This window comes from Patagioenas fasciata, chromosome 1 (assembly GCF_037038585.1).
Source record: "Patagioenas fasciata isolate bPatFas1 chromosome 1, bPatFas1.hap1, whole genome shotgun sequence".
NCBI classification, from domain to species: Eukaryota; Metazoa; Chordata; class Aves; order Columbiformes; family Columbidae; genus Patagioenas; species Patagioenas fasciata.
In genome coordinates this window covers 123,661,198-123,949,555 of record NC_092520.1, presented here as the reverse complement: position 1 = coordinate 123,949,555, position 288,358 = coordinate 123,661,198, and the positions used below count along the sequence as shown (strand labels likewise).

At 38.5% G+C, this 288,358-nt stretch overlaps 4 protein-coding genes and 1 long non-coding RNA gene across 13 annotated transcripts; 3 read left to right on the top strand and 2 right to left on the bottom strand.

Moving 5' to 3' along the window:
* Positions 1-120,695: 120,695 nt before the first annotated feature.
* NSUN3 (NOP2/Sun RNA methyltransferase 3) lies at positions 120,696-142,834 on the bottom strand. Its single transcript, XM_065829279.2, has 6 exons — positions 142,717-142,834; positions 141,178-141,287; positions 139,364-139,707; positions 137,313-137,467; positions 136,764-136,885; positions 120,696-122,927 (listed from the first exon to the last, which is right to left on the bottom strand). Exons 1-6 carry the CDS (start codon positions 142,816-142,818, stop codon positions 122,666-122,668), a joined length of 1,095 nt encoding a protein of 364 aa, XP_065685351.2. The 5' UTR covers positions 142,819-142,834; the 3' UTR covers positions 120,696-122,665.
* Positions 142,835-147,758: 4,924 nt separating this feature from the next.
* On the bottom strand, positions 147,759-198,853 carry ARL13B (ARF like GTPase 13B). Of its 8 annotated transcripts, XM_071813870.1 has the most exons (13): positions 198,303-198,853; positions 196,150-196,198; positions 193,318-193,491; positions 191,512-191,582; positions 188,844-189,093; positions 163,583-163,688; positions 159,626-159,828; positions 157,378-157,474; positions 155,960-156,191; positions 155,366-155,482; positions 154,835-154,903; positions 153,161-153,203; positions 147,759-149,821 (listed from the first exon to the last, which is right to left on the bottom strand). In XM_071813870.1, the coding sequence occupies exons 3-13, from the start codon at positions 193,374-193,376 to the stop codon at positions 149,767-149,769; spliced, it is 1,302 nt and encodes a 433-aa protein (XP_071669971.1). In that variant the 5' UTR covers positions 193,377-193,491; positions 196,150-196,198; positions 198,303-198,853; the 3' UTR covers positions 147,759-149,766. The 8 variants fall into 8 exon arrangements, with proteins under 8 accessions (XP_071669971.1, XP_065709508.1, XP_065709513.1 ...); XM_065853436.2 differs by lacking the exon at positions 196,150-196,198; XM_065853441.2 differs by lacking the exons at positions 196,150-196,198; positions 198,303-198,853 and adding an exon at positions 197,912-198,295.
* On the top strand, positions 166,968-177,847 carry STX19 (syntaxin 19). Of its 2 annotated transcripts, XM_071813892.1 has the most exons (3): positions 166,968-167,367; positions 168,848-168,957; positions 176,817-177,847. In XM_071813892.1, exon 3 carries the CDS (start codon positions 176,905-176,907, stop codon positions 177,781-177,783), a length of 879 nt encoding a protein of 292 aa, XP_071669993.1. In that variant the 5' UTR covers positions 166,968-167,367; positions 168,848-168,957; positions 176,817-176,904; the 3' UTR covers positions 177,784-177,847. The 2 variants fall into 2 exon arrangements, with proteins under 2 accessions (XP_071669993.1, XP_065685601.1); XM_065829529.2 differs by lacking the exon at positions 168,848-168,957 and having other exon boundaries at positions 166,969-167,367.
* Positions 198,854-199,047: 194 nt separating the features above from the next.
* Positions 199,048-230,994, top strand: PROS1 (protein S). The gene is made up of 15 exons (XM_065853411.2): positions 199,048-199,279; positions 204,627-204,784; positions 205,804-205,828; positions 206,160-206,246; positions 209,975-210,097; positions 210,256-210,378; positions 212,234-212,359; positions 216,125-216,246; positions 218,612-218,730; positions 220,820-221,009; positions 221,981-222,148; positions 223,169-223,337; positions 224,941-225,089; positions 225,887-226,100; positions 228,519-230,994. Exons 1-15 carry the CDS (start codon positions 199,201-199,203, stop codon positions 228,662-228,664), a joined length of 1,998 nt encoding a protein of 665 aa, XP_065709483.2. The 5' UTR covers positions 199,048-199,200; the 3' UTR covers positions 228,665-230,994.
* Positions 230,995-239,857: 8,863 nt separating this feature from the next.
* On the top strand, positions 239,858-263,996 carry LOC139827030 (uncharacterized). Its single transcript, XR_011737210.1, has 3 exons — positions 239,858-239,931; positions 262,494-262,951; positions 263,275-263,996. It is a non-coding gene; the product is annotated as an uncharacterized lncRNA (long non-coding RNA).
* Positions 263,997-288,358: the final 24,362 nt, after the last annotated feature.

The following is a 288,358-nucleotide window of genomic DNA, read 5'->3' as shown; positions in this document are numbered from 1 at the left end:
TGTTCGTTAGCTGATTGTAACAACCAAAAACCCAGGAGGAAACCCTTTTATTATTTCACAGAGGCAGAGAATCATCCACAGCGAGCAATGCAGGGTACTAAGGACAACTGCTCTGTGCTCAGAGCCTGATCTGCAGGGCTGCTCTGTCAGACCTTGCTCAATGGTACCACCTCAGAGAGGCTGAAGAGGACAGGACTGCAGATATTGGTTTTTCATTATTTACAACCTGTAGGAGAACATTTGACATTGGCCTTTATATTTATCTGAAAACATTTTCACATCTATCTGAACGTGGTTAAGAGATTTTGGTGCTTTGTAACGTGTCAAGTAGAAACATTACTGATAAGATAAATCAGGAGTATTACAATTCCTGCTTGCTTTACCAATACAGCACCATTTTAAATGGAAAATTCTTCTCTTGTCTCCTTTCATCATTTTTATGGAGTTGGAGCACTGAAAAAGTTCCAAAGCACTGCTATTTATGACTGCAAAAGAAAACATGGTTTGCTGTAGGAGAACCCACTCTTTCAACTGTGACTAGACTTGAAAAGGAATGGTTTGAATTGAAGTATGTCTATTTTATATTCTGCTTCTTGAATGAGGCTCTCGTAATTTTCTTTGCTAGAGCTGTCAAAAGTAAATTCTTACTTAGACCAAATTGAGAATAAAGTACCATGCTCATCTGTATTTCGAATAAAAAATTTCACATATAGCACTTGAAACAAAAGAGGACTCACGTATAGCATTTTTGGTGGATAAAACCCCCTAGTTTTCTTAATCATAAAGAAAAAAAAAAGCAACCAGCATGGGTAGCCTGTTAGACAATCGTTAGTGGTAAAAATAGCAGGGACTAAAATATTAAAATACAGAAAGTTTATTTGAAACTCCTAGAAAACTCATGAGGAGCAGCAACAGTGCAGGTCTTGCAAGATCAACTATAAGACACAGCACAATCATTACACAAAACTAGGAGCTACTGCTGTCTCCCACAGTTTTAGCAGGACTGCTTGGACTTCAGAAATAGGATTTCTACTGAAACTGAGTTTTGTTTCCCTTACATCTCAGGTATATAAGGGGAAAAGAGATGCTTTTCACAAAACCTTTTTGCCTTTTGGAGGGTGTGCAGTGGACAGAGGTCAGTTTTCTTGCATCCATTATAGCTCTGACAAATTCTTTACCTCATCCAGAATAGTTTAAGCAGCACTTCAGCAAAATGTATTTGCCCACAGAATGTAAAACTTGTTGATATAAAATGCTGTAGAAAGCAGGGTTACAACAAAGTGTCAGAAGAAAGTCAAGAAATAACCAGTATTAAAAAACAAACAAACAACAAACCTTCTACTCTCTGTTTAGGTCAGCTAGAAGGCTGTTTCAGAAAGCAAAACAACTGATAACATACAAGATACTATTCAATTTATACTACTGACCATCTTCCACAGTTGAAATAATACTTTTTAACTTTTGCCCCACTTTACCATTTTGCCTCTCTTCCATTCTTCTTTCTTATTTTATTTATTTGCGTAAGGGTGGAAGAAACAGCGAAGGCTAAGGTGTATGCCTGATTCTCACTCAAAAGCAGGAATGTGCTTTGTGCAAGAAATTTTCTGCTTCTGAAATGATGTGCAATACCTCATTTTCTTCTGTTTTCCTTATTCTTTTGCCCAGTTGTGCTGTAATTTGAACACATGTACATGGAATGCTAATACATGTTTATATGTATGTATAGAGAGCAATATACACACAGTGCATATACATTGTGTTTGTGGTTTTTGTGGTGGCTGTTTATTTTGTTTTGAAGGAAGAAATTGAGCTAAAAAATGAGGAAAAGATACTTCATTTTACCCTGTCAGGTAAGTAAATACAATACGTCTTCCAGGTTTAATGTTTTACTACACTTGGTCTCAATAGATACTTGGCACTTGCAAAATCCATTGACTTCCGGGGACTTGGAGAGAATCAAAGACTCTCAGGAAAGACTGTTCACATTTATAAATATGAAGTGGTTAGTATATCAGGTTCTATCAATTTAAAATATCTTTCTACATACTTAACCCCAGAATCTTTAATACCACATAATGAAGTTGCAACCTACTGTCAGATCAAAGAAAACATCACAGAAAGAGGAAAGTTCTCAAAAGTACACTAAGGAGCCTGGAATTATTTATGCTACCATTGCAACGTGATGTTTTCAGATACCTCAAGTTTGTTGCAGTAGTGTTTATGATCTGGAAATAGTTCAGCATCTTAATAAGAAGCATTCTGAACTGTAGCCTAGAAATTAAAATCCAAAAGCATGGCCTATACAGACTACCTGTTACTGTTCCACCACTTCATCTGCAGCTGAAGTGATGTACAGACACCATACACCTCTCCTTACAAGCGTAACACTAAAGTAGGGGCTCCTGCACACACATCTGTAAGTGCCCCATTTACATAACAAACTCTGAAACATAGAAGCAGCAAGATAATTCCTTGCAAGGACAGTGCAATTGAAGGCAGCAGCCAAAGTTTAACATTTTAAATAGTGCATCAAGAGCACTAAGACCTTGAAATAGGCAGTGCTTTATAGCAGAATATAAATCTAAGTAACAGGGGGTGGGGGAAAGTGAAAAAGACTAGTGTTAAATTGTCTATACCACCCGGAATACAAAACTTCCTTGGACTTCAACATAGACAAAATGCAGGGTTTTTTTTACTATCAGTGATATGCAAATTTATAACAACAGTTTTAAGAAAAACGTACCCTTGCAATCCACAAAGTTTGCCTTGATCTGTTAATTTATTGTGAACTCAAAATTAGTTTGTGTCATCAATGGACACCAAAGGAACAGGCAGCTCAAAGCTTTTCCTGGTTTGTGTATGACACAGGGAAACAAAATTAGTTTATACCTGAACCACAATATTAGATCCAACTAGGGTGTGTGCTGCAGGGAGTGGGGAGAAAGAAGTGAGAAACCGAAACTGAACAAGAATTTGCAGACTTTGGTGGGTCAACATCCTACCTTCTCAGCAGTTAGAGGCTGAAGGAAGTCAGTGCAATGCATAGGTTTAAAAATTCTCTATGTCATCTAATGAGTGGACTAAAGTGACCAAACGGTTAAAACTAAAAACCAGTATAAAATAAGCTTACATGTGGTCGCTCTCCTTCACAATTTCTCATGAACTTCACACATAAAATTATTCCAGTTGCTTATTAGCAATTATCTCAGGGCAGAGGGAGAAAGCTCACAGATTTGAGACCAGCTTCTCCATTTGCAGAGCCTCTGTTTAGGTCACAGACACAGTGTAGGGAACTTAGTGTAGAACAAGCCTTGACATCTTTTTGGATACTTCATGTAGGTAAAAGGCAGGTTTTATTAAAAAAAAAAAAAGTCTATCTAGAATCTTGCAATTCAGAGTTCAGTAAGTTGAAAGAAAAAACCGAACACTAGGGTATATTTTGCACTTAAGATATAGAAGCACATTTTTTGCTACTTTGAAGGGGACTCTACCTGTGTGCAGGCATAGGATACAGTACTGAGAAATCCCACTCTAACAGAAAGGTTCTGAGCTCTCTCCCATACAGCTTTCATCTTGCACCACCAACGTATTTTAAGGGGAATTTATGCAGTTCTCATAAGGTTAGTGAGGAACACATTTATACCCTGCACTGAATCTGAATTAATACCTATACACACACACAATATACTTTAAACTATCATCTCATCTATTTCAGTAGTGCTTCAAAGTATTCTTTGCAAGCAGCATACCTTAGCAGTAACTAAAGCGTATTTGGAGTAAAATTACTCTTACTGGCTCTACAGAAAAAAAAAACAACAGTGCCCTTGCATACAAACTGCATTTGTAGCTACTCCAAGGAGAATTAAAAAGCACTTCATAATGCAAGAGTAACATTAATCTTAACAGTCTATTTAAGTATTAATTTGCTTTGAAATTGTATATGCCATATCTCTCGCATGACACACTTCACTGGAAGAAAAAATAATAACCCATGAAGAGCTACAGAAAGTTGCATATGACTGATGCTTTGGAGCGTAATTACCTGGAAGAAACAATCACTGTAACTCGTGCTTAGTGGATCAGTCTCAGAATGAGGAGTGATAGATGAGGATAGCTGCACTGTTTCCCTTTATTTTATTAGCACACTCACCAGCTAAGCTTCCCTTCGTACTTAATGGATACAGTAAATACAGCAGTGTCAGCAATCAAAGAGGGTAAACTAAGTACTTTTAATGGAAAAAAGACCAGTTTTTAGATTCCTGAAACAGCCAATACTCTTCTATGTGGAAGTGTTATTGCATGGTCATACTTTGCTGTCCCAGTAGCCCATTTCAAACTCACAAACTATCTTGAAGAATATAAATAGAAAATCCACTTATCCCTTATGCTTCCGTATCATGCCCTGGGGCACAATAGAGGCTCCACAGGTAGGAGTTGGCCGTATCACGCCACCTCACTCCTGACCTGGTTGACTACGTCAGCAAAACACAGCTGCTGAAGTAGTGGAGGATGCATTAGTTGAAAGGCGTGTGTAAAATAATCACATACAGAGTCCACTCCAGATCAAAGTGACTGTAGCTTGATATTGTTATTTAATCATATGGTTATGCCATGTACTGATTCAACAGAAAAGTCCTGAAGCCTCTAATACCTCAATGGCAACTATCACACTAGGTTTTTCAACCCGTTTTACATTTCCTAATTAGATTTTAATTTTTTACTTTTTGTTTGTTTGCTTTTTAAACAGGAAGATGTTTCTGTTTTGATACACAGCATTTCACTTCACGTTACTTGTTACAACTCTTCCTCATTTCTCCAAAGCATGGTTTCCCCAGTCTGTTACTGCAAATGAACATAGACAAAGCAGGGACAGGAGTGGAAGGAAATGTGGAGAGATAGGCCTTCCCAGCCATCATTCCCTTATTATGCACAAATATGATGTATGTCCAAAGTAAATATTCATAAAATACGACTGAACAGTGAAAAGTTTACAAATTATGTATCAGAGATAGCTGGTGAATTGTTCTTAGCAAGTTACACACACAAACTTGGATTAGACTATATACTGTTCACTATGGAGACAGAAAACTAGCTCACAAGCTAGTTCAAGAAAACTTGCCCATCTAACAAGAAATACCTGGAGATGCAGCAAAAGTAACATGCAAGCTCCATATAGAGAAGCATTTTTGACCGAGACTGGGCAGAAAGCAACTGTTCTGAGTTTAATTACGTCCTCTCTATAAAGGAGTTTCATTCTCCTATAGTGGCGAGGGGAAGAAAGCATAAAAACTCCACCCGACACTTGACTGGTTTTAAATAATTTTTCCTCACTCCTATGAGACGGGATTATGCTTTAGAGGTTGCAACACACTACTGAAGATCAGGTCAGATGGAGCCACTGGCATTTAAAATTTAATTAAAGGCTAAAGCTATCATATAAACAGTGATGAAACCCAAGCTAGTTTCAGGAAATAGAGATGAAACCCTTTCCATAGCAGAGACTAAAATAGAACCAGCAATTAACAGCTGAAAGGAACATTCTGCATAGGCTTTAGAAATCTAGGGTGTTAGTCTGACGCATGTTAAACAGAAGATCCTGAGCCATCTACTGGAGCCAAGGTTCAACTGTGAGACTTCAGAGCAACAGCTCAAATCCTTTCTACAATAATTACTGACAGCCCTAACACATCCCAAAGGGTTAATGAATTATCATACTTTAGAGACTATTGCTTACTCTATATGCACCCTTGATCTGCAGAATTTATTTCAAAACAGACACACCTGAGCTGTTCATCAGCAACACAAACATTTGGTTCTCTTCATTGTGATAGATGAACATTGCATACTAAGTCTGAACCATTCAAATGAAAATAATTTGGGTGTGTGAGGAACAGGATGCTCGGTTTGCAGTGTTTCCACTGCTAAAAGCTCCAATCAAAATATATTCTTCTGAAGCTTTGCACAGAAAAAACAATACTGAAAATTTACAACTAACTTCTATGATACCATGTAATATTTGATACCGTGCTCGACAGCTTACAAAGCACATTACTGGCTTTTATTATAGTGGCAGATACCAGGGAATATGATTAACAAACAAACAAAAACCCAACCAACCAACCACCGACAACCAATAAACCTACAGGAACATTTCAGAAGCACTAAGCTTTTAGCTTGCTATTGACCATTGACAGGGGTTTCAACAACAGTTACCTACTAAGAAGTCCCAGTGCTGTGCCACGCTCTGATAGAAACAGGTTGCTGTCAGAGTGCAGGCAGAGCAGAACTCCTGAGAAATATGTTGATTTTCCTTCTTTAGAGTAGAACACATCTCAAGAGCTCTGCTCTGCTTTGATATTGTACAACAAAATGCAGAAAAAAAGTAGTATTAGGTGCACGAAAGCAGGTATGCTGCAGCATTTGGGTCTACAAGAAACAAAGTGTTTTTCAGAGGTGCAAAGAAGATAATTCTTAGTGGATTTCTGGAAACTGATGGTTTATCTATGAATAGAATAATGATGGCTCCAATAAAGCAATCAGTTTCCACAGTGTAGGACATTTTTAAAATGGAGAATAAGCTTCGTTCCATCTCTCCATGAGTGCCTCCAGCAATGACTCAAGGGGAAACTGTCCTCAACGTAAGTCCTTGATGAGGCTTTCCTTTCTGCACAGTAATACATATGTGAGCTTTTTTTCCTTGTTCTTTAGGCTCTTACAAACACCACTCTAACAGAGACATAGTCTTTCTAGCAGGCAAGAAAGGAAAGGCTATTGCACTCACCACTGCATCGCTGAAGCTTACTCACTCCCTTGAGGCTCTTATTTAAATACTAAAAAAGTTTAAGGGAACTTGGTTTTGACATTTGAAGGTGCACCACCACCTTGTCACATGGCCTGACAGCATTATGTGTGAGCTATTACTTCAAAGTCATTTTCAATTTTCTCACACTCTAGTTCAACCCCGTTAATTCATATTCATGAATTTATTTTGATGCCAAATGTGTATTACTTTCCACTTGTAGACATACAATTTCATTTGCTCTCTTTGAGACCACTTATATAGCAGATCTAAATCCACTTTGAATTTTACCTGCTGTTCAGCAGTGACCTCAATTTTTGATTTTGCGGCATCGGCAAATTCTATTAGTTTATTTTCCACATCTAGGTCATTGATGTTGGCTAGAAACAGAAGAGGTCAGAGCACTGACCTCCATAGAACTCTCCCTGCCAGCCAAATATGCCTTCTCCATTTTCTGTTGTGTAATTGGGTTTTACTTATTTTTATCAACTATCTCTAATGTCTGAACTTCCTATGCACTGAACAGCAACCTGCCAGCTAAAGTTCCCTCTTTTTTTTGAGCTGTCAAGAACATAATTTTATGAAAGTCAAAATTATCACTGTTCTTATTTGCTAGACTAAAAGCAGACAAAAAGGAGAAACTGAACAAAGCAAACTAGATGGTGGGTTTGTTTATAATTAATATATCACAAAGTGTTAGTACCAGAAAGACATATTTAAGTAAGAGTTGATGGCTAGTACAAGTTATATTCAAGAACAACACTTTAAAGGACTTTTTCTACAATCTTTGCTATAGCTTACAAAGTCTTATCCTGATCCTCAGGTGTTAAGAAATCACGAATTAATTCAGGTCAGAAGGGCTCTGGAAGTCATCTAACCCCATGCCTGAGATCAAAGCATGTCTGTTTATAACAGGTGGTTCAGGGCTTTGTCGAGTCAACTTTTTAAAATCTCCAAAGATTGAGACTTCAAACTACTTTTGGTACCTGCTCCGGTATCTAACCTCCTCCATGCTGAAAAATATTTATTCTTATATTGAGCTGGAATTTCTCCCATTCCAATTTCTTTTTTCTCCCATTCCAATTTCTTTTTTCTCCCATGTATCCTTCCACTGCACACCTCCAAAAAAAGTCTGGTGCCATCTTTGCTAAAAGCATTTACACTTTTGCCAGTTCATTGACCACCTTAAGTCAGGTCTACACATTAAATTTACAGGCCAGTGGAGAAGTACACAATTGAAAGTGAGACAGAATGAAAACACAGAGTTGTCTGTAAGACAGCTTACCACAGCTATGCTTATAAGCTATGTCAATGACTCTACCTCCTACAAGACTTGCCCTCATCCCCCTCTAGACTAGAGCGAGGCATCTGCAAGACCGGTATTTCTTGTGTCACCAGGTTCCTGAGAGCTGGTGTTCTCTTACACCAACAGTGTAAAAATAAATGTTCCCACCATGACTGGCACATTGGAGATTTTCTTTTGTTACTTTTTGGCATCACACCATTTTTTCCATTTTTTTACTCCATCGACTGAGTTTCTGCAGATACAAACCTTAAGAGCAGTCTCATGATTTCCACTTCTACTGAGTATGTTACCTCTAATTAAAAAAATTAGCTTAAGGAATACTAAGTTGTTTATTTATTTGGGCTTGACTCATAATAGAACGTTTGCTAAAACATTGAATCCTAAATAATTTCTGAGTTGGTCAGTTCAGAGACAAACTCTTTTAATTGTGAAAACAGAAAGCAAAGTAAAACAGAAGCATTACACAAACTATAGGAAAAATGGTTAGAGGTCCAAACACACCATTATTGAAGGTCTAGCTGAAGATGGATCGGGAAAAAAATCTAAACCATTAAATTGTCCAACTGAGATTTTTCATTTATGAAAAAATTAGGAAGCATCATGTCCTATGAGTCTGTGGACCAAACCCAGAAAAACTTGGCAACAAGATGATGATTGATCAGCCACCAGTTGATGACTTATATACACCAACACTGCAAGTTCACTCTACGTCCATGGTAACAAAGTATTGCCAGTGGAGCTTTTTCCACCATCTGTTTATCAACATAAAAAGGAGGGGAAAAAAGAGAGGAAGAGATCCTTAGCAAAGCAATGACCATTCAGCCTTGGACAGCTTCCAGTAAGCTGACCTTGCAGACAGAGTACCTGTAGTAGGTAAATGTAGCTCTGAGAAACACTAATTTTTAAACAAGCCTAATAGTTGGAGATAAACCAGAAACAGAATTTCTGTTGTTATCAAATTATGATCAAAAAAAATGAGGTATAGATACCAATAAGCAGTACTTTATATTGGTGTAGTCATGGAAAATATGTTTTTGAAGCTATTGTGCAAAAGTCACTTCCTAGTCATCCTTGTTCCTATTGAAAAGCGCAACAAAACAAAACAGACTGACAAACAAACAACGACAAAAGAAAAAAAAATCAATACAGTCCATCAACCCATCTAACACAAGCAGAATGAATCAAATTGTCATCACTTCCTGGGTACCTCTACAAGACCATAGCAGTTGAAGAGGAGGAAAAAAAAAAAAAGATCTGGAACTCACTAGGTTTGATTACAAAGAAATTGATTTTGATTTAAACAGCCTACTACACTCTACAGAATGCATCAATGCATGACTCTCAAACTGAGTCAGGTATTTATTATTTCACCAAACCACAGATTCCTCAACTGAAAACAAAACAAAACAAAAACCCACACAAACAGGACTTTGCATTTACAGTAATCACCTGGGTTCTGTTTCAAGGTGGATCACAGAAGGACATTTTCTGAAGTACATTGCTAAGCAGATAGGGTTACAATTTTAAAGGAACTTAGAAATTCTTCTCATTTGTTGCATGTGTAATGTAAGAGACTTTAGGAATTATGAGCTGTAGGCAGGTATTTTGCCAAATTCAGCTAAGCAAAAGAGCAAAACAAGGCATCAGCATGCTAAGACCCTGGTCACTGCTCAAAGAATTTCATTTATTTCCAGTACTAGAGCCAAGGCTGATCACTCCCCAGTGAAAACAGCTACTTCACAAAATCTTTGTAGCAGTACATACTGTTGATACTGTTGTTAAAACTGTGGTCTTCAGATTATTCCCTCTGTTTTCACAAGACTTTCCATATGCTTTTCTTTGCAGCTAGCTCATTTGGCAGCATGCTACATGTTGGCAGTCTAATGATATGTGAGAAAAGTGAAGGATTGAGACAAGTAAGAATACTTCTGAGCAGAATGTACGGAGGAGTGAAGAGTAATTGTGCAAAGATATCACAAGGTAAGGATATGGGGAATTGTCAAACTGCCAGTGGAAAACTCTCATCCTGTTAACCATGACTATAGCACCCCCACACTAAAAGCTCCACAGCCAAAAGCAAGTAGCAGCTTAGCTCAGAAGTTAAAACAGGCCCTGTAGGCCTGTGCTCATCCTTGCACAATGCAGGAAGACTAAGTGTAGATGGCAGCATGATATGGTCAGGTACACCAGAGTGAATGTGCATCCCTAGAAAACAGCCGAGACAACAAAAATGCACGCTGTGCAATCAAAGGAGATGTCTTGTGGATTTTACCTTTATATTTTTCCTAGTCACCTTTATTTCTAAACCTTCTTTTGAAATGTTTTCAGCTCCTTTATTCATTTACAGATGAAAGAATTGCAGCATAGATTTATCTGACAGCAACCCACAAGCTGGTATAGGAAGCAAATCAAACCTAGTCTCTCTTTCCATCAATGAGATGTTTCTGAATAGTAAAACAAAGAACACATTATTTCTTTCAGTAATAGAAATCCTAAATAAGACAATGAATGAATTTTGGTCCAGTTTAAGATGCCTTAAAGCAGATGCCTTTTGCTGTTTCAGTCTCCAAACGCTTTTTGAATAGGACATCTTATAAATAGTTTTCTATGCAAATCTAAACCCTTTTCTATTTACAATTGCAAAGTTCACCAAATCCCAGAAGGCTTTTTATGTATCAAGAGATGTTTGGCTATACAAGCCACAGCAGCAGGCATTGGCATTTGAAAGTTATGAAGTAAGGACTTTTCCTATATTGTCATGCAGAATCATCAGCCAATGGTTTATTTAACACAAACGTTAACAAATTTTATTATATTCCTTCTCAAAAAAAAAAAAATAGATGAATGCTACAGAAGGGTTTTAAAGAAACACTCCAAGAAATATAATCATAGAATCAGAGGATGTCCTGGGTTGGAAGGCACCCACAAGGATCATCGAATCCAACTCCTGTCCCTGCATATGACAACCCCACAGTTCACACCATGTGTCTGAGGGTGTTGTCCAGTCTCTTGAACACTGTCAGGTTTAGTGCTGTGACACCTCCCTGGGGAGCCTGTTCCAGTGCTCCACCACCCTCTGGGGAAAGAATCTTTTCCTAATGTCCAACCTAAACTTCCCCGACACATCTTCCTGCCATTCCCTCAGGTCCTATCACTGGTTGCCAGAGAGAAGAGGTCGGTCCCTGCCCACTCCTCCTCCACTTGTGAGGAAGCTGTAGACCACGACAAAGTCTCCCCTCAGTCTCTTCTTCTCCAGGGAATGGATGAACATGGAGGAAATCAAAGGCATGAGATCTTGCAGAATGCAAGATTAAAATTACTATAGTAATTATTAGATAGGTAAAGGATGCCAACATTTATCACAAAAGCAGTTATAGAATTGGATCTCATCACCTCTCAAAAGCTGAGCTTCATTCCTTATGTGGTCCATAGGAGTTTCAGATGGAAACAAAGGAAAGTTCAGCTGAATCTAAGCATCAGCAGCAGAACCTGGCACATATGTGCCAGTTCTTAATCAAGACTGCAGTAAACTTCCAAGGCAATCTACATTTCTGGCTGTTAGGAAGTGCTGGTTTTTGAGCTGCAGAAGTGTTGCACCATCTCCCACACATGTATAAACATCCAGGTTGCATCTCTTCACATGATTAGACAACAGAGGTATTGAGCAAACTGACTCATAGAAGTAAAACATTTTCCTCTTACTATTACTTAGACTGAGTTATGACTGACAAACGCAGAACAGAAAATAATACCTGTAATGTATTATTCCTACCATCACTGATGGTGTGCTATAACTGACATATGGATTCGTGTACCGTCATGCCAGGATGGACTGTGTGCTATGGTTTCCCCAAGGACTTTTTATGAGAGCTGTTATGAAATATCCATACTCCAAAGTTGTGGTCTATGCTGAAATTAATCCTTTTTAACTTACTTGAATGTAAAAATTCCTGCTTACCATGCTTGCTGGAAATATGAAATAGATGCTTGCTGAAAAAAAAAAAAGCACACCACTCCACAACAACAACAAAAAAAACATCCCAGACTTCAAAAAGGCTCAATACACCCATCTGTTCCAGTTGAATTCTGCACAAGAATGAGAAAGAACTGCACGTAAGGGGTTTGATCTTGCACATTTTCAAGTCATTAGGAATTTTCTCATTGACTTGAACAGTACAAAGATCAAGCCCAGGGAGCATAGCAGGGCAACCACTTGGTCATGAGGTATTGATTGTGAGCCCTGTGTCCTTTTTGAAATAGTATGTTTGACCCTCAGGCTAAATAGGCTGGCATAGATGATCTCCACTGAATAGAAAACTACCAACTCAGGTATTAATTGAAACACTCACAAAATTTGACATTTCTCTTCTTCCTCATGTGCAGACTCATGTGGCTATGTAGGAATCTCAGTATGAAAATGTTTTTAGCCCCAAGTCATAGACAGCTTGAGAAGTCAAAGCCCTAAAGACTCAAAAATCAGAAGGCATGTCAATAACAAATCTGAGGCTCACCATTTTTTGTAGACCAGAGTTGTGATTTTTAAACTTTTCAGACAACCACTGTTAACAAAAAAAAACAAAACACACACCAGTAAGTTTTCTATTATTTTATGTCATCTACTAAAAATAAGAAGGCATAAAATTAGAACTATTTATTACTCTAAGTGGGTGAAAGTTATCCAAGTCCCTTAACTTAGATATGAAAAAGTTATTTTGATTAATAGGAAGTTACAGTACTTGTTACTTTGGAATCTGAGTTATTTTCAAATGCTATAACTACTGCAAATACCTAGATGCACCACTCCAAATATTGGGTTAATTCTAACACAATGAAGAACTGTTTTGAATACAAGTATAGACAAGCATATGCACATATAAAAAAAAAAAAACACCCACACAAAAAAACAACAACAAAAAAACAAACCACAGCTCGTGGAAGATAAACATGCTTCTGCAACACTGCAAAGAATTTGTTATGTCAAGTAAAGTCTAAAACAAAATCACAGCCATTAATTGAATGGGTCATAATTTTAGTTTTCATCAACAGTTTCAGACTGTAGAAAGTCTGGTTACTTTATAAGCAATAAACCCCATACCGTACTAATCAATAGAAACAATGTCACGCAAACAGTAGAGTGGAAGGATTAAAAAGAAAGTGTGCTGGCAGGGTCATTTTCATGAACAAGTTTGTTCATTATAAAATGCATTTTAAAATAACAGGTCAATTTTTTGTTTCCTTCTCACTCCAAGGGAAAAAAAAACACAAACATCCTGAGAAAAATACATTTCAGACAAAAATTCAAACACTGCTGAGATAGACAGTATATGATTTATACATTTTAATTTACTCTGTATCATACTCCTTCAGCAAAGTTGCAGCTGATCAGTACAGAAAAAGGTCTCCTCTTTACTTTCAAATTGAGTTAGGTAAAGGGATGGGTTAAACTCTCCCAGAGCAGAGATTTTACAGGCAGAAAAGAGAAGAAGTCAGAGAGTTCCGTTCAGTTGGACCCTACAGCAGCAATCTAGACTGGGAGAGCCCTGTGAAGAGCAGGAAGAAAATTCAATCCTGTTGCATCTTCATGCTGTAATATTCACAGCGCTTGAGAGCCACCACCCCGTAGTCGGATTGAGAGAAAACTGGCAGAAAGATCTCCTCCCATGAGGATAAAATGGACACCAAAGTGGATTTATTTGCAGACACTTACGGTTCATATTCTGTGCAAGTGTTTCTGTCATTAAAAGATCAATAGTCTAGTTTATCTTCCAAAAATTAACATCCTCTTACTGCTTTGGGGATGCTCACTGAAGAGAACCATGTGAACAGAACCATTAAAATACACTAAGCAATTTGAGTCCCATCACTCTGTAAAAATACAACAATGAAGATCAAAGTGACCATTGCTCATTTCTCATGACTTAAATCAGGTCAAAGGGGCTTATTGATTTATTAACAGCACATAATTAACTGGGCAACAGAGAACTATATATTCAGAATCATTATCAACATTACAACAGATAAATTGTGACACAAGACACAAAATGTTAATGAAAACCTATAAATTTATCAACATCCTTCTCCAACCTGTCCCAAAAAGCTGTAGTTACCTGCACACATACACGCTGGCCACTTATGCTACACAGGCACACCTCCCTTCCTGAGGCACACAGCACATCCCCCTGTGGGCAACATGGGTGCAGCAGGAGCACAGCACCCTGCTGCTGCCCGTCCCTTTGCTCAGTGCTGGTTGGGCACAGAATCCCGCGGGAGGCCACGCTCGCTGGCCTAGGCAGAGTCCCATTTACCAGGAGTCTACATTTGCCATGTGGACTTCCTCACAAGCCACCAAAATAAAAATCCTTGTGCTGTTTCTGTCTGGAGTAGAGTTAATAAATTTCTTCACAGTAGCTCATATGGGGTTATGTTTTGTATTTGTGCTGGTAACAGCATTGATAGCATAGGGATATTTTCCTTATTGCTGAGCAGTGCTGACACAGAGTCAGGCCCTTTCTGTTCCTCACACCACCCCACCAGCAAGAGGGCTTTGGGTACACAAAAAGTTGTGAGGGAACTCAGCCAGAACAACTGACATCAACTGACTAAAGGGATATTCTGCACAATATGATGTCATGCTTGGCAACGAGGGGAAGGTTGGCCAGGGAGGTCACCACTCAGGGACTGGCTGGGCATACTGTAGAGGTGAGAAATTGTTTTCAGATGCATCACTTGTTTTTACTGGGTTTTATTTATCTCTCTTTATTATTTTCTTTTTCACTACAGTTTACTGTGATTATTATTTATATTTCATTTTATATTTCTCACTTCTATCCTTCTAATTCTCTTTCTCCCATCCTTCTGCAGTGGGGAGTGAGTGAGCAGCTGTGTGGTGCTTAGTTGCCAGCTGGGGTTAAACCACGACACCTCTCAATCCTGCAGGCTATAAAACCAAGTACTGCATAATGCAGTACCTTCAGAAGGTCTGCGACTAAAAAACTGAATTATGCTGTGATCTTATAAGGGACCTCAGGAAGTCTCTAGTCTAACTGCTGGCACATTCAGCTGTAGGATCCGACAAGGCTGCTCAGGCCTTGGCCCAGTCAAGTCTAAACCCTCTGTACAATCACTCTGGGAAACTGTTCCACTTCACTGTCCTCGAGGGGAGAAAAGTTCTTCCTTACGTCCACCCTGACCTGCTCATTTCAAATTCTGCCCATCTCTCATCCTCCTGCTACACACTGCTATGGAAAGCCCTGCTCTGTCTGCTTGATAACCCTGCCATTGGTATGGGTGGGCTGCTCTTAGACCCTCCTGAGGCCATTCTTTCTCCAGATTAAAGAATCCCAGATGTCAATCCGGATTTGCCACCACACAGTCTCTGAGCACTTTAGGCACCAGGATATGTTTTCCTTGAGTTTCTTTCACATTTCTCCTGAAAAAATAATTCTTCTAAGACATGGAGAGTAATACACAAAGCCAGTGGGTGCAGGAAGCACTGTCAGGATATTCTGTTTTACTTAAGACTGCAGTTCACTGTGGGATAGGGAAGCAGCCACAACTACACATGTTATCTAGAGATAAACATATTATGCAAGACAAACTGAAAAAACCTCTCCCAGAAAAAAAATAAAATAAATAAATATAAATAAATATATATATATAGAGAGAGAGAGAGACTTTCCAATGACTTAGGTGGAGAATTAAAATGACAATAACAAGATTACAAAATAGGACTTCCACTGTCAGCAAAGAATGCCTACTAATAGTACAGTCAAGTCCCACCAAACAATCAAAAATAAAGTTGGTTGACTCTTAAGACAACATTAGGCCATAAGTTACCTCCAGCTCTGATCTTTATTTACCCTCTCAACAGATGACAGTTCCAATATAATGCTACCCTTAAACCAAAAACTATTCAGATACTCTTGAAGACTGACACTCTCTCAAAGCCCACTGAGAAGATATGGGAAATTTACCTGGCCTCCTGGAGTAAGTTACAGAGAGACCAAGTAGCAGGACTGGTCTACAGGGTGTTAGAGAAAGGAAGTCTCACGCTAGCCATTTTTTTGAATTCTGATCAGATGTTGGGGATAACATGATTGAGCAAATAGACTATGGCTGACAAGCACTAGCGTAGCAAAGAAACAGCAAAATGAAAGGAATAGTGATGTCTAAAAACACAAGATGATACTTTCTCTTTCAACAAGGGTCTGGTGCTGTTCGGAAGTAAAAGACTTCTAGGTCTCATCAAGCTTAAGTATTGTTGGCAATCAAAACACTCAGTCATGCACATGAGTTCCCTTTTATGCTACCCTCAGCACACCACGCTGTTACAGAGGTAGTTGTCTTCCCCACCTCCTACCTTGACAAGACTGTAAATTCTGCCTACTTAAAAAGCAGGGATTATGTCATTAATTCTCAGCAACAGAAGACTCAGAAATCCCTCTGGCTGTGACCTGCCATAACACAGGCCACATACCAAACACCTGTGGTTCAAAGGCAAGCTCTATAAAACATGCTTAGCATCCCAGCAAAACCCCAGGGTGGGTGGCAGTACATTCTGAACAGTCTCCTCTCCTCTGAATGACCTGGACAGAAAATGCAATGCCAAGTGAATTTTTAAGGCTTTTACAGGGATGCAGTTAACTCGTCTCGCCTGGGAAGGCTTTATAGACCAAAGATCTTAACCTCTGTCTGTAAACATAAGACAAAGCAAGGGTCCAAAAGCCAGAAATCAGTCCAAGCTATTTTAAAATTCATATATGCAAGGCAAAAGTACACCTTACAACTAATAGGTAATAAAATTTGATGCCTTGTAGATTTCAAATAATTTCAATGATTATATAAAACAAATCCCATCTTAAGCAAAAAAACTAGGGTTTGAAACAGGCCTGTTATCTGACTGACTATTCCCTTTGTTAATATATATACAGAAAGGACATTCTGCTTCTGGCACTCTTCCAGCCTTAGCAGCATGCATGTCCTTCCATCACACAGCACTACAGGGATCAAACCAGAATGCAGTTAGCATACCATCTCTTTCCTCAGCATGGTTTCCAGCACAGATATTCAGCACTACAAGACAAATGACTGCTACAAGATGACGAACATACAAGGCTAAGTGTTAAAATTGGCAGCTACTTGGGAGGGTGGGGGATATTAAGTTAAAAGAAAAAAAAAAAGACTGAACAGAATGTGTCTATCACACTCTAAACAGAATCCAAACGGAAGATTAAAAATCTCACCCAAAGCCTAACATTCCACTAAAAATGAGATACCAGTGCAGGTCAGCAGAACCTGTTAAACTCTGAAAGGTCCACAATCTGAGGTGGAAAGAATAAGACACACCAAATAAAAATCCTACTTTTTAACATCAGTGTTCATTCTTAGCACACTTGGAAATGTTAGTAATGTTTTCATACAACCAAGAAGACAGATACATGCACATTTCTCACCTGCAAATATCACACCCACCACTAATTTTATATGATTTGAATTTATTTTATTCAGAGAAACTTGTTATCTTTGTATTCTTGTGATATCCTTGGACCCTCATAAGAAGAAACCATCATTTACAGCAACACATATTCATCCCATTAAGGATACAGAACAGTTTCCATGTGCACATCTTAGAAAGCATCCACAAAAAAAAAAAGTTTCTCAGAGTCATCAGACAAGCTTCAAAAGCAGAGACAGCTGTTGATTTAGTACTGAGAAAATGAGCATCATATTAAAATCTCTCTGCCTGCTCTTGTCTCAGCAGCTGATTCCCATTCCTACAGATGGCCTGCCTGCTCTGAAAGCTTTTCCGCAGCACCCTCTGCCAAAACTGTGCCTGGAATGTCAGCGAGTGGAAAAAAAAAAAAAAAAAGTTGTGTTCAGATTTTTGCAGATAAAAATGTCACAGTGTGAAGTCTACCCAAAAGCACCACCCAAATAAATGAGATCTTGGCTGCATCTGCCTGGCTCTGACAATACAGTATAAGACAGAAATCAAGGAAGCAATAGATTAACATATCTACCTGTTGCAAAGCACACACATTTTGTAATGCATTTGGAGTAGGAGACCGCGGGGCAATAGCAGAGACAATCTTTGCTGGGGGAACACTTAACCCAGGCATCTGTCACCATGTAAAAGGCTGCAGCTTACAAAGGTGTAGGGTCAGGTTGGCAGCTGGGACCCTGTACATCAGCTGGGACCCTGTGCATCAGCTGGGCAAACATAGCAAGTGACTCATTTCCCAGGCCCCCAGCCTCCATCTAAACTGGATCAGAGGGCAGAAGCCTACATTGATATGAGTCTGTGATGTGTGTCATAAAATAGAAACTGCTATCAACCCTCTATACCTGCCTTTATTAGTAAATAAATTTTAGGTTGTATGTCACTGAGTGCTGAGACATTCTTGTGGTCATCTCAAGCTCCTCCATGACAAACGAGGTAATCACTTCCTATTTTATTTAATAGTATTAGGCACTCCAGTACTCCAGAAAAACAAAGGGTTTGGCTTTTCTTTGTCTTATCTGTAATGTCAGAGTTTACACAACTTCTAGGGGATGTACAAGGTTAGGCACACTACAGAAATGCACACTAAGATCCACCTGAGCAGCTGAAGTCACCTGCAAGGCACTTAAATTAGTTTTCTCCTCACACAAAACAGAAGCAGTCACAATACTGAAATGGATTTTGAGAGCAGAAATTAGCTTGCAAGTTATAACCAAAATGTTGCAACTCCAGCTACTTCAAGGTAACCACAGATATAAAGCATCATATAAACCTCTTGATTTTGTAACTTTTAACAGGATAATTACTTCTGAAAAATTAAAAATTAAAATTATCTCTCTCCCCCTTTCCTTACAAGAGTGATTCCATGAAATCATTTAATCATATTCAGCTATTATGTCAAGCATAATTGACTAACCTAAGGTTTAAAGAAATCAGTTATTACTGGTTAAGCATTTTAAAACACATTTTGCTGATGTGGCCACAGAGCTTTACATGCTCACAGAGCAGCACAAGCTCTTGTTAGATTTCTACAGAAGTGGTACGTATAATCTATTCCTTGTAAGGGGGCTGGGGAAGGTAGGGGGAAGGTGGGGCTAGAGGACAGAAAAAGTATTTCTAAAATATAATGTCAAAGGTAGCAGATGCTTAGAAGGTCTGGTTCTTGCAGAAATACAAGCAGCGGAAACAAACAGTATACTGCCTTTTTATCCAACTGAACAGGGATTTCTATGTAAGCCAAATGTGTTAAACTAGCTCTAGAAGGTACACATACATACAGAAAAGGGAAGAGTTTAGGGTTTTTGTTCTTGAACCTCTGTAGCATGAATATGTTTCTTCAATCCATGAGAAAACTCTGGTTCAATTTACATTATGAGTCTTGCCACTGACTTTTGCACGGAGGGAGACAGCCAGCAGGAAGAAGAAAAAGAAATTATCCATATTAAACTTCATGTCTTTCAAATGCAAGTCTTCTACTAGGTGCTTAGTTGTATAAACTTATCAGTGTGTGTCTGTGTGTGTGTATATACATATATATATATATATATTACACCTACCTACTATATATATAAATACAAATAGGTGTGTGTATATATGCCTATGTATGCATATATGTGTGTGTATATATATATATATATATACCTACTTCTGGTAGGAGACTTACAGCTTTTCTAGAAGCCTGCAGAAATAGCCAACACTAAATGACAGGGGACTAGAGATAGCATAGGTCCAATGCAGTGTCTTCCAAGTTCTGTCTGCAGGTTGCCTAGGTTGAATTTACCCCAGAAAGAGAACAAGTTGAATTTTATTCATACATATATACACACACATATTCTGATGCACATACACGGGACCCAATTTTTTAGATGGTTACTCAAGTCTTAAAAACATAACAATTCATCAGAACCTCTTGCTGTTTGCAGTGGTAGGAAGCAGAGACCAAATGAAAATTTTGGCTTTTTGTCATTATAGATACTAAAATCAGCATTCAAGAACAGCTAAGTAGATAAGACAGTGTGTGCCTCTCTCATGATAAAATGGCAATTTTAATATCCAGACTTCAAAACAGTAACAAAAAATTACTGACAGGCAATCAGCAAAACCTAAAGTAATGATGAAGCCATTTTCCACTTATGTGCTCTATCATTTAGTAATTAACATCTGTCTCGAAGTTTTGTAGATGCTGGGAAAGGTAAAGACATCACTGATATCCTTCCAGTGGTGACCCTTACATTCATCTGGTCTGGAAGATGAAGACAGCTATCTCCTGATACCAAAACCTCAAGGAACCTTCAAAATGCAAGTGCAAGCCTGGAGGGGGGAAAAAAAAAGCACTCCAATTTTAGTACAGTAAAGCACAGCGAACTTATGCAATTCATCAATTTGCAGAATTGGGACCACAGATACACTGCAGTTATGCTTAGGTGGGCTGATTCATAGGAAAACTAAAATCTAAACATATCTGCCAGAGTAATACCACATCCTATGAAGAGCAGAACCACTCTCCAAACCTCAGGTCTGAATGAGGTTCCCATTAAATAAAGACAATAAAACTAGGCTACTCCCTCCTGTTGAGCACAACTGTTGTCAAATTCCTTAAAAAACATTGCTATGGAGACATCTCTTCCAACAGTCTTTCTAGATACATTCAGGTTGAGAGGTAACAAAAATTCTATTAAAAGTGCTCATAAAAGATAAATGTCTGGATATACTGCATTAAACACATCTACCAGATGACCTGGTTTTGATATTTCCTCTCTCCCTTCTGTAAAAGTGATTTTTAAAAATTGAATCCATAACATCATGTAATTAAAGAGTAAAACAAAAAACATTCTATATCAGTAATCGAAATCTGAATTCGTGTATAAATACTAAAAAAAAAAAAGAAATAAAAATCTGTCATTTCCAGGATTAAGACAGTGATCAGCCTTTAAGCCACGTGCCTAGGTACATTTGAGCCAAGTGATTATTTCATGGAAAATAATACACAGTTTTCTATAAAACAGCAGTTTCTTCCTTATTTTATTTTCAACATTAAATATACTTTTGCACATAGTATTTTTTCCCTTTGAAGAGTGAAGAGTCATTAGCAATCTCTACTGGCACAACATACATTAGATTTTCTAAGTAGTAAACACTCTCTATTGATTTATCATTAAAATTAAACTAAGTGATACCACTTTAATATTGTGTTCTGTAGCACTGTTCTACTATACTTGGTTAGTTAAGCAAAGGAAGACTTGGTTTCAAGGAGAAGTACATGCTTAACTTTTTAAAGCATTTCTGATTTTGAAAAGGTTTTATCTACAAGCTCCATGTATAACCAAATCTTAATCTGAAGCATCTATTATTTAGTTAGCATTCCTCTGCTCATCTCCGCTATAGGAGGTGGAATGAGGATTACATGAGATTAACATATTTCTCCCCTGCATTTGATTAATACAATTTTAACTGAGTGTTGTTAACAGTTTAAAAGAAAAAAAAATATCTTTGAGGAGCAAAGGCCTCAAAGGTGAAAGTCTCTCAAACGGTTGTGCCACCTACTATTGTACTGTATCCTTGCTACCGTTATGTGACCCTTCATGTGATTGTTGTCAGACTGCTTTAAGTTTCAATAAGTGAGTACCATTCTTCAAGTGTCAAAGACTCAGAGCAAGGTACATGAGGTAAAAACAGAAGCACTGGTGGAAAGTCCATAAGATGCAACGAATATTTGCAGGGACTACGGACCCAAGAAAAACATTCCTTAATCTGTCAGACAGACACTCTCCACTGAAGTTTATTCTGCTTCACTGCCATCGTAATTGCTTGTTGCAATCATGAACTGTCCAAACTGTATCAGAAAAAGCAATGTGAATAATAGAGCTTTATCTGCTATTTAACATCCATCGACTAATTCTTTATTTCATTCTTCTAATCAAGGTTGACAGTAAAAATCTGCTCCTATTTTCTCCTAGAAGAAAGTGATTCATAGGATAATTCAGATTGGAGATACCTAGTCCTACCTCCTGCTGAGACCAGGATCAGCCACAGAATCAGACCAGGTGGCTAATTTTGGTTTTGAAACCCTCCAGTGCTGTAGATTGCACAACTGTTCCAGGTATCTACTCCAACATCTCACGGTCCTCATGAGGAAAAAGTTTCTCCTCATATCCAGTCTGAATCTCTTGTTTCATGCTGTGTCCACTGCCTCTCATCTTCCCACCATGCACTGCTGTGATGTCTGTCTCCACCTTCTCTATGGCCTCCACATAAGGAAAGCCTACCACTGTATACATCCCAAAGTCATTTCTCTCCCATGCTTAACAAGTCCAACTCCCTCAGCCTCTCCCTACAGAATGATTTCAATCATTTTGGTTGCTGTCTGCTGAACTAACTCCAGCAGCTAAATTACACAAAGTTACACTGCTGCACAAAGCTGTGGATACAGTATTTCAAGACAAGACATACATTTCAGTTTACATAGACTTAGAGCACTTCAGAGATTTGAAAAAAAAAAAAAAATCAAATTACATGGAAAATTTCAACCCCCTATACTTGTTCTCTGTAAGGGTTTAAGACATTTAATGATCAGATCCCAAACACAACATGCAGCAATGTTAGTCTTATAGGTACTTGATGTGATACCAGGGATAGTAACATACACTGTGGCTAAGGGACAAATCCAATGTTGATTGATGACTGGACTATGGCACAGTATTATTGTATTCAGTGACCTACCACAATGCACTTGGGAGCTCTGAATGTTATGAGCCATATTTCTCCTATTGTCTGAAAGAAGGCTCTCATGTGTTAATGTTTCTCAAAAAGACCTGTAACTTCTCAGCAAATTGAAGAAAACTTTGCACAGTTGTGCTGCCTCCTGTTGCACAAACAGCTGGATTTCTCAAGTTATTGGTCTCCAAATCACACACAACATGAAGCAGGTGATAAACCTTTTTCTCAAAAAGTTGTTAGGAAGGTCCTGAAGATGAGTGTCTTTGACAAAGGATTGATCTACCTGCCATAAACATTGGGAGGTAGAGATAGATGGAAGGGAGGTTTCTGTTTCAAGTCCCGGAAGTCAAAACAAACACGCTATTTCTGTTTTGGCTAGGGAAACATCAGCCTAATAGTAAAACCTTGAGTAACCCTGCATTTCTGCAAATAGATAAAAGCCATTTAATAAGTCTGTTTAGGTGCAACCACATACCACTGGCATTGAAATTCATTCTAAATCCTAAAAAAATAGGTAGTTGGTTCAATACGAGAGTTTTGCCCTAATTACAAGCTCAGATTTTGATCTGAAGAGTATTGGAAATGGCAAAACAAAGGGGAGATAAGTATGAGGATTCTTAGCCCCCAATCACTTATCAGATACCCTCTTTGAGCAGAAGTAAACTTTTGGTCGCATATCCGTTCCATAATCATTTCATCAATGCTGGATGAATCAGTCACAACAGCTATCCATAAAGTATGCTGTAAACTTTAGAATTAACACAGTAGCCTCATGTGAGCATACTGGGAATTAAATGTAAACTTTAACAAGCAATAAGCAGAAGTTAAACACTGATCCCTGTAGCAGTTGAAACACCACATCATGATTTCATTTTCTCTCTAACACAACAATGGCTACTGGGGAGAAGAAGGGGAGGAATAAGTAGAAAAAAAAAATGAAGGAATAACATTTTTAAACTGTGCTTTTTAAACAAAAATAGTAGGGGAAAGAAAAATCACTATAGGCAGTAATTACAGATCACAGTGGGATGTTCATTCTTAGTATTCTAATACAGCAAGTCTGAATGCAGAGAGTTTATATTCCTTAATACAGTTTCTGTTCAGGAAGAATTAATGCAAAAGGAAAGGTTATCATCACTTGTTCTAAAAGTCAAACTTATTAAATGTAAATATGTAAGGCAAAACATAGATATATACCTGCACACAAAACAGAAAGACAGATTTGTGGAAAAGCAACTGAAAATTTCAGAGGCCATCTATTTATTCAAGCTTGACTAGAGATAGCAAACAGGGCTGTTTTATAATAAAATTAGGATGTTCACTTCGTAATCCAACTTTAAAGTAGTTAGTTATTAAAAACAGGTTCTTCATGGAATGACTGTGTGTGTATATATATGCAGCAAGGCTATTATAATAACTATAATAAGTTGTACTGCACACGCTACAACTCCTGCCTCTACACTTGTCAAAAACAAACCCACACATCTGCAGCTACCAGAGCTCTGTCTGCAAAGCAAAGCAAGAGATGAGAAAACATTCAGATTTCAAGGATTCATATCATAAGTTAGGAAGAGGAAGAAAATTAAGGATACCTTTGAAGTCTAGATCCTACCCTCTGTCTCCTAAATCCCTTTCTAGCTCTCTGTTTAGTGTTTCCTTGAATTTCCCATTTATTTCCCCTTTCTTGCCTTCACCTTTCCACAACAGATTCTCACTCTTGCTTCCAAGCCAGGTGCCATTTGGAAGTGGTGTATACTCATGCAGAAGTTGCAAGGTAATATGCTTGCTATGGGACATCCCCATCTGCGCAGCTGGGAGGACCACCTCTAGAATTCAGGCAACTAGGCCATGAGACTATGCAAACAAAGCATTTTACCAGATTGTGCAGCTTTATGTTGCTGAAGAAGTTAAAGGAATTTCTTCTTCCACAGAATTCCAGTATCCTGCTTCAGCACACATCAGTCTTCACAGACACACCACTGAAACAGTTGTATGAATTCTCTAACAAGGTGGGAGGAGGGAAATCCTTTTCTCTCTCATTCAAAAATGTTTTAACCATTTTAACCCAAAATTTCCAAATAGAACTCACTGCAGCAGACAGCAAAAAAAACAATAAGAAAAAGCTGCTTTGAGGAAAGGGAGAATTTCACTGTCCACAACTGAAGTCCTTATTTCTGTGCTTCTATGTCACGCTCATAACATGCATCTTGTGACACTTGGAAAACCAAACTATTTTGGAAGTGTTTTCTGGTATAGATAAGCTATTTATTGCTATGCTCTGCATGGAACAAAGAATGAAGGAAGGGTATGTTACTTAGTACAGTTTTTGTGGTCTAGAAAAGATGCCAGCAGGCAGCTGCAGTAACCTTAAATGCTTTCAGTAAGCCAAGTTACCAATTTCAAGAAGTAAACTGCTTGCTAGAGAACAAGTTCCTCTTCCAAGCACCTTGACAAATTCCGCTTGTCCTCACAGGATGTATAAGATTTCCTGTGGTTCCAAACAGTGATCCACCATTTAGTGAGTACAGTTCCAATGAGCCATAACCTCTGCCTTTAGCAATGATTCATTATGTGATTTTCCCACTAAAGCTCAGTCGTTTTTTTCAGACCATGACTGTGCAGCCAAGATTCCCTAAATTGGAGTCTATTTCCTGCCACCTTTGTGATGTTTAACCTGTCAAAGAGGAAGTCAATTACCAAGTAGATGTAAGAATAACGTGGAGAAAGGAGTGGAGCTAATGTTCATGTAGCTCAGCTATACTGAAAATTGTCTTTGAAAATAAATCAGAGATGCTGAAATTCACCTTCAGACACTGCTTGTGAGTCATGGACAACTGGGCAGTTGCAGTGGGGCAGGTATGCAAGCTGTGTAGGAGCACTAACAAAAATGTTAATAAAAGCATCATCATTGCCCAGCCTGCAGAGATTTAAGAAACATCCACAGCTAATTTTCAGACTACAGGCTAGAAGAGCAGCTATTTGTGATCCTTCTGACAAACAGCAGGAATATACTAGAACTATTTGAATTGTGACTCTTCCCTCTTCACCCAAGTACTTGCTACCAGACAATGGCTCTAGACATGTTCTTATGACATAAAAGGACTTCAGAAAGGATTCAGAGGCTATGATTCCTTCATTCAGTCTCTACATCATAGGTAAAACAACAAGAGAAAAATTACTGCCATGTTACATTTTTCCTCTCCTTTCTTTAGCACATCAGTTAGCATATTTGCTGACATTACACAGCCTATCTTCCCAACTCACAAGTGAAACCATTTTTTTAATCAGATATTATAATCACTGGATCTATAACAAGGAAACATTCTAGCTGCCTAGTATCCATATACAAACTATCCTCCATATACAAACTATTAGGCCACTCAGAAAAGGAAACCACTATAAGAGAATTGTCTTAAATTTATTTCAAGTAAGCAACCTTTAAAATGCTCAGAACTACCTATAAAATTCGTTAATAACCTGATTCTAATAAAAACTGATAAATTAAATATAATTCTGTTAGTGAGAGAGATAGATAGGTTTCTTCAATATCTAAATTCTCCCACTGGAATTCCTGTAAGTATATACAGAAAGTAATAAAACAATCATCACCTTAACACTTAAGCACAGAGCAAAAGGTGGCAAGTAATTACATGTGCTATCTAGTATAACAACAGCAGGATTCTAGTTAACAATTTTGTTATGGAAGTGAATATATGAACATACAAAGTATTTGATCATATATTGAGCATTCAGAAAGTAAATACATGCATACAGAAAACTGTAATTATGGATTGAAGAATGCATCCAATACTTAGATGTTTATCAGTTTTAAAACGAGCTTCCTGGAGCTTCCACAGATTTTCTTAAGTTGCACAGGGCTCCATTCCAGATTGGTGATGTTAGACAGAACTTTTTCAGTAACCCTAATGTGCTGGTAATATCTGCAAAGGCCCCTGGTAACTAAGCTATGCAGATCGAGTTTTGCAGTTACACAGTTCCCAGCAGAGCCAAACCCTTAAAACTCTAAAAAACAGAATACAGAACATCCCGCTGAGCCTGCAGCTGGTTTTGATTTCTACCAGCTTCTGAGGCTGCACAACGTGTTAAAAACATCCTTCTAGCACTTTGTGTTTTCCCCTCCATGTCCCTTCCTGAAAGGAGAGGAGTGATTACTGAGTGGCCAAGTAGACATTTATTGCTGTCATCAGAGATCTTTAAACAAAGCAAGAGTTGAAGGAAAATGTAAGTGCATCCAACTACTCTAAAATCTAGTATGCAATTTACATAATTGGGATTGTTCAAGCTTCAGTTTAAATGAAGGTTTTGGTTTTTTTTTAAGGGATACCAGAAAGCAAAAAGAAAGCTTAGTCAAAAAAAAAAAAAAAAAAAAAAAAAAAGCAGACACTTGAGAGCAATGCAAGATAAGGAACTGCATAAACAACAAAGACATTCTCCAGAGACCACCACAGATGAGTAAATCGAAACCATCATTCAGGTCACCTGGATTCTGGATTTCTGTATTGGCATAAAAAAAGAAAAACTGAAAACACCAGAGATCCCTAGATAACATAGATGAAATCAAAACATTTTCTCTGTGAGTCCTATACATCTCAGATTAACAAAACAGTTAATTCAAGCCTGCATGAACCAGGGATAGCTTTATCTCTGTCCTTTAAAATACAATTCTACAATTAGTCTGAAGAAAAGGAAAAAAGGAGTCTGTCTTTCTTGGCTTTCAACTCATTTTCTGCTAGGAACAAAAGGCAGTCAGAGTTGGACTCCAAATCTCCAACTCTAAACGTTGCTAAAGGCTGAAAGGTTCAGGAAGATGCATAAGGGAACATAAACAAAACAAAAAGCAGAAGTTAAACACTGAAAGACAGAACATCTTAGAGCTGTATAATTGCAGAAGACTCTTTATTACATTGTAAATACCCTACCACTCTCTCTATGTCTTTTTGACAACAGAAAAGCAAAGTGGCAAACTGATGATGGGGTTATGTTAGTCTCAGGATTAATAAATCTCTTTGTAACAAAGAAAACACCTGTCCTTACATTTTCAGCTGTATAAGCCCTGAGAGGACACAGACTTCATAACATTTGGCTGAATTTTCTTGGCTAACTTTCCCTTTGGTAGAGGGAAATAAGAGGAAGAGGGGAGAGTTTCCTGCTTTGCTAGGTATAAACAAAACAAGGGGTGGGAATTCTTCATTCTGCCTTTTTCTCCTGCACCAATTTTTGTTCTTACCTAGGGATCTTCATGCCTGCCCTGTGAGAGGCTGCATGGAAAGCCAGGTCAGCTCAGGAATTTTATTCAAGTTGAAAACAATGCATCTTAGGAAAACTGACAGAAAAGGAGAGTCAACCACATCATTTAACATCCATTTTCTACTAATTTAAGATAGAGAAAGGGAGAAAAAAAAAAACTTTTGCCTTCATAGGCAGTATCTCTGAACAAAATGGACATAAAACAGCCAGTTGTATACCTGATTGCTGTCATCCTGGGGACTGATTTGTTACAGATGACACCCCATCTGGCTGATCATTGCAGAGAACTGAGGCTTCAGCCACAGCCAGACACCTACAAAACACATGCTGTTCTTGAAGGTGTTTTAGCGTTCTACTGTCCTACTTCCCATACTTGTTAACAAAGTAATGGGTGGCAGAGCAACAATCTTGAGAGTACTGTGCACCTGTGAGACAGCATATTGTGCTTAAATAGAGCCAGTCTCTCTCATGACATAAGAAACCATAAGATTGTGAACCTTTACAACTCTTAGCTTGAAGACTCCAAGCTTCAAGCCAGAAGCCAAGTATCTCAGACCCTCTAAGAGCCACAGATGCTGGTTTTTATGGCTACATAAAATCACCACAACAGCCACTAACAGTTGTAAGGCACCAGTGAATCTGGTCTTGAAGCATTATTTAATGTCCTTACTTCCTAAACCATAGTAAAATGTGAGGTAATGGAAATCTTGAAAGTCCCCCCTGCCCCTACCATACCGTCCCCAATTATTTGGTATATCTGGAAAGAAGTGAATGACAAAAAAAATCAAACCAAACCAAACCAAACCAAACCAACCAACCAAACAAACAAACAAACACACACAAGAAAAACCCCAAAACAACAAAAAAAAAACCCAACCAAAAATAAAACAAACAAACAAAACAACAAAGCAACACTTAAAAAAAACAAAACAAAACAATCACAGACCAAGTTTCCTCCTCCTTTACTGCCATTCACCCTTCTTCATAGTAACTATAACCCGGGTGGCCACGTGATTTTGCAGTGTTTGTATGACATTATAAATCAGGTTGCATTTATCACTGGAAATGAGAAAGGCAGAGAAGTGAGCATTCAGATACAAAAGAAGCCATCCGTTTTAATACTGAAGGCAATTACACCAAATTTTCTAAGAACAGCCATATACAGAACCTTCTGCTCAAGTATTCTATTGACTTACATCCTGCTTAAGAGGTACCACAAATACTTTGCTTGTGGACTATGCTCCAGCGCCATCTGATATTTCTGCATTCATCATATTCACATTTCATTAAGATGATTGTCTAATCTGCTTCTCATAATAATGGCACCACATCATACATGACATGGAAGAACAGTCTTTGAAATGAAAACAAGGCTGTAGGATATTTGTTTGCTTCAATTTACCCTTCCTGCATGTAAAGACAGTGTAAGGTTAGTTCGATGCAGGTCGGAACTTCTGAAACATCTGATAATTTGTTGAAACTTCCTAGCTTTCTAGCAATAAATAATAAATTATTTTTTAAATTTACACATCCCTACAACAAATAACACCTCTTAAATATTCTTAAGTAATATTTTGTTTCAAGGGTATCTTGTTATTAATGAAGACCAAAAAAAGTAGCACTGGACGAAAGCTTTATAATTATTCTCAGTAAAGCAGAGCTTTGAAGATGGTATAATCTTCCCCTCAAACTTCCACAGTGTCTTTGACAGAAAAACATCAATGATTTCATCAATATCAGCACTTTCCAATATCAGGACATAGCCAACCCCCTAGATACATCCCTCAGGATTACTCAGATTACGTGCATTTCTTGCACTTGCTTTAAAGTCCACCGAAAGAAATGATCTTTCACACGATTTCATTGGCTTTAGGATCAAACTTCAAACCTTTCATCTCAATTAAGACAACACATGTGGGAAGCAAATAGAACTGATGAACTTCAATGGCATGCACCATACTCCAACAGAGAGTGGGCTGAACTTGCCAACTCAGTCCACACATTGTGCCAACAGAGAGTAAACACTCTTGATCTTTGCCAGCTTGGGCCTGATTTAAATTGATGGCCTTAGAGCTGACAGGCTCTGGAACCATTAACATTTTCATGATATGGCAAAATGGTTACATATGCATGTAAGAGTAAATTACTTTAATTTGATGAAGACACCTTCTTACCCCCTGTTGAGGTTGATACCTTCAACCACGCAGAAGGAATTCTGTTGCCTGTTGATGAAAGATAGTATCTAAAGCAACTGAAGAAAGGAAAAGGAAATCCCATTGCCATAGCTGCTCAACTCACCTCATGGTGCTTTACGGTCATGAATTCTAATAACAGTGATCAAAGTAAGATGATGGGCTTTCTAACTCCTTTTGTCTGGAAGACAGAACCTGCACAAATCTGAAAACTGGAACTTCACTGAGCAGAGAGGAGGAAAGGGGATGAGTAAAGACCTCCCCTATCTACCAAAATATGTAATGAGGGAAAGACTGGAGCTTATTTCCTATACTGACTTCCCTAAAGCACTGTGCACTAATAAACAGTTGTCACCAAGGTGGGTAGAGCAATAAAATATCAACAGTCAGGCTGAACAGATACAGTCCATTACCTATTGAATCAGGCCCATACCAGTCTCTCAATTGAAGGATTACAGTAGTACCAATGGGCTGTGCACAGCAGTGTTGCATTACAGCTCTGGTTCATAAAATTTTACAGTGTATAAGTAAAAAATTAAATGCTACTGAAGACATAAGCATTTCTCTTTCGTACATGCACCAGACATAATCAATGATGGCTGAGTTTTAAAATGTATACAGGATGAATTTCTAGGACACTGTCTAATATCAAATACAATACGGCCACATGGATCTCCTAAAAAGACATCCCACAGAAGTCTTGCTTTTGAGTATTTACAGCTGATATTACAATCATGTTGCTATCGCTGAACTACTGTTTATCCTTATTCTTTATTTTGGAAACAGTTCAATGAGTTTATTGGCAGATGAGCCAGAACCAAAATACATGTTTGCTGGCATGAATTTGCAAGCAATAATCTCAAAAAAGAATATTCCAGCCAGAGCTGCATAACTGGAAATCTACACAGTATATCTAATTCTGAATGTGCATGAAATCCAAATGCCTGCCTTATTGTCACAGTATATCTCTTCTGAAAACTACACTTTTGTTCAAATAATATCATTGATTCTTAGAGGTAGTCAAATAGTATTCTCCAAATACTGGTTGTGATAAATTTGGGTATGCTTTCATTTGTGAAACATTCACAGACCATCTCCATTATTTGCACATCATCTTGGAAATACGTGAAGAAAATTACAAGCAAACAGTCTTATCTGTTGACTATGCACAAGTTATTGAGCAGTGGTATTTGCTACTTGACACACAAGCCTCAAAATTAGTTATGTGATTAATCTGCCTGCTAAAATAAGCACACCGTATCAACATACCTAAATTTGTTCAATTTGTGCTCTTTACTCTTGAGGTTTTTTTGAAAGATCAAACACGGTCAAATAACATTTAATCTCCACTCCTGTTGTGGTATTTATGCTTTTTTACCCTTGGACAGCAATGCTAGGCCGGTTTTGTAAAATGAACTCCAGCATATACCCATATTTGCTCATCACGGTAAATTCCTAACCAGATTTCCTGCCGATATAAGTGGGCTTAACCTAACAATTTTCACTCATTTACATCAGCAGATAATTTGGGCCATAGTGTGCACAAAAAATATGCATATACACTCAAAACTGATTTCTGGAAGTGTTCCCATTGAGAACTTTTGCCAAATGCTGAGATCCCACTGAAATTTCTGATACAAGCACCTGCTTTAATCAACTGATCCTTTGAACAACAAGGAATTAATTGATAACTTTTGCTGAACAGGATAGTAAAAATAAAAATAATAAAATTGTGGCCTTATATCAGTAAGAAATAGTGGTATCAAACAAAGAATTTTCTGTTGTTTTATCTACATAGATGTATAAAACAAGAGCTATGAGAAATCATAGTCCTGTAAATTAAACAAGCACGTACTTTTGTATCAATTCTGTTGTTAGGTTGAAATAACCAGATATGCATGTAACAGTTGAATTATGATGATCAAACGTTTTCTAACTGTCACAAAACTTACCGGGAATGGATAGATCAGTTCTTGCTTCACCTAGATATACTTGCCCCAGTTCACTAAAGCCACTGTACTTGAAAGCAGCAGTCTGCACAGACTTCAGAATATGCTGCAAGTGAGCAAGCTGTGTCTAAGAAACCCAGGTACAGCTTTTTGACAGGATGCTGACACTCTCACCCTCTTCATGTCTTCACATGCACTGCTGGAAATAGTATTCCTGTTTATCCCCAAGTTTTCAAACCATAGCAATCACTGACCAGTTTGGATAAAGTTGCTCTTCACACAAAAGCAAATATTCACTCTGAAATTAGTTGTGTTCATCACTGATAGACTGTACACATTTATTACTAGTATCTTCTGAGAACATTAACCATACGTCCTTATGTCATTTCACTGTCTTCATGGCTTATATCAATTCAGGGCAGAAGTGCTATTAACACCATTCTGTTTGAACTCTTATCAGCTGATGAAATTCACCATCAGCCTATTGTTAATTCCATATGAAAATCAGGTTAGAATTGTTTAGAAACTGTCTCAGAAACTACTTCACATTAAAAAAAAATAAAAGTTGTAGCCACTTATAACTGAGCTGTTTGTTTCTGCTTTTGTTATGCTCTATTTAAACCTAGTTAATGGTACACAGCAAACGAAGAAAATGTGAATGTTGACTAATAAATATATGACAAAAGATCATCAACTAAGGAAAATATCTCTTTTGATACAGAATTCAACACTTAAACACCTTAAATAAAAAGATCCAGACTTCGTATGTCTGGAGTCAAAGAATTCAGGAAATCTTAACAGCCCTTACTAGGCCTTAAGAGGTTTGGAGGCCCCTATTGAATAAACATCCATGTCACTGGACAGGTATGTTGCCCCTTGTTTTCAAAATTGTCTGCTGAAATTCCAGTCTTACAAAATACAAAAATCAACAGAAAGCACTGGGAGGAAATTAGGGACAGAGTGATTAGTGACTTGAGGGTGCTTTTGGTGTGATATTGAAGCAGTGCAAGTTCTGAGGCTGCAGAAACTGACTCACAGTGTGATTTCCCCAAAGAAAATCACACAATTTTTAAACAAAAGTGAGGTTTCTTTCAATATCAACCAGACTATTTAGGTTTTAAATATAGAAAACAGTGAGCCACAGAAAAAGGTAGTTTAAACCCAGCTCTCTCTTCCTATGTTTGCTTCTGTGCAGACAGGTCCTTGCTTTTAAAACTGCTTTCAGTCACTCAGTGATTTTCTGAGTTGTAGCAAAATCTAACCAGCTCCCTCTCATTCCGGGGCTAAAATTATGTTAAAAGGTTCCAGGACATTGTTCTGGTACAAGTAGTCCTGACTAATCTGGAAGTGTGGAAACAACTTCCAGAGAAGTCCCTTAAAAGGACTATTCTAATGCTAATTAACTTTATCAGTAGTGAATTTATTTTCTCCTGGATCACTGATAGCAAAACTAGTAAAGGAGAAAGTCTGGGAATAGATAGTGAGAAGGTGAGGACAGCATTCACAATAATTGAGATTGCTTTGTAAACTGGGACACACCAAAGGGTATGTACAGCAAAACTTCAGGTTAGATACCTAGGTACTAAGAGAAAGCCTTTCACAAGGCCACTTTTAGCTGAGGAGACTGGTGTGGACTTTACTTCTGCAGCCAGCTATGGTGGGTTGATGCTGGTTGGATGCCAGGTGCCCACCAAAGCTGCTCTATCACTCCCCTTCCTCAACTGGAGAGGGGAGAGAAAATACAATGAAAAGCTTGTGGGTCAAGATAAGGACAGGGAGTTCACTCAGCAATTTTTGTCATGGGCAGCAATTATTGTCATGGGCAAAACAGATTCAGCTTGGGGAAATTAATTTATTACCAATTGAATCAGAGTAGGATCATGACAAATAAAAACTAGATCTTAAAATGTTTTACCCCCATCTCTCCCTTTTTCTCGGGCTTACTTTAACTCCCAATTTTCTTCTTTGGAAAGAAAGTCCCTGTCTCAAAAAACTTACTATCTCCACAGATACTACAGGTTTCATGTTGTGGGGGGAAGATGCACAAAAACAAGAGATGACTTTGACCAAGGTGAGTCCCAGCTTTCCCAAAGACATGGTCTGCCCCAAAATATGAATCAATTCACTATTAACACTGGTGTCCTACTAGCTCTTATTTTATCAGAACTAATTAGACAACCTTTGGTTGTGGTTGACTGAATCAATGCTGTGCAAGGACAACAGAACCTTTGATGTTTCTTTTGTATCAAAGCGTTACCTATACTGCAAAGAAGAAACCAACACAAGCTACATATAGCACTCACTTAGAAGGAATTCCCTTCCACTCAGATTTTTGGTGTACATGTTAGCAGATGAATTTTTTTCCCAAATGCCCAAGTTGCAACAGACATCATGCATTTTCAGACATCACCTTCCAGAAACTACCCCAGAAATTATCTGAGAACAGTGAAATATGCTAAATGCATCCACTTTACTATCTGGACAATTAAAAATACAAAACAACAAAAAAACCCCACATAACTTTTAACAGAGGTCTACATTTTTTTGAGCCTTGGTTGGGAATACCCATATCAGATATTTTAAAAAGCAGAATTGATTGAACATAAAGTATTGGTTTAGAAGTGTTTTTTACCTATGAACCTAAATTGTCAAAAGTCTTATCTCCACCCTTCTGCAGGGACTAGAACAGTCTGCAAATATAATTTGAGATATCCTATTGAATTAGGATGTCAAAGGACAGTGGATCTACTGTCCTTTAAGCCAAGAGCCTACATATTTCCTATTCTTGAGTCAAGAGTAGAAATTAATGATTTATTTCTCTTCCAAAACATTTATTTTCACAGTCAGGGAAATAAGATTTGTGGTGCCAAAATTCCGATAGCATAGTATAAATATATTTATATGTTCTTGTAATTATATTTATACTATACCTGAGGGATTTCAACTCTGCAAATAAATCTCGTTATTTTCTACCCTATGCAAATAAACATTCTATAGTAGAAATAAATCATTTGTCCCATGACAGAACCCTTCACCTCTAAAGCAGTAAAGTATTCTATCAATACCAATGGTCTGTCAGCCAGCAATGGTGAAGTCCCACCAAACTGTGGCAAGCTGTAGCTTCCTGTTAGCTGGCTCCCATAGCTTGCTGCAGGGGGAAAGAACGGGAAAAAGAAAAAGCACCACTCAGTGAGCAGTGGGATGGGTGAGCTCTGTGTGTGCTCATAATAAAAGTCTGCTGGGACATGCGCAGGGAATTGCCGACATTGTGCACTGCAGTTCAAGAATCCTGCAGCTGGTTCTGCCCAGGCTCATTTTCTTTCATTGCTCAGTGCAAATTCATCCTTGCTCCTGAAAGAAGAAGACAAACAGCATCGTATCTGTAGTTAAATAGAGGAAGGGTAAACAAGGCAGTTTACATCTGCTTGAGTTTGGAGGCAAACAACTTTGGGAAGTGTTGATTTTATGCCATGCAGTATTAATCTTAATAAATTCAGCAAGGCAACTCTCAACTTAAATATATATAACTGTGAGAAGAATTAATCCTGAGTTTAATTTTGTTTACTTTCTTTAGTGGCATCAGTTTGATAGCATCCGGGTATCCTGCATTATTTAATTGCATTTATCCTCACAACAGCCTTGCAAAGAGGAAAACACTATTATTGCTGTTTGACAAGTGGGGATCTGAAGCACAGAGAAACTAAATGACCTATTCAAGGTCACAGAGAATTCTGTTTCAGTATAAGCACTAAATCCCAGATTTGCTGAGCCCTTTGACAGCACAATCCAATAGGACTACTTGCTTGTGTCATCTACTCACTGGTACTGGTGATTCTTCCTGAAAGGACAAAAAGTATTTGCCTTATAAGTGTTATAAACTATTTTTTGTAGTCAAAAGAAATTAGGAAAATGGGACAAATCAAAAATAAACTAGGAAAAAGAATTTGACCTGAGATATTCTACATAGCACTATAAACACAAACAAACAAACAAACAAAAGAAATCACTTTTCTACTTCATAAAGGCAGTATTTTCTTCTTTCAAAATATAAACTTCCTGATGACAGCAGTGCAGCATAAACAAAAGGGTAAAACACAGCATGCCTGCCATACTGAAGAAAAAGTATTTCCTTCCTTTTCTTTTTTTCTTTGTGTGTATTTCATCTTCCCTATCCTTGCTTCTCTTCTTGCTTTCATTAAGAAAGATCAGTCATAGCAATCAAGTTATAGACACCTGTTTCCCAGTTAATTGCTAGTAAAGGCATTTTTACCATTTCCCTAAGGGTGATGCAGCTCAGACTAAAAATATTTCATGCTCGAATAAGGAAGTCTAGCTCTAGAGCTGCTGGGACATGCTTTGCTCAAAGCTAACCTGTCTTCAGAAGGATTGCTGTTCACAAAGTAGCATGGACTCCAGGGAGAATTCTGGGAGACACTTGAATTACACATTTTAGGAAAAATAATGTGAATAGCAAAGAAGGTAATTGAAAAGGTAACTAGATACATGTCTCAGGGAAGGTAAACACGTACAGATGTAAGTTAGTTTAATGAAAGGTCAGAGAAGAATCAGACTTGCTCTCCTTGTGCAAGCACACAGAGAGCAAATGCTGAGAGAAACATACAATGCCAAGCAACCAATTTGCAAAGCAAATAATTTGCATGATAACTGCTGTGAAGAATTGGCAACTGGTACAAAAATGGCTGCAACTGGAGCACAAAGGGCAAAGGGAAGTTGTGAGTTAGTGAATGCAGCATCAGTTTGAACTGAGGAGCTAGACACTGTATATGCTACTTGGCCAATGTCTGTTAAGCTATTCTAAACACCTTGTTTCCCTCCCATCCTTCAGTTCCTCTACTTGTACAATTCAGCACAATCATTATCAATGCAATCACAAAATAATAACAATGACATAACTGGAGCTCCTCTAGACATCTTAAATTTCTCTCCAGTAGCAGAGAAAAAAAAGAAAAAATCTATTGAAAAATAAAAAAGTCAGTGATTCTTCCTTTAAGGCTGCATAATTAGTGTTCCTGCTCTCTAAGACCTTTGCACATCCCAACACCACAGTGTGCTTTCGCTGAAGCACCAAGATGCTGGAGTTATACAGGCCCTCCCTAGGAAGTGCTGATTGCTGTCCCTATGGCAGAGCAGGTGCAGCTTGAGATCCCTGCTTCAGCCCAGCTTTGTCATAAACTGGCAAGGCTACAGCCACAACCCACGTTAACTCGGCCAACTGCCTTTTGACAAACTACCTCTTCAGGACAACTGGCAGCTGCTACTGCTTAGCATTTTGGGCCTGCTCTAATCAATAAGACAACTGGTCAAAGAATTTGCCATAGGGTCGGAAAGATGCAGCCTATTTTCCAGCTTCCCCAGCAGTGGTCAGGATATGATGGAAAATTGTATCTTACTAGGTAGCATGTATTTTTCTGAAGCCATTTCAGAGTGCTGTAACACAGAGGTTGTTCATGAAATTGCCTGATTCATTCAAAAAAAAGAATGCTCAGTTTAGCAAGGTTAGGGAAAAGGTCTGACAACATGTATGTTTTTACTATACTTTAAATATCAAATGATAATCTGCAGTTTAAGAGTATCTTACACGGTGACAATCCATCTGCAACATCTGTAGTCAGTTCTCCTTAATAATTTTTCAATGGTTAATCACTTTTAGTGCAGTTGTACAAGCCTCTCCTACCAGCTCTTCTGATCCCAGTAGCACCCCTGACACAAATAGGGCCCACAGATGCTGCATCTTCACATGGATTAGAATGGGTCACTTTCTTGACATTATTGTGCACTATGGGCCATATAGAACAATCTGAAACAGAAGTATTGCCTACCCCACCTTATGATCTTGGTCAGTAATGACCAAGGCTTTTTGCTTTTTATACTTCCAAAAGTTTTCTGGTGGAAGTATGAAACCAGAACAGCAGATTTAAACTTTCTGTTTAAAAAACAAATCTGCCTGGTTTGCTATATTGCTTTTCTGAACAGCTTTGAAACAGCTCACAGATTGAGACATCCATAAATAACAGATTTAAAAATTAAGAAATCCTAAAACACACTCCCACGGTACCTAGATTAGCTTTATTAGAAGAGTGGAGCAAATAATCTTTCCCAAGGTCATTGGTACGAATTAAACTTGCAATTTGTTACAATGATTAACCTCCCCAAGGAAGAATATAAATCTCTCTAGTATAGGGGATATCCATGTTAGCTCATTTCACACTGCATATTTTCATTAGCTGGCACCGTGGAATGTGCTTCCTGTCTCCATATGCTCCAATTTTCAAACCGTCTGCAGATTTATGTAAGTTTGGCAGATGAGTGATTCAGAACCAAATTTGGCAAACGTTTCCCCTGATGTAACATCTTGGTGTCAATTCTTCATTGCTTTTTCCAGAAGACTTTTCTCTGGGGGCAGCAGGAGACCACCCTGCTGTTGCATAACACCATGGGATGCAATTTTTACCTTAAATTCTGCAGAAACCAGTGTATGCATAGGTGAGAATACTATGGTTATTATTGCATTCATCTTTGTGCTGACCTTTAAGATTCTCTTGTTGCGGTACGCACACTCTTTATGCTCGCTGAGCTTTCCTTTTGAATCAAGAGGTGAAACCTTACGATAAGAGGTTGCCTATGTATGTCAGCTTTTGTGGAATGAAAATCTAACATTTACTTTTTCTATTGGAGCAATGCACTTGGGAAACGGCCCTCATGCTCTTTAAATATTAAATTCCTTTTGCCCAAAATTGCTGTTGCTGCTTTCAAATATACACAAATTTTCTTACGGGGTTTCTTTCCAGATACTGCTGGAAGGATAACAGAATTGATCAGGGAAAGAAAACCACAAACAATAAACCCAACAAAACAAAATCAAACACAAACAAAAAAACCCCACAAAACACCACATGCAACAAGGAGTAGGAGTAGGAAATGTTCCTTAATAACACAGCTGATCAGCTAAAATGGTATAGCAGATCTTTTCTTTCTAAACCTGAAAAGAAAACCAAAGAATTAAAAGAGCAGGCAATAATAAATGTTTTGTGATCTAATTTTTATGAATCAAAGTTATGATGGCCAAAGTATATTCTAAAGGAAACAAGAGGGAGAACAAAACAGATGCCAGATAATAGCATCTTTCACTTTAAAGTTGGTAATCCATACCAAAACCAGGTAGTTAAATTTAATTTTAAGATAATTCTTAGCATAACACTCTATTGAATAAGTAAGAATGACCAAGGGCGATTAGCTTGTGGGTCAGTCGAGGAAGAGGAAGCTCAGTAGTCAGTCAACAGAAGACACAAGAGGGCCCATCAACAGGAATCACATGGAAAGGCCAACACTGATGCCTAAATCGGTCACCATTGGGAGTTAAAGACAGTTGCAGGGCTGAAAGCCACGCAACAGGGTCTTGTCAAGAACTGGCCACTGAAACTTGGAAATTTGTCTAGACCTCGTTTGTACTTTCCTTTGAAATCACATATTTTTGCAAAGGAAGAGTAAGAAATCTTACCAGGGCTACCTTTCATGCTTGCAACATGAAGTGGATTTGTAAAAATCCACGTATTTGTGAGTTATGAGCAAAATAGTTGGAACTCATTTATGGTTTGTTGTTGGTTTTTGTTGGCTGGGGACATATGGGGAGAGATGTCGTATTTTATCCCTTCAAAGACGTAAGCATCTTTGACCCATCCCTGTGTGATAGTTTTCCATTAAAGTAGGACTGTATGGCACAGGATGCAGGATCAGTTTCATAACGAAAATCCAGGAACATATTGGCAGTCTTAGAAAGCAACACTGCATTTGAAGAGTCTGGTACTAAAGAAACAAAAAATCTTTTCCAAATCCCCACAATATAACATGGGTTTAGAAATTTCTCTGAGGGCAGAGAGCGGCACATCTCTCCTTCAGTAGCACTGATGTTTCTTCACCTGAGTACCAGGGAAGCAGCCTCCAGGACACTGAATATACTACTTGCAAGATTGTCTCGTCATTTATGGTGTTTCCTCTGTGAAAGCTGGATTAATCTAACCACCAATTCCTTATGCAACTGATACCACAGCTTTTATTCACATATAGAGTGGATGCCCTCAGTCATCCTGAAATGAAGAAGAGGGAACTTGTCCTCTTTTCAGGGTCTTCCAGTATCCAGCCTCAGTCGTTTTCAGCACAGGACACTGGTTGACATCATGTGCTTTCAGTTACTTCACCTAATGTTTTCACACTGAATCAGCGATTCTTGTTCCTCCAAGCTCTTCACTGCTAATGTTAACTTGATGTCAATATTCATCATGTTCTCCACATACAACCTCCCCAATGCAATTCTCCAATTGTTATTTGGACAGGCAAAAGGAGGGGAAAAGAAACAGAAAAGAAGACAGAGAAGCAACTAAGAAAAAATGAGACTCTGTCTGGCACCTTATTAATGCCTCCTTCAAGTAGCCAAACATGTCTCAATAAATCTCATCTATTCTGGAGCAGAATATTTTTCAACCTTATTATTTCCAATATTTTGCCTGTCATTTCTGAATGGTTCCTCAGAAATAAAAGCTGTCCTTGAGAAGCAAGAAAAAGTTACTGTATTTTCAATCTGAATCACCTCATAATATAAGCACTGCAATGCTAGGAGTAATGTAAACTCTACAGTAAAATACAATGATATAGTATACCTTGAAATACCCCTGCTTAATAGGTGTTGTGCCATTAACAGTGAATTTTATGGAAGCTAGTAGATGTAAATCTGTCAGGTAGACAAAGATTTACAGTAATATCCTCTGCAATGGACGATTTTCATCACATTTAGGACTGTCAGGCAACTAGTGTGTTTTCTTCAGTCCCTTTAGGCAAGAAGGACCCTTCGTTTTATTTAAAGGCTGGTCCTTTCACTTTCAGGTCTTCTGCACTGCTGAATGAAGCTCTCCAATGCCCTGTCCCTTTTTACAGACAGAACCTAGAACTCAGGTGACTTTGCACATCCAAGCCACTGTGTCCCAGAGAAGAGACTTCTTGTGTGTGTTGGACATTAGACAGCCAACACCCAAATTCATGGCATATGCATTCACAAGGTTAAAGCAGCATTTGCAATACAGCGCCTGCACATTCCCAGCAAGCAGAGTAAATGAGCCCTGCTTTTCTCCAAGTGGGACAGAAGAGGGGTGGAATAAGGGGGCTGAAAACCTTTTCAGCAGCTAAGAAATTAGTCTGGAAAGTACATATCCACATGGGATACATCAGTGGCTATGAGGATGGTATGGGGAACAAGCACTTAAAAAACAGTACACACTTTTGCAATGCAAATAATAAAACATCTGTGCCCCATATCCATTATTATTTTCCTTTTTAAAAAATACATATATAAAATTCATATAATTTTAAAACATAAGTTTGAAAAAATATTTCAAACAAATTCAAGAGTTGCATGAAACTAACATTATGAATTTGAATTAGACAAACAGTGAAGGTAAACAAGTAGAACACTAAACTCAATCCCATATCACGCCTAGACACACACAGTGTTACACCAAAGGCAGACTGTGCAACACCGCAGGCAGTCAAATGGGTTGACTGGTTCTTTTTGTTCAGCTACATATTTTCTTTTATCGTTCCTACTACTTAGGGACAGAAAAGGGTTTACAGAGACATGGGGCTCCCTGTGAGGAGTGGCCAGGGCTGCCCCAGGCCAGACATGGCTGATTCCAGCCAGCTCCAACTCAGCCACTGCAGGGCATGGCTGAGCCCCACAGCCACTGTGAGGCTGCACTGGTGTGACTGAGCGAAGAGACCCTACACAGGATAGGTGCATAAATACCTGTCTCAGGCCAATACAAAGCATGAAAATTTAGATAACTAGCCAAAATACTTTTAAGAGAGCGAGAGGCTTGAGCTGGCCTCAACCGACACGTGTATCCCTAGTGCCTGGGGAGCCCCGGCTCCTGACAGTGAGCAGATTATAGGGATGGGTAATGGAAATCACAGTGGTTCTGTGACTGAACACTATATCGCAGTCGCTATATTTCAGTGAGGGTAACTTAACATTTGTGTGGTGCTATGCAATACATTTTGTATAACTCTGCTAAATCAGAAATCCTGTGTAATACCAACTGCCTTCAAATAAGTAAATTCAATATTAAACGTTACACTCTCCATGCATGGAATAGCTGAAGGCAGTTGGTTGGAGAGTATTACAGTCTGGCATGCTGGGATATCATACTTAAGAAAGTCAAAAAAGGCTAAATACTACCTGGCAGTGAGGGGGAAAAAAAAAAAATCTGTAAGGAAGAGCCCTGCAAGCACCAGAGAGAAGAAGAAAAGACAGAGGGATGGAGATGCTCCAGTGCTTGGGCACAGATCCCCCTGAAGTCCCTGGAGAGATCACGCTAGAGCAGGGATCCACACCACACTGCAGCCATGTGCCTTACATGGGAGCTGACTGTGCCTGGAGCCCAGACCAGAACAGAGGGCAGAGAGGATCTTTTCTGACTGTGGTCAGCTGGACTGACCACAACCCCTATTCTCCATCCCCTGCTCCTCTTGAGGGGAGTGGGTAGAGGTGTCAGGAATTACAGTGAAGTTGAGCCTGGAAAGAGGGGGCAGCAGAGGGTGTGGTTTATGTTTGTTTCTCACCATACAAGTTTATTTTTAATTGGCAACAAAATAAATTAATCTTCCTCAAGCTGAATCTATTTTGCCCGTGACATGTAACTTTTTAAGTGATCTCCCTATCTTTATCTCAACACACAAACTTCTTCATCTTATTATCTTCCCTTGTCCTGTTGAGGAGGGGGAAATGAGAAAGCAGCTGGGTGTGCAACTGGCAGCTAGCCACAGTCAACCCACCTCAAAGGGTTTGGGCGACATCTGCAAACAACTTACACTATGCAGGTCCCCAAAGTGAATATGGGGAAAAAAAAAAAAAAAGAATCAAAATGAAACAAAGAAAAAAGCCCCACCACTAAACAAAGAAAGCCACAAGAAAAGACAACAGCAAGAAGAACACAAAAAAAAAAACCAAAACTAAAACCTACTGAAAAAAGAAAAAGAAGACACTAAGTGGTTGCATTCCATTAGATGAGCTTTGAAGGTCCCTTCAACCCAAACTATTCTGATTCCTGAGAACAATGACTGGCTTCCTACCTTAACGTTCATTCTCTTCCTTTCTTCAGGAACTGATCCATGCCTGTCATGCATCTGGTCTTCATTCCAGCCAGCAACAGAGGTAACTGCGACCTTACCATTTTAAACTTGGGTTTATGGGAGGATAAATTAATTAAAAAGACAAAAAACACTATTGAAAGGTTTAATTTCTTCTTTTGCGGTGCACCTTTTACCCAAGTATCCACATAAACACAATAGAATTTAGGAAGATTTCTCAAGCACAATGAGAGATGCTTTTCCTGGGATGAAAGAGAAGTTTCACAAGAATCAAAGTACAATAACAAAGCATACCATAGTTTTAATTGTATGTTACTATTTCTGCTTTCTTAACTGTCATCAGTACTACAAGAGCACAATTATTTGATGCACTATAGGCAACCTAACTATTTGGTACTTGCAGTGCATATTTTACAAGATAAAGACCTCTGGCAATCACTGCTAAACACAGAGTCTAACTGTGCTAATAAGTGAGGTAAAATATCTTCGTACCACAACACTCCAAATGCAGGAAATCTTGAGCCAACAAGCTTCTCAAAAGCTGAGCAATTACAGGCTTAAATCTACTTCCGATCAAGAACTCAAAAAACACCTGATACCCAAAAGGAAGCCTGCCATGTTCTTCCTGCAGAGAACCCCTTATCATCTTCAATTCTAATTAATCTTTCAAGCTGCCTCTTTTCCAGCTGGAAAAAACAACAGCAGCAAAATACCTGCATCTTACAGGCTTATTCACAAAACAGCATTTTCCCAAACCAGACAGCATCACTGCCATTACTACAAAGTCAGAGTTTTGGCACAAAAGCCCCTAAATTATCCCCTAGCAACATATCCTAAATAATGCTTACCAATTACCAGTGAAACATATAGTATATTCAATTGCATCCTCTGGTACTGAAACTAATAACTATGCAATTTCCGTGTTAAAACTATCTGCAAGATAAGTTTGAATACATGGAGGTAGTAACACTTAAGGTAAATTAAAACATTTTGCAGTTTTACTTTTCACCACACACAGTCTAATGCACATTTAATTTAAAGGCTTTTTCTCTACTACAGTTTCACCACTTAAAATTCTGCTTTGAACACAATCCGCCAGGTGTCTCCTGTCACCTTCACAGTGTGTTTCAATGACTAGGACTTACAGATCGCAAGACTAGAGGAGTTCATTACAATTTTCAAGCTTACCGTCTGTACAAGATGGCTGAATTTAAAAACAACAAATGACCACAGCTCTGCCACATCCCTAGATGGGTAGCTCCAGTTGTTAATTACATTTACAATTAAAAGTCTGTTCTTCATTTTGATTTCTCTATCTGTCCTAATTACATTGCTAGAGTCCTATAATGCCTTTGTCATCCAGCAAGTTGTTAGAGAAAGGCAACTTCTTTTTATAGCATCACCAGTTTACTCCCTCTTCCTTCTCTGAAAATAGTTTTATGAAAATGGTTACAGTGGGAAATGGAGTCCTCTAACTCCTTCACTTTCAAAGGTACAGTGGCTCAAAAGATTTAGCTCCCTTTCCAATATTTTGCATGTTTATTTTGTTCCATGTGTAGTGAATAACAATTATTCCATTAATGCTTTGTCAAATACACAGACAAATTAGAGTGATTCCCTAACCCTGACTGCCTCCTGTCTGTATTTAAAAACCTGTTTGCAATTCCTGTTGCAACTTGGGAGGAATTAGCAAATGAAAATGTACCAAATTTTCATGCTTCAGGAACATAATTTCAAACACAGCATCAGATGTCCTAGAAAAAAAAAATGTGTAGCGTTTATTTGAGATTTCCTAGAGTAGTGGGATTAAATAAAAAAGGAAGGATTTTTTGACACATTCTTATGTGACAGAGACAATCTGAGTCATTTACCCAAATCAGTGAAAGGAAAGGAAGCCATTTCCAAGGGCTTTAGATAAAACTTTTGAAGATAGAATTACAGCAATATTCTCCGTATAGGGCCAGCTATCCACACTGAGCTTTGTTTTCCATAACAGCACTACCAAAATGAACAGATTCATCCATAATTAACGTGCAAATCCAAGATTAAGCTGCAGTGGGATGGACTGGAAGTCAGAATCTTCTGAACTGTATGTGTGTTTGGTTTTGGGTTTGTTTTGTTTTGGTTGGTTGGTTTGGTTTGTGTTGTGTTTGTTTTTTTTTTTCCCCCCAGTTTTGAAAATTAATATACAAATTAATTTGAAATATGTGCGTTACACTTCTGCTCACAGTTCATCTCCATACATCTGCAACATTTTACCTGACCCAGACTGGATTCCCTCACAATACATAGCTGTGGAATCCCCTCAACTTCGTATATTTCCTTGCAGAATCTCTTCCTGTGGGTATTGATGTCAGGTAACAATTTCCTGAACTGCAATGTACTTAAATTGATTTCTTTATTGATCTGGAAAGCTCCTAAGGATGCAGGGAGAAGAAAGCAGGGACAAGGAAACTATAAGAAGAAGAAAAACGAAACCACAAAAAACCCACAAACAAACAAACAAAAGACACCACCACACACACACACACACACACAAAAAAAAAAAAAAAAAAAAAAACACCAAAAATCCCCACAACAACTCTTTCTATAACTCCATATTAACTGCTCATAGAAATAAAGGTTGTTATTCTGTTAAGGCTGAACTTTGCAGGGAAACTTCTCTTAAAGAATTTTCTTCTGTGATTGTATCCCCCGGAGCATAAATTACAGAATAAATACAGGATAGCTGCTGGGATTTAGCATCATTTGTTGTGATGACTGGGGGACTCAGTCCATTGGAAAACTACAGTAACATGTCGCCCTGTACACTGCCCTCCAGGAACTGCAATTTCACAGTTTGATTCCCAGCACCGCCTTGCAGGGCTGCTACTGTAATGAGTTTCCGGATCTTCACACACCATGTGAAAGACTCTTCACTGTCATTTCCCAACAGGGAATGCAGAAAACACTGGCAGAAAAGGTAGTTACGGTGAAGTGTATCAACACTAGGAGGACAGGAGAAAGCACTCTGAACTCTTCAACAGAGACAAATGTGGACTTGTCGTATTCTCCTGCTGCACTGTCATTGTCTTTTTCTCTTCTGCATTGTTATTTCAAAGCATCAACACAGTTGCTCTTACACAGCTGAAGTGCAGGGATCACTTGGGGAAATAGGGAATGTTGTATTTTTGCACGGGTCATGAGTACTAATTGCAAACCATGACTTTATGCACTGAGAAGAGCAACTAAATTGAAAGAATCAGGAATAAGCGAACCAGGAAACTTCAGCTGAGGAAAAAACAAAACAAAACAAAACACACAATCATTTCATACACACAAGCTTTACAATAACATTGTTGTAAAACTGTTCGTATTTCTTTTCAGAGCACTCCAAACATTATTCCTGTAAGTGTATTTTGGTCAGAGGAAGAAACTTCATACTTGGTGCAACCTCTCACATTAACTGCTTGCTTTTTTTTACATAACTGAGTTTGTAGATGTCAGAGTGACATATTAAGAAAACAGGACTGTAAACCTAAGTCACCTTTTCCCACAGCCACTGAAACCTCATGAGCATTCGTCCAGGACAACTACATTTTTATGGAACCAGCAGTAAGAATACAGCTGTACGTTTGGCTTTAAATCTTTTACTTTCCAGGAAAAAAGGAAGAAAAATAAACCTATGGATGAACATAGAGAAGATGGTGGGCGGCCATTTCATTCTTATACTTTGAGTTTTGCTGTAAGACATTGTTTCAAAAGCACTTTGATTATTTTGGAAAAACAAACAAACAAACAACAACAACAAAAAGAAACACCAAACAACAAACCAAAAAAACCTCATTTTAGGTCTTGTCTACAAATGAAAGCTGAATAGCATGAAAAATTCAGTACAGTTAAAATATAAAGGTGGAGCCAGAAAAGGGTGAGTGCAGTAACAGCATGCAAAACTGCCTGCAAAAGATACCTCACACATAGGAAAGGCAGAATATTGGCACAAGGTATGTTATAATCATATCTCCAGTAGGGATTATTGTAGCAGAACACTAGAATTGTTTGTCTGAGTTGAACATGTAGGGGAGAAGAGGATCACATTCTTCAAAGAATAACGATACCAGTAAAAAATACATACATAGATCCAGATTAAGATCCTAAACGGAAACACTCTTCCCAGGGAACATTTTTGGAAATCAAATAAAAAAAAAACCAACACTTTAAAAATACTAGATTTAAGGAATATCCTGCACAATTACCACTGTCTTTTAGAGAGTAAAATGATAAAAAATAAATATCATTTATTTTAAAGGAGGAGCAGGGCAGAGTGGAAAAAGAGAAGTCTAAGTCAACCTTAATAACTGGGAAATTACAAATGTATAGATAAATCAGTGTATGTAGACTATGTAGAACAGGGGTGTCAAACTCATTTTCACCTTCAAAGGGCCCTTTGAAGGCAACTGTGAGGCTGATGTGGCCCCTGGTGAAAATGAGTTTGACATTCCTGATGTAGAAGAATCCAAATGAAGAGAGATGGATTTCTAACCCAGTTTCTGCCTCTGTCAAGCAGAAACAAAAGCAAAAGAAGAAATAACAGCCAGGATAGGGAATAAGCATATAACTCAGTTACAGCCAGGACTTTTCCTAGTATCACTTGAAGTTTCCCATGTTACAACTTGTGCCATTGCTTCTTGCGTGATCAGTTTACACCAGGCCTTTGTAGAAAGTCACACTTGCCCTTGATGAGCTCCAGGAGGCTCCAGCCAGCCCATTCCAGCTTGTTCAGGCCCCACCAAAAGGCCACCCCACCATCCTGCATAACAGTCCCCTAGTTTTGTAATGTATATGTATTTGCTGAGTGAACTGTATCTCATTGTCCAGGTTGCAAATAAAGATATTAACAGTATTGGAATCAGTATTGATCTTTTAGGGAGACCACTCATACCCAGCAACTATTTCAGCTTAGTGTCACTGATCACTAACTACCCTTTAAGCCTGATGATACAGACGTATTTCACCTGATTTACTATCCACTTGTCCAGCCCATATCTCACAAATTTGGCTACCGTCTAATTTCATTGCAAGAACTACTCCGGGCAAACATGATTTACCTTCAGTAGATCTGCACTTACTGTTCCTAGTTACTTTCTCATTCTTCTTGTGTCTGGAGATGACTTCTAATATGTGCTTACCGGCCTCTGAAGAGAGGGTGACCAGCCTGTAGCTCCCCAGATTCCCCTTCTTCTTGCCCTTCCTGACAACAGTCATGAGGTTTGTTTTCCTCCAGCAAACTCCCAGTCACCATGACCTTCCCATCACCCTTGCAGTGACATTGGCCAGCTCCCTCAGCAACCCTGAATATATCCCCTTTGTTTCCAGGCACTTGTATATGTTTAGTATTCTCCCACTAGGTATCACTGTGAGGACAGTAGGTAGAGCCTCCAGTGGAAGAGGGGTCTGTAGTGGGAGCTAATCTTCCACCACTAGCAATTCTGGAAAGCAACTGAGCTGTCCTGGAAGTGAAGTATGGCCATTTTTCTTTAAATTGCTCTTCAATTTGTTCAAATTGATAGAGCAGGGCAGGTAAATGGAGACAGTGCAGAATGAATTAAATTCTTCACTTAGCCAGAAAAGCAACCACATTTATTTCTCCCTGAATTTGCCACTTCAGGAACATTGGTGTGCCAAAATAAAGGCATAAAGAGCTCCCTAAGGAATATATTAGGTTATTGTTCAAAACCTGGACTTCCCTTACTTTGCTTCTTCAAATGATCATCTCCTTCCCCCTCCAAAAAGAACAACAGATTTGGGATTGAAAACAGTGGAAACAGCACTGGAGCAGGGGTGAAAGATGAGGAAGAAAGTGATAAAAATAAATCTGAGTTGTCCTCCCACTATGCACAGGTAACAGTTTCTCTAACTGTAATGTCATACAAACAGCATTCTGAATTAACTTCAGACCTTTTTAATTTCGGATATCAGATTAAGCCTCCTCCATATGCCCATGCACTTTAAGAAAGATAATTTAATTACTTCCCTGAAGTTATAGTTGAAGAGACATGACAGTCAACCCCTAAAGGATAGGAAGTAAGTGTGCTATTCAAAAGAAGAGACATGGGGAAAACAAACACTAGGGATGTTAAAGCCTGTTTTGTTGCTACTTTATGTCATCTCAGGTGAAAAAAGGCAGTAAGAATGAAACTATCCCATCAGCTTTAATGGCTGTTAAGGGATCACCGTATTTTCTTGTCTTTTAATACTACTCGTGGCTGTCTCAGTATCTCTGAAATTCCCTATTCTATCCACTGTACCACTTTTAGCAATTTTGCCATCTTCACAGGGTAGACTCTTGATTTTCCTTAGCCCAAACCCAGAGCTAGACAAAAGTTTTAGTAAAGATAGTATTACAAGAGGTCAAATGAGGAAACTCTGCAGGCATCTGTACACCTTCAGCACATCCTTTTCATTTGAAAGACATGACATTTGCCAAACCAGTCTGGACATCAATCTCAAGCATAAGAAATCCTACCTGCCTAATTCTGGGCACCATTTAACTCACACTCTGAAGTTCACTGTTATTTATTTTCTCATATCTGATCTGGATTTTGCTACTCCAGAACCATTAAAGCACCTTATTAAATATTCAAAGGATCGCTGAGCCATCAGTCTACAGTAGGAGCCAAAACTGCATTTGCTTTCTTTTCTTTAATCTCCCAGACCTTAATTGCCATATTGACAAAAAAACAAAAAAAAAAAAACAAAAAAACAAGTTGTTTACCTTCTAAAGTCTCAGGAGTGCCTGCCAAATTAATCCTTCTGAGCAGTGTTTCTTCAGCTCCAGAAACAACTAAGTAGCATACAAAGCAGCAAGATGCTCCCTTAAGAGGCAGTAAACATACACACTCCTTCAAAATTAACCTTGTATAACTTGTCAGAGATTTGTACTTTCCTATTTCATACAGTCCAAAGGTTCTAAAAGGTGGGTGGTTTCTTAAAGCAGTAGGGAGATTTTGAAACTCTTAGTCAGAAGAGTTTTATTACCTAGATATGTGCAGGGGCCAAAACACATGCAGGGGCGGTGGTGGAGCAGTGTTACATAAACAATGAGCTTGTAGAAACTTAAAGAACATAGAGAGAAAAATTATTTGAAATTAGACTCCTGGCAAACATGAAAATGACCTGCACACTGCCAAGTCAAGCAATGCTCTAAAAGCTATGAAATAGTGCATAATAAAGTCTGTGACATTATGTCCTAAAGTCAGTACCATACGTTTTAGAGCATAATTATTTTTCCTCCCCAAGACTGGCTTGTCACCCATTTTGTTGATAAATTTTGAAGAGTTGGAATTTCGTATATAAACTGACTCTTTTCTTAGAACAAAAACATTTTTTAAAAATAAATAAATAATTTTTTAAAAAAATGTTTCCTCTTGAATTATGCCTACACTTCAGTTGCAAAGGAAATGAAATCTGCTGCATAAACCAGGACAGGGGAATAATGTTTTAGTACCAAACTGGGAGCATGTTGATGGGCTTTAGTTACAATCAGCACTACGATGGAAGCAGTCTGAATGATTTGCAACTGCTCTCCTCATATGGCCCTCTACCTGCTCTGAGGTAAGCCCAGGTGCCCTTGAGACAGTCTTTCCCATTGTGTCTGCAGTAGGAAATACACCCAAAATTGTTCTACCAAAACTGAAGCAGATGGTTAATGGAAGCTAAATCAAGAAGCAGTTGCATGTTTAGATGCAATTCGGCATATGGGATGTAATACAGTCACTTTCTTTGTATCTCAAGGCCTCAATTTTTTAAGGATCTCAACAGAGCCTTTATACAGTCCCTGACTGCCACCTCTAAATTCCATTGACTCTCAGTTGTTGTCCCCAGCATTACTTCAGTTTCAGAAATTTAAGAGCTTGATTGCTATTAAAAGGCTATAACCAAAGAAAAAGGAAAGCAAATTAGAGAGGAAATAAGTGAGAAAGGAGGCTCTTGGTGCTACCTAAGTTCTGAGCAAGTTCAATGGGAATAAAAGGATGCCAGACTGTTATCTTATCCTAAGTGCCACAAGAACTTCCATGGTTGTAGCCAATACCACAAAATTTCTGCTCAGTTCCAGTAATCTTGCTGCACTTACTGTTGCCAGTAACAGAGTTACTATGTAGCCATAGCATTCTTTTTAGGGCTAGCAGGAGCACTTGTAGCAGAGAGGAAATCAAGAGGGCAAAAGGACACATTTTGTCAGTTTCCTACTTTGTTAATACTTGGGCACTGATTATGCTACTGACCATCTGGAAGGCAGCCTTCCCATAATTCTCAACCCAATATTGGAAAGCTTCTTAAAATATAAAAGGAGATGTAACACTGAACTTTCGGAAGGAGTCTCTCATACTCTTCTCATAATGAAAATCTAAGCAACATCTTACCTACGTATCTCTTCAGGCAAGTAATAGTACAGAAAGTTGCTACAAACTTACCGTTTAGGTTAGGGTGCCAAAGAATGGAGTTGTTTTCATTTTGCTGATTCATTCTGTCACTCTTCAAGATTATTAAAGGAAAAATGAGCTGGTTTGGAAAAACAGTTCAGGATAGCATTTCACTTCAGATCTGCTCTCCAGCCATTAATGGGCCATTCCATTATGAAAAAGTGTAATATTTTAACCCAACTATTCAAGACTGACCTTTACTAGATGGACAATCTGTCTGTTGGCAAACAGTAACACTGATCCCATTAGTTGTACTTTGAATGAACTGCTGTTTACAATGAGATTGTCTGACTCTATTAATATAAAAATAGCAGCAGTAGCCAAAAGCCCATGTGCATCAAATTTTGTTAACAGCAAATAGGTTGATCACAGGGTAGTAATGACGGGAAAAATAAATAAAACTCTTCAGTAGGACAGGCAACAGAGGGATGGCACAAGTTTCCCCCTGGAATGCGACTGTTTTCTGTCTTTATGGACTTCTGTATCTTCATAGTGCACATAGGTAGTAGGCTAAAAAGAGCGAAAGAGCATTGAAAATCCACCCTATGGATACTGAACAACGCTCTAGGAACTTTACATTAAAGCCTATTTTTTTCTAGGAATTACAGGCAGTTTGAACACAAAACAAACAAACAAACAACAAACAAAAGAAAACAACACACCACCAACCAAACTAAGTCTTATCCCAAAGTCTTTCTGTTTGCAAGAGACACCATGTGTCTCTCACACATATTAATGCACCAGCATGCCTGTGCATGTTCACTTCAGATTCTTGGTAACCTTCCTGCCTCTATGTCTACCCCCTCAGCAGTGTTGGAAACAAAAGAATACACCGAAAGTGGAACTGCATTTGCCTTCCAGACACTGTCAGTGAAGACTGTTCTTCAGCTTTCCTAAAGTCACAGGCACCACAACTTTCAAATTTGACTCCTTGTACAACCACCCCTGCTCTGCATAGTTCACTGTGCTAACTTTGCATTGAGAAATTTGGTTTAGATACACACTGAGAAATCTACAGACCTGGGTGGAAGGTATAGACCAACAGCAAGTCGGATTAGCAAAAGACTGCCAATACTGGGAAGTTATCAGAAAACAAGATGGGCATGGAAGGTAGTGACACCAGTCAGAACTAAGGACTTTTCAGCTGACTGGTGCTTATTAGAAACATTTGTATTTTAATGTACAGGGCAAATGGTGACTAGTGCACACTGTGGCATGGCAGTTATGGCTAAGCTTCCTGATAGAAAACAGAAACAAATATTTCCTTTCCTTTCCTTTCCTTTCCTTTCCTTTCCTTTCCTTTCCTTTCCTTTCCTTTCCTTTCCTTTCCTTTCCTTTCCTTTCCTTTCCTTTCCTTTCCTTTCCTTTCCTTTCCTTTCCTTTCCTTTCCTTTCCTTTCCTTTCCTTTCCTTTCCTTTCCTTTCCTTTCCTTCATTTTTTATATTTTCAATGCATCCCTCTGACTCCTGAAAAGAAGGCTGGTCTCATCACCAGTTTTTTAAATAGGAGCACTTTCTGAGGAGATGAAGACCCATGTCATAACAGGCTATTTGCATCTCCCAGTACTCAACACTGATGATACCATCAAAAAAGCTCAGTGGTTAAGGACACGCTGATGAAAGTGTGGATGTTGCAGAGAGTCAGTTACTTTCACCAAAAGTTTTTGTTTCTAATTATTGAGAGGGAGAAAAGCTTTTAAGGAAATGTTTCCACTCAGCTTTTCAAAAAGAAGCCTTCTGGTTGGAGGCTTTGAGCAATGCAGAGGTTCTCTGATAACTGACTCCCCAGGCTGTGGGAGGGTGGCCCACTACTCAGAGCTTTTGTGGGATTTGTCTGCCAAACTTGGGCTACCCAAGTGTTAGCTTGATAAAAATATATGACTCCCACCAAAAGCCATGTTTAGACTCTAGCTCCAACACACCCCCAGCTACTACTGTCTTTCTTATAGAAAATAAAACCAGAAGTAGGAAACCCGCAATGCAGGAGTCAGTGGAAGCAAAGTGCAGCTTTTGTTTGTTTTCCTGGATCCTGCTTCCAGGGGACCTGAGGAGAACAACTTCCCACCACAACCATGGCAGAGGCTGACAAGGCAAGGGGCTCTCACCTTCTGCAAGTCTCAGAGTAGATCATAGGAAGTACCTTATCTCACAGCAAGAAGAGAGGATTTTATACGCCTTACTGAACCCTTTCAAAGATTCAATTAGAAGCAGAATCAAAAAAACTAAACAAACACACAAACAAACAAAACAAACAAACAAACAAACAAACAAACAAACAGAAAATCCACCCACCATTATAGTACCAGCTAGACAATGGCTAGAGCTAGACTTCACATTGCATTGAACGGAAGGAGCAACAAGCCACATCACACCAGCTAGAAGATCCTACAATAGTAACTGTAAAAAGCAATAAAGATTGTAAACACCCTGAGGGCAGAACCAGTTTGAGTAGTACAACTGTTCAAAACTGTGGTTTGTGCTATTTTCTGTACAGGAGTATTTTTCTTTGAGTGCCTTGATGCTACACTAAGGCATTTAACTAGCTGCTCTGTAAATGCTTTAGAGTACACACCTCAGGCACCAAAAGCACTTGACCAACTCAATTATTATTCCATCCATAGTCGGTTATTCCACTCCACTACACTGCCATATCACTACATTCCTACCTTTGGTTGTCCTTCCAAAAAACAAATCCCTTGCAAGACCCTGTCTGCACCCAACTACATCAAAGAAGCCATCCACTTTACCCAGGATATTACATTTCCAGCTCAACAGTCAAGTTCACTTTCAACAACTTGGCATCCTTTCACTCTGCCTTTCTCATCATGAAGTGTTAGGAAAAACAACAAAAAAACTCAAACAACCGAAAAACAAACAAAAAACCCAACCCCAGACAATCCCCACGCCCACAAGTACTCAAAATGCCTCTTCCTACTTCCTGATGCATTGAGTGTGCTGCTCTTACCTTCTGCTTTTCAGAAAGGAAAGCAACCATTTATGAGCACATTGTTAGATCTATTGTCTCCTAAACAATCAAGTCTCTCATAACTGACAGTTCTCTCTTCGGAAAATTTGTTGCTAAATGTCATTCTAACAGCAGTGTAACATTTGGTTCAAAAATACTGCCCTTTTATGAGATTTGACACCTATTCTGATTTCAGTGACCCTCTAAACCAAGCCATCACAGCAGCACAGAAATGTTTTTCTTTTCTGTGTCTTGTGGTTATCAATATTTTTGTAGTTACTTTTATTTAAATACATTATTAAACCTTATTGCAAACTGACTGAAAGAATGAAAAAAAAAAAAAAGAAATCTTAAGAAAAAAATTATATTAGCTAATCAGCAAACTTTACACTGGGGGTCTTCTCTCCTGGGAAGCTTGGCTCAGGAATGTCAAACTGGAGAGTCACATACCACTGTTCTGCTTTCCAACCTGATCAAGCTACCATGGTAGCATCCCTTCTGAGTGGTACTAGCTTTCTGCTAAGCAGTTGATACTAGTAAAGTCTTCAGGACTAGTGAGACTGCTAGTTCCAATATCATCAGTCTTTCTTGCTGTGCTGCTTCCCTCTGTAGCAGCTGAATCCACATAGCTGAACATATGAAGTTATGGGCAGCAAATCCACCAAGTATGTAAAGATGCCAGTGCTAGCACAGTGTATTATCATAGTTCCAAAAGAGTCATTCTTAGAGTGAAAAAGAGAACTGTAGTAGAAAAAGGCTTGTTTGGGCTGCTTCTTCCATTGTGGTTATTTTTTAACCTGCGTGCTACTGACACTAAATAGCTCTTTCCGAGAAGAATGACGTCTGTACCAGTGTTCTCAGTTGTGCCATAAAGAACACAACAATAGGAGATGTGTACAACACATGAGACATGCCAGCAATACATGAAATACCATACCTTTGTTTACTGCATGCACTGAGTTTATACCTCTAGGATCTGTGTCACCAGCATGACAGGTAGTCACTTCCTCTCCTTTCATCTCCACTTGAATTTGTACTATACCATTTTCTCCAAAGTCCTGCACTACTTTTGGTAAGAGCAGGGCAAAAGCACACAAAGAGAATAAACAAGTTATCTCTCCTTGAATCTTGAAAAAGATTTATGCCTCAACTGGGATGAAGGTATGCAAGACACAAAGAATAAGGTAAGGATGGAGTTCAGCCCAACAGACACAATCTCATGAAGACTGACTTCAGGTTTTGCCTGTGTACTGTAAGCCATTTCCAGAATCAGGAAGGAGGGCACACAGCCATGAAGGACTAGAAATCTCCCTGCTAATGAAACATTAATGTGAGAGTGGAAGTGTTACGCAAATTAACAGCTGCATAACTGATTTTCTGGCATGAATCCCATCAAAATGTGTGAACTTGCAGTTTTGTAATTGTTTGTATCGAAATCAGCAGCCTAAGAGACCACATGCAAGATCACTTTTTAGAGTAGCTATCTTAGTTCACTGATATTGACTGAAATAATTAAAATCTTCATTAAGCTATAGGAATTCCAGCTAACCCTGCAAATTTGAGACAACTAATTAAGACTTGCAGATGCTTGGCAAATCATAATGTTTGATTGACTAATTTGTCATAACCTCATGATCTTTAGAAAGGCAGACGTGCACCATGTAATGATTTTGCTTTGAATTTGTCTCACTAGAAACTGTTGCCATACAAACTATTTAAAGTAAAATAAAATGTAGTTTATTGTGGCCTTTTATTCTTCTGTCCACACAGTTCACAAGTCATTTTTAAAATAGACTCTTACCAGAAGCAGACTCTGTCTATGTTTTGATCAGACAAGATTTAAAACAAAACAAAACAAAAAAGTGAGGTGGGAGGCTAAGAAATTCCATTTCTTTCTAAAAGCAGGATGGCAGTTATGTAAGCATTCCCAACAACAACAGTTTTTCTGCAAGATGGAATAAACAGACAAAATCTATAAACACTCCAACAGCACGTATAGCATTAATGTTTTCCTCTGTATTTTAGAAGATTTATTGTCTTTTAAGATACTGCCTCTCAACAGCTCACCGCAGTAATGCTGCATAATGCTGACAACCCAGTCAAGGCTCACAGGAGAAATAAATAACCAGAGTGAGTTCTTGAAACAGAGTTGACATGAAACAAATTTTCCTTGACTTTACAGTTCCTCCACGTGAGTCCTTATCTCTCCACCTGGAAGTAGTTAGATGTTGTAACACATTGCTGGACCTATTAACTTACTGACCTGCGGCCAATGCTATGGATATGTCTACTTGTTCCATTTTTTATGCAATTCATGAGCTTGCTGGCCTAAACACTCTCACATAATAAACAGTTCACTAGATAACTAAGAGCAAAGTACTGTTTTATTATATCTCTTTTTAAAAGGATAATCCTAATTTTGATAGATCTTGGTATTTCAAGATATTAAAATTGTTGCAATTTGAACAGCCTGTAATATCCATATGAAATCGCTTTCTGCTGAAAACACCAGCAACATTGGAACAGGTAAGAGGACCAACTGTCAATTGGGCATTACTCCTTCCACTTAAAATAGTATTAAGGAAGTGATAATTGTATCCTCTATTCCATAACATTCCAAAATCCAAACCAGTTCTTCCAAGGGATTGAAGTGTATTATTGGTGCGTCAATATCTAGATAATTTTGTCCTAAAATATTTAAGGCATCCAAATAAGAATTGGAAAATACAGCAAAGCAGCACACATGCCTGAAAGACAGAAATACTAACCCAACCTACATCCCCCATGGGACTTCCAGGCAGGGTTTTTCTCCCCTAGTTTTTTTCCTAAATGTACTCCTGAAAATTTAGGCAGAAAAATGTGAATACAAGAACACCCTCCTAACAGAATAAAAATATTAGTTACTTCCTGATACCTTCCCCCTGCTTCATTGTCGCACACAGAGTACCAGAATAGGATTGATTTTGTGGCTAAAGGTATCTCTTCAGTCTTTTCTCTGGTCTGCCGCTGACTCTCTCTTCGACTTAGAAGAAGATATACTTAGCAGGACAGATCACCTGCTGTGTGCTCCAGTTCCTTGAAAAAAGGAGGAAAAAAGGGAGGGGTATGGGGAGAGAAACTCATTATACACCTATGATATGAAGGAAATTTGAAGCTGATTCAAGTAATGATTCTTTATAAGGCACTTTGGAAAACTCTGGAATAAAAATTATTTAATGTAAGAAAAATTCCAGATGAACAATTGTTTAGGCAGGTGTTAAAGTCAACAGCATCTCCACAGTACTCATTTGAAAAAAGTATACTACAAAGATACAGGAAAAACTAGTAGTATAATGGCTTGTGAGGGAGCTATGGGGAGTGAGAAATAAATATTAAAGTAGCTAGCACAATTAGCTCAAGACCTTCCTTTCCTCTTTTGTCCGCAGAAGTCTCGGGGGGTTCACCAATGCTTTTCCCAGACATGTCTTCTTCCAGGAAGTAAACAGTAAAGTAATGGGCCCTCTTATACCCTCCTCAGTCTATATAACATAAGTGCAACGATACATTACGAACAACATAAATTAAGGTTTTGGTCAGCACATGCTAATTCATAAGCAAGAGCAGGTGGGATACCTGGGCTGTAGGGGACGAGCCTTCTTGAGCAGTGAGAAGGGCAGAACACCACCTTCAAAATGAGCTGAATGTCTTACTAACTCAAGAAAGGCAAACTTCAGCTGAACCTACCCTGGCTTTGTAACGCTTATCAAAGTCTTAATTGGCCTGCTGCAACGTCATTTGTGAAAAAATAACTGATGCATATTCTGCATACAAACCTAGTCAAGAACACCAGTAAAGTGGAATTTAAGGGGAATTAAGGGGAGTGGCAGTGAAGAGAAAAAAACCAATTCCTTGTATACCTTACAACTGCCTACATATCTGTGAATAAGATGTTTCACATTTATTGTGGGCAAAAAGCCCACATGCATAATGTTAACATACAACAGCTACAGCCTTCCTAGTTTACCTCAGTAGCAATCTGTTCATGTAGCCATGTCCTTGAATATATTTCACTATTATTATCACCATCCAAGGCAACAAAGCATTGCAAAATTTCTTTGACTGTAATTAAATAGATCATTTCCTTTTATTCAATACTGAAAAGCAATAAGATGTTATTAGCAGGTGGAAGTTTTAATGCCAGTTTATTAGTATCACTGACTTAGTGCCTGCTGATAGTTACTGTGAAGGCTAAAAGGTTAACAAGAGTTGGCTGAAATCAAGCAGCTTGCCAGATGTTTTCCTTGTGGTTGATGGAGTAAAGCCAATTGAAATTATCAGTTTAAAAACTAACCACTAGCAACTCTTCATTTCAACATTGAAACATCATTTTCATGAAAAAAAAATCCTCTCTGTTGCTGCAAAAACTGTCACATAATTTGTAATAATTAGAGCCAGTATCAGCCAGCTTTCTCGCTGACTTCAACAGCTTCCTCACAAAATAGAACTGCAAAGAAAGTGTAGTACTTTAAAATAATAATGAGCTGTTCAATAAAATACAGTTTCACAGTTTTCTGAATTTTGCAAGTAATATCTAAGGCACAGAACAGGTGTTAATTTTTTTCCAGAGGACTTTTAATTACCTAATTCTTATCTGTAAGGAGTTGTAATAAAATAACGAAAATATGATTAAATATGAGACAACCAGCATGGATAATAAAGGAAATGCACAGTGTTGTTTTGGACTGAATACACAGGTATTTGGTCCAAAATAAAGCAGATGGCAAACCAAACACATAAGCATTCCTTTTATCTTGCATATCCTGCAGCTTTCTGATTACTTTTATTTATTTTGGGTATTTCAGCACATCTGTAAAATTAGACACATGAGAGACAAAGGAGGCAGATTCATGTTCCACAAATTCATTGTCAGAGGCAAAAAAACCCACCGAAATTATCATATGCACAGCCATGCCCTTAAAAACACATCAATCAAAACCAAGTAAATTATATTCCCTGAGTATCCAAGTTATTCCCTTGTATTTCCTCCTATTTAGGACTATACCCTAATCAGAGAGTTCACCAAAGCATGACTCTATAGTCTTTTAGAGCTGTACTTTTGAACATGTATGTGTGTATAAATATACATGTGTATGTGGGCATGCATGTGTCTGTGTACACATAGCATAAATGCACAGATACACATTTTCATCAGTCTTTCTCAAAGGCCTTTTGCCATGAAATTATTAACTGGAAGAAAGACATAGTTATAACATGTTTTGATTGGCTATAACTTCAGCTCATTTTGTAAAGTATTTCAAAGGGTCCCAAAAGCCAGACTGAAGTTCTCACTATACTGCTACCAAAAGCAGCTTTGACGAAGTTAGGAGTTTACACCCAGGTAGCTAACTCTGAATAGAAAGAACAGCAATTGTGGGCAGGGAGAACAGGGGGACTTCTGTGCAACAGAAACATTTAAAAACTATTTTCCAGATGAATTCCGGTCCCCAAAGAGGGGTTTGTATCTTCAGGGGCTTGCCTTGCCAGAGTTACAAATAATTTCAGGCAATTTATTTGAAAATCCTCATATTAAACCGTTCAGTCTCATTCCTTGCCTGTCCATTGTGCTGCCTTTTCTGTTCAGAGCCCTATCATTCTCATAGCGCTGCTAACAATAACATAACACTCTGTTCCCTGTAGGGATTTCAGAAAGAGAAAGCTGAAGTATCCTGGAAAGACAAAGGGTACCTTAGAACAAACTTTGTAGTGTTTGATAATCACGACATGAAGAAAACAGGTTCTCTGAGTAACAGCATTTGTCCTTCTCCACAGTGGGGAAAAAAAAAAAAAAAAAAAACACTTAATACGAAGTTTGAATTTTCCAGATTCTAACTTCTGCCTTTTGTCTCTCATCCTGCCACTGTACCCCTCTGAAGAGAGCCTCTGCCTCCCACACAGCCTCCCAGCAGGCAGCTGCAGGCAGTAACAAGGGCTCCCATCCTCCAGCCTTCCCCTCTCCAGGCCGAACCAGCCCAGCTCTTGCAGCATCTCCTCACGCAACGTGTGCTACAGCCCTCACCAGCACGGTGGCCACCACTGGGCTCTGTCCAGGACCTCAGCTTTTCTCTTGTGCTGAGGAGCCCCAAACTGGGCACGGTGCTCCAGGTGCAGTCTCACCAGTGCCAAATAGAGGAGAAGATCACTGCCGTCAGGCTGTTGGCTGCACTCCTGATAACAGCCCAGGATGTGGTGGTTGGTTTTTGCTGCAAGAGCACACTGCTAACATGTCAATTCTATCTCATCATCCAGATTGCAAATAGAGAGGTTAAAGAGCATAAACATCCATGTCAACCTCTGAGATGCCACTAGCAATCAGCCATCTATTTGTGTCATTGAACAGAGTATTCTGAGACCAGCAGTCCTGACAGTTTTCATCTACCTTATGCAGTCCATATCTCACCAGTTTAGTCACACCAACAATATAACGAGAGATTGAGTCAACTGCCTTGCTAATGTCAAGGTAAACAACACAATTACCCGTTTCACTGTAGGAAACACTCAGGGCATGCATGACTTGCCCTTGGTAAATCTGCACTGGCTGTTTCCAGGCACCTTCTTCAGTCACCTGGAAATAGCTTCTAGGAGGATTTGTTTCATAATCTGCCCAGGGTCTGAAGTGAAGCTAAGCAGCCTGTACCTGTAGCTTCCCAAAACCTTCTTCTTCTTGTCCTTCCTGACAACAGATGTGAAGTTTGCTTTCCTGCAGCAAACCTTTGATCCATGACCTCTCCAGGATGATAGACAACACCCTCATGTTGACATTGGCCAGCTCCCCCAGCAACCTTGGAAGCAGCCTGTCTGGTCCTGTGGACTTCTGTATTATCAGTTGGCTTGTGTTACCTAGCTCTATCTTCTCCTGGACATATGCTCCATTCAAACACAATAGCAGACTCCATGACCTGAGAAAGCACAGGGCAAAATTTAACAGTAAAAATGGAGGGGGAAAAAAAAAAAAATAAAAAACAGGAATCAAGTACCTCCCATTTTTTCCCCTGTCCTTCATCACTATGTCTTCTGCTACACTGAGCAGTGGGTTTGTATTTTCTTTGTCTCACCTTCCTTTTGTTGCCACTGCATTTATACCACCTTGCTCTGTTACCCTCCACATCCCTCACTAGCTTCAGTGCAGCTAAGCCTGGGCTTTCCTCAGGCAGCATCTCTCTGTTCCTCCTGGGCAGCCCATCTCCACTTCTACCTTGTGCACTTTGCCTTTGGGCACTTGAATTTGGTGAGGAGGTCCCTATTCATTCATTATGACCTCCTGCCATGCTGGCTTGACTTCCTGCCCATTGCAAAGGACTGTTCTGCTTCAAGGACATTGTCCTTGATGATACTTTGTTGCAAACCAAGACACCATGTCTTCTAGTGTGCTTTTGAGGTTATATTTGCATTATCATGTGCAATTTAGGCACCATGAAGCCTAATTTCCATTGATTACAGAATTTCATTGAGGACACTGAAATTCCCCCAATACCAAAAATCTTTTTCAGATTTTCCTCTTGCTATTTAGGCCTGGTAATACATTTAAATAGCCTCCATACCTAAATGTCACTTTAAGTCAAGAAGCAATTGCCTCCTAAATGCTTAACTCACCCCTGAAATCAGTAAAGCTTTCATAATGTTTCCCTCTGTTCAGCAAATACAAGCAAGGCCCAGTCCATTGCCCTCATAATTACTATCATATATCCATCTTCTGGAGGAACCCCTCTTGTTCCTCAGTAAGCAACTTTTTGTTATTGAATTGTTAGAAATTCAGCAATAGCACAATACAATGCATTTTTATTAGCACACTAGCCAAGAATGATTCAAGAGCATAACAGCTTTTCTGAACTGGATTTAAATTACCATCAATCATCCAATAAACTATAACAAAATTTCCCCTTCCTGCACATTTTGTTGAACACTGCTGCATGTTTTCCTGACTAAGGCTTATGGTGGCCAAAAGGCATCTCTGATAAGACTACACTGTCAAACTTGGGCATGCAGGACACAGTATGTACTTTAAAATACAAGATTATGTCTGGACTTTATCCCCCTCTCCCATTATTTCATTTCTCTTCAACACTGCAGTCTTCACAAGAATGGCGTATCATCATTTTTCAAAATGTGTTTTGACATACTGCTCAAGTAATCACAGCAACCAGTTTCAGCAATTTACTGGCATATATATTTATTTTTCTCACTATTCCTTTGTGTTCATCTGCTCAGTTTTATCTATGGCTTTTTGCTTTCCCCTTTAATGTAATCCAGTCCCATAATAGCTTTCTTGCCATGCATATGTAATTTTTGTTTGAATTGCCCAGGAAAATCTAATTGGCTGAGCAGCAGTCCTACAGTTACTTGTCACACCGCTCTTCCCCGTCTAATCCAGAAAGCATTCTGACTTCATAAAATCCATATCAATATCCAAAGTACAGTTAAATGTGGTTGGCAGTGGCCTTGCTGCTGCAGGTAGATGCCAAAATGGCCAAGCCTTTACCTATTCTGCAGCTAAGTAGAGGGCAGTGTAGTCCAAGTCTGAGGCTTTTGACAAGCATTACCCTGATTTAAGGTAATTCTAGCTAATCTTAATACAATGTCAAGTCAGGACAAATGCAATAATCCTGCACTAACTCCAATTACTGTGTCATTTCAGGGCAAGGTACAGTCTTGTTTTATCTTTTTCACATGAAAAAATGGGAATAATTATTTATCAATTGCAATTATTCATGATTCTATTATCAAAACTTGACATTTTGAGTATTTATGCCTTTGTTTCCCTGGGCATTTAAATTTTGCACATCGACCTGTTTCTATTTGATAATAATCAAGTAACACTTCCAGCTTAGTACAGGCTCACAAAATAATAGTAATTATGTGAACTACTATGGTACCAGTCATCCAGGATAGAAGAATGCTTTCCAAAAAGTAACATTTGAGTATTTATAACCTTTGACTAGATAACATCTAACTACTTAATGGGTAAGCAGTTACAGGAAGGCAGAGTCCTGTTCATATCAGTGAATGAAGTATTCTCTGTTCCCAGGTCAATAGGAGGCTGTATTCTAGTTTAATGCATTCTGGGATTTGCCTGTGCCATACGGGCATGTTGTGCACAAATTTTAGTCTAGTCAGTTTTCCTTGAAAAGAGTTAATTACATAGAGGTATTGGGTTGACTGTGGACATTTTAATTTTGAGCTCTGATGTCGTTCTCCTCAGTGTCTGGACTCTGCACACTCTCATTGCGTCTTCCAAGACAGTCAGGAGCGGACATTAACTACTTGAAGGCAATGCGATAGGCAAGTCAAACACTGCCTGCGTAAGTAGTAGGACACATGCTGGTAGAGCTCATTGAACTTCAAGGGCTTGTAGAGACCCCAGATTCCCAAGTTAAAGGTACTGCAGCAAACAACACCATGTGACCAAGTATCTGAACATTGTGTCATTATATACATGGATTACAGAGAAACAAATAAAGTATCTCTTCATGTATGGATTTCCAGGAGTGTGGACTTGGTGCCCCAGTGTTCTTTTATCATATTTGTTAGTATCTCCATGCACATGGGCATATATGCACAAAATTTATTGATGTGATAAAAAATACTTATATTTTCAATATCTTATTAAGACGTGTGCTTTTTTCTTTTTAAACATATTTCTAACATTGTACAACCAGGGTGGGACTTTCATAAGCAGTCAACAGAATATTCTTCTCCTCTTGAAATGAGATGTCCAAGTTTGCTTTTTTAAAATTCATGGCATTGGTCTCCCAGAGAAAATAGTTAAACCAATTAGCTGAATGATTTAAAATCTTTCCCCTGCAGGACACCATGAGCAGTAGCAAGGATGAGTCAGTTGAAAAGAAAAGGAAAAAAAAATATGTATGTTTCCAGACAAATCCAATTACTATTTTGAAAACATTGCAAAGTAAGAAATGGGAGAGAACATAGCAGATTCTATACAGTTGGATCAAAGTAAAGACTCTGACAGACTGCTTCACAAATATCTTGCATAGAAGAACTCATTCAAGTAAACTTGAATATGGATGTTGAGGTACAGAAAGCCAACCAGAAGGTTATGGTCCAAAAATAATAATAAAGTGTCATGGGGAATTTCCTGGACAGCTTCATTTTTCCAATATTTGCTAAACTTTGCCAGTAAAAACTGAGGTTTGAGAGTTTGTTTGACAGCACAGGTAAAGAAGATGGAAATGGAAAGGGTTGAGCATGATCCAAAATCAACGTGGCAGATCAACCATGCAAAAAATTTAAGCAGCACACAGAGTCTGTGAAGCTCTACAAAGATGAAACTGTCATTTATATAATTCTGCTCGTTGTCTTTTTTGGTTTTTGTTTTTTGTCTTCTTCAACTGGTAGAGCTTGTCTTTCAGACAGTCTTGTCTTTGGAACAATACTTGTTATTTTGCTATGTGCTTTTTTCATTTCCTAACATAGGTCCCTGCATGGCTGAGATTCCTCATGGTATTACTTCTATATAAATGTTAAACAACAATATTATTGTTATGCTATATTGCTGATCCACATCAAGGGATTTGGAGTTGATTCATTCATCATTGTCAGACAGGCAGTTTAAATTTCATTCAAGCCCACACGCAACAACCCAAGAATAACGTGATCACTTTTTAAGGATATGAAGGGAAAAGAAGTCTTGGGAACAATTTGAAATGAAGGACATTCACTTAATAACTGAAGTCAAACTGGAGTTCAACAACCTGATCCATTCTACCATACCTTATTGGCTGCATCTGTGGTTAGTCTGCAGGTCCATGAGACTTGTCTGCAAGACCCTCCTCAAACTGGTGCAGAGCATGTATCTGGCATTCCCAGGAGTGAAACACGGGAGACAGAGCATTCTGCTCTCCTGGACCTACTGCCATGTGCCTATGTCTTGATACCATGGACTGGTTCTAGGCAGGCGAGATAAGAGTAATTCCCAAAGTGACATAGTACCTCTTGCCACAGCCATCAGTGAGATTTTGTAGGCAGCTGGTACTTGGAGACATTAGGTGTTGAATTTGGGATTTTTCACAGGATGGAGGATGGTCCTGAGACCTTCTTGCCTTGCAACTCAGCAACAGCCAGCAGGCCCAACACAGCAACACTTGCCAGAGAGGACATCAGGAGACAACATCTAATTCAAGTATATTATTCTGGGAAACAAAATGTTGAGCTCTGTAGTGGATTCCTCAATTCCTCATCCATCCAGCAGACTAAGACTGAAAGATTTCATAGAGCACTGCCTAGAGATTGAAGACTTTCTTTGGTGTACGGATGTCCTTTCTACACTCACAGTGAAGCTTCTGTGCTTTTCTGAACTCAGCACTCCATTTCCTCATTTCCTCCCCTACAGGAAGGTGTATGACTAAATTTCTTTTCTTTCCCCCCCCGCCCCCCTCATCATTTCCAAATCAAGAAATCTTTCAGGAAGTCTATCTGCTTTAACTTCTATCTGAAGTGGCATGGCTACCATCAAAATCATATGCATCTAACTGCATTAGTCTCCAACACAAACACCAAACCTAAAAGTCAATTACAGATTTCAGGTAGTCTGAAGTAAGAACACAGAGCTTGATCTGGCTCCAATTTCACTCAAGGTCTTTTACCTTTATATTCATCATAGCATGCAAGCAACACAATGCAAACCTAAGTATAAACCAAGGCCTTGACCATCTGTGTTCGTTGAAAAACCCAAGGGATTTTTGCAAGTTTGAGCATTCAGCCTGCGTTTTCTCTAAATGTCAAAATAGGTGGAATTCTGAGTATCTGATTTGCACTGTACTTCTCATTTGGAAAACCGTGTTGACTGTATTCCAGGCCAAAAAATAACTACGTAAAGGCTGGTGGAGCTTTTAATTAAAATCTTCACAAGGAAAGGCAAGACAAATACAGCTTGAGATACCACTAGGGATTACGATGTCATTTTTAAAACTCTTTTTTTTATGATCATTTGCTATAAAAGATAAAGTTAGAAAAGGTACATTTAAAAGCATGAGTTAAAGATGGGGTGTTTTCTCTGTGTGGTAAATTGAATTTGATATAGGAAAGCATTTTTGCCTCTTTTTTTTTTAAAAAAAAAAAAAGGATTCTCCTTTCTCCTCTCTACAGAGTTTCATAATTTTTTTTTTTTTTCCCATTTTAACTAGCAGCTGTGGGGTCAACAAACATTCCCCACAGAAAAATATTTTCTTTTATTTCTAATTGCTTCACTTGCTCACTAGTTGCCTTCACTTAGGAAAGTGCAGCATCTAAGCACTCAGTAGTGCGTGAACTCCTGCATCTTTCCCATTGCGTGCTGGGGTACCCAAGGGCAGGAAAGCAAACCTCTCAAATGCCTAACAAATGCACTCAACTTGAAAGAGATAGGGGTGTTGTCATTGGTCTCTGGAATCAGCTTGCCAGCTATGGGGGCAGGAGGAGGAGAAAATAAAAAAAGTACAAGGAAAGGGAGAGAGAGGGAGGCAGGACACACTGTACTGTGTTCACAAGAAAGGCAAACGCACTGTGTTTGTTTACTAACAAAGATGTCAAGTGCTTGTATGATGCTTGGGAATTTTCATATTCACTTACTTCAGGGATCTGACTGCATTTTGTCTTATGAGTGAGGAGCTTGCTGTGGGCTTAGACATGCAGTTTTGTTTTGGTTTGGTTTCTTTTTTTTTTTTTTTATTTGTGGGGTTTTGTTTGTTTTTGTTCTTTTCTTCTGTCCTGCATTTTGCTGGCTTATACTTAAAAGCAGAAGTACACCCACAAAAGCGTTGTTAATAAAGACATGGTATCTTTCAAAGTGGCCTGAGAGACTTCTCCAGACAGTTATGCACAACCCCTGCTTATCTCAGGTGGCGATGCAGAAACTGAACGCCCACAAGGCAGTCGGTGGGGCTGCGATATTGCTCTCCTTCCCCATTGCAAGAAGTGGGTTGCAAGTAAAGTGGTTCAATCTTTCTGCTGAGGCATACATTTAGGACAAGCTATTGGGTGATGACGGGAGGTGAAGAACAACCATATTAAGATAATCAATTCCCAGCAGTTAGCCTAATCTCTGAGAAACAAAACAAAACAAAACAAAACAAAACAAAACAAAACAAAACAAAACAAACCTGTTCAAATATTTCTTCAGATCATGTGTCCTTCCTTATCTTCTTTTCAGCCAGGTGGCACTTAACACGCAGAAACTCTAAATGGAAAAAGGAGTGCTAGCTTGAAGTCACTGTGGCAAATATCCTGACAACTGTTTTCTATACTCCTCGCACTGTCCTTAGTATTTGGATCATAGCAAAATGCAAGAGCCCACCGAGTTTTCTACAGCCCCTGCATTTATTTCCTACATCCCCATGGAACTTTGGTCTTTAATTCAAAAGCTGCATACGTTTATGCACCATTGCTACATGAGCTACTGGTCTTTAGCTGCTACCATTAAAATTAATATGAAATATATTAAGTCCCCCACCTCACCTTTTCTATATCCTGGAAAAATAAAAAGTTTTTTTTTATTCCTGGGTGTTTGCTGATCCTTTGAAGAGAAACCTAAAACAAGGCAAAACAACACAGCCAGAAAAACAACAGTTTTCTTGCTACCAACACCTTTTAAAGGTTAACTTTTCTTGCTAGACCTGCTTTTTGCTCCTGCTTCATACCCTGTTTGTTCTTCTATTTTAGCAGTATTTTTTCAGCTGGTGGCTGAAACACCACTACTGTCCCTCACTGTGACCATGGTAAATTGCGTATCAAAACAGGAGCTAGGGAGGATAAACCCTGAATCACCACAGCCCTGAGCAGGAGCCTTCATTCCTCTCCCTTCAGAGCAGGTCCTCGGATAATATTGCAACGTTCGTTTGGCTAATGTGTGCCATCATGTGGCCAAACGCGGTAAGACCCCAAAATCACAAACCTTAGTTCCGTTTTGCTACTTCAAATACGAGATGACAGTGAGGTAGACAGAGAGCTGACTTCAGAAATGCACTCATTCGGGCCTGCCACTGCAGCAGGAGCTCAGGATTCCTCAAATGACATTTACCTTCCTACACCTGCATGGCTGCTAGTGAGCCGAATAAAGGTTATAATCTTTGTACTCCTGCTGAGTATACTGCTGCCACAAAAATAAAACCCTAATGCATCTTCAGAAAGTTCTGCATTTCTAGTAGATGCCATTATATTCTTGTAAATCAGAGAAGAGCTCAATCCTGCTTTACCGCTGCAGAGGAGGTGCTGACTGACCACCCCACCAAATGAATCAAGCTGATGAGCTGTCTGCAGCAAAGTGCCCAGGGCCCAATGCAGAGCGGTCACCTTTACACATAACAGCACAAGAAAATTACAACTTCAGAAACATTTAGACACTTGTGTTGCTTAACACAATTTCATGGCCTCACGGTCTTGCTGAGTGGCATTTTATTCTCTTTTCTCTGGGCAAGGCTAAAGTGAATGATTAAAGCTGGCAGAGCTGACTACCCCAGACACAGGGGGTTGGGCTGCCTGATACTTAGAGGCACAACATTGGGCATTACCAAAAAGGGATGGACACAAGACAGACCATGAGCTCTCACAGATCAGGCTGGCCCCATCACAAACATAAAGCCCACTGCGGTTTGGGGACGAGTAACTGCAGTCACCTCTCTTCTAATTCATGTATATAAATATCAGAGGCTGGAAAGTAAGGCTTGTACAAGAGAACGAAATGAAATACAAACAGCCTATGATACTCTACAGAATGAAGGAACTTTAAAATTAACTCACAGAGCTTCAAAGCGGACAAGACTATTAGAATAATTTGAATGAACTCCTGTGTACCACATGCCACTACATTTTACCCAGTTACCAATTAAACAAGCCCATTAACTTTTGTACAACTAAGGGATGTCTTCCAGAGAGGCATTCAGTCTTGAGTTCAAAGAACAGCAACTCAGAGCTCAAACATTTTCTTTGGGAATTTGTAGAAGTGATGACACATTCCGTATCTACAGCTCCAGATCTCAGCAGACCTTTTTGACACAAGCTTGCATTGAAGACTTAAGATTCTTGTCTAATACATCTAAGCCCTTTCCTACTTGTGAGGATATAGTTCCCCATTTCAAAGCTACCACCTCCATTTATAGTTTCTAAATCTCTAGTACTTTAGGCTTAGCTGAATCAAAATCTGTATTGTTTGAGTGGGACTTCTGTGTGAGCGGAGCCCAGCTTGTCAGTGATCTAGATTTGCAAGACTGCCATTTGTCCTTAACATTTTTTAACATTTTGATGCCCTTTGTGTCAGCTACATGTTTTACCAGGCTTAACAGCGCATTTACTTCCAGATGATGGCTGGGGATATTGAATACCATGGAACTGGTATGGGCCATTAAGATGCACCAATAGTGACATTCTGGTTTATGGGTAATGGCTTCTGATTGACAACTACTTCCACATCTAGCAAGTTCCCAATAAATTAAAGGCATGTTGACAAACCCAAAGGGTGCTACATCTTTAAGCAACCGTGACACTACATCAAACTCTATATCAATGTCTCAGTCTATTATATCTTCACAGATATCAATGAAGTCCTTAATCAAAAAGTCATAAATCTGACTGACATTCTTCAAAAACTCATCTCTGCTAGCATTTACTTTTATCTAAATCTATCAGTTCTTTATTAAACCAAGTCTTCATCATTTGCCCAATACTGAGTTGGAGATAGACATCACACTAACATGAATTTTACAGTCCCTATCACCAAATCTTGAAACAGAAATTCTGCCATTTCCCCAGTAATGCAAAACATAGAGTAGAAAATATGATTTCATGTAACTTTTTGCATCCTTGATAAAAGGCACCCTAAATCAGCAAGCCTGGGTGTTCATCTCTCAGAGACACTGCAGAAAAACTGCCTCAAAATTACCACAGTGCCTGTGGGGCTCAGCAGTTCCCTGTGGTGGGGCTATTGGGGCTGGCTGGAACTGGTACATATCCCACACATATATGATATTGGAAAATTTTAAATTATAGTATTTCAAAAATGCTAACAAAATTTCACTACTGTGTAAATGACGCATTCTCTATATGTCTCTCAAATTTAAGTTGCCAATAAACTATCTGTATGACAGAAGGACATTCAGACAGTCACACATAGTATTCTGTAAAATGATTTAGTAACCTGAAGGATATAATATGCCCTTCCCCACTTCAAATTTTGCTAGTGAGAACACCAGTGCATACACACTTAAGATGACGACTCTTCCAGCTTATCAGAGACACTGCTCAAATTGTATCAATTCTATACTCTTTCTGAACAGGACACAGTCATTTTAACAAGCATTACCCCAGTTTTCATCTATATTGGATAGATCAGATTTCAGATCCCAGTCATTAGAAATCATTGTGGCTTCATAAATTGGGCACAACAAATACAAAGCACACCTAACTACAGCAGTCCAGGACTCCGGGTTTAGCTCAGCTGCCGTCTGTCCCAGGAAGGAGACAAGGTGTGGTTCATGCATTCTCTCCAACATTCAGACCTTTGAAGTCACTCGAAGTTACAGTTGTAGTTTGTGTCCCCTGAGTGCCCATGCTCCAATCATTCCTGAGACCCAGTGACACAAAACAGCTGAATGGACTCTGATGCTTGAAGTTTCCGTCTTGAGCCAGGCAGTGAGACAGCCTTTACAGCCTTGTTGCACCTGTGAAGCATAGATTATTACTGGAGAATAGAGACCATGGCAACATAACAGACAATTTATCTCCCCTAGCACATAAATCCTTTTTCTCACATTAAAAAAAAAATAATAATCACAGAAACCATTGACAAACAAGAGCTATGAACCATACAGCACTGGACAGCAGATATTGGCTTGGTCAGAAGAAAGTGAGATTTGGAGAAAATGAATTCTAGAGAGACTTTTATCTTCCCAATGATTATCCATGCAAACCTCAGCTGAGCTCAGCTGTCGAAGTGGTGCGTGGCAAAGCACACCACTTCTGCTCAGGAAACCCTGATTTTTTTCATAAAATATTGACTTGCTATCTTGAATTTTTTGTAAAAGCTGTTTGTAATTTGATGCTGCTGTCAGAGACAAGATACAATATGATCCCTGGGATTAGCATTAACAAGCTGCTGAAAACTGGCAAAAAGTGCATGTCTTATTTTCAAGAAAACAACTTTAAGAAGGGATAATAACAACTAATTCTGTAGGGCATATAAAAAAAGAAAATCCACAATAGCCACTGAGTTATCAGATACAGAAATAAAAACAAAGAAACAAATAAATATATAAATAATTGTTTATTGATCTAGACCATGTTTCAAGGAGCAGCTGGAAAATCCAACATCTTTCAATAACAAGCTTCTTGGACAGGAGGAGTAGAATTGCCTCAACATTATCTTTAAACTACCCTATCCTTCCATTCTGTTGTCATAAACTTCAAACAAATCATTCACCTGCCCCCAAATAAAAACAAAACAAACACACAGAAACAAAACAAAAACCACACAAAACAAACAAACAAACAAAACAACATTTAAGTGGAATTATAAGAAGGGGGCAGAACTGAACTGATGCCTTCATCATTGGAATTATGATCTATGACAGAAACAAGCTATACCACAGAGGGACCTTCCCATATCATGTGGGACATCAGCAATAAAACAAATACTGGATTTACATGTAGAGGAGAGAATTGCATCCCTTTAAGGAAAGAATCTGCCTAGCTCACATGGAGTTTGAAAGTAGCACATAAAAATAAGAACTCACTAACCAAGAAATATGCCCTGCCCATAAGTAACCATGAGTAATGATTCAGCTACAGAGAAATGGTTACAAAAATGAGGGACTACAATTAATGTGTACTACTTCAGTTTTATTCAAGTGCTCCTAAAAAAAAAGGTGGATTGCCACCAGATTAATGTATTGCAAAAGGATGAAAGGTGTCCTCACAAGGAAGGACTTGTTATCTATTCAGTGAAGGAAATAAATTATACCTTACATGAAGAAAAACGCAACTGGCAGCAAATTTAAGATGTACCCAGCTCAGATGTTGCCACAGGTTTATAGAACAATATCGCTAGAAGGGACCTTAAAAAGTCATTGACTTCATCCCCCACAGTCCAACACAGGACCACTATATTTAGGTCATTCATGACAGACATTTCAAATTATTCTTTAGAAATCTCCTATGATGGAAGAGCAAAAACCTCGCTATAGAATTTACTCCATAAACCTCATCCTTAAAAAAATAACAATGCTTGTCCCTACTCCCAAGTCCCCCCCAAACAACGCACACATAGATGCTTTTTATATATTTGAAGACAATGTGGCCCCACCCTTTCCTCTTCACTTTCATTAAGGTAAAGAAACTTAGCACTGAGCCTTTGTTTAGCACTGAGCATTGAGCATTTGTTGAAGTTCTGTCCTAAGCAAAGATGTTGTTGCAATTTAGGCTTAAGAGAGGCAAGCATACAACTTCTACACTGAGGATCAAAACTTGAAATCTCTTCAAAACCTCAGGAATGAAACATGAAAGCCAGGAAGAAATATATTACATTTATTGCAGTGTTGAGTCTGATCTGCAATCACATATTTAACCAGTCTGTTTTCACTGCTGTTACCTTCCATACAAAGTCACAGAATCCAACCTTTCAATCAGAAAAGTCTAACAGGATGAAGACTAATCCTGCACTTAATTGAATCAACTACCTGGAAACTTGTCCTAGACTGAAGAAAAAATTATTTTGCATTTCTGCTAAGCTTCAGCATAGCAGGTTACAATACCCTCACAATACATCCAATTTTAAGTGTGTTTTTTGTCCATGAACTATCCTGTATTTGTCATCTGTCACAGGTCATTTAGCTTAGACAGGATGATAATAATAGGAGGAAGGTGCAGAGAAAAAGAACACTTACAAGTCATCACATTGACAGTGAAGGACAGAATACATGTTGTTTTGTTTCATCTTTTACCATAATATACTTCCCCAGTATTCTTGTGAGTTTTAAGATATTTCAGTGCTCTTCCCTTACAGATAAAGGAGGTGCTATAGCCATTCCCACACTACATTCCCCTCAAGTTTTTAACATTAATATCTATGCCTGACCACTGAATATGTACCCAGCTTATTCATAAAAATAATGGACAGCCTTCTCTAGCATACATTTAATATTATAAAGGTATACATTTCAAATTGATATCTACAAATACTGAGTGTGATTTATTGTGAAGCATTAACACTTAAAAGCAAGAAGTGAACTGCGAATGAGGAGTCTCCAAGAAAGAGAACTCTGTAGCATTTGTATTTTCTGTTTTCCTTTTCTGTATCTATTTTTTATCTCTAGGTCCCCTTTCTATGCAGTCAATAACGTCACATATGTTTTAATGGCTTACTCCAAACTTTATAGTGTGTATTACCTTACTGTGTGCTGTTGTCTGCATTATTGTCATCACTTACTCTGCTTTAGTAGATGGCAAATTATCCCTCAATGCCTTGTGTGAAGAATTCAAAAAACTGATCAACTACCAAGAAGTAGCTCTCCTGTACCTGGGGAGGAATTTCCTGCTGCAAGTGGGGAGGAACAACTCCATAGCACCAGCATATGCTGGGCGGCAACCAACTGGAAAGCACCTTGGCAGAAAATAATCTGAGGCTCCTGGTGGACACCAAACTGAACTGGAGCCAGCAACATGTTCTTGCAGTAAAGAAGGCTAATGATATCCTGGGCTGCATTAGGAAGAGTGTTCTCAGCAGGTTGAGGGAGGTGATCTTTCCCCTGTATGCAGCACTGGTAAGGTGGCACCTGGAGTCCTGCATCCAGTTCTAGGATCTCCAGTACAAGAGAGAGATGCAACTACTGGAGAGAGAATAGTGAAGGGCCACTAAGATGATTACGGGACTGGAGCATCTGGCGCATGATGAGGAAAAGCAGAGAGATCTGGGACTGCCCAGCCTGAAGACAAGGCTCAGGGGAGATTTTCTCACTGTATATAAGTAACTGAATCTTAGAATCATTTAGGTTGGAAAAGACCTTTAAGATCATAGAGTCAAACCATAAACCTAACACTGTCAAGTCCATCACTAAACCATGTCTCTAAGTGCCACATCTACATGTCTTTTAAACACCTCCAGCAATGGTGACTCAATCGCTTACCTGGGCAGCCTGTTCTAAAAGTTTGACAACCCTTTCCATGAATAATTTCTTTTTTTTTTAGTGTCCAATCTAAACCTCCCCTGGTGCAACTTGAGTCTATTTCTTCTCATCCTATCACTTGTTGTTTACACCACCCTGAAGGGAGGGTGTAAAGAAGACTGAGCCAGGTTCTTTTCAGTGGTGCTCAGTGAAAGGACAATGGGCACAAACTGAAACACAAAAGGTGCTGTCTGAACATCAGGAAATGCTTTTTTTACTGTGAGGGTGACCAGGCACTGGTACAGGCTGCCCAAAGAATTTGTGGCGTGTCCCACTTTGGAGACATTCAAAAACCATCTGGACATGGTCCTGGACAGCCTGCTGTAGGGTGTTCTGCTTGTGCAGGGGCTTCAAAGTAGTTGACCTTCAGAGGTCCCTTCCAACCTCAACCATTCTGAGCTACTGTTCTGTTATTGCTGAATTATTTGGAATGCTTTGGCAATTCTGTATTAAAGGGTAAAAAGCTGCTAACTCTGGTAACTGTGCTGCAACCATCAGCAGGGCATGGATTTTGAAATTCTAGTTGAAATTATAATAACATAAGCCTAGAGATCCAAGGAGATAACAACAAGCCCATTTTCAGCTAAATCAGGAAGCGCAATATTCGATTCACCTCACTGGGTATATCACTGTAATATCCCATCTTGTTTAGGAGCTGTGTGCAGGACAATTGTCAGGACAGAAGTACTGTCCTGGTGGCAGAACTGCCACATCAGACCCATACCTCATCTCTGAAGACAGTCACTCCCAGAAGGCACAAGAAGTTACATAACAAACATAATTTCAAAATAATATAAACCTGAGCGAAAATTTCTTCCTAAACAGCAGCTACTGCAAATTGGCTTACAATCTAAAGCTTGAGGGTTTATATCCTTTATATTACTACCCCACTGTGAACTGTTTCCATCAACGATGTGGTTAGAATAGAGTAAGTCAATTAGCAGAGTCCCTCCACCTGGTTGCTGGATTCAGAATGTGTTAGTTTTGGAAAATATAAAATATAAGTACAAATGGAGATGCTTGTGCATCTTTGTCAGCTCTGCTTGTCTGGGGACGTGTTCCTTTTCTGAGACAAGATTAAGTAAAGAGAAGCAAAGCACTGGCTTGTAGTGTTTCAAAATTGCCAAGAATCTCTCTTATTTTAATCCTTAATTATACACTACACTTTCTATGACTGGGATCAACTCCCATGCATATTTATATATACATGTATTTTATTAGCTCCTTTTTCTCATTGAATGATCAATCATATTTTAAGAACTACTTCAGCAAAGAGTACAGCTACTTTGCCTATTGTAAAGCTGTTGAGATATTATTTTGGTTGTCAAAATTGGCCAGCTTTACAGGTTACCTTATGCAGAACATTTTGAGGTAAGGGTAAAAGCTACCCTATATGAATCCCTCAAGGTCTTTCAGTAAGTCGTATCTGACATCCCATTTGTCATCCTGAAATTCTGAGAACGGAAGACAAATGGCCCTCAAAGTTGAAGGGAATCCTTCAGACAGAAATCACTTAAAAAGTAATAAGTTAATAAAGTGTAGAGACGCTTATGCAGAGTAGTCATCAGGCTCATGGACTGGGATTTTGCTCAGACCTCTTTAAATAACTTCCTAGATAAAGAAGAGAATTTAATTTTCCTGATAAAATTAGACCAATTAATCAGACAGCACAGCAAAGGATATATTTCCCTTCTATAAGGGGAAAACCAGATAAGTTATGATAAAGAATTTATTAGCAAGAAGAGTTCTCCTTAGACTTCTTTGGGAAATGAAGGACAAGCCAATAGTAAAATATTTTAAAGATCATTGTGGGCTTTTGGAGCACTGGTGAAATGTGCACCATCTATCAAGATTATTAAGATGAAACTATTAACCTTCTGACAGTTTAATAACCATTCTTTATGTTATAATAACACAGGGCCCCTTTGGGATCAGAGTTCCAATTTGGGAGGCAGTGTCCATCATTTGTCAAGGAAATAGAACCTTTGTGTTGGGCAAAACAGCAACAGGACCATCCTTACCTACTTTTTCCCCCCCTAAACTATACAACATTCACGTCCAGGCTTCTTTCTTTTTACAGGTGTTTTCATGTAAATAGAGCCATTTGGTCTGCACACTTTTTGGGAAATCACAAGTCACTGGACTATAGGAACAAATCAGAAAAGAGGATTAGTGAAGTTTAGTCTCAATAATCTGAGCACCCCTGCAGATCTTAAGGCTTTAGACCTTTTATGGCGTTGACATGTTAGTGTACTGGACAAATGTCAAATCCCAGGTAACTTGTATCAGTTACCACTTTTAGTTACACCATAACCAGGTACAGCATGAAAAGCAACACCTTAGTGCAGCACCTGGAGAAGAACTTGCACCTCCCTTCACACACACTTTGTGTAAAAAGTAGAAACTAGGAGTATTAATATTCATGTCATGCATAGCTACTGGCACACACACCTGTGTTCAGAATCCAACAGGTTTAACATTCACACACTTGCTGGCACACAGTGATGTTCTGGAGATTATAGAAAACCACTTTTTAAACCTTCAGTAGGCAGCACTGCAGCCCAGTTGCTCAGCATGAAGGACGAGAAGCCCCAAGCACTCCAGATGCTAGCATAAGTGGTTACCTAGTGAGAAACCTGTCTGACCTATTTTTCTTTCCTCACGATTTTCCAGCTGTTCACTTCCAACAACCTTACCTCCCTGGACTTACTCCTACATCACATATAAGGAATCCTCACATTTTGAATGCTGACTATTGACTCCCTAAAGGAAAAGGAGTGAGAGCTCTGTAGATGAGGACAAAAATCACAATACAACTCTGTCAATTAATATTGGAACAAATAATTAGAACATATAGCAAATGTGGAAACACACCCTTTCTGTACATACATGTACATCCTGACCAAATAATTTACACAAATCAGAAACAGAAGAGAAATGGGAGACAGGACAGGCTTGGAGAACAGGGCAAGAGGACCAGTGGAACAGTATGATGGGTTGCCTAACAGGACAACAATGCTTGCAAATGTCCTCATATGCTACTGCCATTGAACTGTAGCCCAGGAAAGGGGCAGAGGTAAAGATCCAGGGAATCGGAGGCTGGTGGGTAACTGTCTCTATACATGAAACTGTCATCAAGTACTTTATTTGCTGCAGATTTGCTCAATTCTAAACAATAAGCGTTCAAGAGTGGTTCCTGGTTCATCCAGCACAGCCATCTTCAGAGAAATATACCAGTACTCCCCAAAACTTTGTTGTCATATAACCAAGAGGAAAACCATTTCTCCAGAAAGTAACTAGTCCTGACATAATGAGAACATTCCACAGAACTCCCTCTTACAATCTCATTTATGTCTTTCATAGCTATTCCATACCGACATTACAATCTATATTTTTGCATTATTCTTGTGAATAGCAACATTCATAATGTAGCCAAGAAATCCTGCTTGCCTGAGAAGTGGCAATGCACAATTGCTCAGTGAGGAGTCTTTTGTAGAAATATCATTGTAGCCATGTCAAAGGTTTTAACTAGATTGAATTCTACCATGTGTGTATTAAAGCAAAGTGCTTTCTAGTCAGTATGGCTTCCTTATACAATTCATCTTCTGCTGCCACAGCCCAGCATTTCACATATAACACTTTGAAGGGACAACAGCTCAGAGTCTGCTTGGATTTGAATCTGTGGTTTACCTGAGCTCACAATACAGGCAGTGTTCAGTTCTGAAGGCTATGCCCTATACCTCACTTCCCCCAAATGTGCAGATGCTCAGAGTTAGGTTATGGGTCACGTCCATCTGTAGCTGCATACACTTCTGCAGGGATGAATTGCAATGCTGGAAACAACCAGCCATATCACCAGGCTAAGGTTAATTACTCAGGAGGAGCAGTTCAATCATGCTGGTTTAGTTTTAAAGAGTATTTCAAACAGAGTGTGAGGACTGAGACAAGGAAGAAAAAAAAAAAGGAAAAAAAGATCAACACAGAACAAAAACACCTGTAGTTTTGCTCAAAGACTATACTGCAGTGTTTAGATCATATATTTGTCTTTCTCTTACCTCTTGGGATTTAATTTTCTGTGTCATGTTGTACCAGGGAGCAGATTGGTTTATTTGGTTGTCCATTCAACATTCCATAAAGGTCTGTTCCAAAACCACTTTCTGCCCCATTTTGCAAACCAGCTGTTCCTAGACAGTTAGGTCTTCAGCTGGTATAGAAAATACTACCATGCACTGTAGTCAGTGTAGCAATGGGCAAAGTAAGAATACCTCCTGTATTCTTGTAATACCCTAGCAACCTCTCGGTGCTTTCCCAATCTCAGTCATCAAAACTGATCAGCAAGCTATCAGTAAAGCCTGTAGTAGCATTCAGGAAAAGAGATGACAAAAGCAAAAGAAACCATACCCACAGACTGAGTGCTCCTGAACTCAGAAAATGGAGGTGGGGGGAGGACACATGCAGGGAAGGAGGGACAAAATCAGACAGTATCCTAGAAACAGAGGCTCAAATAAACACAGGTGATTATATTTACTGTCTGCTGGAGAACCCTAATCAACACAGCCCTCAGTGTGCACCATTTTTTTTTCTCTCCTGTAAATTTTGTTGACTTGGTGTTTGCTTAAAATCAGAAATTATACAAACTTTTATAAGCATTTGTGCATACCGGCATTTCTACCATGCACTTTTGGTCCTATGCCTAATTTGATGTAGTTCACATCTGCAACCTTGTTACTTTTTGAGAATTCAACTTTGACCTCCATCTATTCCTTCTCCAATGCTGCTCAATTTTGTGTCCTACCTTATGCTTGGCAAAATTGCCTTTGTGTTACTGACTGACAGTCCTAACAGATGTCTTTGGGTGACCTCAGTACCCTTCTGCAACTGTCAACTCTTTCCAAGTTTCTAATTTAAAACATCTCCCCCAAATTTCATCACTGTTTTGTGTCAGCAGTCTAGCAAAAAAAAAAAAAGGAACTCATTTGCATAACATTTCCCATCTACGAGTATCTGAGTGCCTAATAAGACATCGAATATATTCTTTATGTCATCTTGTGTCCCTACATTTAGGCAAGGTCAAGCTGGGCCTTCCTACTGAACTGGAACAATTTCAAAGAAATTCCTCTCTGCCCTTCTACCCCTGGGAATTAAATACAGCTACCCAAACCCTCACCATCTCCTCAGCTTACCTCATTAATTCTAATCCTAGTTCCTTTGGATCCTTGCAAATGTAGGGATTTTTCCTTTCACTGTAATTGTTGAAATCACTTGCAGAAAAACACTGTATTTCAAACGATGTTATGTGGGAAGTCATTTACACCACTGAACTGTTTTCCTGAATGTTTTCATATTTGACTTAAATATCAATTTTGTGAACTTTTGAAGACTATTTTCATCTGAATTGTTAGGTTTCAATCAAAGAACAACAACATAAAACATGTGCCATTGCATCCCACATTGGATGATGATGCTAAAAAAACTCTCTCTGTGTAATCCTATGCTTCCCTACATCAGCAGTGAAGCAATCTGATACAGTCACTGTCTCTTTCTCATACAAGCCTTTTCTTCTCTTCCAGTCCCTGAGAATGTTTGGTATTTTGACCCCAGGATTAGACTAAGGAAGAAAAGTGTTCTAGGATTTAATTTTTGACAGTGTTAGAGGGTTTTTTTTATTATTATTTTCTTCAGCATGGTCTCTGTGTTTTACACTATTAATAGTCATTAGCCAACTTGCTCTCAATTAAGCTGCATGAGAGCTTTGATTGTGAGGAACTCAGGCACTTATACCAAATTCCTTTCTATTGAAAGCTTTTAAGAACATGTTTAACTCCATGCATGCATTTAAGTCACACAAAACTCCATGGCTCTTAAGAATACACATATTTTTTGAATCCAAAAGGATGTGAAGCCATGTTCAATTATTCTGATGAAACTGAAGCTGGAAATAACACATTCTGTTACTCTAATCTGCAGCCTTCTAAGTGCATTTGTAATTAGCAGTGTGTACATGTTCCATGAGAGACACGGAAAAAGCTGCAGAACCCCTTAATATTTGCTATCATGGTGCCCTTTAAACTGTCATGGTGTATGAAGTATCCTTGGAATAGAAATCTAGAAATGGCTTTTAGAATGGAAGAAATATATTTTGTAGAGTATAGAACACTAGGGTAAGAAGTAGCATACACTCTAGTAAAGACACCATGAGTCAGAGTGCAAACAATTCATTTTCATTATTACTTAAATGCTGGCAATGGCTATAGTTAAGAGTCACAAAGTGATACCTTGTTTCAAGTGCTTCCTTGGTCACTTAAAACTTACTGCAAATTTATTTGTTCTTTCTAGAACCACACTACGCTGAAAACCTGGCGTTACCATAAAGCTTGGGAAAATAATTCCCAGGGTTTTTGAGAATAAGAACAGAGAAAGATGAGGGCTGGCCCCAGAAGAAAATTGCACATACCAACCAGGTCCAGGACCTAAGTTTTTTCTACTTAATGTCTACAGAATGGTAACCCCTGGAATGCCGTAGTTCCAAATTAACAGTTTATTCCTACAGTAGCACTCTGAGAAAAAGACAAACATCTTCCCTGTCTCTTCAGGTAATAAGTGACTAAAAGCACTGATGTTCAGACAGAAAATCTGCAGCTACAGTTGCAGCTAGATTGGCTGAGTCCCAAATCTATGCTCTGTGGACTAGGACAACCTTCGTTTCTTTACACAGACAGCTAGTATCAGACAGTACAATATTCTTATAGTGATAAATAACCTTTTCAGTGTCCCAACAAAAAAATACTGCTTATGAGCTGGGTATAGAGGAAAATATGGACAATTAACATCAAGGAAGCAGTATAATGGTCAAGAAAGCAGCAGGAGGGAGGCAGCCAGGAATGGTGTGCAAGCAGAAGGACATCATGGCCACAAATGAGAACAAATGCAATGGCCAAGAGCATTAAGCTTTGGTCAGAAGAACTAAAGGCTAACATATTATTTCTTCCAGGGAGGAGCAGGCTGAAAGAACATCCCTGGGGTCACAGAGACAGCTATCACCAAGCTGACTTTCCTCTTCTTGCATCAATACTAGATTAAACCAAATATACTGCCAACAGCACCAGGCCTGCAGCAAGGCATGTGTACCTTTCCCTGTATCACAATCAAGTATTCAGTTGTGGTAACACACAGGTCTTTGTACAAGTACACTGAAGCCCCAATCCGAGAGGGCTGTCTGTAGTATCCACAGTACTTTTATGGTGTATCATGGTGTATGTGCATCTGAGTGAATGAAACATGCATCTACGTTTGAGCTAAGTAAATTAATTATCAAGAATTTGTATAGGTTCATCTGGGCTGTGCAAATGATACTTTAACACATACACACACTTCACAAGAAAACTACGTGCTTTTTTCATAAATCCTCACAAGAAATTGGAATTTTACTAACTGGTAAACATTTGAAGCCCAAGGAGAAAAGAGTTCAAAACGAAAGTTCCCTTAAAACAAAGCACACACAAAGAAAGAAGCCTCACAAAAACACAGGAGATAAGAGGGAGGGAGAAGGTCTTGGCCACCAGTTTTCTGATGAAACTTTGGATTGTTGGGAGGTCTGCTCAAGGTGAGAGAAGACAAATCATGACCTGCCTGGACACAGACAAATTTCTGAAGGTAGGCTGTGGTAAAAAATGAGGGACATTGCTGTAGTTTATTTGTTTTAGACCCTTTTCCTTAGGACTATATTCTCTTGTGACTTGAACTAAGGTATAATGTTGTATTATGAATTCAGAGCATCCATATCATTTCTAAAACTTTAATCTACAGATCAAAAGACTGGAAACAGAAGTGTGTTACAGAGGTGAGAAAATCCTTGTACCAGTAAGAGAACTGTCAAGACTAACCTCTGAATTACTTACAGACAGATAAGATGCTGCTTTTAAAAAACAAGAGGGGTGCATTAAACCTGTTCGAAAGCCCTCAAAGATGCCAAAAAGCTATAAAAGTTACCATAATGTGCTTCTTCTCTGAGGAATGCAACCTGAGACATAAAGTACATGAGAAAATCTCTGTCCGACTTTATTATGACATTACTTAGAACAAGTGAAAGGGATACATGGAAGTAAAGAAAACATCTTTTGATTTAATGTTAGCATAAGGAAATTAAGCACATTTTCTTTTTCACTTCTTTACCCAGGTCTTTCATGACTATTGTTAACACATAATCTCTTTTGACTGTTTTAAATACAGACTTCTACCAATACACATTATAAATAATGTGAAGGTAACTGTATAAAGTGAATATAACTGTATAACATCCAAGAACCCTTGCCTAGGGTGTGGAGAATCTCACACTCCTCTAGTACCTCAGTTTTCAGAACAGCATAGCTTCCCAGCACATTCCCCAGTGAATTCTAGGCTATGAAAATCTGTCCACAAGAAATTGTGTTCACTAAACCGAAAGGTAATAACAAAGACTAAGGAGAAAAAGAACCATCCTTCAGTAACCAACAGTAATAAGCCGGAAAGCTTCTCAGAATGCAGTAAAGTAGTCAAAAAGTCCACATGATTCAGAGGATTAAGCAGATTGGGTAACACTTTTTTTGCCTTCATGATCTCTGTTCTACTGCAGAGAGGCAGCATAGCCTTTTCCTAGTATCCCTCTGGCTTCCTGCTAAAGACTAAAATATATAGTATATATGCATCCTGGGATATGGAAAAAAAAAAATTGACCCCTTAAAAATAAATTAGAAGTTTACCGTGTGTAGTTCATAAAAAATAATGAGGCAAATTGAAAAGGCAGAGATCTGACATTAGCAATCTAAAAAGAAGACTGTCAAAATTGGCCTGATTCTATAAAATAGTGTGTTGCAGCAAACTCCATCAAAGCATTTCATTTTCTACGGAAACTTTCAAATAGCCTAAAGGCATTATTTGACCAGCTGTACAATATATCAGCTAAACGTCCTCTGAGTGAATAGATTCCCACAGCAGAGGCACCTGCAGGATGCGTAACAACACACTTCGATTTCACATATTTGTTTAAGGCAACCATGCAGTTCCACCGGCTCATCATCTACATTCAAAACGGACAGCTGGCATCATCTTAATGAAACAGGAAACTTGCTTGTGCTGTCATTAAATAAATAAATAAATTTAAAAGCCACCAAAAAAAACCCACAGGAACAACAAAATGGAAAGGAATGTCTTCAAAAGTTCTTCCAGATTCTGAAATGTTTAATTGCACTTTCAACTGCCAACCAATCAAAATATGCTGCTTTTCCTGTATGATGAGCACACTAAGGAAATCAAAAAATAAACCTTTGCAAACCCCCCAGAATACTGATAGATCAGCTTGCCAAATCAGGGAGTTTGGAAAAGGAACTATAATTATCACAAGTGTCTGCTTCATTAACAGACCACGATGCAGCAGAAAAGTTAACCATATGTTGCACCTTACTAAGTGAATGGAGAGAACAAAAGAGAAAGCCTTGTAGTTAAGCCTTCTAACACCATATCCATCTGCTGAGTTTTGCAGGGTAAAATCCTACCCTCACTCATGCTAGCAGAAGCATTTCCAGTGATTTGACATGTGGTCCTGGACTTGTCATGACCTAAGCTATGGTCTCCTACCTAAGCTTACCCAATTACGACGGTTCAGACTCCACAGATCCCTGTTCTTTTGAAGTTCTGTTAGCCTGCAAGGTTTCCCATTTATATGGTAATTTTAATCACCCTCACTAGTAAATTTATTGAGTACAGAAATTCTGTTTCTTCACAAAATGGTTTTGTGATTCAACTGCCTCTAGCTCCTCAAAAGTTGAGTGCATTCTTTCCTGAACTCATGGTCACTGCATTTTGCCTCATCAGGCTGCAATAAGGCTGCTGCTCTACCAGGGAAGTGGGATCAGATGATAAGACCAAACCAGCAAAGGCCCAGGCCCAGAATCACCAAACCAGGATCAGTTGAGTCAAGTTACTAATAGGTAACTCTGTAGTGACAAGGTAAACCCAAGGTAAAGCTGCAAAGTCAAGGCAAGGTTGAGATAAGCAAAGTAGGTGGCCAGAAACAGACATATCTATGGTGTTGCAAGGGCAAGAGCCCAAGTTAAATGCAGATCCCAGGCAAGATCAGGAGGCCTCTTACAATGCCTGTCCCAATTCTTTGCATCTGAGAGTAGCTCAGTTACTCTTCCTACATAAAGCTCAAGAAACAGCCACAGTCAGGTGGGACTACCACAACACCTAAATGCTATTACCTGTCTTAAGTTTCCCACAGTTCTTGTAAATCTAGGATTTGGAGTGCTTTGTGGTACATCTCTTCCACATTGTACTTCCTCAGTTTCTCTCTCCAGTCCCCTCAGAGCTTATAACCAGCTGGCCCCACTTCCTGCCTGCTAAGAGTTTTTGACCCATAAGCTCCTGATCACACCCTTTCAGTGGTCAATGTCCTCCACAATGCTCAGCTACCAATCCTGCAGAGCAGACAAACTCTTCTGGACAGTTCTTTGGAGAGAGGGTCCCTTGGCTTAATAATTTTTTTTTTCTTAAGCCTGAACTTACAACCCTGAATGTTCAGTGTGAACTGGAGATAAAAAGACGGCTGGCAAGTCTGCCTTGGCCATCAAATGTTGTAAGTATGAGGCAGGTATGTTATGAAATTCTTTGGTAGGACATACCTTGATATATGACAAACTAATAATTTAGAGAATTACGTACAGATGGGATGTGAGAAGTCTCACTAGCTCCTGTGGCATCACTTCCAGGGCTCACTTTACAAAAAGAAAGTTTGCAGAAAAAGGGATCCATCAGCAGTTCTGATTTGTCTTGAGTCATGCCTTTTCTGTCAGATAACTGCTGCCTGACAAATTTAAACTCTAAACCTTCTGGAGTGACTTTGAGATTGTAGAATAATTCTCAACTGGGAAGCATCAAAATTCTTTAGGAGGTCTCCAAGGACAAGTCCTCATTTCTGTAGTAAATTAGGTCTCCGGTGCGCAAGATACGTGTTTGTGTCAATAAAAAGAATAAAAGTTTTCCCCAAGGTACTATGGTGGAAGAAAGCCATAAGAATGCAAGGCATAGTACAGGCTTAACTGACTATACAAGCAATGCAGATTTCATATAGTGGAGATACTATCATTCTTTTTGATGCAGAAGGACAGTGAAACAGCATGAGATCTAAAAGAGTTGCCTGAAGTTACACATTTATTTTGAAAAATGAGGAGAAAAATGACCTTCAAACCCATGAATCCCACAATGGCTTTTAGAAGTTTATCTTTCATATAACTGTGATGTTATTTCATGCGATTTGGATATTGACCCTCAAAGAAATGGACACAAGCTTCTTAATGGATGATGAGCAATGGGGAACTTATTCAGTGGATTTACTGCTTTGATGTTGCTGTTGTCTAGACTAACTCTTCAAGAACATTGTCTCTGCTCAGCATTGTAGATCACACCTATTTCTAAAACTCATCAGAATACACTACTTCCCTCAGAATTGTTTCTCAGTTATTCATTCAGACATTTAATATTCTTACCGTATAACTAGTAGTCCAAATGATGGAATGAGTTAACTGTGTGCAAGAGAAAGTATCCTAAAATAGGTGGCCTGACAAAAGGCACAATCACATCTATAGTGAACACAAGACACAGTCACACTAGTTCTTGTCCAGGTGTTTTCAGTGCTTTTATTTTTCTTGCCTTTTTGCTATAGCACTTTGAATGCAAAAGTGAATCAAACAGGAAAGTGAATCTACAATTTTATTCAAAGGAATATTTGTGAACATTTCTTGCTATATTCCCCTTGCTTCGTTCATTACTATTTGATAGCTCTCAACTAAGCCACTTCTAGTGATCTGAACTTGACTTGAATCTAGAACTTGGAGCTGAACACAGTTTTATTCTCCAGTGCTGATCCCTTGAAACTCTTATTCACTCATCTGATCTAAAACACATCAAAAACAATGGGTGAGGGGGATGAGGGAAACAGGACTGAGTCTTACATTTAAGAACAATTGCTGAAGGCAAGCTTAGTGATGTGATGCTCTCAGACAGAGGACAGAAATTTCACAATTTTTTTTTTTTCCAAACTACTGACAAGTGGTTTTTTAAGCACCTTTGGAATTAATGAGAAACAAACACTGGAAATATGTAACAGCCTAGTGACAGTTGTACTTCCTTCCTCTGAATTTTCAATTGCAAAGGGAGTTGAAATCCATTTCACATCTTGAATAAAAAATTCTTCAGTATTGTTGAACATTCTAAGATCAGTGGAAACCTTTGTGCCTTCTTTCTTTCACCTCTTATGAATACATTTGACAGTGGGTAAACAGACTTGTGGTTGCACGGAACCAGCTGTTCTCAGTCAGGTAACAGAAATATTACTTCTTGATATAATGAAGAACTGCTAATTATTATTATCTTTCCCTTTGGTGCTATTACCAAAGGTTTAAATAATTTTAAACTTCTGGATTAGTGAATCTCTTTTAAAAGTCACTTATTTAATCCTGGAAACATCAGGGAATCCTACCAGTGATACAGTCCTGCTGTCAAAATACATATTGTATTCCAGTTTGCATCTGTATTTATTTTTAATGCAAACTGTTAAGGACTTGTTCAACAGTGGGAGTCCATTTATCTGCACAATGCATACTCTTGTTTACACATTATCACTTATTAAGCGTTAGGTCTGCATATAAATAGACAAAAGCATAAACTCGACTGAAACTGCACAGATCTAACAGAGGAACATTCTTGACAGAACAGACTACAGGTTATGGTTTTTTAACACATCATTTTATGAATTGCCAAGTGATGACAATGGTCAGAATTTTAATAATGCTTATAACAGAGTCTGTTTCACTCTACTTTAAATAAATATGGTGCAATTGTTTGCATAAATAATACAGAATTCTAGACAGGTTAATTCTAAGAATAATTCAGTTAGGTCGGAAGAGAGAGAGAAGAACCAGAGCTTCCATTCAGTAAGATGGGAATCACTGCAAGTAAAAAACACATTTTAACAGGAATTGCTAAACCCATGTCAACCCTTTCATGGTCATCACATTTTTAGGATGGGGTTTCCTAGCATGTTTACTATTGACATGCTGCTTTTGAAATCCAAGTTTGACTTATTTGACTCAGCCAACATTTTATCCAAATTCAACAACATACTTTTGAATTTCTCTGGAGGCCATTTATACTTGGATGCAGGGATGTCTCCATCATTACCTTGCATCCCTCTGATACAGATTCCTTCTACTGGCACCTTTAACTGGATGATTGCAATGGCTTCCAGTAAGGTGTAATTCCTCATTTCATACAAATTGCACAGCTAAAATTCTTTCTTAAGATTAAAGATGTGATCTTAAGGGCAAATGAAGACATTTAATTGATGTCAGCTCTTCTGCAGCTTATATGCATATATGCAGCTTTAATGCATATATAGGCATCAGTTTTCATAATGCATTTTACTAAATTTATTGCTGCGTTACTTATGCCATCTGAAATGAGTAATATTCAAATATTCTTTTGAATTAGCTAACTTTATTTCAAATTTTGCATCAAATAAATTTTTTTCCTGTTACTTTTTCTATGTAACTTTTTTGTTTATATTGCAGTGAGCCCAAAAGTAGGTCTTCTATTTGCCAAGAGGATTTTTTTACTGTCCTAGGGAAAAATGTATATAATCTTCCAACCTTGCCCTGAGAAACAACTATGTAGCCCAGTTCCATACGATACAGTAAATATATTTTGAAAAAAGCATCTGGATGGATTTTTTTAAATGGCCAACCTCACCACGAACTGTAATGTGACAGGATTATGATCTTCAAATCCTATACTTCCCTTTCTTCAAGAACTGTTAGCCTGAGCTCCTTGTCATGTCCAAAGTGATAGGTAGAGTTGGAAAACAAGATCAGAGTAATTTCTGTATCAGCCATTCCATTTAACATAGATAGAGACTCTCTTAAACGACATGAAATGTGTATCAAATTTATGTCTCTTAGATACTACTTCAGTCAATGACTTCTAGTACACTCTTTCTGTCTATGTGGGGAGGACATTTACAGTTCTAAGTTATTCTTGGAGGAGATTTGAGTCTGATAAACAGCAGATCTTTTGCTTTGTGCCTTAAAAAAAAGAATACAACCATCACCCTTTGTTGAAACTCATCACTATTTCTTTTTTGGTCATTTCTCCCAGAGGATTTATTAATAAGTGGATTTATTTATGTGTAGAAATCCTGCATTAACAATTATGTTGTGTTAAGCATCTAAGTGCTTATTAAAACACAGCTACTACCATCCTGCAGTTATTGGCCCATCCATTACAGTTTTCAGCTGTGTTAATACAGAATCGTAGAACATTACCACAGAGCAGAACATTTCTGTGTAAGGGAGCAGATGGAAGCTCAGTGCTGTGTATTTTCTCTTCTCAAGTGGATTTTTAAGATCAATCTGCTGTCTCTGGGGGAAATCCACAAATGATCTGTATAAATGCAAAGCCTGTACCCAACAAGACTCCATGCCAAGAACATAGGCTGGAGGGACTGATCTTCGCTCCTCAACTTTCAAGCTACCTGCACATGAGATCTCTTCCATTCTCTGGTGTGGAGGCTGGAGCCTTGGTGGGTGCCCTCCAGACCTCCTGTGTGACCATTCCTCACCACCTAATGAGCTGAACCTTATATGCTGTTACTCTTTCCAGTATTGAGTGGACTAACTTTGGTTATCACGGGAGAGAAATGATGAAGATCTTCTAGGTACTACACTCCCAGACTGCCTTAGGTATTTTCACCATTTTCATTTTCTTCCCTCATAAGTAGATCTGATCCTAATCTCTTCTAATGATGATCTCTCCACAGAACAAAGAGCAGGGAAAGATCTAGCAAAGTCTTCATCTCATTTACTATAATAACTGCCTTCTCCCTAACTATATAAACATATGAACCAGTGATGTTGAGGTGAAAAACTTTTCATTCTTCTCAACTCATTCCACATTCCTAGATTCTTTGCCAGTTTTATTAATTGAACAGATTTTTGATTTAGATTGATTTGAAGAGATATTTCCTTTAATGTTTCTGCTGCCTTGATTAGCATTTTAGAGACATTTGATGATAAAGTGTTATTATACTCATCACAGAAAATTCAAAATCTGGCTTTTTCTAGATCATCAACCAGACGAAAATTACTTCTGGAGTATGGTGTAATAGACAATGTGCATCTAATATTTATATGATACAGGGATCTGCATACCTCTCTTGATGCCAGTGAAGTGACCTGAATTTAACCAGATCATATCTTGGTCTTAACCAGACACCAGGTTAAGGAGGCAAGAGCCAAGGCTCTTTCCATACTGTCATCTCAAGTATGAAAAGTGGTGCTCAGGTCAGTCCTTCACACCTTCCTCTTGTTGTGCTTCACATGTGCCACAGGGCACCACCATCTCTCTGCCTTCCGTGGTTCTCTGAGTGCAGAAACAGCAGTCTGCTCACCTGTGACTGAGTAAGCACTGTGCCCCAGGGACAAAAAGGACTGAAATAGGCAGCAGCACTGAACCCTGCAGCTAGAAGCCCCAGTTCCCATAGAAGAGCCCAGCTATACACAAGGGCTCTGCCAGGGGATGGGTTGAAGGACCTTGAATGGCCTGCAAATCCACACCAAAGTGTGGGTACCTCCTACTCTCTTGCAGAATGTGGCTGTGAACATTTCCAGCATTGATGCTGCCTGCAACACCCTTGAACACCATCCCAAGATGACAGTGAAATTAATTGACTTTGTGTTTCATCCTCTGCTTTAAGAATTGCCAATGGACTTCACACCTGCTTTTTCTCTATAAATATTTTGCTTCCAGGAAACCCAAGTTGTTTGTTTTTCTTAACTATAACATTGTTGTTCTAGGACCATGTTGAGCAAAAATATGTAGTTACAGAAACTTACTTTAGATGATCACAGCAATATAAATGTGATTGATTCAGAAAAGCTAAGCAAGGAATACTAGTGCAATGCTTTGCTGGATAATGTACGTTCTATCCGTTGTTTGTATCTTTTACACTCTAAAAAAACCCACTACAGATAAAAATAAGTCAGTGCAAACACATAAAGCACTAAAGCAGTTACCATAGCAGAGAACAATGGAAAAGCAAAAAAGCAATTATCAGGTTGCTTGTTTTGGCATGTGTTTGAGAAATGTGTAATGCCATCACATCTCAGAATTACAAGTAGCGAAACCCTACACCAAATGAAAACACTAGAAATATCTAGCATCAGCTCTAATAACTGCTGCTGCTGTGCATATACGTATATACAGAAACATATGAATTATTTAAGCAACATTACCTTTGAGTTTAAAATGTTTGCATCTCTCACTGCAGGCACATCACAAGGCCACCGCCATAAAATATCCTGCATCTCCCAATTCCTTCCTACCAGTTGGGTAGTTTCTTCAACCTGTGTTCTGTAGGCAGCCTTTATTTTGAGAGCACTACTCATTTCTGCCTTATGATTCTATGTTTCTGCTTATGACATAGGCAGCAAAAAATCTTCCACCATAAATGGCAGCTACTCCAGACTGGGTGAACATAGTACTTCCCTCTTCTACAGGTCAAAATTTTATTACTTAATGTGTATGCTGGTGGTAGTTTAAGATATAATTTTCTTGTCCTAAAGATGCTTCTACAGTTGAAAACTATTACATTGGTACTAAAGATTCATGAAAGATCAGCTACGGAATTGACTACAATAAATGCAGAAGCCAATGGCACATTAAAATTACCTTCATGAATTATTTGTATATGTCTTGTGAATACTTTTTTGTATATAAATGCAGATTCTCTAAATCTGTTATCGTACACATTTGGGACTGAAAAATTGATGCACATATTTGAACTCAGCCAAAGCACTTTGGCAAACCAGAAGAGAATTCATAGTAATTGGCTTCCAAGCATGTAAAGCCACTTGGCTCAGTTGGCAGGGAAGCTCTATTCCCCTGCTTCTGCCTCTTTTCCACACTCACTAGGTAGTCCCCAGAGGAGAACAAAGACAGTCAAGAAAGGGTAAGCACTAAAACATTACAATTACAAATCACTCCTCCAATCTTACTTCTTATGCTTTCTCTAGATTACAGAGGAATGGGACACAGGCTGGAGAGCAGAAAGAGTCAAAAATCAGGACTGCGGGGGAAAATACGGAAAAAGACAGGAAGTCCAAATATGTAATAATAGAATCAAGAAGTAATTGAAGAAGAAGCAAGACATTATTAAGAGCATGAAAGTTTTCCCTATGTGTATCTCATTTATTACAGATCAATCATTCTGAAGAAAAAGCAGTAGGAACAAAACCAACCCAACCATTAGTGATCACATTTAAAATTGACAACATTTGAAAGAACACAAAATCACCAAGTTCGCACATACTCTTGTTAAAAATACATCCATGGACAAGCCAAAGGGGACCACTGTTTGGTAACCACTGTATTTATAGATACAGGGAATTCTTCAAGTTTCTCATTTACCAGTGTGAAAAAAATGAAATCTACCAAATGAAATGCCAGCATAAATGAATGTCATGGTCCTTTCATTACTCCTTTTCCTGAGCTATATACAGAAAACAGACACACAATCTCTTCCGTGTATATACTAGGAGCAGGGGTGGGAAATGGAAAAAAGAGCCTCTGACAGAAAGTGGTATCAAAAGATAGAAAGTACTCATAGCAGATCTGTTTGGGAAGTGCCTGAGAATGGCACGGTACGCTTAGACGAATATTTAAATACATAGGTATTAAAAAATAATGCAACTGTTGAGGCTTTGGTGAGTAATATTTTGAAAGGACTTAAATTTGACCAGATTATACACCTACAACCCTCACTAGTTTGCCTAGAGTTGCCCAGGACCCACAATTTTTTCCACTAGTAGTTTCCAGAAGGTATGCATTCTTGTCACCTTAAAAGTTTTGGGTTTCTTCTACCTTGACTCCAAGCAAGCAACTTCAGTAGAACAATTTAAATTTCTAATGATTAATTCCTGAGCTTTCTTTTACAGGAATAAAGGTATGTGCCTGTTTCGGTAGGATAGAATTAATTTTTGCAGGAAGCTGGAAGGGGACACAGCCAGCACAGCTGACCCAAACTAGCCAAATGATGTTCAATATGATATGACATCATGTTCAGTATATATCTGGGTGAACTGGCTGGGAGAGAGAATCACTGCTCAGGGAATCATCTGTCTGAGACCAGGGAGCTTTTTTTGCTTTTCCTAGGACCAGTTGTTTGGCATGATTGTATTCAAGCACAAACTGCTGTCCAAGTCTCTGCTCTTCTGGGATCAGATGCGTGGGAGTGGTGTTTGTGATCGCTGCTTGGGGGATCACTTCCTGGGATTGGGCTGGGCATCAGATTATTAGGTTGGTGAGCACCTGCATTGTGTAGCCCTCGCTTTGTATATTCTGTTATTGTTATTATTGTTGTTGTTTATCTCTTCCTTTGCTGTTCTGTTGAACTATTTTAATCCCAACACACAAGTTTCACCTTTTGTTTCCTGTTTCTCCTTCCCATACTGGGAGGTGGGGATGAGTGAGTGAGCAGCTGTTGGTCCTAGTTGCCCGTTGAGGCTAAACCATGACAAGGCAACATTATGAAAAAGCAACCCTCACACACATACCCCACACCCTGAGAAACAGTCAATGGCATTAGTTGCACCATTAGCTAATGGAAGATACAAACCTCAAACACCCCTGAAGATTGACAGGGCTACAACTGTTGTCTCCTTAGAAGTATCTGCAGAACAATTCTCTTGTCCTCTTGTTGTTCAAGAACACATTGCTTGCAGTCCCCAGGAGACTCTGAGCCAATGAAGATCGTAAAAAGGAGAAAAAAAATTAGGCAGTATTGTAGAAAACAATGAATGCAAGTTTAGACTTTCGGGGTCTAACAACCCTACATGTCTTTCCATAGTCTTAAGAAATGCTTCTAGATAGCACTTGAATTTATATGTTTTATTGAAATAGCTTGCTTTGTTCCTAAATAGAAAGGATTCTCCGAATGTAAAATTAGCCTTTGCTTGATCTCAAATAGTCAAAGCACTCTATTGAAACTTGGCAATGAAGCCTTTGTTCATGAGCATAACATTTAGCATGAGATGAAAGCTGCTATGCCTGGAAGTTTAAGTTTGCAAGATTGGAAACCAGTTGTTTGAAAAAGTTGCTTCTTCTTTCCTAACCAAAAAAAAAAAAAAAAAACCAGGGATAATCTCTTTTAAGTTAAATGGAAACAAAAATCACCCTAAAAATTTGGAAAGAGTTACTGCTATATGTAATTACAGATAGAGATTAGACATGGCTCTAGGCCTTGCAGTTCACACATTAACCTTGGCCAAATCACTTCATTTTTTTCTTCCTCAATTTGTTTAAGCAGAAAATAAGAATAAAGACTCTCCCTTCACAATAGCTTAGTCAAAAGGTTTACAAAGTGTTTGGAGATCTTGGGGGATAAGTCTGCACATAAAAAGACCACATTTTTATTACAACGGACAAGTATATTTTATCACCTGCTGGATGAGTTGGAGTGCAGAGGATTAAAGAAAGTGCATCAAAAGAAAAGCCTTCAGGTCCATAAGCTGCAATCTATGTAAATATATCAAGCTACAGTCTCCTCACGCCTCAGCTACTTAATGAAAGGCACGCAACCAAGCCACCAGTCTGAGTTGAATGCCTTTAACTTATTAATTCCTCATGGACAAGATAAGGAGATAGGAAACCTCTGAAGCATGTAAATTCCATTGTTTTAAAGTGTAAGCTGTTTTAAAGTGTAAGGTCTTTTAACCCTGCATAGCCACACCAGATATTTGAAGCACTCTGTCAACACCTGAATGTCAGATAGTCATCTCCTAATTTTGTTGATCTACTCCAATTCAATTTGTCTTGAGCCAAGAAACAGCTCCCCTCCAAGTATCAGTTAAACAACTCAGTAGTGAAGAAAGGGGAGAAAAATCCCTGGTAAGATTCTACACTTCAGTAATGGGACAAACTGAAAAAAGCTATGGGCAGCCTTGAGAATCAGCTGTGAACAGCAAGACAGGTATTTAGAATAATGAAACTGTTTAAACTTTTACCGGATATAAGCATGCAAAGAAACCCAGCTTTCAGAATTAACTGGGAGTGAAGGGCATGTGTGACCCCATTACTAGCAACCTATTTCCCCAGGTACACTGGAGTCCTCTCCAAGGCAGGAGGAACTGTTCCTCTCCTCCCATGATATCTTCTGAGAAACTATAAAAGTTTGGGGCAATCTTTACTCTTTCTCAACAATATTTGTTAATTACAAAATCTATTGAAATACATTCTTACACAAATTGCTGCTTGATTCTGGGGACTTGTATGGCAGAACTCCGAAAACGATAGAAGATTTGTTTCTGTGACCAATTTTACCTGGATACTTCTCTGGGCATCTAACCCTCTCATAGATTATAAGTACAGGAGCAAGAATTAATCCAGAAATAGGAACTGGTTGCTGACAGCCAAAAATACCGTGTAATAAGCAGAATTCTTTCCTCATCTGCACTGGTATTACACAACTCAAGTAACAAGTTCAGTGAAACAGCTTTTGATTTACAGCAACTGGGAACAGAACTGGGAAAACATATTCACAGGATACCCCACAGACCACTAAGTGCAGCTAACAGAGCAGCTTGGCTGTACAGAAGCAAAGCACAAATAAATCATTCTCAGGCTCTGGATCTCAATAGAAAAACATCCTGCTTTGCTCCATGACTTTTCCCCATCTGGTTCATATGTAGGTGAATTCCATTGATAACCACCAGCTCCAATGTGCTGCTCCACATAAAGGTAATGTCAATTCTTTGAAAGTTGTTGCATTATATTTTTTTTCAGATTAGCTCCTCATATCTCCCTATTTTTCAGCAACAGCTACCTTAGCAGTTCAGGTGCTACTGCTAAGACAAGGTGGTTGTTGAGTAGAGAGAAGAAAGAAGAAATAGGTGTACTGCTTACCAAAATGTAATCAATTCCAGTGAATCAATGCTACCAAAATAAAATATTGAGTTATTATTAGATAGTCTTGCTTCAGAATGGTAGATCAAGTGTTGATTACAGTTTTACATTCATTCTTTGAATAATCAGACCATTTTAACTTGTGCCAGAAGTGAGTATATACAGGCACTTACCTGCCAGAACAAACTCAGAGCGGAGGGGAAGAGAAACTTGACTGAAATCCCCTCACTATGAACAGCCAAATTTGTAAGTGTATTACAGTCCCCAAAAGGAAAGGGAAAGGGCCAGAAAGGGAAAACAATGTGTGTTTCCAGGCATATCATAAGCTGTTGAAAGCATAATAATGCTTTTCTGATACCAGTGCATCCCGGGAGGATTTGGTATTTCTATCTTTCAGTCAAATAGGAGTCGAACACCTTGTTCTGATTGAAAGCACAATTCAGTGCTCCACTAGGCAAAATTTCAATATATAAAAATTGCAGTAAAAAAACAGAGGAATGCAGTGAAGGAAGCAGATGCTTGACAAGATATCTAAAGGGTGCCAAAATTTAGATAGAGTTTTGTGGATAGAGTAACTGGGGTACACACTGAGTAAGTTCTTCAGTGGATTTATGCCAGGAAAGCTTCACTAGTCTTACTTTCCAGCTGCACAGTCCCATCCACCAGCTGTACATCAGTTTTTTGTATTGTGAGAGGCAGAGGTTACTGATTCAGCTGTCACATTCTTAGAAGAGACATCTTTCTTTCCAATAAGTGGAGGATATGTGAATACTTAAAATAGGTGGCAGAATGACATACCATCCCATATGGCCTTTCTTCAAGGAACATTTCCCTCTGCAGTTGAAGCATAAGAGAAACAGCAGTATCTTTCATCTTACAGTATGCTAAGTTTCACTTTAAAAAAAACCCTGGGGTTCTTAAGTAGCAAAGCTACTTTTGGAAAGCTAGCCTTCTACATCTTGTAAATATCACTGAAAATAAAAAAGGCATTTAACATGTTATTATCGGAAAATTATACATATATAAGTTATAGACCAATGCGACAATGCAGGCAGGGTCAGCAGAGAACAATGTCAGAAACCTTTCTGAAATCAGATAGAGCAGATTTTGCAACAGAGGAGAAATTCACAAAACGGAACCAGAAATACCATCAGGAGTCTCTACACTACTCTCCCTAACAAATATTTGTTGCCATGGTTGATGAAAGCTGCACAGCCTGCTTCCTCCACTGAGTAAAAGGGTCCAAGAAGTCAAGGAGCACCCCAAAAGAAACTGAAGCAATACTCTACAGCTCCCAAAATATGATCAGTGACCTCACTAGTTGTTCCTGTTGATAAAGTCCAAGTACTGAGTGCAAACATGGCATTTTTAAATCTTTTTTTTTTTTTTTTCTGATACAGTATAAATGTCTCAACCCTCTCCTTTGCTTGTGTCCTGAAGATGAACCAGACCAGGATAATTGACTCTCTATCTTCCTGATATAGCTACTGAAAATAACTTCATCTAATGTAATCTGTTTATTGCTACCGTAAAACACTTCCCTCTTTCTTTGGGTCACAGGCAGAAGGGTAAGCTGTTTGAATGCCTAAGACAGTCCTAGAACACAAAAACTCCAGCAAACATTAATAGAGCTTCATATATAATCAGCACTGTTCTCAGCTGCAAGGAAATCTGATTTACAACAGGCTACCACTGCAGCAAAGCCATGAAAGGTCCTGAAGAGATGCATAACTCCAATAAATTCAGAAGCCATTTCAGAATTTAAGCTGAGGGTCACGTTCTGCTCTTGGTTATGCTGGAGTAATGGCCTTGCAATCAACAAAGCTATTCTTGATTTGTATCATACCTGGTAACGCAATCTGGCCACCAGCCTCCAGAACCAGGCTACATTCTCTAGAGAACTCTGAAATACTTCTAAGCTTGTTATTTTTAAATCTGCAGTAATAAACAACAGCATACAAGCTTTTGGAAGCAAAATATTTCCTCCTGCCTAATGAGGGTGTTAAAAGCAGATCTCCCTTGTGTTATTCTGAAGAACATCCAAAAAGATGCTAAAAATAAGGAAATAAAAGCAAAATCTGCAGACGTTTGGAAGGCCATAAACCATCACTTTTCAGATAATTAGTAAACTTGGATCACTGAAATTAAGAGAAAAAAAAAAAAAAACAACAAAACAAGACATCAGTCACCAACATAGATACTTTGGAGCATCAATGAAGTATCCAGGGTCAAAGGAGTGTAAGGAGACAGAATATTGGAGTCCCTGAAATGCTGATCTAATCTTGTATGTGGATTCCTACACACATTTTATAGTCTGAAGTAGCAAAAGAGAGTTGCTTACAGAAATACCAAGATTCACCTCCTTGCTAACAGCAACACTATGTTGGTTGCCTTCTGTCTATTTATTACAATAGCTAAGCACCTTAGAAATGCATCATTTAGATTCAGGTAAATCACTAGGCACAGCTATTTAAAAAAAAAAAAAAAACACAAACAAACAAACAAAAAACCAAAAACAAAGAAAAAACAGAAAACAAACCACAACAAAAACAAACAAAAAAAACAAACAAAAAAACCACCTGTCTAACCTATACTTCCTTGTGGGATATGGAAAACAAAAGAAGAAAACCAGATTGCTGTTTGGAAAGCAGTGGCATAGAGGAGTTTTTATGTCAGCATCCCAGCCTGACATCTTGTTTTCCAGGAAAAGTGAGACAGGGTATGTGTTCTCCCCCAGTGCTGGGGAACTGAAACAATCTCACAGGGTCTGCCTGCATCAAAACAAGATGGAAGTTGCATTAAAATGGATTCAAGCCATTTTGAGTATTTAAGTGACACAATTATTTCTCATTTCTTAGCCACAGCCAAAATAAGAGCTGTTACAAGTTGTTCTCCTTACCTCCAGCCCTTCACTGGAAAGACAAACCTCCTTGTCTGCAGACACTGTTATCTGCTAAATTCCAGCCTGAGGAGTTACCCATCTTTAGGCATTTAGGGCTTATGAAGGTAAATTCCATCTTCTAATTGCAGATAAAACAATTGCCAAGCCAAACAAACAAGCAAAGAAACCTTACCACCTCCTCTGCCATCAGAGATCAGCCAGTACACACAGGGAAAGGCCCACAGAAGGAGGGACTCATTTCATGTTGACTTTCATTCTACAAGTGATGTCGGACTGTATCTAACACAATGTAATCAAAGACGCTGCAGAGCAAGAGACGTCCATTTGCATGTAGGATTTAAAGCAATGCTGTGTTACAAATCATGGTGTAATTAAAATGATTCATCATAAGTGACCATCAGGATTTCACTGCAGAAGACCGCATAGAAAAAATATAAGTACTTACATGTAGGCACTAGAAAATTGCTGTGCCAGGACATACACACTTTAGACGGTAGTGTATTTTAATCAATACTTAATAGTAACATTCATATGGTAAATTTATTTTATGAAAATGCAGGGTTAGTGCTGAGAAGTGAAATTTGAAATCCATTAGATACTACAGCAGGAATTCAACTAGGAGGAGACAAAATTCAACCTAAACATCTTTATTCCTATGATAAGACATTAGTAGATACAATATGAAGAAAAAAAAGTATTAAAAATACAGACTGCAAACAGAGTGAAAAAGCAAAGATGTAGGTATACTCCAAAAGAAATTGAAATAATTTATCCTAAATATATCCACACAAAACAAAGCAATTATGAAAAAAAGCATGGGAGAATAAATCATACAGTAAGATCAGTTCTAACAGTTGTAGCCTGAAATAACTGACTACAAAAGATCATCCAGGAGATCGTGTCCTCCCAATGAAACTCTCATAGGCTATATATCCCAAAAGACTACTTGGCAAACCTGGGCTTTAGTGACTGGCTTTATGCACCAGTACAGATTGAGAGTGACAAGACTGACTCCTTTGCATTTGTTCTGCATTTACAATCATGTAAATGGAGGCAAAACCTAAGCCCTATAGAAAAGGATTTATTGTCAGGTGTCATGAAAAAGGAGAAAGTACTAATTCTTGGATGCCCTCCATCGTAACAGAATAGTGCCAAGGCAGGGATGGGAGCCTAATGGACCCCTTGTCGTAAGGGTGAAAAGAGTAGGAAAATTAATAAACTATAGATTAATTTTAATGCAGAAACAGACTATCAGAGATTTTTTTCACTTCCACAAAACAGAAATGTGAATGGGGAGAGATGGATACTTTAGCTAGCACTCAGTAAAAACTGTCTTCCCACTTTTATGGAGATTACTGCAAAAATATCAATAACTTTTAGCATGCCCAGATGTGCTGGCTGGTAAAAACAAAAATATTTTAGTACAAAGCTAGAGAAGCTTTATTTTTACTGTGCCAGTAATTGGTCATTAACAAGACATGAAGAGAGAAAGCAGCTACAGATTGAAAATGAAAACAATACAAAAGAAGAAAGATATATAAAAGTCAAGAGTAGAGAATACCCAAAGAAATCCTAATAGGAAAATTACTTGTTATGGTAGAAATTTTCCTTCATTTCAGCAACAAAGTTTCAAGAACCATCTGGCATCTACAAATGGGAACCTCTCCAACCACAGAGTTTCAAGGACAAAAAGTACCATCATGATGCCAAACCCATATTTTATTAACTTAATAATTTCCAATATCTTAATCCATCTAAGATAATCAGATATGAACACACAAGCTTATATTGATCCACACAAGGCAAAATTTATGTTTATTGGCTACCTGGCTGACAGGCTCTTTCTTCTGACCTTTTTCATCACAGAAAGTTACAACTGTCTCTCACATCTGATATTTCCCCATCCTGCGACTTCCACTTAGCCTACAGATACAATGATTTAAGATGCCTAAAACAGTTGCTTATAACTACTACTTGTAAGGTTATACCTTCTCTTCCTGCTGAAGGAGTTAGGATTAAATGGGGGGGAGTCATTGATGCGAAATAAGTTTCTTTATACCAGTTCGGAAATTATAAACCTCATGGAAGCCTTTCAAATCAATCTCTCAGAGTGCAATAGGCACAGGTTTTATTTCCCTTCAAGCGAGTAAGCACTTGCTGTACTTAACAGCCATCTGTCTTACATTCCTTGCAGAAGCAATTTCCCCATTCTGCCTTTGAAAACAGCATAGGGAGGTCATTTCAGCATCGGGGTGACATTGTCCTCTGGCCTTGAGACAAGCTGCTTTCCTGCAGATACTGCTTTGAGTGGCACTGTGCAGTCTCACACTACGGGTTTGTACAGGAAAAGTGAAGAAGCACGGAAAACCAGCAGATGCCAATGGGAAGAAAGGGTTAAATATGAAGTGTATTCAGGGAGCACGAGGTTTAGGAAAGGAGCAAGGAGCCATTTGGGAAAGAGCACTGTAAGTGTTTGTGAGAGATGTAGCCACATGAGCTAGAAGAAGGACAACATAAATTTTCCACAGCTGACCATAAGAGAAGACAAAGCTGCAGGGAGGTGGAATACAGACAAGATAAGGAAAAGCATTGGGAAGACTGCCAGGTTGTCTGGGGCAAAAAGCCTGTCTCCTGCCCTAGGGCATCTCTTCCAAAACAGACCTATATCCAGCAGGGGAAGAGAGGAGAACATCGTGTTGCTCCCTTCTCACAGGCTCTGGGAAGCAATTACAGGTACCTGGTATTCCAATTAGTATTAAAGTCAGTCTAGTTCAGTGCAAGTGAGGATACTATATTCCTATCTGGATTTCATCCAATGTTCCTAAGACAGAAAGCAGATGGTTTTTAGCTTGATTCTCTGATAAAAGCAGAACCTTTAAAATGATGCTTCATAATAATCCTTTAAGACATTTGTTTATAAGCACTTCCTAAATATCACTGCTTATCATTTGAAGAAGACAGGACTTGGGGACTGTTCTCACCTTTCAGAGACAGGGCATTTGCTAGTCAAGATACCTCTTATTATTGTTCCGTTATTTCTGCAAGCACAGGACAGAACATCGACTAGTAGACTATAAAGCATCATAAATAATTAAAGATAACACTGACAAAAAAGAGAAACAGAATATGTTTACTGAAACCGTAGTCATCCTTGTAATACAGTTTACTTGCCAGTGCACAAAATTCATTTATGGATAGGTTTTTTCACTCATCACTGCAAACTAGCAAGGTTAGGGCTAGGGTTAGGATTAGGGTTAGAGTACAAAAAGACAAAAGGCAAGCCTTCATTTTCAAAAGTGAAAAATCCCCATGTTTATACATCTAAGTAGATCCTTAAATTCAATGTAGTTGTTTCCTGGATTCAGTCATTTCTGGATCACACGTTATGTGTTTGATTTTCCAAAAGGCAATGCACATATGTTTAATCATAGATTGTATAGGAAGAATATATGAATGTATTAAAAAAATGAAGGCAGAAGCTATATCTCAAGTTGTAGTTTGTATATCTGATGCAATACATTAAAAGTGCAGTTAATTATACAGAATAACTAGTTGTAAAGATTAATGAGGTAAGATTCTATAACTTGTATCACAAATTCCTATACTAAAGGCTGGTTCCTTCAGTGATGGACTTTTCTGCCATTTAGAGGTTTTCCATTTACATATTTATGCACATGAGTTTTAAAAGCTGGACATGCATATATATCTTTTGTTAGACATACATGACTCCACGTTTATGTCAACTACCAGAAATCCCATTCATCCTTTATTGACAATGTGCCCAAGCATTCGTTTTCAAAAGCATGCAAAATAAGCTGCAGAACTGAAGTGTATTCATCATAGTGCTGTTAAACTTTTAATTTGTTACCTATGTAAAATCAATTGTCCAAATCTCTAGGAGGTGTGTGGGGAAGGAAAAAAGGTTGATTCTTTCTAGGCCCTTACTTAAAAAGCTTCCTTATATTTAAAGAACAACCCTTTAGCTAATTACTTCCATCATCTTAAACTTGAAGGATCACAGATCCACAAAAAATGCTAGTGGAATTTGTATTACAACACAAGCAATGTAAAGCTTGAAAACATGAACTTTGAAGATCTGAAAATCCACCAAGAAACCAGTATTCAAGTGCTTTTAAAACAAACAAACAAACAAACAAACAAACAAACAAACAAACAAACAAACAAACATGTGAGAAAGCTTAACTCAGTATTTTCTTTTTGAAGTCCAACTAACTCAAAATACTGACAGCTTGAGGATAAGGATGGGAGCAAAGGGCATGCAGAAGTGAACTAAGATTGCGCTGCTGGGAGTCTCCCTGCCACTTAGCAGAGCTCAGAACCGCTAAACTCATCCAGCATGGGATGGTTTTCCAATAAATGGCAGGAGGATCACACAATAGCTGTCTTCCTTGGTTCCTTGGTTCCCCGTGTATTCATGGGGTAGGTATGAAACGCATGTATATCAGTATTTTGCTTTGGATCAGGACTGTGCTTTTGGAGCAACTCTGCCTCACTAAGTACACTTTTAGTTCACATTATGGAGTAGTTTCGGAGTGGGAAGACTGGGTTCTTTCTGGATGAAACTCAATTAGACGGTGTGCTCCAAGAGTCTATCTAATGTTCTGCAGCCACTCTAGATCATCAAGTCCACAGCACCAAGCTACAATTGACCCAGAGTAAACTGTTGAAGTACACAGTGCTGGGTCCTCAGCCCCAGCTGTTCTGCTACACACACCTATTTCTGTTGTTTGGTACTACAGACATAGCCATGAACCCCGCTTCACTGAGACCTACCTGCTTTATGTGGCCTGTGTCTTTTGAGCAAATCTTTTCCAGCTACAATTGTGTGCAACTATTCCAACCCTCCAATGTGACAGCATGCTGCTAATGCAATCAGTTAACGCTGCTGCATTCTGCTGCAGCTCCACAGTGGATTGGAATCCATCCACTCATACATATTTGTGACACCAAAGGTTCGTCAGCAGTGAGCTCAATTTCTCAAGGCTCTTTCATGTTTTCTTTGCCCTGACACATGAAAGTGCTGCACTGCATCATATAATAGCTTAAGACCACCTGGCTTGCTAAGTCACAAGATCTATAGGACAAGGGAACAGAGAGTGCAGCCATTTTCATGAATCTCTCCTAAACCAGTGTCCCTTTCTCAAAAGATTTTACCTTGTGGTGTTGACTTATGATAGGACAGGCTGCTTAAAAAATAAAAAGGGTGAGGAAGATAAGGAAAGGTGGAGAGAAATATACTGTTCCTAGGAATAAGCTGGATATACCAGTTTGAAGCCTGTCTATTTCTGTTAAGCCTTGATCAACAGCAAACTCGGTGACAATGTATAAATCCATCTGGCTTGTGGCTAACAGCTGTAAAAAGGGCAAGGATATTTAATCAAAGCCATACATGCACAGAACCGGACATGGTAGAAACTTTAGCCTAAAGGGCAGAATGGACAGTCTTGCAGATAAATATTTCTTTAGCATAATGAATTACACACCTTAGTCTGCATTTCTCCATTTTTTGAGTCATGGACTGTATTAGATAATTCTGTCAAGATTAAAATTCTAGTTGTTCTCTGCTCTCTTAAATGGAAATTCTCATCTCTCTTTCCTTGTTTATCCTCTGGCTGCTCAGAACTCTTCCTGAACTCTCACAGTAACTTTGAACTGCAAGGTCATCTCTTCCTTGTCTTAATCCTAACAGCTGGACTCCAAATTCTCCTGGTTTTTGCTCCTTGCTGAAGTTCCTTTCTCACACCTTTTGCACTTGCTTGACATAGAATATTTAAAATGAAAACAACACATACAATATTCATGAAAAAGTGTGTCATTGGCAAATGGCCTTTGTAGTGTAGGAAGTCTCTCTCTGGTCTTTGAATGCAACAGAAAACTTCTAGTTCTTTGCTACTCACCCACGTAATTAAGAAGCAGAGCATTGATCAGTAGCTTATACATATACAGAGGCCGAGTTTCTGGCTGTGCTGAATTCAGAGATATGCTTAGGAGAAAACATGACTACAAGCCACATCAAAAATAACTTTATAAAAAAAATACACACTTTTTTTTACAAAATCACACTTTGCTTTGAGATTCAAAACATATTTCATATATTTGAAATTTAAAATCTTGGAAGGCTTTCCTTTAGCAAAAATAATAGCATCACCTTTGAAAGGAAAGGGAACTCTATTAGGCTGATAGCAGTCATGGTATGAAAAATTGCCTTGTCTAACTGAAATTTGATTCGAATGGCTTGGATATCAAGATTTTAAACATTGCATTCTTAACTACAGGCATACAGATTTTTTTCTACACAAATTCATCTGAGCAATGTGATTATTTAGGTACAGATACGAGAAAAAAATGAAACTGATTATCATGAACCTGTTATGTGTATTTCACTACATGTATATTTCACAATATATATTCAGGGGTGTGCCTGTGGAACAGTACCAATGGTGTTAGACACTGCAGAAAGACAAGAAAGAGAGGACAGGATAGTTACTGCCCTAGAAAGCTCTCTCTGTAAATATGGTAAACAGTTTGACCTTCAAAATCTGATCGTTTATGCTCAGAGTATGCGACTTTACTGCGCGTGAAGGTTTTCAGGTACCACAGCCTCCCATGGACATGTAAAGTCAGCCATCCTTTCGTGTGGAGAAAGCTGAATGGTTTTCCCCAACACTGCCACACATCCAGACTGCCCCAGGGGCTGCACTCGCTCCACTTTATGCTCTGTAGCTGTATCCCGTGCAGCCTTCCATGCCATAATCTAGGCTACAGAATCCTTTCCCCTGCCCTGCTAGGGTGGCTTTCTCGGTAAGCCTGGGATGGGATGGAAGACGGAAATCCGTAACCATTTTGTGGTCAGTCGGCACAGCAAGAGAATTCAAGCAAGGAAATACTGCTCAGGAAACAAGGCATATAAACCATATGTGAGTGCTTGGGTTTTCCCTCTCACTACCACCTTCAACTCTCCTCCACGTCTCTGTTACATGTTCATACGTCAAACAACTTGCATTAAACCTGAAATGAGCTTACCTGGGACTGAGGCTGAACATGTTTCTGCATTTGGATTGGTGTTTCCTTTTTGGCTTGGATTTACTAAGAGCCCCTTTGCTGGAAAATTCTTGGGTGAAGGTAAATAAAGCTATAACTCAAAATATTCTGCACAGCAATCTTCTGTGAAAATAGAATGTGGATTTCTGGTAGTAAAGAGTGACTGTACTAATATTTTTAAATTTTTTTTTATTCATCTCCAGAATGTACAAATTTTAATAACTTTAGTGAAGTCACACATGAAAGGATAGAAAAGAGACTACAGAAATTCAGCAGCAATAGCAATTTTGTTTTAAAACAATGACTATTACACCTTAACCACCAAGTTTTAAAAAATCCAGTTCACACATCTCAACCTAGTCAAAAGAAACAAAACACCAACAATAAGCAGCACATCTCTGACCCTCTAGAACTTTCAGATTTCTCTAATCAGTACCATTTTGCACCAATAAATATATTGGTATTATCTGACAAGTAGGCCTACTAATTACAGAAAACAGCTTGGCCACCAAAAATGTTACATCACTGAATATTCATATGTGAATGTAAATATCAATTCAAGCACTGCTTATAGTATGTCGGCCTAATCATTACTGGAGTAATGTATTAAAAGTACACTGTCAGTCCCAGAGATTTTGTTTGGCCAAGTGAATCAGAATCACACATCCTTTCACCTGGTTGAAATAAACACGGGATTAATAAAAATAAATCGACCTGGCCAACAAATAAAAGAGCTAGTAGCAAGTCATCTGATCTGCTGAGCCCATTACTCACTTTTCCTTTCACAGCAGATGTTGGAAGGAAAAAAAAAGGCAAGGAATGGTGCTGACATTTTATGGTCAAGCAAGACATCAGCTCTTCAGAAAAACTGCTCTCTTGCCAGTAACTGCTGAAGACAAGTATTCAGAGATGTAATGTGGTGAGTAATGTCACCATCACTGGAAAACCCCTCAAGACCTCATGGCCATGTGAATGATGAAGTGCACCAGAAGGGGCCCAGACTAGTGAGAACAGAAATGTAGTGAAACAAAGTGGAGATAACGCAATGCCCCAGGATCTCCCAACTCTCCCGCTGGCCCCTGCTCCTCTATAAATAGAGAGGAGAGCGAGAGAAGAGGAAAAAGATTCATAAATTATAATAGCTGCAGTACTCTCACTAAAAAGAACTCGCAGCACTCGTCAACTTTCCCTGTGACTCCGTTTCAGCGTGCTTTCTCTTTTGAAGTTCAAACCCACCATTAGGCTGCGCATCAGTTTTTAGTGACAGACTCGGAAAGGCATTCAACAGACACAAACCATAACCAATAAAAGAGTATTCTTGAATTACTACGCACAAGTGATCTTTCCAGGTGATTGACGATTCTCAATAAACACAGACCTGTTCTTGCCAAGAGTGTAGTCCTTTTTGCATTTTATACCACTGGTTGCTCTAGGACTTCAGCAAACAGCAAGTAGAAGATACTGTACTTATTGGAAAGGTTTTCTGCAACCTAAAAGAAAGAATAATGAAATAATAAAATGTGATAGAAATTACACGGATTTTTACACAAATTATTGTGAAAACCTGTGGAATTTATTAGATAGAATCTTAGTTTTAAATTGTGTTAAAGTACCCTATAGAAATTAATGTCACATATAATGTTTTTATTAAATGCTACAGCACAGTCCAACTTAAGATTGGAGTTTTTCCATTAATAAGACTCTTCCAGAAGACTTACCCTGCAGTTGTCTTAGATCATACGCAACGCTATACGTGTTTTTACTTACATATTTTACATATACAATAATTTTATATTATATATATATAATAAATAATGTATACAACCCTGTTGTGTATTATTATTTTATTATTTTTATTTATTTTTATTTACTACTATTATTTTATATTATATTTATGCACTAAATAATCTATACAACCCTGTAAATAATGTAAACAACCCTGTTCTGTGAAAAGCTACAGCAACTTGAGGTTCCAGTCTGTGATACAGATTGACATCCAGACACTAGCAGAAAGGTGGAAAGGAGGTAAGAGAGATGAACATTATCCTCAATGGTACCAAACAAACAGCAACAGTAAAGCATTAAATTTTAGCTGCAGAAATGAATCAAACCCTCTTAAATAGCAATGAAAAAAATACAAAAATACAACATGAGAACTAAAACAAAGTCATTTATAACAAAATAGTTGTAGCCTATTTCCAACATACTGCAGTAGGAAAATCCATGAATAATATTAGTGGCATTTATGTGATCCACTTTCTTCCCGTACAGTGTTTGTCTAATGAAATGAGATCTGGATTGGCTGAATAGAATATGAATTTTAGAGTGTTACATCTGAAACTGGTCATGCATGTTAGAAAAAAAAAAAAGTAAATGGAGCATTTTTAATGCATATAATACCATGTGTTAATATTGACACTCAGCTGCACTAATATAGGAGGTTATTACTACTGAATTAAGAATGTTCACAAATTAACAGCCCTAGAAGCCCCAGAGATTACACAGGCATCTTGATATAATTTTATTATTATTATTCTTGTTTCTATTCAGGTCAAGACCACAACATTCTAATTTCATTTGAACAATTCAAATCCCATTCTCTGAGGCAGGCAATGTGGGAGAAGTATGACCGATAGAAGATGGAATTTTTTTATTCTCTGAAACGGAAGTGAAAATTACTTTTGTGTCACTACATTTTAATATACTCTTTCCATGAATATACATACCAGTATACACATATACATAGAGATATGCAGATTATTACCATTCTAGACTCTAAAAGTTGAGTAAATCTCATTTACAGCTCCAGGAATTCAAATAGGACTAGATAGAAAACTTCTGTTTGCAAGCACAACGACAGGACCCGAGGGAATGGCAGGAAGATGTGCCAAGGGAGGTTCAGGTTGGACATGAGGAAAAGGTTCTTCCCCCAGAGGGGGACAGGCTCCCCAGGGAGGTGTCACGGCCCCAGACGTGACAGTGTTCAAGAAGCATTTGGACAACACCCTCAGACACCTGGTATGAACTGTGGGGTTGTCATATGCAGGGACAGGAGTTGGACTCAATGATCCTTGTGGGTCCCTTCCAACTCATGACATTCTATGATTCTACTGCATAAACTATGTAGTTTTCAACTTCTACTCTGAGAATAGAGTCAGAAAATTTTAGGTAGGATAGGACTGGGCTTGCCTACCCTGTAAGTTAGAGTGAACTCTATATTTAAACAGGGAAACAAGTCAGTAGCTTGTTATTTGTGGTCTATACCTCCCTTTCTTTGAGCCCTGTTTTTCAGGTTCTTCTTGTGTAGTATCACTTCAGCCACTTTTTGTCAGCCAAAAAAATCCCTAGTAGCTACAAAGTACCTTCAAGTCTTCAGAAAGTTCACGTTTGTGTGGGAAATGAAGGGACACCATTTCCTTTCCTAAGTGAGATTTGAATTGACTCTATATGCAAATATGATAACAGCTGAGACAGTTCCTCTACAGTAGAGGTTGCCGTAGCTCAGATCCAGTATAAATTAAGTCAATGAACTGATGCCAAACTTCACTTTTACTCCAGTTTGCATGGATTCTTGAAAGAAAATAACCACTTAACTTTTACTGTTTTCCCATCCTCCAGTAAATTTACTAGGTTGGCATTCAAAATAGACTTTGCACTTCAGTGTAAGCATAATCATACCTCTTGGGAGAGGTGAGAAAATCACTTATTCTATTCAACTGAATAATATTTACATATTATAGAACAGAAACGTGCTCCCAGCTGAAGCCTCTGAGAGACAAAATGTTAACATTGGTTATGCATGTCTTGATCTGAGTACGAGAGCAAAAGTTCAAAGAAGTCATCATAAAGTTGCCATTAAAGAGTGTGAGTTAAAGGCAGAAAGGGGAGAGAATCAGATCTCACTCTCACGTCACTAAGCTCACTGAACAAACAAACTGCATAAAACATCCAGAGGCATTAACATAGCAATAGTACAATATCACTTGTTGTGTTTGTTAACTTCTTCCTCCAGGATAGGTCACTGTCAAACTCACTGTGTTTAGGGACGGCTTTTTCAGGTTTATCAATGCTCTGAAACAATATCGAAAAGAGAGTACACCAAAGAAAGAAGAGCAAAGATTGGATATAAGTTCTGCTGAATTTTAAGTACCATTGCCATTTTGAAGGAAAATCTTCACATTTACTTTTTACCCACAGGAATTTGAAAACCAAGAGCAGCCTGGGATCATAATATTCCTATAAATGAAATAATAAGACTACTTTTTAATGATCATTTAGTTCCCTTTAAATGCTGCCCTTTTTGAGGGGAGGAGCTTGTCAAGTGAGCCATCTCACCGAGAGAACTCCTAAAAATAGCCATATGTCATTGACCAGACACATAGCTAGTTCAATAACTTGCCCCCCCCATACAGCAAAAAATGACTGCTTGGAGACAAAATGCAAGAGAGTGCCACTTAATACGCCTTCCAGCTTTCCTAAAATCATAGAAGTAAACCTTGTCAATTCTTCTGCTTGAATGTATTTACTTTGGATGCTACTGTAACTGCTTTTAGCCTTCATTTTCTTCCCTCTCCAGCCAAGCCAACCTGCTCATCTCCATCCAGAGTTGCTTCTGCCTCTCCTACAACTCTTAACTCTCCTAAAACTTTCAGTAGAAATAAACAAAACAGTTCGCTTCACAAAGGCGGAGGGTGCTGCACCAGTGCACTGTGCTACAGAGCAGGAAGAAGCAGCAACAAAGGGAGCAAGGTGACCCAGGAGGGCTGAGCTTCCCCCTGGGCTCGCTCCAGGGAGAGCAGAGGAGATGCCTCAAAAGCAGTGAGTGACCACTCTGCTGGCTGCATAGCACGAGCTATTATAGAATCACAGAATGTTAGGGACTCAAAGGGACCTCGAAAGACCATTTAGTCCAATCCCCCTGCTGGAGCAGGAACACCTAGATGAGGTCACACAGGAAGGCGTCCAGGCAGGTCTTCAATGCCCCCAGAGACAGAGATTCCACAACCCCACTATGCAGCCTGTTCCAATGTTCTGTCACGCTCACTGAGAAGAAGTTTCTTCTCAAATTTAAGTGAAACCTCCGATGTTCCAGTTTGCACCCACCACCCTTTGTCCTACCATTGGTTGTCACTGAGAAGAGCCTGGCTCCATCCTCGTGACACTCACCCGTTATATATTCATAAACATTAATTAGGTCACCACTCAGTCTCCTCCAAGCTAAAGAGACCAAATTCCAAAGGAATGGGGCTTTTCTTATGGATCTTACATTCTTTTGAAGGTGAAACTTCTAATATTTGTGTTCTTGTATGGGCTTAGCTGTACCCAGGCCTAAACTTTCATCTTTCTGGAAAGCGGGCTGTCAGGGTCCAAATACATTTTGGAGGCCAAAGGCAGACAACAGTTGGACTCTTTGAAAAATACTTAGCCTAAGCAACAATTTGCAGCCTGAAATTATAGTTTTTACACCAGAATCAAGCATTTTCATGCTGTCCTCTCTTCCTAAAGGTATCCTATTTGCAACACCCTGTCACCTAATTTGAGTTAGACATATGGGCTGTTAGAGATGAGCTGGGATTATGGCATTTCTAAGTTCTGCCTGCACCACTGTTGCTACTGCAAAATTTCACACACCCCTTCATGCCTGGTCCTGCTTTATTCATCATAACAATGACCAATTAAATAGTGTAAACCAGTTCCAGGTATTCCAACAAAAAAATTACCTTTTCTTTTCCAAAACAAGTCTAAACAACATTTTCATTAAAATCCACTATGGTAGATCAAATGTACTTTCTCATCCATCATCAGCAATAGCAGTTGTATACCTGAAGCAAGCAAGATGCTGGGAGGGAGAGCTGCCTTGTAGAACTGACAGAAACTCAGTCCATTTTGAGCTTTAAGTTAACATTTTCAAAGTGCTGAAAGGATTTTGAAAGCCTCAGTCTCCAAGAAAGCGAATACAACTTTGATACATAGGTCACTTAGCCACTGTTAGCCTTACTCCATTTCAGACAGACTAAAGGTATCATGTAAAGAGCAAAAGGGAGACTTCTTGTTTTCCTTTTAGTGCAGGGGTCAACGGAGGATGTGCTTTCTTAGAAACCTTTGTATACTCTCCTTCTGTTATAGTCCATTTCAGAAATAGCAATTTTGTCACCTTCTTTAACAATAACACCACCACCACAAAAAAAGCAACAACAAAACCAACAAAAACAAACACACAAACACAAAACCCAAACTTTGGAAGATCTAAGATTTTTAAGACATTTCTTCCTAGCACAGTTGGGATGTTGTTTTTTTTTTTTTCTTTCAAATGTTCTGCTTATTCAAAATACATAGAAGAAATCAATCCAACAGGTTCAACAAAACAAAACAAAACAAAAAAACCCAAACAAATCGTACCCCAGTGTGTTTAATCAGTTTTCACTTCCTTATCTCTGATCCCACGAACCTAAACACACTCTACCTATCTGTAAGTATCTTTCAGGCAGAAGAATCTAAAGTAAAAGGCTCTGTGTGTATATCTGTGTGTAGTGGGAAGCTTGTTTTGGTTTATTTTCTATTATTTCTTAAAAAAAATCCACACTGTTTAGACCATTTTTCATAGAAACACAGATATTTCCCTCTGGTATCCAAGAAAGCCTATATAGTCCAATCTTTAATCTCTGCAAAGAGTCCCTGTCAAACAATCCAGAGGAAAGTGTGGATCCATTCAATAGAGTTGGCAAAGAACAACTCTGCCCCATGACGTGTCTTCTTCCACACAGGTGTCCCAGAGACTGTCCAGTGTATGAAGTTAAAACAACTCATCCAAAATTGGTCACCTGTAATAATAATTCTGTCTTTTCTCAGTCCCAGTTTATTACGCCCTCATTCGCAGAAATACAGTGTGAAAATGAGCTTCCAGTTTAAGTAGACATAGCATTTCAACTTCATGAACTTGGAGTTTCCCAACTTTTAATGATAGAGATCTTGCTGCTTGCATAGCATGAGAAGCTGTGTATCTACAAATTTATGCAAATCAGACCATAGAAAGGGGACAAACACAGCTGTTCAGAGTTCTGTTTGGTCCTAAGACTCTTCATTTTAAGCCACTTATTCAAGTTTTCTGTCACCTGAAAACATCTGGAAATATCTGACAAACTGGTATTCCAGTCATTACAATAGTTATCTTCATTTTCTTTTCACTTGTCGTTCCAAATACTCGGTGTACCTTACAGTATTCTGGATTCACCACCATGCGAAATTTGGGGATCAAAATCCGTCTTACACATATTTTTCTATGTACCAGTATGTGTAATATTCATTCCAACTGTAGCCCCTGTGTGCTGCTTTAACTACAGTAATTACATCTAGCATAAAGTCTGATAACTTTATTTTTCTCTACCTGAACCTATCTCTTCTCCTGTTGTTTCTCAGACATCCCTTCTTGTCAGAACTAGCATCCATTTCTCCCTTCCAAAACAACCCACTGCTTCTGTCAACCAACTCCAAAAGCCACAAAATATTGCATTTCTTTAATTAGGTCACTAGCCTTCAAAGAGTGAACTTTGTTAATGTTCCCTATTGACATCCCCTGCCTCTGCAACCCCACAACTGTAAATGCTTTTCCAAAACACCTTCTCTTCTGCATTGGGAGCCAATTTGTATATTGCAATTTCAAGAGAAAGAAAACATGCCCTTAGTGATGCTTGGGTCAAACACCAATAATTTTTAAAAAAAGCATCCATGTATCTCAGACTAAATAAAAACTAAGTTTAGAAGTTAAAGCTTTTTGCATTTTGCAAAAAGAAAATGTAAGGGAGATGGGCTTTTCTCAGAAGCCCAGACATTTGCTTTTTGCCTGAGAAAGAACATTTTCTACCGTTTCTTGTTTAACAAATTTCACTTATTTTAATCTTTGACATCTCTGGAGTTCACAGTGTACTGCCAGCTGACACAGTGACATCTGCTAGGGTGGGCAGAAATAATTGGCAGAGTCCTGACAGCTGCTGTGGCTTGCAAGACTGCCTTTTAGGGGAGGACATGCAAAGAAAATTTGTAGCAAAAAGCTTTTCTCATCCTCACCCTCTGCTATTAAAGCATTGTACATTCACAGCAAAAATAATGAATCCTCTCATTAGAAAGTAGCCTCATAATTTAAAAAATAAATTCCAAGGTTGGTCAGCTTCTGGAAATTGGCAGAGTCAGTCAGACCTTTACAAAGTAAACAAATGTTACTGGGCCCAGCTTGACTTTTGTCACTTTAAGATCTGTGTGGCTCAAATGTATCCGTGAATTTATCCTCGCATCATTTCTATGAGTAAAACACATAATTCTTGGTAGACAGATGTAAAAATGAGACCTGGAGACTTTGAGAACAAAACAGAAAATGTGCTTCAATAAGTCTTAACTCTATTTTCAGATAAGTCAGTAGGAATTTTTTATTTTGGCAGCAGAGTTACGCCTACACTAAGGGCTTCTGAAAATCAGATCAGAAGCAAATTGCCCAAAGGAGATTAACAGGAAAACTAGGAACTGACCTCTGACCTCCTAAACTTCAGGCTAGTGCTACTGCCACAACATCATCCTCTCCACAAAGCCACAGTAGTGGCTTATAATGCTTTACAATGAATGATGTTACGGTGCACACTTCAGCACTTGCTACATTGCTCTACATGAAACTGTATTCAGCACTTCGTCTTTTCAGCACTTGAGTTCAAGGTCTGCATTCTCCTGAGAACCACATAGGCATATAAATCCCAGTCAACAGTTCAAGTCAACTTTGTATCTATAATTAAAAACGAAAAGGCTACTTAGCAAAAACAAACAAACCAACCTCTGAAAATACCAAGATGGTGAAAAACAGACAACCAAAACCAGTTAATTCGTAAGTTTCTCAGATAACTACTGTTTTCCAAGAGTGGATGTAAGGGACTGGATGCAAGTGGACTGCCTGTACATTTAGACGATGCTAATGTCCTTCAGAAGGTCGGTGTTTGTTCAATTACTGTGTCACCTCAACACAGCACAGCTACTAAAATCAACACATTCATGAAGAGATACTCTTCAATGTCATGGCACTAACTAATGGAAAGGGTACTTCAACAAGCTGGATAAACCCTTGCATACATCCAGTCAAGGAAGGAGTCCATAAGTCTTTGCATAATCGAATCCCAGCACCTGTGACTGCAGCAAGTACTAAGTGGAAGAGTGTATTGTACAGTAAGGAGAGGTGATCCATCAGCTGTTGTGCTGAATTATTTAGTCTCTACTGGCATGTAACTCACAACTGCATTCTAAGAGCTTTATTTAAACTGCAAACTTCCCATCTGAGTCCTCTACAAACCCTGTTCTCTCATTAAGCTGGGAACGTGACTGCTCTCCAGCACATATAATATTATTGTGAAGAAAAGAAGCTTCTTGAGTGAAGACATCAGACTGTCAAGCAATTCCATTTTCAGTATGCACATGCTGAACACTGCTATGAATCCAGATCTTTCAACGCATAATCAGCAGGGTTTACAGCTACAAAAATACGGCTCATACATTCTACTTTTTTCTCAAATAAGGTCAAGGATGGTGGGTTCTAGAGGGAACAGACACCGTATCACTGTTGAAAATGTTTCTCAATCACAACTCTAGCTAAAATATCCAAAGAATCAATAATTACTTTTTTCCTTGTTGTTTGCACCTTGCTAATTGAGTGGGTTGCTATTGAAACAGATGCTTTCCAAAAGAGACCTTTCTTAGCCTCTGGTGCTGCAGACTGCTGTGTAATGTACCAACCCACTGATCCATGCTGCCTTCAATTTTCTTTGATGTTTCCTATTTTTCAAATGCTGAAGCACAATATTAACCTTGCAAGTGTAACACCTATTTCTAACATAGTCACCTCCTGCAATTTATTTGGGCAAATTTTCCAAAGACAGAACTTTACACAAGGAGACCTTCTGTGTGCATGCTGTGTCTAAAATAAATAAATAAATAGATAAATAAATGTCATCTTTTAAGTCTCGTTTTGAAGACAGATCACGTTATCCCATCAGCTGGAGACTACATCAATGGTTGTGACTTAGTTGCTTTATAAAACATTCTCTGAACCTAGGATGAGAGGCACGTTATACACAAAGAATAGTGTGTTCAGGAAATATACATTGTATATCTACAAAATGGGCCATATCCCACTGCCATTAAAATTGATGGGAGTTTTGCCATTCACTTCAATAGGACCAGTAGCAGTATATAAAGATGAATTGGCTATAAGTGCACACACTGGCGCTTTATGGGTGTGACAATATAAAAGACCTGTGTGAAGTAATGAATTATAACAGTGCTGGGGATGTCAATCTTCCTTCTTCTACCTTCAGTGGCTGTATCAGGAACATTAAACAGTTCCCTGGTTAGCCATAGAATCATAAAAATTACAGATAAAAAAAAATGCTATTAAGTCTACTTCCTGCCAACACAAAATTATGCCTGCTTGTATCTTTTCTAATCCTCTGTGCAGTCTAGTTTTACACTACTCAAATGTTCTGGCATTTTCTACTCCCTGTAAAGAATTATTCTATCAGTTACTTAATCACACACTCAGCAAAACCAGATTTTTACTATAAAATAAATCAACAAAGCCAAAAAAAAAAACTATCAAAACCATAATATGTCTCTCTGAATTTCCTCTTATCATCTTATTTCACTTTGGGACAATTAGAAAAACACTTTTTGAGAACTCTGTCAGTTACAGATTTCCCTGCTTTTCATAGCCCACCACATCCAAATGCAGGAAGTAGCAGTTGTTCCTGGTGTGGTAGTGAACACCAGCAGGCAGGGACATGAACTTATCATTTACTTCTCTGAATTTCAAGCAACATAATTCCAGAACTGTATTCCAGTGGGCACAAGAAAACTGAAATCTTTGAGGTGAGGTTTTAGCAGTTTATGGCAGGCATATTGGAGACTTACCAAAGCAAGGAACGGGAACTAGTGATACAGGAGACTCTTTTCAATATGTTCACAATGCACACACAACACCAAACCCCTTGATACAGGCAGTCCTTGTTTGTCAGCCAGATTGAACAAGGAGTTTGGGGGCACAGTTATTTCTGGGCAAAATCTAATGAAAAGTTCTGTCTAGAAACCACCATTTAATTCTCAGTAATACACGCATGCTTGTCTTACTGTTCTCAAGAAGGCAGAAATCATTTAAAAAATGAAGCTACCATTCTGTTGTTACTTTAATGTTGCTCCATCTACTCCCTACTGCGCATTACACTTCTGGGTTTTACCTTGTTTTAGTTATGGCAGAGCACCAGCCTCCTTCCTCTTTTAGGGTAGGACATTAATAAGCACTGAGAACGCTAAGAAAAAAGGGAGGAAAGTGCATCTAAAATATATGCTACATTTTTATGTGCCTCCAGATCAAGGGACACTGAGCAGGTTAGGATGCTGCAAGGAGAGCTACTCAGAGACAGAAGCATTGCCTTGTTAGTCTGTGCTTTACTAAAGCACGTCAGAAGATGGTCTGAAAGGCATTCATTCATTCCAGAGCCCCACTGAAGCAAGACACTGGCCTCTAGAGATCTCCCCAGTAGCAAAGAAAGTTCCTGGAGACAAAGGGAGCATCAGGAGGAGTCATCTCAGGGCCCACACCTGACACATCTTACACCAGAATGGCACAAGTGACTGAGACACAGCAACAGGTAACACAAACCTCTCTTGGATCATTGTGGGAGCTGCTCTGACACTGCATGTAAATGAGCTTCTTGCCTATTTTGACTGCTCTGTTTGAGTAGCCTTGTCAGAAGTCAGGTCAGGCCAAACAGTCATGGTCAGCACAGATGAAAGCCATACATCAGTGAAGCTGCATTTTGGAAAGAACAAGCTAAGAATATCATTAATCAGTTGAAGTGCCAGACTCAGTCAAATTTGGGTAGCTGTGCTGCCTTCTAGTGCTTCTATCTGCTTCAACAGTTCGCAACTTTTGCAGCACTTCTTGCTATAGAATTATTACCTGTGGTTTCAGGGCAGCAGATCCATTTCTCCTGAGACTGTGAAGGGTTACATCACCATGGCACACCAGTAAGTGACCATGATACTGCCACATCCATATGATCATCGCGAAGTGAAAGAGTGAGAAAACATTAATGTAAATGACCACCTTAAACATAGCTGTACGGAGTGGAAATTCTTCAATGAAATACAAAGACTGGCAGAAAAGCCAGCTTTATGTTCCATCCCTTCCTCTCAAGAATAGATGCGACTTTTTGATCAGGACATTTTATTTTGGTACCACCTGAAACACATTTTTTAAATGGAGCCATGGGAGCTCTATGATGTTTGCTCGTGTTGAAAACCATGTACAACTGCTAAGAAAATAAAACCTCCCAAGGCCATTAGAACTTGACCTCAAATCTTGGGAGGCAACCAGGAAGATCAGTCGATGAAAGCTTTTGCTGACAAATGTTTCATGATTGCTACGATCTGTCTTAGAAAAAAACCCTATTTTTAGTCAAAAATCAGGCAATGGGCACAGAGCAGCACCATCTAAAAGCTAAGACTAGTAACTGCAGATGCCCTGTGCTCTCTGATCCAACTTTGACAAACTGATAACTGAGAACTTGAAGTTTGACTTTTACCTGGAAGTTAAGTGACTACCAGTATATGCTGTTCAAGTTTCCCCTGGAAGAAAGATTCTCATTTGTAGCCAATACTGCATAAAGTTAAATCACCCTATCAGTAACCCATATTCTACTACAAAACAGACTATTTAAGCCAAATCAGAATCTCAAAATTTCCTTCCACCAAATCAGCTTTTTCTGATAGGTACACTGCACCGATACAGACATTCATTTTGCAAGAAACAGGTAGCAATACTCTATTTAAATATCCATAGCTAATTTAAACACCCTGCGAATATAAAGCAAGCCTCCCGCAGTTTTCACGATAGATGTCCTCAGAAGACATTTTTTTCCTAAGATAGCCAAAGGAACTAAGGAGATCCTCCCATCCCAGCACAGGGAACTTGGCTCTCCCCCAAAGGATCCCTCCTCTCCCAACGCCCAGACACTCACAGACCTTTGCCTGTGCAGGGTGCAGCACCGCTGCTCTTCCATGCTGAAAGCCATGGAATCTCCAGTATTTCACATTTTCTTCCGCTGCTGTAGTCTTGATCTTTCCAATTTTACCCCTCTTTCAGTGTGCTTCCCCTTCTCTTTGCACATCTTGCTAAGAAAGCCAAGAGTTCATTAGTCCCCTAGTTGACTGTAACAGTCCACGGCCATTGGTGTGTAATCTGTTTTTCCACTCTGTTCCACAGTGGAGAATGCTTTTGACAAGCCGTAATTGAATTGTGCCAGATGTCACTGAATAAAGGGTAAAATGTGGCAAATGCTGCAGCTGCCTTTATATAAGGCTTTCACTTCTTATCGTGCCACCTACCCTCCCCTGAAACTAACAGGGAAATTACTTTTTGTATGTTTGAAAAGGGAAGGGCAGAAAAACACAATAGTATTTGAGCTCCAGTTATATCTGCTGCCTCTGAGGGATACTGGCACTGATGTGTGCTATACACATGATTGTGAGTAGTTGCACAAACACTCTTGATTGCCCTCATTAGAGATAATGAAGATTGCTCTGGTGACTCCACAATCCAGCAAAAATGGTCATTTTCTTGCTTTCATCTTGCTCATTGCCTAATCCCATGGGCTGCAATTCCCTCTAAGATAGCGAGGCTGGCTTGTTCACTGCCCCATTTCTATCAGAGGAGGCAGGACATAGTAAAGAATTCAATAAAAAATCCCTAGGAAAAAAAGGTATAAAAAGGGAAAATGTTGCAGCCTTGTCCTGAAGGTGAGCACAAGTCATCTTGGGACATCAGAAATACCCAAGAGGTACCTGAACGGACACAAAATCTTTTCAATAAGTACCCTTGGGTGGAAGCTGCTTCCCCACACCTGCAAACCTTGTCCCTTATCTCTACAGGCATGCCTCCCATCCCTTCTGCTTTTCCCTTCCCCACCCCTTCTCCCTCCACATGTGCTTATCAAATCCCTGTCGTCAGCCGGAACCCATCAGAACAGAAAAACTCCACAGTGATCTGGACTAGTGTTCATCTGCACCAAACCAAAATAAATACTATTTATTAATCTGCCTAATTTTTTCCCTTCCTTTTTGATGTATTTTCAGACTAGCTGAAAAGAAATTCCAGGAGATCAGCAAAGGGTTATGCAGAACTCGGTGCAGCTTCTACTTATCAGGAGGCCCTGCTGCATAATTTAGGTCTAAGGTAATGTAGTTCACAGGGACCTGCCCATACGCCGAGACTGAGCGAAGTTCAGTTTTCAAAGTTGCCTTTGTTCTTTCTCTGATCACCTAGCCTGCATTCTCCTCAACCATTCAGTTTAACCACGTATTTCAATTCCATTCCTGAGTAAGTTACATTGTTGGCTTTCCATTTCAATTTCCACAGGGCAAATAAAACTGATGGAAAGCTTTTTGACGAAGGTATTGTTATTTCATCCAGTAGCCTGAGATGACTTCAAATCTGGATATAACATTTAATGTTTCTGGGACAGATGCTGTTAGGTCTTTTCATTGTAACACAATATCATCTGCATACATTAGTAACTTCTGTGCCTCAAGTTGCATACGCTTTATATCCTCTTCAGTTTTCAGAGACACTGCTGACGATATAATACCACAGGGGCACCTCAAACATTTTTCATCACAAAGCAGGAGAAAGGATAACCATGGAAGACCATGCACCAAAGGGGCAGAGTACCTTATACATTTATTTCCTTCAGCAAAAGGTGCAGCAGCAAGAAGGCAAACTGCCCATCCTCCTCATAGTCACAGAAACCTGAAGAAACAAAGCTGCCACTCAAAACCAGCATCTGCTTTTAAGCAACTGAGATTTTCTTCAGTTCAAGTACTGTGCTTCTGCATGCTCCCCTCTCACTGCTCTAGATTCTAGGGACAGGACCTTCCCAGCAGCCACATGCTCAGTGGGGACAAATGTTGAGTGCTCCGTGATCACAGGCGTGCGGACAGAGAACTGCTGTGAACGCAGAGTTGAGGCTCATCAGTGTAACAAGGTGAGCGGAGAGTAAAGGCATTGGAAAGTCAACCGAATTTTTCAGAGACAAAAGGCAGCTCAGTCACAGTTGTAACAAGTATTTCTGAGCTCATAGCAACAGAATCACTGGAGAATTTAATGTAGAACTACTGCATTTCCAGCATTGTAACACAGAGCTCCTTACAGAAGACTTCAGGCGATGAACTTTATTCCTGCCTTTGTTAACAAGGTGCAAAATCACCCATTTGGTGGTTTTTTTTCCAGTATTCACAAATTTATATTCTTTTGTATTCAGAAAAAAAGTCCCAAACAAATCTGCACTAACAAATTGTGTTTGTTATTGTAAAAATCTTGTAGTTACATGTATACATAGAGATGTAGTACACACAAAATATAGGAAATATATAAACGCAGACAGTCTCTTACACACACACATTTCCACATAAGCAACTCATCTACCAGAAAAAAACCTGCTCTTTAAAACACTATTCCTTAAAAACATCTATTGTAAGTTTCAATCAGAGAAAGGACTCCTCTTTCCTTGGCAAGGAATGAAAAGGCTTAATTCTACTTCAAGATAAACATTCAACCTAATAAATACACCGTTAGGTGATCCATTCATAGGCATAATTCAAGCACTGACAGATCAGAAGTTTATATGTGCATATGCAGGAACATATGCACATATGTCTATATATTTATCTATAGCACTGTGTAGCAGAAATGAGGACACCTACAAACATTATCAGTAGATGTTCTCACTGGGACTCTTTCTGTATACACGAATTCACGTAACATTTTTTAACTCCGTGGATAAGCCACTTCTCCAGATAGTCTGTTTTGCTTGTCATGAGTGTAATTATGTAACAAAACTCTCTGAATACTGTGCTATTATTGTGGTTATTAATCATTCTGCTTTCAAATATGTGCTCTAGAGACTGATGGATGTACTGTATTATGCAACAAACTGAGTACCAAAGCTAAACACATCTAAATCTACTGTCTTAAGGATGTTTCATTGTAATTTACTCCTTCAATTTGTACTTTTGTAGGCTCAAATATACATTAAAAAAAAAAGCTGGTGTCAATATAGATGTTGACCTTTGCAATAGTAAACAAAAGACAGTTTTTAACCAGTAAACAACTTAGCAAATAGGAAACCTGCTTTGCCAGTGCCTGAAATAGCGCTTAAGATGACAGACTGCATACAAATCAGTTTTTACAGGAAAACAGATTTCTAGATGTGTCTGAGAAAGAATGCAGGATTTCCATGACTTCAGACCACTGAACCATTTATTTTAAAATATACTGCATTAAAACCAAATTAGTAATTAAAAAGTAAAATCAAAAAACCATGCAAAAAGCCCTGCTGCATTATGCCTCTATCTAGGATGCAAATCCATCTAAGAGCATCACCCTGAAAATGATACAAAGCTCCCCTGACTTCATAAGAACTTCACATAGGCTCACAAGTCTGCATCAAAAGGCACACCCGGTATTTTAAGCTACACTAAGTGTCAGCTTCCTTTTTATTAGGCAGCAGCTGACACAAAACTGCAATGCTCTAAATTCAGTTGCCTTGGACTTGTTCATATACACATACTACATTAGAAATAAATATTAATTTATCACATATCTCTTTTAAAAAACTAACAGGCATCAGATGGACTAAATTTTCTTTAATTTAGCTACATACATTGGACCCCATGCTCTCCCTTTCTCTGGGAGAACCAGAAGTTCATGCTGTTGTGTGCCAGTGAGAAAAGTGAATTCCTGAGAAAGGGCTTTGGCCATTTCACTTATGTCTACAGGTATAACATTACTGCAGGAGTGCAGAATGAGATTTATCACATCGCTGTTTTCTGCCTTCGAGAGCGTGCATGTAGAATAGACCAGAGATCCACCAGGACGCAATGCTTTAATAGCAGACCTGCAAATAACAACAACAATAAAAAAATCAACATAAGCCGTGACATACCGAGGGGAAGGGGGAACATGCAAGACTTATAAATCTAGAGTTATAAATAGGTATACATATAAATGTGAAAAATAACGAAACCATCTTAACAGCCTATAATCGACAGCTCAGGAAACTAGCTGGTATGCATTTTGCTTTCTCATTTCTTAATGTATACACAGTTAACTAAAGTTATTTTTTTGTACAACACTGACAAGTAGAAAGCAGCGTCCATTCAGAGTTGCAGAATATACTTCAAACATTTATATGCACCGCATAACTGGAAAATGCTGCAACTGCGCATACAAAATGGGTTACAGCACACCAAAAGTGCTAGTTAGATATCACACTTTGCTAGCTGCTTGCGTGAAAAAATATCAGAATGTACAGTTGCACTAACAGCCTGAACTAATAACTGGGCTGTACCTTTAAAACATTTCTGCAAATTCTGCAACTTCTTTAGCAGGTAAGTGGACTCAGGGGTTTCACTGAGCTACTGATTTCCTAAGGAAATATGACTTCTTGATGGATCATGCTGTCTGTTAACATGCCCTTCACCTATTAACCTGTTGACAATTTTTTACTAAACACAGGCAAAATAGCGGCTTAAGATTTCATGTTTCCTGAAAGCTTCATGACTGCTAGTGGATGAACAGAAGAGATTCTTTTTTACTTCCTCACAGAAATAGAGTTGAATAGACTATTTACTTTCCATTAAAGCAGATCTGCAAGGTCTTTTTTCAGACAGATAAAATATAACCTGTGAAAGTATAGAAATGAGATACACAATTCACATTCACTAACTGCAAATTAAAGCACTAAGGAGAAAACCCCCAAACCTTGCACCGCAGAACAGCATTCTTCAAATCGGGTGCCATCACGTAACTAAAAGATACAGCTATGCTAGAAGTTCATTTGCTATTAAAATGCTCTATTAAGGTAATCCCTTTTAATCATCAGCTTTGGAGCCTTCAAGGACACAATGGCTCAAAGACTGAGTTGTAACCTAGTATTCAAACAGTTCACCTCACTGCTTCTGGAGAACAGATAGTATTGGGCTGAAGGAAATACCACATCAAAATAGAACTGCTCCCTACACAACACTTATTTTGTTTAAAAACAAGAGAATCTGAGCAGGTTAATGCTGTTACTCAGCTTGTGACTATCTGAGAGACAACAAGGCAGGTACTCAGGGCACTGCAAGTGAGTCACTGGGAATGTGGCAGGTGCACAAGGGCAGAGCAGATCCTGGAAGCATGGACTCATGGAGCACAATGAAACACACACTGTCATGCTGCGTAGAAAGAGTAATCTTAGATTGGCAGGAATTACTGACCATACTCTATTGAGCCTCCCCCAAAAAATCTACAGGGAAAAATTAAAAGGAGGAAAGGAAAGGAAAGGAAAGGAAAGGAAAGGAAAGGAAAGGAAAGGAAAGGAAAGGAAAGGAAAGGAAAGGAAAGGAAAGGAAAGGAAAGGAAAGGAAAGGAAAGGAAAGGAAAGGAAAGGAAAGGAAAGGAAAGGAAAGGAAAGGAAAGGAAAGGAAAGGAAAGGAAAGGAAAGGAAAGGAAAGGAAAGGAAAGGAAAAAGGAAACCACAAAACCACATCCTCAAACTAAACAAGGTGAGCAGTCCCCCCCAACGCAGCAAGCTTTATTCCAAGCCCAGGGAAACAAATGTGATGCCATTGAAATGGCAATTCCACCAGAGACAAGCTGAGAACTTGCTAAGGGTGATTTCTGAACAAAAACAGTTGAGAAAGGAAAGAAGAAAATACAAGGGGGAAAAGACAAATCCTTTCAACAGGATTGGGCCTTTTCAGGAAAAAAAAAAAAAAAATCAATGAAGAAAAAAGCCTCATCACAAGCAGGATCAAAGCAGATCACAGATCAAAGCTACTCTGAAAGTTCTGTCTGAAATAATAAGGAAACACCAGGACAAATGACTGTTTCAGATAGAGATGATACAACTCTGTTCACCTTCCCAGGTGAAAACTCCTTTGTATCATACCCAGTCTTTTTCTCTGGGGAATGTATATAATATTTTGCTCATTTCTTCTATGAGTCTTGGTTACATTAATCAGCAAGCCAAATATGTATTTTACTGGAGTCTATACTACTCCAATTTTAGTTATCATAAGAGAAGGAGCTCTGTCAACAGATGATGCTCAAAGAAAAAAAATCAGTGTTTAATACCTTTGTTGTATCAGTCTTCAGTAAAAAGACAGAAAGTAAGCAGATCGCTAGCACATTTAGTGACCAGTTCAAGGTCAGCCTGTTATTGGTAAAAAGGATGTTAGAGAACTTACACTGTCCGAATACTTTCAGTTTAACTGGGTCTAGTGGGTTCATTCGGGGATATTTCCAAAATTAGCTAAAGCTATCACAAAACTGTAAGCTTATCTCAGACCTGAGTAGCTTTTTAGAGTCTGTAAAAACGTTTAAGAACATCTTAGGCACAAGTTGATATGGGACGACACTTACAATGCCACCTTGAGACAGTAAAACAGGAGCAGGTGCCATCCTCACGTCCCTTCCAAATCCTGTTTTCTCAAATTCTGCAGTTACCAGCATGCGTTTGAATTGCCCAGCTCCAGATATTCATCCTCCCTCCCCTCCGCATTCCAAGACACATCTACTCCTCAGCAGGCTACAGAGGCACCAGTTCTGGATCTGAGGCCCTAAGCTGTCTCCACTGTCTCTCCAGCCACCTTTCTCACTTGCAGTCATCCTGCTGTGGCTGCAGCTGTCCTTGTGAAAGGCCAGGGCTTATGCTGCTGCCCTCTGGCCTGTCTGAGCAACAACAGCGCACCCAGATGTATGGAAGGTAAGTATCATAAAGCAGAACAAAAATGTACAACCTTCTGTTCTCATGAACAAGCCAGCAAGAGAACAGCACACTGATCCTGTCTCCTTGGCCTCCTACCAGCTCCGGAAAACATAAAAACACTTTTTACCCTGTGTATTAGTTGCTTGCTTACTAGCTTTCACATTAGAACTCAGAACATGGCTGAAGTCTAAATGGGCTCTCAAAGTTGAGCTGGTCTTAGAAGTACTATAAGAAACCATCTACTTTACTAATTTTCATAGAATTTCTCTCTCCAGCTACATCTTTTCTGTGCATACAGCAGTGCTGAGCCATGAGAGGGAAGCTAGTTGTCTTGGAAATGTGAAAGTGTTTTTTGCATGACAATCAAGATGTACTCTTAGCACAGCTGAAGATTTTACTCATAGAAGCTGCCAACGGCAACTGCTTTCCTATCTATAAGATGGGTACTATGTGAACATTTAAACAAGTGAGAAAATATTTTTACCATGTAAAAGTGGAAAAGGTAAATACCAGAAACACAGACATAGCTACAGCTGACATGGTTAAAAGCCTGGACACTTGCTAAGTGTCCTTTTTTTACCATATATAAAGTAACAACTATTCAAGTCAACACTTTCAAAGGCACCTGCTCCTACAACTGAGTCATTGACACAATGATTCATCAGATGAAAAAGTAACACAGGTTTCTGAACAAAATCCTGAAAAATCTCACACCAAAAATCCCTTAACTCTAAGCCTCCTTAGCCTGGGAATCTTCACCGGCCCGTGACCCAGAAAGGTTAGGCTGCTCAGTGCAGTTATCTTTATTCTGAAGCTAAGTAATGAATTAAAATATCTGAGGAGGATTACTTTCCACCGCAAGGTTAATCAATGTATCTATCCATCTTGTCAAGTTCAGCAACAGTTGTTTCAGTGGCTGTATTCAAAGTCAACCGACAGCCATACCCCTTATTAAGCCGTGCCTGGCTTTTGATGAACTTGCACTGAGCTGCAAAATTCAAAGTGAAGAAGTGCTGGGCTCAAAGTCACAGGGTGATACTGTGCTGGGCTAAGCAGATTCAGGAAGTCTGGTCCCCTCGTCATCAGCACAACAAAGAATCCATCCATAAGAGAATTTGTGCAAATAAATTTAAGACTGGTCTTCCTCTACAATCACTGCAGGGAAACATGCTTATGCCAGGGATGGGTCAGAGCTGGAGCATAAGTGATAGACATCTAGCAGAACCCACCACTGCTACTATGACTCCACCATCTAAGAAAGTAAGATTCCTCTTACATTAGGTATGTTGATTATCCCCCAAATCCTTACTTAAAGGTTAACTCTTAGCTGAAGGAATTTGGTGCCTGTTATAAGGTACTTTGTAACTTGCAAAAAGGGGCTCCAAATCTAGAATGAACAAAAAGAATGCTATAGAATATATATATATACATAGAATGCAGAAGACCCTAAAGTATTTTTTCACCTTCCTCTTATTATAATACATTGTTTAAAAATAAAATACATTACTTCAAGGTAACCAATCTGCAGGTTTTTTTCTCTTAGTAGTACAGATGATCTTCATATTTATTAAAGAAATAAAATTTTCAGTTTAAATATAGTTCTGGCTATAACTTTAAATTCATGTAAATACATTTACCATAATTAATTTTACATGCAACAGGCACTAATACTGCAAAGTTTCAAGCTCCATACGGAGAAACATAAGAATACGTGTTAAAAGCACATCCTGGAGCATCATGACTTGTTCACGTTTCCCTATAACCGTTCTTGTTTTAGTAACATGACAACCCCTTAGTACTTGCAATCAAGACCCTAAAGAAGCAACACCACTGTTGGCAGCTGACATGTCTAACTCAACTTTTATGTTGCATGATATCATACTACACCACTGCAGAAGGGTGAGGTTATTCGTTTAGTGCCATGATAGTCAAGGCCTAGCAGAAATTACTAAAATTGGTGAAATGTACTACAATCCATTGACATGCCCTGTTTAGCATCTAAGACCTGTACACAAGGTTACACAAGACCTGTACATAAGATTTTTAAAAGAAATCTACGATTTTGAAACAGTTTTATTGAGTTTGTTTCTCAAGATTTACATTAAATCTTGCAATGGAGAAGATGCTAACAATACACTGGAGTATAATTATTTAATATTTTAATATTTAATATCTCAGGGAAAAAAAAGACCACTCAAGAGCCACATGACAACTCTCAAACCAAAAAAAAAAAACCTTACATGCAACTACAAAATAGTTAGCAAGAACCCAAAAAGGGGATTTTTCACACTTACAGAAAATTAAACACGATACGCTGACATTTTGTTTATTCTAAAAGTCTTAGTGTTTCAAACATCCTTTTAACAACAGGTAGACAATAATTTCATAGCACAGTTAGCACCTGCATGTCCAGCCTACTCCTCGTCTGCTTGGGTTTATGTTGCATGCCATCGGAAGGGTCAGTATTAATTATATTAATCGTTCAACCATTTTCAGTATTAAAGTAAAAAGATTACATATATTTTAGGGCCATTTTAAAATAATATAACATTTCAATAGTGCCATCTTTTGGCAAATGGGATGTATTTCTGCTCAATATGCAAGATAATATCTGATCAGAATAAATACTGCCAACCCTTTTATAAACTATTCAAGAAACAAAGCATCTCAAGATGCATTTGCTTTTATCCTCAATCTTATTCTTTTCACTGATGAAAGATATCACACATTTTCTTCTTCCTCTTACAAGAGTCCAAACATATTATGGTAATATGGCCTACATGTTAAGGGTTTTGTTCTGTTTTTTTTCTCCAAACCAAGTCAAAATGATAAGGAAATTCCTCCTCCGCCAAAATATCAATTTTTTTAATACTTTGTGATGGGCTGTGACAGAGGTGCACAGGAGACAGGGACACTGGTTCAAGTATCCTTTCTGTACCCCAGGCATGTACCGCTTCTGCTTTTCTCTGAGTAAGCTTTGCTACACTAGAGAGACATTGCAGTTCAGAATAATCATGGTAGCAAAAGGAGAAACATAAAGTGAGCTGCTTTTTTTCAGCATTAAACTGAAGTATTAATTAATGTAGACACAGCCACAAAAACAAACCAACCAACCAACAAAAATAACAACAAACCCCACCAAGAAACCCGCAAACCACCATAAACTCCAAAACCCCAACCTGTACTGCTGTAGCCACAATCTCTTCCCAAAATTCTGATAAATAGCATTTCTATAGCAAACAATTCTAAATTATGCTAAAGCAAAGACTTAATCTTCAGTTTAACGTTACTGAGCTTTCTCGTCGAACGCATGGTGACTTCTGAAATACTCGTCCTGTTAACACACGGCTGTGTGATATTCTTCACAACACCAGAACTGCAGTGCCCTTGTGATGATAACAGGTTGGTTTATTTCCCATTATCAGACTTAAGTGCCACAAGTGTCAACAGAAGGCTCAAGAATTTTTCTTCCCCTCTCAAAGTTGCAGCTGCCTTGCACACTCATCTGCCAGGTTTCAGCACACCCAGTACCATCAGCAGCAAGGCTGTTTCTAGCTGGCCAGCCTCCAAGAGTCAGAGGTAGCCCACTTCTCCTGCTGTGACAAACCTTCAACCCTTCTGTCATTCTAGTCATCCCAGAACTACATTCTTGCCTTACACACTCTCAGAGGTCCAACTCTTCCCAACTTAAACTCCTTATTTACAAGAAGAAAAACATATATAGCCCAAGCAGAACCTTCTCAGCTATGGAAGGGAGAACAAAAGACCTTTGAAGCCCTTTGTGCGACAGACTGTCACATCGCTTTGGAGTTAACATTTTTCATTACAGCTTATGAAGGACACACATACACAGAAGGGACTGAAGTTGAAATTAAAGAAAAATTTGAGTCTGAATTTAAATCTGTGATCCCAAACCAGCTACCTGGCTGCTGGATAGCTTCTTTGTTTATTTGTGCATTTATTTATTAATTCAATAAACTTTGTTTTGCAACATACCATGAAGGACTTGATCTGTAAGTTGATCACAGGGTGCAGACAAAGGCTTAAGCAACTAGGCAGTACTTAAAATCAGAGACTATTTATTTGAACATCTCCGATGGAAGACAAAATGGAGTCACAATGATGGCCACAGCACTCTTTGTGAAGAAATCCAAACCAACCATGAGTCTAAAAAACTCAGTAAAACGACTCATACCTTAAGCAATATAACCAACAGTGTTTCAGGGAATGGCACAGCACAAACATGCCACATTTAAGCATAAAAAATTAGAACAAAAAATAAGGTCTATCTGTTCAGTCAGCAGGTATCTAACCACTTTCATCCAGAGGGGAAAGGATGCAGAGAGAGGGAACCTGGTTTGCCCAGTAAAACACCCTGAACAGCACGGCCAGTTTGGAGCCTGGGGTCAGCAGTCTATATAAACTATTCAGTTTTTCCAAGATGCAAAGTGGTTAAAGAAGGTGTCACCCACAGAAGATTTGTTGGTCCAGCAGCTGCAATTCTACAGAATTCCTAGTGGAGCTAATTGACTAGACAGTTATGGATAATGAGGGGATTAAATGGTCTGCTACAGATGAGCAAAGGGAAAAATTCCAGGGTAAGAGCTGAAGAACAATGTGATGAAGCAATCCTTAGTGTGATTTTCTCCACTTTCCTATGTGCCTTCTTTCACTTCTACACAGAAAATGGCATCTACTTAACTTCCTTCCTCACCTCACCCCTCCTCCTCTGGTGCCAAGGTTCAGAGTTCCCTCAGGTTACTCCAGAACATCTCCAAACTTCACCCAGCGAGCTCCTACACAGGAACCCAGCCCACACCGGAACAGAAATCTGTAGCACAAGACAGCTGCCACATTTCTGGAGGGACACTCTCGTGCTTCTCCTTGCCCCGTGACATTCAGCCTTGCCATCCCTTCAATGCCTAACACTAAAACTCAAGCAACTTTTATGATGGTAATTTTTTTAAGGGTTCAAGACACTGTCTCTGCAATGAACACTAAAGGCTGAGATTTTTTTTCACCAGTAGCAAATCACAAACGAAACTGAATCTCTTTGCCTGGGTAGGACACAAAGAGCTAATTATGAGTATCTTCTTTTTTACTTCATCATTAGACACAATAAAGGCTTTTGTCTTAACCAAAGCAGAAATGGTACAATGGTACCCATATGCTAAACATATTATAGTGTATTTACAAAAAAATTCTTTGACTTTAAAACAACAAAAAACCCCACAATTAAGTGCACAAAATTCCTCTTGTAGCTACATGTAGAAAACTGTGCATTTCAGTAAAAACACAGAGGTGACACTGAATGCAGTAGGAGGAATACCAGGATTTTTCTAGTAAATCACAGTATCTAATACACACTATGTGAAAAAGATTTTTTCAATAAATAAATTTAAGACTGTATGTATTCTATGGAACCACATCACTTATTTTCACATGCCAGAGAAAACAGAGCTGATTATTACTTAAGGTTTGTTATATTAGTATCCTATATTTTCACCAGAAGTTTTATCATTTATTCTAAGATATATTTTCAAAGGTCTGGACTGGAGAAAATAAAGCTGGTCCTGTGGCATCTAAATTAGCCTTTAGAGACCTAAGTTGTCAATTCTATCTGATGACTTAGGGGAAAATGTCAATCCCATTTTAATTCCCACATGTGCAGCCTGGTAAACCAGCACACAAAGTGGCTGCACAATCAGCAGTCTCTGCCCCAGTGAAGCCTGGGACTGAAGCACCAAGACAAACACCAATTAAAAGCTTTATGAAGACGCTTACACAACAGCTGGTTACTTACATATGACATTAACTAATGGTTTAAGTACCCTTTAATTCAGAAAAATAAGTTCAGAATATTTGAGTGCTTTTTATTTCTCCTACCAAGTAAGAGCATGTGCAGAGCTCTCCTACCTCCCAAATTATTCAGTGAGAAAGAAAAAAAAAAACAAACCAAACTTTTGGTAACCTTCCACTGAAAAAGACTGACAATTTCAAATACCATGTTATGATTGATATCCAAAGGAAAAATGCTCTTTATACAAAGTAAACATTACCTTTCTCTCAGTATTGCACTCCACTTGCAGAGCATTTGAAAGAGAAGATACGTATGTTACACAGAACCAGACATAGTTCCTTAAAAATCATTATATTTATAAGCAAACAGGGATTTAAATATTTCATTAACTATGAAGAGTAGAGTTTCCTGTATTTCTCCCTCCAAATTTAATGCTTCATCCTGAGTTTTGAAAAATGAGAATACATACAACTCGAAAGAGATCAACTATGAAAATGAGCATTTTGTATGGATTATTTTGCCACTACTAATCCAATGCACAATTCAAACTTCCCACGTACCCCAAACTCCCCCAAATCTATTTGCATGTGCATGTGTTAGGTATTCAAAATTATCTCCCTTGTAGCTAACTACTAGGAAGAAAAAGAGGTAATAAAGGAAAGTCAGCCAATATGTATCTTTTAAAGTCAGCCTGAGCTCCTATGAACCAGAACTCTATTAAACACCAATTAAGAGTTTTTTAATTACTGAGAGAGGTTGTGTATAGAAGAGTTACAGTAGTCTGAATGCCTTTGCTGCATTTTCTAAACATATCCTGTTGGATTTATTTCCAGCTGAACCCTAACACGGTTTCTTTCAGCTGCAGTAACTGGTGTAGGAATAATTACAACAACTGTGTTTCACCACTAAGTTCTTACGTACTCGGGCTTAACCCAAAATTTAATTTCTATCTGAGAACTGATAACACTGGTAAATTCACTTACAGGAACTACCGCATTTTGTACTAGCATACAGTATCAGGAAATGAACATTCTTTCCTTACACTGCAATTTGTTTTCTGCATGAACACTCCAAATAATAACAAGATTTGCAGTGTGTTCTTGGATTATAGCACTCAGCAGGGATGCTTTGGTTTTGGTATTAACAATCATTACAATCTCAATTTCCTTCAAATCAGTGGTGCCCTCACTGCTTATAAAATTTTCTGTTCAGCATTTATGCCATTATTTACATTTCAGATTCTATTCAGGCTGTAGTGGGAAGATCATTGTATCAAGTTTCAACACTTCTTGCACATCTTAATTCTCTGAAGCCTCTAAATTACACTGTATTGCAAAAAAATACTTCCTTCATTTCCTCTCTGATGTTCCCAGCTTCCCCTCCAAGTTATCTGCTAAAACAAGAACAAACACCAAAACACTAAAAAACCCCAACAAACAACAACAAAGTGCAAGGTAACCAAACCCAGAAAAACAGATTACAAGGTTAAAAGGTTAAAGTTTCCTTAATTAAGAAAAGGGAATCCCTAATTTTGGGCTGAGTGTCACTTGATAGAAATGAAAACTGATCTCTCCTTTGCATTTCATTCTTTTTATTTATGTGTTATCCTTAAACTTAATACTACTCCTAAACTGAAATAATGCTTGGTCCTTATACTTTAAGCTTCATCTTCAAATCACATGATACTTAGAATTGCTCGGGTTGGAAAAGACCCTTAAGATCACCAAGTCCAAACATTAACCTAACTCTGCCAAGTCCACCACTAAACCATGTCCCTAAGTGCCACATCTTTTAAACACCTCCAGGGATGGTGATTCAACCACTTCCCTGGGCAGCCTGTTCCAATGCCTGACAACCCTTTCTTTGAGGAAATTTTTCATAATATCCATCTAAACCTCCCCTGGCACAACTTGACGCCATTTCCTCTTGTCCTCTCACTTGCTACTTGGGAGAAGAGACCAACCCCCTCCATGCTACAACCTCCTTTCAGGTAGTTGTAGAGAGCGATAAGGTCTCCCCTCAGCCTCTGTGACTCTAGACTGAGCAACCCCAGTTCCCTCACCTGCTCCTCATAAGACTTGAGTTCCAGGTCCCTCACCAACCTTGTCACCCTTCTCTGAACTCTCTCCAGCACCTCAATGTCTTTCTTGTAGCAGGGGGCCCAAAACTGAACACAGGATTCAAGGTGGGGCCTCACAAGCACTGAGTACAGTGGCACAATCACTTCCCTGGTCCTGCTGGCCACACTATTCCTGATACAAGCCAGGATGCTGTTGGCCTTTTTGGCCACTTGGGTACACTGCTGGCTCATGTTCAACTGACTGTTGAGCAACACCCCCAGATCCTTTTCTGCCAGGCAGCTTTCCAGCCACTCTTCCCCAAGTCTGTAGCACCGCCTGGGCTCAGCCTTCCAGCCAGTTCTTTATCCATCATAGAGTACACCCATCCAGTCCATGAGCCACCATCTTCTCCAGGAGAATGCTGTGGAATACTGTGTCAAAGGCTTTACTGAAGTCTAAGTACACAACATCTGCAGCCTTTCCCTCATCTACTAAGCAGGTCACCTTGTCATAGAAGGAGATCAGGTTGGTCAAGCAGGACCTGCCTTCCATAAACCCATGTTGACTCGGTCTGATTGCTCCACTGTCTTTTGCATGCTGTGTGATGTTACTCAAGATCATCTGCTCCATGACCTTCCCTGGCATGGAGGTCAGACTGACAGGCCCATAATTTCCCCGGATCCTCCTTCCAGCCCTTCTTCTAGATGAGTGTCGTAGTTGCTGACTTCCAGTCAACTGGGATCTCCCTGGTTAGCCAGGCCTGATGACAAAGGACAGAAAGTGGCTTGGTGATCACCTCTGCCAGCTCCCTCAGAATCCTTGGACATATACTGTCTGGCCCCATAGGCTTGTGTGTGTTTACATAGTGCAGCAGGTCGCTACACCACTTAGACACTATTCTCAACAAAACTGCTCAGATACAGCTTTATACTTGTTTTTGTTTTACAGATACAGGAACAGAGGTGAGAAACACCCTCAAGCACAAGGCATCAGGTAACCTGAACAGCTAAGCCAAAGGTACCTTTGCATGAGCTGAATCACAAAAAATGCAGTACAGCTGGATTAATGGAGGATCAGCCTCCCTGAATACTACTGGAAGTATCAGAGATGGGATTCCAGGTCAGTTTTTTCTTTATAATTATGCACCCTAGCCATAAAACGAAGGCTTGAATAGGGTAACATTCCACAATTTCAGTTTCACCAAAATCCTAATGTACTTGTGTGAATCATTTCCCCTTTCCTGGACTCAGTTTATCCTTTCCTTTTTCCCTTTCACACACAACCTGAGATGCCATTAGTATTGGAAGTTCATTTTAAAGTGATCAGATAAAAGGAAAAATAAAAATACAGTCGACATCTATATAATCTACTAAGTATATGTGAAATGTTTAACCTGATAAAGCTTGTAATCTCTAAATTTGCAACCTAACCATTTATTTCATATGCTCCAAAATCTTTTAAAAGACAAAAAAAAAAATTTACAGTGCACATAAAAATAGATTGATTAATCTACAGAACTACTCAGACCTATGTTGAGCAATGAAATTGAAATTACCATCCTTTTACTGCAACTTACGTATCAAAAGTATTTTGTCGTTACAAATCTAATTCCTATTGCTGCTACTATACTAAAGAATACTTCTGACAGAAACAATGTTGTCTTCTTGATTTAGGAATAATTCAATTAAATCTGATTTGGGCTGACAGGAACATCTTAAAAAAAAACAAAACAAAACAAAACAAACAACAAGGTTCCTGTTGTCATGAGTTCTCCACTTCAAGATTACAATCTGGAGTGATTTATGCGAATTCTCAAAATTTCTCCGCATGATATATACTTTCTTTTGGTAGAGGTTCACAAATTGGATTTTATATGTCAAATATTGAAAACGGAAAACTGAAACAGGTCAGCATTTTAAATGTGATTGATTTCTTCAAAGGAAATGGGTGACATGATGCATTACTGCAATAAGATACTCATATTTCTGTTATAAATCACAGGCTTCTGCTGGGCCTTTTTCAACTGGAAGTCAGGCAAAAAATATCTTGAACTGTTGCAATGGGAGCTTGCCATAAAACTTTCCTCTGTTTTTTTTTTTTTTATAATAGGTTATTTTTTCCCTCAATTTGCTTTGACAGATGGACTTCAAGCACAACTGTCACTTTGCAAAAAAAACTCAAGTCTAGAAGGTATTATTGGGAAGTCACTCCCCCGCTGTCGCCTTGTGAAAAACTTGTAGAGTTTGAGATGTTTCACAAATGATGGCCTGTGGCCGGTATCACTGAAAAGTGTAATACATTCCAACCTTGATTTGGAATATTGGGTGGACATTCTTCAAAAACAAACCATTCTCACTACCCGACCAAACCGCACACTCTTAATTTTTTTCTCCTGTCAATTATGATCAGTAGTCTTTCTGTGCTACAAATAGTCAAATGGGTATTAAATTCAAGCAACATGTAGGAGTGTGCAATAGTAGACTCAATCTCTTCATATAAACAGCCTAGAAAACAAACTCTGAAGCAGCATTAACTAATAACCTAAATGATGATTGGTAATCCATCTTCAATTATCAAAAATACTGTAATAAAGAACTTTAAGGGATAATTCTGTCAAAGAATGACAAAAGCAGCAGCAAAAGGAGTTTGGGAAAGAATGCCCAGCTTAGCAGGTTTATAGAACATTTTCACAGTTAAACAAACAAACAAAAAAAAAAGAACCAAAAAAACCCCAAAAACCTACTACAAATGATATGTGTGGTTTTGCTTCAGCTGAAGAATATATCTGAAACCACTTTAGCTGTGTCCACTGAAAATATTCTGATGTGGTACCAGACTGTTCTGAGTCATCTGAAAATGGACACACATGAATAAGTGAGTTAACAGGACTGTACAGCAGTACAGTAGTAGAAGACCCAGGCCTCACTGCTTAGATTACCCAACAAAAATTTCCATAATCACATTAATCTAGATTAACTCTTTAAACAGCAATTGCAACAACATATTCATCACATTTTTGCACAGTGAAACCTGATTTTGGTTACTAAACATGGAAAATCTTGCCCTTGTGCAATTTGTCTTAATTGTGAAAAGCTTCTTTAATAGCTTTGCACTTCTCACCTTAGCAGCTGGAACTGTAGACAAGATAACTCTTTCCTTTGTATTAGTCTAAGTGTAGCTTGTTGAATATCAGAAGAGAATAGCCAACTTCTGTCATTTGAACAAGGAGCATCAACCAGTACCTACATAACAAATAAAAAACAATAACAAACTTCACAATAAAGATATTCACTTTCTGAACACTGCATGCCAAAAATCTACTCAACTTACTTCTGCAAACACTTAGAACACCCTTCCTATTTTCCCTTTTAGGGGCAGAAATGATCTAATTGTTATTTTCCATGTTTTTATGGAGTTTTGAGGGGAAGAGAGAAGATAAGAAATTACTGCTCCAAAAGTACCCTCTACCTGAACAGCTCTCACTAACACAAGAACAAATGCACAACAGGCTTAAAAAGAGATTCCTGAGGCTCTGCAAATCCTGTACACAACCCTTGATAGGTCAGATATTTTGGTGGGGGCCAGAAAAAAAAAAAAAAAAGTTAAAGACAGCAACATCAGAAGAAGCACAATGCAGAAATATCATTTGCTAATAAGTAAAAATGTTACCTTGTCGTATGATTCAGACTTAAGATCTCCAATCTGTCTACCATCCAGTTTAGAGACTTTTATTAAATTTACCAAAGGATCCGGGATGAAGGATTCTATTGTCTGTTTCAACCATCTTGACCTCAATTCATCATATTCATTACAGTGAAACTGACCTTAGAAAATTAAAAAAATGAAGTAAACACTCTAAGTCTTTATGCTTTTTCTATTTTGTTGTTTTACACTGATTGCAGAAGTTCTACTGCTTTGTCAAGACTGCCATAGAGTTTACATCTTATGTACTTGTATTATTGTACATTTTATAAAACACTGCTGAATTTTTATAAACCTGAGTAAATTTCAACATGCTCCTACAGAACAATCTATAAATGTTGTTAATTAATCAGTTGCCTTTTAAATAAGTTGAGCAGCCCAATCACTTATTTCAGAGTTCAGAGAAGGGCAACAAAGCTGGTGAGGGGCCTCGCGTACAAGTCTGATGAGCAGCTGCTGAGGGAACTGGGGCTGTTTAGCCTGGAGAAAAGGAGGCTGAGGGGAGACATTATCACTCTCTACAACTACCTGAAAGGAGGTTGTAACATGGAGGGTGTTGGTCTCTTCTCCCAGGTAACAAGTGAGAGGACAAGAGGAAATGGCATCAAGTTGTGCCAGGGGAGGTTTAGATGGATATTATGAAAAATTTCCTCAAAGAAAGGGTTGTCAGGCATTGGAACAGGCTGCCCAGGGAAGTGGTTGAATCACCATCCCTGGAAGTGTTTAAAAGACATATAGATGAGGCACTTAGGGACATGGTTTAGTGGTGGACTTGGCAGCATCAGGTTAATGTTTGGACTTGGTGATCTTAAGGGTCTCTTCCAACCAAAATGATTTTATGATGCTATGATTTATTTGAAATTTGAGCCAGAATTGTTTTCAGAAAAGCCTTTTGGTTGCATTTATTTTTAACAATGTAGCCAGAATAGTTATCCTTTCAGAAGAAACATCATTCTTGCTTGTAACCCAGACCAGAAACACCAGCATGATATTTTCTTCATCTTAGTCCTGTTTTCTAATTTAATAAAATCACTATTTTCATGTCTTCACAGGTTGTCCTACACCCTGTTTGCCACACACAATATGGTACATCTTAGCATCCGCTGAGATATATTAAGAATCAACTATCTTACATCTTAGGTTCTCAGCAACAATCTGGTATCTTCAGAGTCAGCCATGTGACAAAAGTTGGGGTTTTTTTCAAACCTTTTGAAAGGGCAATCCACATTTAATTTAGCTCAGTGGCATCACCTCATTCCTCTACAAGAGGGAGGGAGAACCAGCTGTAATCACCAGGTGCAGGTGATTATAGCAATGGCCTCATCAGTAACAAGGTAAGGTGCTTGAAGAGTCTGAGACAATTATTACCCAAACTAACATATAAACTTGGAAACAGCAATCACAGCTTGCTTCCTGGCCTGGAAGAACTGAGCTACTACTTGCTGTTGCCTTCTAAACACTGTGATTATCTTAGTGCCCTTCTGCAATATCTGGGTGGATTAAGACACAGAGCTTATTAAGCCCTTATATAGACAAATTCCTCATCATAAACTTTCTCCCTTGATCTTGCACATTTAATTTGTTATGCTCTGCTTTACATCAGTACACATAAACTCACTTATATTCTCTGCACAGCACTGACCAGTGAGTTAGCAGAGGGGAAAAAAAAAAAAAAAGTGCAAGTATTCTAAGATTGCAGATTACTTACCTCCCTGTGCCAACAAATCTCCATGATTCTAAGTAACTTCTTCAGAAGTAACTGTAAGGGAACCAGTGGAGGAAGAAAAACATACTGCTACTCTGCTTTCGTCTGTCTGTCTGCAGTATTGAAATAACTACTGCATTTTGCAACCTCTTTTAGGTAAAGAGACTTCATAAAAATCCTACTAAACAGCATGGACCTACTTGGAATATGAATTGTTGCCCCCAATCCAAATCTTGTACAGAAAACAAGCACAACTGAAACAACCCAGGCACAAAGCCAGGGATCAGCTTCTACCCGCATCTTGATACATTACCTGGATAGGCGCACTGCAGCAGAGCCACCGATTTACCCCCTGGTGCAGCACAGAGATCCAAAACATCTTCCCCATCTTTTACTTCTAATGCCAGCACTGGCAACAGTGAAGCAGCATTCAGCAGGTAATACTCTTTCAGTTTACCGGGCTGGTGTTTTTGTGCGGTAAATCTCCCAGGAGTCCTTCTAATGTAACACTTCAGTGACGCTGGAAGGTAGGGCAACGGGCCCTGAAAGGCAGGATGACACCCCTTCTCACGCAAGGTACTCTCCAGTTCAGCGGACGGGCTGAACTTGTTCATGAGGATGGCATACTGCCAGCACAATGGGTATGTGAGTACATCTCTGGATTTAAAAAAAAAAAAAAAAAGAAGGAAAAGCTATTTAATAACTTGGCAAATAACACGAGCTTTCCATAGCATAGGAAGCCTTTTCTTACATGAGGGTAATAATCCCACCATTGGATCAATCTGGTACAATCAAAAAGGAATAATTTTGATTAGATATGATGAAGAAAAGCATGCAGGAAAAATAATTTCAGATGAAATCAATCTACCATTTTCTGTAATTATTGTATTTATAACACTAACTTCTTCTGAAACAAGATATTCTCTATTTTCCCTTATTCTTTAACAAATAACTGTAAAAGTTATAAATAATGAAGTATATCATTCTTTCTGACTATAAAGTAGTTTCTTAGGGACAAGGAAAAACTGCAATATTAGTTGTAAATGTCACAACAAAAAGAATCACATTGGCTTTGCAATGGTTATTCCAGTCAGCACTGTAAAATGCAGTTTTTACATACATTCTTTTCTAAATTTCCTTTTGTGTTCTGCAAACATTGGGCCAGAAAAATTTACACTGATAGATATTCCTTGAAGGCAGGCAAAAAGCAGTGCTTATATGGTAGGAACATGTTTGTTCATAGTTCACTTTTTCAGACCTTTGAATTTCTCTCAGTATTTTTTAATTTAGCTATAAAAAATACTCCTCGGGAATATTTTTAACCATGGAAATAATTATTTTAAACTACTTTTTACAGGCTAAACCAAAGAGGGCACTCAAAGGAATCACATAATTTCAAATACTCTGAACACCTAACATGCCTTTCACTTCAAAGTAATGTGGCACTGATCTTGAGAGCACTCCTCATGCACTTCACGTCAAAGTCAACTACTTTTTTTCAAATTCCTGTTGAAAAGTATATAGGCTGAACAGGGAACTTCTCCTGAAGGGCTCTTCTGCTGGCTTTCCTGTGAGTGACAACCACCAGTGAGCGGGGAAGGGAATATGTTCTCTCAATACCACACCCAGTTTTTTAGTGGCTGACCCAAAGTGATCAAGACCCAAATTAAGTCATATCCTTTTCTGTGCATGTCATTAACATTCAGTTTCTTCTAATGAAAGAAATCAGGGGATGTACTTCTCTCCTAATATCTTTGTTCCAGTCTTTCAAGATAAAATAAAGCTGTAGGAAAAAAAAAAGCCAAAGAGCAGCTGCTGTTAAGTATAAAGGGATGATTTTTGGACCACCTTTTTACAAAACAGTCAACAAACATGTAAGATGGCAGGCTCCTCACAGTTGCATGTGCATACAGAACAGAAACTTCATCATGTCAGAAGAATCATGTCAAAGAAAAACCAAAAGAAATTCCAAGTTTGAGTCCTCTATTATTCCACAATTTACAGCAGTTCTAAACTGAAAATAAACTAAAACAGCTGTTAAAGCCCATGACTCTTTTGAGAGTTATTCTACTAACTACTTAAAAAAAAAAAATAACACCCCTCCCCCATCTCCTCAAAACAACAGACCTGACACTTGTCCATGTATCTCCAAGTTCCACCATGTACTGCTTCTCAAAATGATCCAGAACAACCTGACAAATCTTCTTTTGAAGTTTCTCTTTTGTTTTGTTTTCCAGCTTCAGAGAAAGGAGGAAAAAAGAAAAGCAGCAAAAACAAACAAATGAAACCCTCCCCAGTTATCACTAGAATTATTAAAAGAACACTTCATCAATTTAAATCAAGCTAGTATCAGTGATATTACAGTGCTCAAATATCAAGGTCACATCATGCATGTGACCAAGATGTAACAGGAATTTCAGAGAACAAACGAGTTAAGCTAGTGTACTCTCTTCTTCCCTACCTGTGAAGAGGTCATTCAAAGCTTGTTGATAATATCCTCTTCTGTATCATCTACACTAATAGTACAGTGGTTCCAGAAACAAAATAAGCAAGGCACAATTATGATCATGCACTATGATCACCTCTGCCAAGATGTACCCATGTGCTTAACTGAAATAAATTAATTTAAATCATTACAGAAGTCAGCTGAAGCTGAGCTGCAAGGCTCTACAATAACTAATTTATTCCAAGAGTTAGGGGGAAATGCAAATTTGGTATTTTATTTAGGCAGGGAGGTGAAGAACTTTTGGTTTCTCAGCAAACTTGTGCTATTCAGAAGGAAAACCCCCAAGGGAAAGACTAATATTTACTAGATTTCCCTCCCCACACCACACTGCCCTTCCTCCTGCTTCTCCTCCCGCTGAACACCTGTACTTCCCGAACAGAAACTGGAGCAGGCTGCCCAGGGAAGCGGTGGAGTCACCATCCCTTGGAAGTGTTTAAAAGGCATATAGATGAGGTTCTTAGGGGCCTGGTTTAGTGCCAGAGTTGGGTCATGGTTGGACTTGATGATCTTATGGGTCGCTTCCAACCAAAATGCTTCCATGAAACACTTGACAGAAAGTAGAACCTGAAGGACCCGCTAAGCTCCGAGTTACTTCTGTTGTCTCTTAATATATTAACCACCACAGTGCATACAAAGGTCTGATTTTTCTGTCTCAAATCGGTTCCTGTACCCGCGGAACGCGCTGCCCGGCAGAGGAGCCGCGGCACGGATCGCAAAGCCAGGTACGAGGAGCTTTAGTACAAAACGAAACGCTCGTTTGCTTCTCGAAGGGACGAGGGGATGACACAGGCGGGACTACAGAGGGAGACAAACCCCTGCGGGGCAGAGCCCTGCAGCGGCCACAGGATCGCACCGGGGCTCTTCCCGCTGCTACAAACGCTCCCAGCAGCGACCAAACACCCCGAATCCCCGAAGTCGCCACTTCCAACTCAGAAACCGCGCTCTCAACAAATGGAGGAGCTTCTCCGCGCTGCCCTGCCCGCAGGCTGAGGCGCGGCCTGGCGGCAGCCACCCACAAGTCTCAGCGGCGAAGGCGGCTCTTCCCGTACGGCCCGCGGAACGCGCAGGAAGGGACCGACCGCCCGTCCCGCCCCGCTTCCGGCTGCCAAGGGCGAGCCGCGCCGCTCGCCCACTCCCTCCTCCCCCCACTAGCGCCTCACCGGCTGCGAGGCCCGGGCGGCCGCTCGGTGCGATAGGAGGGCGGCCCCGGGGCGGCGGGGAGCCGCCGGCAGCAGCAGCAGCAGCAGCGGCAGCCGCCGCATGGCGGGAACGGGGCAGGGCGGCGGGGCCGGGGCGCCCCCTGGCGGCCGAGGGGCTGCAGAGGCGGCACCGGGCGAGTGGCGCTGCCGCCTTCCTTGTGTCCCGTCGCTCCCAGGAGGTGCGGTGGTGGGCCTGGGGTTTTCTGGGGGTTAATTTCACAGATTCTGGACACAATATTCCAGGTGCGGTCTCACCAGGGCAGAGTAGAGGGGGAGGAGAACGAGAACCTCTCTCGACCTACTAACCATCCCTCTTCGAATACACCCCAAGATGCCATTGGCCTTCCTGGCCACAAGGTCACTCCTGGCTCATGGTCATCCTGCTGTCCACCAGGGTCTCTTTCTCCTACACTGCTCTCCAACAGGTCATTCCCCAATTTACACTGGAACCTGGGGTTGTTCCTATCCAGATTCAAGACTCTACAGTCTTTTGTTGTGTTTTGTTTTTTTTTTGGTAGGTTTTGTTTGAGTGTTTGTTTGTTTGCTTTTGTTTTGTGTTTTTGTTTTTTGTTTTGTTTAGTTTTGTTTTTTGTTTGTTTTGTTTGTTTGTTTATTTTTAAAACCATGGGAGGCTCTCCTGTCCTTCAGTCTCCTCTGCCTCTCCCAGGGATAAAGCAGGATTAGGCAGCAATTGGACTCTGGATTAATCAATTTATAAAACTGATCCTCATCCCAGAGCCTGCTGGAAGTGCTGCTGCCATCTGCACCACTGCTGTCAGACCTCTGCTAATGCCTTTGCACCTGTCCTTAACTCCTGCCTTGACCGGGCTTTCCCAGAGTTTGTAATTGCTATTCAGCTGCTTAACAGCCTCCTCTAAAACAGATTGGAGATCAGCTTTAGCTTAACCGGCTGCTACTACAAAGAAAAATTGAAACGCGAGAGTTATCACACACAAATGTCTTACACACGTTTTCAGATAGACCATTCTCTGGGACCAGTGTGACCAGGAGAACCGCCAGGCCTCAGTTCACTAACCGTAACTGGCTTAGTAGCACTAAAGCCCGAGGCTGCCAAAATGAGGGCAGTTCCTCTTCTGACCTCTTCACCTGAGCAGAACTGTGGGGACTGGCCAACTCCTGTTAGAAAGGGCATCTTGCTGTGTTAGCCACCTCTTGCTGCATCCGTCGTGGCACAGCAAAATAAAGCCGCCACACACCCTCTCTCTCACTCAAAAGCTCACTTGTCCATCAGCATTTGCTGAGTCCTTCGGTAAGAGCAATGCCCGTGGAAACCGCAAGCTGGTTAAACAGGAGTTTCTATAACATCAGTGGCTGCCCACACAGCTGAAACCAGCCTCTGAAATCTAGCCAGGAAAGGGGTGCAAAGGTAAAGCAGGGGTGCTATCATATAGATAAATATTTGAGTTTCAGGCACTGAGTAATGAAAACTAAGGACATTTATGCAAATCTCATGCAAATTATCGTCAAACTTGAAAACTTACTTAAAATGTTTCAATCAAGATCCTGACAAAGAGCAAGCAGGCAAAATGGAGACCTCCTACCTATCAAATGTAAATGGCAACCGCAAAGGCTTTTTGATAAATTGTACCACAAGACACAGAACAAAACTGGTGTAAAAACTGCAGTTCTCTGTGGATGTAATTCTGCCAAAACCAATAACATAAAAGCAAATACATACGATGACTGAATTTGACTGTACCAGTAAAACAAAAAAGTATGCTGGATGAGTTGCCTTCCCCTAAATACAGAGTAGTATCCCACTTGTAGAAGGTGCCATCAGTGTTTCTTAATGTGTCTGAAACCAGTTAGATTTGCAACACATCAGAAGGATGGACTTCAGTTAAATAGCTTGTGCACTAGCAACACCAGGACCACAAAGAAACTACAAAAAACCCAGTAAAAATGCAACTACAACCCGTATCTCTATTGTGCTATTGGAGAGATGGATTGACTCTGGGGGAATTAACTTCAGTACATTTTGAAAGTCAGGCTACTGTTCCTCTTAATAAAAAGCAATCCAAAATGATGCGATCTCTGTCACCTAAGCAACTACGCTTGCCATGGTAAGTGACCACCTGCATGCCTGAATGCCCAGTTAAACCACAAGCTCGTGGTTTCTGAAAAATCTCTTGTATTTTCACAACTCCACTACAGCCTCAGTCCACAATTCTCTCAGGCTAACGCATTTTCTTTAAACGTTAGTCATCTTATTTCAAACTTGTGTTTTCTAGGCATATCCCTGCATTCAGGAAAGCAAAGGCAGAGGACACAGTGTATGCCGTGTTGGCCCCTGATACTTTCAGAGAGTGGAAGATGGCTGAAACGTCTTAAAATTAGCAAGTCAATATTCAGAAATACCACCACTGGCACATCAATACTCTCCAAACCGAGCGAATTGAAAAGACAGGCCATTACTGTGACTTTCAATGTTCAGTTTCAGGTGTCTGCAGCTTCCTTGAGCAAGGACAAATTCTGAGTCTTCATCATTACTATATATTAATTTAGAAATACACAAGAAAACATATTCTCCTTGTTTGTTATGTTAGGACAGATCTCGCAAAAGCTTGCTAGGTTTTATGAAGATCAAATTAATGGATGACTTGAATTTTGGGACAAAAAAGTATGTAGATTAGAAGATCATGTAAATTAATGCTATTGGGATGTAGTACCTGCTGGACCTCTGCGGGTATTTTGCTGCTTCCATCTCAATCCTCATAAGCAGGCCTCTCAAGAGAGCCTCTAGAAAGCTGGCACCAGCTGTCTGTTGCAAGTAATTATTTTAAAGCTTTCTAAATCTTCATCAGGACTGCGGATTTGAAATAGAAGTCTCACAAGATCATCAAATAGCTTCCTCTAACACGTGCTCTTGTCTCACCTCAATATGAGTGTCCCTCACTTACTGTGCATTATTTACATGGAGAGAGCATGTCACAGATGTGAAACTAAACCTAATGGATACCGAATATACCTACTTTTAATAATGTGATTATAGTTACTATTTTCTATTTAAAACCTTTACATCTCTGAGTAAGGTTCTTCTGTGGATTCCAGGTTTTGGCTAAAAACGAAGACAACGAGAATGACTTATTTTGAAGCACTGACTATCTTTCACATCAGCTGGGCTCATGAAAATTAATATTTCTAGAAGATCCATTTAACCTACCTATAATATGTTTTGACTAAAATGTATTTAAAATGTTGCACATAGATAATGCAAAATCACACAGAATCACAGAATGTTAGGGATTGGAAGGGACCTCGAAAGATCATCTAGTCTAATCCCCCTGCCAGAGCAGGAACACCTACATGAGGTTACACAGGAATGTGTCCAGGCAGGTTTTGAATGTCTCCAGAGTAGGAGACTCCACAACCTCCCCGGGCAGCCTGTTCCAGTGCTCCGTTATCCTCACCGAGAAGTTTCTTCTCACATTCAAGTGGAACCTCCTGTGTTCCAGTTTCCACCCATTGCCCCTTGTCTTATCATTGATTGTCACCGAGAAGAGCCTGGCTCCATCCTCCTGACACTCACCCTTTACATATTTACAAACATAATGAGGTCACCCCTCAGTCTCCTCAGCTCCAAGCTAGAGAGACCCAGCTCCCTCAGCCTTTCCTCATAAGGGAGATGCTCCACTCTCCTAATCATCTTTCTTGCCCTACGCTGGACTCTCTCCAGCAGTTCCCTGTCCTTCTTGAACTGAGGGGCCCAGAACTGGACACAATATTCCAGATGTGGTCTCACCAAGGCAGAGTAGAGGGGCAGGAGAACCTCCCTGGACCTACTAACCACCCCCTTCTAATACACCCCAGGATGCCATTGGCCTTCCTGTCCACAAGGGCACAGTGCTGGCTCATGGTCATCCTGCTGTCCACCAGGACCCCCTACACTGCTCTCTAATAGGTCATTCCCCAACTTATACTGGAACCTGGGGTTGTTCCTACTCAGATGCAAGACTCTACACTTGCCCTTTTTATATTTCATTAAATTTTTCCCTTCCCAACTCTCCAGCCTGTCCAGGTCTCGCTGGATGGCAGCACAGCCTTCTGGCATGTCAGCCACTCCTCCCAGCTTCGTTTCATCAGCAAACTTGCTTATAGTACACTCTATTCCCTCATCCAAATCATGGATGAATATATTGAATAGTACTGGCCCCAGTACTGACCCTTGAGGCACTCCACTAGATACAGGCCTCCAACCGGACTCTGCCCCATTGACCACGACTCTCTGGCTTCTTCCCTTCAGCCAGTTTACAGTCCACCTCACTCACTACCTGATCGTCCAGACCGCACTCCCTCAGTTTAGCTGTGAGGATGCTGTGGGAGACTGTGTCAAATGACTTACTCAAGTCAAGGCAGACTACATCCACTGCTTTGCCATCATCTATCCACCTCATTATATCCTCATAAAAAAAAATGTAGCGTATTTCCTATGTAGCATATTTCCATGTTCTTATCACTCATGTACTTAACCACAAAACCTCCTAGCTAAATGCACTGCTATGTTTTGAAAGTGGTGGTTTTAACAACAAAAAGCATGAGAACCTGATTAAATCTTCTGATTCATGCAATAATAATAATTGTGATATAAATATTACCTCTCAACTTACAAATGTACAATTTATTACCTCTCAAACATAAAGCGCAATATCAAAGCACTTTATATGTATACATATCCTCATAACCTAGTGCCAATCTATCAATATATTCTAAATTTGACCACATTGTAGTTGTAGAAGTATGATGTCTATTTTGTACATTTTTAGCTATGTAAATTATACTTGCAGCCATTAAACATTTATGTCTATAATTGTTTCTAAATTTTTGAAAATTTATGATAATATTGGAAACATGTTGATGCTGTGCATTAGTTTTATTCTATACATAAATGTCATTTTGAGCAAATAAAAAGTCAAGGTAGTATATATGACTGAAAAAACTATTGTAGTAAATAATTATAGAGCATATTAATAAACAAAACTGTATTTTTTGGTCATAAATTGGTAGAATTTATTTTAAAAGCAGAAACAAAACTGATACATATGTTCACACAAACAATAAACATTTCATATAGAAATATAAACATCTTCCATTTTGGTTTCTTAAATTTTGTTTCCACAGCAGTATTTAGTTTTAATAAAGACTTCCATTAATTTATTTTAGATAAGTGTTAGAATAAAAAGGAAATACATTTCTAGAAACTGAGGCTGTAAAAAAGACAAGCCTGCAAAAGTAGAGCCTTTAAGCCAAAAAAGTTAAGTGGTAACAAAGCTAAAGATAGTAAGATTTGAGATTGCACACATAAACTTCCCCCTTCCACTTAACATCGTGTTTGTTTGAAGTGAAAATTACTAAATCCTGAGAATAATCAAACTGACCATGTTACACTGGTTGAATACAACAAAAGTATTCTCATGCTGACAGTCACATACAATTTGTTTCATCCTGACACTAAACTAGCAAACTTGGAATATTCCTCTCCACTCATTCCAAACGTAATATTCTTAAGACTGACTCCCTGCCCCCTTCCAACATAGTCTTTAAAAATCTTGGGTAATAATTTAATTTTGTGTATATAACTTGTGTAACTCATTGCTGTAAGGGGTATATGGCAAAGATTTCTAATGTCAAAGTGCTGAATATATACCTTACATTATGTTAACATTATCTAAAATCTGTTGGTAATACCATGTTATGGACGACTGAATGCGTAATAGAAAATCATCAAGTGATGCTTGTACAAAAAATCTTTGAATGGGGTTTTCATCCTTGGTGTAACTAGGTACCGTAACTATATATGTTTACACATATACCAATGGCCGTCTCCAATTTAAGAGGATAAATATTTAAATAGGAATATATCCAACTGCAACCCTTGTTGTTTATGTATCACTTGTATGTGATTTTTAAATGTAAAAGTAACACATTGTGTGGAAGTATTATATAAGTCCTTAAAAACCTGGGGTTCCTTTGTTTTTGAGATGGTATTTTAGTGTTATCGAGATTAAAAAGTGCTGGAGCTTATCTGCATACTGGTTGATTCAATTTTCCATCAGAATTGGTGACTGAATTAGTGCAAAACTTTCACTATGGGCAATTTTCTTGTATGTTGCAGTAGACAATACAATATTCAGCTCCATTTTTTCAACTGAACTTATTACCTATGTCCAACTCAGTTAACAAAACAAAGAAAACAACAGATAAGAAAACTTTTCAGACAATTCAAATAGCATATTTTTGTATAAAATGTATTGATCTTTAACTTCCCTATCTAACTTCCTCACCTCTTCAGATTGGTAGAAATACAAAATATGCATCTGCTCATGTAATCTCTAATAAGAGGTACTGCTACTGTAAAAGAAACGTAAGAATCAAACATCCTCTACTTGTATGCGTTTGACTGTCAGCATTGTAATGCTTTCTAGGTATCATTTTTTTGGTAGTAAGTATGTATGTTGACACAAACTTGCAAATAATTTTATAAAAAGTTAGAAAAATATACTCAAATATTTGTTACATAACATTCTTATATTCACCCTATCATATATGAATCTTACAAAATGCATTAGAACCATTTATTAGCTTCAAAAATACTGACCACTGCACAGCACCTGGAGAAAGGTCTTGATGTGAACATACAATCCAGTATAATGTGATCTTGAAAGTATTTTTCTTCAGGTTTACAGCTATTTGTTTTCACAAGTAAACCAAATAAATATTTGATACTGTGTTCCTATGAGCATACATAGACCTTTCTTGATTTCATGCTAAATCCCAAAGAGCTGGTGATGTGAAAAGTAAATGACAAAGTCTGATCAACTAAATATGACAGAATGACCTCCATGTTTGTCACCAAGTTATTTTGCAAAAAACTAATAGATTCTCATTTTTAAATTTTTCCTTCAAGGGCAAAAAATATATCTGATATAATTTTTTTGTATAATGTTTCTTAAATGCTATTTGTGATCCAGTTAAGCAATGACATCATGGGTATCACTGTTGGGTCTTTGGCGTACAGTCAGTGGGGGCAGAGGCTTTCCATAGAAATCTGTATAAGAAATGTCAGAGAAGAAAAACACATTAATATGTCATTTACCATCTCCTTTGCTTACACACTCTTTAAATCAGGTAAATTCTCGCTTCCTTAATAAAAGCTAGGTAGCCTACAAGTTTGCAGCTTATTCCTACAAGCAAATTTCAGACATGGTTCTATTTAATACCTGGAGATGTATTGGCTAAAACAGGGTTTAATTAAATTTTGTTACACATGTATTAGCATTTGCAAGATCAAGCCCCAAGGTAATCTGTAAACATCACTAAAAATAGGAAATGAGACATCCACAGTGTACAACGAACAACTGAAAAAATGAAGTATCAAAATTTGAATGTTGTTGTAGTCAAATTTACATTGCAATAAAGTTTTAAGTGACAACGCTATTCAGCATCCAAATTTTGGGGAACATTTATGCATATATCTTGAAAGCCACACTAACTTTCTAAAATAATTACATTAAGAATTTTTAGATAAAAGTGCAACATTTTTTCAATACAGGAATCTAAAGTAGTAAAAGTGTTCAAGACAAAGTTATTAAGTACATCAAAAGAGAGTAACAAGTACTCTCAAACATTTGTAATTGATGAAAAAACCCCATGCAGAATGGTACATGCAAAGCACTTCACAAACAAAATATTAGTAATATGAAAGATGGTAAGAAACAGGTAGAAATTGAAAATAAAAGCAGCTTTTTGAAGCATTCAAATCTCAATTTTGTTTATACAGACAGCCTTCTCCCCAGAAAAGCCTTGATGGCCTTCCAACATAAAATTCAGCTTTAATAAATCAAAATTTTCTGACAAAAATATATTCTACTTGTTGTAAATATGCATTCCTCAGCTAAAATTAACAAAAACAAATTGTATTTCATTACTCTAAGACTTAATCTGTGCATGTCTGTAGGATAAAGGTTTTAGCTATCCTTACATTTAAATCAGTAAAGTAACAACACTGTTACATTATTGTTCTAAATAATTTGATTTTAGTGGAGCTAGTTCAGTGTTACAGGAGCATGTGAAAAGCAACAAAACTGCAACAAATGATTAGAAGGTAAATGAAAATCTGTACAATGGATGTTTTTATTAGCCAGTTTCTTGAGGCCTGGCAGATAACTTTAGGACTGGCAGACAATTTTACCTCCTATAATGAGAGAGGTTTATCATTCTTGCAAATGTATCCTCCAGAGACAATAAACAGACACTCATTATCTCATGTAGTGCTAGAATCATTAGCATGACTGGAAAAATGAAGTCTTTAGTGGAAATAAGTGTATCATTAAAGATTTATATAATTGACTCTACTACCTGTTAACTCTGCCTAAATATCCAACATAATGTTCTCTACTTACAATGACACAAAAAAGACTCAGTATATATATACTAAACAGTTTTCTCACTAACACTAAATTTTTCAGTTTGCACATTAAATCACTAAGATAGATTTATATCTCTGAGAACACCTAGAATTAAAAACCAGACCTTTGGAAGTTGTTTCAACCTCACACTACACTAATTTTATATATTTCAGCAGCAAGGTCTACCACATGTCTGTGACACTTCCAAAAAAATACTTTTTAAGACAAAACCAAAAGAATAACTGCTATCCTAACTGACAAAGACCTGTAGTAGAATGCATGGGAATACAGAGAATCACCTGTTCCTGTGTTTTTCCATGAGCTACCAGAAATCAACACTGCAAACAATTGTATCTGTTTTGAAGCTTAAGGGGGTTTCTTGATTTACGTTGAAAAGCTATTAAATGATTCATTGATACACCCTTGGACATAGACTTTCAGAGTACTCCTGAAAATAACCTCTACACACAACCAAGGCTTCTTAAACTTTTAAAAGCAGACCATTAAATACTTTTTTCTTTCCTTGCCCTTATGGACACTAACAATTTTACCTGGAGTCCTGACAAAAGCATCTATTGGGCATCCTACTGAAATGGAGGTTTCTCACCTTGGTCTACATGAACATAGGTCCTCATTTGCACCATACACAAAGACTTTTCGGCCACTTGGCCAATAACAGTTTGTCAAAGCAAACTGTTCAACAGAATAGAGTACTGCTATAGAAAACAGTGTACTTCAGTGAATCCAAAAGTCCCACAAAAAACAAAGCCTCATTGAAGTTCCAGGTAAAGGATACTAAAAAAAAATACTTTAAGTTTTCACTGCAAATTGTGCCTTTGAGACATTCATATAATGAAAGCAATATGGAAACCAGGTCTTTTTATTTTCACAAAGGCTGAATGCCTGAAAAACTTTTAAAACCACCTTTACAGTGAATTTTGGGTAAAGCTGTAAAAAAAAAGCACCACAATAATCAAAATGATTTATTTTTCTGCTGAAGGGACAGCAAAAAATAATTTGGTTTTCAGAAAGATGCAATTCAGGGTATATTCTAAAAAAATGGATCAAAAGTAGGCTCCACCGGTCTTAGGAAAACTCATTTGAGTTTCTAAGCAAGAGCAGGTTATCCACCCACAAAATACGTAAAAACTCATTGAAAAATACAGTTGTGTGACAGAAAATGGGTGAGGACAAGACAGCAAGCTAAATTCAGTGCAAGATGCACTTGGCAGTGTTAGGTTCATGGTTGAGTTAACTCAATGATCTTAAGGGTCCTTTCCAACCTAAATGATTCTATGGCTCCCAAATGGTCTGAATTAAAAACAAAACAAAACAAACAAACAAAAACCAAACAAAAGCACAAACAAAAAACCAAAACCAGCAACAACAAACTACACACACAAAAAAAAACCCCAAACCAAACAAAAAACCACAACTGCTTTACACAAAACAAATAATTGATGCTCTTTGATATCAGGACCTAACTAAAGATTTGACAACGCTGGATCATGAGTTTAAACAGCTTTTTTCATTTAGAAATAGTGCTTTCCTCATAGATGCTTTCTTGCTGTCTCAGGATTTTTTGTATTTGTGTGAATCTTTTGAGTGTTTCAAAACTATTGGAAATAAAAAACAAATCTCAGTGAAGACCAGGCGATGTCTTGAATTCAGCTGCAAAGTTCTGAGCACTCCAGGTTTTCTCTGATCTCAATGGTTCCATCTCTGCTCAAGAGATCGTTCTCCTACCAATATCTTTTACACCATTAGATTCCAAAATACTTTAGTATTATCCTGATGTCAAAATGGAGTAAATTAACACAGTTTAGTAACTTACGCATCTGTGAGTAAAGAACCTATCTTTAGCAGGCTTTTTCCCTCTTTGTCCCACCCATGCTCCTGCTCCTGCTACAAAATGCAACATCTCCCTTATGCATAGATAAAAATTGACTATCACCCCTGCCCTTTCTTCCCCTCCCTACCTCTTCATCTGGCTTTTCATTCTTGCTGCCTTCTCTCTACGTGCTTTAAAAAAAAGAGCAAGATGGATTTATGATTAAGACTACAAATTACATTTTATGCACATGAATTACTAATTTTTACTAATTACTCATTTTTAAATATCTTAATTCATCTTTAGGTATATTTTGATTCTTCGGCAAAGACACTCCATGTTCTGTTGTTTCAGAACTTCAGCAGGTATGTCCAGAGGATGCTGTTCTGCATGATAGCAGCACAATAAGTTCAAGTGAGGGTTAAGCTCAAGGATCACTAGAGCCACACTGAGCTCCTTTCTCTATAGGTTCCTCAATTAATGTTCTCTTTGTTCAATTTGTATAAGTGTTTCCATTGCTCTGGTTATCCTCATCTCACATTACTCTGTATGCATCTTTATTCACTTGCCTTTTCAAAATTTGAAACATAAAAATATAAGAAAAATGAAGAAATTATCATCTAAAACTGAAAAAGATGCAGTATGAGCATATCAAAAACAATCCTCTGTAGAAAATAGTCATTACTGAAGAGAGAAATCAAGAATCTATCTACTACACCTTGACATTTCCAGTTATTAAACTTATTTTTCCTGTCAGTTTGTGAACTATCAGGGACACTGGCTCATCAGGTAAAGCAGCAGATCCCAAGCTTTATCATGGACACCTCTCCTTGTAGGCCAATAACCTCATTTTCAGTTGGAAATCTCACTACTACTGCAATCAAATTTATATTGGGCTTTTCATCACAGCTGGGATTGCAGTCCCTCAGCTGGAGTTGCCAACATAATGCACTTAATCCAGAGGTCCCCAGGTGTCTTTAGCTTTCCTTCTCATAAGACCCCCAAATCAATGCCAAAATCTTACAGGCTATGTTTTTAAAACCATATGGAAACAGTAGCAGTGGAAAGAAGAATTTTTTGGCTATCTCAAGAGGCAGCACAAGGAGTCAGCTTAGACACAGCAAATTCAGCTGGATGGGGCTATTGTTTCCAGAACTCCAGAAATACATGGGGTCCATTTGGATTCAGTATTGTAAAGTGATTAGCACTTCCACATCCCACTGTAAGATCAGTGTGGAAACAAACTGACAGCTTAGTACAGAACCAGCCTAGATGTGGAAGAGCCACGATGGATCCCAAATTAATAAACCCTGCTGGATCTCTGCAGTCCTGCTTAGGTCTTTAAGCGGTATCATCTCTGGTGAATACCTCTGACTTCTTCCAGTACCCAGGTAACCCAACTCCATTGCATCAGATAATGATGAACTGTCTACATAAGGACAATAGAATTACACACTGAAACTTTCATTTTGAATGCAATATCTGTTTGGACTCTTAAAGTAAGTAATCCTGTTACTCTTTGTTATATGGCACATTATAGTATGCAGATGCATGCTGCCATGCAGATAATTTCAGATCATTAATAGCTTCTGATATCCCATGCCACTTTATAAGGGAATCTGAGAGAACTTAAGTCTTTTTGGTTTAAAAAAAAAAACACACTTGAAAAATCAAAAAGATGCTTTCTATTAAGCAAATGGGTTAGCTTTTAGTCAATGAATATTGGCATTAAGAAACTAAAAAAGATGAAGAATGAAATGAAATGAATGTAGAAGTGAATAAGCAATGAAGAGTGCTTTAAAAAATACAAAACTTCAGTTACCAGCATGATGTGTTTCACCAAGAGGCTCAAGTTTTCGAAGTCTATTAAGTCTGGGAGTTCCCCAGCCAACTAAAGGAAAACAGACAGTCAAAACACGCCGTGACTGCATTTGATGATGATGAAAAATACAGAAGCCAGTTCTTTTTAGGAAAAATCAAAGCATTTAGAAATGCCAAAAGTATGTAACATATTATATATATGGTGAATAGTGATGAAGTAGTTTAAAAATAAGCTGATTTACTGTTAAAAAATTGGTATTTTTAATTACTTTTTCATCAGTGTGTAGCCAAGGCTCTGATCCTTTGTGTGAAAATAATATTTCCCCCACCACCCTGCAGAATGGATCAAATCAACACTGCTGAAAGTTCATACCATAAAGTAACAAACTGCATCAAAGATTTCCTGGAGAATAAGATTTAGTAGCATATCTTTCTATGAAGATCACACCACCTTCATCATTCACAAATTAATATTTTAAAGGTTTAATAACCACAAATTGAGGCATTGATTATTGTTTGTTAGTACACTTACCTGGTGGAAGAGCTGGTGGTGGTGTAGGATTTTTGGGAACAGCATCCTCTGTATTAAGAGGTTCTACTCTGTGGACCCTTTTAAATCTTGGTTTTTTATTTTTTTTCTTACTGTTATCTATATCAAACAGAAATAAAGCAGTACATATCATACAATTATATTCAGAGACTATGTTAGATCATCTTTTAATACAATTGTTGGGGTGAGATGCATCAGCATTTTCAGTCCAAACTTATACAGAAGAGCATGTGAAATGTAAAATTTACATAACATTTTGCTACAGAAAATAAACTGTAAGCACAAAATATACGCAAACGATGTTTTATTACAGAAATTCAACTTATCTTGCTACTGACAGGAAGTGGACCACATATTTGATTATGATAAAAAGGAACCTAATTTCACCTACAGTGTCAGTCACGCCAAAAAACAGGTACTTTTACGAAGCATGTTTACCAATACGAAAACCTAATGGTGCATTTTTAGGTTTTCTACAGATTAAACTGACATGTGGTATAACGAAAAATAATACAGAGAGGGAAGAACTATGTGAAAAATAACATTCAGTGATACATTAAAAGGAAGCAGTTTTACCTGAGTCAAGGCATTGCGAGGCTTGCTGCCCATTCTCTTCTTCAGGCTGCAAAAGCTGTGCGGTTGTAGAATTGCATGCTTCTAGTCTACTATCATTTGTATTTTGGCTACTGCTACTTGATAAGTGCTGGGCATCCATTTGTTCCTGCTCTGTTTGCGATTGCAAGACAACAGTAGGCTTTTCAGTCTCCAACCTTTGCCGATTCTTTTCCTTTTCAATTTGCCTTTCGTTCTAACAAAAAGTATAAGAATTTTTTATAACAATCAAATTATTTCTACAATATTTTTCTGTCCCATTTCTAGCATAGAAAAATATTTTCAAATAAGTGAAGAAATTAATCTTTCAATATGCTGTCCAGAAGGTGTGTTTGTGTGGAGGATTAAATGCAAAATAAATTATCTTTAGGTTTATAGCCTGATTTCTTGCTTTCTTTTTGGTCATATGGTAACAAAAAATGCCAGTGATATAAACATCGACAGTCCTCAGCAAAAGGTTAGAAAATCCTAAGTTCTTCCTCTTCACTTACCTTTTGTTTGTTTAATGTTTTAATTAAAATGAAAGACATATGCACAGAGTTTAAGTATCCAGAAAGTGCTACCATAGTTTGGTCAAATACAGATTGTGTCATACAGACTCAATGATAGGCTGTTTCACAGGTTCTATATCACTAAATCACTGTCTCTGCAATACTCACAGCTATACCCTTCTCTTCTTACTATGTTATTATAAAGTGTAGTATTGTGCATGTAGCTGACTTTACAAGATATGTGGATATGGGTGCATTTGTCCTGGAGAGAAACAAATCTTTGAATTACTTAGTGGAAAAGTCTCTGAGAGTTTTTGTGTGTCTCAAGATTGTGTTATCTCAAGTCAACTGAATAAAAAAATATGGTACAATAAATAAGAGCTACCTGAACTCAGAAACCCAAGTTAAGGAAACTTTATATAATAATATGCTTTTCATATTTCAGAACTAGGAAAGCTTCTCAATTGTCTCAGTTTTCAACAGAAGACAAGTTATGCTCAAAAATCTAAATAGCTGAAGTAGTCAGGGAGATTTTATATGACTTACTACATCACTTTACAAGAAACTAACAGAAATTCAGTATTTTCCACTCCTGAATATCCAATAATTTAATTAGGAAATGTGTTCAGTAATCTGTTTACTATACCTTGATTTTACTGTCTACAAAACTTTTTGTCCATGAATTAATAATAGGGGATTTTCTTAACATGAAAGCATTTATTCAATGCACACAAAACACGACTGCCAAGCTTAAAACAGATAATTTTAAAAATGCTGTACAGACAGACAGACTTTAAACAATTCTTTTAAATGAACCATTTTTCTCATTACCTCTCAGACATTTGTTAGTGGTAGGTCTAAAACGATGCAGAATTCCACATATTCTCATACCTCAGAGATTACAGCAGATATGGGCTGGAAGGGGTTTTCACAGTTCCCAGGCTCAGGGTCTTCCTCATCAGGTGTACTTCTTCCTTCTTCTCTTTTCCTTTGTTGATGGGTTTATGTTGTTGGTTTAGTGGTTGGTTAATTTGTTTGTTTATTCGTTTTGGGAGGGGTGGGAAGAGGTGGGCAGAGAAGAGGAAGGATAAAGAAAGAGTTATGAAGAAGCCAAGCCATAAATTTCACATAGTAGAGAACACTTATTAGGTCATCTAACTCGTCTTCCAATTTATGCCAGCTGATCTTTACAATGTGCTTCTGTCTTTTGAAAAACATTCTATAGAAATCACAATGACAGGCTAATAACAATAAAGCACAAGCATGTATTATGGCAGAGATACTCAATTGTTTAAAAAAGAAATCTATGTGGCAGGGAAACAGACTATCTAAAACATCTTTTATTTTTAATATACCTACATTTCTCATAATTCTAGATTCTTCTCAACACATGTAAGAGAGACTTGGTGCCAGACTGTTCCTTTTATGTAGTAACAGGGAATCATATTTGCTTCAACCAGACCCAGAAAAGTTCAGAAAGCCACAGAGCACAGACACATAATCCCCAGTATACTTTTGTTGCACTAGGACTAGTTATTTTTTATGTATTGGATTTCTGTGTAAGAAATATTCAATTACTATGTATTAAATAACATATCATTAATAAAGTATATGCACTCATCCAGCACTATTGATCTGATGGTACTGGTGCATAGGAAGTCACTGTTACACCTACTTTACCGATGCAAGTACTGAGAGAGGAAGTAACCCCATTGTTCAGAGGCACAGATTGGAATGAAAAGAAGTCACTGATCTACTCATGAAATCACACTGGAAGGAATGGACAGTACCCTGTTAACACTTACTGGCACTACTTCTCACTGGATTTCTGTTTGGAACTAGATCATTACTACTAATGTATCGTGGAGGAAATAAACTTAGAGAAAACATTCAGGGAAGCAAATCTGAGCAAGAAGCAGTCTGGGAAATTATTACAATACGTAATGAAACAGAATTACACTTGAATCAATAATAACTTGCTTCTTACAGTAAACTGATCTGATGCAAAACAGCAAAACAAGAGTGAACCCCATCTCTTATATACGGGGACAAGACCTCAGGTACAAGTAAAACAGCAGAAGTTACTAATTAGCTCCTTTTAAGGCACAAGGAGTTCATCAAAACTTTTAAAACTTTAATCCAATTCAGACCAAATAAATTTTTCCAGGAACAAATACAATCAAGATCAATGTGCAAGAACAGAATATATGGAAAAATGCGCGTATCATCAGAAAATCTCTTTGAGATACGTTTCAAAGCTATACCTCCCAACACGGCATCATCCATGCAGAGGAATCTGTCAGACTACAGCATATGAATTTTTTTGCAAGTTTGTGAAATACGTATGAAGACCACATCAAATTCCAGGTGTTTAAAATGTGCTTAAGCAATTTACTTGCTGAAGTAAACCAAATCAGCAAGAGTACAAACCAAGACACTTTGCAGTAGTTTCACAGTTACTTCTCACAGTAACTAAGACTTTCAAATCACTGCATATATAAGGTAGATGGGGGATGGGGGTGCTGAGTGAAATTTGTAAGAATGGCCCTGTAAAACAATTCATATCAGTCTCTAACAGGAACCATGGTGGGCTGCTGATGACCACAAAGGGCTTTGAAGAAAAGTAATAAATCACTTGTCCTGCTTCCCTTCTGTGCATCATCTTAACTCCCTCCATGCCTCACCTGCTGGATACCCTGAAGTTTATTAAGCAATAGTGTTGAATAAAGTTTCTCATCTAGTCTTTGATATTCACATATGGGTTACAAAGTCTAACTTAAGTTAATAAAAGTTTATTTTAGAACTTAACTTTAGATTAAATGACAGGATTGTTTTTGTGTGTTAGCCTCCTGTGCAATTATATTAACTACTATTAACTACTTGCAATTCTAATTCATGGTACATTTCAAGCACAGAATGAATTAAAAATGAGGGTGAACCAGACAAAAAAAAACTTGTATGTCTTATAGAAAGCCTTCAGCATTCAATTCCCTGTTTTTAATACGGAGGCTCTTGTCTTGTGGCTTGTAAGCTTTAAATACTGGATAGTTTGGTTCCCATAAGCTCTATGTAGAGGAATGGATCAAGTGTCTTAGAGTAATGGAGGAAGAGCAGGTAGGAGAAATTACAGAGAGAATACCTTTCTTCTCGTATCCTTCTCACTCGCTCGGCTCGTTCTAGTTTATTTTGTTCTTCATATGCTTTTTGTTCTGTAGTGTCTCTTTGGATGCGTTCATGTAAGTCCTCAAAATCTTTTGCTATGATATGTAGAAGCCAATATAAACCCTTTTTTATCGATTTATCAATTTTTTTCCCACAGCCCATGATAGCTGAACAAGGTTCCTGTAAATACAGGGAGAATGAGAAGAAAACTCACAGTTCAGATCATATTCCTTGACTGAAAACAAGAAATCAACCACTGTTTACTGTGAAGCTTGCAAAATACTGAGAAGTATGGGAAATAAATTTGCAAAGAGGTATTCTATATATTTAGGTGCTTTTTTTTTTTTTTCCCAAGATAAAAATCGCATTAGTTTTATTAAATGCCACTATTTCAAGTCCTTTTCCAAAAATACTAGAATACTGCGCAGAAAAACTTATTTGCATGTCTGTCTCTAAATACAGATATATACACTGGCTTCAGATACATACACCTGTTACATGCACACCTACTACGTGTATATACATTTATTTCCACACCTGTTTCTATACACATCTGTATCTATGTATCTACAGAGAAATATAATTTATCAACCTGCAATATGTATGTTTTGTTTTGCTGCTGCTTTTTAATAGCCTATATTACATTTATCTAGTAACATGGAAAAAATGAGATGCAAGAGAATCATCTTAGCTTCAGTTCATAGAAGAAATTCTAGATTTATTCATAAGCATCTAGGAGATAAAAAAAATCCAGTGTGAATTTCTTAGAAAAACTGTCAAACCAATTCATTTTTTTAGCTCAGAAAATGTACTGTGGATAGGGGTGCCTGATTGAAGTAAAACTTCTGTTGTGATATTCTCACCACTAAGCAAGAGAAACATGATCTACACAAATCTGTTGGAAGATGGGTGTAAAAACCCATTGTTAAATTAGTTTGGAATACTTTATCTAGCTTGGATGTAACACATCAAGGAAGTGGACTGACTGGAAGGAATCATGAGGAGCACAGTGAGAAAAAGCAGACCAAATTGTTTATGAACACACATCTGGTAAGAAAATGTCAAAGGAACAGGGATGTTTATTCTATTGACAAGAAAAAGCTTTAAGAAGATATGATAATAGCCTTCAAAAATCATAAGGCTCAACTGCAAATAGGAAAATAATACTTTGCTTTTCATGTTCATAGTCAGGAAGACAAGCATAATCAGCTTTAATTGAAACAAAAAAAATATATGGCTTGATTCTAGCTTACAACATGGAAAAGGACTCAATGACTTCTCATGATCTCTTCAGAACTTTTTTCCAGAATGTCTTGGAGCACAGTATGGGACTCTTAAACTGTTCTCTGAATGACAACTGAATAGATCCAGCTATTTAAAAGACACATAGAGGAGGTTCTTATAGAGGTAAACTTGACAATGTTAGGTTAACAGGTGGACTCAATGAGCTTAAAGGCCTTTTCAACCTAACTGATTCTATGATTCTACAATTCTATGTATTTGACATGAAGAAATTATATTTAACACTGATTGTCTTCAGGATTTGTGTTCATGAGCAATGAAAGATTAAAAAAATACCCTAACTCTCCAATACCAAAACCTAAAAGTTATCTGTGTTATCTCTTCATTTAAGAAGCATTTAAATGGCACCATAGTCAGATATGGTATGCACTGTTTACAACAGAAAAAAAAAATAAATTCCAACCTGTTATGTCCTCCCAGAGTGCCAAACCTAGTTTGCATTTTAATACATTCCTACTTTGTCTAAAGTAAGTTTCAAATATGAGTATTGTTCACTACAGAACACTAAATATCCTCTAGCAGAACTTGATCAAGGAGAAGATGTATAGGCAATAACACCTTGTTTCTCTGAGAAAGCTAGGTTAAAACGACAGACAGCACTGGGGCAATTTTCCTCTAGGTTTGCACAAAGATTATTGTTAATGTAGTTCAGGTACAAAATGGTGCTGGTTTTGGCTGGGATAGAGTTAATTTTCTTCCCAGTAGCTCGTATAGGCTATGCTTCAGATTTGTGCTGGAAACAGCATTGATAGCTCATGGACGTTTTCATTATTGCTGAGTAATGCTAACAGAGTCAAGGCCTTTTCTGCTCCTCACACCACCCAGCAGCAAGAGGGCTGGGAGTGCACAAATGTTGGGAAGGGACACAGCCTGGACAACTGACATCAGCTGACCAAAGGGATATTCCACACAATATGACATCATGATCGGCATACAAAGCTGAAGAAGAAAGAAGGGGGAGACATTCGGAGTTACAGTGTTTGTCTTCCCAAGTAACTGTTACACATGTTGGAGCCCGGCTTCCCTGGAGATGGCTGAACACCTGCCTGCCCATGGGAAGTGCTGAATGAATCCCTTGTTTTGCTTTGTTTGTGTACATGGCTTTTACTTTACTTATTAAACTGCTTTTATCCCAACCCAGAAGTTTTCTCACTTCAGCTCTCCTGATTCTCTCCCCATCCCACCAATATGAAGCAAGCAAGCAGCTGCATGGTGTTTACTTGTCAGCTGGGGTTAAACCATCTTGTTTCATAATGCCCCTGTTTAAATTCACCCCATGAGTCATGGTACTGAAATACGCTGGGACCATGTTTACCTTTAACAAGCCTAGTAAGGTAGCTGCCTATTTGAGTATAAAAGACTCTCAGCTGCTTTCAGCTAAAATGATTATGAGTGTGTGACCTAGTTACTTTGTTGATTACACCCAAGATATAAATGGAGAATGAGAACAGCATTTTACTGGAATGTATCATAAATTAAGTAATTCTAAAGTCTTGGAAAAATACATTAGAATATTTCAGGTCTTTTATATTGACAATGATTTGCAAGAAAAATATTTTTGCCACAGAAGTGCCTCAGAAAAAAAGAGTGAACTTGCAATTTTTATTTTTATGATTCCTATATGCATAGCACAAAATGCACTGACTAAAAAGTCCTCAAAGACACATGATATAATCAACATAGCTATTCTCACCTATAATCTAACTTTCTGGAGAAAACAATAGCAAAATCTACCACCCTATGTATTTTGCAACTCCCCTATGGACTTAGAAGCAGCTTTAAAAATTTAAAACCTAAATGTCAGATGGAATGGTTTTGCAAAATTGCCTTCTAATTTTGGTTAATAACAGCAAAACTCTCAATATATTTTAAAATGTTTCTTATTGCAATTAGGAAAATATTATAAAAGTAAACCTCACAAATAGTTAACTAACAAACTAGTTGATTAAAACAAAGGCTTAAAGCAAACTTCAAGTACTAGTGATCTAGATAAATTATATGAAATATTGACCGATATTAAGTAGCCTTCATACAGATTTTGTGTTTTGGCATGTTTTTTTAGCATGATTGAATACTACATCTGAAATGCAGTAAAATAACTGTTCTAGGACAGATATTAACTAGCTCTAACAGCATTCTTCAATGACTACTGTGCTGGGAATGAGATGCAGTAGGAATTGGATTAAGTTCTTACTGTTTGCCAGATGGTAACTCGCACTAAATGATGGTTTTAACTTTAAACAGAAAGGAGACAAACATCACATGTGGACAGTGGTCCTTCTTGAATGTCAACATCTGCAAATTCCATTTCCTGCTTCTTTTTTAAAAAAAGTTGAATACTAAACTTGCTGTCTAACTAAACAAGTTTTAAATCACATCAGTAATTAATTTTTCTTGCATGGTTTCAGAGTGGACCAGCAGGTACACTTTGAGAACCTTTTTATAAAGCTTTTTTCAACAGATCCATAAGCAGGAGGTCAAGGTGAATTGCTTGCAAAAGAGATATATGTATTGTATATTTATGGTGCTTGCAGGGTTCTAGTTTCAGTTTTACACTATGTGGCACAATCCCCCACCTTATTACAAGCACCACATATATATTAGAAAATGAAGCATCTTAGAAGATACTTACAATTTGACATAGACACTTGTGTTCATTGACGAGTTTTTCCAGAGATAAGGATTCGATTACATCTGCTTCTGACAGAGCTCCTTCTCTGTCCTGCTTATTTGCCAGCCTAAAGAAAAGATCAACAGCAACACTGAACACCCTGATGTGACAGATTCTCACATCTCCAAAAGCTGTTTCTGAACAGAAGTAGGAAGAAGGGGAAGAAGGAGAAATTAAAGAGAAATGTTTGGTTCTAGCTTTAATTCTTATTTGTTCTTTCACCTTAATGTGTTAGTCCATGCACAGCATTCAGCAGATACTAATATTAACTAATTACTAAGCAGCCATAGACAAAGCAATTATATTTCACAGCTAAGAAGATGGATGTAAAAGACTGTGCTGTTCTACATCTAAAGCTACTCAGCACTATCTGTTGGAGTTTATGAATCAAAATTCAGAACTTCGCAACTTCCCAGACCACGTGCATTTCCCCACATAATACTGATACTGTTATGTGATCATCTCAGGTCTGTCAACTATCCAGAACTTCTCTCCAATATCAAACAACTTGATCTGTCACGCTTTCAACCTGCTCTTTGTAAGCAAAACTCAAAGCTCAGAGGGAAGAACTTGCATGAACAGCTCCAAAAATGATACTTCAGTATTTAATAGAGGGAAGGAAAAAAAAAGGTATATGAAACACGTAGCTTACCAAGTAAGTATTTTGTAAAATCAAGTGTCATCATTGTCTTATTTCTTAGAGACATGGTAGCAAAGGAGATTCCAGAAAATAAATATCTTAATTTTTTGGGGGACTGTTCTTGATCAGATTTGTCTTCCACATACTCCATAACTGCATCCAATCCATAATGTGACTAGCCTAAAGACCTCAATTCTTTGATTAAAATGGATTTAAATTGGGCAATATCCAAAAAGGTAGGATGGATTATAGGCATCATGATCATGTATGCCTCACTTCTTTAGGAAAACAGGCTAAAATCTGTCATTCTCTGATAAATGCAACATGCATTTATCCTAGTAAATATTCTATACAGAAAGGGATAAATTGTCAGAAGCAAAGGAAAAGTGTACATGAAGCAATGTGTAGAAAATGTCAGAAAAAGACTAACAAGATGAGTTTACCTAAGTATTTAGGAATGTGTTAACCCAGCAGTTTTATTCCCTAAGAAGACACTTAAAAAAGTAAACTTGCTGTCATGTTGGTCAACGATTTTCTAAGTTCACTTACAAGCAAATTTTAGTAACAAATGGAGACATTTAGATAGAAATACAATATATGTATTTTAAACAGACAAATAAAAATGACAAAAAGAGACAAACACATAGGAAATAATTCATGTTTCTTGAGGGTCTAAGAGTTGTATAAGGAATAAATAAAACTTCACAAAGGGGTCAAGTCAAAAAAGAGATGTTCCCACCTTCCATAAAAACTCTTGATGACAATATGATATATTTGTCCTTACCTATTTTTAATTAAAAGCTAGCCATGGTAAATCTGTAGGAACTGTGAAAAGATATTAAATAATATTTCACTACCAACTAACTATTCCTGTTCAAAGTTACTATTTTTCAGCATGACAAGTGGTGCTGTTTGCTTTGAACGAGCGTAGACCATTTTGGAATATAAGCATACAATGCAAGCTGATTTTAATGTTCTGAAATTTAGCAAGCCTTTCATTGCAAGAGAACTCCGAATCAATTTTCTGGATAAAATCACAAATATTTGGCTTCCATTAACACAATGGCAGATGGTTTTGGAACCAGACATCATAGCCTTTTTTTCTGAAATCTGAAGTTATCACGAAATGGCTTTTAGGGAGTATTAGGCCATTTGTACTTCAAATTTATCATGCTCCTTAACAATGGTAGGAATTCACTCCATAGTTATCGGAAATTGTCAGCACCTCTAGTTTGATCTAAGATCCTATTCCTTCACATTTTCCAAAATCGCAGTGTTACAGCCTCAGCTCTAAATTATTTTACTCGCAAGAGAGTTTTTAACTTCAAAGAGACATTAGAGGAAAAAAAAAAACCTGTGTTGCATCTACAGCTCAAAAACCCATTCCTTGTCACCATTAACCTCACACACTATGATTCATTATCTAACCTTTCCTTTTAAGTATAGTTTACAAAGGAGACCATGGAAAGACAGGTGCTTCTCAAACATTCATTCTCTCTCATTCTCCATCAGTCTTAAGAATTATTTGCTGTCCAAAAGGTTCACAAACTTATCAGCTTTGGGAAAAAGCCCCCAACATCCTACTGAGAAGCAACTCTGTTGACTTGCCTGTAGAGACAGAAAAAGCACAAGACTTTTCCCAGCTCCACTCTGCTTTGATAATCCGTTCCCTTTTCTCAACAAAAAAGAGTGACTCTACAGTACTCTACTACGATTTAATGCAGAGAATCCCTAACTGTTGTTCAATGCATACATAGAACCTATGACATTTTCTGTATGCTTGTTTGTGACACTCTAGCAGCATTCCTTCTCACCAGCCAGCTAGGACAAGTAATGTCTTCTCAAGTGTTTGGCTATGAAATAGAGCCCAAAGCTAAAGCAGTGAAAAACTGTAATGAAATTCAAGAAAGCTATGAAAAGTTATTAAAAGACTGGACACCATTATATCCACTTTTTTTTTTTTTTTAAATTTAACCTAACTTTGTCACAATCCGAAAATCTTATTGCACAGCACCCTGGTCTCAAAAAGCATTCCTCAGCAGTGCTGTCAAATCCTGTCTAGATCTAACTGAAGAAAATATTTCCAAACACAGGGTTTGTTGCCACAGCCTTTACCTTTCTCACCTCAAGATTAAATAACTGCAATATTTACTATGTTATTGGACTGAAAATTCTACAAAGCACAACTGAAGCAGAATAAAATGTTGGTAAGCTGCATAGCTCAGCGTGAGTGTGACACTAATGTTCTATAACTTGCAGTAGCTGCTGATTTTTAACCTCTAATATCTTGAAAAGAGTAAGATTTGTCTGTTTGGTCAATTAACTTCCATTTTCTCCACAGTACTTGTGTTGTAATACTGACTGTATTCAAAAAAATACAGCTGACGTGCTGTTATCTGGAAAAGTAGCTTATCCAAATAGCTGTCTACACCTTACGCTCCCCAAGAGCTGAAGTCGTATAGCACAGGTCATATATTTCCTGCACACCCCTGCTCCACTCCAGCCTTTAGGTCAAACTTATAAGTGGAGTAAAAATATTTTTAAGGTACTGACTGTGATATGGGGTAGTATTATGTTGGATTTTCTTTCCCCCACCTTCAAGTAAACACACCAATGACCTAGCCCTGCTTCCTTTTACCTCCGCACTTCAGTGTAGAAGGCAGAGATCCCTACACTTGGGTTTGTGTTTCGTGGGGCAGCGGCGCCCCACTTGCAGCTCACGAGGCCTCTCTCTACCTGGGGAGCTGCTCCCAGACACTTCCTGCTCCCAGGCAGCTCCAGCAGTGATCCGATCCGCCTCTCAGCGAGGCCGGGCTTCAAACAGGCAGAACCAGATTCCCCAAGCAGAAAGTAATCACTTCGCCTGCCTACTGCGGTAGCAGAAGTTGGCTTTTCTCTCGCACCACTGCTCCCAAAGATGAGCCCTTGGACGACTATTTAAGAACTAGAAGCAGAAGGCATGCAGAAAAAACTGAATGGAATGCTACTCAAGGCACGTTACTTAGTCAAATATTCGAAACAATGTTTTTCAGATTGCACTGAAGCTTCCCCTCAGGAGTTTCTCAGTAAAGGATAAAACAGAAAGCCACCAGCATAAGACTAAAAGGTAAAGACTTTTCTTTCCTTAATGTTTGTAAAGTTGCAAATACCAGAAAAAGTCTGTGTAGTGTGGTGTGGTTTAGAATGGAAATGCTTTTAAGTATCAAGATGTACAAATAATGGATGTCTACCCCGCAAAGAATCAGATATATCTCTGGGTGAATATAGTCTCAGAGCTCTGTTGCTCACGTACAGGAACGCTAGGTTTTGAAGCATGTTTTATGCACAAAACTTCCTTCTTTAGGGAATATGTCAGATTTATCTCAAAGGATAGACCTTGATTTTAATTTCCCAATCAGCAGAACTTCATACATAGCAGTTTCTCATGTTTAAAAAACTGTAGTAGGTATATATCAAAACATACCTGAAAGCACAGGAAAGTGTTGCTTTAATACATTAAGTTGGCTGAGTAAGAAACTTCCATAAAATCATGCCTGGCTTATTTCAATTTCACATAAGGTATATTTGGAACCTTCTTAGTGTAACAAAGCATCAGCTGTGTTTACATCAAGTAGGACTTTTTTAAGCAGCTACAGAGCTTTTCAACTTTCTTTTAAGAGGCATGGGAAACAATGTGGAAAGGGCGTGTATGTGTGCATTGGCGCAATTGACATCTACAGTTCAGTAACAATATTTCTCTTGGAAGCCAGAAGACATGCCAGAGAAAAACAAAGTCTGAATGTGAACTACGTGTGTTCCTCAGCCTGTTTCTAAAATATTAATTACTGAGCAACTAGGAAAAAGAAAAAAAAATAATCAGTATTAAAGTTTACTTTACAATCTGAAAGATTTGGTGAAAAAAAAAATCCAGTGTAAAACTGGCACATTTGCATCTCAGCTTTCATTAAAAATCCACTAAGTGTTACAGAAAGGGTTTATTTGGGAAGAGTGTATTTTGTGTGAGGGTATGTGCATGGCATGTATGTGTGTTTTCTTGTTTTGTGGACTTGGAGTTTTTTTAAACACTGTTACTTTCCGACTTGCACATTTCTTTCCACTTGTGGGGAATGTCATACAGTAACAAAACACTGAAAACTAAATACTGTAGAGGGTACATGCTCTGTGTGTGTGTGGGAGGGTAATCTGTAAAAGTATCTCAGGGAAGCTATTTTTGGGGTTAAGTTTAATCAGAGTATGTTAACATAAACCCAAAATCTTGTGTCAAACCTGCATGGTGGCTATAAAAATTAATGAAGAGCAAAGCATCCCTGAGGTTAAAATATTACAGTTTCAGAACTATCAACATAATTATAAGCAACTTAGGGAAAATGTATCTTTATGAGAGTAATTTATTGGTTATCAAGAATATTAGCCTTTAAGGCTACTTCAAGAAGCCATAGCTTTGAGTGACTGAATTAGCATTCCTGGGAAAACAGAGAATCTTTGAATTTCAAAGCAGTCTACACAAAGGAAAGAACAATGCCATATTCTTCACCCTATCGTTGATCTTCTGTTTTAAAATGCTATTCTACCTTTTCTTCCTTCAGAAATTTCCTCTCTCATCTACTAACTTTTTTCTTGGTCAATCCTGTGGACAGTACTCAGTAGGTTGTTTGATCCTAGAGAAGAGAGGCCTCAGCAGAAATAGCAAGAAAAGGTTTGTTAGTGTCTTTATTATTTGTTTATGTTAACATTCATGAAAGTTAAACTCCTGATCCACAAACAGGCAGATTGTTCTCCCTGTTCCTCTTCAATTACGGGCCGTTCATTAGCTTTTGGAAGAAGTCACAGAAGACAAAATTCTTACTATTTTTAAGAAAGAAGCAGATAGGAGAACTAGCCAACAGTTTCAGTCCTCCCATGGAGACCATAAGGCACTACTTTCCCAGACACTCCTTTCCCCAGACTTTTTGGAGATTGCCTTAAAAAGCTTTAACTTCACTGAAATAATCCAAATGGTGGGTGTTAGCAGATCTTAATCTACATTCTCCCTTAGCACTCTAAACCCCTGCACTTTCTGCATTGTTAACAAACCCATCAGTAACTTTTCACTGATTGACACTAAGCTCTTTCTCAAATAAACCGGCTTATTTAATTTCTCTAGTTTGCTTTTCATGCCTTCAATTCTTATGTAAAACAATACTTTGAATATTAGGGTAAACTATAACAAAAAACTGCTGAATAAAGTGCTACAAGATTATCCACCTGCAAATATCAATTAAGAGTTTGCTTTCATGCAGTTGCAGGGAGATATGAGACATTTCTCTTAACCTCTTCCCTCAACAGTTCCTCCAGGTCACACTAAATTAAGAGAACAGTTACAAATAAGATTCTAAACTCAACTTGTTTGTAATATCTCCAGGCAACTCTAGAGCAACTTCATTCTTGTATTACCTTTTGAAGTGGTCACAAGAATTTCAACAATTATAATTTTTTTCATTTTGGTTAAGTGGCCTCATTCTCACCTCAGGTCTGAATCATTTTCCTATTTACTTAAAACATATTTCTCTGACACACTCTGCTATCAGGTTAATCATGCTTATTGATCAAAGATGCTGCATCCAAAGAGATGTCTGAGCTCACACCAAGGACTTTATGTTCAGCTTCCAGATGTGTAATTCAAAAAGCAATGACAATAAATACTATTGCCATATATTTTTGTACAAGAGTCATTAAAAATTGTACATATGAATTATTTTCTTATACTCTATTTTGCCTTGGTATATCAATACCTAGGCAGACATTAAAGTTACTTAGTCAAAGTTGCCTATAAGATATGCTTTTTGAAAAACTGCCTGCAGTTGTTACATTTATTACAGGTGAAGTCCAAGGCTGTGATACACATCCACATATTCTGACAGATATGAAATGGGAAAGTAGAGTAGGCAGAATGCTGCACAGTACAAATTTTGAGCCTGCAATTCTACTGTCAGGAAGACGAACATCTTGAAACTGATTTATAGCAATACAAAATCATTAACTAGGAGCTCAAACTATATATCCTATTAAATAGAAATAATTTAATCTGTCCTCTCTCCTGTTGCAGTCCTTTCTCTTGCTCCTAATTTGTTTTCAAATACTGAATTAAAATATATATCAATATATGGACCTTAATTATGTATTCTTTTGGCAGAGGAGATTATGATTTTCTCGCTGGATTTCTGTGACCTATAAGTGACCATCGTATTTGCACCAACTAATTAAGTAAAGGTGCTGATTTCTAGTACTGTTCTTGCTGGAAATAAACAAATAAGCCCAGGTATCTACAATGTATACATTTACTTCTTTGTACTGCTAATTTCTGAGGTCTCTTGAAGAGCACTACTGACAGTAAATCTCTGGTTTAATAGGTGAAAAAAACCACCATCAAAATAGTAAATGAGTTCTTCAGTATTGCTTTTAATCAAGGGATACTCCATTCCCTTACCAATTACAGCGTATAATATATAGACTAACTGATTTGCAGAATGAGATCATTGTTTTGTCAGTCAGGATTTGCAGGTGCAGCATGTGTTGCCATAACCGTGACTTATATCAGTGCAAAAGCATGAACTCACCACCTTTCATTATCCAAAATATCAGTAGGGAACATGAGGATTGCTCTCTGTAAACATGTAAATGGTAGTAAAAGCTTTTCCTCAGGTATTCCACATCTGCAGCCACACATTCATAACAAAGGTTCCAAAAATCCAAGGAACAATCTCAGATTTGCCACTGATTCACTGTGCATCTTTGAACCAAATATTTCGTAAAATAGCAAAAAAACTCCACATTTTTTGTAATTGGAACGTAAGAGGAGTACTGACAGTTGTAGAGATTTCAAAAGTATAAAAGCCTGTAATACAGATGACTATTAAACTGTTGTATTCTCCCACTCCACTAATGCTAAATTCTATACCTTGCATTATTCCCATCTCTCCTGGGCTTCTTTCCCATATCATGTAATATCACACAATCAACACAAGAAAGCTGTTAATATGCCTCCTACAACATGATTGTGTTACAGATTTCTGGCCAAATGCCCAAGAACATCCGAATTACTTTTAAGTAACCAAGGTCTACTTTCCCCCTCTACATATCCCTTGGGAGGTTTACTCTAGCATTTCTAGCAGCTTTGGACTCAGTCTTATCTATCTTATGAACTCCTTGAATACTCAGACCTGGTTTATTCAATTTTTATCTCATGTTTTTGCTCAGTATCAACATTTCTCCACTTTCCATAATCTATTTCACACTATTTAGAGAACTCCCAAGCAACCTTGCTTCAAATTCACCGTTTCTATTTTCCCAACTACTAGTCATTTCAGTTTCACTGGGTAGCCTTATGGCAGTTATGGTGGGTAACCGTCCCAAGGGGACAAACAACCAGACTGTATTCCCTCAGCATTATGTAGTAGACAAATGCCAGAAGCCATGTGCCATGGGTTATCTTCCAGAGACAAAGGCTGACAAATACAAATGACCTTTGCACATTAGTATTTTTAAATATTACAAATGAGATACCCACTAGCACTTAAGTCCCCTGTGTGGAAAAGGTTACTGATTTTGCACTATCAGATCCTATATACTGATACACTTTAGCTACCTTCCACATATAATGACATCCTTTTTTAGGTTCATAATTAGGGCAAGCTCTTTGCCTCTGGCATTTTCCTGTTGAACCACTCCCACACTTCTCACAAACAGAAACTTGAACTTAGAACTATTTTAAAATATGTTTTTCCAAGGACTTATCTTAAGACAGACGTGCTTTAGGAGGATATTTTCATCCAGCCACTGTGCTGTGTGATAATCCTTGATTTCAGCATGTTTGTTTACAAAGTATTGAAGTTAAAGGAAACTTTCTAAACAAAGGAGAAAATAAATGTAACCTGTAGCAAGATCACTTACTTTAGTTACTTGAGATGTATCTTTAGGTAATAGGGCAAGATTCCAAAACACCATCAAAAAAAGTTTCTTCTTGTGAGAGTATTTGAGAGATCACAGCCTTTAGAGTAAACTGAAATTTCAACACAAGGCCCTAGTTTTCCCCACAAACGACTATAAGTATCTTAAACTGTAGGCATTTAAATGTTATATGTCTCACTAATTTTTTTTTGCTAAACTTTAGACACTTAAAACAATAATCAAGTTCCAGAGCGGAGTATGACTCCGAACATTACTCACAGCCACTGTGCTCAAAAAGAACAGTTATATGGGTTTGTTGGCACCATATAACAGAGCTATAACATAATTTAACATAGCATAACATAACTGCAGCCTCGAAAGGGATGAAAAAAAAAAAAAAGGAAGAAGAAAAAAATCAGATTACTTACTTGTAACCTGAAATTCCTTGGGAACATGTTGTCTGAAATTGTCCTCTACCTAATGTCCTTAATTGAGTAATAACTAAAGAACAGGAAAACAAACTGACCCTTATTTTTGTTGCAGTTATTAAAAAGAAAAGGTAGCTATTTCAGCAGAAACAAAGAAAGGAGTATGACGCAGAACCAGACCACACATCTCAAACAGCTCTTAAAGAAAGAATTATGTCCCTTGGTTGTCTGCAAGTCGTCTTCTCCCAGTGGACTGCAGTATGTTAAAGTGAACATAAGAAGGCATGCAAATTGCAAAGATCAAAAACAAATAGACACTTTTGTGTCAGGCATTTTAAAAAATGGTACTGAATAACCAAGAAAAAGTGCACGAAACTATGGAAATTAAAATAAACAGGAGTTTTTGGTAAGTTGGGGTTGGGGTAGAAATAAAACAATTCATTAAAGGAAAAAAAAAAAAAAGACTTTAAAGCTAATTGCAATCAGTAACAAGAGTTTTGTATGATCAACTTACCTACATATACATTTATGGCTTTTAACTTAATGCAGCCCAAATCTCATTTTTTGATAGGGGCTTCCTGTTTACTGGGTCTACTGATAAATTAGATAGGTGGAAGAATACTCTATATAGCTGGTTTGCAATTAAGCAAAAAGACCTTCCAACTTGTTTTGCCCCTCCCCCCTCCCAAAAAAAACCAAACAAACAAACAAAACAAAACAAACAAAAACTCACATTTCCATCAAATTAATTCTCTTAGAATTTAGGACACACTTTATCATCATGGCAGATTAATAATGGTGACCCAGTCATCAGGATCTATCATTCCCCTAGTCAGTGTGCTGAGGCGATTGTCATTATAGAGACTCTCCCAGCCACATATATCATCAGTTTGACTGGGGAGATTCATAACCCTGATAAGCAACACAGTAAATTTACCAGAAGGCAAAGATTCTTGCAAAACCCTCAACGTGTATTTGACACAGATGTGAAAATTATGTTTCTTAATCTGTCAACTATATATAACGATATATAAGGATGCCTACCAGAAGAGCAAATACAACCTTAATCATGAGTGGTTCTGCATGGTAAAAAAACTGTGAGGGGTGGGAAAGAAAGCTGTCTTAGGAGATAAGGTATCTTAGAGTGACCAAACCTAAATGCCACATGCATATTCGTACTTTTTCTCCCCAAACACATGTATGAAAGAACATCAATAACACTTGAACTTCAAGTACAACTTAGGTAGTGGGCAAAACAGGGCCTGTTTCTTCCTCCTTTCACTTCCTTACACCTGCTACCTCCTCTGCAAGGCCATCCTGTAGCCCTGGCTGTTCTTCGGCTACATTTTCAATCTTACATTGTTTCTAAGTGTGAACATAGAAAACACCGTGCCACATCAGTTTGACTAAGTTATTGCAGACATATTATTAGAGCAACTCAATTTCTACATATTTTCTTTAACAAAAGACCAGCTAGCAGCTTGTGACTCTGGCTCCAAACACACGGTTTCAGCTTCAGTAATAGTTCAGATAAAAGTTGATACAGCAGCCTTTATGACTAAGGAATGGCCAGAAACACGGGCAAATGTCACCGATGCTCTTCAGATTTATGTATTTAAGAGCATTTAGGGCCATTTCTAAACATAGTCAACAATTTGAAGCTACAGTCTAATAAGCTAATGCTTTCCCATCTGCTGATTTGCTTTGCCTTTACTGCAGTCAGTCTCTTCTCTGTTTTAACCCAATTTTTCCAATCTTCGATGAAGAAAAGGTCTGATGAGGATGTGCTAGGCTGTACTACTTTATTACTTCAGAAGGACCAGCTTTTAAAATACTTTTTTGAATATAAGGGACACACTAAGTCACTCGAGTGCTTTCAGTCCACATACTCAACTCTAAAGGAACAGGCACATTCTCCCTCTATTGACAAAAACTTTAAGGAAATCGATCTTTCATCTCAATCAAAAGAACAACAGGACATGCCCCTATACATATACATAAACATGTAGGACGACAACAAGGACTGAGATATGAACAAAGCTTGTTGTGGAACACTCAAGAAGTCACGAGAACAATTTCCAAGGTTATCTTTGTCATGAAGACATCCTTATTTATATGAAACCAGCATTTGTTTCAGTTGCCAGTATAATCAACCACATTTATTGGCAAGCACATTCAGTGGCAGGTTTAGAAGGCAAGCCTGATAAGATACAAGATATGAAGCCAGGGTTCAATTGCTTACATTCCACTCTTTAGCAAGACTGATGTTTAAACAAGAAAAAAAAATTCCATTAGCAGCAATCTTAAGTATTTTCAGCTTACTTCTTTGCAATTTGATATTTGAGAATATTTGCAGATTTGCAATTCTGTTGCCTTCCTTCCCTCCCTCCCCCTGCTAAAGAAGGAATACAGCTATTTCAAGACTAATGCACCCAAAACATTGAAAAGTAGATGTCAATCGTTAATGGATACAAAAATCAAAGATGAAGCCCTGTATAGTTCTTATGCTCCTAAGTTTAACTTACTTTCAAACCACAGAACATTGGCAATGGCCATTTTGAGAAATTGCACTGTGTTCAGAACGAGTAACTGGATGACTGCATGCATGTTTTAGAGCTTTTCAGTAATTACTTGCATTCTCTTAAATACGAGAAAGCCTTGCCACCTCACATCATAAGCACTAATGGTGCCCTTAGAACTTGCTTTTAATCACAGGCTTGTCAAGCCATGCTAAATTAACATGGGTCAACAGGCGTGTTAGGCTACACTAAAACAGATTTTCAGGTCACATCTCTGAAGCCTTGCTTAGCACTCCTGGTTCCTTTCACATGCCCCAGACTGAACTTCCCCTGTGGCAGTCTCACTGGTGCCAAGCAGCTCTGAAACATTCCTGAAGAATGTTATCTTGAAGAAATTGCCTGACTTCTGCTGTGGGAGATACACAGCAAGTTAGGCAATGAAGAGGAATTACTGCAACAAAATTATTACGTGTCACATTTTCCCCACCCCAAAGTCATATTTTCCAATATATTACTTGCAGGCTTGCCTGATCACAAGTTTCAGTACATTACCGTAACTTTTAATGACTGCCAGGCTTTTTGGATTTTCCTGATATGAATCAACAAACACTAAATTCAGATACTAAGGCATTAAGGGGAAAAAAAAAAAAGAAGCCATAAGGGAAACTCACACCAGAGTAGAATATCAACATTCTTTCTTACAATTTATCTCTGTAGAATTTCAAGTTTTGTTTTTTGGCTAATCCTCCTGCAGACAGACAGATTTAAGTCAGCGGAAGACATTTTCACACAGTTCAACTCCATGACTTACATTATGCAAAAATCTATTTAGGGACTTTAATTATGCATAAGGGAGCAGAGATATCACAGAAGTATCATTTGAAGCTGTTGAAACGTAACAAAATCATTTGCATATTGATAGGTTACTGCATTGATTCTTCTCAGTTATTGCAAATGCATCCTTTTGGATACTATGGATAAATACTGCATTTGCCTACTGAAAATAATCTTTAGAACTGGAGTTTAAGAAAACATGCATCTAGAAAACACTACTATTTCCAAAGACTGCCCTGAAACCTCTGAAACCCACCAAGGAGATACTACTGTTTCACATCTACACTTGAACAATCCTTTGAAAAACACACATTAGATTTAACCAGACGACACCAAGTTAAAATCCTGTGATCTTCTTGTCCTGAACATTTTACTTTTTACTGGAGTCTTGCATTCTTGATCACAGTCCAAGGAAAACATTCATGTAGAGTTTCAGGAAAATACTTCCCTATAATTAAAAATAGTTTAACTTAGATATTTTCTAAAACATGCACAATAGAACCTTTCTCTTAGTTGTATCTCCACTAAAGCTTGCAAAACAGCTAGTGTAGAAAGCCAAACTAAATCCACTTGCTATTAAATAAGGAAGAGCGCTGAACTGTATCCCACGATGGTGCACAAAGTACATTCGGATGAATTTTATGAAGACTGCAAATGGCAATGTAAGAATAGAAGCCAGTAGTCCAGCTTAAAAATCTTCAAGCTGCAAACTACAAGGCATTTCAAAGAGATGGACCCAATTTCAAAGCAAATTCTACTCAAATTCAGTCCACCTTTTTGAAACATCCTAAACTTTTCATGTATACATATAACTGCTAACATTGATTGTTGTTACCCTTTGATTACAGCGAAAGAAGAAACAGGATATTGGAGTTAAGTCTGTGCTGCAAGAGGGGAAAACTCACCCCTCTCTCCCCCACCTCCAACACAAAAACCATGAGGGACCGCCTCCAAGAGCTTAAACTGAGAGTTAAGGAACTACAGATAGCTGGGGAAAACAACAGCACAACTGTACAAGAAGAAGAGCAGGAGGAGTTTGAACAGCAGGCCATCATTTATGAAAAAGAGCCCATAACTGAAAGGCACTTGCATGAAATCCAGAAGCTTCAGAATGAAGTTAATAATTTGGTGGATGAAGTTAATAAATTCAGTCAACAACAAAAAAGCCTGGTATCTTCAATGAGAAGATTCAGTGTTCTTAAAAAGGAATCTAACATAGCAAGAGAAATAAAAATTCAAGCAGAGCACATACGAAAATATTTGGATGAACTGTCAAAAACAGTGAAAAAAGCTGAAAATGAACATGGGCCATCAAGTGCCACAGTAAGAATTCTAGCTTATCAGCACGCTTTCTTATCCCGACGTTACCTAAATGCTATGCTTTCATACAACGATGCTATAACTGCTAAGCAAGAGAAATGCAGAAGATTTATTGTCCGTCAGCTTGAAGTAGCTGGTAAAGAGGTATCTGAGGAAGAAGTCAACAACATGCTCCAACAAGGAAAATGGGAGATCTTCAATGAAAATCTACTCACTGAAGTCAAAATTACCAAAGCTCAGCTTTCGGAGATTGAACAGAGACAGAAAGAACTAGTCAATCTGGAGAACCAGATCAAAGACTTAAAGGAACTCTTTAGACAGATATCAGTTCTGGTGGAGGAGCAAGGAGAGATGATCAACAACATTGAAATCAGTATGAACAACACTCAGGAATACACTCAAGTATCTAAAGAAAAATTTGGGCTTGCAGTCAAGTATCGAAAAAGAAACCCTTGCAAAGCACTATGCTGCTGGTGTTGTCCGTGTTGCAAATGACAAAAGACAGAAACTGTTTGAAATACCACTGGTTCCTATTTAGTAAATGGATCTTGTAAAACAGTCTCAGGATCCTTCGAGTCTCTCATTTTTCTTCCTTCTTCCCTTTCCACAGGCCTCTCAGGAAAAAGTGCATCTGTTTTCCAAATAAAATTAGAAGAATTTAATGGTTTTGACAGAAACACATGAACTAGGGGAAAAGATCAAAGGACAAGTGATACTGTTTTCTTCTTCCACTCAAACAATGTGGCAACAAACTACCCATGCTTTTGGGAAGCATTGAAAATACTGTTAATCTCAAAGACAGGATTCATAAGAATGGTTTCTTAATAGTTACGTTTTACAAAATAGTAACTAGTATGTTTAATTGCCTTGTGGTTTTCTAGCACTCATATTTACTTGGTTCAAATTCTAAAGTGGTTTTTTTTTTTTCCAGGAATCTGAAATTCTATGAAAATACATCTACAGATAAAGCAGACATCATTAGTAATAATCCTGAACATGACACCTAAACCAATCAATAAGTCAAAAACCAGTTATTAGGAGTGTTTCAGCACTACCTCTATAGGAAAAGTTAGTTACAGCCTTACTTGCCTACTTTGCACCATGAAATAATGCTCATATTATAGCAAGACTGTGTAAACTGTCTGGTGGAACGCAAACCAGCAATGGGGGTCTTTATTTTAATAACACCATTCTGCATTTCTTACAGATAGTTGTTGAGTTGGTATTTTCTGAACACATTAAAGAGCACCAGCAGCAGAAGACCACATAACCAAATCTATAGGGATATTTGTTAGCAGTCTGCCAAGAAGACAAGCGTTAATAAATTGACATAAAGATATTTACAGTATTCAAATATATAGGCAGACCTCTACCAAGTAAAGATGGGGGAATATGACACTTCATTATACTCTGATAAGACATGTTCTTACTGCTCTCCTGCCTATCAAAATACACAGTTGCCTCTACAGTCTCACTTTTGCTAGTCCAAAAATGATGGAAAAATATAATAAAAAACCAGAACTCCATCCTTACAAAAATAAACGTAATCTAGAACCAGAGAAGGTTTTAGGTTGGAAGGAGCTTCTGGGGGACATCCATACCAACCTCTTCCTCAAATCAAGACAGGAATTTCCCTGGTTGCAGGTTTTGTCCACCAGGCCTCTGAGAAGAGCCTTGTTCTGTTATCTTCACACCTTACTACTAGGCAGCAGTAGACAGAATCATAGAATCATTTTGATTGGAAGAGACCGTTAAGATCATCAAGTCCAACCATAACCTAAATCTAGCACTAAGCAATGTCCCTAAGAGCCTCATCTATGTGTCTTTTAAACCCCTTCAGGGACAGTGACTACACCACTTCCCTGGGCAGCCTGTTTCGGATCTCCACCTTAGGTTCTCCATGTTAAGTCCGAACAAATGCAGTTCTCTGACTCTCCTCATATGTCATGTGCTCCAATACCCAAGCAGCATGGACTCACTATCTTATAAGCAACATCTGTCTTCATGGTCTTCTTGTAGTGGGAAGTCCAAAACTGCACATGGTATAGGATGTGCATCTCCTTGTACTGCCACAGGAATGGCCAGAACTACTTGAAGGTTTCCAGAACTCTAAATGGTTCAATGAAATTCTGCTAATTGTAGCAGCCTAGGATCTTCATGTAGGTATGCAAAACAGACGCCTAAAGTAGTAAACATGAATACCTCCCCTGAGTACCTGAAACAGATCAGCTAGCCATTGATTCAACCTGTCCCTGAACATACGTTAGATGCTCTTTATGAAACAGCTGAATTACCAACACAGGAAGTACACCACTCCTTTATTTTGCAGCAGTAGTTATTTCTGCAGTGAAGAGAAACAAGCAGCTGCATAGGGCTTTTGCTTTATATAATCCAAATGGCTGGTTTCTGCCCTGTACCCAACCCCTTTTGGAATCAAATGAGAAATAGCACTCTAATGCAATTAAACAGAAAATAACAATGCTACCAAGAGAAAAAAAAAAATAAAGTTATTTCCAAAATGAAGAAAAAAGCAACAGCAAACCGAACAAAAACACAAACAATAACACAAACAAACACTATACCCAAACAAGTAACCAGGAATGTATTTCTGAACTCCTTTATGCTGTGGAAAGATAGAATCAATATTTGGATACAGTAAGAGAAGTCAGAGAAAATTGTGCTGCGATTCTGCAAGACACTAAGCAAGCTAGATATCTTTAATTGCATCTAATGGAAAAACAAAAAATCAATCTACCATCAAAAGGCACCACAGCATTATTTTCACATTGTGATATTTATAAATAGTTAGATTCCTTCCTTCCCAGATTAAAATTGCAACTGAAATTAACTGTTATCAAAGTACAGCCAGAGGTCTGAACCTTAAAGCGAAAAAGTATATTTACACAGTAGCGACAAACAATAAAATTAGATAATGACGCCACTGATACTGTTACATAAAATAATCTCCCTTGACTGTTAAATGTACGGAAGCTATCTTTACATTCCAAGGGCAGAGTAAAAACTAGCCAATAAGGAATACAGAGAAAAAGTTGCTATGGCCAACATGCTCTTTGATACATATATGGATGGATGTACATGAACATATACACACAGAAATATGGACTACAAAGAAACATCACCCCATCATCTTTTCCTGTTTTTACTTTTATAAAAAAACAAAGATATATAGGAGATAGACCTTTCCTTCTCTCCTGGGTCCTTAAAAAGAAAGGCATTACCGTACTTCTGTAGAGTTATTGCAGCCAGCCTTGACAGAAGAGGAAGCCAAAATACAACAACCACCACCTGTTTACACAGCACCTCCCATGCATGAGGTGTTCACACAAACATTCTTTATCTGAGAAATGTGTTTCTGGGCTAGCCCTTCCTCTTCACACAACATGTGTTTCTTTGAAGTAAATATGCTCTTGTTAAACAAGAGCTGTGCTTCAAATCCTGGAAGAGAACTCTAGTTTCATGAATACTCAGGAAGACAGCTGCCTATCATAGAATAGTTCTGGTTGGAAAAGGCCCTCAAGATCATCGAGTCCAACCATAACCTAACTCTGGCACTAAACCATGTCCCTAAGAACCGCATCTGTATGTCTCTTAAACACCTCCAGGGATGGTGACTTCAGTGACTTCACCACTTCCCTGGGCAGCCTGTTCCAGAGCTTCACAACCCTTTCCATAAAGAAATGTTTCCTAATATCCGATCTAAACCTCCCCAGCACAACCTGAGGCCATTTCCTCTCATCCTATCACTTGTTGCCTGGGAGAAGAGACCAACACCCTCCATGCTACAACTTCCTGTCATGTAGTTGTAGAGAGAGACAAGGTCCCAGTACCCTCAGCTGCTCCTAATCACACTTGTGCTCCAGACCCCTCACCAGCTTCATTGCCCTTCTCTGAACTCTCTCCAGCACCTCAATGTCTGTCTTGTGGTGAGGGACCCAAAACTGAACACAGGATTCAAGGTGAGGCCTCACCAGTGCCAAGTACAGTGGCACAATCACTTCTCTAGTTCTGCTGGCCACACTGTTTCTGATACAAGCCAGGATGCTGTTGGCCTTTTTGGCCACCTGGGCACACTGCTGGCTCATATTCAGCCAGCTGTCAATCAACACCCTCAGATCTTTTTCTGCCAGGCAGCTTTCCAGCCACTCTTCCCCAAGCCTGTAGTGTTCGCTGGGGTTGTCGTGACCCAAGTGCAGGACCTGGCACTTGGACTTGTTAAACCTCATACAATTGGCCTCAGCCCAATGATCCAGATCCCTCTGTATGGCCTTCCTACGCTCCAGCAGATTAACACTCCCAACTTGGTATCATCTGCAAACTTACTGGGGGTGCACTCAATGCCCTCATCCAGATCACTGATAAAGAGATTAAATAGAACTGGACCATAATTCCAGTAGTTTTGAGCTGTATATTGGTTAGAAAATGGCAAAACAGAAACACATATAACACGCTGCAGAAAAACTGAGAGAAAACCAGGGAGACTTGTGAGAAGCTTTTTCTTAATGTGAGGTGCTATTAACTGAAAGTAAATGCTATTAACTAAACTTACATTGACATAATGAGAATTTGATATTGAGCATTCAAAATGATTAACAGCAGAAATGTTGCAGTAATCATTAGGATAATTTTCCAGTGTTTTTTTAGTTGCATAGTTATGCAGAAGATAAACAAATTAAAGCAGGGTTACTAGTGCTCTAACGAGAAATGTGAGATATTAATGACTCTAAGCCCTAAAAACCAGTATAAGGTAGAAAGTAGTTTTCTACTAAAAAAAACACAACTGTCCAGTGATCTCTCTGATGTAAAAATATCAGCCATAGCACATTGACTTGTGTTTCATGTCAAAGCAAAAATCAAACAAACAAAACCAAACAAGACCACACAAAAAAACTCAGCACACACACACACAAATGACCCCAAACAAAACCAGTATTTGTCTACATTATATGAAGTGTTCCTGTCTGATAAAAGAACAAAAAAATTCTGAGAAAAGAAAATTTATACTTGCATACCTATAGAAGTCTTTAGGATTATGGCAGAAGAATTGACCCATGATTGTAAGAACTTCAAGATCTCTAGCTTTCTACAACTCAATTTCCCCATACATAACAGACTGATTAACCACTTAAGCAGTTAAGCGTTAAATGAGGCCTACATGAGCAAAGCAAATATAAAAAGTAGTAACACTGAACAGTAAAAAAAGAGCCTAATATAAAGTTTAACATCTTCAGGTAGTTTGTACTGAGTCAATAACAGCCAATACCATCAGCACTTTAGGAAAACTGTCTTACAATCATACTGAGATACCTTCATAGGCAATGGTAGATAATAAGATGCCACAGTATCAAATCAATTTGAAGCAAGTATCTCATTGAACAACATCAAATTCTTATATTCCCATATTACTGTAATATAGAGTATCTTGTACCAACCTTATGCCTACATTGCACAAATCAGCCTATTCTCTTCCCATGCAATTGGCCCTTTACTTATCCCTGAACAGACCTCTCTAACCATTCCTTTACCTGGGAGGATGAGGAGCAGTATTTGTCTTGCCCTTTACTTGTGTCAGCAGTGGGTCTTCTTACTCCTGGCAAATCCCATAGGCATACTATGGGATTTGGGCATACCATAACACAATTGATGGGATGGAAGAAAACATGGCAAAAGGAAGAGTAGGCCAGTGACTTCAACTCTACTTTACTCCATAATGAAGATTGCATCTCAAACTCTTCAGTAATGGACCCCGTTCTTCCTTGTGAAATGAGACCCCTCTACCCATGATCACTCACAACAGTATCTTGCTGGCATTAATCACAGTATAAAGTTGATCACAAACAAAAGATATCTAAAAAGTTATGCTTCTTGGTGACAATCGATGATAGGACAAGGGGAAATGGGTACAAACTGGAACACAGGAGGTTCCACTTAAATATGAAAAGACACAGAACACTGGATCAGGCTGCCCATGGGGGTGTGGAGTCTCCTTCTCTGGAGACATTCAAAACCTGCCTGGACACATTCCTATGTAACCTCATCTAGGTGTTCCTGTAGAAGGATTGGTCCCTTCCAATCCCTAACATTCCATGATTCTGTGTGACATTAATTCCCAGTGCTTCTCAGAAAGGACTGCTGCTTTTTTTTTGGCAGACGTAAAACAACAGGAAAAATATTCTGGGGAAATGTTCTCTTATTAAAAGAAATAACAGAAATGGTGTATTTACTAGGTAGAGCTAGAATTAAAAAAAATAAGCAAAAAAACCCCCAGATTTTAACTTTAAGAAAAAAAGTTGTGTTTTCCAGAATAAAACAAATACATTTTTCAAGGACCTATTCTTCTACTGGAAAGATTTTAAAGTACTTGTTGTGGATATAATTTTCCACATACTTCATGAAATAACTGAGGGCCTCATTTGCACACCTCCCTATACTTTACGATCGAAACACTTTTACTGTACACATCACAGTCTTAGTTGGACAACGTATCCAAAATTGTTCTCCCACCTCTCCTCCCTGCTTTCTTCCAAATACACACAGTTGCTCACCTGGGTGACAAATTGTAACTACACTATCTTTGTTGACAGTACCAGAGAGTAAGCTCTGGCCCCTGGATAAAGTGGTGTGGACTGGCCCCCATGTAAGACATTTGGAGCAAACAGCTTTTGGAGCCCTTCTTCTGGAGAGGACTGGTCACATCCACGCTACAGCACATGATCCCAATCTCCTGTGTGCTGCACGTGACATCCCTCTGGCCTCAGGACTTAAATACATAATATTATTTTATTTTTAATTCAATATGTCTAAAATAACTATCAGTGCCATGCATCTCATGAGAGAATTGTTCATGTTGATATCACGTGCTTAAAGTTTTGCACACACAGCATGAGGGCATGTAGTGTGCAAGACCTGCTGATGCAGCATTGGAGACCTGTCCTGATCAGTAGTAACTGAAGTTGGTATGGCTTACACCTTCACTATCTGACCAACCTACAGTGTTATACAGACATGTCCTCTCAGAAAGAGGGAGGACACGCAACTGTTTCTCTCCAAAAAGGAAAAAGTGAATCAGCTACCACGTACACAGTACAGCTCATTGTGGTGACAGTACCCAAGGAATGACAAAAAAAGGGGAAAGAGAGGAGGGAGTGAATGACTAAATATCTTAGTGTAGACAAACCAGATAATCACTGTGCTGTTCAAAATGGAAAAAAAAAAAAAAAAGTTTACTTTGTCTGCTTTAATTAAGGACCGTGTGTCAAAGATTCCCGAGCCTTTCCTGGTGACCCCCTAAGTGTATTGCTGTTAAAGTCTAGTGTTGTTCTTGGGGGTTGCTTTCATTGATCGTTTTTGGTGGTTTTTTTGTTTGTTTTTGTTTTATTCAATACAACCTCAGCTGCGCCTTAGTAAATGAGAAAATCTTGAAACTGAATGAATCTTCAGACCATTGAATGCATATATAGAAGAGTGGACAAACCTGTTAGCACATTAACAGCAAACAACAGGAGAAAATACTTGTATATAAATGTTACTATCAGAGATGTTTTTACTGCAATGTACCCCATACTTACAAGCAACATTATCATTTTACAGGAAGAAACATACAGTTACTTAAATCATGTTTTTTACTCTTAAAAATTTTTAAATATAAAAATTAGATATATTTAGGTAAAGGAACTTCATAATTCAGCATATATTTTACACATCAAAATTTGCTTACCCAAGTAGAAAAAGTTTTTCCTTCACTACTTTTATAGACCACTTTTGCAAGGACAGTTAGTTCCTATAATAACCATAGCACTGACTTATATCAAATTCATATGGGTAGAAGAGAGAGAACAAAACTAATTTTAATTAATTCACTTCACCTATTCTTAAAGGCAACAGCCAGCCAAGTACTTCGCTTGTTGCACTGTAACCAGACCCAGCATGTGCTTCCTCAGCCAGAGAGGAAATACTGAATGGAGAAAGGGAAGAGAAGGAAAAAGAGGTTAAATCTTCAGAAACTAGTGAGAGAGGTTAGAAAATGTAAGAAAAGGTGAGTATATCAGAGAATGTGTTTATTCATTAGTACATTGTATTATGTCCTCTTGGAATTATTACTGAAAAATGATTTTCTAGAAGCATTCAACAATGGCACTCTTGATCTAAATCACAATGTTCTGAATGCCAGGAATTCTACAAGTAAAACAGGATGAAAGTTCTAGTAAGCATTAATTTACCTAACAGAGAATGCAATTTCTATTTCAAGTTTTTCTTTTTATATGCTGAGATAGTCCATGGCAGATTAGGAAGAGAACTCTGACAGATCAGAATTCTTGTCTAGAGGGAAATTCCAGACTCCTTACCATTGCTAACACTCCAGTATCACTCCTTTCCAAGTTCTGTTAACTAATAAGGAAAATATTACAAAGCATAGCCACAAATATGTTACTGATAACCTGATAATTGGAATGTTCCTTTGCTAATACACAAATTTAATTGTCTGATGAGCAGTGGTTTATTTCAAAGGTCCATCTTGGTTACCGGTCATGAAGATTTTACTTTTTCCTGATCCCACTTGCAAAGTTAGTTTTATCCAGATAGATGAAAGCCCATAAATGCAAAAGGTACACACAATGATATACCTTATACTGCATACATAGTAATTTCTGCTGCTGCCTTCAATATCTAGAATGGACTTGCATCCAATCTTACAGCATGCTTATATATACTCCATTGCACAAGATAGATACTGCACATAGTACAAGTTGGGGTAAATAACTTCAGACTAAAATTCAGTACTGACTGTTGAAATTTTGGTATATTAGTTCAATCTACACTTAAAAAGAAACATTAATATCCAGTAGAAATATTTTTATTGTTTCATCCTGATCAAGTCACAAATACTCTTTCATCATTCTTCAGCACACACACACTCTGAAGCTACAGGTCTCCTTCTCATTCCTTTGAAGTTTAGGTTCTTTCATTAGTTTTTAAGATGATAACTGGTAATTAATGAAACATTAATGAATAAATGCTTTGTATTTAAGCATACAAATAACATTGTAGAGAAATAGGTGAACCTACAGACAGCAGAGAATAAACCAGTTACACCTTTTTTCCTGCTTCTCCTTGTTTATTTCAAGTGCTGGAGGAAAGCAGTAGTCCAGACCAGAGACACACTTGTGGAGTGTGAAAATCACAGAGAAGGAGTCTTTCTCCTCTGTCATGAAATTATAACAGTATTCTATGAAAAGAGAAATAGATTGTGCTCTGCAGTGTAAGAGCATGGGAGAGAAGGGAATTACTTAAACTTCAGCTTTCCTGGATTTAATACTCAGGCATCACTGTATTGTTTTCAGTAAATACTAGCCTTCACACACACATGCACAGACTAAAATGTACTAATTAAAAACTTAGCAAGATATTAGGGAAGTTATTGCTACATGGACACCAAGGAAGTTGTCATTAAAAAACAAAATGAGAGCTGAACATCCTTAGAAGGAAATATTTAAAAAGGCTAACTTTCACCACAAATTTCAAAATCTGCTGTTTGCTTTATTCTGCTCTTCATACATTCTCATTTTTCAGTTTCAGGGACTAAAGGGAAAAACATTTATGCCACAGAACTCTTATTTGGCAAATATGAGTGATAGAGATTTGCATCTCCAATAAAAGGCATCTTCAGGAAGGGAAGGTACACAGGACCAGTTTAAACTCATTTGCTGAGCACTTGATACGCATAAGACAAACATTAGTGCACACTGACTGCTTCACAGCTTGCAGGCTTCATAAGATAAGAAGTGCTTCAAATATTGGAAAAAATTTTAGAGAACACACCCAGAAGCATTACCGTGCCATTACACAGCCATTAACACAGACACCAAACCAAAACCAAAGGCAATACAGGAAAGAATTCTTAACTCAAGATGCAGGCTCATATAGGGAGCATAAAACAAAAAACTACTGGGTCCCTCCACAGAACTGGGGCACTGCCAAAGCAAATGCTGTTCAAAGGCTGATTAGCTACTGACATGGATCAAAAATGTAAGATAGAGTCCCACAAGTCCCAGGAATGTGAGTGGGCTGTGCAGCTACAGTCAGCCACCCAAATAAACTCTATTATAGGATTAGGGCACAGAGATTTCTATGGGGAAAAAAAAAAAAAACCAAAAACAAAAAACCAACAACAACAACAAAACCCAAACCAACAACAACCACAAAACAAACCAACAAACAAAACAAAACAACCAACCAACCAAAAACCAAACAAACAAAAACGCAAACAAAACAAAACCAAAAAAACCAACCAACCAAAAACGCAAACCAAAACCAAAAAGGTAAAGTTGTATTTATTTAGAAACACTGCACAGTTGTCAACTGTCACAGTCGCATTTTCAGAACAGATTTGAGTTGAACTAGCTGCATTAAGTTGGTTTTACTGCCCTCCCTGTACAAATAACATTCAGATAGCAAAGGAAGTTAAAATCTAACCTATTTTTCCAACATATATACCATTAGGCTTGCTGAACTACACTCCACTTCATCGAAACAATTAGCCAGCTTCACCCTCAAACCACCAGAGCATCGCTACTTCATAAAAGTAGACGCCCTTCCTCTTATCTTCACAGATTCTTTAGAATATCACAGAAATGTTGTGTAATTACTGCATTATGGAGCTCTTATGCCCACCAGACATAAAGATATTGTCCTGATAAATAATTTTAAACTTTCATAGTTTACTTTAACTTCTAGATGGCATTTGTCCTCAAAGACCTTTTGTGTGGCTGAAATTAATAGCATGCTATTTCCAGTATTTTACAAAACCTAGTTTTTAAGCAGAAAAGCTCATGAGTCTACCAGTTATGTGAAAGAAGGTCTCTAGACCTTATGAAACATTAAGTATTTTTTTAATTAAAACACATGCACTGAAACAAAAGCACATGCCGCACATTATTAAAGTAAGCCTTCTTTAATGAGATTTTGCTGATCATGTATCAGCAGCACCACCATGTGTTAAGTGAACAAAACATTTCTTGCTGAGAGATTACTGGTATTGCAGAATATAGTTAGCCATTTACAATTTAAGTAATTGAAGTAGGCCTAAATAGTAACAATATTTTTGCACCATTTTTCCCATGCCAAACTTGCAAAGCCTTTAGCCTATCATACCATTTCAAGTAATATTACAATTTTCAAGAGTTAAAAAAACCCACCTTATTATTTTTCCACTGATAATAAAAGACAAGAGAAACTAATATCCCTGATAAGTATTAAATAAGATCTAATGCCAGATGCAGTGAATGGACTCACTATATCACTATGTACAAATCAGGAAGGATGGGCTTTGTTCACTAGTATGATACTAAGATTGGCATAAAATAAATACTTCAGAAATACTGTAAACTAATTGTAATATTGTTTAATGCTAAAGTTACAGTAGTATTACTGTACTTTATACTTATGTTTATACTTTACATAAATACTTCTTTAGAAGGTGCAGGTAACAATTTAATAAATATTCTCCTAATGATCTGAAATTTTGTAACATTACTTACACTAACACGGGTTTTCCTGATATCTTAGGGCTGTTTAAAACGTCTATCATGGCTTGCTTTGTTTCTTCCATTCTTGCAATGTCACTGGAATCCACAACAAATATTACACCATAGGACTCAGCATAGTAATTTTTCCAGATATTTCGAATTCGTTTTCCACCTCCTAAATCAAAGATGGTGACTTCAAAGCGTCCCTGTTTAAGGTCAATCTTGGAAAAACCAACTGTTGGAGCCACATCTTCAGGAGACTCTGTCAGAGTTCAAAGAAGAAAGACTTCAGTAAAATGTGTCCTCAGTTCTTTAAAGAGGATTTTACATTGTGATTTGTGTAGCAAAATGTTTATTTTAAAAACATGGAGCAAACTCTCCCTGTTAAGTGACACCATATTCCTAACCACATTTTTTTACGTTAAGATTTTCCCTCTCCTGACATAATTTCAAACTAATACACTTGTCTCTCAAACAGTTGCTTCACATAAATTTAGACAGGAGCACTGAGGCCAGGGGTGGGGGAGGGAAAAAAAAGAGCCAAAAATGCAATTTTTAATATTTAATACTACAGTTAAATTGCAGTGGTGTTCAGTGTATGGCAGTTTTAACTTTTCTCCTCAGCACCAATGCTCCCATCTAAACAGTTACACAGTATTTGCACGGTATTAGTCCAAGTTTGAGAAGAACAACAAACAAAACAGTTAATAAATTATGACCTGGGAAGCCTTGCACTCTGCCAAATTTATTCCTTATCCCTCAACGGTTGCCAAAATAGCTTCAAAACCTCAAACCAAAAGTTGAGATAAAGTGACTAAAACCATGTTCTGAGATCTAAACTACTTGATTCACTTTATTCAAAATCAGATTTTGGCCTTTGTTTTAGTTTTGTTTTCAGTTTGCTATACAATATGCTAAAAAAAAAATATATATACACATATATATATACACACATACAAAAAACCCCAAACCAAAACAAGCAACAAAAAAACCCCACAAGCAATCAAACAGGAAAAACGAAAACCAAAAAACCACAAACACACCTGTAGCTTTACATTTAATACTTTTGCTTCCTGTGTCCCTCTCTAGAGGGCAAAGAAAGCCTGTACTTGCCTCACATCACTAAGCTGCAGGGGATGTTACCTAGATCTCTGCAACCATTTTATGTAGGCTTGGTAGCACAAGGCAGGAGAAATAGATGTAAAATTCAGCTTGTTTAGAGGAAGAAATAAAGGCACAGTCAAAAGCACTGAGCTCTGAAGAGGAGTGCAGAAGCTAAATCATTATCAGACTTCTGCTACCACATTCCTTTTTTGAGAGAATCCTTCACACACACACAGCTGACATGGGGATTCATAGCAGACTGCCTGGCCAGAACAGCATAAGACAAGGCTCCACCAAGAGAGGGGTCCCAGGACACCACTTACGAAAAACTACAGCTTCAAAACTCGGCAGACTTTATTTTGAAGAATGTTTTGCACATGAGCTGGAAGTATGTGCTTTTACAAGAGAGAACAATGTGAACATAAAGTTTGGGTAAGGGTGAAAGCTACCAATGATGAGGGGATATTGCTGAAACATATGCTACTATTGTACAGTGAGGTCTCCAATAATGCACAGTCTTCAGTGCCATATAGTCTGCAGAGCCATTTTGGCAAATATCACTTCAGTGACAGGTTTAAGAGTCCTAAGAACTGAAATATACTTGGTTTCTGCTAAAACCCAGCAGTCATAACTGCAGTCTTCTCCTATAAGTTTTATGACTGGTACACAGCGAAAAATACCGGTTCTATCAACTCTAAAGACTAACTGAAGGTTATAAACTCTGCAAGCCCTGTTAAAGAAAAAAAAATGCTTTCTACAGCAGGTGCTATTTAAGCCCTGGGAAACAGTCATAGAAGTTAGAACTATCTTTTGCTGGAGTTTCCCTTTAGAAATACCCTCTTTAACCTTTTTTTTTTTTTTCCCCCTCAAAAAACAAAAGGACTTTGAGAAATAACTGTCATGTTTAGCTGATAAAGGTATTAAAGTTTGAGACAGAATGGAAGGCTAAATAATGAAGCTCTCATGTTTTCAGGACAAAGATTCAGGAATAAAAGTGAGAGAATATTAATAACTTTATTCCCACTTAGCAAGTTCGTGAACTTACATAACACATGTAAACAAAAAGCCAAGGTGGAGTCTCCAAGTCTGCCAAAACACTACTAAGTACACTCTTGTTATTACACAAGATGAAAGCTACTTAGAAAGACAATCCCACAAGTGGAAAAATAAAACCAAAACCATAAAGAAGTTTTGTTTCGATAAGTACAAGTTTTATCTCAAATTATATCTTGCTTGCATGTGTCACTGAATGGTGCAGAGCACCCTCCAAAAATCAAGTGGTCTCTTACTGAAGTAACTACCTAGAAAATTGTTACCTTCAAAAGGTAAGACCCCTAAGTATTTCTCCATCTGCATGTCTTCACACTATGGGGCCTGTGACATACCCACTTTGTCAACCGCATTTGTACCACTTTTGGTGGTACAATCACCAAAATTTTCTTTCAACAATATGGGAGGATGAGAAATTAAGAAACAAAGCAATATTTTTTAGATTAAATTTTTTTTAGATTAAAATTATTAATTATACTCTCTCTTTCAATGTTCTATTTAGACGAAAAACAAATTAATTGCTTACCTCCTTGAATTCCTCTGACTGTAGCAGTTTTACCAGCATTATCGAGACCCACCATTATTAGGGTCACCTTCCTACATAAGGAGGAAAAAAAAAAAAAAAAAAAGATATTTCAAGTATTTTTTCTTCTAGCTATACAACATTTATTCAATTCAGCTTTTTAATACATGCATAGCAAATTTACCACAAACTAGTAGAAATCATAGGTATCAAAATACCAAGTAACAGGCATTGTTACAATTGTATATCTGATGTTCAATATGTCAAATTATCTGATTAGACAGAATAGACAGCACAGCAGAACAAGGTATGAAATGAGAAGCCTAATATTGCACTACAAGTTTCACGAGACAATGATTTTGCTTTCAATTTATATTTGCTTGATGAAAATTAATTTCACGGTACTGTAAATTTTATCCTTTTTTGGGGGGGTGGTCATGGTCTCTAACTATTTCTGTAATTTAATTTCCATTCCCCTGTATTTTTACTGTCTCTCTGCCTCAAAGCTGTGTCTATACTAGAAATACATTTGTCTCAACCAATGCATCCGAACAATACTACAGTACACAACACTTGTGCAGACAACACCAGATGCTGTAAAAAAAGTGGCACTGGTACTCATTGTGCCTTTGCTTCAAGGAGGAGCAATCTAGACTGCCAATGTGCAAACCAGTGGTATTGAGTATGTACAATATACGAGCAAAGTGGCAGACAGGTTAGAATTTACACCAGGATAGGATTTTAAGCAAAGCAATAGGGAAAGTATGTACATATGTATCTCAATTGTTCCTCCTAGTCACAAAAACTCAGAGGAGTCAAAGAAATTTGCTCAATTTTATGCCCCTTTAAGTGAGGGAATACTAAAAACATCATTATTTCCAATCTTAAAACTATGATATCATCACACGCGGAGTATAATTCATGTGAGTTTCTTCAGAAGAGCCAAAAACCTCTGAGAAAAGTAGGATGTTCATAGTAAATTATACTTTAACAGTAAGCTAAAAATCAGAACAGCCACGAACATTTATAAACTCATAACTGTCCATAATACCTTGGTGGTATCAGAAAGCAATTCAATCCAATATAGTTCTTTGAACAACAGCACTTTCTATAAAACCTAAACTATGTAGCATTGAAGAGCAAATACTGTTACATGAGTGTCAAGTATAACTGTGTGGTGTACTATTTTTCCCTTTCCCTGTAGCTTGTAAATAGTTTGAAAAAAACAATGCACTACCCGGCCTCTCTGCTAACTTGAGGGAAAAGGATGCAGGATGTCAAAGTAACGGAAACAGATGAGAACAGTAGAATTCCATAAGTGAGAATGGATCACCAGGCTACTCTCAAAATGCAGTATTAAGAGACTTAGATAATAGTAAGAAAACTAGTATTACACTGGGGTTATAGTCTACTCTTGACAAAGTGTTTTGACACATTACATTTCAGAATCTCAAAATGCAGAAACTAAATCAATACGACAAAAAGCAAATAAACTTTACATCAACATTCTAGCATCACCCCATAATGCTAAACTTGAGGAAAGAGTATGCAAAGGACAATATTTTGAACATTATTCTTTCCTGAAGTCAGAAACAAAGGGCCTAAATTAGAGATCATTAACTTTTAACTTTTAAGTTCAGAAGATGTATTGATTCTCTCTTGGAGAAAAAATAAATGATGCATTTTATCTCAGAATTAAAAAACATGAGACAATGTTATATAGCAAATAAAGTAAAACATAGGTGAGAGGACATGAAATACAGTCTGAGAAGGTGAGTACAGAAATGTCAAATATTTTTACATGTTTACCTGACAGGTTCCTGCCATCGTTTTAACCAGCTGCAGCAATTGGCCATTAGACTGAACATCTCTCTTCACTAGCCATCTAGAGCCACAAAAATGACAGAAACTATGTGGACAGGCCAGCACAACCCAAGACGACTAGGAGAGAGATTGCAGATGCCAGATGGTGTCTTGTCACTGCTACCAAAGGAAAAAAAAAAAAAAAAAGCATAGTTAGCTCCTATGTATAACCAAGGCAAGGATTTGCCCTAGCAGCAGCCTGACCATTCAGAGTGTGCCATATTCAGTAAGCGCTGCAACAGTCTCTTTATATGTTTCAATTTTCCAACCTCTCACACACCATATGTCCCCACTTTACATACCTGGGCAGCAACAACACAGTACTCACACAAAATAATAATGCAAGACTACTGCATATAGAGAAACTTGCAAGTTACAGCAGTAAGACAAATCAAGCTATGAGATTTCAGTGCTTGCCTTGCTAACATAGCCCACAGTTCTGCTGACAGACAGAAAATAAGACCAAATTCAACCATAAGTAAGGCTTGCAAGAACAGAATAGGATAAGGTATTAAAAGCAAATAATGTCCTACCTGTTAAGTATATTCATTTAACTGTCAATTTATTTTACACAGAAAGATCCCACGACAAGGAAATAGGGTTCTCCAGGGAGTACTCTGAGGAACTGGCAACTTAATATCTAGTAATTTTCACTAAACAGAAGTATCATGTACTTCCATTATTTTATAATCCCACTTTCTACTCCTCGAGCAGGAGGAAGCAACAGAGAACAGTTCACTTTTTTATGTTCCTCTGTATAACAAAATGGAGAGTGTGATCATGTGCACATTTATTTCTTTGTATGCACACTTAGCAAAGAAACAGTAAAGCTTACACAAACCATGCAGTCAAGTGCACAAAGATGCAAAAGCTTAAAAATTCCCTTGGTTACAACAATCCTACTGCAAACAACAGTAGCTGCCCATATAAAGGCCTTTTGTAAGCAAGCTTTGGGCAATTTTAATTCATGAGTTCAAATCTACAACCTCCCTGGCAGGATGATGATGAGTCTGGCTGCTACTTTCTTCACAACAGCCTGTGGTGCTATGCTTTGTATTTTCAGCTAAAACACTGCTAACACATTAATATTTTGGCTACTACTGGACATGCTTGCACAGCATCAAGGCTTGCTTGCTTTCCCACTCTGCCCTGCCTCCCTCTCCCCTCAGCCAGTAGGCAAGAGGTTGGGAGGGGACACCATCAGCCCCAACTGATCAAAGGGGTATTCCACAGCATATGATAAGCTCAGCAAAAAACAGCTCAAGGAGGAAGAGAAAAATGTTCACGATTGTCTTCCTAAGCAGCCATTAAGCACGCTGAGTCCCTGCTTTCCAGAAAGGGGCTGAACATCTGCCCACTGATGGGAAGAAGTGATTTATTTCTCTTTTTGTTCTGATTAAGCATGTAGCTTTTGCTTTCCCCATTAAACTGTCATTACCTCTACCCACAATTCTTCTCATCTTCCTTCTATCTTCTCCCCATCCTGTGGGAGACAGGAGTGAGAAAGTCACTGGGGGCATGTTTAGTTGTTGGGCAAGGCCAACCCACCATTGACCTTCTCAATGGCAACATGTGGCTAAGGATAGTAACAACTTTGATCTGGGCATGTTATAGTTGATAATTGGCAGGCCCTCGTGCTGGTCACTGAGCTCGCTTACTTTACTGCACATTAGAGTCCAGTGCTTGTTAGTGGCTGGAAAAGGCTGTTCAGCTTACCTCTCCCTTGGGAAAGGGCAAAGCCATTTGTGGTATCATGCCTGCTCAAATGCACGTAGTGGGTAGTGTGGAAGCATAGGGAAATCCAGTGTGTATCTCAAGATTTAAACTTGGAGGAAAATAACACGTATTTGAGTTGTGCATTACAGGCAGAATACAGCAGGAACCACTTGAACTAAAGGATGATGAGCCTTGTTAGGAATCAACTGAGTGTGGTGGCGACCCAACCCAAGTGAGGCTTGGCACCCAATAGTCCAACATGCCACTTCCCCTACCCTGAGTGACCGCCTCCAGAGATGGAGCCCAAGTCATCAACTCTTCTTATTCAGGGAAGGGGCATGGCAGGGGCTCTGGAATACGGGAATAATATCAATGCAAGTGTCATGGGACATGGGATGTTGGTTAAGGACATAACCCATCTCTCCTCCAGAGATTATCACCACCTTTGCAGAAGGAATGTGCATTACCACCTCAGCTCGTAGGTTTGTATCATCTTAGCTCTCATTTTGATCAGCAGCTTAAGCTAAAGAAATAACTGGATTCATATCAGAGCAGCTGAGATGTAGACAGATATTCCCTACACTAACTTGCCTCCATGATCAGATTAACTGAGAGTTGTGACACTTTGAATTACCACAGCAAGTTTCCTAAAGCTTGTTTCTCAAAACTCCTTTTTTTTTTTTAAACAAATAAATTCCTTTTATATTTTAAATTATAACTAACCTCAAACCAAGGTAATTTCAAATGATGGAGAAAACTGAATAATTAAAGATTATAACAACTTTCCAAAGCTGTCATCTTCCCAATCTAGGCAAATAAAAGTAGAAAAAACATGAGGAACTATCCCTAACAAACATTTTGTCCCTTAAAAACAATGATGGTTTCGATGATTTATACAGGTAGGAACTGAGAACTCCTCCTGATCTTATGAAGTAACATATTCAAGGATGCCTTTGTGTGGATCTGTCATCAATCAATATCAGAAACTGGTCAGATATCTTCTACAGCAGAGACAACAGGTACTCTTTAAATATTTATAATCCATTATATAAGAGCACCTACTATTAGCTTCTCCACAGGAGAACTTAGAGTATGAAGATCAGAGAAGTTCCTAAAAAAGAGAGCAAGATGATTACAACCATGACAAGTATTACACTTGGGCTCTGCAGAATCCAAAAAAAAAGAAAAAAAAAAAAAAGCAACAACAGAAAATCAAACAAACAAAACAAAACAACAAATGAAAAACCCCAAGCAAACAACCAAACAAACAAAACCTCAAAAAACGTCACATGCAGTGGAATATGGTATCTCAACCCACAAGCAAGAATGAACAAAGCTAACTTCGAGAACATAGCTACACAGACTTTCAGCATTTGCCTGGAAAGCAGAATGTAACAGCTCAATGAACAATGCACTAACAAAAACTTAACATTTTCAGTGCCTGAGCATCATCACAGAACAATTCCCATCCCATATTATACAAATTGTCTAGCTTTACAAATTGTCACAAAATTGCTCTAAAGAGCAGATATGACTCATAGCATACAAAAGAGATTCCTGAAATGAAGAAAGTTTGTTAAAGCATGAAGAGCACAGGATGACCATATCATAGCAGAGGAATCTTGTTTAAACACAAAACTCTAAAGGGGGTGAGTGGGAGGTGACAAATAAGATAACTTTCCAAAACTTGCCACTATAGGAGGAAAGAGCACTTCAACATTGCTGAGAAAATTATGGTAGAGAGGCAATGTACAACATTGTGTGATGTTATTTTTAGAGACCTGATCTCTGAAATATGTATGGAACATGTTTTATGTATTTTATACATTGAGTTAAGAACATTCAGAACTTGCTTCAGATATTCTGTCAGCTTGCATTCTTTAAGCTCGTTAAGGTGAAGCAAAACCAACGTGCTCAGAAGTACATGAAACTGTTTAGTTAAGCCAGTATATCATTTATATAGCAGGTCAGCACAAGTGTCAAGGACTAATAATGTCAAAGAACGCAATTTTAGGTAAGAGAACAGAAAAAGGGTACTACAGGGACTAAGAAAAACATGAGAGATAACTGCGCTTAACACTCTAAATTAAGATCAATAGCTACTTAGCAGCCTGTATGTTATGTCATCCAAAGTACTGGATACCAGCAAGTCCAACACATAAAGTCATCTAATGAATAAGTTCACTTACTTTCATATCAAAATACAAACCACGCACCTTTACACATTTCACTGCCAGAGTTTATATGTTCTGCCTTTGGTAGATGCTTTTATGGTAGAGAATGTTTTCAGTCATATCAAGCTCTCACTTTCTTTAAAATAATTAAACAAACAATTTAAAGTTGATCCTCCTCAAAGTTTAATTATTTAACTTCCTTACCTGACTTGTTTTAATTATAAGAATACAGTATTTGAGTCGTATTACCGCTATATTCTGAACAGCAAACCAAGTGACTGAGCAGTGAAGGCATATTCAGCAGAAATCTGCTGCCAAAATTGCAGTGTAGTCAAGAGGTGCATGAAATGCAAGCAAAAACTATGATGCCTTGAAAAACTGAAGCACACAGTTGTTTGTAAGAAATAGCCCCAGGACCACAAGTTCTGTAAAGAAATGTTACTCCAAGAATAGCAGTTCAAGCGAGCTTCCACACTTTCCAGCCACGTTCCTACCACTCTTGTGTTTCCAAAAGAGAAGCAGCCCTAGCACCAGACCTTGGTTGAGGCACGTTTCGTTTGCTTGTCTCTTCCACTGTAGGAGTACTGGCTTTCGTTTTACAAAAATGAACATTTCAGAGAAAATCGACTCTCTGTTGCTTAAACACTTACACGCAGGCTGCCAAACAGCCACAGCCCAAGGCTGCCGCTGCGGACACACAACGATGTGTTTGATACGGCGAGACTGGAGCGGAGCTGGAAGACACTCGACACGAGCTCCGCCAGCCGGGAGCCGGGCAGGACGCTCGGCCCGAGCCTACCGGACGACCCCTCCACCGCGACGACCTCACCTAAAGCAGGCTCACCCCGGGCTCTCCCCGGAGGCGCAAGCACCTGAAGAGCTCCCGCCTCGTCCACTTTCCGCTGCGCCGCCGGCAGTCCGCCGCACACGCCGCTGCTGGAAGCACAGGCCCCGGGCGAGCCGCACAACCAGCTGCCTCACACCAGCAAACGCGGTGGCCGCCGCTGCCTGCGCGCCCTGTCTCCGACCGGCGACACTTACCGGTCGCTCAACGGAGGCGCGAGGCGATAACGCCCGAGCGCAAACGGCTCCGCGCCGGCAGGAGTGGCGTTGCTCCGGGCAACGGGAAGCTGCGGCCGAATGCGGGGAGGGGCAGGCAGCGGCAGTGGAACGCCGCTCAGCTCCTCCGCGCCGGGCCGACGCGCAGCGGCTCCGGGGACACGTGACCGGCGCCCCGCTCAAGCGAAGCCTGCCATTGGTGGAAGCCGAGATCTCCGAGGCAGTGGGGACGCTTAACCAGGCCGGTAACCCATGGTTACCGCTAACGGAAGACGGGAAGGGACAAACTTATTGGTATCAAAGGAGCGCGGAGACGGACAACACCAATGCTCGGACGGAGATGAGCGAGAAGTGCGAACTGCGGTTAACCAATAGGAACTGGGGGCTCCCTCGGTGCCTGAGGTGGATCAGCCAATCAGCAAGGACAGAGCACTTCCTCGGGTCTCCCCGGCCGAAAGTGAACAACTGCGCGACCCTACAGTAACGCCCGCCGCTGCGCTCGCTTTGCTCCTCTCCAGCTGGTGCGAGGCCCTCCTTGGTTTGCGCCCTCTCGCTCTCTGTCCGCGGCGCCCCGACAGCCGCTCCCCAGGAGGATGCCCGCGGAACCCCGTATGCCCGGCTGCCGCGGCCGCCGCCCCTCGGGGCGTCCCGGCTGCGGGTCAGGAGCGAACCCCTCGCGTCCCCGCAGCGCTGCCCCCGGCGCTATGCTGACGCTCTCGCAGGGCAAAGCTGACCGGACACAGCCCAGCCTACCCCCCGCCCCGCTGCCCCTCCCTCCCGCCCCCAGAGGCTCGCCCGGCCTTGCTGCCCCGGCCGCGGCGCAGACGAGCCGCCGCGCAGTCACGGCGCCGTGTTCGGTCCCAGCCGCCCCCCGGCAGCGATGAGGCCGCGGGGCAGGCGGTGCCTCCCGCTGCTGGTGGGCCTGGCGGTGGCCATCGCCCTCGCGGAGGCCGCGACCTGTGAGTAAGGGAAGGTGGGAGGGCTGGGGGGTGAGCAGGGCCGGGGCGTGTGGGCCATGTCTGTTAACGCCCCTCACGCTACCAACCGCCCACCCTTGAGGGCCGGGGGCGCCGGGATCCCCCGCGGCTAGCTGCTGAGCGGGGGGCCGGCGCCGTTCCCCGTGAAAATGGGGACGGGGGTGCGGCAGGCGGCCGCCTCAGCACCGGGGCGAGGGGCGGCCCTCCCCACCCGTCCGGCGCATCGCGTCGTCCCTTCCCGGGTAGGTGTCACTGAGCCACCGCCTTGGTGGAGCGCCTTGATCCCCGTCGGTTTTGGCCGGCTCTCTCCAAGCCAGTGGTTACTGTTAGGGCAGCTGAGCGGTAACTTGGAGGCTGGTCGCGGCTGGGAAGATGTTTGCGGCCGAAACGCAGCTCTGCAACTCAGGGGAAAGTGTTGCCTTCAAACGGCGCTTGACTCGCTTGGAAGCAAAACGCTCGAGAGATCATGAGCTCAAGAGAGTGGCATTATTGTGGAGTCCGGGCAAGCAGCCCTGACTTTCTTGATGAGTTCAGATGTAGGTAAGAACTACACGTTCTCTCATTTAAATTTAAAAAAAAATCAAAGCTTATGTCTTTGATGTGCGAGTCTTTTAGTTTAGTACTAAAGGAGACAATATGTACCTGGAAAAGCAGAATTGCGGCTCAAAGTAAGCCTGTTTCTGACGTGTTTTACTAATGATTAAACAGGCAGAAGAGCAACCTAATGTTTACTATTCAGACTTCTGTTTGAATGCTAGGGATTCAGACTATGAAGGGACCAGTACGGAAAGATGAAAGTTCATTTTTTAACTTACTTTTTAACAAATCATAAAAATAAAACTTCTGATGCATCTTTTGTATTGTTCTTTTCTCCTGTTTTAATCACATTTTATGTTCCATTTTTTTCCCCTCACTGCATACTTTGTCAGGTCTCTCTTTTATGAACAGTAGGAAGTCAGAAATTGTCCTACTCATGCAAAATTTCTGTGGTCCCTGTAGTCTGGTTACCTATCCCACGCTCTGAACAATGCTAGAGATTTCTGGGATGGGAAAAAAAAAAAAAAAAAAAAAAAAACAACCAAAAAGCAGGAAAGCAGAAAGATCTTAATAATGCAGATTATACCATTCAATAATCATAATGAAAAGGCGCCTCTTTGCAAGTCTTAGTGCAACTGTGTTTGGTCCAACATCCAGTAACGGACAAGTTTTGGAAAATATGGAGGAGGAACAGGCAAACATTAACAGGTGGTTGGCCTTATTTTGTTGGCAGCATAAAGCTTGTGTCAGTGATGGGCATTTCAGAAGTCACTGAAACTATGGAACTGATTGCAATATAGTAGCTGTACAGATAAGATGACTCCATGTTGTACGGTGTTATCACATTTCCTTTTTATTCAGTTCATTGAGTCTTACGAGTTTCTGGGAGAGAGCACTTGTAGGCTACAACTGGGTATTAGGTTAGCAGCTCTAAGCTATGTTTAACTAGCCCACTTAAGGCAGGTTTATAGTTGTATCTGCACTATAAAACAGCTGTAAAGCAACACTGAATCTCATCCTCTCCCCTCATTTTTTTTTTCTTTTTTAGTAGCATTACTTTTAAACAGGTACTTGACAAGTAATCACTACACTGTGTCTGTACAACATCTGTTGAAATCAGAAGGCTGTTTAATTCCATAAGGCTACAGTGATAATCAAATAAACACGGAGTTCATTAAGGGTTAACTATTGCTTTGGCAGGCTTAGAGGTGGGCTGGAGTTTCCTGTAATCAAACCAGCAGCAGTAGCAGTGAGGATTTTTTTTTTTTTTTTTTTAATATATAAAGGTCCTACCATAATCTTTGCAAGGAGAAACGGCTTGAATAGATACACTACTAATTCTGTGCATGAAAAAGGAAATATTTGAAATAAAAATATGGAATTTGTATTGAGTTACATGTTTTATTTAAAATCAAAATTCATAGGAAGTCAGCTTAGGAGAAGGCTGAATGTAGGGGATGTGATGTAGGGGAATAGACCTATTTCTATTATCCCAATGTACTGAAAACATGAGGTGGACAGAGTTATATATGGTGTAACGTCCTCAAGAACATTGCACACACTTGTTATTTTCTTGTGATTTGTTTACTGAAAAACTGTGTCAAAATGAGAGTGATGTTAAAACAAGATAGTCAGCTGTGAATTAGGCCCCATCTACACCACAAAGCCTCTGCCTCAAAGCTATGTCAGCATGTTTATGCTAGTAACCTTCAACATAAACAAAATTAGCAGGTGAAATGCAGTTTTACTATTTTGTTGTCACTCCAGTTGCCTCAGAACAGATAGAATTTCTCTGTCCTTCTTTATTAGTCTGCTTTTATGTAATGACAAATACAGTCATTTACCTAAATGAATTAAGATGACACTGCTAGCAACAGTTGGTGATAAATAATCAAAATGTTTTTTTGCTTTCCAGTGCAGCTGGGGCTCAGAAGAGCTCTCATGAGGCCCTTCTTGTTCTGTCATCTCATTGTGCTTTTTGCGCATCTCCCAGCAGATAATATCTTAATGGCCAGCTCATGGATTGAGACAAAAGGTCTATGAGATCTGCAGTTGGAGCAGTTCATTGCTCCTCCTAGCAGCAGTTTCCAATTTGTTTCAAAGTGCTGTATGAGAGATAAGCAACAAGAGGATCAAAATCCAGATCTTGAAATACATTGTTAGCAGCCCTGGAGTTGTACTTATGACATACCTAAGATTTGTAAAAGTGACAAAAAGTAGTAGAGGGAAGCAGACTTCGGTAATTTAATTTGTGCCAAGAATTTCTGGAAGTGGGCACCCAGAAAGTAGGATAAGACTTTTCTTTCTCTGAGCAGTTTTCTTGAGGATCAGTCTTCACCTTACAGAGTTTCCATTCTCCAGTAAGAGCACCACATAGATCAACATACAAAGAAGAAGAAACGAATCTTCAAATACCAGACTGTTGCCTGCTCAAATATTTAGTATATATACTTAGTGGTGAAGGGCTCAAGCTGACTGCTCCTTCCATTTCTAAGCAACTTGCTGGTTGCTCTCTGAGAGAAAGGTATGCTTCAAAACTTTGGAGATGTGTAGCATGTTCATCTTATGCTCAAGGAATAATGCCTATTGGCTTAGTCTTACCAGAATGAAAGCAAGTACATCAATTTGAAGTGACAGGCTTGTCCCACATCAAATTCATTTAGGATGCTGTAACAGAAAGATTTCTTTAGGTCATTACCCAATGTTGCAGCACTTCAGAGTGCTTTGGTTGTGTTTCCTGTCACAGTATCACAGTGTGTTTGGGATTTGAAGGGACCTCAAAAGATCATGTTGTCCAATCCCCCTGCTGGAGCAGGAACGCCTAGGTGAGGTTGCACAGGAATGTGTCCAGGCGGGCTTTGAATGTCTCCAGGGAAGGAGACTCCACAACCCCCCTGGGTAGCCTGTTCCAGTGCTCTGTCACCCTCACTGAGAAGAAGTTCTTTCTCAAATTTAAGTGGAACCTCTTGTGTTCCAGCTTGATCCCATTACCCCTTGTCCTGTCATTGTTTGCCACTGAGAAGAGCCTGGCTCCATCCTCGTGGCACTCACCCTTTATATATTTATAAACATTAATAAGGTCACCCCTCAGTCTCCTCCAAACTAAAGAGACCCAGCTCCCTCAGCCTTTCTTCATAAGGGAGGTGCTCCACTCCTGTCACTTGATAGAGACATTTAGTAATGTGTTTAGGATAGTATGGTTTTAGTTACATCTGTTACCTGAAAGCTATTCTCACTTCAAGTTCTGGGCCTCATTAGCTGCTCTTTCTGATACGCATTTTAAAGTTTTTTCTTTCCCATTAGTGCACAGGTGTTGGGTGGCTGTTCTCTGACACTTGGCTGCTGGCATGTCTCAGAAAGCTGCTCTGGGTTTGAGGTATTGCATGCTCATAAACAGTACTGCATTGACTAGGTCTGCTTAAATTAATCTTCGTAGTCTAGTGATGAATACATACGTACACCATCTCTGGTTGGCACTGTAGGAGTCATGACCCTCACGCAGTTGTGCTAGTCCTGAGAGGTTGTGCAAAGGCTGATAAAAGAAGGGCAGGTGTAGAACTGTGGTTCTCCCTAATTAACATATGTCAGCCATTCTCTTTAACCCTATGAGATGGACTTCTTCCAATCTCTTGTTTTCTCAGTCACAAGGTATGTCCAAAAATTGAACTAACGAGGCAGTCTAATTTAGTTGCTGTTCTGTGTTGTGTGCTTTTGTCCTGGTTTTGTTAAAAAAAAGACTAGTTCCCTTCTAGTGATTTTTCTTTCAGCTAAGTTCTTCTAGGTGGCTGTACTTTTTCTGAGATTTAGCCTGCATATTTTTCCTTGGATGCTGTACTCAGTGCTGATAAGAAGACCAACGAAATGCTGAAGAAGTTCATGTTTAGATTTATTACTATGGTAGCCAAGCTTTACACAGAAGCAAAGAGACATCTCTCATTTTTAATATAATTTCTCAACGCATTTGTTCACCATTTGTGTAAAGGTCAATAAAGTGACAATAACAAGACACATGAAAACTAAGTAATGACACAAAATGTGATGGATCTGAAATACAAAAGCTAGGATTGTATTTTATCTTGGTAAAAAGTGAATGCATTTGTAGGTTGTATGCCTTGATATTTCTCAGGACCTAGTTCTCACCTTTTGATTTGTCCTTTTATTTACAGTTCTGAAAAATAAAATAACATTAATGCTAATTACATTTATGTTAATTACACCTCCATCCCTTGAGGTGTTTAAAAGGTATATAGATTAGGTTCTTAGGGACATGGTTTAGTGCTAGAATTAGGTTATGGTTGGACTCGATGATCTTGAGGGTCTTTTCCAGCTGAAATGAGCCTATGATTTTATTATATAACAGCCTGATTATATAAGCACATTTTTGGTCTCATAAGTTAAATAGGATCAGAATATTTAGTTTTAGCTCACTGAAACATATAAAAGGATTCACAGCTTTTTTGCACTTACTGGTCACATATCTCGCTTTGTAATATCCATAGCTTAAAAAAAATCTTTCCTGAATATGACATTTGAATTACGTTTCAGGCATAGCTTTGCACAGACTTTTTTTGGGTGACTCAGGATTTTTTTGTCAGAAACAACTACTTCACAAACAGAAAACAGAATCCTAGGATTGTTTGCCCATTTGCCAAAATTATAGCAAACAGCAGCTCCTGAGTAAGCATTTAATTCAGATTTTTGTTTTAGATTCTCATATTTGTTCAGTGTTTACAGTGTTTTTCAGCTGTTAAAACTAAATAAATAACAACAGAGCTCCTTTGTTTCTACAAAGTTTTATCCCAGCAGTATGCCTCTCAATTCCTGGTGAGGAAACGTCGAGCAAATTCTTTTATGGAAGAAAGTAAGAAGGGAAATTTAGAAAGAGAGTGCATTGAAGAATTATGCAATAAGGAAGAAGCCAGGGAAATCTTTGAAAATAATCCTGAAACTGTAAGTATCTGATGAATATCTATGAGGTAGGTAGTAGTTCTTTGCAGAGGAAATGCTAAAAGTATGTGAAATTCACATTGCAAAGCTGAAAAAATCCCACCATGCAGACCAAGAACTGCTTTGAAATTCTTTTGTGTATAGAACCCACACAATTAATAATGAAGACTGTATAAGCAAAGAGAATAGTTGAGTAGATATTATTTTAATTTCAAGTACAGATCACCAGTTTTAGACCACAGTTGTCTGCAAGCATTCCATGTGGAGAAACCCTGTTGGCTTCAATTAAAATTTTACTCAGAGGATGCATGGTAGTGCAGCCCTTTTAATAAGGGGAGTGAGTTTTTTTCCCAGTTGGGAGAACTCTGTTCTTGCATTCAGTCCCAGTGCATATTGTTTAGTATTAGATAAATTTAATTCAGTTTTGTACTACAAAAGGGTCATTACAAAAAATATATGGTTAAATCAAGTTCTTGTTTTGCAAACTAAGAATCAGTTCCATATTCTGTCTTTGATAAAACTCCATGTATTTTGATATTCTGATTGTCAAGATTAAATTGTTACAGTAATCAATAATAATTTGTTTTTAACAATGTCTGGTTTAGTAATGCTTTTCACTTTATTTTGAATAAATTGCATGCAAGATGTTCAACGTTTGCAGGGGTTTTTGTTTATTTTAGGGTGACAAGGGTAAATAAGGGAGGTTGCTCTGCATCTAGTAACAACATTGGGCAATATATTCCCATTCAAAGAGACAGTTTTCAAAGTCATTTTGACACCAAATTAATTTTAATTTTCTTCATTTTGGAAGTGTCCAATTCAATGCAGTATCTTAATCTCTCCAGTGAGCCTTGTGTTTATTAAGTAATCTGCTGCCTTAGCCTAAACAGTTATAATACAGAAAACTTGTTCTACATTCTATGAGTCAAAATGACTTTTTCTTTTTTGCTTCTTTTACAGTTATATTTTACTGCAGTTCTATCTACCTTACATTTTTCTTACTCTTTATTTCTCTTTTGCAGGAGTATTTTTATCCTAAATATTTAAGTAAGTACAAAAAGCCTGAACAACCCTAGTATATAATTCACTGGTCTTCTTATTTAGGTAATACTAGTTTAGTTATTCTGCCCATAGCGCCTGAATGATTTCCTTGCTGATTATAATGCATAGTAGCTCCTAGGCAGTTCTGCCTGCTTAGATCCTAGCAGAGGCACTCAGAAGATTGGTCTGTGATCAGCTGTCCTTAATATGCCCAGGCAAGTTTTCTAATTCAGACTGTGAGAACAGACTCTTTGAAGATGCTATGCATAAGCTGTTGTAATTTCAGTCTAAATGAGTGTTTGTATCATAAGCAGATTTTGTGGGTTTGCATTTGCAGGCTGTCTTGCCTCTCATCGAGCAGGGGTTTTCAGGGTTACTGCAGTTACTCCAGATTCTCCAGATGACCTGAGGGTTTGTGTCAATGGTAAGTGCTGGTGTTAGATACTTTACCTGATGCACTCAGTACCTAATGCACACACGTACATGGCAAAAAAGTAGTTCACATAGGTAAAAAAAGGGATCGATCTCCATTTAACTCAGGCAAACTCAGTTATCTGGAGCAGCAATTGACAAAAAATATTAGGTGAGATGGAGATTTTTAGAGCAAGTGGTGTGACTCTTTTTAACTTTATAAAGCATGCTGTAAAATAAATGTAATTAACTGCAAAATGGAAGGCAGAATTCTGGAAACACAGAAGACTGTCCTACACCAACCCTACGATGTCCTCACGTCTTTAATAGTTATGCCTGACTCTTTGCATCTAGCAAGTGCTGTTCTGTCAGTTAAGGGAAGGGACCATCTGGTTAATTCTCCTTTCTACCACTCTTTGGCCCACTGTAGCCCTTCATGAAGTGTGCAACATTACCAGCTGAAAAATTCAAACATTAGCTGGAAAACATAGTCATTGACTACAGATGCAAGAAGGTCACAAAACATGAAGCTTGTGACTCTGCTCAAATATTTTATTTTTTATGCCTACACATTTATAAGTCCAGTGTGAATTCTTTTTTTTTTTCCTAGTAAAATCACAGGAAGCAATCTGTACCATATTTCTTATTTGTCACAGTTGAAACATCTCTCTAAACCTCTTAAACCATTATAGCCTGTTTACATCAAAGAAGCTTGTAGTTAGTTTGGATAGCAATACTTATCCTTAGCCATCTGACACTGTTTTTATCATTAAGAGCAACAGAAGACAAAAATATCTTTAATAATTACACTGCACATGGTCATGGATGAACATATTTTCCAGATCACTTGACCTACGCAACTGCTGTCCCAAACTAAAGTGTACTCCTATTCATATCAGTCTATCTCAGTCTCATTGGAGGTCCTAGAAGGAAAGGATTTTTCAGAATTGTGTAAATGTGCAGTTTTTGTGCATTACCCAGTGAAAAGAACTAGTTTACTTGATAGTCACTGTATTTCCTCATCTGGGTTGACATTACAAAATCAAATTAAATAGAAAAATAATTGCTGTTGCTCAGTCACTGGGATAAAGGAGAGGTAAAGAGAGTATACATAAAATTTGCAGGTGTTTCTAAGTCTTAGAAGTTCAAAGAAATTTATGCACATTTCTCGAAAGGAGATACTGCTGAGAAAATGGAATTTAAAATTCTCATTGAAACTATATAGCAATTTTTAAAAATGTTTTCGTTGAGACAAAGATTTTATGATATTGATATTAACAGATTTTTTAAATTATTATTTTTAAAATTATGTCTTTCTGAACATATTGATCCAAATTGTTTGGATATTGTCAAAATGGAAAATCCAAATTTCCTAATGATAAATAATTAAATTATAATAGGTACTATTTTATAATAATACAGTAACTAGTTTGAATCTCAAGCTAAAAACAATAATCAAGGAATAAAACTAACAATGCAAATAGAATTGAAAAATAATTTCATTGTTTTCAGACTTGCCCAAAAGACTTATTTCAGAACAGAAATGAACCTATTTCAGAACACACATTTTTGGATAAACAGTTACAAAAAATAATGAATATGTTGACTTTTTTTTCCCCATCAATAAAGGAAAAGGAAAATTTCCACAGGAAGAGAAGATTCTCTTTCATGCTTTTCTAATCCAAGCACATATCTAAGCTGCATGTTTAAGTCTCTAAGCATCTCTGTCCTTCAAATCTTTATACTTAATTGCTTTTTAAAATAAGCAGTTAAAAATCCCTGCATTTACAGCTATCCAGCTCACCATGACACATCTCATGAATACCAGACCCTCTGAGTGTCAGAGGTTACAAGTACCACAGCGCACTTCTTGCCACCTACCCTGTACATTGCAGGCTCAGTTCTGACATTTAGTTTTTGTCACAAATGTTTATCAAAAAGCATTGCTGGGTAGTAGATCAGAAGGCACCCTGAACAGGGAAAAGAAAAGAAACAGCTGCTACATTACTGCTCCTGCAGTGACATCTTAATCATTCGTCTGTGGACATAGCCTCTTTGTCTGTCCAGTCCTATCCATCCCATCTTGTCTTCTTCCTCTGGTGTATTTCACCAGTTCTTTTTTTAATTCATTGGTTTCCTCATTTTGCCTGTAGTATCTTTAATTTTCCTCATTCCATCTACTCAAGTTTCACACTGCCAACCAGACTCTGACAGCCATCGCTACCTTTTGCTCAGAAGCATTTGTAGTCAAGTTTGTTCCCCATTTGCACACTCTAAGGGTAATCAACTTCCACCTCTATCACTTACTAAATACTTTGCCCATACCAAGCTTGGTTCACATACTTGTTCCTGGACCTGCTAAAGTAGTAAATAATCAAAAAGGAGAAAAAAAATGTAGGGAGTTCCAGAACATACTTTTGGCCATTGCTGTGAAGGATCCATACAGAAACTGCATTTTTGTTATTTCTTCTGTGCAATTTCTTCTGTCAGTCTTCACCTGCAACATGTTCTATGACATGCAGCACCTAAGCTAGAGGTGCTCAAGTTTTGGAGTTCAGCTGACCCCTTGGCTTTTGTTTTACTTGCAGCAGAATTTAATTAGAAGTAGCTTTAATTGACAAATATACTAACGCAGATTTTTTAAAGCTTTCTTAAGTGACAGAAGGCTAAACTTAAAATTCTATGCTGCTCAGTTCTTTAGCTCTTTTGAGTGAAGAAACATTTAAGAAATCTAGTGAGGTCTTAGGTACAGAATTGTAGCAAGTTTCAGTCTGCAGGAACACATGCTTTTCATTCTGTTACCTGTTCTTTTAGGACACTAACTTTTTTTTTTTTAAAAAAAAACATGCCTCAGAATTACATTCCAGAGCTTTATAAAATACATAACTTTAAAGTAGAAACAATGTATTTGTAGTGTTTGGAGGCTTGCAGAAGAATAGTCCGTAAAGGTACGAGCATATTTGGAAAGCACAAATAGAATTATGCCTTATGTGGTATGCTGATGTAAAATTATGAAAATGGTGGGAAAAGTTAAAAAACTTCACGTATTTTGATTAGAGCAAAAAAGGCAGTGAATTCTGTGTTCTGTGCCCCAGTCTATGTATTTTGAACCTTGCTTTCTGAGGTCTTGCCAACATTTATAAAGAGTCTTCAATCATTCTTTACAATGCAAATTTGTCATTGAAGTTAATCTTTGTAAAAGGTAACAATATTAGACACTGAGGTATCCAGTCTATGCCCAGCACCTGGACAGCCAAGGCAACCCAAGGTGTTAGTGTCTCTGTAAATATGTCCCTTCTTGAACAGAGGAACTGATCTCTGTAATCTTGAGTGCTTGATATCCTTGAAACTTTGTTATTTCTAGTGAAATTTGTGGTAATATGATGTGGCAGAGCACTGTTATTAGTCAAGTGCATCCTTAAAATGTAATGAAAGTAGTATCAAGTCTGTGTTTGGTCACATCTTTCAGGGATTAACATGGCTTAGTGAGTCATTTGTTTTCTGTTTGTTTTCTATCTGACAGAGTACTGGTGGCTTTGTTTTTTCTCAGTCACTTGCAAATTCTTGCTAACTGAATTAGTAGCACAATGGTTGTAAGGTACTTGATGTTATGCATCAAGCCCTTTCCGATTTCATGAAAGGTGAAAGGTACCTGTGGGAAGAGAAGAAGAAAGACTAAACTGATCCTTGAGGAAAAATAACCCAAAATAACAAGTGTTTCCAATGTTTTCCATCCCACAGAAATTTCAAATCAGTGTAGCCCTCTACCGTGCCATAAAGATGGATATAAGGACTGCATAGATGGACAAGCCAAATATACATGTATCTGTAAACCAGGGTGGCAAGGAGAGAAATGTGAAGAAGGTATAGTCTCTAATCTCATTACCGTGTTAGTTCTCAGGAAGACTGTTCTAGTTCTGCTATTATTGAATAATATCAGATCTTTAAGCGTATGTACCCCACACAGTTGGTCAATTAATGCCTTCCCCTGAGCAGAGATTTTTATTTTATTTTCTTTGCAGATATAAATGAATGTGAAGACTCAAATGGGGGTTGTAGCCAACGCTGTTCCAATTTACCTGGAAGCTACCGTTGTTTATGTGAAGATGGCTACTTCATGCACTCAAATAAACGGGATTGTGGAGGTAGGAAGTGAGACTTAAGGAGAACATTACATGACAGTACATTGCCTGTTGACTAGAGAGGCAAGTATTTAGTCCAGTAGTTCCATAAATGCTCTAAGTCAGCAAAAGTTTGCATTGCCTCTGAAAGACGCAGTCCTGCTTCAACCTGGCTGCTCACTACCTGCAGCCTTACACCACTGCAAGCATTTGGGCAACCATATAGTGAACCAGGTCAAAGAGAAAGACTACATATTAGATTCTGCTTCTTTACTAGAACTCTGTAAACCTTGTTTTGGTCACTAACCAGTTTCCCATACCCCTTAAGCATGCTGAAACAAGAATCTAGAGTGGTGCGACCAGCTAACATTCTTGCCATGGAAATCCTGTCTGGTAAACACTGGTTTAGGCTGAATCACTCCTAATTAGTAATGATGCTCTTTTGGGAGTCCGAAGTTCACTGGAGAAGAAACTATTAATGAACCTGAAAATGCTCTTAATGGAGAGAAGGATTTGTCTTTAACTCACTCAGCATAATTTTTTTTCTGTACATGCTTGTATCTGTTATTACTTGCCATGACCTACGTGATTCATTCCATTCCAGATAAAGACTATGTCGTGACATAATTAGCAATTCTTACTGCATAGCTAGAAAACAACACAACCTCATTCCAGTTTAATGTCATATGTTTTATTGTTGAACTATGCCAACAGTTTTGAATAATGTTGAATACTATAAGAGGCCAGACTAGAAGGCCATCTCCTGTTGTTACTTCCTTTAGTCTTTTTCTTTCTTTCCTTTAGTCTTTTTTTTTTTTTTTTTTTTTTGCAAATGAATTATTTCCAAAGAAATTCCAGAAGGACAGAAGATTGCTGTTTTGTCAAAAAGGGCAAGAAGATAAGTTGGTTAGAATCTCTGTAATTCTTGGAAAGATACTGGAAAAGTTGGTTAAAAATAATCAAAGATAAAAATAAACTAATATACCTTAGTACCTAGAGCACTAGTTTTGTCATTTGATAAATGGGATTAAGTGTTTCATTACATCCAACTACAAAATTTTACACCTAGGAATTTGGAGTACACACAATAACTGTAGAAGAGTAGGTCAAATTCAGGACAACTTAGATTTAAAAAATGTTTTGGGAGTCCTTTCAAGTCAGTGGCAGAATCTGTTCTCCCTTTGCAGCACCATTTCCACAGCTACTCCAAAACCGCAGAGAAAACTAGAATGATCCCTGCTCATACAAGTAGGAATTGAAGTACTACCAGAGATCTGATATTTTTCTGTCTACAAGACATTTAATAAGATTGATACTGTATGCTGCATCCAGTTGTCACATCTGCATTTTGAAAATGACATTGGAAAATTGGAAACAACACAGAAGATAGTGGAATGGTTTGAGGGATAGAGAGACAGTGAGGGACCTGAACACCTGTCAACATAGCCAATTAAAAGACAGTTGTGACATGAATTGATTGTAGCATGTAAGAAACTCTGATGGGATTATCCGTTGTCTTTCTGGATGTCTTTTTCTACGATAGGATTTTATTATGCCGTCTGGTTTAGCTTATAGGAAATTTGCAGACTTTCTCTCTGCCTTCCTGAACATGCATCCTTTTTCCTGTTGTCCACAGAATACATGAGAGAATGAGAAATGTAGGCAGGCAGAAAATTTGTTTTTCACTGAGGGCATGCAGAAGTGCCTTTTAGAGACTGGAAATCTTTACGGCTATAGCTATAGTGTGCTAGAAACCATGGTAAACCTAGCAAGAACCAGTTTGGCAGCCTCATTCCATTTGCACAGTTTTGGATAGGGTCAGGAAAAAAATTATATGCAAGGGAGTAACTTGGTTTTAATAACTTATTTGTATTTCTAGATATAAATGAATGTGTGTTACATCCAAATATCTGTGGGACAGCCACCTGTAAAAACACCCTGGGGAAATATGAATGTGAATGTGCAGAAGGCTACATGTACAATCCAACTTCCAAGAAATGTGAAGGTAAGTCTTTCCCCCCCACCCCACCTTTTCTTTTTCTTTTATCTTCCACTTTTTTTGATTCCACTGCTATACCGAATTCCAACATGTCCTCTAGTGGTGTATTTATTAATCTTGATATTGTTTATTACAGTATGACCCCACTGTTTGTTCTTTCAGAGGTTCAATTAGGCTATATTGCATGTTGTGTATACAGTTGCCGTTACCCCCAGACATTTGAGGGTTTTACAGTACATTCCTGTGTCCTGCTGTATGCCAGATAACTTTCACAATCCATGGGAGCTCTCCTGTCCCACTGCAGAGAGCACTTTCATCTAAGCTCTCAAATCAGCTAGAATGTTTCTTTCAGATAACTTGGAGCAATATGTGGAGGATTTGGACATTACTAGTGTGTCATGTACCATTTTTAAGCATCCTTACAGTTGTAAGGATGAAATATTTCATGTCAATTTCAACTTGAGACAAGTTATAGCAAAAGCCATTGAAAGTACCTATTTGGCAATTCTAAACTGGGCAAAACAGTTAGTAAGATTTATAGAGAATTGCCAGAAATGAAAACCATGCTTAATCTAGTTGCCTCAAAACCCTAAAAAGCTTCTCGTTATCCAACTGATAGGCTGTTTAGATGCTTGTTTAACCCTCACGGCCAGGGGCTCTGTCCTTTATATGTCCTTAGATCTCAGATATTGGAAAGAGCTTTTCACTGGCATCATTGAATTCTGTATAAAATAACATTTGTCTAGTCCTTCCTTGGGGTATCTAGTTATGCTAGAAAATGACAGCATTAGAGTGAACTGATCACCATTCTAGGCTGGATATGCCAGCATTGCAGTTGTATAAAAGAGTTTTTTATAAAGACCACACATTTAAAATAAAAATGTTATTAAAAATCCAGAAAGGGAGCAATGAAAAAAGGTGCTGCACCAAAAGAATCTTTCCTCAGGAGTATTCTGAAATTAAAATCTGGAAGAAAGAATTTCAAACCAATGTTCTATAACAGAGTAAAGTTGAAAAGTACTGATAGCTAGCATTCATAAACAGACCATCAAAAAATAACCTTTTCAAGTATTGAAAATATTTGCATAATTGTCCTAGAACATTTTTTTTCTCTACTCGTTAAAGTTGCTGTTTAGTCCACATGTCAGAAATTAAATTTCATTTGTAGAAGAGATATATATGCTCTTCGACTTGTACTCTGAAGAGGAATTTTCTATATTGCTCGTTTAAGAAAAATGCATCAGTGACTAATTTTTATTTTAAATGCTGCCTTTATGTTATTGCTCAAAAGGACACAAAAGTAACTTGTTGCTGGCTATGAATCTTTTATTCCATGGCTTTTCATGCAGCTTTCTTGTGACAAAGCTTTGCACAGCAGTCGTGATTACATATTCAGATGTCTGCTCTTTGTACTGTTACTATGGGATTAAAACATTACTGACAATTTTGTGTCCTGGCGTGCACTGAAATGAGAAAAAATTCACAGTAATTAATCTAATTCTCCCTCCTCTTCATACTTTCTGCAGATACACAGGTTGCATCAAATTGAACTTAGGTATTGTTTTTCTCCTGAAACATGGATTCCAGAAGGTTGCAAGATGAGGATGTTAAAATGTGCAAAGTCTTACGCCCCTAGAAGGAGGATTATGCTGCTAAGCTTTCAGGCCTTGTTGTAACCACATTAAATGAGTCACCAAATCCTGTCTAAGGACAGGATTGTGCAGAGTGACAGGAACGTAGCCTTACAGAAATACTAAATGACATTAGCTTTTCATTATCATATGGCATGCAGGTGGCCAAATTCTGCTGTGCTTATTTAAAAAAACAAGTTTAATACATTTATGCACAACTACCTCTATGATGATAAATACAATTAGAGTGGAATAGAAGATGGTTTGGACTTCTTTCCTCTCTCATTCCTAGGAGAATGTTGCTACAGTTCTTCATCCCCAGCATTTGGGAGGCACTATCAATGCAAAATATCTGTACAGTCCAGTCTTGTTTCATAGAAGCCATAAAATTTTAGATACATGATTTGATTGTCTGCTTTGCACCTTCACAATTTCAAACATCTTGCCAAAAAAAGGGGTAGTAGGAATGAGTAAGTACGCTTACTGTGCTAGAGGGGTCTGTCTTGCAGTCAGTATTGAGGAGACAAGCCAAGCTGAACCTGTATTTTAAAGAATGCTGTTTTAGCCTTCCACTGAAAGCAGCTTTATGAATGCAGGATGCCACTCAGATTCATTGGTTTGTGCAAATAGCTTTTACTGACTGTTTTATTATGTGGGACTGACATTTGGACAGATCTGTGGGAATAGGTCACCCCTCAGTCTCCTCTTCTCCAAGTTAAAGAGACCCAGCTCCCTCAGCCTTTCCTCATAAGGGAGATGCTCCAGTCCTTTAATCATCTTTTTGGCTCTGCGCTGGACTCTCTCCAGCAGTTCCCTGTCCTTCTCGAACTGAGGGGCCCAGAACTGGACACAGTATTCCAAATGTGGTCTCACCAGAGCAGAGTAGAGGAGGAGGAGAATGAGAACCTCTCTCGACCTGCTAACCACCCCTCTTCTAATACACCCCAGGATGCCATTGGCCTTCCTGTCCACAAGGGCACAGTGCTGGCTCATGGTCATCCTGCTGTCCACCAGGACCCCGAGGACCCCTTACACTGCTTTCTAATAGGTCATTCCCCAACTTATACTGGAACCTGAGGTTGTTCCTACCCAGATGCAAGACTCTACACTTGCCCTTGTTATATTTCATTAAATTTTTCCCCGCCCAACTTTCCAGTCTGTCCAGGTCTCACTGGATGGCAGCACAGCCTTCTGGTGTGTCAGCCACTCCTCCCAGCTTGGTGCCATCAGCAAACTTGCTGACAGTGCACTCTGTTTCCTCATCCAAGTCATTGATGAATATATTGAATAGTACTGGTCCCAGTACTGACCCCTGAGGCATTCCACTAGATACAGACCTCCAACTAGACTCTGCCCCATTGACCATGACTCTCTGGCTTCTTTCCTTCAGCCAGTTCACAGTCCACCTCACTCACTACCCGATCGTCCAGACCACACTTCCTCAGTTTAGCAGCAAGGATTCTGTGGGAGACTGTGTCAAATGCTTTACAGTTACATTTGTCTTCTACACAGCCTTTCATTTCTAAATTGTTTGTGTGCAGTCTACTGAATAGAAAATGAAGTTCCTTCAGTTGGTTTAGCTTATTTGCATATGAAATCAGATTGTTTTTCACGAACAGATGTTGTCTGAAATTTAGTTACTTATTATTGAGGGTATTTTGCCCTGAGATTATTGTGGTTTTATGTGAATGAAGCATGTCCTTTCTCCACATACTTGCAATATATACTCTTAATACTCTTAAGTTCTCATGAATTCTATAGGGAAAGGAAGATAACTGACCCAGAATGGCGTTTCTGCCATAAATGGTAGAGATTTACTGAAGTTTCTTTCACTAATTGAGCCACCTTACAGCTCAGCTCCTTACTGCTTCACAAATCAGACCAAGTTTTTCCCAGCTCTGCACACAAGGCTTCTATCAGATTATGAGGTCTTATACACCCAGCAGGTAATTCTGGATTGTAAATTTTGCATAGAAGACATCCATTAGCATTAGTTTAGCTTAGAAGCAGTCACCTACTGTATTCATGTTATGCCAGAGAACCCATCTTGTCCATTATTCCATTAATTTATCGCATTAGTTTTCAGCCTGTGCTATGAATAATCTGAATAAATCTTTCTGTATTCTTCCATTTCTCCTAGATATTGATGAATGTGCTGAAAATGTTTGTGCTCAACTTTGTGTAAACTCTCCAGGAAGTTATAGCTGCTATTGTGATGGCAGGAAAGGGTTCAAGCTTTCCAAGGACATGAAGAATTGTGAGGTAAAACTTTACTATGTAAAATCCCATGCAGAAAATCACAAAGTTGGGTGTTTCTTGATGACAGCATAAGTTAGATCGAGAAAATAGGAATCTATTTGAGAGCTGATTCTAAAATTGCCAGGAAAGTTCTGGGGACTCTGAGCTGTGGTTTGGCTCACAAAGCAGACCTGGTAGGGATCTGGATGCTATTCAGTTTGTGCATGCTTATTTACAGGAATCCTGTCAAGAGAAACTTGCCTTAACCAGTCATCTTTATTACCTGCTGCTTCCCAAATAAGTCCCAGTTTTCTCCTATCAAACAAATGATTCCTGCTCAGCTTATTCAGAGACAGAATATTCATTTGTCCATGTGTTCCCAGGTTTTCCTTAGACTGCACAAAAGTTTTCACTTGCTCTCTCAGAATTACTCTGTACTTTACTTGTTTGTGTAGAAAAATCTCGATTCTGTTCCACAGTTCTCATCTGCCATATTTTAAGAAAAAGCACTCAGTAATACTTGCCAATTGAAGTACACCTCGCAGCCAAATCATCTGTTCTTGCTCACTTTGCAAATTTACACTTCTTACTAACAGAAAGTTTGGAATTCTGGAGAATCCCAGTTCAAGGATTTTCCTGTGAGTGGTTCCCTGTCTACTTTGAAAAGCAGGCTGAGACTTGTTACATGAAGTGAGCTCAGATAACTGCCAACAAAAACCCCCCATCTCTAACACAATATAATAAAATTTGGCTTAAACTGTAGGAACAAGGTCTGATGCAAGTTCTAGCATGTATGTATTATATCTTGTTTATACTTGCTGAAATTTTTTATCTGAACAACACTTGCAGTTAGTTTCAGGCCTTTTAATTGAAAAAAAAATACTTTAATCAGCTGAAAATATTTGCAGTCCTAAGACTAGTGGCACTATCAAACATAAAATGAAGTAGCCGTAAAATTCAGGATGAATACCTATACATTTAGTGAAACTGCTACATTTTGAATACAGAAATCGAAGTTCGAGAACTGCATTGTTAACTTTTACCAAAGTACCGCATGTCTCGAGAACAGAAAAGCCCTTCACACCTATTTTTGATCATTCTCTTCTGTACAACTACTATACTTCCATCATATAGAAGTTATTCAAGGTGCATTTTGAGGGATAACTTCAAATCAAAGAGACTTTAAGGCTCCTACTAGTCAATGAGGCGGGTACATACTCTGGAAGAGTCTTCCCACCTCTCCTTATATGCAGAGTCTAGTTCCTTGTACCTAAAGGAAATCTGAGTGCTTTCCTTTTAAAACAAAACTGTAGATATTACTTAAATGATAACATTAGTTTCAGAAAACAAAGCATTCAACAGTGCTTTAGAATGGATACCTGACATTTGTTTACTGAATGTTTTACTAGTTTAAACTTGCACTACACATAAAATAGATACTATTCCTGTTTAAAACTTAGGTAGATTAATACCCGAAAGAATAAGTACCATTTTCCCCCTTCTCATTGCAGCTGCAGATGGCTGACTGTGATTACTCACACTGGGTTTGACTAGAACATTAGGATTAATCCCAGTTTTACATACTGCTGTAGGCCTTTCAGTTGCCACAAGCACTTAGAACTTCTTTTACAGTTTTCCTGAGAGAGTGTAGTCCTAAGAGCTTCATGTCCTCACTAACGGTTCTCAGAAATATTAATTCAGTGGTATTCCGGCAGGAGTTGTGGTGTTAATTTAATCAACAATCCTTTCCAGAGGTCAAACAGAACAACTACATTCAAGGAACAGACAGAAATTTTTTCTATTAATCTGTTACTTAATCCACTTGTAAATTGTTATTTTTTTATCTCACATAATTTATTCTAGTAGTGCTAGAGATTATTCAGCTATGCGTGGTTGTATATCAGTATTATTAAATAAAATAAAAAGTGATTTTTAAATTATTATTTTTTATTAAATCTTCTCAGGACAGAGCTCTGGCCCCATTCCCTTCAAATACCCAATCAGATTTAGATTCCATATAACTTTAATAATGGAACCTGGCAGGACCCCAGCAGGTGGGTGTCACAGATCCCCGGTGAAAGGAAGGTACCTGATGGAAGATTTTAATTCTTGATTCAAATACTAAATATTTAAATATTAGTTGCAATCCACCAGAACTGCGTTTAAACCTGAATTATCCTCCAACAGCTTAAATAAAAGGACATTTCAAGCAAAAAACCACAGGCCCTCATTTTTACATAGGTATTCAAGTTTAAAAAACAAAACAAAATACACAGAGGTAGGGCATTGCTTTAAAAAAAGAAAAGACAGGCTAGCAGCCAACAGCAGGAGTTACTTCATGAACTATCATGATGCATTAACAGCTTTTTTTATTCTCTACCATTTTCAGTCTGTCACTGCATGTACCCCACTGAACCTTGAAAAGAATTATGAACTGCTTTACCTGGCAGAGCAATTTATAGGAATTCCCGTTCTGTACTTAAAGTTCAAATTGCCAAATATCACGAGGTAAGAATTTGCTATTGATAAAAGTATGCATTGAAATTATGGACATTTGTTTTTGTTAGTTTCCTGAGGGTTTAGAAAGAGTACATTGCATGCATAAATTATATCACCATCTCCCCACTGGTTAAGATACCTTTATATGGAGAATGAATTTACTTGGGTTCCTGCATATACCAGCACTTAGAGGAAGCTGAAGTTATTTGAAAGTGTACAGGCAAGAGCAATGTGTCTAGAGTCAGTTTGCAGCATCTCTTATTGGTTGTACCGTGTCCTTGAGCCACCTCATCAGTATAGACAGCAGCTCTCTCACATAGCAAAACTCAAAGGTCAGCAAGTTTCTTCCAGATACCTCAGAAGCAGGTAGGAGACAGTAGCAGCCATGTCCCAGCCAGGAAACAGTGCACAGCTAGGGCAAGACTTGCTCTGTTGTTATTCAGATGCAATCATATCTATGAATAACAGAGTTGGAGTCTTCCAGCCATTACAGTCCTAGTTACCAGTGCTGTTGTCGGGAGAGGAGTACGGACTGGGAGAAAGAGTTCAAAGAGATCTGGACTTAAGTGGGCAAAAAAGGAGAAGGGCTGAGGGCTGTAAGTTTAATAGGCAGTAGGTCCCCGTGGTTTGTGAACGAAAGAGCAAAAAGCTTGGTGTTTCCTCATGATAGAAACTTACTCTTCCCCTGAAGGAGAGAGCAGGGGCTGGGGATGGTGGACAGCAGTGATACAGATGCAGGAGGGCATTTAGAATTCTCAACATAAAATTCAGATGTTATAGGATAATAATTACTGTACAGCTTTCAGTTATATATGGGAGTGGCTTTCGTTTGGATATTGCTGCTGTTTCGCTTCTGGGTAGAAGCTGTGACATACTACACACATACTACTGAGAAATGAAACCAGGCCAATGCTTCCCCCCACCTCTGTGCTTCATTTCACAGGGTGTTTCAAGGACACTGCCTGTCTAGAGTGCCATCTGTATGATTTTCTTCACAGCTGTAGGAACAATTGCTAATGGTAGTGACCTCTTTATTAATCTTTGATCTTTTCACTGCAGCAGCTGAAATTGCAGTGTTCTTTGACTTACTGACCAAGCAGTTTGAGGGTAAAAGCAGCAGCAGCTCTTGAGCTGGTGATCCCCAGAGCCTCTGAACCTTACAGAAAGACATAAATATTGAGAACTTTTTCTTCTACTGCTATTCTAAGTTGACCAGGCATTACATTAATGCTCTCCTGGAAGACCTTTCTAAGATGATAAATGTTTGAAGCTATCTTAATAGTCTCTGTGTAAATACAGAATGAGTTTTCTGTGGGTCTGCATGAGAAACAATGACATCTAGTGGACAAAGAACAAGACAGAGAGTGAAAGTGACTCAAGTTCTTAATTACAGCTCCCTTTTTCTTTTGTTGTCTTCAGCAAATCCTAACTTCCAAATGCTTTGTTTTGCCCTTTCATCCTTAATCTATTTTATCTAGTCCAAATGTTCTAGGAGACAAGGACTGTTTTTGGCTATACTTATACTCTCTCTTCCACCATACAGGTACTATAATACAAACCATAATTTTGCTACATATACACATTCAGCCAACTGCCAAGATCCAAACAACAAATTCTCAGATTAGAGAATGACATATAACAGGCAGCAGTAACCAAAGGAAATTGCTAGGTTATAGTTGTTGTAGGACAACACTTGGCAAACCTTTTGTATTTAAGCACATCATAGATCGTGTATTTTTTCTGCATTGCATCTCCATGAAATGCAACAGGAATATTACATCTGTCTTCTTACTCAAGGGAGTATGATATCCCTCACATGTAAAGGTCATCATGTATTTGGGAACTGAACCAAGGCTCTTTCAAATCCCAGCTCAAGGCATTGATCTCAGAACTTTTCACTGGATTCAGATGAACAAGGCTTATATTAGATTCTCCTTCTGACTAACTGTATGCAAATATCACAACGGCTCAGATACAGAGTTACCAAAAAGTTAATATCTATGAATTTTTTTTTTTTTTTACCCTATTAATGACTTATTGTAGGCTATACAGTATTTCACGTTTCCTATCTTATAAAGATTCCTTCTTCCCAAATCAGATTTATGGCAGAATTTGATTTCCGGACATACGATGCAGAGGGAGTTATACTATATGCAGAATCTCTTGACAATACAGCATGGATCTTACTTGCTCTTCGTGATGGGAAGATTGAAATTCAATACAAGAATGAATTTGGAACAAAAGTCACCAGTGGAGGCAAAGCCATTAATGATGGACTGTGGCATATAGTAAGATGGGTTTTCCTCTTCCCTTTTGTTCCTTTAACCCACTATGGGAAAAATTTTCTTGATAAGTAAAACTGGGAGAAACTAAGCAACTATTAAAAAGGCTTAAAATGATGCCTTCAAATCCTAGATTTAAAAATCAACCCAGAAATACACAAGAATGCCCTACATCTGGGAAATTGTGGCACCGGTTTACAATGAAGACAGAGGTAATTACCACCAGCTGACAATATAGGAATTATTCTTTGTAATCATAAAAAAAGGAAGCAGCAGAATATTAAAACGTGATTGCATGCTCAAGTGCATAGTTATTAGACAGTTTGTCTAGAAAGCAAGTTTTAAATTTGCTAGACCAGAAATCCATCTTGTTCTTCAAATCTGCATACCTGAAGTGAAGGGCCTTGCTCACTTACACCATCTATAAATCACACCAAATTATTAACACCAGGTAGGTTTTGGTTGCTTTTAAAGGGGGATGAGAGAAGCTAGGATTCTGCCTAGATCTCCTGTTTCAGTTCAGTACAACTTCCTTGAGGTTAAAAATCTTTTATGCCTAATAATTGTTGGAGGAACCATCGAGCCTATTTTGTCTACATCCCATCTAAAGATTCAGTGCCCTATAGCAGGTTGCAGTGACATAGAGAACTGTATGAATTGGATACAGAGCAGTTGTAGAAATCGACTTCTTGCAAACTCCATCACACATAAAGCAAACTAATCAGCTGCATGGGTTTTCCCAGGGGTAGGATAGGGGTGGAATAGAAGATCATCCTCCTGTGGATATCCGTGGATGTTGACAGTTGTCATGATTCAAGTTTAAATATGCTTTGAATATTGACTGTATTAAAACTGTTTTACAATTTGGTTGTTTAGAGAAACATTAGTAATGCTTCATAGAGGTATGTGTCATTAGTATTTAAAATATTCTACATGTTTTTGTGTGTATGTATGTAATTATTTGTATTTAATTTTAGATATCAGTTGAAGAACTGGAACACAGCATCAGTGTAAAAATAGCTAAAGAAGCCGTGATGAGTATTAACAGCCCAGGAACTCTTTTTAAACAATCACAGGGATTCTTGGAAACTAAGGTTTACATTGCTGGATTACCTCGCAAAGTGGGCAACACTCTTGTTAAACAGGTAACTAAAATAATAAGAGTAATGTTGATTCATACTGTTCTATTACTTTTTTTTGTTTTGTATTGTTTACTTAGTAGTCACAGAGGAAGAGTGGCCTGGAATCCATTTAGAAAACGAAAATCAGGTTTTTAAACGTCTATTTTGAAAGTAAACATATATGAAGCTGTGTAGTCTGTCTTCAGTTAGGTTTCTGTTGTAAAATCTCTGCACTTAACAGTCTAATCTTTCAGGATTCCATAGCCTGTTTTAATATAGCTTTAAGATTCTCTAAATCACCACCACTGCTGCTGCGAGAGCTGTTTCAAGGGATTCATGTTTCTGGTGCTGGCTTTTGCTAGGCTCTGAATAGGTACGGAATTCACTATGCAGGCAGCGCAATGAGTTTTCATTTGCAGTAGGTTTTGTATTAGCCCAGACTAGACAAGGCCCATGATTCTTTCAGTCTTATATCCTCAACAGCTCTATCTTATACTGGGGATAGGTATGCTCAAGTTGTTGCAATCATCAGAGAGGCAAAAATGTAACTGTACAGTAGAGGCTGCATTTTTTTTTTTAAGTGCATTTTTGCTCGAAAGTGAAGCAGAAAGAAAAAGTAGGAAGCAACACAACATCACCTTACCCAACAGAAAGTAATTCCAGAAATTTCTTTATACTTTAGTACAAGGAGAAGATGAAACCTTGAACAGGGAACGGTGGCAGTGATCATTGTCTTTCAGCTACAGAAAAGCTGTCATGACCTGAACAAAAAGCCAGCATGAGCTTTAAAAATTGATGTAATCTATTTTGTAGAGATCACTGGCATAAAAATGGGAAATGTTATTAAATCAGAAATACCTTTGAAGGCTGAGGTACTAAATTCATGCCATTTGTTTCCACCCAGAATCAGTGCTGTAACCTGTAGCATTGATAAGGCTATTATGGGCTATCCAGAAATAAGTTAGTATGTAAAGTAATGCCTTACTATTACAATTTTTAAAATACCTTTGAATGCAGACTTCTAGTGCTGTAATTCTTCAACAGATTAACCCTCGACTAGATGGGTGCATTCGTGCCTGGAACCTGATGAATCAGGGACACTCAGGTGTAAAAGAAGTTATTCAAGAAAAACAGAGCAAACATTGTTTAGTAGCAGTGGAGAGAGGATCGTTCTACCCTGGCACTGGAATGGCAAAGTTTCAGATAAACTATAGTAAGTATTTTGATGTCTATTCCTATATTACTTGCAGGACTCATGATAGAACTGATGAATTGTTAAAACAAATAAAACAAAAATAAAAGAGACACACAAATTAAGCTATACACCACTGCATCCAGCAATGATTCCTGTAACTTCTGTTAGAAGTTTGCTTGAATGAGAATTCTAGTCTCATTGGTGTCATCCATTTAATTCTGAAGTGCTTTACGTTAGGAAGCATATTCTTTATTTGCAAAAGATGGGCACTGTTGAACACACTCACTTACCAAAGATCTAATTCTGTCCCCTGTTCATCAATGGGGAAAGCTGTCATATTATTGGCAGAAAAATAAGGTTAGGGGTGGAGAAAAGGATCATGGATTGTTTTGTGTATACAATTCTGCTTCTAAATGGATATTATATCTAGAGGTTTTAGGTGCATCTCTTGCTCCTTCCTCAACCCAGAACTTTCTTGCCTGACCTCATGCCCCAATATAAAAATTTGCAAAGCAGGATCTCGTCGTGCACACCTGAGAGCCCAAATGAGATACCTCTTGAGCATCATCCCAAATCCTGTTGACATTATACTCTTCCCTATCCTAAATATTATGCTACCTTTCAACCCTGCTCTGATCCCCAGTCCTTTTCATCCCAGGGCTTCCTGTGCTTTTCCAGGCCTTTTCTTGAAATTCCCTAGTCCACTTCAAAAGATTTCTCCAGCTTTTTTTATTCTGTGCTTCCAACATACTTATATCAGTTTCCTACGCCCATCAAGTCTCCTCAACTTTCCTCCCATTCTTTCATTAACACCATGCTGCCATGACTCCTCCTGAATCTTGCATTTGGGGCTGCTGCCCTGACTTTAGCCACTTTCCTTTCTGTTCTCACTCTGCCACCCCTCAAATCCAAGAGGCTGCCCACACTTACTGCAGCCTTTCTACGAGCTATTATAGCCCACTGATTCCCTGCCCATTTGGCTTTGTGTAGGAACCTCATGTTCTAGGATTTCTGCTTCCTCAAGAACCTACTAGAAATCAGTAAACTACTAGATTTGACTGGGGGGTGGGCAAGAGACACTGGAAGAAAACATACAAAAGGTGACAAATATCTCTTTAAGTAGTAATTTTTATATTAGCTGCACTGTGAATGCATCATGTGAAATTATATTTGGACCATCTGCGTATTTACACACCTGCATATTCCCATTTAATAGTGGAACAGCTTTGGAATGTAAATGTGTATGAAAACTGCCAGTCTTCTACTCAGTGGCAGCAATTTATGAGTAGATTAGGTTTTTGGGTTTAATTTTGAGCTGACCTGTAATGAATATGGCACCTGCTCCAGTTTAAAATGGATAATGTAGCAAAACAAAACAAAATGTCCAATAAGCACAGATTAGGAAAGATGCAGGATTAAAGTTTTTATCTTCTTTTTTTTTTTTTTTAAAGTCGTAGTTCTTTCTAAAAGTTCCAAAAAGTTCACTTTTTTTTTTTTTTTTTCCCTGGAGATTAATACTAATTTTTCCACAGTGGGAGCAAATTAAATACTGATTTTTGACACCGTATAAATGTTTAATTAGCAGATGGATTTATTAATCTAATTATTCTTTTTAAAACAGATAATCTTGACAGTGCTGAAGACTGGTTAATAAATGTGACTATGACTATTCGCCCATCCACAGACACTGGTGTTATGTTTGCCTTGGTTTCTAATGAAACAGTGCCTCTTGCTTTGTCCATAGTGGACTCTAACTCCTCTGACTCACAGGTGATTTTACAATTATCGTACCAGCTGATGTGCATATAAGTGCAACCTTTTGTTTTTGTCTCACTTAACTTTCCATTTTTGAAAAATCAAAATTAAAAAAGGTACTTACACTTACTTACAGTGGAGCTGGTAGGCCGACTTAATATTTTGAAAAGCACTTAGATCGTACAGTGATATTCCAAAAATATATTACTATTCATGATTGCTACAGCAGTGACTAAGTGCTCTTATGTCAGGTACTATCCATTACATCATGTCATCTTTAACCTTTCCTTCCAAATGCACAAAGCAGAAAGGGGAATATGACAGAAGTAGAATGATGATATTATAGTAATGGCATCATGTTAGTTCCAATTTATAAACAGATCTTTTTGTCCTTAAGTTTCCATTTACATCTGTTGACATCAGGCATCCCTGAGTGTGATTATACACAATGGCTAATCCATGCTTTTGCCTAAAATAAGAACCTATAGCGAACACTTTGGTTACCTTTAAAGTTGTAGCAGTACTCCTTTTACCTTTAAGAGAAACACGACTTCACCTCAGAACCATAGCCAAAGATTGTTTACAGTGAACATTCTCACTTTCAAGAATACAAATGAATGGCATTCATCACCAAAGATGATGATTATACATCAAGTTTTGTAACTTTTGCAACTTAAGGTACCAGTTTTTAAAATGTGTATTTAACATTTCTTTCTCTTCTACTTTCAAATATAAAATGCATCAGAACTAAGTATAATTGTATGTTAAAGTCATATGTGACATCTTTTGTGACCTACCATTCTTCCACTTAGAAAATCATTGTGACCATTGGAAACACCACTGTTGCACATCTGGAATCAAAGAAGTTATGTACACCCAGAAAAGTGATGGTTGGACTTCTAGTAACCAAAGAGCAACTTGAACTGTCTGTTGATTCACACACAGACAGAACCAATTCAGAGAAACTGTCTGTCCTGCATCAAGCAATGATGGCAAATGTTGTTACCTATTTGGGCGGCTTGCCAGGTAAATCATATTTCTTTTCATTAATTGGATTATTTGGATAAGATTGATTATATTCAGCCTTACCCAATCTAGAAAAAACCCACAACTGCACAGAAAAAAACAGATTGTTTTCTCTTCAAGTGCTTCAATTGTCAGAAGTGCAGAAGGAGAAGTCAGGACTATAGTTTCAGTGATTAAACTCTAGGCAATAGATAACTGGCAATCTTTATGAGACAGAAAATGTGTTGAAACAGCAAATATTTTGTGCAAATCATGCTGCAAGTTTATCCCCAGTCTTAAGACATGTACAAGCATTATTTTGTACAGGAAGTGTACTCATGCTTATCTATAAAAAAGCTTCACTTCAGGGTGAATCATGAAGAAAAATAGCATTGCCACAGATGAGGAATTTTCCAAGTCTAAAATCCTCAAACTTGAAAACTGCTAGAGGAAAGACACCATAGTTACATTACTTCTGGTGGAGATTTTCTGTATCCTCAAAGTTATTTTAGGCAGAATAAGTCACAGTTTCTAAGGAAATTCTAAGAGTTAGACCAACACAGTCTTGACTTGCCATCCATTTTACAAGTAGGCTGCAGTGTCATAGCACTGCCCCAGATAGAGCTGGTCTTTATCCGCGGTGAGTTTCTTTTGCAGGAGACATGGGTGCGCAGGAGTAGAAAGAGGGGAGGAACTGTGTAACCATTGGACATGATCTCTTCAGGCATTTCTTCCAAGGTAGTCTACACAGGGGAATGCACTAGTGGTGCAACAGATAAGCATCAGTGTTTTTGTAATACTTGCTCACTTTTAAAAGAGAGATGAAGCCAGTCCTTACATAGAAGAAAAGAGTCAGTAGGTTAACTGAGCTACAGTAGCTTAACTAAGATTCCAGTCATTTTTAAACTTCTTCATCTTTCTAATATTTAAATGATTCTTTCTAGTACATTGCGAGCCACAGAGTAGTTGGCACCTTACGAGCTAAGACCTTGGCTTCTGTCAAGCATCCAAAATAGATAAGAAGCACATATTAGTTACTTGCTGTTCCTTAAAAGTAAGTGTAATCTCTCTGTTTTAAAAGGCATCTTCAACATGTAAATTAACTAAAAAAACTCTGTATGCATAAACAGTTCTACTTAGAGGTCTCAAAAAAAGCGACAAAAAATCCCATATTATCCAAAGGAGCCTCTTTCACAACAGCCACTGTTACCAAAGAGGGAAGTAGGAAAACTACTCTAGGTCCCCATGTACAACCAGTTTGGCTTACACTGATTCATTTACTCACTCTCACTCCTGAAAAGCCACTGGGATTACTGAGCAGTATAAACTGGTAGGTAAGGATCCCCATGCTGAACCAGAGTGTGCAGAACTGTATGTTTAAAAGATACGTAGCAAAAATATGCATTTCATTAAGACCAGAAGACCCCATTTTTGATACATATTTCTTCAAACTAGTAGCAATGTTGGGAGTATGCTTCTTTGATAATTAATTCAGCACAACCAGTGCAGACTAAATGAGACTTGCACAGTTCTATGACAGCAGTGTTATCATCACTAGGGTAGAAAGAGCAGAAGGGCATGATTCTACAGGACTGTGCAGTACCTCAGCTTACAGCAAAACAAAATCACAAGGAAGCAACATTGCTTGTTCCCCAGACAATCAAGTCTATCTTCTAGGAGAGATAGGGTGATTACCTTCTGAACAACAACAACAAAAAAAAAGATTACGCTCTTGAGATCAGCTCCTGGGCATCCTCATGCTACTTACTGAAGGTACTTGGATTGCCTACGTCTACCTTGTAAGAATCCAGTTGTACCCTAAGACCTCAGAGCAATGCCTGCTTGATTTTGTATTTAACATATTGTTTCCTGCAAGCCAGCTGATGTTGCTGTAATCCAAACAATACTTACATAAGCAACAGATAAAGTGAGTCTTTTACAGAGAATTCACTTTGAAGAAGCAGTAAGGAAGCAGTAAAATGTGTGGAGTTCCCAGGGGTCCCCTATCTGAGAACTTGCAGATTTTAATCCCAAGTAGCTTTCTGGCAAAAGCAAGCTGGTTCTTTCTGTGACCTCTAAACCCATAAACATCTGTTTGGAGATCAGGACAAGAACAGTGGACTCCAGGAAACAAACTATTGGGTTACTGTTGTTAATACAGGAAATGCTACTATGAAAAACATTCATGTGGTTAGGTTTCTGGATGGGAATAGACTTCTAACGCATATTTCAAATTTTACTGACCTTTCTCAGCTTTGCTGACTTTATCTCAATCTTAAAGAAAACTGAGAAGAAGTGTTTCCTGCCAAATTGCTCTTTTTTTTTCTCATAGCTGCCTAATGGATTGGGAATGGAGTATTCCCTATGTTTCTGGTAATCTGAAAAATACATAAGAATTTGCATGCTTTGGCCTAATAAATTGAACGTGTTTCTGTGCAGATGTTCCTTTGGGTGCTACGTTAGTAACCGCTTTTTATAATGGCTGCATGGAGGTGAAGGTCAACAACAGACAGCTGGATCTGGATGAAGCCATTTCTAAACACAATGACATTAGATCTCACTCGTGCCCACTGATTATGCAGTAACCATTCAATTCTTAATTTAACTTTTTCAGATATAATTTGTGTAATTAGTCTCATGCCATAATGAAGCCTGTGTTATTTTATTCAAGATGTGCCAGGAAAATAATCAACAGTATGTTTTTCCTCCCTTTTATATAGAATGGGGGAGAAAATCCCCTCTCTTTTGAGCTGGAAAGAGACAATCAAGATCGAAGTTCTGTAAAATATTCTTTTATTCATATCAGTGATAAATCTTTAAGCTAGATTTATCTTCCATGTTCATACTATTCCCTTGATATACTTTGTTTGGAGAGAAAGTTCAGAAAGTTCTGTTTAGAATAATGTTTTTTCTTATTATTTTTCATATATCAACACAAAGTTACAAGTTTCAAATTTTGTTAGTGTATTTGGATCTAAACAAAAGTGGTCTCGTCAAACTTTTCCAAGCATAGCATAGAAAGAGAAATGTCTACAGGTTTTGTAATATGTGCTTTTGGTAAAGAACAAAATACCCTAGAATCTGGAGCCCACGCTCTCTGTGAATATGTTTACAAGAAGTTATATCAATATTGTTAAAGCAACTTCAAAACTGAAATGTTTTCGTAAGTATCAATAGCTCATTTTTTGAAAATAGCTCTTGTTATACTGTACCAGCTTTAATTCTTCTACTGTAGGAACCCAGCTTTAGACTTTGCACAGAGTTCTGGATCAGGTCAGGTAATTTACTTTTAAAGTGGGTTAAAGTAGACCCCAGGCAATTTGGGAAAACAGAGGAGCTTGAAAGAGGGAGCTCTGGTCTTCATCATAGGACATCAAAATGGAGTTTGCTAGGTAAAGATGAGAAATTGTGGCAAACATTTTTTCCATTCATGACAAATCTAGCACTCCTCAATATGAGCACCCTCTAATGGTCCACCAAATACCCTTTATTTAGGTCACCCTTGCATTCACAGAGCACCAGAAGAGATTTATTTGTGAACCCTGTGTTTCCGATGTACTTGAAGGCCTAAATTTTGCTCATAACATCAGAATGTAGAACCATATGCTGCTCAGCCAACTTTAATGGAACAGGTAATTAGAAAAGTATTGTTTTCCCCAGGTGTGCTCATTTCAAGCATTTCTAATATTTCTTTAACATCCTTTGAGTGTTTTTTCTGCTGCCAACCTCGTTTTCACACAACCAGAAACCTCCCTGCACAGCTCACCTAGTGGTTTTGTGAAGCCCAAACCAAATAAGTAGCAAGATAATTGCTGTAAGAGATGAATATATACTGTCATCCATAAGCAGAGAGACATCTATCTGCCAGGATTATTGACCTGAGGTTTGCTTTCTTCACTTGAGACACTGAAGTGGAAATGTATGTACAGAAGAATGGATTGTGACAATATTCATTTTGAGGATTGGCTTTCTCCAGAGATATTCCCAAGATTCCCCGTGACATTAGTGAGGTTTCTTTCACCGTTGAGTACTAGCATTAGTACATCAGTATTGCAGAATCTGAGCCCATTTGTCAACATTATTACTTTATCTGAGGTTATTGTTAACTTCACTTCTCACTTCCGTAATGCAAACGAGGATTTGCTCTGACTTTCTCACCAGTCAGCCTCAGTATGGTGTCCAATTCTGTCCAGAACTTACACATCCTGGTTATCAGCAGGAGTACCATACAGCTGACACCCAGGGCCTTAGTTGCCAGTGAACTACTGCTTCTACTTTTCTAGGATGGCATGTAAAAAAAGCTTTGATTTCTCCAGCCTCCTTGGAGGGGAAGTAACTGCAGAAAAGCACCCCTACCTTGCTTTTCCATCCCAACACACACATTCTTCATTTGTGCCTAAGTTGAAGAATAACTTGACTGAAATAAGCATGTTTTTCATGCAAGGCAGAGCAAAATCAAAAATATAATTTCGATATCATATTCATGTGATTATGCCATTTATAGTATGTTAGCAGCACCCACTGAATTCTGGAAAGCCCTTGGGTCAGCCTCTTTGCCTTCTACAACAAACATAGAAAAGGTGAAATGAGGGACACAAAGTCAAGTGTTAGCAATAGTCTCAATGCTTATGTTGACCTGTGCAAACAGGCGAAAGTTTGTTTTGGTTTTTTTTTTGTTTGTTTGGTTTTTAGCTTTTGTTTATTTAAGTATAATAAAGAGTATAGAGGTGAAATTAAAGAAGACGAAAATCACTGATTTTTCCCATGCAGGAATAATTTCTTTTTATTTTCATGGAAGAATATTTTAGAGTATTGTACTTATAATGAAACCTCTGCACTTCTTTTTTTTTTTTAATGTAAAAGTGCCTCTCTCTTGTAAGAACTAAATAAAGCAGCATTTGCAAGTTTCTTTTCATTTTAAGTTGTATTTGCTTATTTTTTTTAATTGTTACTCTGAAGACTTGTTCTAGTGGTCAATGGCTTACTCAGGAGATTATCACAATCTTCAGCATCAAAGAATTGGCTCAAATAATATGCTATGCAAATAGGCATCCATATTCTCTAGATAAATTTTCAAGTTCATTAATTGCTTAATATTGCCTGAGGAAATTAAGCTTTGGTTAAAGCTATGTGTGGAAGAAAAAGATCAGGGAAAGTTATCGATTCCTATCTTTTCTTATTCATCAGATGTATTCCATTGTATTTTTAGGCATAATCATTTCAGTGAGTGCCATTCAGTGTTTATACAGAACAGCTGGACCCCCTCTGTGCTTTTGTTTCAGCTCCTGTGCACCAAGTGTTACAAATCAGTATGTCCTAATTTCCTTAAAAATTTAATCTAGTTTTGGAATTGGTTATACTAAAGCAGCTTCCTGCATATATATCTGATCTAAGCTTACTTTTTACATGCTTTAATGCTGGTATGTCTCCTAGTAGAGATAACTTGCTATATTGTGTGCAAATACCTTCACTATTGAAATTCAGGATTAGAGCTGTCAAAGAGAGGTCAAACCCATTTTCAGTCATTCTAGTCCCACTTATCACTGAACAATGCACTGATATTGGTCCTTGGATGTCATTAGTCATATGTACATGCTTAATATTTTGCTGCCTCAGCAATCTTGTTATATCAAAATAATCACCCTGATTTGGGAGCAATTTCATGTTTCATCTGCCAAAAAGAACAGTTATGCACCAAAAAAATCAGATAGAAAGGAAGCCATATTAGCTAATACTAAAGGGGTTAAGCAGACATTACTTGGTGAATAAAAAAGAACTTTGATACTCAGACTCTGGTTGTGTCCCACATTCTTTTCCTTGACCACAGTCCTGCAGCAGCAGTTCAGAGCTAAATGACCTTGGTTCCTGTCATTTTACATAGCTGATTACCTGACATGTTGGTGCAAATGTGCCAAGGTGATGGAAATACTGTTGCACTATTGTTGGAAATCTAATGAAGCATCAACAGAAAATCTAATGAAGTGTCAACAGAATCCCCTATCCATAGGTAGGTAGTTACCTACGGAAGATTCATAGTAACAGGGCTTACCGTTCCTGTTCTTTTAAAAAATGCTTCCTATCCACAAAATAACTGTGTCCCTGTTGTTACACCGGGCATACACTTTTGCTCTAAGGGTAGTTATATTTCAATAGGAATATGTGAATTAGCAGCTAAACAAATCATAAGCTGGTTCCGAGTAAGGGAGCTACTATGTTGCTTACAGACACCCATATTGAATCGATCGAGTGGTTGCAAATGAAACAACTGTATGTAATTCAGTATTTAATTATATTGCTTTTTTAAAAAAAAATTCCACCCCCTTGTCATTCAGGCTGAGGACCATGGGAGATGCAACGACACATAAAGCAAAAAACACACACCTCACCACACCCCATAAGCAGTTAGGTGCATTTTGGGAAAGTCAGATACATGCAAAAATACGTTAAAAAGTACAATTGGCCTAATTAACGTTTTCATATACAAAAATTAACATAAAATTGTCCTATGCAGCAACCTATGCCAGAAAATTTCTGAAGTAGCGTGGTGCTTTGTGTCTGCCTCTTGATTTTGGAAGCACCAAAAAGGCAGAAATGCAGTCCACCTTGGTGACAACATTGAAGCGAGCCAACCAACCAAACCGAACCAAACAAAAAAACCAGTAGATGTTTTCACCTCCTTTCCTCTTTTCCACTATACACCCCTCCAAGCACATAAACGCTTCTTTCAACAGTTTGCTCCCCCAAGCCCAGCTTTATAAATGCACATGTTTGAGCAGGCACACTTGCATGTAAACTGGAGCTCAAAGTCTTCAGGTTGCCGTTGAGTATCTGTCATTAGAGGAATAACTGAAGACACCAAAAGTATGACACTCTGGTTTGTGATGCCAGACCTGCTATAGATTGAGTCTCTTGCTCACCTTTCCTCATAAACAAAATAGGTCATCGAAGCACCTCTGAAAAATATTGTTTCAGTTTTCTAAGCCTCAACAGTCCCATGCAAAGCAGTACTTTTTTTCTTAATGCTCATTAAGAAAAGCTGTGTTTCCCTTCCCTCCCATCTCCCAGTTAAGAGGTAGACAAAAAACAAACACAAGACGCTACTCTGCAGTTACAAGAAGCCAGACAATTCGCTTTTCTAGATAGAGGGCCAGAATCGGCCTCATTCTTCTCTGAGCTAGCCAAGCTCCCTTTGCTGAAGGCCTACCACAGCACTGGGGGTGAAGGACAAGCACATGCTGACAGCAGTGCTGACACCCAGCATCAGTAAACAGAAGACAGCAATACTTCTAGAACATACTAGTGGTTTTATATATGATATCATAAATAGGATAGTAGTTTATAAAGGAAAGGTCTTAATACGATGTGAGAAGACCACTGTAAAACACATGTAGGTTATATGTGAATTGTTGCAAGCTTGGGCTGGCACAGAAAGTACAGAATAAAAATGTATTTTCTTAAACTCCAAGAAATAACAGTTTATGTATAAACCAGCCAATATTTCTGATTACCATTCAGCAGTAGCTTACCTTTCCAAGAAAGGTTTTTCCCTTTTTCAAGTCCTGGTGACATTCCCATCAACCAAAACTTTGTTGCTTGGGGGATTTTGTTTGTTTGTTTTGTGGTTGTTTTGTGGGTTTTTGTTTGTTTGTTTGTTTGTTTTGTTTTTGTTTTGTTTTGTTTTTAAAGAAGAAGAAAAAAAGCTGTCATTAGAGCAAGCCTTACTCTTTCATGTGTATGTTCATTCCCACCAGTTGGTCACAGGCTCCTGCTAACGCAGCCCATTGAAAAGCAATCATCTTCTCTTTTAAATCTGGGTGGAAGCCAGCCTGTTGTTTAAAGGGTTTGTTCTGGAACAGAAGGTCATGTAGATTTAACAAACCTGTTTGCTTGGAACAGAAAAACCCTATCACCTTGTAATTCATGACTTTATATTACCACACTGGGCAACAGAGGCAATAAGCAAGCAGCACAGATGAACTGAAGTTTGCGTCTCATTGAAGGTTTATACACGCTCTCACAGTATTTCAGAGGATTCGTAAGCAGTTCATTGGCAGCTTCACAAAATCCTCATAGTGAAGTCATTATGTTGTGTTTGCCATTTTCCAGATGTGAACCAGGATGACATCAGGATCTGCCCCAAACTGTCCTTCCGTCTGCTGGGGTGGGCCAAAAACCCCAGTCCCTGGGGTGCTCCACCCCATACGGGAAATGAGATTGGCCTGGGTCAAACAGTCAAGAGAAGGACTGGCGTCCTGTCTTCACAAGTGAAGGCTGCTTTTGTAGTCACTTAGCTTAGACAAAGACAAATGAACATTATTTCCAAGCATCCTCCATATATCAAAAGACTGTCCCTTGAATACATGATGGATAAGAATGAATCTTACTTTCAAATAAGATTAGCACAGTTACTCTAGGTCTTTTGAAAGCAAGATGAGCCTTGCATTATTATTTTCTGAACTTCAGTTGCACAGGGAAGACTTCAAAGAAAAAAAATGACAAAACATTAGAAATACAGGCTGAATGTTTTCCAAACAAGACAGAATGTAATCACAATAATTTTGGACAAGATGTGTTGGTATGTTCTTTACATGTTACTGAAAAGCCAGACCACTGATTTAAATGATGTGAATATTCTTTACATATTTATCTTCTGCAAAAAATAAACTGTTTTTTACTGTTATTGTAAAGTAGGTAACTGAAATGGTTACTCTCTCACCTGTTTTCACTTGGTAGCAACCTTTCTTCTGAAGCTGTTGTGGACTTTTATCAAAAGGTGAAGATACCAGGAGTCCCAGGTTCTCCACCACTAATGGTATTAGTAGTTGATAAATTCAGCAGTTCCTTGCTTTGTTTTGGCTGTCAGTGATGTCATCAGCTGAAACTGGTTAAGCAGAACTATAGCCTATGATCTGAAGGGCTGAAAATGTACTTTAGTTCATCTACAAGAAAGCAAGAACAAGCTTTGCTAATATTTTTAAAGTTTGGCTACTGCCAGAAGCGGGAAGAACCTGTGGCTAACCAAGGGTGAAATTGATTTAATCAGTCTTACTTCACAGCCTGTTGTAGGTCTTGATATAAAAAAACACTCTCCACCCCCACCTCCCAAAAAAAAAAATCCCCAACCCATGAAACTTTAGAAGTGAACATTAGTTCCTCAGGAATCTGCACAATGAATTTTAAACAGATCCTCAAAGCACTCCATGCCTTTGCCCAGAACCAATTGTTTTTTCTTCTTCATGTGCACTGATTTTTCTACTGCTAATGGTGGGTTTAACTCTAAACTTGCAGAGAAGGTGTGTGTAGGCAGATGACTAAAGAATACATGAACGAATGATCTCCAAGGGTGCAAAGGGACATTAAACATCCACCTGCTGTTGAAAAGTCAACAACGCAACTCCATGCCTCTGAAAAACTGTCTTGTTGCGTAGGTGGAAGAACCTGATCTACAGACAATATTACAAAGCACAAACTTAAGTTGTGTGCAATTCTTTATCAGAACAAAAATCTACATGAGTAAAAATACAGAAGTTTATGTTTGCAGTCAGAGCAGAAATGCAATAGGTCCAAAGATTCTCTGACTTCGAACAAAAATAAAACATGCTTGTGACAGTACTGTACTGGGAAACCAATTTTAACCTGTCCCTGCTAAGTATGATGTATACAGAGAGTGAGAATGTAATTTTCTGCACAATCCAGAAATCTGCTGACTTCCCATGTCTGCTGTACATTGTACAGTAAATGCATAGTATAATATATTTTTAAGTGTTGAACATCACCCATGTTGGCTTAGGGCAGCAGTGCCAAGTTTCAACTCCTGCTAGAAACTTTCTGTGCAGGCTTTCCCTTCCTAGATACAAAGATGGTTGCAGTGACACTAATGCCTTTTGCAAATTACAACTAGGTTTTTAAGCCACTGCCACAATCAGAGTGTTAGGGACTCCAGTGTGCTAACAAAATTCATCTCCACGTCTGCTCCACCAGAGTTCAAAGATCCAGTTGCTTGGCATGGCTATGTCTGAGCCTTGGAGGAGGGCTGGCTGGCTGTGTGAAACAAACAGAAGCAAAAGAACAGCTGTTATGTGTCTGGTTGTTTGGGGCTTCTTGTCAACTGCTGTTGTGAAGGCCTGCTGTCGTGAAGGCCTGCTGTCCCAAGGTACCACTGGATGCTCAACTGCTGCGCAGTGCGGAGAGCAGAGGACATGTAGCTTGTAGATGGTACTCTTACATTCCAAGAAGCAATGCCATGCTACAATAACCCAACTTGCCTTAAACAAGCTGTATTTGACACCAGTATGGCATATGGAGCAAGCCCATTTGTGCGTCTTCGTAAGGGAGAGAGAAGACCTAGGTGGCACCACAGATGTTCTGGCTACCTGTCGTCTCCACACACTGCAGTGTTTAAGGGCTGATTTGCATATACACTTAACAGCAATTCTGTGTCTCCACATTACCTACAAGGAGCAGTCTGCTCAAAGGCTTTGGTTTTGTGCTGCTGATCACAAGGTTGACATCTTACTAGAGTACAATGCCAGTTTTATTCCCTTGTCTTAGAGTGCAAAAGCCAATCCCCTGACCCTTTTATTTTGCCTTTATAGCAAGAAAAGGTGTGTCTAACCACTGTCCTGAAGGCAAATTGTCTATTGTTTGTTAGTCTCCTCCTTCTGTGTGTTAGGTTTCCCACCCATCATCCACATCAGTGAAAGCAGATCCATGGATGTGCTGCTACTCACTGAATGTTCACACAGAAGTGCATCTGTGTACAAACAAAGCATTTTGAGGTATCAGTGAACATACATGTCTGACCTGCTTAGCTTAGCAATAAAATAATGGCTTTGGTAGCTGCCAGTGCAACAGCTTCACTTGCAGTGTAATAGACATGCTGCGTTCTTCTAGGCTCAGGCACCACCCGGACTGTGGAGCCCACCACTGGTATGTAATTATCAATTCCCTTGCTGTTTCATAAAACAGAAAGGAATCTGGCAGACTCTCTTATGACTGGGTTGGTCATATAGGACTCTGCCTCTTTCTCTGCATTTGTAAAGCCTCCTCATTTCTAGCCCTTTCATTCAATTTTTCTCAGCTCCAAGATCTTCAAGTGTCCTCATGCTTCTAGATGAGGAAAAGCCTACCCGAGCCTTCTTTTCTGATTTGCATCACACTTATTTCCCTGCCTCTGTTGTTGATCACAAAGTGGGATTCAAAGCATCTGGTAGCATCCAACAATGTTTTAGTCTTGATACTTAAGGTTACAAAGCTCTGCAACCTGTATTTGCACTTGTGGGAGAACATGATCCCTTGCTGTTCCTCTAAACCAGCCTGTAGTCTATTGGAAGTGGATACCCTGCTTCTAGGGTTGCTCTGAGATATTGTATCCCTCTGTGATACGGTTTTGAAGGGAGAAGTGTTAGCTATCATGGAGAACCTGAATTTTGAGCACTCTCAGGGTAATGACAGTGCAGCCAGGATCCTGTCTACCCTCTGAGGTGACATAATCAACTGTTGTTGAATTCAGGTCTGACTTCAACAGCTGCACTTCCATCTAGCCCCTGTGCAAGGAGTTGATGGTGCTATGATTTCATGGGCACCAGGCTCTCTGACACTGTTTTGGAAAACTTCTGTGTCTTCACTGAGAACCTGAGCCCTTGTTTCAGAAAACACAGGTCTTGACCATACCAATACTCTACTACCCTGGCAAAAGGGTAGTAACATCAATGTTGATGTTAGGTTCCTGCATAGCACTGCAGGGGAAAACAGTTTATCCGCTGCTGACCCTTTGGAGCCCAATTCTTCAGGTACTGTTGTCTTAAATGCTGGTCTTTGACAAATACATGGAGAAATCCAGTGGTTTGGATCCATTACTGGAAACTGTGTAGATGGTTAGCTGGCTATGCAAATTGTATTGTTACTGCACACATTAAATATCTAATTATTTGTTTTGGAACATTATCACTAGACCTGCCCTCTGTTTCTCCTACCTGCTGAGGGCAAAGGAAGAGAATTAAACAAAATACTCTGATTCTTCCAGGAAATACACATCTGAAGTTGATGGTCTTACAGGGATGCTGACCAGCTGTTTATTTATTATTTCTCTGGAAATCTTTGTCTTGTTTCCAATAAAACACTTTCTGACATAGGTTCACTACGTTTCCCTAAGACTGGGGAACTGTTTCTCATTTGTGTTCTCTGTTTCCTGGCCAAACATTGCATTACAACCAGAGAAAGCTTGCAAGAATGTGGCAGCATATTGGGGTGGAAAATAAACATTCTAGGGGATATTGCAAGTATTTCCAAAGCAAGCAATACACCCTCAGCAAGGTCACAATTAAAGTTCATCTGAAAAAGAACACAAATACGTGACGTTTTGATATAGCGCTAATAAGATTTCTCATACAAAGCACTCTGCGTTGTGGGGCAGGGAAGCTTCTACTTACAACACGACAAGAGGGGATGGCCCATATCGACATATATCTGCCATGTAGCTCTTCTGTCTGCATGTATCAGTTGCAGGGACATGTCTACTCAGCCACTCTGCCCTTGTCTCATTGTTCAAATATGTTTAATTAAGATACTAAAACTAATGAGAAATAGATATTTCTCACCAGGTTTAACTACTGTTGTACTGTTAGTGGAACACGGATGTGTGGAGAATCAGATATTTTAAGAACAATATATCTCCCTCTCCTCCCCTGGAGAACTTTTACCTTAGCTGACAAAAATCCTTTCATGTCAAACTGCATTCTTTCGGATGACCTATTGCCAGTTTCTCACTCAATGCTTTGATATAATTTGATACACCAGATCTTAAAGAAATGCTCATATCCATTATATTTATGTAAGCTGTTAAAACCAACAAAGTTACCAGGGAACACACAAGCTAAGCTTATATAAAATGTTTGCTAATACAGTTATCAGTCTGACAACATCAACTTGGAATTTGGTGGTCTTTTCACATGCTTGTCAGTGATGACTTACATTTTTTCCCTGGGGATCAGCTATCCATCCATCTGCTGTTCCATAAATCAGGTTTCCAGAAATCAAGTCACTTTCTGACAGTTACACAAGATCCACTGTAGAGAAAATGCATGCACATGTACTGCTATCTATGAAAAACCTCTTTGATTTTCCTCCAATTTTTTTTTTTTTTTTTGTATTGCAAATGAAATCCACAAATGTGAGGGAATTAAAGTGGAAACTTTGTGAAATTTAGCTTTAGAAGAAATACTATGCTGTATTTAAAGATGACTCTCATAGGTGGAGAGCAGGGCACTGGGTTTCCTGGGTGGGCAAGGCAGGAGTTGCTCCTCAACTCCTCTCCCCTGGGCATGATGGCTCCCCGCGGTGTCCGCCTGGCTGCGGAGCTCTGAGGGCTCAGAGGCCTTAGCAACAGCTTGTTTCCTATTAAATCACAAGACACGGTGTTCAGTTCCTCAGCCAGGAAATTCCCAGTCAAGTCCAGGTACCAGAGACAAGCGTGCCAGTGGGGCAAACAGAAGCAAGACACGGCAGATCTTATGAATAATATGCTAATGGCTTGTTAAACCCAGCTCAAACACCCTGAAAGGACTCATTACGCATTTTAAAGATTTTTATTTCCCTGCTTCCTTTAGTTTGGGAACATTAAGGTAATACATGCAGCGGTTCTATTTTGGATACACCCGGGGTGCGAACACGGGTACTGTCGAGGGGCGCTGGCCGCCGGTGCCGCCGGAATCCGCGGGGTGGCGCTGCGGTACCGGGAGAGCCGGCAGGCTCCAGGGCCGGGCGGGAGGGGCGGCCTCCTCCTCCTCCTCCCTCTCTTGGGCAACTACGACCCTCGCAGTGTTTTAAGAAAGACGATAACTAAGACAAAATGGTAATTGTTTTGTGTTTTGTTGTTGTTTTTGTTGTGGGTTTGTTGTTGTTGTTGTTGTGTTGTTTTGTTTGTTGTTTGTTTTGGTTTGTTCTGTTTTCTAAGTCCTGACTTTTTGAGACTTGTGAAGTCCCACAAACTTTTTGACGGGCAAAGAGGATTTCTCTCCTCCACTGTAAAAGTTAAACGTTTAGTCTGGATGAACTTTTGAAATGGTACCTGAAGATTTCAGTGAGTAAGTGTAGTATATCTGAAGTGATCTGGGTAAATTTATCCCCCTTCCACTAACAGTATTGAATTAAGGGAATTAAGAAAGTTCTGTCTCAGAGTTTTAAAAGTTACAAATTATATATAAAATTAGAAAAAACTATAAATGGCAAATAAGGTTAAAAGCAAATAATTCATTAGTGTGGATAGCTATGATCTTCATAAATGAAAAAGAAAGAGGTGAAATGTATTGGGCAGAAACTATTTACTTGTCCTTTTTAACTCTTCCTAAATGTTTCATACAAAGTATGGGCAGTGTGCTCTGATGGTAATCTTAGACAAGCAGGTGATCCTCTCCAGTAAAAAAACAAAGGTTTTGTATGTGCCTGTAAAACAGGATGAAAGCGTTTGCTCAAGTTATAATAAAGGCAACAACCACTTATCTGAACCCGCCTGGAGAAGATCTGAAGTTGCATTTGCAGTTATGTGGCTCCACACTCTATTCATGACAAAAGAAAAAAAGGAAAAGGAAAAGGAAAAGGAAAAGGAAAAGGAAAGGAAAGGAAAGGAAAGGAAAGGAAAGGAAAGGAAAGGAAAGGAAAGGGAAAAGAGAAAAGCAAAGTGTGTTAAAGGATCAGAAGTCAATGTTTAAGATGTCATGTGCAGCTGGATTCCCAAACACCATTTCTCATAGAGATCTCCTATATGTTCAGATAGGTCTGTCAAAGCTTTCTAGCTATAATAGAAACAGCTACCCTGTATCTGAAAGTTAAACCAAGACCCTGCCATGGAAAGTAAAACTTAACCCTAAATCAAAACAAAAGGAGCAAGCCCACATATTATCACCAACAACCTTCTCTGTAGCCAAAATGTGCTGGGATGAAATTAACACGTCTGCTTTATGTCAATGGGCATTTTGGGCAGCACCTTCACAAGCAAAATGTCTCTGAAGCCATAGCCCTGTACCACACAGACAGTGAGAGTTTTATTGCACAGTAGTTGAAGCTTTGACCATGCTATTATTGACCAACATAAGTCTCACCTATCTACAGGTCACAGGATTGTTTATATATAGTCTGTTTATGCCACTGACTGTAAAAAAACAAGGGCAAAAAAATGGCCACATGAAATCATTTTCTATGCAGAAGGTTCTTAGGAGGCACTAGATGGGCAAAAAGGGTTTTTTCCTTCAGTCCTTCACGCAGGTGGCAGATTTTGCACCAAGGAACAGAAGAGGGAGTGCTGAAGAGGAGATGAAGTGCACAGCTCTAGGCTTTTTCATAGCTTTCCAGAGCTCCTAAGGGATCAGGGGAAACGGGATATAAACTGGCTGTTCTGACTTACGCTGGCAATCAGGCAGGGACCAGGTGGCCCTGGTATGTCTTAACCAAAAATATCACTTACAATAACCTTAATCCTTATTTTTCCCCTGAGTAGTATGGATAGGGAACAGAGCGGAGGCCAGTCTTTCACATCAGCCACACTAATGCTACGAGGAAGTGGGAACACCAGCTTTTCTCCCATACGTATGAACCACCAAACGTCTCACAGTCGATTCAATTTTTAGGTAGTATTACTTCTTCCTTTCCACTTTTTATACCAACTGTGCAGTGCTTGAATCTGATTTAGACTGAGTGAGCTGGTAAGGCTTCAAGGTAGAATAGAAGGTAGCCTCCTCTCCAAAGCCAAACAGTGATTAAAAAGACAGAATTACCTTTCAGGTGAATTTAGAACAATTACACAGGATTAGCCGTATTGCCATAAAAGTCTAGCCACAACACTAGCTTATTCTGGAGAAGACCAAGTTAGTGTTTGGACATTTTTGTTTCACCTTTAACTGAGAACTGTGTTCCATTAGTTTATCTTCTGTGAGAGTTTCATTTCCCTCATGACCTTGCATTTCAAGTTGAGAGTTTACTGCAGGTTATAAGCAGATAGCCTTGAAGTGTACAGGAAACATAACTGTGCCATAGCACACAACTGTGTATTACAAAGGACAAACATTTAAGTCAGTGACACCTAAGTAACCACTCAGATTAGAATATTCTAATAAAACTTTGGATTAAGTTCTTATAAATTAAATGAATATATAATACAACTAGCATCATAGCAAAAGGCAATAAAAGATCTCACAGGTCTCACTCAGTAATATTTGCCTTATTTATGTTATGAAGACAGGCTGGAAATTTTATCTGCATTGGTCTGTAATAAGTACGGGGTTTGTTTCCTTTTAGTTGTTTTGGTTTTGTTTTGGCTATAGTAAGGGAAGATTATACCAGTTTGGAAGTATGGAAGTCATACACAAGTTTGCAGTTTCCTGGTTGTCCTGAAGCCTTCTCAAAAAGCCGTATCACCTACAGAATGTCATGTATCTCTAAAAAAAAGGTTGACCTAAGTGCTAGGATGCAGGAAGAGAACTCCTCTTCGAGTTTCTGTAGAGCTTTTGGACGAGTTGCACATGTACAGCATGGCCCCTTGGCCCTGCTGTTGTGCTGATTTATTCTTATCCCCTTTACTATCAAACCATTCCAGTATCAGCAGTTCCTCAGGATGGTTCCCAACAAATAGCTCCAACAGGAAAACTTCCTCAAGCCCCTCCATAACGAGCATTTACAAATGTAATACTTTCAAGCTTTTCTGCTATAGACCTGTTCTTCTATAGTGGTCTTTTTATGTTTCAGTAATATATTGGTGCCATCAACTTGCTGGCAAACTTCCTGCTTCTGATGTATTTGAAAAAAAAAAAAAAAAAGGCTTTTATTGTTAGATTTTGCACCCTTGCTCCTCAGAACCCTTTTTTGGCCAGCTTTATTATAGTTTCACATTTAGCTTGCCAGAAAGTTTATTATCTTTTCTGTGTGCTTCATTTGGATTTCCACTTATTGAAGGATGTCTTTTTTACTTTGACTCCTAGTTTGCTTTTAGACATACTGGCTTCCCTTCTTGTCCCCAGTTCTCTTAGACTTTGGGAGTATTGGACCAGAGTCCAAACACTGCCTCTGAAAATACCAAGACAAAAATTACCCAATTTGTCAAAAGCTGTTAGAGGTTTTGTTGTTTGGTTTTTGTTTGTTTGTTTGTTTGTTTGTTTTTCTGTTTTTTTTTTTTTAATAAATTAAATTTGAAACCAAAAAGCCTGCCCACCTTCTAGCAGAAAACTAAGGTTCAAAGTAACTTGCTCCTTCTTAGATCCCCCCTAAAATCATCATAGTTTTCCAGGATGAAAATAGAAGCATCTGAAAAAGCTGATGGAGAATACCTTTCATGTGAGGAACCCCAGGAGGCAGAAAGATTTAGGTATGAGAACAAGTTCTTCAATATGCAAAACATCTACTTGCAGGTCTAAAAGGTTTAATCAGATCTCACAAAGTGACGCAAGTTCAAAGAATTTAACATAAGCGTGTACTGCAGCGCTTGGGAAAAAATACTGTGATGTTGATAAAGCAAAAAACTTTGAAGTGAATAATTCTCAAATCACGTGCATGGAACTGCCAAAGATTGTGCCCTTAAAACAGTGGTCGAGAGGGAATGTGTGATTTAGTAAAATCAGTCAAGCAGTGAGCTTTCATCTTTGGAGTCCTGGTTTATAACTTACTTAAGGCGTTAATTATAAGTGTCTTGGGTATCCATTCCTCACTTAATTAATCTCCACACTTATGTGAAGTATGAATCCAGATCATAACCAAAAGCTCTTCTAGCACAGACGGCCTCATCTGACTGGAAGAGAAGAAAAGCCACTTTGGGATCCAGACACAGTGGAAAGACAACTCACACCTAAAGGTTTACAAATACTTACACACTAGAGATAGTAAAAGATTTCACTTTTTCACCAGCAGTGATCTCCCAAATCTAAACAGGGATTATCAAAATTATCACACAGTGTAACTTCCCATCAAAGAAGGTCTTGTGGGATTTAGTGCATACTTATTCTGCAGACTTTTCTTAGTAGGTTAAACGAGCTCATGCTGATTCATATTGAGCATTGTTAACCAAGTGAGACAGTTTAAAGCTAGCATAGATGTCTACATTATTGTCCTATGACTGTAGAGTAGATGTGCCCATAATCTTATGATGTCTGATTCTTCAATGAGAATGACATTAAGTTTCTGATGTAAAGACTGTTGTCCATTGAAACTTCATTGATGAAAAGGAAGGTGAAAACAACAAGGAAGGTAATATGAAGATGAGAAAAAACAGAGATAGAGGAAGAACCAGTCTCCAAAAAGAGACACAGATCCTGGAGAAAAAAATACAAAAAGTAGCAGAAATGTCAAAGACAATTAGATTGATTTAAATACTTCAGAACCTGGACTTTTCTCATAAAGTACATTAAGTGGGGAAACACTGGCAAACATGGTTTGTTTCACTGAACTGCACAAAGCACTCACTAATTAAAAAAAAAAATCAAAACTTAGATTTCTGTGCACACCCAGGTCTTGTTACCAGTGTAACTTGATTTTTAAAGATTTTTGATGTCTTCTAGTGATGAGTATATACAAAATAAAGCAGAAGCGGATTACAAAAATAAGATAAAAAGCTTTTAAAATTACCATTGTTTTCAACCAGCTGCAGCATACACATTCTTCCTATAATTAGTTTTGCATATGAGTTAAAGATATAATTCCATAATGGATTCATCAGGTTATGGGAGCTTCTAAGTATATTGTTTATACAATCTGTTTATTATCAAAAAGGTAGAGATGCACTCATATTATTGCAAAGCATTATTAATCACTATAACAACATTTAAACATTAGATGGTAGTAGTTATTTCATGTTTTTAAGAATTTTCTGGTTGAGTTTTTCTGCACACAGTCAAGCTTCAATTGAGATTGCAGTTAACTGAGATACTACAGACTATGTCTGGGTCGCTGTTGCAGTTCGGAAGCTCACGTGTGTCTGACTTCTAGAGTAGTACAGAACAACGGTTTTAAGAACTTAGTATTTTGTAAATCGGGGATTATTATGTTGAATATCTGACTTTTCCCACTGCCCCCCACCCCCCTAAAGACAGACAGGCAGGCAATATTTCTCAGATAGTACAATCTTTGTTGGCAGAAACACTGAATTTGGCCATGCTATTCCAGATGAAAGTCATGTTTGATGAATAATAACAGACTTAACATCCTCAGCCCAGCTTCACTTCTGCTCAACTTTTGCACTGGATAAAGCATAGTTTAATAAGTGAGTTAGGTAGAAAAATACTGGTTTTGAATCAAACTATGAATAGTTTTATCATGAAGATTTTTTTTTTTTTTCTGGCAGTGACTGCATAGGTTTTACTATCTACAGTAAAACTATGGTTTTACTATTATTGTTCTGATAGGGGATAAAACCTCTTTTCCACTTTTTTGAGCAGAACCAAGTGTGTTACAGAGGCATCTGTTTATAATTGTCAAAGGTCTGGCTTCACAGCAAGTGAGAAATCACCAATAACTAACATACCTGCAAATTCCAGTCACCCTTTTTATATAGAAACAAGCTGGTCAATGAGGCAGAGGTCCAATGTAGAAAAAAGGCAAGTGGTTTGCCACCAGGGACCTGGCTAGAGTTCATCAGATAACCTGAAAGAAATATCTTTTGCAGAAATCCTATTTTTATTAAAACACAGTAAAATACATATTTACCGTATCACTCTCAAGGTTGTTGAAAAAAACTTGGAAATATACATCTTAACAGCTTAACACTTGAATCCAAATAGATAGCATCTTTTTTTATTTAGTTTAAAACTTCTGATTTGGGGTAGATTTCCTAACTTTTACGGACTAACTTTTGTGTAGGGAGCACTTGAGAATGCTGTTATTTTTATCTCTTTTGTTTTTTTTCCAGTCAAGGGTAACCAAAGCCTAGATTTCTATATCTAATTTCTTCTCAACACTGTAAGCTCCATGTGTGCACACACATACAGAGCATGATAGCTTCACCTGGCTCTTATGGACCCAAAGTGCTTCAGAGGAACAATTTGAAATGTCATTACCTTTAGGACTCTTTTTGACACAAAAATATAAAGCTCCAGCTGCATTGTAAAATTACAAAGCTAAAGTGAATCTCAATTTTATTTTGCTTGGAAATCAATGCACAGTCTTTGGTAGAGAAATCAGCTGGATGAAGGATCATGACCTCATGGTTCTTGAACCTCTTGTGGTTCACAAGTCAAGTGTGGCTCCAGGATGCAGGCAAAGTAATGTGATGACAGCTGTGGTGACAGCCCTATGGTAAGCCACATACCCAGAGACATGATGGACTGGCCTAATGGAAAGTGTTTACTCAGTTCATCAGTTCATCCCCACCCTTGGAAAGGGATGTGGCTCCTTCAGAGCTGGTACCTCCCACGTGGTAAAGCTTTCCTGGAGCTCTCCGCCCAGCTTTGGCTTTCTGGCTCTCAGTTCCTTCAAAATTTCCTTGTGGTATTCCTAACATCAAGAAAGTTGTTTGCTCCACCACTTGGTATATCTTCTGTTTTGTTTTTGACCCCTGAGTCAAGTAAAAATCACATGTCTGCAGGGATTTCACTTGATATGAAAAAGTGTTATGCCTGCAAAAAGCATTAGTTCCTTAAGAAAAAAAAAAGACACAGACTATACTAAGACTGTTTTATTTGTGCTCTGACTTAAAGTGTGAAGACTCTACCAGTCAGATTGCTACAGGGGCTTAGAAGACACTGTAGAAGGAGTGGGACACTCATATCAATGAGACAATACACTTTTCTCACTTAATCTGGAGAACTAATGCAACTTCCCATTCTACACAGGGAAAGCAATAAGGAACCACTCTTAAAAAAAAGAACAGCTTCGTGCAAATGAGTTGATGCTCAAAAAAAAAAAAAAAAAAAAAAAAATTTTTTTCTGCTTAAATGAATGACACTGAAGTGTCACACCAAAATGCTTTTCACATAGTTCATACAATCATACATCCAAAATGGACAAAAATCCCACAGTCTTCAAAACTTTTTAAAATTTTTTTGCTTTGAGTCTACACTTCTGCCTGTTTTGTAGGAGCACCATGAGGCAAGAAGAGGGGGGTAATACTTCAAGGAATTTGGTAGGGATGGCAGGCTAAATAAGAGCCATCACTGTGCAAATAGTTTGTCAGTCACTTCAATTGCATTGTTTTCCAGATGGGGACAGACGTCTGAAGGCCTTATTTCCATAGGAGAACAGCAGATATTTTGATAACCATGTAATTTCTCACCAGCAGGCTACAAATATTCGATTTTAAAATATTTCCTTAAGTATTTCTTATCCTGGACTTTTTTCCTTCCAAATTAAATTTAAAAGAAAATTACGGAAAATCATAACTGCTTGTTCTGCATTCCCATTTTCTAACTTCATTGCTGTTGTCTTGCGTAATACTACAGCTATTCAATAATCACAAGAAATCCTGGGTTGTAACTACCAGATTTCACAACTTTTGTTCTGCTCTAAATGCTTACTCTTAAGGACTTAAAAAGGCCCAGGAAGTAGTAACCACTGCTACTGTGTCTGTCACATTAACCTCTTCTTTGGGGCTTTTTGACAAAGTATACAAGATGGTGTAAATTAGTACTAGCCCGACACCATAAGAAGAAGCTTCAATAGAAAAAAAAAATAATCAGAAAAAATTAGTTTGGTCCCTTTATCAGACTTATAATCAGAGGAAGCAGTTATTGCAGGAGCACAGGAACTGAGTTCTGTGTTGATGCACAGGTTCTGTCCCTTAAGATTTATATTTGAGCAATGATGGCAGTCTTGTTTTACCTCTACTATGCCACCTGAATATATAAATAGATTAGGGCCATCATTATAGCATTTACCAGGAACTACAAATATTTAGGGTCTGAAGTTATTCCTACAGAAGTCAATGGGAGTGTTACTGACTATTTTAATGAACATTGGACCAGGTTCAAGGACAGGGAAAGATAAGATTTTGTTTCTGCAAGTACCTTAGGTCTGTTCTGGCTACCACTATAATGTTTTATTTTTTTCCAAGCATTTAACAGGAACAAGTATTTGTATAGGTGTTACACAATTGTGCTATGGGGAAATGCTGAATTACAAAATCAACTGCATTCCTGACAAATTGTAATTACTGCCCAGGAGAGTGAACACCAAGAAACTGCTTCCTCTCGGTTGTGGGAATCAGGCGTGTGCTGTGCACCTGACCAGAAAAAAAGAAATAAATCCCTCAAATTAAAAAAAAAAAAAAAAGAAATCCCAGAACCAGAGTGCTTGCACAGATTCACACCAACATGTTTGGGATTTCAGAGTTCTGCACAGATGTCAAATAGGAGACTGGGATAAGAGGGAACAGGGCCTGATAATTATGGTTACATGAGCTGACATAAGGAAATTGGAGAGTAGAAACTCTCCCCCAAATCCAGAGGCCAGAAGTAGACTTCCTGTTTGCCAGAAGTAATCCCTTTCACTTCTGTGATATGGCTCCAGATAGACATAACATGTGCAAAGGGCAGGATATGGCCTCTTCATGTCTTGCTTTTTCCATAGTGCTGTATCCAGAGATTCAGAAATGTGTTACCATCACCTCAAAGTGTTAAAAAAAAATCCCAATTAATTATCCAGCCTCAAAATTCTCGAGACATGCTAAAAAGTAGACTTAGAAATAATAAATGCTTAGCTCTTTTAGCTTGCCCACACTCTTTCACAATACGTAAAGTTCACGTATTTCAGATTTTTCTCTAAAGCCACAAGCACCAAAAATGTATTTCTTTTCCAATAAAAACTGAGATTATCAGGTGAAAACCAGATGGCAGTGAAATTCATGAGGGTGGGGGACTCAGTAGTGGCAAGGTGACAGAACTCCAGATGGATGAGAACACGCAGTGGGTGGCCACCTGGAGTTATCAGGGGCTGGTCCTTCTTAAAAGCCAGACAAAACTAAAGTGGAGCCAAGAGGTTCATTGGATGGAAGCATGACCCAAGATCACATTCATACTAGGTGTCCCTGTATCCAGCCATGCAGGTAAGATCACTGCTGCCATTGACCCCTCAGTGTGTGCCCCCACCTACTCCAACACACCTATTCACTCTCATCTGGGTGCTCATCAGGCTATGGGGACTGATGCACTCTTCCTGTGATGTCCATGGTCCTCCCAGCACCTGCCCACCTCTCTGGAGGATGTAGAGTCTCTTTTTGTGGAAATGTGAGCACAGAGTCACCATGTGGGGCCCCTAAGGCCTTGTGATGACTTATTCCCCTAGCCCACCAAGCACAGAGCCTAAACATCTCCTTTGCCAGAGTTCAAGCCTCTGTGTACCCCAGGGCTTACAAACAAACCTCTAGGGCAAAATGTGAATGGGTCTTTAACAGAAGACTCTTAGATACATACGAGATATAAGGCTGTGGATCAATAAAATCAGCACATCTTTTTATGTTTCCTCATTCAAGTGGAGCATCTTTGGTCTTAGGGGAAAGTCCTCAGAGATATCCTCAATCTTTATCTTGCAGTTTATAATTTTTCCCTGAATCATGGAATCATTCCTGTCTGTTTCTCCTGTGACTCAGCCAATTTCATTTAATCTTGCCTGGACACACAGTTAAACAAAATCAGGTTCCTCAGCCCCTCCTTCCTGACATACCTTTTCCCTTCAAAAATGGAAGGCTTTGCTTCTCCAGACACTCTTGATTTTTCGTTTCTATTATCTGTAGGGAAAGAGGGATACACTCTCCACCTGTCCACCTCTTGGAGAAGTTGCAGGAATCAGTTCTCATAACTTCAGCCAATGTCTTGTCCTTCATCCATATTTTCAGCTAACATGGGATTAGTAAGGCTCACTGATATACCATTACCTACATCTTCTCATGTGGGAGAAGATCAGAATGAAGACAAGTATGCTTTAGCAATAGGAAGCATGCTGAAAAACTGTATTGTAGGAATGTCAAAAGATTCCCAACAGGGAAAAGGTTGAGGCAATGACTTTTCTTCTGTGCTACTACAGCTGCCTACCAACTGAGCAGCTTTCACCTCTCTCTGTAATATCCCCATTCAGAAAGGCTGAGAAACTACAGAGATTTTTTGTATATCTGTCCTCATAGTTTTCCCAGAAGCATGGAAGCGCAACTTTAAAATAAATGGGAAAGTGAGGTGCAGAGAGATTGAGTAGGACACCAAAAGTCACACAGGACATCTGTGGGGTAGCTGATCAGGGTCTCCAGTGCAACTCTCTAATGCTTCAAACACTCAATCACTTCATCTTCAGTCAGGTTTGGAGCCAGGAGATAATGTTTGAATACCCTTTTAATAAAGAGGAAACCAGGTAAAGCTTTCAGATATAGACTCAAGACTCAAGCCTTAGTTGTCCACAGAAGCTCAGTTTGCTCAAATTTCAGGCAAGGAGAGCTAAAGAAGGCCTTCTGGGTCACTATCCTCCACCCATTCAACCCTGCACAATATCACTCAAACCAAGGCAGCTTTACCAAAGTTGCCCATGGATCTTATTTACCTCTCAGTCCTTTGATGCAGCTCTCACAGAGATGAAACTGAATCATGTAAAGCAGGAAAAAACAGCAACAACAAAAAGACAATGCTTCTTTTGAAAAAGAGAGGAAGAGAGATAGAGTAGAGCAGCAAGACCATTCGCTGCCCACGCCCCAATTTTCCATAAAATCCTGCTTTTAGTAACATATTACTTTAGCAAATGAAGGAAGCATTGGTTACATTTAGCATGAGGTTCAGCCTCCACTCAGCCTTCCCCTGTAGTTGATAACTGAACCAATTCCTCAGTGCAGCCAGGTTGTTAACAGCCATAACTCTTCCTTCTAAGCAAACATACAAGGAAGACTATGAGGAATTCAAACTTTGGGCTGGATAACAACTACATAAATAGCTTTCCAACTCAACGAGGCATTTTAAACTATTCATTAGCAGTAATTATGCAAGAAGTAGAGGTCACCACCAGAAATTTTACAGAGATTAGAGAGTCAGGATTCAAAATGAATTTAAAGTCAGAAAAATACATTATACATTAACACAAAGGCAGATAGATGGAAGGTATTACTGCTGCAAATCATTGTCTTGAAAAATTGCCTTTTTTTTTTTCTCATGTTGATTTTTGCAACTTTTGCCTATTAAAGCATGAAAGTTTTAGGTCTGTGGTGTTATTAACAGGGTTCAGTGAGGTAAATGAAGAGAAAGATCACATCAAATTAGTCCCCTAAATTATCATGCAACTATTCATCTAGAATTTCAGACAGGAAACAACAGAAGTCCTGTCTTTTGGCAAACAAGACCTTTCCCTCATTCTTCTTATCTATTACAACACACCAAGCCAATCCAGAGAGTGCTAGAGATTTTGGTTACTGATATAGAAACCAAAGTTCTCTACCCTAAAAGTGCTTCCATGTAGGTGGATTCTGATTAGTGACATTTATAGGATCACAGCCTTTGTGTAAGATGCTGCCTTTTTCTCTGGTAATATTCCAGGAGCAGCAACAGAAGAGCTGTAACACAGCTGGAGGCCCTTGGAAACCATTCTGATTTACTGAAGTAGCTGCATGCAGGACTGTGAAGCTGTCCCTCATGCTCCATTCAAAAATTCATCTTTCATTTTCGCACCACATGAGTCAGAATCCCTGAGGGATCATGGACTTTCAAAATGTGATGTCCCTACTCTGCAAAACGTCACGGTGCACAAAGCCACCCTCAGTGCTTGGTGTGAGTGCTGATGCGAGGCTTTCCACCCAGCATGCTTCCTTGCTCCAGGTCAGCTATAGCCTCATTAGGAAAAAATGCTGATTGTGCCCATGCACAAACCTTGAGCAGGAGGATGAAAGCAAGCAAAGACATCTTGAGCCTTTGCTCTGTGGCTTGCATCTTGGTAAAGATAAGTTACATATCAGCTGCCCAGTTCAAATTCTTAAGAGGTATTTGAACCTTTAACTATGGAAAGTTTCACAGAGAGATTTAATCAAGGACCTGTACTGAGGTGGAAGTAGCTCAGTGATGGCAAACAGACTTCCTGACACATGGGAGCACTATTCCACACAAGGAGAAGCATAACCTGTTGGGTTTTACAAGCATACAGATTCTTTAGAGAGCAGCCAAGTCACCTGTGATGGGCTTGTTCTCTGAATGTCACTACTGTACATCCGGAAGAACTTCAATTAGTAATGTGATTATTCCAGGTTAGCAGTGCTGACCAAGTAAGTACAACCTGAAGCATCAGGTTTTTTTAACCATTTTTGATTCAGAAGAATTCTGCAGGAATGAGAAGAGGTCAAGTCCTCAGCAAACTCTGCTAACAAGTGAAGCTCTTTTGGCTTTGAGAGCTATACACTGATTTCTAGCAGCTGCTGAACTGTCCATAATGGCTTTAAAATACATTGTTACACAACAGAATGAAAGTCACAGTATGTTCTTATAGAGCTGCAGAAGCTGTAATTTCATGTTCAAGCTTGAAGACTGTGGATTCCTTGAGAAATGGATGTGAGTTCACTTCCTGGTCATGCTAGTAAAAGACCTTTGTGATTATAGGGCTCAGGAGAACCAGGGCTCTATGAATGTGAAGTAATAAACTTTCCTTACCTAAATAGTATAGGGGCTGTATGTTCCTGCTTGGACTACAAGCCCTGATGGTACAAGTTAAAGCAGAATATGAGCAAATTCATTCAGGAGTGGCTAATGAATAAATAATACATAATACTGGCAAACTGTACTTCACAAAAGGCACGCAGTGAGTTAAATAATGTAGACTTTCCTCAAATACAGGGAACTGCCTGCTTGTAAGAAGTGTTTAGTTTTGATTAATCATTTGTAATCTGATCAAATGAAAGAAAGCAAGCTGCCTGGTGCAAATGACTATTTTCCCTTTTTTAACAGCTGACCCAACAATTGGGCACCCTTCTGGGTAGTGGAACAAATTAATATTCCTGAACTGACTCGAATACATTTAAAGACTGAAACAGCCTGGTTATGGGGACGTAGCTAAAAGTGGGTTAAGTAGTAAGCAATTAGCTGCATATAAACCATGAATCAGTCTGTTCTGATGGTAAGACTTTGCCTTCTCAGTGTGTTTCAGAAACACAATAAGCAGACTTATACTGAAGTGTGAGCAAAATTCAACTTTTCTGTTAAGTGATCTTATTTATTCTTCTTTCCCCACGGCTCTCTAGGAACCAGGAAGAAGGTTCAATGCAGCACTACAGACACTTTCTAAATTTGTGTTTGTATGACCAAGACCTGAACAAAAGACAAGGAAAATACTCACATTAATGTTTGAGTGTCTAATTGGGAAATGAAATACATCACTAAACTGATCAGCAGATCAGACTTTCTGTGTGATACCATGCTTTTAAGTAGTTCAATATAACTGTACATAAAAAGTTGATGAGTTCTAGACAAATGGTTTCTTCTAACTAAAATTTTCTCCCTTCCTAAACCAAAGAAGGCTTGTATTTTATGTTTATTTATTTTATGTTTATTTATCAAGTTTGGTGTTTATTATTATTATTAAATAAATACTTAAATCTCTACCTGAATTCACAGAGTAATATTATTACTGATGTTTGAAAAGGAGAATAGAGGTAACAAAGAAGTTCAAGACAAACCAAACAAGGAATGCACTAATCTGGTGAATGGGGAAAAAAAAAAAAAAAAAAAAAGCAACCCTAAAACCCCCCTCAGATTCATCTTAGACTTTCTGTCCCAAACTATTTTAATTGGAGCCATTTTATGGTTCAACTCAATCCTTAATTTGAAAGGCAGTGTCAGAGGCTTGGTCTGTACTTTGATTAGTAATGTGAAGTCTGATAAAACTGACTGTGTCACTCAGGGACAAATGTTGAAAGAAAGTTATATGAAAAGAAGGTATAGCAATGATTGCTTTAACCACTAACCACAATATCAGTGTAATTTGAATCATGTTTTTATAAGGATTTTTTAATTATTATTATTATTTGGGCTTTCTCTAAAATTGCCTTCTACTCAGAGGATTTTAGGTTAAAAAGTATCCTCTGGCTGGCTGGAGAAAAAGGGTAGACAGAGGCACAGGAGTTCTAGGGGAACCATTCACTGAGGCCAGTTGCAGCACAGTAAATTGTGACAGAACCCCAGATTAATTTTGTCAGCACTTCATGCATGAAATATATTGTCAAATTGTGCATATTTCTTTCCTACTATGCACACACAGGAAAATGCCCTTTCTGCAAAGATGGAATCAAAGATACAAAAGGAAAAAATATCAGAGATGCAACCTTCACCTCTGCTTTTCTTTAGCCTCTCAAAATTTCATGACTCACTTTTGACCTCTAGCTTTCTTATTGCCCCTACCCCATTACATAGACATGCATCTCCAAACCACTAATGACAGTTATTTATATTTATAGTGCAGTTGTGAGCCTGGCCTTGGCAGTATCTCCCAAAAAGCCCGTGGCATTTCAGAGCATTAACCATGGTTAGGCTGAGCCCAAATGGTGCAAAATGAGAGCTCAAGCTCTTATGCAGTGCAGTAATGTGGGTTCTGGCTGTTGTTACAGACCTGAGTTTTGTTTTAAGAATAGGGTACAAAATCTACTTCCTTTTATCAGCAAAATCAATCTCACTACAATAACAATAAAACATGAGGGAGATTTTGCTTCTCAGCAATCATAGCACTAGGGTCTAGAGAATAGGAATACCTTTTCCTTCTCTTATTCGTTCATGTCCTTCTGGTCATAGCATGTTGGGACAGTGACACCAACGAAGAAGCACTGCAGTGATTTTTTGACAGTTTGGTAGGTAAGGGGTGAACAGTTGGTTAAGGGAACAAGTGTGTCTGAAGCAAAGAATAAAATGAAGACTTCCTGGCTGCAGTCCATTTCAAAGTGCTATAAATTAGTAACTTGGCTACTCAGTCATCTTCTGTTCCAAGAACGGTTTGCTCTACTTGAGTCAACTAACTGATCAGATCATTTAGTGGATGGCTACAGCAATTCCTGATCTCAGAGTTTTTCTCTGTGTGCTGTTGCATGGGTATGACCATGTGACTTGAAGCAGGCTCAAGATGGACCATCTATCCTATCTTCTCTTCTTTAATGACAGTACATGAACCTGTACTGCCCAGTATTTGTTTTAAAATCAATTTTATTATGACTAAAACAACCATGTTAAGCCTGAATGAGTTCTGGAACACACTCTGGTAATCAGATGGAGCCAGGAATGTTTTGAAGCTGGTCCTTCTCATTACCACATTTAGTCACAGAGAAGATAGCCAGCAGGAAAGTTAACTAGAAGTTTAGTACCTTAGTTCTGGTTTACTGATGGAGAACTGATCTTACTTTGATAGTATTTTAAGGAAACATTTACAAGAGAAATAGAATAAATACAACTGCTCTTTGGGTGTTCCTCTTGTAGAAAAATCTTGTGAAGTTTGATAGGAAATTAATACATAAATTTGTAGATGTTTACTATAGTCAAATAGAAGTGACTTATAAAAGCCTGCAGCTATTAAAGCACTCCTACCTCCAGTGGAGAAAGGCCAGCTAGGAGACTGCCAGCACAATACAGAAAGAAATAATTTCTCTTTTTAACTATCCTATAGAGTCCTATGCATGTGATGTAATTCTCTATTCAATTCCACAGAGAAGGTATAATTTCCTATTAGAGTCCATCGGGTGTTTGTATGTAGGTTTCCTTTCACAAACTCCTTAGCATAGCCAGAAAATTCATTTTCTATGTGTAAACTAAATGGTGTAGCTCTTTTTCCTCTGAAGTCATATGATGTCTGTCACCACAAAAACAGCCTACATGCAGCTGTATCTTGTTTTGGAGCCTATACTCTTGCATATGGTTTCTAGATGGAGGCAAGTATCACTGCAACAGAGCTATTTAACTAATATATTGTCACACAATGATTAATTTCTCTTTTATTTTCAGCATGAAAGTCTGTGGCATAGACCCCCATATGGTAAAATAATAGGCTGAAAGATTAGCCACCACCACCATCTGTTACTTGTCCCTGTTTTCATTCCCTCTTTCAAGGGCTGATTGCAATTTCAAAATCTTTCATTGAATGAGTCTATTTTCTTTCAAGTTATTACCTAGATGACTTCAGTAATTCTATATAGATAGGGCCTGAAAAAGAAACGCTGAGTGCAGTGAACACGCGTAATACATTTGCATAATGCAGTGGAAGAGAGGGTGCTGTGAGAGGAAATTCGCAGGGCTGGCGTCTTGCTTCACCCGTCAGTGTTTACAAGAGTGTAACTCCATTGCCTGCTTTGGAGTCACCCCAGGGAGCCACGGTACTGCATGAGAGAAATGAGGTGTTCCATGTCACATTTCTTGCCAAAGTAATCCATTGTGCCCAAGAGGTGAGAGATAACAAACCATTTCTTCTTTTAGTATGGCTATTTATTATGTGTTATTTTCTTTAGATGAGTATTTATGTCTATACAGGTGAAATTATTGTGTCCAAAGAACAAGAAAGTAAAAAGAGGGGAGGAAGGAAGGCTAAGGCAAGCCAAACAAAGAAATGCAAGCATATCTTAGGTAAGCACGAAGGGTGAATCAATAACAACAACAAAAAGTATTCTGTGATCAAGATCCCCACTAATTTGTATGACTGGCAGGCTCCAAATCAAATTAATATGCACTGTACCTTTGGCATTCAGCCCTTCAAACACATGCCAGTGCTTGAAGAAGAACCTTTGTTGTTTGAAGGCTTGACACTGCTGGCACAGTGGACACTGGTTGCATGACACTGCGCAGTGCTATGTGATGAGCATGAATCATAATCATTGGTCAAGGTAAGGCAGTCAAGCCTGGTGAGCAAACACACAGGTTTAGACTGTGGCAAATCCTACTGAAAGCAGGAAGAATCCACACTACCACTTTTTTTTTTTTTTTTTTTCTATGGGAGACACTATGAAGGCATAAGCTACATCTCCACATCCTACCAGCAGTTACATTGGAAACGCTACTGCTGTTTCTGAAACCAATATAGAAATAAGTAGCATTTCTGATAGTAGCCCTATTCATGTTTCCATTTGATCAGGAGAAAAAAAACCCCTCCTTTCTTCCTTTGCCAATGTTGTATTTAGAGGTGCCTTCTTCCTTCTCTGTTGTCTCTCTGCTAATTCCATCTGGGAACCCTTAAGATTGCAAAATTTTTGCTGTTTAAACTTTGAAACTATATGTACGACACAGCTTCAATGAAGAGTGGCATTTCTCCACAATATGGCTAAAAATGTTCAACCTCTTTAGCAACAAAATGAAATTTCAGTATCAAATTTTCACTTTCATGTAAGCAATTACTTTATTCCAGGCTATCACTAAAAACACTTAGACTGCAGAACTTGCCTGTGTTAATGCCCCCTTTTCTTTTTTTTTACACAAGCATAGAGAAAATATTTAACTTCTGTCAGCTAAATGAACGCTAAAGTGTCATGAATGACCTGCATTTGCTACACAGCTGATTCAAATCACACATTCTCTCAGCCACTGAGGTGTGGGTATCTCACAACTACAAAGTCCCACTCTTCTCCTTAGTCTGGTCTTTGGTCCTGTTGCCTGTAACATGGCCTGTCAGCTTTACTTTCTAAATTAGACTTCAGGCTTGTGAAAATGGGTTCCCTGCTTGTAGACTGCCTGGCATATCATCAGAAAGCAACAAACAAAACCACCAAAGAGGTACTTCATGCCACATGGAGTGAACTTTGTTTTCTAGATCCATCATTTCAATTGTTCAATATGGGACATCAGGCCAGATTCTCAGCGGGAGTAAATCAGTACAGCTTTGCTATGCGTGACAGAGCTGCCCCAAAACTATGCTACTAATGTTTACATGTGCAGGAACAGTCTAAATGTCACTCTTATGTCTGGCTCATGATTCAGAAGACCATAACTGTTTGACATAGCCCATGTATTTGTTATTTTAGGGGGCTGGTTGGAAGGAGATGGCAAAGGTTTAGGAGTCAATGATCTCCCATCAGCTCTACAAACAAGTCAAGACTGCTGGGCTTTGTTTTCTTTTGGGAACCTTCCAAGCATCAGTACTTTGCAAGTTACCCCCATAGGCAATTCAGTGTCTGTTTCAAGTTAATGCGCTTTGTTTTTCAGGCCACAAATAAAATCAGAACAAAGTAAAAGTTCAGATTTGTTTGAAAAGAACCCAAATTGTGTACCGTGTGAAAAGAAAGGTAAAAAGAGGGTCAGCGAAGCTGGGAGTAAAGAGGGCATGGGATAGGGAAAATCTCTCCAGAGGAAGCCAAGTGATTTTTAACACAGAGAAAAAAGAATAAACTGAAGAGAGGAGAAAAATATAATAGTTAGAAAGTCTAAGTGAAAATCACTTTCAAATAGTGTAGCTTCCTTTCTCCTGGTGAGGTTCTGGTCTCACTCATAAGAGGGTCAAAGGGATGGAAACTGCTAGCTCTCGTATTACCATTGTATTAGAAGCACGTGAAGCAAATGACAGAGATACAATCAAGATTCTGTCCCTGATTACAGTAATTGAACTAATTTGAGAACCTTGTTCAATGTGATCTTTTAATTCTCTGATTCCCAAAAAAGCTATAGCAACAACGGAGGACTTGTATTAATCAGATATCAAGCACACATATACCTTTGTTAAAACAAACATAACCATAGTAGGACTTAGAGGGAATTATTTTTCATAACAGCAAAAAGCTGTTAAGGGAGGTACCTTTTTTCTAAATCTGTAAATATGCTTTGTTATCTGATTTCAACCACAATTTATAATTGCTTTCACCCCACAGCTCTTTTCTCAAGGACAGCAGCGGAATTAGGCTGCTAACTTTGTGCTTAGGAGGCTCAGTTTTACAATTCTCCATCCCTTTAAAAATATCAGATGAATCTGGGGTCAGTGGTCCTCATCTGTCTGGCAGGCATTGCATTTTCCCTGCAACATAAATAGGGTAAAACAAAGAAAATGTATTCTTCAGTGACGTGCTCTGTTACTACCTTTTCAAGATTAACATATTTTCTCTCCTGTGTTGTATGTATTGCTTTGTGAAATCAGCCTCAAAAATTTCCATTGACTACCATGGAAACTGCATTGGGCCAGTAGTAGCCATAGAGATGCCAGATGGTAAGAAGCTATGCATATGACTGCGATAGAGAATTGCTCACTGAATACTCAGTTTGGATGAGTGCATTGGATCCAAAGTAAGCAGAGTTGAGCACAAATGCAGACAGAGAGCCATCCCCCAACAAAACATTATTAAAAACTATGTGAATACTTTGTGAGAAATTAAAACAGAGGAAAACTATCTTCCATGATACAAACACTTATCCTGTATCAGTGGAGTAGTTTCACCCTTTGATTCAATGGACAGGTTCACCTTTCCACGAAGATATGCAAAAGAAAGTAAGGCAAATAAAAGGCAAAAAAATCTCATCTGACTAATATGAATGCTGAGCAAATAAACTGTCAGGCTCAACAAACTGGAAATAAGAGATGAAACCTTTGAAATCCATGTTACCACTTCAAGACTGGCTCAAATCAGCAGTGAACCGTAGCCATTATAATACCTTGGTGAGATTTTGGTAGCCCCCATGAAATCAGATTTGGGTTCTTAAGACAGTTAAGTGCAGATGTTCACATCAAGCAATTCAAAACCCAAACCTGTACTCTCAGGCAGTTGGAAGAAATGAAAAAGATGAATCTCATTTGTGACATTTAAATGAATTGTGTCCTTGTCAAAGCCAGAAATCAACAGGGCCAAGACTTCCTTCCTACACTGTTCTGTTTAACAGTAAACTGCAGCACCTGGATATTACAATGAGGACAGCCAAAGAGAAATTCAAGACAGATGAATGTGTTAACTGTCACCTGGGATAAGAAAGTAGGTAGAAAGTAGAGAAATTTTTATTGCTCCTGTAAATTGTGTGACTACATTTTTTCACTATTTTCTTTATTTCTGCTTGTTTTTCTATGAAAAAAAAAAACCCTCAGAAAACCCTGTTTGTGCAGAAAACCAGCACACGAAATGTAAGCTTCAGCAGTCAGGGGAAAATTTGCAATGTCTAGATATCAACTTGCCCAAGCGCTTTATTTCTTTTGTAAGAGAGTGAGAAACTGGTCCTAACCTTTCAAAACATCTCTTGCTAACACCAACAAAGAGATGCAATTGACAAGCAAAGCAACATTTTACATAGTTTTCTTTCATGATGAAATTTCAATGTTTTCCCACATAAGTAAGAAGCAACATTAGACAAGGAGAGACGCATACAACAGTCTCCTCTTGGATGACTAAAAAGTGATAGAAAAAGCCATTTCAGTAAAGCTGCAATAAGAAAAAGAAAAAAGGAAGCTTTACACACCATGGGTACAGCTAGAGGAGCAGTCACAAGGTGTGATTAACAACATCTTGAAAATGTTTCTCGCCACACAAATTGAGCATGTGAAGGAATACATTTTCACTGTGACTCTTAAAATTAGCCTGAGGATGATCTTCCCAAATGAGTTATGCACCTACTCAATATCTAAATGTATTTATTTCAATGAGAAGGGACACTGATATAATGCCAATTTTGTGCAATGCAAATCACACTAAACCTTTTTTTTTTTATATATATATAATGTTCAGCAGCTGATCCTGCATGGTTGCTTACAAATGCAGGCTGAGAGACCACACTGATTGCAGCAGAAAACTGAACTCGTATCTCACATTGGCTTGAAGATGCAGTTTGACAAGTGCTGCTTAAACAAACCTGAGCATGTCAGTTATTTTCAAATGATTTACTCGTTACAGTCACTTACAACATAAAAGCCAGCAATCAGTCATTAGCACACAGCAGAGGAAATTTTCCCAGGGTATTATGTATCGTGTTTGGACAGTTAGAACTCATTGCTAATATTTATTCACACTGCTATAAATTATTCTTCTCAAAATGAACCCGAGTCACGTAAATGCTGACTTGGAAAGTACCAGAGGCCTCTATTTTCCTGCAGCATGTGTATTTCCTTTCTGATAAACTTCCTGCCTAAAACTGGAAATCCAAAGGCTAGTGGAGCTTAGATGTTTAAAATCAATGCCCTGGAGGCGTGGGGAAAGAAGTTTGGTTAACATTTGCTGCGTCCCTTTTAAGGGTCTAAATTTGTTGAGGGCTTAAATTGTTCCAGTGCTGCAAAACAGAGCACTGCTGAAATGCGTGAAGAAATTTCATACCAGTGTAAGCATCAGATTATTTGTCACAGGCTTTTTCCTTCCTCTTTTTTTTTGTTTTTTAATTTTTATTTTTTAATACATGTTTTGTCCTGTCAAACGATACCCAACTAGACACTCTAGATACACAGCAGTTTTGAGCAATTACAGGTGGGGTCACTTATAGCAAGGAAACCAGAAGCAGTCAACCAGATTGAGTCAGCCCTCCACACAGTGAAAAGGCTTTTGGGACACAGATTCTGTTCATATTCCCAGCGTGATGTGGTCTACTAGAAACTGTACTGTAACACCAGTTCATTTTACACGAGCTTCCTCATAGGTAACAGTATCATCTCATGGACATTGTTAACAGGGGTTGGATTAAAACCAGGGAAAATGAGGTCTGAAAATCTCCCTGGGAGTTGTCATAACCAGTCAGAATTTGGTACTGAACTATCATTAAATTGAAGCCCTTTCAAAGTGCCTCTGTGGTGGTTCATTCCTACAGACACATCCACAAATAGTGGATGAAAAAAAGTGTTTCCCTTGTCAAAAGTGAGGAAAAAACCCCCACAACAAAACAAAACACCTCCCCCCCAAAAAACCCCAAACAACAAACAAACAAACAAACCCCAAACAAACCACAGAAACCCACACAAAACAAAGCAACTGCCACCAAATCAGTGAAAACAAAAAAACTCCCCTCTGTTCCATTTGGAAGCACATGATTTTGAAAGATAGATAGACAGAGGTATCAAAGATGAACTCACAGGAAATAAACTGATCTGCACTCATGTGCCCAAGGGCTCTTTTTGGGCTCATCCTGTTCCCACTGAAAGAAACAAATAATGCAATGTTCTCTGAAGTTAACAATGTTGTTGCAGGGTTGAAGCCAAACCTTTTCAGTGGATGTCCCTTAAGCATAGACCATGTTATGTACTCAGCTTTCACAACAGGTCTAGTGGTACCCCAGTGCACTGTGGGGACCGAGTATCCTACTCACTGTGTTTAGTACTATCTCTAAATTCCAAAAAATGTAACTATAAGCAAAATTTTGCTCAGTCTTTGATGAACAGAGCAGACCATCTCAGCTCTAAGGTTCTCTGAGATATTTATCTACAACTTCTGTATCTGACTTGTACTAACACTGAGGTCAGAAGGACTGTGTTCTGGGGCTAACTGCCTGCTCAAATCTGTGACAGCTTTATTGTCATACCATGGGGGAAGTAGATACCTCCTTTGAAAATAACTTGAAAATTACTTTGTCATTTTTTTAGGCATCACTGGTGTTTCTTTGGGATTTTCTGTCTGCACCTCCACCAGATGCTGCTGAGAGAGAAGCAATTCTATTGACAAGTTGCCTCTGGAGCATGCTGTAAATGGCACATCATACCTCACTTGTACATTCTGGACATACTTCTTTCATTTATTTGGCAAAACTTATCTCACAGATGCAGGAAACATACATATTGAAGAATATTATTGTTACTTAACTCACATAAACACTGCTGAAGGTATTGGCAAATAAAAGAGTTGGCCTCCACTGATTGCTGGTGCTATATAATGTCTTTGGAGAATTGGTTCTCCAGAACCATCAGTGATAACAGACAAGCAGTTTTAAGTGAAGTTTTAAGTCATTAGAGCTTGAAGACAGAAGCTCCTACAGATTAAAATCAAACAAGATCAATTTTTGTAAGCTCAAGGAGACCAAATAATGTTGAACAAGCATCAAGAGGTAGGTCTTTGATGGATATAAGTTGTAACCAATGGTGTACATAAATTAAGGGCATGGCCCTTGAGTTTTAGTATTTCTTTTGCAGGACCTTATCTTTGAATTCCTGAGGTCCCTATTTAACCATTTCCTTGCAGAGAATGTTTCTCACTTAAGTAAACATTCTCAGGGCTCTTTGCATAGAACTGAAAGTCCAGGATTCAAATTCACTCGTGATCTTGCTGAAATAAGTAATTTATTATTTCAATTAATGATCCAACTATACTTATATGTTTGCTATCATTCTACTGTTTTTTGATTTATCTTTTTTTTTTTTTCATTCTCAGGGCACAATTCTTGCAGGGAAGGGCTACACAACCAAGACAGCTGCTAGAGAATGATGTCACTCATTAGTTTCATATTGGAAAAGTAAACATGCTAGCAAATGTCTTACACGTCTGTGTTTATTTGTGAGTAATAACTAGTTTGGAGAATGTCTACAGCTGTGATTTATGTGCAATAAACCAAAACAAGACAGATGTCAACACTTTTGTTGACAAACGCAAAGCAAAGCAAATGGCTTTATCCTAAATTGAAAGTCCCTTTTTGCATGTAGGAGAATGCCTGCAGTTTCACTTGTTGCAGAGGAAAGCCAGGAGAGCAGTAACTGAGGAGACCTTCAGCCATATCTCGTAGAACTAACAGTTTGTCCTCCCATCACCAACCTGGGTGGGATGCAGCTGCCTAGATGTTTGTTTATGAAACTCCCAAGCCTTATTCATCAGACTATGGCGCTTCTTGAGCTAACAGCCAAATCCTCCCCTGCAACCCATCTGAATGGCTTGTGGAGCCTGTAGTAAGCCAGGAGAAGGAAAACTTTCCCCCTCTATGCTGAATAACAGCTCCCATTTTCAGCACTTCGTTAACTATCACAGCTGCAGCAGAATCAGTTTAAGTAGGGAACAGGAAAAGCCAAACCCCAGCAGACCCCCAGACCGAACTATAGCTCTGCAGGGTGGTTTAAGCAGTGGCTCCCCTGCTTCTCCTGCTGAAGAGCTCTCAGGGACAAGGTGGAGAAGGGCTTGCCTGGAGCCACACAGAGCTCAGCTCCTGATGCTCACTCCTGTCACACAGGAGACCCTTCCCGGCCAAGATGCCAGCACGGATGGCTGATTTGGCAGAGAAGTTAGAAGCCACTTGGTAATATCCCTTGAAGCAGCACTCCTAGCTTTCTGCTGAAGCACTAGGAGACACTGCCGTGTAAGCCCAAAGTCATCTGAAATGTATTTGTTTACACAGCAGATACCATCAATGCTGCACCAGTTGTCTCAACCATCACTAAGGAGAGCCCAGTTTTTCCTAACATTTCCAAACTTCTAAAAAACATGCTTTTCATTCCAACGTTTATAGCTAATGGTCATAGTAGATCCAGCAAGACACCACTTTCCCTCTTCTCTGCAAGTTTCAGTATCAAATCAGTCACTGTGGTCTGGCTTTCTTGAAAATCTGAATTTTGGAATGGACCACAACCTTCTACTCTCTGCCTGTCCCATGGTCCATAATCAAAATCGACTCTTGGTGAACCTGTTAGCATATTTAGTTTGCTTCTCATCTGGTTTTGAATTTTGCCTAATTCCCTTGACCTTAGGCCATAAAATAACACTGATCACTATGGACAAAGGCAGTGCAACAGTGCGTACTTCTCTCATACCCTCCCTCAAAGGCAGCCCACCTTCGACTTGTGAACATTGTCTTTAAGGGATGCAAAAAATCAGGTTGTAGCTTGGTCCATGCAGCCATTCTGGCCATGGCTCCTCTGTTATTACTGTTAGTAAAATATTAATTCCAGAGTTCTAGTAAGAAAGTTTTGTGATTTCCTGGCTACTGTACAGTTGAGGTAGATTTGAGCTCTGAGTACATAACAGTTAAAAAAAATATAATAGATCAAATTATATCAATGAGGCTGGATGGTCAGAGCATGAACCATAGGCAAGTAGCCACTTCTGAGCATAATGAAACAAAGAGGTTTGTCTCAGAACAGACAATAGGTTGATGTGCATGTAAAAAAAACCAAATACAGGGCTGTGAATTTTCAACCATTTAACCATTCAGCTAAGAACCTGAGGTTTTCTGCAGGTGTGGTGTTTTTTGTTTTTTTTTGTTTTTTTTTTATAAGAGCTGTTGCCTGGACCTTTCCATTTGCATTAGTAAATTAATTATGCACACTAGCTGAGAATCACACTATGAAGCTATGCTTTGAACACAATACAGGATGTGTTGGATTAGGGAAAATTTAAACTACACAAAATCTCAGTTGCTTCTTTCAGTAAATTTGCTGCAACAGGACTTTTTGCCTGATCCTACCAGCTGAGACTTTGAGTCTGCATCCTTAAAGCTGTTTTTATTATTAGATAGGAATAATAAAAAACCTCCTAAACCTTGATTGAATACAGAACTAGGCAATTCAGGGATTTTCCTGTCACTTATGAGCACACCTTTTTAAATAATTTTTAAAGCATCCAGTCACGTATGGTGCCAGGACAGGAGCCTGCAGAGACACACAGCCGGTTACCACCAGCAGCGGCAATAAGAAAAAAAGGAAATGACCAAGATGATTCTCACAGGAAGTTTTAATTCGCTGCTCACCTTTGAGTGGTGCAAGTATGTAATCACAGTTGTATATACACACCTGCCAAATTAGAGCTGGATGAATGAATTTCTCCTATAGGGAGCCTTGCCATTTGGTGAATCTACCAGGATGAAAGATGAAGACAGTGATGATAATTACAGAAATAAACAGAACCAAATAAAATGTATGCTTGAATTTGAAATGGATCCAAATGGAGAGACTTCTGTTAACTGTTCTAAACTGTGGAAGCACCCCTTTAATTGAAACTGAATGAGTTCAAAAGGATATTCACTTTTACTCTCTCTCACACAAAAATCCCCAACAAACCAACCTGTGTTTATCTCTACTAACTTATTTTGGATTTTGACAGTGCCTTTTTTTAATTTGATTTTAATATTTGCTAAGAGCACCCAACTGGCAACTGCAAAAAGGCAAGTATCCCGATTACCAAGTAAATGGACTGCACCGTGTTGGCAATGGCTGTCTTTTCCACGCTGACCCTAGAAGGAAGAATTCTTAGGGGAAGAGGGTTGAAGAGAATGTCACACAAATACCGTATTTTTATTTTTGCAGCTGAACTGCACATCATTCTCTGCACACTATGTTTTTGCAGCTGGAATACTTAATTTGTCTTATTATCCACACCATATAGAATCTCATGCAGAATGCTGTTATGGATGTGTCAGAGCAATAGAAATGTACAGAAGATATTATAGTACATTTTGCCTTGTGGGGGGTGGAAATTGCCTTATTCAACCAAATGCAGGGGAGAGAATCATCTATTACAGACATGCCTCTGCTGTAGTGACACAAACAGCGTATTTTACTGCTGGGTAACTCAGGTACTGGTAGCTGTGCTAGATATGCAGGAATCCAACACATGCACTGACTTGGCTTAATGGGGGCCAAAATCCCGATGAGGGGCTCTAAACACATGGTTTGACACTCAGCTAAACAGCAATAGGGAACAGGACAGTTGGCAGAGAAGAAGAATCTTCCTCTGTGCTCAGACCCTTTGGCTTTAAGCACAAGGTAATGTGGAGGAACCCGCTGCAGGCAATGCACACCAGCAACTGTAAATTTTGCGGATTGGAAGGCCATGATTTGGAAATTTCTTCTTCCCTCTAACTCCCGTTTTAAAACAAAGCACTTTAGAAAGGATGAGAAATACCAGTCTTAAGGGCTAGGAAATTTCTACAGCCAGTTCAGGGTTTTCTTGCGACTGAGAAACGTCTCGTGTATCATGAGCTTGTACTGAGCCTCAAGGGCACCACCCTAAGAAAGGGAAGCATGATGCAAGTGTTTTTGGAGAAATTTCTCTAAGCTCAGGTTTATATCTGTGGTTGACCTTCACAAAAACAATAGAGAACATGTACGTTTTGTCTCGCTGATGCTCCATCTGCACAAACAACCAAATGTTAGTAATGATTTTCCAATTTCTAAAGGGAAATCAATTGATCTGAGCCCTGCACAAACATGTTATAGACTGCAAATTAAATGTCACATTGCATAAAACCATCTGCTTACCTACCAAAACTCAGCACTCCTTGCCCACCCCAAATGTCTAGGCATACTCTCCCAGTCCCTAATTAAAACAAACAGACAAACAAAAACCAACCAAACAAAACATGATGATGACTATATCTGCTTATCGTTACCTAAACAAAATCCTGTTTAAAAGCAGAGCTCAAGGAACTTTGTGAAAGAACATTATTTTGTGCTGGATGTTTTTTTCTGTAGTAAAACCAGCATCTCCTGCTGTGGTGGACTCATTGCAGGGAGCCTCATTTGTCATTCAAATTTCAGAGAAAGATACAGATCGTAGAAATGCATCTGTTTAAGCTGTGATGCCATAAGGAAAAAGAGCTGGTGAAGCTACATGGATAGCCGATAACAAAGAACATACTTTCCTGGCCATTTACTACTCTGAAACATTAACAGAGAACACTGAAGAGCACCCAAACCAGTTTCACATCAGGATCGATCTGGCCTAACACTGTCAGAGATCTTTTGAGTCAGGATTGCAGTTTGCTGCTCAAAATACTCCTTGGGAGAATCAACAAATGAACAAAAATACCCCCTAAACTAATTTAAAATATTTACATTGCTCTCTGCCTGTCTTAACTTATGTCAGCAACTCTTCACTCAGATTCTCATCTTGTTTAGGTCACTATGGAAACTGCATAGTTTTTAATTTGCAAAGAGAAGACTGTAGTACTAAATGCTAATTGAATACCGATAGCCTGGGAGCCTCCCACATGTCTTTTTACAGACTTGCAGAAACATTTACCAGACATGGGAAGAGACTGAAACTTGTGGAAAATTGGGGGAAAATATGTCACCTTCTCTACTCCCTTGGTTTCTACTGGGGAAGACGAAATACATTTTACTTTAGAAATAACTAATTTGAGAAACTTAATCAGGTTTTTTGTTCCTGGTTTGGTGTTTTTTTTCCCCCGCCTCTTCCCTGACCCCCCTGCCCCATTTCCATTGTTTCCCATCTAGAAAACAGAAGAGTCTCACAGACCTTTGTAAAAAACTCCTTGAAGACAGAAAAGATAGTTCTTTTTTTTTTCTTTGCTCCAACCTGACAGTGAATTTCTGTAAGGTCTTCTAGATTCAGCCTCACACACCACTCCTTTCCCCTGGATGCTCTCTACGCTTCTGTCTGATGCAAATTCAGAAGCTGCATTAATTTTAGATGTAAGAAGAAGAGACTGAAAAAAGGGTTATATAAAAAAGAGTAAACTCCTTTAGCCTCCAAAAACCAGATGACAGCTCTTACACTGTCACATGGAAGACTGAGGGGTGCAACACACAGGCAAACCAGGAGATGTAACAGCAGGTTTTCACTTTCTATACTGCGACTATTAATCTCCTTAATAGAGGCAAAACTCTTTCAGAGCTGACATCAATATGAATTTTGCAGGACTCTCTGCTGTTCCTGGCTTAGCATCACTAATTAATAGGTCTTCGGCTAAGTGGCAGGCTGAGCCCCTGTGGTTATTAGCATGACAGCTCTTGCTTGAGGAGGCGATGCCAAGTCATTAGGTACTGTGATATTACAGGCTCAGTGTCTCCAGTGCACTGGCCCAATGGCCAGGAGCCGAAATCTGAGAATGCCAGCATCAGCACGTCTGGTTTGTTAGTCTGATGCCAAAGTCATCGCGTCGTTATTGGCTCAGCGCTTCTGCTTGCTGAGATAAGGTCCGTGCACGCATCTCACCAATGTCCCTTGCTCAGCACACTCATCCCGCTGAGTTAAGGCAAAGTGCTTGCGGTTTCTTGCTGAACACGTGTAGTTTACTGTTTTGATGCCAAGAGGTTAACAAACCTCGACAGCTCAGCTGCTCCATCCTGAAACCTGACAAGCCCGTGGACATGACTGGCACACACCTTCTTTAGCATCTGAGGGCAGGACTTACTGACAATGGATATGCTTTCAAGCAGGTAAACCTCCTTGCTTCTAAGGGATTTAGCTCTTAGGGTGGTTTAGATAGAAAAACAAACCGTGAGTATGAACTGCAACCTGCACGGCACTCTCTGCCAGGTGGTTACATCATGGGATTACCTGACAGCTGTGAGTCGCTCCGAAAATAGTTTCTCAAACTGCAATTTTACGCCACTTGAGACTGAGCAGACAGACCTCTATATACCTGATGCAAGTACAATACTGTATCCGAATGGCCCAACCCCCATCGAGTCTAGACACGTAGAGCCCTCTGTATACCTTGCCCAGGGTTACTTCCAAGTGTCCCTCATATCCATTTTTCAGGGCAGCTAGCCTTGCCAACAGATCTTCTTTGTTCTGTATGTCTGCCTTTACATGTGCTGCAAGGTGTAATAGTTTAGATGCAACTTGTATTTTCAAAGCAAAGCAAAACAAATCATTTGCTATGCTTACATGTTAGCTTTCAGAAAAAGAAACAAGTGTCATTTCTCCCTTGAGCATTTTAAGAAATCAACAATTCCAAGCACTTTTCCTGTGACAGCAGGGAAAACAAAAACCTGGAGCATCTTTCTTCTTATTTGCTTGCTTCTGATGTTTAATACAATGGCTAATTATCTGCATTGATTTATTCAGTCTATAGCAGTAGGATGGCTTTGGAGCACATTAGGACATGTCCTGCAGGTCTGAAGCCTGCTGGGGCTGACCACTGAACATACCCTCTTCTGCTGATCACCACCAGAGAGACCTCTTTGTTCGCTTCAATGAAGAGCTGTTACCACCCCCAGCTAGAGGCAGCTTTTCACCTAGTGAGAATGACTGGATGGAAATATGCCTCGCCATTTCAAGGCCAGGACAGACTGTTATGGTTGTCTAATGTAACTGCGAATACCACCTCAGGCACAGATGACCCACCAGAAAGTCTTGTTTCAATATGATAATTCTAGTTAGACTATAGAAAATCTGTTAGGAAATTATGAAGTCAAGCTAAACTGGATAAACCAAGCATACAGGAAGATTCTTTTGGTAGTTACTTATATGCAGCATCAAAAATTCTCACCGTATTTCAAGTTTGAACTTGCATTTCCTAAGCTTCCAGACACTGCATCTAGAAGTACCTCTACTAAATTGGACAGCTTGTTAGGATCAGAGATATCCTCTACCAGGATCACATTATCTGCCATTTGCTGTAGAAGAGGTAGGTCAGGCTTTTTGTGAGCGTTCTCCTGATTCAGGAAATCATTTCTGAAGAAGATAGCTGTGTACAAGCAAGCAATCATCAGGTGAGAGGGTTATTCACAAGCATGACAAAAAGAAGACATTACAAAAAAACTGTAATATTTCATGGGGAAGCCATTTCAAGACACAAAGAGCCTTACATGTTTTGTTTTGTTTTGTTTTGTTTTGTTCTGGTTTTTTTGGAGCATAAAAGATTTGCATTTCACCTATAAACATTTTTGAGGCAACAATGTGAGATTTCCCATCCTCACTGCTGGTCCACTCTTCACAGGACCTTTCCAAATATTCTAGATCAAGTGTTCCCCACTGAATGACTGTGTGGTCCAAGCACAAACCTGGAACAATCCCGAAGATGTGAAACAGAGATGGGTCCCCACCTCCTTTCCTGTTCATCTGGTAGTGCAGCGCATTTTGGAGGGGAAGGGGAAAGAAGAAGGTGGTTTGAAACTCAAAAGTAAAATATAGTAATGGAAAATATTTAATGAATTCCAGATGATTCACCAGCCACACAGATAGAAATGCAAAGGGGAACTGACAGAAAGAGAAGGAAATGCAAATTACATAAGCAATAAAGCAGCAGAGCGGCCACAAATTCTTTTCAGATTTCTCAGAAGTCAGCGTGTTTAGACTTGACTTTGAATTGACATAATGGGCACATTTTACTTGATGTCTTACTAGCAACCGAGCCAAATCACAGTGCACTTTAGCTCTCCAGTGTTCTAATAAGCATTTGCTTCAAAGCAGCAGTTCAGATCGCCCTGTGAATTTTGTCAAGTACATATCATATCAAAGGATAAGCATTTGCCAAAGCCTTTCTTCAGCCACAAAGCAGGGGGAAGGTTTGTTTAAAGAATGTCAAGTTGCACCTGCTGGCTCACACTGGGAAGATGAAAGGAATTACTGGAATTTCTGTCACTGTTGAATTTTATTTTTAATTTCTTAAAGTATTTTTGTCAATGTGAAAAGACTTGTTGTATTACAAAAGCAGAATGTTGCTGTAAGCCTATTCAGAGCCCTTCAAATGGGAAGATAATAGATTTGTGACTAATAAAGTGGTACTTGTCTGTGAAGCAAAAGAGTGAAATTAGGTTGGCATGTTAACAAGATGTGGATGCCCTGCATGCTAAAGCGCCTAAAGTATCACATGGCCTTTGCTATGTCTAAGCTCAGACTTGAAATACATTAGCCCAGAAACATACAGTGAACATGAGATTGTCCTTTTGCCTTCATAGACAGAGTAATCAGGGCCCACAGCCTTTGTGGGTCTTCCCACTAGATATGATGGAAGTGAGAAAGTTTTGTTTGTACCCTTTATCTTGACCCAGAGTGGTTTTACCAGCACAGAGAAGGAGGTAGCAGGGAGAGGTTGCAGAGAGCGTCCTCCCACCCCGAGCATGGATCTGTGATAGAGCATGGCTGAGATCTGCCCTTTCCACAAGGTGAATTCGAAGGCGTGTAGCATATACCAATATATATGTCCACGTATATAAGCCATAGATGCCTGTGTTCCCTGAGCTCCGTTTCTCTTTGTGGTATAAATTATGAGCATCTGCACAGAATAAAACAGTTGTTTCTATAAAACAACAATTTCCAGATGAAAAAATAAAGAAAGGACCTACACAAGAGTAGATTAATGCGAGCACAAGTTTCCTGATGGGCTCAGTCCTTCTGTGCCTGTTTCCATTTTGGTAGCTGGGAGAGCATCACTTCTGTTGCTAGTGTGGGGGTTTGGCAATGCAAACTCTAAAAGGAAGGAGGGGCTGAGAACCATTTGCAGATGAGTCCAGCTCTGCATTGAAGAGTCACATTAATTAGGATAGCCTATAGTGAGATGTAGATGCTAGACCTGTTTAATAAACCTAATCTATTATCACAAAAGCACATGGAAAGTCAGGGAGTTGAAAACAGAGCTACCTTTCCTGCGGTGCCGCTACACTTTCCCCTTCACTGTGCCGCAAGGGATTAGAAAGAGTGGATCGTAACATTAGGCAGCACAACTCCAATCAGCTACTCTGAGAACAAGGGGCTTGGAAAACCAATTAGAGAGGCTTCTCTGTTTTTTGTCATCTATGTTAACAATTGTCCTCAAAATTATTTCCCAGATTTTGTCCTTTTGTTGTTATGAAGTCTATTTTCAAATTTTTGCCCCTTTTTAACTATGCATTACGTTGGGAAAGAAAAAGTTGTTCCTGATTTGCAAACAACTACTTAATAGCTATTGACTACTTCAAAGATTACCTTGTTTTCACTTATCAGGAGATAAGTTTCACTCATCATAGTGTGTCCTGATTCCAGCTATATCAAATTGGATTTTTTCCTTTTCATGTGTTAAAAGGGAGTGCTGTAAGCAGCCCTCAGAAACCAGCTGTGCCCTAGAGACAGTTTATCTTTCCTAAAATGTCATCAGAGGAGACAGGTAACACAGAGCTACTGATGGCAACACATAGAGCATTTCTCTGTTAAGTTACTAGCCCTAATTAGAATTCGGCTTAAGCTGAGCCCTTGGATCAGGTACAGCAAAACTCTGCTGCATTTTGAGTCCAGACACAATGTTTAGACATGATCCAATTCCCAGTCCAGTCTAGTATTGTACTCACTTGGAAGGGGATGAGACTCATCTCTAATTCAAGCCAGCCTAATCAGAGGCTATCCAAAGTTGCCATCTGCTGCTTGATCTGTGGCCTGAGTTTGCTGTTCTGTCTTGTTTTTCCAGAAGGAGAGGGAAGTACCTGCAATTTCTGTAGTTGTTAAAATAAGAAAAGAAGTAACCGGTAACCCTTTACATATTAGTTCACTACACTTTACCCTATGGGTCTGCCAGAGGGCACAGCTTTACCCCAAATAATGAGCTTCTGCTGCTTTTTCAGTCTTGGGTTTTGGAGACCCAGAAACCCCTGTGTACGCCATAAACCTGGCAGTCTGCACCCAGAAGTACCAGGCTAATGGCAACAGGATAGGGGCTTCTAAAAAGGTATTGTTTAAATCAGTAATACTTGTAGCAGAAAATAAGGATAACAGAAGTGGAGGGGGGAAGGAAGGAATTTGAAAACAGAAAAAATATACCAGAAACAAGTCACTCTTCTTGCCATGTTATTCCTGGCTGCACTGAAAAGCAAGAAGTGAAAAAATAAACTCCCCTGCAGCTTATGTGTTGTGTGTTGGTGTGCATGTACAATTTTAGAGGGTTTTTCTAAAGTGGGCTATTTCCGGCATTCTGGTTTGCAGCATCATAGAACAGCACATCACAGTCCTGACATAGTTTAAAAGGCAGCAAACAGCACCATGGGATTTGACATCCATGAGCCAACTTCTTTAATAAAGAAAATTCCCATAGAAGCACATCCTGTGACAAATCAATCTGCCTAAGCCATTCCCAGCTTGTATGAATTACTCCACATTTAATTCTTTTTAAAACTACTATAGCTCCTTTCTTCTTATACATTCCTGGGCTTAGGACCTTCATGGCACAACTGATTTTGCTGACAAGTTAGGGAAGCAGGTAAAATATCATGATGTTATAGCATTATTTTTAACAGTCTCCGAGCATTTATGGGAAAAAAAATTCTTCTCATAATGACATCCTTTTAATCCTGTTTGTTTTTCCTTAAAAGTCTCTAAATTAAAACAAACAACCCCCAAGAAACAAACAAACAAAAACTCCAAACAAACAAACAAAAATATTTAGCTGGGTCATCCAAAAAACTTTTTCTGAATTGTCAGAGTAAATCTACTTCAGTTGCAACTCTTTCAAGGACCTTATTGTCATGTACTTTACACTGGGTTCCTAGATAGCTCTTTACAAATTTTGACTCTTGTTTGTGGCAAAGTCAACTTATATATTCAGACAGACCATGGACCCAACATTTCTGTGTGTCTGGCAAATGGGCCACGGTAAATAACGAAATACCTCAGCCTAGACAAAATTTACATCTGGTTTCTTAAGTAAGGAAGCCCTAAAATAAGGATTGCCATATTTATGTACATTTCATGGCATATACTGGAATGTGCCTATTTATAGAGAAGAATGCCTGATTGTGTACATAAATCAGATCTATACACCTACACAACTAGCACGACTCCCATATGTCCAACTGGAAGATACTCAGATAATTGCTTATATGTGTTAAGAGGATGCAAAGTGAAAATGAAAATTAAATGGCTTGTCTCAGAAAATGTGGTTTCTATTATTCACCCTACAGAATTTCATTATATATGTATATCAATTAGAAAATACATTGCTTTAAGAGTATCACTTTTGATAGGAAGCATTTGTGCTTTTTTGGTCTGGGATAATTTACCCATGCTGAGATTAAAACTGAAAAGTCAAGGGACAGAATTTTTTTTTAAATTTTAAGCATTTTAATTAGAAGAGTTGCCAAGCTCACATTGCAATGAAAAAAAAAAAGTAATTTGTGGCAAAACAGAGAAGGCATTGCTAAATTAATTTTTATGATGTAAAAAACTAGGGACACCAGGGGGATCAATCAAGGGACACCAGTTTGTTCATGACATTTACATAGATTTTAAGACAAAATTATGTCCCTCAAAATTACTGAGAAACTGATGATTTCGTGAAGTTGTCAATGAGTTGAATAAACAACATTTCTCTGATTCATCTGCGCCCATAGTCTGATTACAGTTATTTCCAACATGTGTGAAGAGCTCTCTTCAGAGATTTGTTTTGTTTGCTTTCCAAGAAAAAAATAAACTCAAAGTTTTTGACAGAAAGGTGAAATTTTCTTGTTTTTAATTACAAGACATCCTTCAGGGAGTTTCTATCCGATGAGACTATGAGCAACTTTTAAAGTCCAAGCAAAAACAGTGTGGTAAGGTGACAACTTGGAAATCTAATAGTGGTCAACATAATCTCCAAATACTTTCAGTATTTGTAGGAATTTTTATGAAAGCAGTACTGAAAAAAAGACACTACAACCCACACTAAGTATTACCACATGTATGAGAAAACATGATAGATGCATTGTGTTTATGATTTCTGAGGCTCATATTTCCTCTAATTTATTTTTGTTGACTTAATGGGAGACAAGTGCTTACTGATTATTTATCCTATTTGAGATTTACTGAAGATGACTGTGCTGCAGCTAAGTTTCTACCAGTGACTGGCTACATAATCATCAACATCTATATTAGGCTAAGTTACAGAAATTGATGTTAATCCTTTCTTTGCCGAGCATTTCTTGCCTAGTTGTTCTTCAAAATCTGTAACACAAAAACATATAGTTTTTTCCTAATTTAGAATCGGATATTTTCTGCATCCTTCCTAAGGATTTAAAAACTTTTACTGACAGTTTGGCCTTTAAAGGGGGCTTTAATTTTTACACTGATGGCATATTTGCTGTAGACAATTTATAGACAAATATCCTTCTGTGCTACTTAAAAGGATTTCAACATTTTCAAAATGTTACTAGCATCTGTATCAGCCTTTCTGCTTCTTGGAGTTCTCTGAGTGTGGACAGATAAGGAGATGCTTGGAAACTTGCTTGGTGAGTTTTGATTCAGAAAGCATTATTTGCCAGGTTGGGAAAAGAAGAAGAAGAAAAAAAAAAAAAAGGTGAAATTTATAGCAGTTTTACTGTTTCGGCTGGATAATCCTGGAATGAATACTTTCAACTTGTAGTAATTATTTAGTGTTTGATCGAAATATATGCTTGGTGTTCTGTCTTAATGTTACTAGGAATTATAAACGCACACACGGATGTAACAAAATGCAATGCAAACCCACTACTACAGCATTAAAACTAAAAGTGAAAAATCTGAATTACAATTGCCATTTGCAATATTGACTCAGCCCCACTGATAATATTTGCATTATGATTCATTCTGTAATTACATACTCTCTTTTCTCCTCTAATAGGATACCAGCCATATTCATTACACAGGACAGAGGTGTCAGTGAGGATTGAATATTTGACATTTTCGTGTAGCCTTGCTGTTTGGAATGTGGCCCTGTGTTGCTTTCATTGCATATGGTTTAAATTTTCCTTTCAGTCTATTTATATTAAAAAAACCCAAAAAACCAAACCAATTATGTACTTCATTAAAACAAATTACCAGATAGAGATTAAAAGATCATCAAGGCTAGTTCACTATTGATGCAGGCATTTATTTATTTTAGCAGTAACGTGTCTCTGTTTTGGTCTTATTACTTCTGCTAAAGGGTATTGCTATTCTAGTTTTCAGTAAAAATATAATTATGGACAGTTTATGTCCATTCCTTTTCGTGAATTGATCTTTCACCCTAAAGAAGCTTTTCCCCCTCCTAGATTTAAAGCAAATAAAGATAAAGACAGCAAGAATAGCTCCTGTCAAAACAGTAAATAAGATTAATCCCAAAATTAATCTAGAGAGCTTCACCTCTAATCTGCACTGTAATCCAGCTTTCAACAATGCCTGTCATTATTTCATCTGTTTCTGATTAATTTACATTATAATTAATTTCACAATTCTCCTATTATGCATGCCTTTTCCAGTTTTTTAATAGTTCTTTCATAACTAAACTTCATGAATGTCAGGCTGATGCATTATACTAGACAAAGGATCTATAGTACCTGTAGAAATTTGTCAAAGTGATGAACCTGGTTTGATCTATATCTTAAAGCCTCTGCTATAATGAAATATGTTTTCTATATATTTCAATGTATTTAATTGTGCTTTCAGTATTTTTTTAATCCCTTGATACTACAGATGCATGTAGATACAAAGATGATCTTTTTCTCCCCATTTTAAATATAGGTATTATATTTGCTATATTCCAAATGTATCTGGCTGGCTGTCATAACGTAGTCCTGGCTACTGGGTTGACATCTTCCTTTTCTAATTGTTTCACACCTCTGCGACAGAGGTGGTTCAATTTACCTAAGATGATTACCTCCTTTAGTTTTGAGGACTGGGGGAAGTCAAGGCAAAATAGCTTCTTCTAATACCACATCCAAAACAATACCTGTGCTGTCACTGCATCATGAAAGTAGCTCCATTTATTTCTATATTTATATAGCTGAAAAGCCTTTTCTTACCTGTTTTCATGCACAAATTCTAGCTATATTAGACTTCGACAACTCTTCCTTTACCTTTACATTTTGCAATAACATCAACAAAGATTTTGGAGATTAGAGTTCCCTCTGATCCCCACAGCCTCCTGTGGATCACAACACTGGGGTAATTACAAACGTTCTGGGTCTGCCCAATGTTAGAACACCAAATATTAGTTTAAATTTCAGATCCTTTAGTCTACTAAAATTCGCTTTTCTCAAAACAGTGCTCTGCTATGAATTTTTCAATTTAAATTAAGGAAAAGTCAACCATCAATCATTTATTCCTAAGTTATTTTGTGCATTCAACTCTTTTAATGCCCTCATTACTGTATGGCAAACAACTATGAAGGTTGCAGGCAGAAGAGCTTTCTCTAGACACCAACGAAATATAGATTATCCCGATTTTTAAACTCAAAGATACTATTCATTCATAAGACTACTTCATACCTTGTGTTTAATACAAGAAAAACAATGCTCTTGCAGTTTAATTCCACCTACAGGAAAGGAATGAAGTGCGAATAGGTGAGTAAATTTTCTCTGAGAGGAAGAGTTATGAAAGTTACAGGTAGGTTCCTCAAAGGAGTATCACACATCTTTACACGTAGGTGATAGCAGAGACTTAGCCTGTGACAAGCATGTAAAGAATACAAGAGAACTGTAAAAGACCAATATAAATTGCATACAACACACACTGTTACCTCAAAGTACAGAATAAAAAAAAGATTATTTAGATAATTTTTATGTACAACCCAGGGGTTGTAATTTAAATAAGCATTTTGTTGTGATTAACTTCATGTAAACATACAGTGAGACATAATTTCCTCCTCAGTGAGATCTCGCCTCAAATGAGGCGAAAGACAAAGAGCTGGAGGTCAGGCAGGTTGGAAAGGCCCCAAGCAGCTGGACAGCATCAGGGTGGTAAAACCTGAATTCCCAGCTTGACCCACCACTTTGGTGCCCTGCTCTACACACATCCACGAAATGTGCAAGAAGTGGTCGGTATTATAGCAAGCAGAATGCACGTGCATTTCATGTGTTTTCTCACTGGAAAATTTGTAGATTCTGCTGGCATGTAGTTTAAGGTTTTTATGCGTTGGCAATAGCATTGCTCAAAGATGTTTGTAAAAGCAGTTGACGCACAGTACCTACTTTATGTGTTTCTCCCCTCCTCAGTGAAGTTTATTTACTTGGGGGAAAGTTAAGTCAATCAAAGGAAACCATTTTCTTTTCCAGCGGAACTGATGGTATCCCTAATACACTCTAGGAGTAAAAACCACGCCTCAAAGCATCTGTGAGAATGTTCTGTTCCTGCTGCCTGTTAGTTTCCATTTCATAGCTGGTATTTCTATTATTCCACAGCTGTCATGGTCAGGCATGGTCCTGTAGAGGGAGGCAGCTCCTCATGTATCTAGAAACAGTCTCCAGAAGAATTTGGAACAGGACCCCATTCTTAATTTTATTTTTTCACTCAGATTTTATCTGGTGCTGAATAAGATGTCTGCTGTGATTTTTGCATTCTAAATCTCATATTATTTGATATACTACTGTGACTTGACTGTCTTCCTTTTCAGGATATAGGCACAGGCAGAACAATTTTTTATAAGGCTATAGTTTGACTCTCTAGAGACATTATTTGTCCCAACCTTAAAAATCTGTGCATCATTCAGATTCGGTGATTAACCTAATAAAATAAATGTGTGGAGAATTAACTAGCTCTACAGACAATAACTTCATGGGACAAGTGGAATACTGTTTTCGCTTTCCAGTAGAGAATATTACTTCCTATACTCTGGTATAAGAAAACAATTATATCTCTATGTGTATGTGTGGGGAGGCAGGGCAGATTTGCAGTCAGAGGACTGTATAATGCCAGAGTACATGGAAAATAATGCTATTCACATGCTAGACCATAACTTTGGCCAATAGTCCTTGGCAGTGTAAAGATAAACAAGAAGTCATACATGAAAAAGCATGAGAAACTCCAGTGAACAGATTGTCTTCTGGCCCAGTACCTAGTAAATGAGCTTGGCTGCATTTCTCTGTTCCTTGCTATATTCAGTAGTCCCTGTATGGGACAATAGGAGGGATCTAAAATCACCTTCAGGATGAACACACAAAGTTTCCACCGATGCTTCAGTTCACAAAGAACATTTTATGCAAGGAAGTAAATAGATCGGTAAGCATATGATAAACAATTGTAGCACTGTGTACTAGTCTGTCACATCTTATCATTGTTATAAACCATATTCAATGGATGGTTAAAATAGTTAATGATTATTCCCATTTCAGACTTCTAATTCATACTTAGTTATAGCTGACACAATCAAGTGTTTGCACCTGTGAACTTCAGACCACCACATATCTCAAGACAGAACAAGAACTTGAGTAACAGCTACTGCCTCTTCTTCATAATATACCAGTGTTTCTGGTTAAGAGTAACTGAAGCTAATAATAATAAATACATAAAGAAGTAGGAAAAAGACCCTCACACAAAAAAATCTCCAATTATCCCAATAAACCTTATATTACAAAGAGAAGAATGACTGATTGGAATTGGCCTTCAGAATGAAAACTGAAGAGCTGGTTACTCAAGACTGAGTACAAAAAAATTATCTTAATTTAATTTCTTTTACCCTTCCATTAAACTTCCAAAGTAATTTTTCCCAGTGAGGTCTAGGAAGCAAAAAGCTCAATGATGAGCTCAGTTGCAACTGAGCAAAAGAAACTACTTAGCTTCACACACACATATACATATTTTCACATGTACATATTTTATGTCATTCTTTTTCTCCACCACCTTTGCTTTTCCTGACATTTAATTAACAGCATGTCTCTGATGTCAAAACAAACATAAAATATAGCTGCTTGTAGGGAATGCAAATCCTAATTAAGATGAAATTTTGGACATAATATAAGACAAGCTTTGCATTTTCATTGGGAAAATACTCCAGTTTATAAAATATTCCCAGATGTGCTTTTGACTTTCTAAATCTCTGTCTTGAAAAACTATAACTTAAATTAAAAAGTGCAATATTAATCTTCTGTGAAGGAAGTTTCCTTCTTGGAATTTTAGACAATATTTACCACTGGTCTAATTCCACTGACTGGTAAAGTTCGGGGTGAGATGGAGCACAGCATCTTCACATTAAACATGTAGGAAATAAATTCAGACAAAATTAACTTTTCTTTTAATTTACACTAAGGAGCAATGATTTTAATTTTAGACATCTTGAATCTACCCCAAGAAAATTCAGAGATAAGAAATCTGAAACAATAAAAAAACCACCAACATCTATTTATGCTCAGATTCTAAAACCCAATATTGAAATCTACTTCCTACCAGTTCATTAGGACTATTTGTCAAATAAAATGTTACTTAGCACAAGTACATCAGAAGTTAGTCTGTGTCAGTTTACCACCAAAAAATATAAAGAGATCTGTGCAAATACTGCATGTTATTTGTATATAAGTGGTTGCAAGCACAAGGTAAAAAGCAAACCTGACCTCTCTACCCATAATGAAAACATGGAAATGGACTTTCAAATTTTCCTCAAGACTCCAGATTAAATCTCTTCTTCTCCAAAATGTGACAAAATCTTTTATTTAGATTCCTTGTATTTTTCTTTTGTCATGACGCTGTAGCAAATCTGAAAGTCTGCAGGGTTCTGTCCAAAGATCCCTTATACATATCAAAAAGCACCTGTATGGGTACTCATCTTGAAATGCTTACTAATGGAAAACACTTGTGGTAAGCATACTACATATCCCAAAGGAGGAATAACTAAAACCAGTTCCTCACTAAAGGTAAATGGAAAATTTTAAGGCAGAGCATCCTGAAGACAGTGTGCAGCCTTTGTTTTCATTTATTCACATGGGTATGAAGCAGTGATGCTATGTCTCCTTTAATATGCCAAGACCACAATCCAAACTTTAAGAAAGTCCTGAGCCCAGAGAAGGTAGAAGGCCAACATACTAACTGCTTTTGTTTCCTCTATATGAACTAAAGGGAGTTCAAAAATTTCACTAAGACAAAGGTAGTAATACCTCTGCATTTCTGTTGAAATGTTTGTGCTGAAATGTCAAGTAGCAAATATACTGAGATTTATTAATGCGTTCTGCCTTCTCTTGCCCTTCGGATGGAAAAGTCAAAGACTCCATGGGGACAAGATAGTGCCATCAGCAAACACAGTCTGAGCGCTCCACGTATGCTTCGGGACACCCAGTCAATCCAGCAACGCAATTGCCTGAGCATCCCCAAGGGAGCCTAATAATTTGACTTGTGCCCTATGTTCTCTTTGTGAAAATAACTCATGCAAAGCTCTGTTTTTCATCAAACCTAACAGGAAATTTTCCAAATCTTCAAAGAGATCTTGGTTCTGATGTGAACCCTTGTTGAGAGTAAGAGTTTAAGAACAAGGCATGGGTTATTAAGCTGTGTGTCCTAGCCAGGCTTTGCATGTGCTTGCTCTTTTACCTGGTATTTTATAATTGGAAATGGAAATCTGTTTTTCCCCATTGGTGTACACCACAGTATGGCAACTGCATAACATTTAGAAGAGCTGAACTAAAGGGACCTTTTGGTCCCAGCTCATACATATAGACTTCATCTAAGCTGGAAACCAGAGACAAATATGTTTGTCATATTATCTTGAGCTGTTGCTGCTCCTCTCGGTCAGAGTAAAGCATGTATTTGCTTCAGTCTTGTCTTTGTAAATTGTCCACCTTATTGTTCATGCAAATTATGGAAAGGCTCTTCCCAAAATGCTGATATTTTCATAATTTCATGGGATTTTAAACATCTGTGAATCACTTATACTATCTCTGAACAATGACAAAGAGGTAAGAGAAATTTAAATGCAAATCTACTGGGCATTTTCAATATTGAACATTTGGCTTTGTGTAATTGATAACTTCAGGGATTCTAGAATTAATGAAGGAAATATCATTTGCAGTTAGAAAAGATTTGATGTTCACAATCCAAGATTGCCTAAGGATACAGTTTAGTTTTGGGTCAGATTTGTAGGTGCTAGATCTGACTACTATTGTCACAAAGACAATAACCTAAAATACGATAATCCTGATGAGATCAGGCCACACAGACAGAATTCAATGATCTTGAACTGAATAAACTAGTTGTAAACCCAGCTTCTTTTGTAAGGCTTTGAGCACACACAGACAGGATTTAATATTCTCAGGCTTTTAAATTCAAAAAATGTTAAAACCAGACTCGACTTCTAGCCTCACTGTATTAAAAAAAAGTTTCAATTTCAGATTCTGGTTTTGATCCATCAACCAACTGATGTTAATCAAACTTAGTAGAATAGTTCTTTTTCCAAGGCCAGGTTTTCAGCCTGCTCTGTCCCTTTTAAATACATACTGGAAGACTGCAGGAGAAAAAATATTTACCTATCCAAATTGACTCTTGACAGCAATATTTTATGCCAGCTATGAAGAACAGAAATACTAACCCTCTGCTGAATAACCTTCTGTTCAAAACTATTCTGAATAGAACTGGGAAAATCAACCAATAGGGAATTTTCTAACAATTGCTCTTCTACAAATTCAAAGATTAATGTCAGGCCTCAAATTATTTTTTGACTCAGTCCTCTCTGAGTTAATACCAAAGGCACTTGAGAATATCTTCTACAACTACTTCTGTAATCTTTGTATAATTGAACTTCTCAAAGGAATGGTGAAAATTCTCCCCACAAACTAGAGATGATTATAAGAATTGATTTAGAAAGGCCAACCTCTCTCTGTCCCTCAAAGCACTGCAGATAAATTTTGTGATAGACAGTCCTTAGTATGGGGTCAAGAGTAGCCCAATAAAATTTATTTGAAGATCCGTTTTTTCAACCAGGTTCATACGTATCTAAACTCCTAATGTAGAGTGCCTAATCCCTCGAATCACTGTTACTCTTCATGCTCATCACCTGCCTGATGACTGTTTTTTGCTGAGAATGCTGTAGAGGAATAAAGAACAAATTGTTCCTTGAGGCATAGAGCTGGTTACTTTGCTACATTCAAAGGCAAGATATTATCATCTGTTGAAATATAGCAGCCACTACTTGTATCAGAAAAAACTCAGTAGCTGAGCTACAAAATCCATACTCTAGAGAAAGAGAGACACCTAATCCAAAGCTTCTCAGAGAAATTTATTAGCAAAGATCCAGCATGTCACTAGTGTGGCTACCTGCCTGTTTTTTGGAGTTATGGCTTATGGGCCCAATGAAGGCAATTGTTACAAATATTCCTGCCTTGTATTTTTAGGATATTTTCTAATTTGGGTGTCTCAAAGTTTAAATAATTTCTATGATATTTACACCATCTGTCTTTTTAGTAATGAAATTACAAGAAGACATCTTGTAATACTGCAGGACAATTTCAGTTAGGTGTTGATCTGAGATTTAAACTCATTGTACAGCCAATCATTATACACTCAACCATTGGTTTTTTGAAAATTGACTTTTATAGATCTCTTCTCTGTTTCTCAGGAGCATCAGCATCTTGCTACTGATCTCAGTTGTTTCCTGTCCTGGCACAATCCAAGCTCAGAAAAATAATTAAATCTGTATGGTTTATCAATGAATTTGAGGTACAGAGATGCACTTGGTGGGGGTTAAAGGATGCAGGCAGTGACATGAAAAATTCTACTTGTTTAATTAGCTTATTGTTTGGAAGTGAGACACGCAATACTGATGATTTCACTCATTCAGCTACTTCCTCCCCCTTCACTTCTGGACAAAAAGAAAGATCTTTTTCAAGAACAGAAGAGATGCCTAGAACAACATATTTAATTACTCCTAGGACATAAAGAGTAGGTTTAAAAAAATAGCTCTGTTCATTATTGAACCTTAGCGGCTGAAGTTGATTATTTTAAAAATTCTGATATTTCACCTATGGATTAATTTTAACTTCAAACAATAAAAAAAATCCTCTCCCTAATTACAGAGAAAAGATTTAAACTAAGTCTTTATTAAAATGACAAGATGGTCAATGAGATAAAATTTTTTGTTAGATATAGTATCTTTTATTGTATTAGCTAATAGGTCAAAAATTTGAGGCTAGCAAAGAATTCTTCAGATCCAACTATACAAGTAGCCCAGGTAAAAAATCATAACCTTTACTTGAAATTTTGTGGATCTTCTATCTATTTCAGCTATAACAACTCAGTTAACACATACTGGGAAATATTTGACAGAGAAACTACTGACTAGTGATTGTAGTATTTTTTGGGTAAGGGTCAGTCAAGACACGCAACTTCAATCAATTTACAGACTCCTATGATCCATATGGCAAATGGAGAAGTGTAAGTTTTCAGATACAATTTAGCTACTGAGAAATAGATTTAGAGAGGAAAAAAGTAATTTTTCAACACCCAAAATAAGAAATTAATGTATCATATGAATATCTATAATTTGGCTGATGGTAGAGATAAAATCGTCCCAGGTGGAATAAACAATTTCATTGTTTGGCTATATCTGTGGAAGAAGTACCACATACATTTTTCCTTTTGGTTAGAAGGAAAATTAGTAGAAGTTATTTTCCAACATGAAATTCAGGATCATCATTTCTTAGGTACGCAGATCTTGTCTGCCTCAAGATCATGTATAGATTTTACCTTTGGCTACAGAGAAGAAACATCTAAACCAGACCTATTTATTCCTCGATCTTTATTTTGTTCAATTGTTTGAGAAATCATCAGTTAAAACAAGGATTATATTTGCTTATAAGTAAGTACAGGGCAGTTTCCTTTGGAAGGAAAATGGGATGGCATACACATCACCTTTTCAGGTATCCTCTGTGGAGGTTATAACAGGATTAAACCAGTGCTAACTAACTGCCACTGCTGAAAAAGTCAAAAGTAGAGGAGGCAAATGTTTTTGTAAAATGGTCTGGATAAGAAGAAGAGGAAGAAAGCACTATGTTCTAAAGGACAGCTCTTTGCAGTATGTCTTCTGTCTTCTTCTAGAAGATGTGCCAGTCACCTTACCCCCAGTAAATTATTTCTTAACAATTGTATGTGGGATTACAATAAATTGCTTTTCCATTGGTGAGGTCTACCAGATTTGACTATGAAGACATCACGGTGCATCAGCTATAGAGTCAGGCCAAGACATCCAACACAGAGCCCAATATCTTGTGTCTCAGGATGATCAACAGTGGATACTTAAGAGAAATACTGAAAAATCAAAGCAAATGTACAGTGTTCCTTATCACTGAACAGCATATTTGGGACTCCACTCAATGAACTAGTGAACCATTGTGTTTAACAGTTCATTACTCCTTTGTTAGTTTGCCTAATCCTTTTTTGATCCCATTTATGCTTTTGGTCTCTAAAACATCCTCGTGTGATGAAGTTAATTTGCATTCAGCAAACTTACATTTGTTTAGTGACAGTAAAACTTGGAGGTAACCAATGCTATCAAAAGCGCTCTATTACAGTAATTTAGTGGATGCCTCTATACGCAACCCAAACTACTTATCAGAAAAATAAACAATATACCACAACATTTACCCTTGAAAAAGGTCAGCGTAAGAACTCAGGAAACTCTAGAACAGCACTCTGCTTTCTTTTTGCCCCATGGCTTCATCATCCTCCACACAGGTATATACATGACAGTATTAAGACAAAAAATACGAACTGCATAGCTGATCCACGTCAACTTTAACAGGGGGGCTTTGCCCATTTTATCTGTTGCCTGCAGTGCTATTCATTACATCAGTTAAAATTTTACCAGAGATGGAAATTTCACGACTTCTGCCACTGTTCCCCATTCAGTTGTGATTCCTTGTGATCGTGTAACTTCACAGGTTAGAGCAAAGGTTGCAATCAACACAAAAGCAAATCCATCTCCTGATGCCAAGGAAAGAGTAAATTTATGCATGAGTGGACTGGGACAAATGAGACTAAGTTTATTCAGTAAAAATCCATAACAGATTTAGCAACAGAGTTCAGGTGACACAGGGAGTGTACCATATTACTTTGCACATTCTTGGGTGTTTTACTGGATCAAGCAAGATTGCTCAACAGCTTGTTGAATTAATTTTCAAATAGTACTATTGGGAGCACTCAAGGAGATGCCTCAGTGCTTTCCTACTCAGATTATAAAATGTAGCACATGTCTAAGTGGTTTGTTGTATAAAAAAAAATAAAATTGTTTTGTTTTCCATAGTGCACCTTCTCTCCATATGATTACTTACTAGCACTTGCCCGCTTTGTAAATACATCAAGGACTTGAACAGTTGTTGGAAGTATTTCTGAATAATCACAAATAAAAAGTTTGGCACTGGCTGCTGCTTCTTATTTTGACTTATCTACATATTCTTATAATGCAAAATCTGATCTTTTTTTGCTCACGTTCTTTGGGCAGCTTCATTGGCAGCTTTTGATTATAACCACCTCGTTGCTTTGGGAGTAAAATGATCCAGAAGGTGGCAACAGAATTGGTTGAGATCTTCCGCTATCTATTGCCTTTCCCTTTTCTGCTAACTTGGTAAATTATGTGTTCAATGATATTTATATAATATAAAAATGTACAGTTTGTTATTTATTACACAGATTTGATTTGGGTCTGATTTTAGAAATGTCAGAAATGGATAGGAAAATCTGTTTTGAAGCTGCATATCTGTTCAGTTAGACCTTTTGGGGTTCTTGGATTGCAAAAGAAAATTAGCAGAAAGCATGTAAGGTTACTATTTACATTTAAATAAGCTTTGACGGATGAAGACTAGAAGCAGAGAATCCCCCTCCAGCCCCCACCCAATTTTCAATTCCAGTGAAAAAAGTAGGATATGGGATAGACAGCATAAAAATTTCAGCAAATCATGCTTAGAAATAGTGAATGCTTATATAACAGTTAGCTTATAAACAATTAACCGTTATCATTGTTTTACTCATCATCACCCTGAAAAATGTAACTAGCAACTTCGAGCATGCTACCACTGTATGGCCGGTGGCTATCAACACTGGCAATGCGCAAGTGGGGAACTGAGCAGAAGACAGAAGGACCATGCATGTGGATGCCCTTTTCCTCTTCCTTTTCAGTATAATGAAGCTGTTGTTTTGAGCCTGACAGTATTTTCCTTTGAAAATTTTAGAGTGTTTTCAAGAAATGTAGGGGTTGGCTTTCTTTATATCTGATCTCAGTTTCCTGATACTGTTTTATTGGCTGTAAAATACTAACCATCTAATAAAAAATATTCTCTTTTCCTTTTATCTGTTCGAATAAATGTTTCACACACACCATGGGTTTTTTGGTCCTGTATCCAGGTTCTCTTTTCTTCACAAAATCCTTCACATTTCAACGTGTTATTCAAGACTGTTTTCTTCATTATTTTCCCTTTCTTGCCTACTTCACCTATCAGGAGGCACGAGTGAATCTGTCAGATGGTCTTTGTTCTCTCAAAAGACAGGAATGATATTTCTTTTGCTTTCCATTTCACAGTCTCTCATATTTATTGTTTATTGAGAAAATACACTAGTCAGCTCCCATTGTTAAACAGCACAAACAGATCTATTCTCCAGGAAAAGACTGCAGTTGCTGAAATCCAATATCTTTGACTACTTTAGATCAAAGGCAATCAGTTTCTATTGTATATGTTGGCTCCAAAATACAGACTTTCAAAACCAATAAAAGTAACAAGCAAAAAGGCGCAAACAAATGAAGAGACAACCCCCAAGAAAACAAATCTAATAATATTCAACTTTTTAGGAAAAGCAGTTTCTGAATCCAGTACTCTGGTGTTGGAGGGAATTTGAATAACCATGTTAACAAACAATGCTCTTTGGCAGTACTGCTGCCCATGAATATGACAACTGTCAGAGCCTGGAAAGTCACTCGCTCACTACTGTCACAAATCTGCCTAAAAACAAAGCTGCCATATGTTTATGCAAAGAGATAAGTTACTCTCTTGGCTCAAGTACATAAAGATGAAATACAGAACATTCATCAAAAGCCTATAACATAATGCTTGGCTCTCTCCCTTCTTCCTCTATTAAGTTAACTTTTTTTTTTTTTAAAGATTAATATTTTCATCTATTTTGCGGCATGTCATAAAATATG

What these genes read in the sequence shown, in the direction of transcription:
- PROS1 (XM_065853411.2), top strand. Translation starts at nt 199,201, where the DNA reads ATGAGGCCGCGGGGCAGGCGGTGCCTCCCGCTGCTGGTGGGCCTGGCG. An exon ending in TTGAAAATAATCCTGAAACT is followed by an intron (nt 204,785 to 205,803) that starts GTAAGTATCTGA and finishes TCTCTTTTGCAG; the next exon opens with GAGTATTTTTATCCTAAATA. An exon ending in CTATTTGGGCGGCTTGCCAG is followed by an intron (nt 226,101 to 228,518) that starts GTAAATCATATT and finishes GTTTCTGTGCAG; the next exon opens with ATGTTCCTTTGGGTGCTACG.
- STX19 (XM_071813892.1), top strand. Translation starts at nt 176,905, where the DNA reads ATGAGGGACCGCCTCCAAGAGCTTAAACTGAGAGTTAAGGAACTACAG.
- NSUN3 (XM_065829279.2), bottom strand. Translation starts at nt 142,818, where the DNA reads ATGCGGCGGCTGCCGCTGCTGCTGCTGCTGCTGCCGGCGGCTCCCCGC. An exon ending in GCTGCAGTGCGCCTATCCAG is followed by an intron (nt 137,468 to 139,363) that starts GTAATGTATCAA and finishes TAATTTTCTAAG; the next exon opens with GTCAGTTTCACTGTAATGAA. An exon ending in AGTCTGAATCATACGACAAG is followed by an intron (nt 136,886 to 137,312) that starts GTAACATTTTTA and finishes TTTGTTATGTAG; the next exon opens with GTACTGGTTGATGCTCCTTG.
- ARL13B (XM_071813870.1), bottom strand. Translation starts at nt 193,376, where the DNA reads ATGTTCAGTCTAATGGCCAATTGCTGCAGCTGGTTAAAACGATGGCAG. An exon ending in AGTCAGAGGAATTCAAGGAG is followed by an intron (nt 189,094 to 191,511) that starts GTAAGCAATTAA and finishes GAACTCTGACAG; the next exon opens with AGTCTCCTGAAGATGTGGCT. An exon ending in TATCTGCTGTAATCTCTGAG is followed by an intron (nt 156,192 to 157,377) that starts GTATGAGAATAT and finishes ACTTTTTGTTAG; the next exon opens with AACGAAAGGCAAATTGAAAA.